Genomic DNA, 245,516 nt, shown 5'->3' with positions numbered 1-245,516 from the left:
TCACGCTCAAGAAGCATGCCAGCTTGTGTGGTATGTAAGCTGTGCTTGGATTAGGTAAAGGCATTTGAAGTATGGAACTATAAATTCGTTTTTCCGGAGAATTAGCAGAGTGAATTGCCAGTATCCTGCCACATCGAAGGACCAATGGCCGATTAGGGCAAGTTCAAGCTGGGGCCGATGACCTAAAAAAAGCTCAAGGAAAGGTGTAAACCGGATGATGTTTACGTCCAGTATTAGACTACGATATGCTGAGGAGTAGCAGTATATTAAAGTAAAATAATGTTAATGTCGTAGTGTTGTAATTAAAATAATTAACAGATTAATTTAAAGTTTTAGGGCGTTTCTTTTCTTTTGAGACGTTTCAAGCTTATACCACCATATAACTCCGTAGCATAAATTTATGTTTAAATTGTGAGAAAGAACGAAAGAACGGCGAGCTCCAACCCCAGCGAAGATCTGCTGTTATCTAGTCAATAAAAAAATTGTAAACCGCCACAAATAAATAAAAACATTAATTACAAAAAAAGCACGGACAATTGTGAGCCCGTGGAAAATATTAAATAAACAATAAAAAGAAAAAACAATGCTACTCCAATGGTGATTGTTGGATGAACATATATAGCTGATATTTATTCGACACAGTCATGTTGGTTTCTTATGATGTAGGTAGGTTATTAGTAGGTAGGTTCCTTTACCGCCGAGCACGATGTAAATTACAACCGACACTTAGGTACACACCACACACTTACCACACTAGTGGTACTTGCCTACATGGCCATAGGCCATTTAGATTGTTTGTGATAGAAATAATATTGTTCAAATTGCTTATAATAAACCTGAGCCTGCGGCTTTAGTCGCGCGAAATTTGTAAAACACAAACTCCCAAGTCCTGTTTTACCCCCTTAGGGGTGGTGTTTCCGTTTTTAGCGAATATCTATACCCTATAAGGAACCCACCTGTCAAATTTCAAGTTGGTTGGTGTTATAGTTTATGAGATTTCGTAAGTGAATGATATTTCACTTTTATTCCTATGTGTAGATATTGTAAACAAAATATTGTATCTATTTGTTGCTTATTGAAGTTGAAAAATTGTTTATGCGGAAAGATTTTTCACTTTTTTCATCTATCGGATTAACATTAGGTACCACTTATTTCCTGTAGAAAAATTCTGTAAGAATCTCGAAGCTCACCGCAGAACTAGATCATGAAATGTATCCGAATATCATATGCGTATATTAAAATGGCGTATCCTGTAAGTCGCTTGTCAATATTTAACTAGTGAGATATGATGTTAATTCGTAAAGAATCGTACAGCTCATCTGTTCTCTGACATAACACTTTTAAATTAAAATGTTGCTATAAGTTGGTTAATGATAAAATGTTAATTGTTTTGTAAAACTAAATGTGTTTTATAAATTTCATGAACTTAGTAATTATATAAGTCGTGTAGTACAGATACAAAAATGAATTTTCTTCGTAAAGTTACTATACAAATTTTTACAGAGCATTTAGAAAATAAAGAAAATAAAAAATTAACTGTAATTTAAGATTTTCTATAACCTTTGTTAGTTATACTAATTATTATGAATGTGTGTACTCGTATTTACGTTTATTTTTCAATTAGTACTTGATGCTAAATTCGAACGATATTTTTGACTTAAGCTTATAGCCTGTATTGTATATCCAGACGAATACTTCGAAATATCAATACATCCAAAATCCGTTACCAGGCAACAATCAACTTACATGTTCCCTGCTACTCGTTACGCGTTATATCGTTATCTTTAGTTGTATGTATATCGTGTGGTGTAAATGGGGCAGATATAACTATAATAACGTAAGTACTAGAGTATATTATTTGTAGGAAAACAAAGCTATAGAATTGGTTGGGGTCGCTTGAATCTTTTCGTTTCCATGCATAACTCTTCATATAGCTACGCATAGTGCTTTATTTTCGGGCATATTTATCAAATGCTTTGATTTAAAAAGGTCATTTTTATTTGATTGATGTTTTTCGAGAAATCCTAACTTTCGTATAGATTGTGGATTATTGCAATGTAAGGCGTTCAAAAAGTCATCGAGCAAATTAAGAAATGCCGAAAATATATTAATAAAAATATATATATGACATGGCTTATAACGGCTGAGAAGTTGTGTAATAAAGAATTGTGACCCACATTGAAATTGTCAAGAGGTCATTATGCCTAGCCGTCTAAGATTGTTACCAGCCAGTAGCAATCGATTATAGCGGATTAATAGCGAGAGTATTGCTTTAACAAGCACTTGTTACATAATTTTATGTCTAAATAAATAAAACACAAAATAAGAATCCTACTCCGTTTCTTTTTATGCAGTTTTGTTTGCGGAACAAATGAAAGTCGAGGGTTTTAGCCACCACTACTCATTATCACATCTAACAACACATAGCATAATACCCGATTATGAAATATCTGGTGAGTGGGTGGTGCCTGAGTTTAAAGGGGGGTGACCCCTGACTGGTTGCTTATTGAAGCCGTGCCCACCACAAATGCATAGATTTTATCGACAAGACCTATTTTGGCGTATTTTATCAATAATCTGATAATAATTTAAAGATATCTTGGAAAGAATTACTTATATCATGTCATGTTTTGCGAACGTAAATGTGTTCCAAACATGACATGTGGAACATTATTTCTTTATAGATATATGTTATAACGAAGCGCCCCCCAGGCCCCCTACGCTAAATTAAGTGTCTGTTTGAAAAAAACAACAACAACATGATAATTTGATTTAAGAACTGCTTATTTCATCACGATAACTTCAGAGAACTTGAAGAGATGAATGAATGGTCCACAAAGTGAGGAATGAAATTAAGACGAGTTATCTGCTGAAATAATAATAATACTGGGATGGTTGTATGGGATAATGTATGGAATGTGGAATGAGTTCTTAGGAAAAAGCTAGTCAGCTGACAACTACTGAAAATCTGAAAGCAAGCTTAATCTCCAACGAAGGACATAGACTTTATTTATTATGTTTAATACCTGACGACCTACCTGTAAATAGTAGCTACACATATAGTGGAGGGATATTGATACATTGATATTACTTGAATAGTGTTCCATTAAATAAGATTCGTGTAATAAGCATCCGCCTTCGTATAATGATATTCTTGAACACTTTTTTTAATTATGAGAAAAATATCCTCATTGTGCTCATGTATGCATCATAATATGTACATATATGTTTTGAAGAAAGGATGAATTTTCACAACAATTTTGACAAATAAAATTTGTCATCAGATTCGCAGAAAGATGTCGAGTGTCATAATTTAGTTTTACTGTGACTTCATCGGTTTGATATAAAATACGATTAGTCACAAATGAGTACAAAAATACCCACCTGAAATCTGTTTTTTATATTTATAAATACAATTATATTTAACTGACTTAACATTATCACGTAGCTTACTACGTGATAATGACCATTTCTCTTAAGTTCCAAAACAATTTAACTATGGAGAACCATTTAATTTTGTTATAACGGGTACATTATTAGAATAAATTCGTATTACCCGAAGTTTAATGCGTACTAGTTTGATGTAGTCGAATTTACAATGGACGTCAATGAGGAAACTACTAAACGTATTCTGTAGTCGAATCGCGTGGGTCCCTTTACATTTGGTACTCGTAAATTCAGAAATGTCACCGAGTAGATTAAGATAATAATCTGCGGTTATATATCGTATCTTGTTATTTGTTATGACATTTTTGATCATACTCGAATAGATAAATTAAACGAGAACTTGTTTATATGTCGGAATAGATTTGGTTAACTTTGATACAAATTAAACGAGCAGTTGGGATTGGGACTAAATATGTATTGAAATGTATTTCGTTCTGTTGTGTGTGCTGTTCGTATCCGAAGACGAAACGTTCTTTCGTGATTCTTCGTGGTGCTTTGTGGTTGTTTGTTCACTTTGACTTCATCTTATAATAATATGTTATATTAATAGCGTAAGCCGATTTGTGTCCCAGTAATTATGGGACGATGGCTGCATATAAAAATTGGTTATAGTGTCATTTTGAAGAGCTGTAGCCTTAGATGTGCAGGAAATTAAAGAGGATTCTTGATTGAAATTTACTAAATTGTTACGATTTAAAGAATTAATTTTAGTTAAGGTGAAAAAAGTTACTGTCGCTTCTACGGCTGTATAAGAAAAAAAATTAAAAAGTAAATAAAATTAAAGTAAATTAAAGTAAATTGTTTTCTTCACATTGAACTAATGTATACTATTTGATATTAAAAAATCCCTTTAGAAGAGGTTTCATCATTTTGAAGCTAAATGTAGATGTAGGGTAGGGAGACCCACTAGTTTGTTTATTAAGTATATGTAAACCGCAGTTTTAGATGAGAAATATGGATTTAAGCTAAGAATAATGTCAGTTTCGGAGATTTGACTAAGGACTAACTAGACGAGGATTTAGTGAATCGGACGAAAGCAATAAAATTATTCTATTTAAAAATTATACAGTTATTTTACATACTTTTAGAGATATAATAAAATTGGTGTGTCTGTTTGTAATATTAAAATAACCCATTTTTACTAAATGCCTATGTATGCATACACGGTACATATACCGAAATAACATTTTTTACAATTTTTGTCTGTCTGTCTGTTTGTTCCGGCTAATCTCTGGAACGGCTGAACCGATTTCGACGGGACTTTCACTGGCAGATAGCATAAACAATACAATATCCAAATAACTTAAATTCAAACAACGCGCAAGAAGTCGCGGGCACAGCTAGTTAGACATATAATTAAATTCGTGCAAAATAATATAAATCTTATCCTTCATTCTAATGGTCTAAAAACTGAATATTATGTGGTAAATGTAACTATTAGACGAACGTTCTAGTTCGCTGTTCGTACCTCGCACTAGCTATCCCTGGTGATCAAGCCGCAGCTAATTGCCACTTTAACTTCAAACTGAGATTAGATTAGGTTTTGATGATTCCAGCGCTATGTAACATGACTGAATGCGGTCGAACTAGAATGAATAGTACATTTACAAACATTTCTCATTATTAGATTTCGCAAAATTTAACAGAAAATATGAGAAAAACATACTATGAATTCGCATGTTTTGAACATTTTAGGACATTAATAACACTAAAGTTATACATATACAGTTAACTAATTGCCTCGCGCAGTTTCGTTTCTCGTTTTAGCTGTTGGTCGCCTGATATTAGCTTATGCTTAGCTTTGCTTTTCTTGTAGTTCAAGTTTGCTTCAAACCAAATTTCATTGAATTCTTGTCAGTGGTCTAGTGGTTTGGTCGTGAAAGAGCAACGGACGGACAGATAAATAGACAATATAGATTAATCAACAGTGTTTCCTAAGTTCTACCATTTAAATAAAGCACCTATTTATAATTTTCTTATTTTAGTATATTTTCGAGGTATCTTTGTTTTATTTTAGCTTAATTAAAATGTGTTTACACAATTCCTTCTCTAATTATAAACCAAAGATAATTGGCGAAAATGTCGGACAAAATCATACCGGCTGGGACTTTACTAGCGTGCGCGACATAAACCAGAAGCGTTATATTTATTACGATATTAACGCTTAACGTACACCCTTCTGCAAGCCGTGCAGACAGTGCAGGATTAAACGGTTTCAAGTATAGGAAGCGACAAAAAGTATAGGTTCTCTATGTACTCAATTCAGTTGCGAAGTTTTTTTTTAATACACTGTACATGTACATATATTGTAGTCCATCACTGCTACTTAACAACTAGTAAGTAAGTAAGTAAGTAAGTAAGTAAGTAGTGGATCTACTTAACAAATTGTGCTAAACATACAATCTAAACTGTTATGTCTTATTATGTTTAGTGATTATGCTGCCTTATTAAATCTTCAAACCAGAACACAAAGAACCAAAGTATACAGGGCCGGATCTACCATATGGCTTTTTCGGCTTCAGTCCAGGGCCCCGTGAATTCAACGGGGTTGCCCCGCTAAGTCAAATCAAAGTCTAAAAATTTATTAAATTAAACAGATCGAACAGTTTGCAGCTCTGCGAGTCTTGCGATTAATCAAACCCATTCAATTAATTTAATTCAAGTCTACGTTCATATGTCTTAGGTGTAAGTAATAAGTAGTGTTAGCCCAGGGCTACCTAAACTTACGGTCCGACCCTGAAAGAATAGAAGTTTTGCTGTAAAATGGGGAGGCATTCTGTTAGGAGCAAGTGATCCCTTCAAATGCTAAGTCTATGGCATTATGTTCATGCTTTTATGTTCGCACTTTTATTGTGTCAACTTCCGGTTCAAATTCATTCATTGATCTCATGATGTCGAGTCAGTTTGAATTTAAGTATTGTATAAAAATATGTATATAGATTATTAATATATAATTGATTTTATAGTCTTTATTAAAATTGCTTTAGATAATGGCCGACAACAAGAACAATCAAATCAGCATGGCCGCTAGTGCCATTGCTATGCGCGGCATCCGCATATTTTTAAGCGCGGGAAAGGCCGCTGCGGAGCGTCGAGCTTCTCCACCTCGAGCTCGTCGGACGAAGACCGTTGTACCTGGAAACAAACTTCAGTTTAATATAGCTGAGATTCTGCTTAAGGAAACAAAATTCGATAAGTAATTTAAACAAACTTTTTGATTTTTTTTATATTTTTATTTTTTTTATTGTTTTATTTTATTTATGTAAAAGAAGGTCATTTAAAGACTAAGTTTTTCATTTGTGTTTAAGGTACCGTTGTAATGCCAATTTAATGTTTAGTAGCTTTGACTTTCTACTATATTGTATATCTTGGAGATCATATTCTGCGGTAGAAAATGAAAAAAAAACCGTCATACTTATTTGACTTAAATGTTTTGTATGTTGTTTTCGAGTTTCGTACAGAATAACTCTGGTGGAAGCTGAAACCTTACGATAAATAATAATCAAATTAAATCATAATTGTAATTTAAATCAACATAAACAAAACGTTATGATATTATTATAGTAACTAACATCGCGAATAAACACGCGATAAATAAATTATGACATTGCAGCTGTTTGAAAATTAATACATAATTTTGCTCCGTATTTTATTAAGTACTAGCTGAACCTGCGGCTTTATCCGCACGAAATGTATTAAACTTTACCTATAGCACACAAGCCGTCACCTTCCAATTTGCTCCCGAGGAGTGAATTAAAAAGTAGCCTTTGTCCTTCCCAGCGATTCAAACTATCATACGAAAGTTTGTCTAGATCGGTCTAGAGGTGTTTTTTTTATGGAATTGGTTGGCTGACGAGCATATGGGCCACCTGATGATAAGTGGTCACCACCGCCCATAGACAAAGGCGCTGTAAGAAATATTAACCATTCCTTACATCACCTATGCACCACCAACCTTGGGAACTAAGATGTTATGTCTCTTGTGCCTGCGATTACACTGGCTCACTCACCCTTCTAACCGGAACACAACAATACAGTGTACTGTTATTTGACGGTAGAATATCTGATGAGTAGGTGGTACCTACCCAGACTTGCTTGCACAAAGCCCTACCACCAAGTAATGGTTAGGATAAAGTAACACCTAGGATAGGGTTACTTTTGCATTTATAATATTAGTACAGCTAATATCATGATTATTTACGTACCAAGCCGTTTATAGGAACGCGGAAGACATTTATTTCAGAACAAGAGGTTTGAGTCGTTTAAATTATTTAACTTTAATTGAGTAATTTGACGACAATTTTGTGTATTAGAAAAATTAAATTTTAATTTTAAACAAAAGCGAGTAAATTATTGTGACTTTGTCTTGTCTTCCGTTTAAAAAATAGTTGAAATAGTTCTTAACTTTAAGACACTTATATAATGGAATATTTTTATTTAAACTTTTTTTTATAATAACATCATAAAGAAAATGAGAAAACCATTACCAAACCATACCATACACATTAAAAATTCTACCGAAACGTTTACGGTAATTGTCTTCCAAATTTTGTTTATACCACCCTGTTTACGCCCTTGTCAGTTGAACTCGTGAGCTCCATGAAGCTAGCCGTATTACACGCACGCACCCCTTATCATGCCGTATCGACAGCTCAAAGAAAAAACACTAGAAATGTTATATAGAAATACGCATTTCAGCAAGTAAGTCGAACATAAAATAATATCTGCAAGAAATGAATTACGTTCGAAACGTCGCGTGAGCATGACAAATATGATTTAAAGTGAATATTTTCCATAAAACCATACATATTTACGTTATTGTGTATTGAAAAACATGACTACACTTTTTACCTACACACACATTGTTATTGTCTGATGTTTTGCTGTTTTAAAATATTTAATGAATAGCATTTATATTTTTTATTTTAGAAATGAACTGGATGCTCTCTTCACGATGTACAGAAGATTGGTGACATCTGCACAAAACGCGGCTCCCACTTCTGTTATTGGTCAGCCAGCTGCCAAAATTGATGTAAGTATTTTTATACCTATTTAAGTATGTATGGGATTGCCTTCAAAATTAAGTTGAGTTCAATTTCTATCGTGACATTGGCGAAATAATCTGTGCACTTTCGACACAAAAAAAGACACAATTAAAAAAAAATATTATATACGATGTACTGTCTTAGGTGGAGACCGGTGTTTTGTACAGGAAATGTGCATTAAATGCACATTTAATCCCAAATCTTATGCAAATAAATATGTTTATAAAGACTTGTGGGATCGGACAAACTTATCGCTCTGTAAGCACTAATATTTATGTATGTTAAAAATAAGCGTTTAAAAGAAGCCGTTAATATTTTGAACATTTAAGATAGCTTGGTTGGACAAGACTACCAATATAAATACACAAATATTAGAAAAAAAATCCTTATTAAACTAACCGTAATTTTTATGTGTCTAACATAATAAATATCTTTGTCTTCTCGGTTTGATTTGAGTTATCAATAAATAAAAGTGGTAGCAAGAGTAAAAAAAAAAATGTTCGAAACACAGCAAATTCATATGATATTTTCAAATTCATTTCAACAATTACGATAGTCGAATTTTGACGAATGCGTGAACAATAATTATTAATTGTTTCTTTTTCCATAGTCATTTCAGTATTTCAGTATATTTTATATAACTGAAATTGACGAGTTAGACGCTTTATTCGGGCTAATCTCAGCATCTATACAAAATCAGTTATGTTTAAAACGTGTGACACGATAGTCTAACAATATGATCTTATAATCTAGTTCCAATCACTAAACATTACTTGGTTGTGTGGCTTGTACAAGCCCGTAAGGGTTGCCACCACTTATTCTTCACATTCTCTATCGCCAAACAGTAATATGTTGTATTGCGTAATGTTGAGTAAGTCAGTTTAACTCCAGGCACTCTCTTCTTCTTCGTGTGATTCATTACCGAAATGCTTTAACCGATGTGTCGACTAGCTTCCTCCACACCACTCTATCCTCGGCTAGTCTCAGGGCAGTCGGAATATTGAGTTGCGTTATAATTTGGATCTGGTCGGACCAGCGGGTAGGTAATCGAACGAGTGATCAAGACTGTCTGGTTGTATCCGGGCAATATGACCAAAATCTTAGAACTCGTTGTTAGCATATACTGGATAGTCTAGTAGTAATCTTCAGTTGGTCGAGAATAGACTTGTTGGTTCTACAGTTACAAGAGACATAAAATCCTAGAATGTCTATGGTATACATACGATACGATACTCGTCCAACTTTATTGTAAAAAAAACGACATGTCACGTTTTGTACGTCTATGGCTATGAGAATAATAAAAAGCGACCACATGAAATTTCTACGACATAAATAAAAAAAATGCCTGAACCGTAAACTTTGAAAGTATGTATCTAACATGATATGGACGCACGCAATTCGAAACATCTTTTGTCTGACGAATGTTCTCTATTAAGTATATTCGTGACCAATTATTACGTGATACAGCTAACGTTTACGGCAATACCGAAATAAAAAAACACATTCGATGTTCGTATTTCGATATCTTTTATGACTAGCAATAGTTGGATGTGTTTCTAGCATGCTTAAAATCTGATATAGCAGCAATTTGCTTTATTATTTTGTGCCAAAACGAACGAATGTTACAATTTAATGCTATCTCGCCAGCTTCTAGGGGGAAATGTCACAGGATTGTTCAGCTTCGAAAATATACTTAAAAATGATATAATTCAGGCTATTATAAAAATATTATTTATCCCAAATACAGATAATTGTTAATAGTTTTATTTGATAGTTTATAATTTATAAGCTATTAATTTATATCAATTTTACTGACCTAAAGGAATAAATCCAACCGTGTGGGTAGAGAAAGTATAGAAATAGGGATACGTCATATATTATTCGATATGTAGGCATACTGGCAAATGGGTCACCATATGATAAGTGGCCTCCACTTTGCATAGACATTGGTGTTATGAGAAATATTAAACATCATTTATATCTTCAATGCAACAACAACACTCACGTAGTTACACTGGCGCACTCAACCTTTATACCAGATCAGAACAATACGCTGTATTGTTGACTGTCAGTAGAATATTTCATGAGTGTGTAATTAATCGATTACGAATGAATGGATTATATTTTAAGGGCCGATCTAGATTACTGGGAAAATACTCATAACTAAGGGTAAATCTTAATCTTACATAATTTAAAAACTTGATAATCGGTTTTTAACACAAATATGAACGAATCGTTATCAATGTAGGTAAATATATATTTTATTACAATTATATAGCAATAGAGTTCCCCTACATCTATAATTTGTACACGTTGTTTACGTTTTTGGTTGCTTAATGTATATTTTAGTTGGACATAACATATGTCTATAATTGCAGATAAAGTTTCTAAAAACCCGTAGCGATTTTTACCTTAAAATTTCGTATACTCGTGTATTTTGACTAGTTGAGATTTAATTAAAATTATTGTAATTATCATTTAAGTGAAACTTTTTGCCTAAAACTTAGATACAACATGTTTTTCAATTACCAACGCTCGTATGAAAAAAGCGTATGTATAAGTTTTTTGCAGCAACAGCTAAATTCGCTGTCTAAATAAATCAATTTTTTATCAGGGTATCGACCAGAATACATTCCGTGATGTGATGCATAATACCTTCGACTTGGTGACAGAAGACGTGGTGCTAGACCGTGTATGGCTTACTTGGGAAAGGGGAGTGAATGGTGGTGAAGGGGCCTTAAAGTTTGAAGCCTGGGCTCGAGGTCTAAGCGTACTCTTGCGTGGCACCGATGAAGAGAAGAAGTCGCACTGCTTCGCTGTTTACGATTTGAATAATGATGGGTACATCACTAGGGATGAAATGTTTACGCTTCTCAAGTAAGTTAATGAGTTTATTATAGAACATAATATATTCCTGCTTAGAATCTAGTAACTTCTCCTAATCAGTTTGATATTCGAACGTCAAATTTTGACGTTTGATATTTTGAATCCCTCATTCTGTTTCTACTAGGGTGTTACTGTGTAGACTTTTGTTTATTTTATTTTATTTTTATTTTCGGGAAACATACAGCATAGTATAACTGCACAAACATAACATTTAATACAAAAATAAGTCTCACATAAGCCAACAAAGTTTCCACTGTTACATTAAAACATGGACTGAATCTAATGAGAACAAGTAATTAATAGATAATCAAAGTATATAAAGTTAGTTTTTTTAAAAATGTTTTAGAGTGTAAATATACAAAAACAAAAACAAAAAACAAAGAATATTAATGACAAATAGAGTTTTTTAAGGCTCTTAAGAACTTAAACAGATTTACGTTAAAGATTACTGTAGGTAATATTTATTATAATTGTCACATGCTTTTAGTAAAAAAGTTTATAGTGCCTATTACTAGTACAATGACAACAAATAAATAAATTAATAGAAAATACTGTAAACCTGTAACTTCAACTAAAGTTAGAATTCCTGAAATATTCTTCGTCAACTTGATGATAAAAGTTACAAAATAACAAATGAACCATTAAATAACAAACAAATACCTACATAACTTTTTGAAAACACACGTACGCAATGGTTATCATTGCGTTACAAACGACTGACTCCGACGTTTTATAAGCGTACTCGTACACACGATACAAGTATTCATTATACCCTGTACGAGATAGCAGGATCTTTTTGAGGGATGTATATTTTTCTTATCGACATAACTTTGCAATGACGAACATATTATTTTCTTAATTAAATGATTTTATAATACAAAAGTTCTTAAAGATTCAAGCATTAACCGAAATTTTTAAGAGCTTTTCTATTATATTTTATTGCTTCAAAATAAAATGTAAATAGAAACACTGAAAATAATAGACGATTGTACAATGACACATCGGTCGGACGGTAGGGATGCGAATAGCAGGCAGAAACTGCTACAAATATCGATTACAAAAATCCTTATTAAAGATCATTATTAAGTTATTGTTACGGACGGGGTCCTTTTGGTTGGTGTCTCTTTAGCTGGTATAACTCTTTTTAGAAAAATAAGTTAAAAATAATTGAATTCTAATTTGAATTACGCATTCCATCGTTCCATCGACTGTTATATATGTTATATTTTCTGTTTCTCATCACTAGCCCGTCTGTCAAAAAGATCAAGCTAGCTTAAACAGGGTATAGGGGATGGTTCCAAATCTTACGCCTTAGCTATTATGCGTTTTGCTATCAACGTAATCATATAGAGCGTGGCCGATAAATAAGTAAACGTCACGGTATATTATTTCACACATATTCCTAATTCGTATACGTACACAATAAAGCACCCACATACGAAAATTTATATAAACACCGGGCAGTCGCGACGCAGTTGTAACATCGATAAAGCGCGTTATTGTCCATTAAAACATAAATTCACGATCATAATTTTTAAAACTAAAATTAAAACTTTTACAACTTAAATAAAATAAAAACAGATAATAAAACTTTTCTGAAATGTTTCTTTAATGGTTGTACGCTGACATTTTAATTTCTACTGCATAAACCACAATGTCGCAAGAAAATATAAGCATGTTATTTTATAATTATTGATGTTTTAGTACAACACGCAATAACGATGCAGTTTGTTTTAAATTGCTTTTTGTCGACAACTGTCAAAACTTGTCGGCGTAGTAAAATTAAACACGTGGATCCAAATAAAAGTTAGTATGCCTCGAATTCAAGCAACCCATTTTTTACTAAATAGGAATATTTTTTAGTATTTGATTACTTAAGCTATAGTTCGTAAGATAAGCAAAGAGTATTTATGAGCCGAGTGTCGAGGATGCCTAGTCGATAAACGAAGGGGCAAGCATAGATTTCTTGTTCGTTTTTAATTGATTAATGGAAGGAAAAATTAGTGACGAAATCTGCAAATATCTGATGCAATTCTGTCACGTACGTATTCATCAGCTTGCCAAGGTACATTGTGGTGGAATATACTGCTATATATTTAGGTCAAACATTTACATGTTCTTTAAGTAGCCGATCGAAAGCCAGTACGAAAAAAATTAAGAAAAATACTTTCAAAATTATTCTTACCATTTCTCTAATAAGTTTATAATTTCTTTTTATAGTTATATTTTTACCCTACTCCATTCGCTTAAGCGCTTTTTAGTTTTTTTTCATATTTTTGTAGAATTTCGTGACTTAATATGAAAATGGGGTCATCTTCATCGTGGCGCGCCAGTTGTCAAGCTGATTCAATTTGACAAATTATTCAGATGAGACTTATTCTAAGATTAACAAACTGTATCAGCCAAACGTATACTCATAACTACTCTTAATATGAAAATCAAATTGTACTACATTTGAAGTAACTATTAAGATATTTATAGGAATTCGCTGTTGAAGCAGCCAGGAGATGAGGACCCGGATGAAGGGGTCAGGGATCTCGTAGAGCTAGTCCTAAGAAAAATGGATATTGACAAGGATGGGAAACTCTCCATAGAAGATTACAAGTAAGAACCTTTTTATAACGCTTTTACTAACTTTGCCTGTATCTATTTATGTATCTATGTAACGGTATCTTTAAACCTGATTTTCACCCACTTCGAAACATCGGATTAAATAATGAAAAAGAAGAAACTTTTCTAATTTATCGAGAATTACTGACACTACAATATTTTAAAGTTTGTACGACTATCTTGATCCTCAGAGGTTTCAGTATTAACAAAAATAAAAATAAAAAAGACCGAAGATATATAGATTAAGATACACCAAAGTAATAATTCAGTCAGTGACTAATGTTATTCCTTTATTTTTTAACTAGGCAAGCAGTGGAACAAGAACCGTTACTACTCGAAGCGTTCGGGCAGTGTCTACCTTCAAAACGACACGCGGCTGCGTTTATCAAAACTTTAGTTAATAAATAAGAAAATATGCTTAAAATTACTCTATTTAATATAAGTAATATAATAATGTAACAATATAAGTAAATGCTGGTTGTCACAACTAAAGCGTCATTTAAAAACTTAAAGTGTGATGCTGCCAGGTAATAAACGCACACAAGAACGCTAAAATGAAAAATAATAATTAAAAAGATATAAATAAAGAATAAACCAAACACGGACGACATATCTGTGGAGACATAAATTGTATAACTTACCTTATTTACAGATAGTACTGCACAAAAAAAAAACAAACATAACCAACGGGCCAACTGTATTATCTTGGTGTGTGTGACAGATACTCTTGCCACACGTTAAACGTCACACTACTTTACCAGTGTGCGTGTATTTAGTGGTCAACTGTTGGGCAATATTTTTTTCTACGCATTCTCTGCTTTGACAGTCTAATCTAGACATATAATTAATCAAAGTTATAAAAATGAAAACCTATATCGTCATTTTCATAACATCATAACGATCAATCATGGAGATGATCTTCACCGGGACAGATGACTACAGCATTACGTTATCAATTTGAAAACATTAGCATTATAATTAGCCTAACAGATTACATTATGAAAATGATGTATATAATGTGACTAGATTTTTAGCCGAATTAATTGGTTTGGTAAATATTATTTAATGATTTGGTAAACTAAATAATTAAGCTATATTTTGATTATATAATATATTTTAAGTGTTAAGTTGTTATTTATATATTACTGTTGATACAATAATGTTTGGTATTTCACTCGATTTAGTCTAAGTGCAAGAATTTCTGAAAGTGTTCCGTCGTTCGAGGTTAAAACGCCACTATTAGTAAACATAGTTACTAAAAAAAGTATGACGTTTTCAGACGTTGCGACTTCAGAACTTTCCGAACACAATAATAATAAACACACAAGAAACAGGCCATGAGGAAGAAAAAAAAACGAATAAAAATACAAAAATCGAACAATTTATTTAAATTAATTATAATTAGGGATTTATTTTATATAAACAATTATATTTATTCATGTGAGTCGACACCGGTGTTGAAGAAAGCGTTCCAAGCGCGAGCAGCGGGGAAAGGTAGCAAGCGGTAGATATACTGAAAAATAAATAAACATAAAACACTATGCTGCCTGAACTGCTATCTTGTATGCTACGATTTAAGATTTCACCCCCACTATACAGTTAATGATAATAAATTCTGTAGTTACTGTGAAATGTTTAGAAAGATTGTAGCTAAAAATTAAAAGTCGAGTCTGATAACACAGAGTTTGCAAAATTGTGAAATTAGTTTCGGCTTCAGTTATGTAAGAAAAAAAAAATATAGTTAGAAAATCTTCCGCTGTGATGACCCTCTCCGCTTTTAGTTGTGTTATTGGTTAAATATATTAAGCTTACCCTATTCAAATAGTGAAGTTCATAGGGGAGGGTAATTTCCACGATCTCCCTGCGAACGGCATCAACGATCATATCAGCAGCTTCACCAGCGGTCACGACCTTCATCAAGTTTTGGAACCGGATGCGAGGCTTCTTGCAAAGACCAGTATCCACAATGTATGGACATATTGTCGTTAATTTGATCTGTGTGGAATTAATACTTTTAAAATTAGTTGTTACGAGACACCAATCCAATTATGTAGGATTTACTTTACATTTTTGTGCTAATGACTTATTAGGCATTAGCAGTCGTGACCACTTACCACGAAGTGGAACATTTGGCCGTCCGCCTTTATGATGCCATAAAAAAGAAGCGCTCGGCGTGTATAGCAATTTTTGAACGGTATAGAAATCGATGCGCTGGAGCGCTATCCAACGCACAAACAAAAACACATACGCGCCAACTTTTATACTCGTACCAACATCCATTTTAATATATAATATGTTTATAAAACCTCGCCGTATTTAGGATTTTTCAGCGAATCCAAAAAAAAAGGTTTTCATTTTTAAAAAGACGAAACAAAACAATGAAAATTTATAATTTATTAATAGAATCACCAAATCAAACCTAACCTGGGTCTGTTTTGTTACCAATATGTTTTCCTATAAATATAAATTCAACCCTATCACCTCGCGCTTTTTGCCTCCATTCGTGACAGGGCTGGTTCACTTTTGCCCAGAGGATCGGAATTGCGATTCAATGGTTAAATGCTGCTAGCGTTCTTGCCACCATCCCACATTATCGGTCATTATTTATACAGTAACAATTTTTAATTCTTATTCATATATAGTTAAAGCCTTAATGTTAATAATTCTTATATAGATATTGATCCAAAGGATTTCAAAAGTATTAATTTCAATGTTATCTAAAAGCGCTCGTACATTGACCATATGAAATAAATAATCATAATTTAAAACATTTTAAGACGCAATGACTTACAACAGAGTGAGGTTAATATCTGATAAGCTGTTCATCCTTTTAGCTCTTAATCTAATTTATGAAAATAAATGATACGAATATCAATAATTATCAAGACTATTTATATACTTTAACATATAGATATGTATTAGATATTAGATTGTATTATAAAGTGAGTAAGTTTATGTTGTAGGAGGTCACAGAAACTATGATTTCGTTTTCTTTTATCTTTGCCTTACATAATCTATTATTGTGAAAGGTAAACTTAAACATATTTAAATATATTCGTTTCATGACATGACTAAGTGAACCACATGAGACTATAGGTCCTATAGTATTGGAATCAAATCCCGGACCAGGCAAATAAAAACTACAATTCATTAATTAGATAAATTTATAAAATACTCATTTCTTTTTTTTAATAGTAGTCTTTGTTTCTAAGGTTGATCAAAAACGATTTATAGAGATTAATTTTATATAGCTAAGAATGAAGGCAGGTATTTCGTATCAGTTATATTAAAAAATATATATTGTATTTAGAGGACGATTTAGTATCTTATCGAATAGGCATCGTTAAATTAGTTTTATTTGTTTCAGTTATCGATTTTACTATCGTATATTTTAAATATGACACAACTATCACAATTAATTGATAATTATATAACTTCACCTACGTTTTTATGAATATGTGGAAAGTTGGATTAGAGGTTATTATTTTCTTACTATTAGTTCTGCGATCTGCAATGTTATACTTCTGTAACGACTCACTTCGTATCTCACTCGTGAAATATTGAATTCCAAGTTGCGGTGATAAGATGTTTTGATGCGTCCGTATTTTAAAATGTAATTATTAATTGATAAATTGATTGTCGCATATCACTTTCTGATATTAAACGACTGTATTCTGCGATGAGTTTGCAGATTGTTCTCACATACATTTGTTTACAGTACTTTTTAATTTTTGTATTAATATCGATACTTTCAGATTTCATAGAAAAAAATCATGAGATATTCCACAAACTGCTCCTTCTTGTCCTTCAATCAAACTTGATTAGCTAAGTAGACTGTATTTAATTTATTGAACATTCGATAAAATTTATCGCTGTACCTATACGACACCATTGTTTAAATAAAGGTATGACTACACTATAGCAGCCCGGAGCGAATAATTTTCAAAGTTTTAGTTTAGTTAGGCCTATTTTTAATCAATATTATGAACGCTCTTTCTTAGGCATGAATAATGCCTAAGTGGATCTCATGACCAACATGATGATATATTTCTTTATAGGCCTTAATTATATAAAAATATCAAATAAAAATAGTTAGTGTAAAAATTATGACTGCGTCGAAAAGTGGCAAGAATGCTAGCAGCGAATCCGCGTTGAACCGTAAGTTATAATAATAAAATATGTTTGTAAATATAAAGGAAGCTTACTCCATTCAATTTTCTCGGATCATCTGAGAGCTCCACGGCGAGGGCCTCCATGATGCCCCTGACGGCGTACTTTGAGCCGCAGTACGGGACCAAATTAGTGAGCCCCATTAGACCTGCCATCGAGGACATCGCCACAATATGGCCGTGGTTACGGGCGATCATCGATGGGAGGAAAGCTTGGATCGTCTGTTGGAAACACCATTAAAAAACGCATATAATAATGACATTATAATTACTATCAATGTTATTTGTTATTCAATATAAGTCTTACATTGGCATGGTGGTACAAAGTTCTAAAAAGGCCACTGGAAATTTTCTAGTGTAAGTCTAAGCGAACAGAATGTAAGAGAAACAGACGTGTACTTGAGTCTAGTCAATTGCCTAACTCTTATAATCCAGCACCAAATAAGGCGCAGGACCTTACGAATTCATGTGCTTCTCGAGGCACGCTAACAACTAGAAATATCTCTATAGAATAACCCAATAACTTTTCATTGACCCGGGCCGGGCCTTGAACCCAGAACTGAGGATTTACGGCCTTATAAGCCATTAGACCATCGAGGCAGTCACTAATACTTTATATGGTTATAAGTTACATAATTCTATACTGTGACATCGAATTGAAATTCAACAAATTTTTTTTTCAAAATATATATTCTGCCGAATAAGTTAAAAGAAAATGTATGACTTAAAAATACCAATAAGTTTTTATGTGTGTGCATGTTAGGCGATAAGAAAATATTTAAACATAATGTAAATGTAATGACAACTTCTTTAACATAGTATTAAACGCAATGAATAGCTAAGATAACAACATTTAAATGATCGGATTATTTTTATCTATAATGTTTTATGACCTTTTGTCACCAACAAGCATTAGTCACCTGGAGTGAAACTTTGTATATTTATGTATATTCTGTTAATATGATATAGGTACGTAGCTGATATGCTGAAGACAGCGCAGTAGTTAGAACACTTGAATTTTGACCAATAAACCTGTTAGTCTTGGTACTTATTCGTGTTAGGCGGTGAAGGAAAACATAGTAAACATCGTGCTCCTAAAGAACAAGCCAATCCCTCAATGGCATAGCCAGGCGGATAAAGGCTACGGTGCGACGTTGCACTGAGAAAACATTCGAACTCCTACCCAAAATTTATAAATATAACATTTTGTAAAAAAAAATACTTTTCTCTTTAACGAATTACAACAATTTATAAACAGTTATACTTAAATTAACTTTTTTTTCTTTAACATTGATGTGTTGTTATTAGGTACACCTCATCTTAGGGCACCGCTTTGCCCTGTGATAGCTACGCTGGATACTGTGGCATACTTAGGATAAGTACTCACTGTCATTAATACTGAATGATGATTTTTTAATGTATTTGCGATACAAATATAATAAATTGATATATTTTGATAAAAGTAAGTTTAATAATCTTTCACAATAAGGTCATCAACTTGAGCAGTACAAACTACAAACACCGTTATCTTTGATTGAAGTGTTTTGTGTGCGAATAATATTTTGCAGCATACATTTAGGTGATATTTTTGAAACTTTAGTATTTAATTATACATTCCAAAGATTTTAGAGAAACATCCAAACTTTTTTCCTGAAACATAGTTAGTGAAACTTTAAATTATAAAGATCGTAAATAGTCGTCATGTTCACATACGGTTGGTACCTTTTTATCTCTTAAATGTTTTGACCTCATGAGCGATAGAACTTTGTATTTACGAAATCTTAAAAATAATTAAAATATTTTAACGAAGTCACGAGTACAGAAGCTGATTTCAAGATAAAGTATATGATTAATGTTATGATGATTATAAGGCGAGGAAATACTAAGGAGAAGAAATGTATAAAAAATATATATATAAGAATTTTATATATATTAATAACTATTCTAATAATCTATACTAAGATTATAAATTCGAAAGTAAATCTGTTTGTCTGTCTGTCTGTTACTCTTTCACTGACAAACCACTGAACACAATTTGATTATATTTGTTATGAAGCAAGCTTGAACCCTAAAGAAGGACATAGGCTACTTGTTAAAACCTACCTACGAACAATACCTAAAAGGCAAAAGAAGCCTCAGGTGTAAACTAAATTGTTCAATAAACAAAACAAAAGCATGGCTGTGTGCCCTAGGAACACTAGTGGGCTTACGTAGAATATCTCCCCTTAGTTTCAACACAACGGATGAATAGTTTAGGAACGCATGAATGATAAAAATATAGCACGTGTTTTGAAGTGGACGGTTAACTCACCCATAGATTAGCGTTAATGTTGATATCGTTCATCAGCTTAATCTCTTGCTCAGTTTGTTTGAGGACAGGCTTGCAAGGCATGATGCCAGCATTGTTGATCAGAATAGACACGTCCCCGACTTCACGACAAACTCTCTCGGCCAGCTGCATTACAGCTGCACGGTCCGTGACGTCACACCTTTTAATATATTTGATCACTTAGTACACAGAGAAAACCTTATTCTAGTTATTAGTTTGTTTTTTTATTGTGTAAGCCCGTGTAAGCCTAGTAAACAGTCGTTGTGTTTTCTCTCTACCTAGAAATTATTCGTAGTCAAACATGCTAGTGTCATAGTGATTCAAAAACGCTTCGTTGTGAAGTTTACTTGAATAAACTTGATTTGATTTGATTTGATTTGATTCATGTCGGAATTGTGTCAAAACGCATTGGACTATCAGAGAAAGGACTTTTTCTTCTGTAGTAAAATATGAACGGAGACAAAGACGCAGCAGTAAATGATAACATGTTTTAATCTATTTTTCTCTTTGTTGTAATTTTTTGTGTAGATTAAGTCATGTAAGCTTTGTACCTATATACTTATTTATTCAATTTTAAAATATTCTTGTCTCAAATAAACGTTTTCCAATTATTTTCGTTTTGTATTCAAATACTTCCAAATCTTTAATTCTTAAATAATATATTTTCCTAAAAGCTCTATGACGTAACTTACTGATAGGAGTGTGCCTTTCCTTTCTCCTGTTTGATGAGTTTGACAGTTTCTTCGTTGCTGCTCGCGTTGATGTCGACACACACTATGGTCCCGCCGAGTTTTGCGAAGCGCAAAGCCACCTCGCGACCGATGCCATGACCGGTTCCAGTTATCTAATTTGACAATCCAATATACTCAATTAAGTGTCACATGTTCCCACCACACCTGTGCTCAATAACAAGAAAGAGTTAAATAGGAATACGCTTTATAGCGAATAAGAAGAAACTACCAATAATAAATCGAACTAACAATATATATACATATATATATATATTCAGTTACCTTATATATTATATTTAGGATTGTTTTTTTTTTGTAACGGTTGGCGGACGGTCAAGTTGGCCACCTGATGGTAATTGGTCGCCACTGCCCATAGACATTGGAGCCACGTTAAGTTTTAACCATTTCCTACATAATAAATGCGCCACCAACCTTGGGAACTGAGATGTTATTAACAGAAGCCAACATTACTAAGTATTGCTGCTTGGTGGCAGAATATACGGTGAGTGGTTGATACATATCCAGATGAGCTTGCACAAAATCAAATGAAATAAATGTATTTTTCTCAAAGCCCTATCACCGAGTTTAAAATAGTTAAAAATACTTACAAATATAATATCATCCTTAACTTCCTTTGGTTCAGGAGGAACGAGCACCCTCCACATTCCTCGAATAGTTTCATAGTTCACCTTGATCAGAGTCCAAAGGAATTCAAACACAAGGCTTATTGCTCCTTGTATATCGAACCTGGGAGCAGATACCATTATTTCATATTTTTTGAAAATATTCTTGATTATTTACTAAATATTACAACTCCAAGCAGACATACACCAAATAAAAAAAAAAATCTTAGTTTATATATAATATATTAACTAACATTATAAATGTAGTTTATTTATGGTTGCATGTGTCAGATTAAGTAAGAAATAAATAAATAATTAGACAATTACAAACAAGGCTTACACTATGTATTGTATGTTTTAATCAATTCTGTAATAATAATAATTTAATTTAAGCTATTTTTGAATTGTATTGATAACATTGATATTAAATAAGAGGGTACTTTTATGTTCAATATTGTGAGTCACGTGATTTGTAGTGAGGCTTATATATGTGATGGAAGCTCCGTACAGAATACTTTTATACTTTGACACTTTACTCTTTCTGGAGCAGCAAGGTGGTAACATTTAAGGTACGACATAATTTTGTGATATAGTATAATTGTTATTACTTGTTAAATTATTAATCAATACATGAATTGTGTTTTTTTTTTTGCAATTATCAAGATACAAAGTTAGTTTTAAGGTAATTGGTTTTAACGTAAATATTAATTGGTACAATATTACGATTGCTACATCTATTATAATGGTTAAATAAATATTTGTGTTTTACATATAATCTTTTATTATCTTATAACCTTAAAATATAATAAAGTAATAAAGAAATAGAAATTATCTTAAAATATCCTGACATAATGTCATAGTGTTAAGTCTTTATAAAAAATCTAACACATGTTTGTCAGGAGTACAGACAAATGCATAGGTCATCCACACACGCCGTAGAAGCCGCGGACGGACCATTTGCATATAACAACCTCAAAGAGCTATACAAATAGGTTGTATTGATTAAAAGCAATTTGTACCAGACAAGCTTATGGTAGTGCAGAAATAAATATTGTTAAGTATAAAACTAAAGATAAAACTAACTATAAAATATATTTTAATATAAATGTTATCACTTATATATACTGAAAATAAATACATAACTAATGCATGTATTTTTTCAATGAATGCGATAGATAATCTACTGAAATTTAATGAATAAATTTTATTGTCATTAAGATATGACAATTTTAAATGCAAACAGGACACAGAGATATCGCGTTCATATTTAAATTAGTAGGATAAAAAGACTTTCAATAAAAAACTATTCACTACTTTTATATTCATTCAACCCCTTTTGGAACTAATTATTTATTGTTTTAGAACAAGAATAACTCTCTAAGCTCAGCATCGGAGACGTCACATATCGCGTCGCTTCATGATAGGGAAACGGGTAATAATATGTTTTATCAGCGAATAACCTGGGTCTGTTTTATTGCCAATATGTGTTGTTATCAGTTTCCTATTATTAAAAATTCAACCGTATTTTACACCTTGCCTTATTGGTGCCTTTTGGTTTTTGGTTTGGTTTTTTTTTTGTAGTTTGATGGTTGCCTTATTGCCACCAATGGTTACAGGATGGCTGGTTCATTTTTTGATTTAAATTGCGATTCAAAGGAGGAATGCTGCTAGTATTCTTCCCACCATTTCACGTGATCATGATTTTTTGATCGAAATTGCAATTCAAAGAAGGAATACTACTAGCATTCTTGCCACCATTCCACGTGGTCATGATTTATACAGTAACTTTTTAAATTCTTATTTATATATAGTTAATGCCTCAATCAAATAAACGTATCATCGTCGTATATATTTGTACTTTGAAAAACATTGACTGCAAGTATTAATTACAAAACAATCAGTATAATGAACTTTTGACTTTGACTTATTTCTGTGAGATTAAAATATTTATGTAATCATCTTATCGTTACAAATTAATAACTACTTATCAAAATTTAATAATCAGAATACAATTGTGTCTTGTGTTATCTTGGATATTATAAAATGACTTGTACTGTTTCAAGGTAGCTGACCTTAAAACCGATCGGATTAATCTTGTCTTGTATATTGAAGTCCATCACGTTTAATGACTGCAATGAGAAGTACATTATGTCAAAAACTTTGAGAAATCTTTATTATCTGTTGAGAATTTTAATTCTGCAAAGACAAACCTTTGTCATAGTAACAATTCCTTTATCGAAAAAAAAAAAACGAACACGCTGAAAGCAACTTAAGCTATATATGCATGTACAATAATTGGCCTCATAGTAATTTTTAGAGGAGACTTTTGTCTCTTCGGGAATTAAAAACTACGGGAACTTTTACAGCATCTTAGCTGTAGAAGCATGCAGTGAGATGCTTTTAACTATAAAATAATTAATTTTCTCTTTTGCTTTCACAGTATCTTCAACCATTTTAAAAACTAAATTTAAAAACTGTTGAATTATCTGTGTTACTTGCCATTAATTATCGTTTAACAATTTAAACTTCTATCCAGAGATTTTTTTTGGTGGCACTTGCAAATTCGGACCCAAAAATTATAAAAGTAATAAGAGGGAGAGACTTACAATTATCAAATTATAACTATACATTTTGTCGTCGATTAATCTTATCAAGCATTTTTCATTTACACTCTTTTTATATCATGATATTATTTGTATGTTATAATAAGATAACGGAATTTAATGCTAAAGAAACACCACCGATTGTATCCATCATCGCTCGTAGAAACTGACAGAAGTATAAACCATTTCTTATACTGTATTTGGGGATGCCGTTTCATAGATTCAAGTCACTCGTAAAAAATACATTGGTAAAGAATATTATTCGATACAAGATTATATAGATGATAAAAAGCGTGGAGTTTATGCTTGTTGACTTCCAGGCAGGATATATAACATACATAATATGTAAATGTATTTAACTAACACGACTGTATTTTTAGATGTTTAAAAAGAGTAACTACTGAGTTTCTTGTCGGTTCTACATCTAATCTACATTCCGAACCGTTGGTAGCTTTACTTTAAATAGTTTGTTAAATGACGATTCAAAAGTGCTTGTAAAGGCCTACTTGAATAAAGTTTATTTTGATTTTGATTTTTGGTGCCTTCAAACTAGAATATTCTGCCAAAGTCCAAATATCGGGTAAAGTAATTCAGATTTTGAATTTGGTCTGAGTTAATGTATGTTTGAAATAAGTGATATTGCGCAATAAATTGTTTATATCGTTGAACTAGTATTTTATTGAAGATGATGATTACACAATGCATGAACAGTTAGATGATAAATAAGCGTGGTACTCGCATTCTGAGAGATCCATTCATGACATATATTTTAATTCGTGTATAAATCTATAAATTTAATGTTAAGTACGTATGTATTTCATGAAGAAAAATGTAACTACCGAGTTTATGGTTGGTTTTTTTTCAGTAGAATCTACTTTACGTTGGTAACGATACATATAACTTAACCACTTGACTAGGCAGACAAGGCTTTCATTGTTAATGAAATTGTTGAAGTCAAATATCACTCTTGTTTAATTAGGCGAATAGCATATCTAGTAAAAACATTGTGAATTCGAATGAAATTGCTATATATGGTTAAAAAAATATTTTAGACAGCTAGAAAGGGCAAAGAGGCCCCGATACAGGGATTGCTAAGGAGCCCCGATATGGTTAAACCGGCACTAAATTTATCCCTATAAATAAAAAGCCCACTTGAATAAAAAATATTTTGATATAGGTATTCGATTTGACTTTTCTATTTTGTTTATTAATAATACTGGTACCAGACTAAGTCTTAATGTCGTCACAACTCACTTATAACGTTTTTGGACACTTAACATTTGTGTAACCTTAACGCCCTATTTTTGTAACGTCATTTATGAAGTCGTATTAGTATTCTTTTGGGATATTTCAGGTAATAGGTATATTTGACAATATTTGTCACATTAAAATTTATTTACTTAACTTCTCTACTAAAATAACCAGAACGAGCTTAATTGTATGGCATCCTGAGCTTGATAGGTCTGAACTAATTCCACATAACTTTATATTTTCACAATCTTAAAATAATGGATTTTTCTTTGAAATAATAAATATCCACCGAACCGCATTGGAGCAGTACCGTGGAATAAGCCAATACTTCCATACCTCTAGGCTCTTCTCCTCAAGAGGAGAGGCCGGTGGAGGAGACCTTTGCCCAACAGTCGGATAATTTCAGCTTGTTAGTTTACATTAATGGAACATATTCGTATAATAACACATGAAACTCATTAAACAATAGCAGTTTGATTGACATATTGAATATTACTTACAATTTATTTAACACTTCACACGTCTGAATTTGTATATTTTTTACGCTTTAATGAATCGCTCGCCTATTGTTTTGGCACTTGGATCTTACTTTGGTGGGAACGCTGCATAACCTCCTTGAATGAGTTATTTAAAGGTATTAAATGATAATTTTTTCGTGTATTTTTTGCACGTATTCATTTTTTTTTTAAATTTAACAGCCACTTAATGCTGGTGGGTGAAGTCCTTCTCTGCATTTAAGGAGAAGGTTCCTAGCTTATTCCACCACGCGTCTACAATGCAAATACAAATTTACGTGATGTTCATCCGACATATGCAGGATTCATATGCTACCGTCAATGAGATGAATTATAAACTCAAATAAGCACATGAAAAATCAGCTTGCCCGAATTTCAACCTGCCATCTTCGTTAAGATGTGTGCTAACCACTGAGCTACCTCGGGACACAATGAACATGCAAATATATATAACGTAATAAATAAAAATGAATAGAAATACACTAAAATTGTTTTAACGAATGAACTTATTTCAAAATGTCCCATTTAAAAAATATAAAAATGTCGTTAATAATAATAATTATTGTTTATAAAATATAATAAACGAAAATAACTTACATTTTTAAATACGTGCTTGCTTGTCGGCACTCTTAAGGAAATTCACATAATAATGAAGTTGATAAGTGATAACCGTGAGCGATGTTTGTAATACAAGCTATGAACTTTGGATTCGTTTTGATAATAATTTCACGTAAGATACTTTTATTAATCTCTACAGTTTAGAAACATTGTCCAATTCTAAAGGGACTTCACGCAACGAACCAATGATTTTATTTATAGAAAGTTTAGTAATCGATAGCGTCTATTTTAAAAAACGCGGCGTATATTAAATAACTGTGTGAAGGTTGTATATTATTTATTTATTAGGATTTTATTGTTTTATTTTTATGATTATTAAAACCCTATTCATTGTATTACATTAATTTTTATTTAAAATGTTTAATTGTGATATAGTTCAAAAATATATCGTAAATAGTGCGGATCTGACGTTGAAGTGTGAGCCGTGCGTCACAAGTAAGTTCATTCCCGTACATTTACAATTTAAAAAAGAAGGTAGTTAATATCCTAAAACGAATATTATTGTAAATTAATTCAAATTTTGTGTTTGTTTTCTCTCACGTACACATACGAATTTGTGTGATATCAGGATGAGTGTTGTGCGTCCATCTATTTATATCCCGATAGATTCTGTATCTTTCCATAAATTTATCAACATCAATATAAGATGATTTTCTTTTAAATTTTTAGTCATTTAATTTATTAAAAAACATTGAACTTATTTGTGGGTTTTTTTTACTGCTGATATTTTGCTTGTATAATATATTGCAATTAATTTTATGGAATAAATTATTTTTCATATTTTATATTTAAGAAGGCTTGTCGTCTTATTCGATAATACAGGTCGCATTTAAACATGTTAAAGGTATTCATTATCTGTGATTGAAAAACAAATAATATTAAATTTTATTAGACGACGAGATATGTTTTAATTAAATATTTTTTGTATGCATCAATTTCATTAGAAGTATGTCAGACAATTCAAAGTCGTTTTTGTTTTATTGCTCGACTTAAATCTAATCGTGAGAAGGTAGCTTAATAAAATAATAAGGTCGCGGCCTATCATCATACATTTAGTTCATGCTCTTATGATTTCACATGTTAAAAAATAATGGTGCACAAAAATTCGACCTTAAATTTTAATTTAATCGTGCAAAAGGATGGTTCGCTTTTAAATACACAGATATACTGCCCGTACCTACATAATATTTATATAGAGGTTGATAACGTTGTCTGATAACGCATTATTCAAGATAATACAACAAAAGAGAAACTTGCGGCGAGCGAATGTCTAATTTTGAAGCAATGCTTTTAAAAGTATTAATAAAAATCTTTAATGTGTCGCTTAAATAAACTGATGATAAAATAACAATTTATGCAATGTGACATTTAAAAAACAGTGTATATACACAATAATGTCGCTTAATTTGTTAGAATCAGTGATAACCATTGTATAACATGAGAACTAGAGGTAAGCAAGGCGTTATTAAGACCTGGCGCAGACTCGAAGGGGTGCCTCGGGTATAGGCAGATCCTGGTCCGTCAGCTCTGGCAAGACCACTCTCTGCGCGCAATTGTGTCGGTGATGCTCCGTAGGGAATGCTCGGTGTGCAGTGCCGGCTCCTTCTGTGAGACCGAGAGCCGACTTGTTATATATTGCGTAACAAACAGACAAACTCTCTTTCTCATTATAATATTAGTTATGATAATTAATTGCGTCCTTTAATATAACCCTATCCTATTGATTTTAATTAATATTTTGGAGGAAAAAACACGTGTTATTCATGTGTAAATATAGATACTAATTTTAAAAATTTCCTAAAGTAGATATAAATTAGCATTACCATCTTCACCTTAAGGCACATATGGGGCAGCTGCAGTACATGCCCAGGTCCTTTATTCTCACAAGCCCCCCGAAAAGCTGATTATATGATATTTGCTAATACGATATTTATTTATTGGTAATGTTACTGGCGGTGCGATGCAATAAGTTCCCGTGAGGCAAGGAGATGGTGATCACAAGGGGCAATGTCTAAAAAAAAACAATGTTGAGATTAAAATTATTTATATAGAGCATTTATTCAACGTTTGTCAACCCGAGATTTTGGATCGACAGTGCACAGAAATTGATGTTTACTTACCAAGATTTGTGTTTATAGTTTATACGTTCGTATCTATATACGAAACAATAATCATGTGTTTCAGACAGGAACGTGAAACCACAATTCACAGCTAGTGATAAGTAAAATTCTAATTTTAAACACATTGTTTCATTTTTTTTTTAATATAAAAAAAAATGCCTGACATAAATTATTAGCAAAAATGTTTTTAAGCGTACCTATATGGCTTATGTAGGCGTTGATATTGACCATAATATTTCAAATGTAAAATAAAATATTTATTAAAATGATAAACTCCCTGCGTTCGCGTTAATATTTCAAGGTGACAATAGTTCTGTCGCCAGAATATAGAAACATGCAAACATACATCAGAAAAACACACGAAAAATTAGCTTGTGGGGATTTCTTAGTGTAATAAAAAGAAAACGTATCAAGCTGATTTCAAAATATGCACGTCTAGTCCGAGACGCCTAGATGGTTAAAGCCGGCCAAGTAACAAAACAAAACTAAGAACTAAATAGTGATAATTATACACAAAGTATCTGAAATACAATTTTAATATAAGTATTTCTGATACAAATATCTTTCTGGAATGGTATCTGAAATACTGTATAGGTAAGTACAACACATTTACGTATCTTTCAAACACTTTGTAAACATAAAATACGAATAAGAAGGCAATATTTTACTAAATGTACGTTTATTTTTCGATATATTATCTGATCGCGCAAGTGTGACAAGACATAAAAAATATTTTTAAGGTTTTATTTGAGACTTCAGCAATAGGCTTTAAACATTTTTATTACCAGTATCACAACAACTAACATTTTGTGAATAAATGCATAGATAACTTAAGAGAAATTTATTATAACAAATAAGGGTATTTAAATATAAGAATATTTCATGCAGTAGTTGCAATAATGCGACACACGAAAATAATCGTATTTTATTTCGACGACGGCGAAGACGCGTTGGGTATTCACCGTCAAATTGTGAAGAGGGCTACCAGGGAGAGGGCAACAAATGTCGACTACCAGGGAGATCCGTATTACGACCTGAAAATGGCGATTCATCGTTGAGATGATTCGACAATAAACAGACTGACCGAATACCACCCAGATCGGCCGAGGATACCAAAATCCCAAGAAAATCAGAATACCACTTCAAGGACACATTATGAAAAATTGAAGAATTTTGTAACCCATGTATCGATTAAAGAAAAGCGCAAACGTAAATTATAATGCTGTCTGATTAGAAAAATATGCAGGCACACTAAAATAAAAGACAATGTCTGCGGAGAAACAAATTTATGTATCTTAGATATTTCAGATGTCCACATCTCTGCCTACATATATTATATATATTATATTCTCTATATATTCCATACCTTCAATACCTTCATATTCCATGAACATTTTCATTTGTCTTGTTACAATCCAGTACTGAGCTCCAGAGGTCAATAGGATGAAGCTGAAAAGTGTTGTCTTTTTGAAATGCATGATTGCACTTTTAAAAATATACTAAGTGCTCCTCTGCGCTTGGAAAAGTAGAATTAAAATACATTTGAAGTCTCACCTTACATAAAATTATATAATTAACTTATAACATACATACTAACATACTAGACATATTTTTTATATATAACGGTTCTTGTAATTTTATCTACACAACAATACGATTGTTATTAATAATAATTAATTGAATGATCTCCCTGACATAAGACTTATTCTATTTATGTAGATTCGCCATGAGTTAGATTATATCGACAAGGTCACGTAAGATAAAGATTAAAATGTTCATAATCAAAGTTTTCATAATTGTTCCCATTCCCGCCTTAATATGACAGCGGAATTTTATCGATTAATTAAAATGTTTTCAAAATTATACGATTGCGATAATGCTCACGACATACTAAGAGGTCATCGAAAATACAATCATGAATAGACAAAGGTTCGATTCAATTATTCTTAAAATATATATGTCAATACTATGTGAACAACGCTGTTTTTCGTTTTATTGTTATTGTACCTCATTAGCAGGAAATAATGTAACAAGGCGGCGCGAAATCTGGCGAATGTTTCTTAGACTGCGCGATTGCAATATCCAAAATAAATTCTTATGACACATACCAAAAGACATCAAATCGAATTAAATTTCTTAATACAAAAATATGCTATAAAACGTATTCAAAGAAATAGATGCATAATTAAAATTGTATAAACATATTCTTGGCGAAACTTTCAATCATGTCCTCTAAATAAAGTGGTTTCCTTGCAAAATATCATTGAAGCAAACAAGAATATTTTCGTCCAATCTAGAGAATTATTTCGACAGCGGCAAATATTCTTGTACGTTGAAGAGTTTCATACAAAACAATGACGCAAACCATGGATAGTTGGGCAAGCTAGATCAACGTTGAACCGTCTAAAACGGCGAACTTGATTTGCGAGTGAGTGGACCGATTTATGGGATTATACTTACTCCATTCAATATATAGTAATGCACAGAAGTTTATTTATTCTAGTGACGTAACTGGCTTTTAAACGGATCCTTGATGGAACATTTGCTCAGGTCAGTTATGCTTCCTCGGTATTTGTTATTAAGTCTACAATTATAAAATAATCGTTATTATTTATTCTATACTAAGTAATGTGTTTCATTGTATTTAATTATTTTAATTATATTATTAAAATGTTTCATCATTCGCTTGCCCTTGTTGTATTTACAAAGTTGAACTCGGTGTAGTTTTGGATCTGTGAGCTGAGATACCTTACCACTGTTTTAAGGGGTGTATCGTATCCGAAGATTTGCGGGTTGAAACCGGACAAGTACCACTAAATCTATACGTGCTTAATATGTGTTAATCTTGAGCTCAGTGGCAAAGAAACTAATAATCATATACGAGTCGGATAAAAATCTGTCACATGAATACTCATCATCTCAAATTGAAGTAGTGTGGTGTAGATCAAGAAGTTAAGGGGACGACAAGCCTTACACTTGCTGCTGGACATTGACAGGCGGTTAATTACTTTTTTTAATACTTAGACATTTACCAGTATTCTTGATGTTAAACCATCCAACCATTGTCTATAAAAAATCCCTACTGAGTTCGATTATTTTAATGAAAAAGCTATTAAAGCAATATACTTATACCAGAAAATGTAGCATGTTTCCTTAAAGGTTAATATATAAGAAGCTGCGCTTTACTGCTGCAGTTTTTTCCGCTTGACATCCACACTATTTACGTGAGATGAGCGTTTCATGTTCTCGTTACTAATAACTACGCTTAACACAAAAAATAAATAGTTGACTGGTACCTAACCCAGTCTTAAATTGAACTGATTGTCAAAATTATTCTTATTACAAAAAAACTTACTGGCTTTCGCTGGGGTTTTAACCCTTGATCGTCGCTCATGAAATCATTCGAATAATGCTATATTTATACAAATAATACAATATTTATATGATGCACTTAACAATCGTTTGCCAGCTGTATAAATTAATTTACAATAAATACCAAGAAAATAAGTGTCATCGTATTCAATTTCAACGAAATTCTATCACATGCACCAAAACATTCAAGGAATGACAGGAAAAGATTTAGAAATTGAGTTATTCATAAACAGTAATGCCATTGATATTTTATGTATAATAGAACATTGGCTTGTAAATTATCAGTTTATGTTTAACTTCAGTGGTCACCAGATGGCTAGTATGTTCAGTAGAAAAAAAGCTATACGTGGTAGCTCATTAATACTTATTAACAAAAATCTAAAATTTAAAGAACGTAAGGATGTTGTGAGCCTTTCTATTGAGCAGACTATTGAAATAGCCTGTGCAGAGCTTGAGTATATCATTGTTGTATGCGTATACAGACCTCCTAGCGGGTTATATGAAGCATTTGAGAAAATATTAGAAAGTGCATTATTGAAATTATCTAGATCAAGTAAATATATTTTTATTTGTGACTTCAACATAAATTTATTAGAAAACTATAGCACAAGTATTAGATTCAGATCATTATTATATTCATATAACCTCATTAACTTATTTTTAGAGCCAACTAGAATCACTGAATCCACTGGAACATGTATTGACAACATATTTACCAACTGTGTACCTAATCATAAATATATTATAAATATGTTAAGTTCTGATCATTGTGGACAATTGGCTTCATTTAATTCGCAAATAAAAAATAATGCTAAGGATTTAAAACAGATATTTATTCTAATCAATTTGTATCGAATTGAGAAATTCAGAAGTAATATCATGGCAAAGCTCTCAAATTTACAATTAAATGATAATTCTAATGAGCTTTATATATATTTTTTTAATTAATTAAAACAGAATTTAATGCCATATTTACTTCCAAGACAGTCTATTCTAGGAATTTTCTTAAATTTAATGATTGGGCGACTGTCGGAATTCACAAGAGTAGGCATAGGTTGTATGAACTTTATAGTGAAAGATCATACAATCGGTCTTTTTCATTTATCAGTTATGTTAGTGCCTACTCTAAACTATTCAAACGTGTATGTCATACAGCTAAATCATTGCATATAAAAAAAAAATGATTGGCGCACCTGATAAAATTAAAATGACATGGAAAATTATCAATTGCGAAACTGGAAGAGTCAAAAATAACATCTCCGACTTTAGCTTATCTATTGACAACAATTTATTTTCCTCAGATCGGGATGTTGCAACTGTTTTTGAAAAATTTTTTGCTGACATTCCATTTTCGACTACTAACTCATTAAATTCCTCTCCTACCGTTGCTGAATCATTATTAAAAAACCATGTGGAAGAATGTAATATTAGCTTTAAATTTAATACAGTAAGTGGAAGTGGTTTCTTAATATCTAGTGATCTGAAGGAACTTATTACAAGTTCCTTCAGATCACTAGATATTAAGAAAACGGCCGATCTGTGGGGGATCTCTGTCAAGGTAGTCAATTCAATAATTGATGTAATCGCACCCTACCTTGTCACTATATTTAATAAATGTGTCCTTAGTGGCGTGTTTCCTAACCTCATGAAACATAGTAGAGTATTACCAATATTTAAGTCAGGTAGTACATCAGACCCCAACAACTATAGGCCCATCTCTGTACTACCAACTCTTAGCAAGATCTTTGAAAAGTTATTATTAAATCAAATGCTAGTACATTTTAACAATAACAAGTTGCTACAAAAGAAACAATTTGGAATTACAAGGGGTCGCTCGACAACTGACGCTGGTGTTGAGCTCGTTAAAAATATTTACAGGGCCTGGGAGGAGTCACAGGCTGCCTTAGGGATATTTTGTAATTTATCTAAGGCCTTTGATTGTGTGCAACACGAAACTTTGGTCAGGAAGCTACGTCATTATGGAATTAGGGACACTGCACTCAGACTTCTGATTTCGTATCTGAGCAATCGGATTCAGAGGGTTGATGTAAATGGAAATAGATCTCCCGTGTCTCCAGTTACTGTGGGGGTCCCTCAAGGATCAATTCTTGGACCATTTCTCGTCCTTGTTTATATAAATGACCTGCCACATCTCCTAGGTGATAAACTCGAGATAGTATTGTTTGCTGAAGATACTTCTTTAATTTTTAAAATAAAAAGACGTCGTTCAATATATGACTATGTGAACAATACTCTCTCTGAAATAGTAAATTGGTTTAGTGTTAATAATTTAATGTTAAATAGTAAAAAGACTAAATGTATTAAATTCACTACTCTCAATGTAAGATATGTCAAAACGAGTGTACGTTTAAGCGGGGAAGCATTAGATGTTTTAGAATCAACAGAGTTCCTTGGTATGACAATAGACTAAGCTCCAATGGGGCCCCCATATAAATAAATTGGCGAATAGACTCAGCTCTCCAACCTATGCGGTAAAAAAAATTAGACTTTTGACTGATGAGGATACGGCTCGCCTTGTGTATTTCAGTTATTTCCACAGTATAATGTCGTATGTCATCATACTCTGGGGTAATGCAGCTGACATTAATACTATTTTTGTACTGCAGAAGAGGGCTATTCGTGCAATTTATAACCTGGGCTCAAAAGATTCGTTAAGAGGTAAATTTAAAGAAATTAAAATAATGACTATTGCTTCTCAATTTGTTTTTGATTATGTTATGTATGTACGCAAAAACATAAATGATTTTCCCAGAAATTGTGACGTACATTTTATTAACACTAGGAACAAGAATAAACTTGTTACTCCAAGTACCCGATTACACAGGGTTAGTAACTCTTTTTTGGGGCAATGTATACGTTTTTACAACAGGATCCCAGAAAACGTTCAAAATTATTCAATTATAAAATTCAAAAGAATCGTTAAAGAGCGTTTGTGTGCTAAAGGATATTACAACACTAATGACTTTTTAGTTGATTGCACACCTTGGGAATAAAATGATCGTCTCCAGGCTGTTTCAAATAACTAAAATATAATTATCATTGTACATGGAAAATGTTTAAAAAATATATATATATATCCCGCTGAGTTTCTTTCGCCGGTTCTTCTCAGGTCCGAGGTGCTAAATTCCGAACCGGTGGTAGATTTTTGACAATCAATAAGCATGTGTAAACACTTCTATATTGAATAAAGATTTTTGACTTTTGACTTGACTTTGACATGTGTATCCACTAGCCCGCATTGGTGCAGCGTCGTGGAATATGCTCCAAACCTTCTCCTCAAAAAGAAGAAGAGGCCTTAGCCCAGCAGTGGAAGATTTACAGGCTGTTAATGCAATAAAATATTTCAATTTGGTTGTAAGCTAGTTTAAATGAAATTAAAATTTTAATTACTTTTAACTGGATTTTATGAAGGTTTTTTAAAAGTAATTTAAAATATTTATGCTATTATGTATAATGTTAATTCACTCTTTATTTTAATTAGCAATAAATTTTACTTAATGTTAGGTATGATATATGTGAGTTAAAACTAGTAATTATGTTTTAGTCATTGTTTTTGTTTTGATTCGCAACGGTCTCAATTAATTTTCATAAAAAAAAAAAACACAGAAATGTATCCAAATCAGATTTAGAATCGTAAAAAAATAAACAACGAAACCACTAGTAGTGCACGTTTATATCACGTGTAGTAATAGTAAGTTGTGAAACAAAAATCACTGAACTTGATTTTAATTATAAAGGCTACTCGCCTTGTTTGCGTATAGCGACTAATTATGTGAAAATAGGTTATGTTGATCGCAGCGCCATCTGGATTTTTTTTCAAGAGTGAAGTTTCTTCCAACTTTTGGAATACTGCTTATTTGAAAGACCTGTATGTATGTATGTACTGTGGCTATGGCTCATTAATAGTCAGTATAATATTTACCTCCAGGATAACGTCAGCTGAGTTTATTATAAGACAAGTGTCATGAAACTCAAATAATCATATCTATAAATAGCCGTGTACCCGATGACCTATCGGAAATACTGTACAGAAACTTACAGTTTTCTTAAATATAAGAGATTTTTTGTGACATGCATTGCACACATCCCCTTATTTTACCTTAAAGCACACTTTCTATGAACCTATCCCCACTTTCACCCTCTTAGGTGGTGATTTTTAAAACGTTGTAAGAACAATCTTTTAATCATAAACAAATACAGATATCCATATTTTTAACAGTAAAATAAGGCAATAATTTACAAACTTTCATCCTAAGTTTCACCCTCTTAGGTAATGAATTGTCATAAGAGATTTAACTACTTTCTTTAGCAAATTGTCTTAGGATAAATACTTTTTATATATCTAACATCAAAAATTATGAATTTCCATACAAACTTTCATTCCCAATTTACCAGATTAGAAGATGAATTTTGTAAATTCCTGTTTAATACGATTAATTCCTGTGCAAAATTTCATGCCGTTAAGTAACTTTAAAAGTGTACCAGACTAGATAAATATATTATAAATACTTAAAAAAAATACTTACATTATATTGTTAGATATTATTCATAGCAGTTTTATGGTCACGTTAACGAGCTCAAATTAAATCTTCGACCTAGAAAATGAACTCGTTGACTTAACTGGTGCTGTACCACGCATTCTCTTTCAAGGCCGAATGGAATGTTTTGACAGATGAAATGCGACTGACCTTTACGCAACTAGGGCTAACGTGCGAAACTTTAAGTGAGTTGCTTAAAAAATAACGAAATTCATATCATGTTATGCTTAGCTATTGCCGGCGATATGATATGATTGATATAAATCGTGGAATAATACTAGAGTACATTGTTTTTTTTTAACTTGTAGCATGTAGGTAGATTAATAATGTGACAACTTTGTTTATTGATATATAAAATATTTAATTTAACTTTAGAACACTATTACTATACTTCATTACTACTTTATATAAGTATTACTGTTAATCTGTTTATTTTTTTAATTATTAGGTGAAAATGGTATGAAAATACACAGCCAATAGTACAATTTTTCAATATAGTTACGATGCATGACTTCGGTCATCGTGTGTGTGTGCGTGTGTGTCGTTTAAAACATTACAATTGCACAAGCACAGATATTCATTAGCAATGTATACAGTAATAATAAAAATGTTTAAAGTAAAACAATTTATGTCAGGTCATTGAACTTTTGATAGAACAATGAATTAAACATGAACATCCCAAACAATGATAGTTCTTCAAATCAGGACAGACAACTATTTCTTTAAACTTCTAAACTTAATGTATGTTATGTTAATAAGTTAGATCTAGAAAATTTTTAATAAAAATTATAACTTATACTAGATGAAGTATCGTATTTCCTGTATATTCTAATTGTTAGTAGTAGTAATATATAATTGTTTTAAATATTTTAAATATTTATTTAAAAATGAGGGAAACTCATATTATTTCATTCAAATGAATATTCAAATATTGTAAAAACTGCTTGAAGTCAATAAGATGATTTTTTTTTAAATTTCTGTAAAAATCAAAACAAAGAATGTTGTTTACACCTATAAAGACGTATCACTTTGAATGTTACCCACATCAGATATTAATTTTAAGTACTTAGTGATTAGTTGATGGTGTAACTTTTTCAATAAATAAATAAAATAAATAAACTTTGACAACTCGATAAATGTAAGAATTAATCTCGCACATTGCATAGGCTGTATGGACTTACGAAGTAGCATCAAAATCAAAAAGAAAAACAAAAATAGCAACAAAGCCAATGACCACAAGCGGTAACAGCATAAGATCGAGTAGCCAAGTTGTGCTTTGACGCAATTGTTGCGTTTAAATTAATTTAATGAAAACAACCAGTTCAGAATGAAGCATTAAATATTTTTTTCACAAAAACAAATAACAAGGTTGGTAAGTGTCACTTGGAAAGGCAGGAAATCGTATTGAAATTTAATTGGACTTTAATTTCCGTATATTGTTTCTGTAATCCCGTCGTCACACAAATATTTTATTGCCCAAAACTTTGCTGAAGTTTTATTTACTAAGATTAGTTCGAATGTTTGTTTTAGGTGGATTAGACAGGCGTTCTCCACTTTTCTATCAAAGGTAAGCGAATAGACATGATATATTAATTTAAACTATCTTAAATTGCACTAGTGTGTGTGCAAGACAGTTGCACACTCACGAACTTACTCTTATAATTCGATGCAACGATAGTCTGGCACGTCTAAATATAGCTCAGTGTTTTCAAAGCTACTTACAAAAATGCAGTTATTATTTAAACATACATGGAACCTCGGGATCTGGCATTCGTACAAGCGAGCGACTAGAGCAACGAGACACGTTCTCAGTTAATTATTTCGAAGAGATCAATTGGAATAATTTTATACTATATATGTATATGTAAAGTTATTTATTTTGTTAATTTGTCATGGATAAAACGTTTTAATATATCATTTTTAAGAGGAAATAAATGGAAAGTCATGATATTGTTCGAACTTGGTCTATATGAACAGATGTGATTAATATCTCAATGGCAGTATGTATAACTACGACCTAATTTCCGAACGCATCGCGAATCGCCACTTCGCCTGTTAGCCAGTCATTCGCGGCATCCGTCGTCAGTTGGACGCGTTTAAAATAGCGCAGATTATATTTACAAGTTCCCGCCATTTTGCGGTTGACAGTTCAGTGCTATATTATTTTCAATTAAAAAGATGTAAGTTGTTTTTTCTTGTCAACATAAGTACAATCGTTTGGCATATTATTATTAATTATGATTACCTAATATTCTCCTAAATGATATATAACTTTTATCTTATCGCCTGACACAATGATTAAATTTTAAATAACAAAATAAAATAGTTAATATACGTGTATAAGTAAAATGTCAAATATAAACGTAAAATCTAATTAGTTAACAGTCGTAAGTAATAAACTAATATTTCTATAATTACAAAAAGTTTTCTTTAGAATTTCTTGAACGATGCTGTTTAATTGAATGCAAATTTAAAACAAAACACTGAAAACACAGCTGAATAGCATGATACCCTTTTCATTCCATTCATACATTTCTGGAACGAATTTAAATTAATTATCTTTTTATAGAATTGGTTCTTGGGAAATAGGAAACAATATCAAAACTCAACTCAAATCAAAAGTTTCTTTCAATATAGATGTGCTACACTTGCTTTTTGTTTGTTAAAAATCTACCATTGATTCAGAAATAAACACCTCCGACCTGAGAAAGTATTATTAATTTAAAAAATTAAAGTTGTATCATCAGCAAGCTATTGCTTGCTATAGTATTCTATATCGTTGGTTAAAGTGGTATTTTTTTATAAATGATTACGTAATTAACTTTAAATAATTAGAATTTTTGTTTAATGGTAGATATGAGTGCTTTTCTATAATATTACTTTAGAACTTCTCCATTCGATTTGTAGTGATTAAAACTATACTCTTTTCCAATAGGAATAGGAAAGAACCAAAACAAACCGTACTTATCAATATCACGAGTGTTTTGTTTATAAGTCCGTTTTATGATTTACTACAAACAGTTCTTAGTTAATATATCTTCACTTTTAATATAACAATATTTGTCAAACACAACAGAAATTTCTATAGCATATTATTAATAATAATCTCTTTAATAAAGATACACCAAATTGTTAAAATTGTCAATTATGACTATTTAGAATCTAAGTTATTCATTTACTTGGTGGTAGGGCTTTGTGTAAGCCCGTCTGGGTAGTAACCACCCACTCATCGGATATTTTGCCATCAAGCATTAATACTTGGTATTGTCGTGTTCCGGCTTGAAGGGTCAGTGAGCCAGTGTTACTACTGACACAAACGACATAATATCTTGGTACCCAAGGTGCGTCATCGCGCATTGGCGAAGGTATGGGGTGCTTAATATTTTTAACGGCACCAAGGTCTATGGGCGGTAGTGACCATTTAACATTAGGCGGCCCAAAAAAAAAAACAATATAAGTGACCTGATACACTGAGAGCGTTACTTATAAAATGTATCTCTAAAAAGCATCTTTTGAATCCGAAAACGGATTCTCCAAATACCTGAAATATATATTCATGTTGAGACTGTACAATTGAATCAAGTAACATAGTTTTATATAAATGTCGACCGAAACTTCAACTGTCAGAATACATTGTTATTTCGATTGAGTTCGAAAAGGCTCGAGTCATTACACAACTAAAACATATTATGAAGGTGAAAGATTTCCTTTAATTATTTAATACACTTTAACCACTTGACTACCCAATCGATCACCATGGAATATTGCATACACGTATTATTACAGAAAAGGACAAACGAAGCTGTTGGCGGAAACTAGTACACTATGTACATTAGTGATAATAAAAACGCTATATTTTTACTCACACGTATTTTATACACGTACTACCAAATGTATGAAGCTATAAGCAAATAGCTACCTGTTTCGGCTACACAATAAAACTTTCAGATTAAAGAAAAAACGAAAAAACGTACATTTTCCGTATAGCAAATTTGAAAATCTCGGCTTTTCTCTACTATAAGATGCATGTAGTATAAGCCATCCTCTTGAATCACTCTATTGATTAAAACGATTTAGTTTAAAAGATCTAAGCGTACAGAGTGCGGGAAACTACTTTGTTTTATACTAAATAGAGTTGAGAGCTTAAAAAAACTTGAACTTAAGACAATGAGTGTATATTCTGGTACCTACTTAGATTATGTGTGTGCATTAATTGTTTTAAACGACTATTAAAGTAATTTTTACCGTGTCGGCCATTATATTTTAATTGCGATTATTTTATTACTTATTATATTTAAATTCACCAGTCTTAAATAAAATAGCGCATAGAATGATTACAATTTCTGTAACAAAGAAATAAGATACGTCCATTAGCATTTATTAATTATACATTTTTTTATTCGAATAATTTATGTTTTAAATTAATTCAAATAACTTAGTTCCTCACAGAGCTATCATTTAAAATATTAAATGTTCTATTAGTATAAAAATGATGCGAATAAATCAAAAGTCAATAATCTTGATTAAATATAGAAACGTTATTTAATTATTAACTTTCAAGAGAAGAAGTCCTGCACTGGTTCGGTAAGAAACACCTCAAACCTGAGAAGAACCGGCGATCGTAAGCCAATAACTGTATACATTTCTATTTGAAACTGTCTAAAGGCGACTGCGTGACGTTGCAATTCCAAGGTGTGTTATTATCGAAGGATTCCTTTGTTTTATAATATCCTTTAACACACAAGCGCTCTTTAACGTATTTTTTTTAATTTTGCATTAGCATTAGCATTTAGCATTAGCAGCCCGTAAATGTCCCACTGCTGGGATAAAGGCCTCCTCTCCCTTTGAGGAGAAGGTTTGGAGCATATTCCACCACGCTGCTCCAATGCGGGTTGGCGGAATACACATGTGGCAGAATTTCGTTGAAATTAGACACATGCAGGTTTCCTCACGATGTTTTCCTTCACCGCCGAGCTCGAGATGAATTATAAACACAAATTAAGCACATGAAATTTCAGTGGTGCCTGCCTGGGTTTGAACCCGAAATCATCGGTTAAGATGCAGGCGTTCTAACCACTGGGCCATCTCGGCTGTTATTTTGCATTACGCGTATAATTTAAAAATTCCAATGTTTTCCGGTATTCTTTTGTAAAATATTGCCTAAAAAAAGCTAAGCTCATGGTTGTTCCTAGTACTAATACTAAGCACGTCACAATTCCTACAAGAGTATTTTATATTTTTATGAACGTATCTCACAACAATAGAGTATATTAACAATGATAGTTTTTTGTTTATAATAATTAATTATATAAATTTATACTATTCGTCTCTACAAACTAATCCCTATTTTGCATATGCGTATTTTTATATCTTACTTTATACATTTGCACACGGTTAAAAGGAAAACGAAAAATAAAATAATTACAAAGCACTTTTGTAACATCATTATATAATTAGTCGTAGCTAAGAACATTAAGAAGTCTGTAATGTTATCTTTACATATACAGTAATAACTCCGATACATCTAGTATTTCGTTGTTGTACTTATTAATTGTACTTAACTAACATGACTGTATTTTTAGACGTTGAAAATGAGTAATTACTGAGGTTCTTGCCGGTTCTTCTCGGTACAATCTACATTCCGAACCGGTGTTGGCTTTACTTAATATAGTTCGTTAAATGACGATTCATAAGTGCTTGTAAAAGCGTACTTGAATAAAGATTTTGATTTGATTTGAATAGATCAAGCTGAACGCCTATCGATCGATTCCATCGATCTAACAGATATAGAGATATAGAGAGTATAAAGATACTATATAGTAGATAGTATAGAGATATAGAGAGTAGATAGATATATATATAGTAAGGCGATCTATTTTACAGAGTAAAAGAATATTATTCGCCTGCACTTATTATATTTATTAAGGTTCAGCCCACGATTTGGTTTTGAATTGGTCTTTAATAATTTTGAAAGAATTTAAATTAATAAATGAACATAAAGGGCGTCATATATTGATTGAGAGAAAAAGGTCTTGCGAGTTCTGACGTCACACCTTCAAGCTTAAATGAAGGTTTTATATATAACCTTTTATTTGAAGATGACGTTTTATAAAAAAAATATATCAATTTTATTTAAACTAAATAATATGTTATACGGCTATTTTTTGTTCACTAGTTGTCACCCTTGGCTTGGCACGCATTTTAGACGTTGGTTGTTAAGTATGAGGCATAAAGCCTATGTTCTTCTTAGTAGTTCAAGCTTGTTTATATCATATATCATGAAATTCGGTTCCGTGGTTTGGTCATAAAAAGCAACAGACAAAGAGACAGACAGACAGACGTGCCTTAACATTTATATTTGTATAAATTATAACATGCTATTGTTTTCAGATCCAAATGGCTTCGGTAGAAACGCATAAAAATGGCACCGCGCGGAACCTGTTGTCAAAGGCGCCATGGTAAGTTCTTGTTTAATTATACATGAAATATGTTATCAAGGTTTAAATATCCTATCTATGTCATTGTAACAACAAAATTAATGTATTAAAAGTTTTTATCGGTTAAGGTATATAGCATTGGTTTATAGATACTTACATTACTTGATATATATTAAATACTAGTAAACCTGGGACGTTGCTGTCGCTACGATATACGTTGAATTATATTATAATTTTTATCTAACAAGTTCTCTTAAACATGCTGAATATGCTGGTACAAATTATATGTACAAATATTTAGCAGTGTTTTCGTTATTCGCCTTCAAAAGAAAACAGCTAAAAGCGACAGCAAAACAGCGAAAAGAAAACACAATTTGATAACAGTGAGGGATAAGATTACTAATGTACTATTTAACATTCATCTTAATACAAATACTTAGAATAACTGAATTGTTAGATTATGACAAAACAGCAAAATACAGTTTATAAATACGTTAGAACTTGCGCTACGTGTTTGGTTATTGACGCATTTGTATCTTAAAGAATATTATAAAAACCGGACGTATTTTCCCTATAACCGAGTATTTAATTATAGGCATGTAACCCTTTTTTAAAATGGAACATAACGTCCAAAATAATTTTCCAAATAATCTCGCTCCACAGATAATTATAACTAATGACTGATCAGTGGTCGAAATTCGAGTAATCATTATTGAAAATCCGAGGAAAACTGAAAAAGATTGTCAATTTTGTCTTTAATACAAAAATAAACACACTTGAGTTATACAGACAGTAGTAGGTAAAAAAAGTAAAAATATATAAACACTATTGTATAAAAACAGTGTGATATTCAGCTCACTTAGCTTATATTGTTGTCAGGACATTATAAATTAAGATTACATACATACATTAACAGCCTGTTAATTTCCCACTGCTGGGCTAAGGCCTCCTCTCCCTTTTGGGGAGAAAGTATGGAGCATATTCCACGACGCTGCTCCAATGCTGGTTAGTGGTATACACATGTGGCAGAATTTCGTTGAAATTAGTCACATACAAGTTTCCTCACGATGTTTTCCTTCACCGCCGTGCACGAGATGAATTAAAAACACAAATTAAGCACATGAAAACTCAGTGGTGCTTGCCTGGGTTTGAACCCGCAATCATCGATTAAGATGCACGCGTTCTAACCACTGGGCCATCTCGGTATCACTGGGCCGATTGGCGATGGTTAAATAAAAACGGCCATTGTATTCATAATTAATCATATTTTTCACATATAACGCATTAAATAAAAATAAACAGTAATATATGTTGCATATATCCCTCAGCCTGCGCGTTCGCTACCTATTATATAAAAAATATAATTGTGTTCTTGTATATTTTCAACGCTCTAAGAACCCAAACGTTTTAGCTCAGTTTTATTCTAATAATAGATGGAAAACCTGCTTCGCTCGAGTAAAATAAATAAAACTAAACATTACCGGGCCAGGCCCATTGAACTTCACGCCATTGAATTTTACGGAATTTATAACGAAATATCTCAATTATACGAATTTTGCTGACATATGTTGGCTTAGTCAATCAAATCATTATTTTTTAACGTTCTATAATTGTGGGTAGGTTTCGATCGGGTCTATTGTAGACCTGAACGAAATTATTAATATAGATAAAGATTAATTTTGTTTCATAAAGAATCAGTCTTAATTTTTAATTATCAGTAACTGTACACTCGAATGTTATAATGATAATTATTTTAAATAAACTTTTTCATTATGCATTTTGTGAATGCACGTCATCAATTATGATTAAGAGAAAAAAAAATGTAGCGCAATGTACATTATTGGTTTTAAAATAAAAAAATCTATCAAATAATCTACAGTTGTGAGTGTATTTTGCTTATCAATGTTTATATGTATTTGTAACAACTTTGCACACGGTAATGTAAAAACAGACGATAAACTATGTACTGGAAACTGTGGCAACAAACTCGAACCTAGATAACAAGGCTTAACATTTCGAGGTTTTAATATAATAAATACTTACAAACATACATTAAATATATTCCATTTGTAATATAAGGTACAAACAATATACAATATAAAATAATAATAACAAAATATATTAATAGGCCGAACTACGTTTAAGCATAACGTTATCAACAATTAAGTATAATAATAATAGTAAAAATCTTGCCCATTGTAGTATCTACAACGGGCGTTGTCCCAAAAACCCTTTCGTCTAACCTAAACGCACTGCAAATGCCCGCATCCACCATTACACTTATTTAGAAAGCAGTTATTCTCAACACTTGCCGTCTCACACGTAAATTCCTATCATAATCATATGCTTAACTCTACAAAGGTTAATACACTTAACTTAGGCTCTTGTATCTGTTTTATTATCCCTCTAAAAGGGAGAAAAAAAGAGAAAGAAAAAACAATAATAAATAATAATAATACGGCGTGCTCAGGACAAAATAATTGTAATAATTACGTGCGGTGTTAGGTATCGAATAAAATATATACAGGGAAATATGACTGACATGTCATCTTGCCTTAAGTCTGTTGAATGGTAATCCTAATAAACCTACTAACCCTAATAACCGAAAATGTATCGCAACCAGTCAAGGTCAACGACCCGAGACTTTGACAATGTCGTCAGCTTATTACAGTTTGTCGAAATAGTTATTTCAATTTACTTATAGTGCCATCAATTAAATGTTGTTAATTACATTGTCATAGATTGTATTGTCCACACGTATTGATTATATGACTCTCTCTAAATTCATATTTCTTTTATCAAATAAATTATTTGTATTTGTATCAATCGTTTTTGTTTATCAACATTATTAAAATACCGTAAAAGTCCCATTAAAGATTATCACTTTTATAGTTAATGGTATTTTTCCTTAATATAAACCTACATTACGTACGTATTATTTCTATGGTGCTTGTCAGCGTTTCGAAACGCTTTCATTATTAAAGTTTATTTTCAACATTGCGTAAAATTAAATTAGGGTTAAATATTTTTAACTATTTTATTTTTGATTTAAACCACCCTTAAAATCCTTTTATTATGTTATATATATGTTGTCTATTAGTTGTATTATTTGAACCACTCATTGAAAGAGTTTTAATCTTAAAATTTATAAATTTATAAGTGGTCCAGCTTTACCTTAACTTCTTGGGAATAAAACATAAATATTTATTTATTGAAACTAACATTATAATTTAAAATATATATATATAAATGCGTAGGCGATTGTTAATTTAATGATATGTTAAAATATTAAAAAAAAATTAAACAATAATGTTCATAATATACTTATACGATAAGTGTCGAATAACATAAATAATATTACCAAGTAATTGTGTACAAGTAATTCGAACAAAAACAACAGTAAATAACAAAATAAAGATTAATTAAAAAAAAGGAAAAAAAAAAATTAATTAGATACGTTATGATTTTTTTTTTAATCGGATTATTCATACAGTAACAGTAAATAACAAAATAAAGATTAATTAAAAAAAAGGAAAAAAAAAAATTAATTAGATACGTTATGATTTTTTTTTTAATCGGATTATTCATACAGTAACATTCCTTGACTAAACAAGTTAAAGATATGTAAATACTTTATTTTTGTAAAATTAATTTAAAAATAGTAGAGTAAGAGTAGAACTAAACAATTTCCACGAATTTCCTGTCACCGTTCACCCTCAAGATGTACGACATTTTAGTTTCATTTGGATTGTGGTTGGATTGAAGAGGATCTGCATAAACTCCCGAATACCTGATCTGAAATTTGGTATAACAACGTATTTTGACCTCTAAATCACGAATATCATAACGAAAGTTTATGATAATATGATAAGCGCAAACGCTGTATTGAGTATGAAAAACGTGAAGCCTCTTTTCCTTTCCATAATCACACATTTACCGTGTGAACAGCTGAATTGGGAACTGTGGGCATCACTCCCTCATGTTTTCAACACTCAAGACCCGACTCAGGAAGTTCACCCGAGGATATTTTTATATTTTTAATCACCATCAGGTCCAATTGCCTGCTGCCTGGCATAGTAATAGTAAAGTAAAAAGTACTATTTTTAGTAAATTTGTATAGTAACGAATGACTAAAATTTTTCCTACTAGCAGTGCCGTAAACAATATACGGTTTACATAAAATCTTAAGGACGGCCGTAGCAAGCAAGCTATAAGCTCGATACGGCTATTTACGTGTAGGCTCACGCGCAGTTACACAAGCGAAACGCATCGGACTCACGCGCCAGCGATTAACCTTATAAGTTTTTACGTGTCGTGCACCACGTGACATTGACTCCTGGCTTCATTATAGCTTTCAAGGTTATAGGGGTCCAAAAGATTATAACATTATATTCTATAAGATTCACTTTTACGGGTGCGGTAGTTTTCTGTTAACAAAATAAATATGTTTTTTACCTTTCGAAGCACTCGTTTTGATTTTATCTCTCTTTTTTTTATGGCATTGGTTGGCGGACGAGCATATGGGCCACCTGATGGTAAGTGGTCACCACCGCCCATAGACAAAGGCGCCGTAAGAAATATTAACCATTCCTTACATCACCTATGCGCCACCAACCTTGGGACCTAAGATGTAATGTCCCTTGTGCCTGTAATGTCTCTTCGAAAGTCACGAGTTTACGAGATCATTTTACAATTAGCGCACTTGGTGCAATTATATCGTTTCGTTTGTGATGTATATAATTATATTTATATCTACAAAAATCTCATTGGATTCAATCTCTAAGATTGATACATCCTTATTATTGAAATTATTATTACATTACAATAAAAATCACATCAAATTAATTTAATAAAATGTTGTTTTATAATGATTTGTATTTAAAGTATATGTAAGTCACGCACTTGTAATTATTAAAATTGAAATTAGCGTATAATATATGTACATACATATGTGTGCTGATTCGCCTGGTTTTGTTATCGCTACATAAAATAAATTAATATACAGCACACGATAAATTGTCTTACTTATTAACAAATCACAAAACTTAAGTATGGACAGATAAATCCGTTACATTTATTGCCCGTGTACAAGTTAATACTAATAATAATAATCGGTACTGCGAATAGTGATCTCCCGATGGCAGGTTATAGTTGGAAACTTAGTCAAACCGCTGCTTTGTGTATTATTTATTGCACACAGCACAAAATAAAACCAGTTAAATGGAAAGCATGCACAGTCCCGATCACTTAAATACTAAATCTCTTATCAAATTGAGGGAAGGATAAGTTCGGATTGACTTTCTCGTACTTATAATCAAAGAAAATGCACATTGCATCGCAAGTTTCGGATTAATATTATATTTTTTTATGCCACAGATAATATAACACATTTTTAAGAAAAATCGAGCGATAATTCCCTTGTCATAATATTGTCATAAATACTATTTAATACAAATAGACTAACTAACTAGTTAAATTAATGAATGTACATCGGTTTTTGGAATTGAAAATTCAGTTATGATATTTGACCCACACTTATAGTTGACATAACGTTGTAGAAGAAACATGCAAATAATACATAAGGATATAATATTCAATGTACAAAAACAGAACAAAATTATAAACTTATATATCTTTATATAATTATGTACTTGATTTTAAATCCATCGAAAAGATTTTTATATTTATGTATAATTATGCAAAGATGCATTCGATTAACATAACCTCGTTTCAATAATAATGTTATTTAAAATATACAATACATAAATAAAATTATAGATGTGTATATAATTAATTGATAAGAAAATAAACAGAAAACAATTAATATGAAATTACTGTTAATGATATTTTAATTTTATGACATTAAACATAAATTTAATGACATTTTAAAAATCGACGTCATTTAGAGATCAATAGTTAATCGATCAGCAATATAAATATTTATATAAAGTGATGTTTTTATATGTACTGAAGTTTAGTAGACTTTGATACTGACTGATTACTATGAAAATTGCCACGTACATTTTTAATACATAGAAGGTTTTAACACAATCAAATTTGTTGCAACTTGTTTTGCTGGTAAATATATAAGGATAAGAAGATGTTCAGTGATCAGAAGATGAGGTCAGTTAAACCAAAACGAAGACATCACACTTATAATGGAGAACTTACTTGACACCGATTAAAAGAACTGACACAAACACACTGCAAGTACTTCACGATTTAAGATTTTCTATTGACTTCAGGGATATGACATATTTTTGGCTCAGTTGATTTGAAATAAATGGGGTAATAATTGTTTCGAATCAACCGAGTATTTATATGTTGCTAATTATTGTTGCTGTGTCTGCAGTCTATTACACTGTCACGTGGTTTTTGTGTTCGTAATGACAATAATTAAATTATCTTTTTATACAGGAAAACGGCAACGCGCCTGTTTGGCGGTAGTGTTATATAAACATATGTTATGGAAGATAACTATATCTTGAAGTTTAGTAGTTAGAAAAGTAATAAGGATAGCAGTAGCCTGAAAATGGTCAAAAGCCCCGCTTAGAAGAAGGTTTTCAACCTTATTCCACCACACAGTTACGGTGCGGATGGGTAGACATTTGTCAGAATTTCATGCGAGTATTTTCTTTCAACGCCGAGCACGTGATGAATTATAAGAAAATTAAGCACATGAAAATTCTGCGATGCTTTCCTGGATCTTAACCGACGATCTTTGGCTAAAATTGACGTTTTCTATGCACTAGGCAATCAGGGCTCAGTAAAGTAATACTGTATTGTAATTATTGCAAACGATGCGTATTTAACGTAACACATGTTTTACTCATTCAAGTCCCTAATGATCTGTTACGCTGCAATTACGTCACAAGTAAGTACATCGATAAACTTAATATTGCGATTACAACGATGATGTGTTGGGAAACATTACACATTATGATAGTCATTATATATCTTAGATATACTGGTATCATTGCTTAAAAGTTAATTTAACAAGTGATCCGTATTTTGTGTGTCAATGGGATACTAAAGAATTCTAAATACTTTAATACTAAAGTTCTAAATAAATCGCTTGCGATACTTATGACAATAGTCCAAGCAATTAAGATCCTGTCAGTTTTGTATCACTAAGCGGTCCATATACCTACATATCTTCTATCGAGGCTTGAATTGTTAAACTTACAGAATAAATAATCAAATGATCGACGGACAGACGAACGCAAGAATATTTATGATTGTTCATCGTATCGATGCTAACAAGCGGAATTAGGGAAGGATACACAAGCAGGACGTCTGCGAAGATTTTCGTAACGTTTCCTCCAATTATGCAATTGCACCTGCAACATTCTGCATTAGTGAAAGTCTGGCTCGGCTGCCGCACGCCTCTTTGACTCTACAACGTAATAGTTGTATATTTCAAATAGTGTTCGGTTAATCAGCGGTAAACGTTTGCGTTGGAAACCACCGAAAACTGGTGTTTAAGGTTAGTGGCAATGTGGTTCAACGTGTCTATGGTACAGTCCGGGAAGAAGAAGGTTTTGTGCTTCGAGTGAGTAGATATGTTTACAGGCCGATAATATTTTAATTATTTAAAAATGTACGCTTTCTAATTTACTTTAGAAAAATTCTTAACTGCTGTAGATCATTAAAATTGTACAAAATCAAATATTTTTATTTAGTGGATAGGTATCTACCAAAAATATTTTTTCTATTATTCATTTGGAATCCGTATGAATCCGTTTTTGCTCGCTTTTCGAAGGTATTCTATTTCATATAGGTATTATCTAACAACAAAATAAATAAAACAGGTAGGTAGGTAATAAATATAAGGCCTGTTGAACAGGGTTTTAAGTCTATATAAGTACTGACTAATATTATAACTGCGAAAGAAATTTATATGGAGTTTGGTATGGAGATAGTTTGAGTCCCGGGGAAGAATAAAGGCTACTATTTATTTAGCCCCCTCGAGGGAGTTATATTGTGGTCATGGATTGTGTTCTATAGGTAAAGATTTATAAATTTATTTTATAAAGCCACAGCTAGTATTAAATACAAAGTAACGTAAATAATATTTTGGCAGACGGATATACATTCGTTCATGTTTGGAAATTCAAAACAATAATTACATAACTTTAATTATTGAAGGTCACAATATACGATACAAACTTAATATACGAAAATTATTGTAATTTACAATAATTTTCCATGCACCAAGTTGCGTCGGATCCATTATTTATCGATTATTAATTGATTTTACTAATCGATTATTAAATAATTTTTTATCGATTATTGATTCCTCGTGGCTTCATTCTTGTGGAATAAGAACCCTAGGTCACTTTATGCAAAAATAATTAGATACAAACCAATCATCAAACTTTCGCATTTATAATATGGTTAGGGATGTTGTTTGGTTTATTTAAAGTAACATGTATTAAATTGTTATTATTTCCAATATACATATATAGATCTATTCACTAGCGACGGCGCAATTACAAAAATAATTTAATTAAGGGGGGCTTAATTAAATTATTATCGGTTTGCATTAGTATGAGTGAGTGACGCTCGTGATTACAATATCTCTTAGTGATGAGCGTCAGATAATTAAGAGTAAGAACAGCAAAAAAATACCAATTAGTTTTAATTTATTAAGTGTGTATTATTAAAATAAAATAAAAAAAAACTTACCTGACTGGGCGCGCCTTCGTGAGTGAATAGACCTAAAACGTTAACCTCTATTAAAAAAAATTATTAACATTAAGTCCTTAAATATATACAAACAAGTAACCAATTCTAGTGACATATTATCACTTCATCGCAAACGAATCGAAACGTAATCGTTTACCAATTCTACAACTGAACGAACCAGTTGCAGTTATATTTAATTTCAATCAGAATAGAATTGAGAACGTATCGTAATCGCTATAAATTATTGGAGTTGTCCTCAGTTAACAAGAAAAATATTTGTACAATAGACATTTATCAACAATACTGGTGCGCCGTAATTGTTATGAACCGGTCTGTATTTGCATTAGTTACGTATGAAGGTACCGTGGGTAGGTAGGTTGGCAAGATAAGAAAGGGTACAATTTGCATTGTCTTCTACCTACAATATACTATGATTCAGTATTTGTAATATAGTAAAGTAAATATTAGTAGGTATAGTCGTATGAAAGCTTAACATGATTTTCCCGTTATAATAATTTGATACGGTTGTGTGTTGTAGTTATAATATACATATATATTGATCGATAACGTGAAATTATAAATTATTTTTTATTTCATAAAATGTCCTAATTTTTTTAATTTTTTTTTATACGTATTCGTAAATATTTATGGAGTATTGATTACTAAGACAAGAACTGGGTAATTACATTTACACAAAAAAGTTTTTTGAAAGATATAATATTTTTGGCGCTTACTGCGTTTTGTTATATTATCTGCGAATGACTATATCTCCTGTTGCTTTGGGTACTTCCGATTAATAATTATAAACGCAAAATTTCGAGAGAATTGATTCTCATCAAAATCTAAATCATGCAAAAATTACTAAACGGTTTTGGATGAAATTTGGAATAGAGAAGCTATATAGGCGACCTAAAACCTGCATTTTTCCTGACTAGCCTTCGCAGTCAGAGACGGAAGCTAGTCAATCATATGACGTAATTAAATAAGTTTGCTAATTGGAATCTATATGTAGGTATGCGGTTAAAGTTTGGTTGGCTTAAGTAGAATATTCACTAACTACTATCTATTGTGTGTAAATTTTATAGATTTACGAAGCATCATACGAAGTTAACTATCATCATTTTTTTTATTTCATTATAAACTGCCAGTGTTAACAATATATAGTATAAAATATTCGACTGATTGGTCACAACAAAATATAATTTCTAAAAGACGTATAGACAAATTGCATAAATAACAAGCATTTCATTAGTGTATATCGTAACAAGTATGTCAATGTGAAGGTGAGCGCTGTACGTGGGGTAACATGTGTGCGCGCAACGTGACTCGCTGAGAAATGTTTGATTTTGAACGATTTGTTTACTCAAATAATATAGCGAGCCGGTTCCGTTTTTGTCTCAGATTTATTAATTTCGTATCATGTTTTGTCTAGCTATTTTAAAGATCCTGATTGGCTCAATATAGCAGCTAACTCAATCTCAATGGACGAAATTTGGAAAACTCATTAAGGTATATATTTTACTTAAATGGATCAATCGACCAGTTCCATATGTAATGTTTTTAACATATCCTGAAAAATGCATACCGCATACATATTTTTGAGATTACAGCAACGTGTCGTACTGAAAATACCTTTACCTACTTAGATACTTTTAAACGTTTCGTGGGGTAAAGCGATTAATAGTGCTGGAAAAAGTTGCTACTAGTTATCGCCCTGTCGTCGTTTTAGGTTATGGTCGTTAGATGTTAGGCGTTGGGGCGTTTAGGCGTCTTGGGGTTCAAGATTGCTTCATAACAAAACTCATCAAATTTTATTTAGTGGTTTGTCCGCAACAGACATATGACAGAGTTACTTTCGTACTTATAATATTAGTATAGATAGTACAGGTGGATACATGGATCGCCCTCCAGTTTTCACATTCATGATTTTTTTTTATCATCACGTGCTCGGTTATGAAGGAAAAATGCGTGTGTCGATTGAAGTTCTGCCCCGTGTAACAACCGACCCATAGTGAATCAACCTACTGTGATAAGCGTCAAACTGTCATGAGAAGAGTTATTCACCCTGTCCTGAGACAAAGGCTTACTTTATATAAACATTGTTCTCGTTGCAAATTGTCGTAATATTGTGAATAAAAATAATTATTGGGTTATTTTAGCATAACCTGTTATTGCGTAGTAATTTTTAAAACTTATAATAATTTATTACATTCAATTTATTTGATTCCTTCACATAATACATCTTACGCGTACTCACATACTATCTATTGATATGCAAAACACATTTTATTGAAACCTGTACAGAATCATGAAGTATGTAATAAATTAAACAGCGGACTTAACTACGGATATGTTATATCTAAATATTCGTTTTAGTTTTCACTATCCACTGGGAATATATTTTTAACGAATTATAGCAATTTATACTTTAAAGATATGCGTTTTTACAAATAGTCTAATTTTTAACTTTGTGTTAAAAAAGTGGACATTGCACTTGGTGGTAGGGTATTGTGCAAGCCCGTCTGGTACCACCCACTCATAATATATTCTACCGTCAAGCAGCAATACTTAGTATTATTCTGTTCCGGTTTGAAGGGTGAGTGAGCCAGTATAACTACAGGCACAAGAGACAAAACATCTTAACTCCCAAGGTTGGTGGTGCATTGGGGATTTACGCTATGTTTAATATTTCCTACAGCACTAATGTCTATGGGTCGGAGTGACCGCTTACCATGAGGTGGCTTATTTGCAAGTCTGTCTTAGTGTGTTATCTATAAGAAAAGCAGAGAAAATATCGTAAAAATAAACACTATTTTATCGCTAATAATGTGCTTATTAAAATTCAAACATATCTTATTTACAGAGACGGTTTTATTTAATATTTTAATATATTTTTTTTCATATTCTCTGTAATTATAGATTTGTTTAAGATAAGAAACGTATACAAATAACGATTCACGAATTAAATTGAACACGCGATAACAGAATTAAAAGCGATAAAATGCAATTACGTAAATAAATAATAGTACCTTAACCGGAAGCCTTAAGTGTTAGCGGTTTCACATTTTCCGATACGATATCAGGTTACATTTCAATGTCATATTTGAATAAATCTTTAGTCGCTGATGAAGCATTATAATTACTTATTGAAAATCTAAAAAAATACTACGATCGTATAAGAATTATTATTATTTCTACATTGTAAGTTTTTTTTCTTTAGTTTCGCCTCGACTTCCCACAATATACGAAGATTATTTACATATTAAAATTTTTGAAAGTACTCGTTTTGTTCCATTACCGGGCAAAACAATGTATCTTGTTAATGAGGTTTGGAATTCCAAAATTTAGCTCGTGTGTGTGTTGTAGTGATGATTGCGAAAAAATGAAACGATTTCGAATGTGTGTATAGATTACGGTAACCCCTTGTCATTATTAATGTCCTATCATACTAAGCCTCATATATATGTGTATTCATATTCCATATAAATATCTAATATTATACACGGGCATGCTGCACCCTTGCTTGAACCCTGTAGTAAATGAATTAATTGGACATAGTTCTAGCACCTACTGAGTAGGTGTCATATCGGAATGTGAGAACGATATCGTATCGGGTAATGTAAACCTCAGTGTCCAATAACGACAGTATGAAAGTCAGGGGCACTTTAATAGCTCACTGACATTCAAAATGCGCTGTAAAACTTAAAACTTCTTTTATATACTATTCCTCCTATAATCCCTGTCATTTAGTCGTATTGTATATACATATGATTATATATATTGATAACAATATATACCGGGGTAAGCAGATAACCCTGTGTTTTAATGTCATTCATATTTATAATTACAATTCTTTATCAATTATAGATTGACATTACTTACAGACCCTCATTGACGCTGCGAGATAGCTCTTATTGTGGAATATACTATACTGCCCTTTAGCAATCTTGGTATTTGAAACTACAGGTTTTATAAAATAATTCTTAATTAACGGCCGAATATTATGTTGACAAATTTGACCCATCGACCTCCTATTAAATATTGTCAATCCGTATCTTACAGAAAATGTGTCTATTAATAATATAAAACCTCATTTATTTATTTAAAAAAGTACATTAAAAATATATTTTAAAGTGAATATGAATAATACAAGGCTTTGTAACAATCAATTAAAAATTAACACAATATTCACATGTAAACTTTTATAATATTTTATTTATAATTACCTAATATAGGAAACTATATTAATAATATTAATATATTCATTGGAAGCAAAGATAGTTAAATGTTAAGTTTTACTGTACTGTAATGTTTTGATGCAAAAAATTAAATTTTCTATGGATTCTATATTTTTTCATCGAAATCATTTTCATCAGACTGAGACGAAAACTGTTAAGTTTTTAGGCCTGTATGAGAGGCCACAATATACTCATAACTTGAAGGCCCTTGTATTTACAATTTTTTATAAAGCAGGCACGTTTATTTTTTTTAAATACATACAAAAACGCTATAAAGGACTGTGACTCATATTTTTTAATTTAAATGTTAAAATGACGTAATTTTATTATTTATAAAAGCGATTATGTTAGCTATTCATACAAAACAAACTTGTTGTTAAAATATATTTTATTACTTTTTATGTAAAGTAAAACAATAAACATCGTCATTTATTTATCGAGTCGAAACCTTTAATAATTCTCTGGTAGTCATTAATAGTTTAGAGAAAAATTACAATTAATTATTAGAAGTAGCTATCGGAACTTTGGAAGTAAAATCAAAGTGGATGTATATAAGTAAAGTATATAATAAGATATTAATTATTGAGAGAATCGTTGTAGTACATAATAAACCAATTAGCATATGTCATAATCGGGTATAAAAATTCAATAGGCTAGTTATACATCGTATATTTATATACAATTAATGTTAAATGCATTATATATTATGCATAAATCGCAATTACCTTTAGATAAACGAAAAAAATATAAAAATTATAATAAATAATCGTCTCGAAAAGAATTATTCGCGTGGATCGAATATTTAAGTGTTACTAATTTTCGCTTATTTAACATGAGTGTTATTAAATCAAAGAGGTATGGGTTAGTCTGTATATGTCTTAGAGCTAAGACTTTTATCGTTTTGAGAAGATGATTCGGAGCTTATTTTACCAAGCTGTTCCAATTTAGGTTGGTGATATACATTTGGCAGATTTCCATTCAGTAAATGTTTCACTGCCTGACTAAGAGTTCCTTTCCTTCTAAAGATATTGCTTATTTTTAAACGTTATTCCCATACGGAATAGTAGGTTAGTAGATGTGGATATTCATTTTGATTTTGGTTTCCTACTTATTATTATATTGATATTTTTCATCACCATCGAGCAGGATATGAGATATTAACACGAATTAGACAGATGTTTGTTTGAGATTCAAGTATTCTAACTATTCTGACATTTAGATTCCTTTATTGATTAGATTAATTCACAAGTATTGATTCGTCTAGACGTACTAAAAGTTCTGGAATGTTCGTATGTTCTGGTATGATTCCAAAGGCCGGTTTTTGAATTTAATGCAGGTTTTTAATAGCATCAAATAATCTTACGTCTAGTCATATATGTAAATCTTGTATAAAGATAATAAAACTTTTTTGTTATTGTTTTTTGTTTTGTTCGCAACGTTAACTGCAAAATGTATATCTACGTCTACTATATGTTTACGTTTAAATCTTATTCTGAAATAATATTATTATTCTTTTTTTACTTATTTTATATCTACCTCGTGGATTACATTAGTACCGCATCAAGACAGCTTATCGAAAACGACGACGTTTCATTTCCTTAGGGTCATTTTGATGTTACAATCTCTTATTATATAAAGCTGCTTTAGCTTTGGACATTCGGCTGTTCTGGAAATCAACACAGGTTGGATGAGTCGTTATTTGCTTAGGCTATCTTGAATAATGAAGATTCTAGACGCTGAATCGCTCGATCACAATAATTGAGGAACAAATTGTTATAAATCAACAACTGGCATTTGTACTCTGTACAACGTTGTACCAATTTTGGTCTCCTATTCATTGAAACACACAAAAGTCCATTGCGCTGAAATATTTGCTTAATGCTCAAATATACACTTTGTCAATTCAAATTAAATTTAACAAATGACATTTTTTTTAAACATGTAGGTGGACGAACATATTCTCTACCAATAGCCCACTAGCACCATATACATTGGCGCTGTAAGAAATATTAACAATTCCTTACATCGCCAATGCGCCATTATCCTTGGGAACTAAGATGTGTCCCTTGTGCGTGTAGTTACGCTATCTCACTCATCCTTCAAACTGGAACAGGCCATTACTACGTATTGCTGTTTGACGGTGGAATATGTGATGGGTGGGTAGTAGCTACCCAGATGGATTGGCACAAAGATCACCAACCACCAAGTAAAATGTATAATATTTTTTCAATATTGTTTAACAGGTTCACTGGGCTGGTTTCAATAAAATCGGTTTATTTGGTTTTTGTACACAATAGTTGTGCAAATCCTAACTACCTATTATATATTATATATCCTACTAAGCATATTACGTTCACGGAAGAGTGTTGCCATCGTTAAGGTTTATGGTATATGAAGGAGTGCAGAAAACTAAAATTAATTTAGGTATAATTACTTCTATGAATCTCAAATTTGAATGAATGAATGAATTATGGTCGAATTTCGATCACTGGAGGACGCGTTGTATGAATAATCATATTTATGAAAACCCCATGTTCTAGATTGCTCTTTCTACACGAACAAAACAATACGAATACTTCGAACTTATTTCTTAAGACCCTCTTGAAATACCATTCTAAGTGTGTTAAACGAGTCGATTTAAGTCGATCAATGTCGAAACTTACGAGTCGGGCTTACGAGTATTAGTCTCTTAATTTCAGTGTAGTTCATTTAATTTGCCTTTTTATCGTTTGTATTGTCAAATTCATCGCATCAAAATGAACAATTATCTACGTCATTATAAGGTCAATTGGTCATCAAGCAATCTAAGTCCATTTTGGTAATTACTGCAAACAAATTGCATTTGTTCGTAGAAATTCTAGGTTCAATAAGTATCGCGTATAGTATAGACGAACATGAGATTCTAAAGTCCATTCCACGAAACGAGCTCCTAAAAGAAATTGCTCTTATGCGCTCATTGGCTAATGCGCGTGAGCTTCATTGGACACTTTGACCTTGGATGACCTTAATTGGCCAAATCTTTTCTTAGGATGGTCTTATATGCAGTACTAATTTCACTTATCTCTTAGCCACGCGCATTGACCAATGAGCGTGAGTGGTGAACGTGAGAGGTGCGAGTATTTTGTTCCCTAGGAGTGCTCGACCGAACTCGTTGAATGTATTATAAAATAAAATAAAATAAACTTTGTTCTTTCTAAATATTCCTTCACCTATATGTTATTTACACTTAAAGTGTTCGGGATTTTGAAATATTTCTGACCAGTTTACACAATAGTATTAAGTATTTCGTAATGAAACGTTTGCTTACGATCATTCTCATCAAAGACTATTTGTGACTTAGCCTTTATTTACATTGTGCTTCAATTGGTAGGTATATGCTTATAATATATTTGATTTAGTAAGTTTGCTCTATAGCCGGGTCTATACATAATATGTCATACAGAAGCCATATTCTCATTGATTTAAAAAAAAAGCCTTAGTTATTTCTATAAATAATCATAATGCAAGACTTTTTGATCGAGACTTTGAAGAGAAAATCAAACGATATTCAAGAATCCGGATCAGGAAATGACGGTCGATTCAATGAGGCCTAACCTAACAGGTTAGCCGAGCGTTATATAACATTACACTAATCCATACTAATGCTCAAATTATTATGTTTGTCAGGTTTTTAAAAAAACACTGAAAATTTTGTTGTACCGAAAAGAATCATGGAGAAGTTATTTTACATAGACTTTTTAGAATAATATACAAATTGTTTGTTTGTAAGACTTTGTGCTTGTCCGAATAGGTACCATCCATCTATTACATATTCCACATCCAATTACTTACTATTGTTGGGTTCCGGTTTGTAGGGAGAGTTATCCAGTGTAAATATAGACACAAGGGAAATGGCGCATCGATGATGTATAGGAGATTCAATGATTCTTATAATGCAAATGTCTTTGTTTGATGCCAACCACTTATCATCAATTGGCAGCAATAATAGCCGAGTGATAAATAAATAAAAATAGATAACTTTAAAATATCTAAATGATCTGTTATTATCATGATTGTTACTAACATTTTGAAGAATTTCAAAATCATAATTATATGCTATGGAAATTTGAATGGAAAATCACCAAAATAATTATGACAACTAAGATAATTGGTAATTCACATTATAACGATAACTTATTTTACCTTAATTATACGTATATACCTTAGATTAATGTAATAATAAATTATTAGTGATTTTCGTTATTTTTAAAAGTATTCGTTTAATATTGTTTTAATTTGAAGGATACTCATTCCAAGCAATGCGTCTTAAAGCCCGATTCGTACGCAAATAAATTCGCAGACACTGTTTGAATTATGATAACATGTAACTATCCTGTACTGCCAAAATTATTTTATATTTCACGTCACGTAAACGTTACTTATAAAACCAAGACCAAGTCTAAATTCAGATATCTAATATTCCGACACAATCCCATTGCTGTTAGATCCATTGTACGATTTTATTATGAATAAAATAATGAGGAAGTTCTCAATTCGTCTGCATATATATGTTATATGATTTGATGTATGCGAGTCTTTTTTTTATTTTAGTGATTTGTTGGTATTTTTTACTTCGGACTTTATTTAACTCCAAGCTGGTTATTCTATATTCATTTCATTGGTGGATGGGCTATTATGCATCCCTTCTGGGTAGGTATCACCCAGTTATCATAACGTTAAGCAACAATACTTAGTTTTGTTGGGGTCCGGCTTGGACAAGGAACATAACATTTTACTTTATGAAGGTTGGTGCCGCATTAATGATAAAAAGATTGGTTAGTTTCACACACACTGATGGCAGTTAACTCGGCCAAAATCGTCGAAAAAAACATCGTCATTCGACATCAGACAAAATATCAGATTTGTGAGAGTACGATTAAGATCCTTACTGTGTCAGTTTTTTCATTAAATTTAACCAAATACACAAGAGCCATTGTTATGATTCTAACTTATTCAAATGGGACATACGGTTTTTGTTACTCACTCATACATATGTATTAATATCCTTCACATGTCTCTTTAACAACGATATTTAATTAACCCCTACATTTTAAAACAAAGACTTATGAAAAATTAACCCGTTGTTGCTCTTTTTTTAATGTTTAACTGCATATTTATATTGAAGAAGATTAATTCATAGATTCAATGCCATCTTTTTTGTATCGTCTTTGTATTTACGAAATTTATTATTAGTTTTTTCTAAAGTCAGACGATGATATCTAGTTTTACAAATAATCTTTAAGAGATATTGTTGATCACAAATTTAGAAGTATAATCTATATATGAGTTCCACAATAGATCATTATTATATAACAATTGATATATATGAAATTAATGTAATACAATCCATAACAAGACTGACTTACACTTGACTTTCAGCTGACCAATGATATACATTTAAATTAAATTATCAGCCAAATAATTGTTTCATGATTGTAAAAAAAAAAAAACAAAAAATGACACTATACGATACGATATTAATACTGCATTAATACTGCTGGTTGATCTCTAACAAAACACTTACCATACCAGGTCAGTACCTGATAAATAATATTAAGTTGCGGAAAATATCAATACTAGATTACAATATCACGATACTATTATATATTAGTCACGAGGAGCTGTGCCGATATATTTCTGGGACATGTGAACACAATACGCGTATACAATTACGTTTAACCGATTGCCGTCATGTGCTGCTGCCTCACATGCACGACAGATATCATTTCAATCAAACAGATTGCGCATATTTGAAAAAAATATATTTGAAATCTACTTTCTGCTTGAATACATATTCAGAAATATTTTACTCTACTCTATTCTAACCATAACAGGAAAAAAACCAAATAAACAACATTTGACAACAGCAAATTGACGCGATATCATTGGTCGAGAGCTTGATTAATCTATGATATTCACTATGGACTTGCAATATAAAGCCGTTTTGAACGTCGACGAAACTGTTATCGGTGTTTTGATAGTAAAATTAAAGTTGAAATAAGTACTTAAGTGCAATAGTGATTTTATATCAAGATACGCTTCAGCAATATCAAATAAATCTGTACTAAAATTATAAATGCAAAATTAATTCTGTCTATCAGTTTGTAACGCTTTCACTGCTAAACGACATAACTAAATTTGATACGGTCACTAAAAAATTAGTAAGTATGGCAGAAAATATTGTTTGTTATGTGATCTGAAGACAAATGCTCGGGTGTTTATAACTGGTTTTAGCTAGTTTTAAAATAATAATATATTTTGACAAAAATATGATTTTTGTTGTTGTATACTTACATATAAAGTAACTATACTAAATATTTCGTAGTTATTCGCGATGGTTGTTTCTTATACATGGTTACTAATGGTTGAATTTTGAAATAAAACATAAAACAAAACAACAACAATTTTCTTAAAAGCACCCAAGTAACAAATACAGTAATATACATACCAAGAATTTGTATTTTTATACGTGCATATTATCGCAAACGAGACCAGTACACGATGATACTTTGAATGAGCTAGCCAATTAAAACCAGTGACTGTTCTAAATGAATCAAGTTGGAATGATGAAAACATTGTATTTGTACAAGTTGTATGTTAAAAAATCGTTTGTATCATAATAGCATAATTATGTACTTTATTTCCTGCTAACTGCAACGCGCCAGCGATTCATGCGCATGGCAAGGCCGTATAGAGTTTCGATAGATTTATTTATCAGTAATTTCATATTTAGAAGCTTCTCGAATTATAAACGTCAATAGTATCGCCGAGCGACGTCGATAGAGTATATTTAATAATCGACTCTTGAGTTGTCGCTGTCACCTAGTTATATATTTATTTTTGATTAAGGTTATAATCACCGCCTGTAGACATTGACGTTAGAAATAATAACCATTACTTACACCGCCAATGCGCCACCAATTCTGAAAACTAAGATATTACGTCCCTTTTGTCTGTTACACAAGCTCAATCACCCTTCAAAGTGTATATGGATGTACCTAACTAAGCGAGAATATTTTTCTACATTCAAATAGATTTCGAATTCAATAAATAAAATAGTAAAAAAAATAATTTTAGGTTATTCATTCCGGATCAGATCAAAGAGACTCATAACGGCTTATGCTGTTTTTCGGTTAAATACAGATAGTGTTAATAAATTGGTCGTCGACTGGTCGTCGCTTATGCTTGTAAATATAAATATTATAAATAGGTATTCGATCGGCAATCACCACCAATCATCTGTGCGAATGAAACCGCAAGTCGTTGAGCTCTGTTTTATTGGTAGTAAAGTATTATAATCACCTCGCAATAAGCCACTTTAGCTTGTAGGTATGAATTATATAAACATTGTAATAAAAACGTATAACACCACTAGCCGAAGACTCGATGGGATATACAATCAAATTATTAAGGTCGCCCAGTGATTTTTCTTAAGTAATAGATACTTTTAAAACTATGGCCTGTGTCCTATTTTTTCTTTGATTACGTTCGTACATACGTTCTGTGTAACCCAACCCTAATTTTACCCTCTTTAGCGATTAATTGAATGTATGAATTTAATGAACTCAGAAACAGATACCTAAACGCTGATTTCTATTATATATCAAACCGTGCAAAAAGTTGATCTTCTTTCCAAATGTATATGTCCAAAGTCTGGGTGACTTTGGCAATATACATTTGGGTAATGAAAAAGAAAATATTCAAAAATGTCGTAATAGTTGTGTTGTTGTAAATTTTTCTTCATAAATAAACGTCTAAACATCAATTTCCATATTTCTACTTTCAAGAATGACAAACTTCCATACAAACTTAAATCCTATTTTGCACCCTTTAGGTGACTAATTTTCAAAATATTGTCTTTAACATATTAACATAAGTCTTAATATCGATTTCCATATTACTAACATCAGAACTGACGAATTTTCATAAAAAGTTACAACCCAAATTCCCTAATGATTTTGAGAAAAAACCTTTCTTAGTGCTCAATATATAAATAAGAATTATTGAAAAAAAAAATCATAGCGTTTGACATACTTGTGTCAGGCTGTGCGTTGTATCAAAATATTCTTTATTCGAGCAGGTTTTTATGAGCACATCAATTCATTCATCAATTAATTCATGATCATTTTACAGAACTATATTAAAAGTAAATCTACCACCGATAGAATAAATTATCTATCTAATATTACACATATGTCACCATCTACACAAAGTTGTTGTTTCTTGTCCCCTAAATAATCACACCTTCATTTGCCTGACCTAATCATGACCCTAACAAGGCTGTTGTTTGTTTATATTCTTTAATAACAAAATTTAAATTTCCACGGAGCGCCTATAGAAGCGGAGTTATAACAAAATTGATCACAACCAGTCGACCTTAGACTTGACGTCAATTTTCTGTTAATTAGTTAGTTGAAATTCTAAATCGGCTATTAAAACTTACCAAGGGCACAATGAGGTGTTTTTAATGAAGCGATAAATACAAACACAAATATATATAAATCATTCCATGCTATCTTATGTTTCAGTACCAACCACCTTCAACGATTTTATTTTTTACGAGTTTCTTCAAAGATCTTCCAGGTTCAACCTATCTTTGTTAACAAAAATAATGTGAATCTCAGACATTAAAAATATCAAGCGAGAAATCTTTCATGAGATGTTTGGTTCGATTAGCAGTCATTTGCTTTAATTCTGTCTGAAGATTAACTGTTGTCTATAACATATTTAATTGTTTTTGGGTTTATATTATGAATATCATTACGAATTCTCTAATTAGTGTACTAAAGCTTAGTGCTTACCTTGGAGTGATCATCGTCAAGATATACTCAACCTGATTTTACAGCAGTGACAAGTTTTTCGTGCCCCACAGGAAGTTATGCTTGTAATTTTTTATAACTAAATAAGTTTACAGTCGACATTGCCACAATGAGGTCAAAACTCGCTACAGAATTGGACGGTACAATGTCATCAACAATCGAAAAGGAAGGTGTTAAAACATTGTTATTTTTAACATTGAAAGTATTTTGCAGTGCTTCGTTTAAATCGTATCTCTGTATCTTGTTAAAGTGTTACTGAGTTAGAAAAAAGTTACCACTTTATTACAATTACATTCTAAATATGTTCCCAAACTCATCAGCAAATTTACAAAAAATGTCTCACAAATACCAAAAGTTAGAAACAAAAGATATTTAATACGAATAATTTTGGTTATTATAATTTCATCTTCCTTCCTGATTCCATAAGAATTATTAACTTTAAGGACTTTAAATACATATATACCAATAGAAATTAAAATTGGTTACTGTACAAACTATGACCGCGTGGAATTTAAGAATGTTAGCAGCATTTCTCCGTTGAATCGCAATTCCGATCCTCGGGGAAATTTAAAACGACATGTTTAAAATATTTAATGGTAGGATTGTTAAGATAGGTAAATGTAAACAGGAAGAGAGATGTTGTAAGGAACATTGAGCGACTTAAATATAATAGAAGAACCTACTGGTAAGGCTTTCAAGCCTGGGCTGTTACTACCCACTCATCAGATATTCTACTATTGTGTTCCGGTTTGAAATGTAAATTAGTCAGTGTATCTACAAGAATGAACTCCTATAATATCATCGTTTTTAAGGTTGTCTGCGTGTTGGCGATGTAAGAAATGGTTAATATTTCTTGCAGCACTAAATGGCACATTTGTTCATCCCCATCCTTAAACTAATTTGAGGATATTGTAGATAGGTATAAACGCAAAATTTCGAACGAAGGCGAAAGGCCTTACTTTAATAGACGTCGAATTTCTGAGAAATGGTCAAATTTGTGTAATACGTAAATTAAACGGATGCAGTCACTTTGAGGTAAAACTATTTTATGAAGTCCTCATTCTGATACAAGTAACAGCATTATAAATTAATAGAAAGGAGTAGGAATTGAGCTAGTTATAAGAAATATTTGCAGAAAAAGAAATTTCTGAAACCGCAAGTACTCTAATCACATATTTATAATAATGATGAATGTAATTTTCCCTTCAAGTAATAAATAAATAAAATATGTCGTCATCAGTCGCAAGTCACCTTATGTGGTTTGCGGTATTGAAGTATCGATTTGATCTTGTGTCAACAGTTCCATGCAAATGAATTTACCATCTATATGGAGTTGCGGAATTCGTTAATTAATTAGCAAAGTTTTGGTATTTGCTTCTTGAGATAAAAGAATTATAAATACTATATGGGTTGAAGAGAATCATGAAAATAAACCATCCAAGAGTTCAACAACAACAAAAGACAATAATTTCGTATTCCTGGAGAATGAGCATGTTACTAGGCATAAGGGACATACAATTTTGGTTCCCAAGGTGTTGTACATTATGTACATTGAAGGCATAAAGAGCATTTCATTAGGCGGGGGTTTTCCCATCATCCTATATAAAATAAAAAATAATGATTTATAGAGGTTTTATGCATGAGACAACTTAAGAAAAATATTTTTATTTATTATATTAATTAATTGTAATTATCAAAAAATATATATTTACAACAACTCATAGTCTGACTATTGTACGTTGTTGAAACTATATCTGAAACATTTATGCAAGCGCCAACAACAACTGTACAAAGCTTAAACTATCTGATGAACGTTGCGTGAACGCAAATACACCGTACAGGACAAACAATATTGATTATTTACGACGCTTTTCACTTACTAACGATCGATTATTATATATATATCAGATCTATAATGGTGTATTATACATATATATACATATATAGACTTACTAGTATGGCATATGTAATGCCATACTTATATGAATATCTTCATCATATTCTTCATCATATATATGTTCATCCAAAAATATTTGCTTGATAATTTATAAATCATACTTGATTTAAGAATCAAGCTCAGAGTTCTGTAAATTCTAAATCGCAGCAACAAAAGTTTTATACGATATTTAAAGCTTCTTCTCACGTCCGTTTTTTAACTACCTACCCAAAAAATGTGAATCTACATAAAAAAAACCGTTGAGCTTATTTTTTAAAGCGATTTTCTATTTTCAGGACGGATGAGCAAGGCATCAGCATGAAGATCTACCAAGGCGTAGTGCTCACCCTGGAGGTGATCGTGCTCATCGTCAAGATGTACGCGACCTGGTTCTACAGCATTTATAAGTTTTTCGTGCCCCCAGAACCTAAGAGCGTTAAGGGCGAAATTATACTTGTAAGTTATTATTATTGATTAATAAATCTGAAGTTATTCTTAACCCTTTCTGGGTACCACTGAATGTATCAATATCCTATTTACAACAAAATGTGATTCTTTTCACAGTTTGTACACGAGATTGCACTAACTTTCGACATTAATACGTCGTAATCAAACCGTTTATTTCATAAATTTATTATTTAAAATTGATTGATTAATTGTTTATAGAAATATTCGTGCATAGTGCTGACTGAGTTATGATATAACTATTTACATATATTTAATACGCACTGTACACTTCGAATTTGAATAAATGAATTCAAAACTTACAGTACAAAATATATCAGAGTATATTTTTAATAAATAAAATAATTAATCATCGTTTATAATTGTTTGCAAATGAAAGTTAAGTATACGTGCATAGATAAGAGGTTTTTGTTTTTTACGTGAAACTTCTTGAAGCTGATTACAGTGAAATCTCAAGGTCGAATTTTAATGGCAGTTCTGACGATTTACCCGCGTTTTAGTTTTGTTAATAGTGTTTATTTTTAATTGATATGTAAAAACGATTGTTATCGCTGAACGCAATTATGCGCCTCGCATCGTCGAGGTCATTAACATTAAAATGCCAAAGGTCATAATATGATACATTATCAATATACATAACGAATATAATCTAAATTATAATATTGGTATCAATTTAGTACATAAAGAGAAAATAATATAAATACGGCATCGAATAAATTAATCTCAGTACTGTTCCTGGATACATAATGCTTATGGTGAGGAACAATTGATACTGCGAATACTTAAACCCCTGTGGTGATGTTATGATCTTTAATTAACTGTCATATTTTGAGAGATATTTTTAGCCATGATCTGACAAACCGCAAAATTATTTCAAAAACCCCTTACTTAAAAAGTTAAAGATGCACTAGATAACTTAAGGAAAAGTAAAAACAAAGTATCTTTTGTAAGTTTAAAGGAATTTTTCACAGTTTGCCTATTAGGCAATCTGTATGTTTCTACAACCTAATGAATTTTGTAATTGTAATTTTTCAAATCGCAAATAATTAGGGAACTGCGACTTTAAATTTGGTCAGTTTTCTTTGCCTGTATGTTTCAAACAATTTACCGTTATCCAAATGATTTATATTAGGTAAATCTGTGAAGTGAAGGTGCGATTGATATAATTTAGGATACGTTGAAGGTCAATGCTTTAACATTGTACAAAACCACGAGAATGCAGAGAATCCATATAAAAAAGGAAGCATTAACGCAAAAAAAAAACAAAGAAGTTGCAACAAATGACGAAAAAATGTAACCAAAGCTACACGTATAAACTGGTATTAAAGCTATCGTTTTACTGACACCTTTTTCCACCTTAACCTAAATCCATTTAGTTGTAAGCCTGTGTTCAATAATAATTGTATACTTAATTCCAATTATAAAACGATAATTTAATTAAGTGCTCTATTGACTTTTAATTAAATACGTTAATTGTTTTTATTATAGGTACTTTTAATAAATAATTCCGCCACTCCAAAATAATGAATATGTAGTCCATAAATTTAACATTTATGATAAGTATGTACTCGTAAGTTGAGAATCGGTCGGTTCTTAAATAGCTAAAAGCCGATTATTAGCAATCAATATCATTTATTTCGTTGTACACAATCTTTAATCTGAGCTATTTTGAAAGCAATAAAAGTGTGTTATTATAAAATCTCACGAGTATGATGATGACTATGACATCATCGGAATCATCACATGTCATAAACGAGATATAAGTAATTTCAAGTGCGCCGGATAAGGCTGCGTTCTTGCAGATATAGTGAAGCTTTGCGAATGTCTCGGCACAGGAGATCCCAACCACATCAGAGAGTGATACCAGCGATTTAAATTCTATTGGATCAATTTACAAATTGTTGATAACAGAATCGGCTATACGGTTGTTACTTTGTTACGCAAAAATATTAAACTAGTGAATGCCATTATAATTTAAAAATGAATATTATAGGATACAATTGACCAATTATCACCTCATTTGCATTAAAATAAAATATTTTTATATATAATAAACTATTTTAAAAGGATACCAACCTTCAAAACAAAAAAAACTTCTCATTGTCTATCTAATTTGGATACAAAGATTGCATAATTATCTCCTGAATTCATATTCATAATAAAATGTTAGTAAAAATGTTTTTACGTCATAAATAAATAGGTGTTTGAATTGAGGTTCATTCTTGAATTCAAAAATATGAATCAATTAACGAAATGCAAATCATCATAGTAGTATACGCTGATTCTCTATTAAAGATATTTTTTTAAAGTAGGAAATGATTGAGGCAAATTCACGTCCAGTAAATAAAGTTAGAAAACATGGTCTTGTAGTATTAATAAAGCTAAGTTAAGTGGGGCAATATAAAATTGCGTTTTGGTTCACCAAAATTTGCGTCGATATTCAGATTTTGTATTTCTTACTTTATTTGCAGATCACAGGCGCCGGCCACGGTATGGGCCGAGAGATGGCGCTGAGCTTCGCTAAACTCGGAGGCACCATCGTGTGCGTGGACATCAACCCCACAGGCAACCAGGAGACCGTCGAAATGATTAAGGATAGCAAAGGAAAAGCGCATAGTTATCTGTAAGTTTTAATTTTTATTAAGAAGGGTACTCTGTGTAAATAAATGTCTGTTATAAATAGAATAATGTCTGTTTTATATTTTACGAATATTTAGCAAAATAGTCTTATGTTTTGCGAAAAATTTGAAGTAGAAAGAATAAAATATATATAGAGAGAGGGGGGAGAGAGAGAGAGAGAAAGAGAGAGAGAGAGATTTGCTTTTTTATTAAATATATATACATGTAGTATTATTTAAATGATATTATCTAATGTTTACAAATATGTTACACGTTTAACGTTAATATTAATTATCAAATCGTAATACCTACATAATTGTTAAACCTTCGATTTTGTTCAGACATCCGACATCTTCGGATGTGGAAATCCGTATCTACTGTTAACTGCAGATCGACCTAAATACTATATACGAGTATGTTTCATAAAACGAAAGTAGCTTCATAAATTAACGCATCACACACATGATTAAACATCTTGATTTATGATTCTTGGATCAACTATTTCCTAATCCTTAGGTATTCTAATGCTTGCAAAAATCATGTAGCAGAGAGAGGTTAGGAATTTAATTTATAATCATACTTAAGATCCCACCTATAATTTTTTTCCCTCGCCATATAGCTCGAGATGATTTTTAAACTCTAATTTCGAAAAGGTAATTTTGAACAACTCTTTGAAAATAAATGAGAATAAACGTATTAAACACATACATAAAGACTTAGACTATTAATTTCAATTTATTTCAACTATCCCGCCCATAGCTGTGACGTAACAAGCCGCACCTCGATCAACGAAATGGCAGAAAAGATCCGCAAGGAGGTGGGTGAAGTGACAATCCTCATCAACAACGCAGGCATCATGCCCTGCAAGCCATTGCTACAGACTGGCGAGAAGGAGATACGTACTGCCTTCGAAGTCAACTGTCTGGCACATCTTTGGGTAAGTTGGTAACTGGGTGCAAGAAGGTTACTGGAGTAAAATACGAAATTTATCGACAGCATTAAAATATAAATTAACCAAACTTACATTTAGATATTGTTCTGTTCTGTTATTATATGTCGAAACTGAAACAAAGAAAATTCGCCTATTATTTTTTGTCCAAAGGTTAATTTTTGGTGTATTATTTAGCCATGTTCTTCCATTATATTCAGACTCTTCAAGCTTTCCTCCCCGGGATGATGGAACGTAACCATGGGCACATAGTGGCCATGTCGTCCATGGCTGGTGTGATCGGTCTTCGTAACTTGGTACCCTACTGTGGCACTAAGTTCGCTGTGCGAGGTATGATGGAAGCTGTCCATGAAGAATTAAGAGAGGACCCGAGGGATTTCAGTGGAGTAAGTAATGCTCATACATATTTTGAAAATGTTTATTTTTTCTACCAATGTTATTACTATTTTAAATGAAATTATTTAATTGTATTAATTTGTCGTCTTTTCTTCCAGATCAAACTCACTTGTATCTGTCCGTATATTGTGGACACTGGTCTCTGCAAGAACCCGAAGATAAAGTTTCCCTCTCTGATGAAGATTCTTTCACCTCAAGAGGCTGTTGAACATATCGTAGATGCCGTTCGAAGAGAATACCACGAGATTACCATACCTAGCTCTCTTTATTATATTAATCAGGTAAGTGGACTTCTTTGATTTACCTATAGTACCAAAAAAAGTATACGTATTTTCGATGGTATACCAGTGTACATTACATTTTTATAGCTTTATAGAATCTTAGAATGACTTACGTCTTTGTTAATTAACATGTTCTTGTAGTAATAAAATAAAGAATTATCTTAAGAATTAAAGTTCAAAATGTCATAATAAGTATGATATCGAAAGTATAACGTTATATGTAAATCTCCACTTAACGATTTTCCCTTCAAAATTGAATCGTTTTGGAAAAGCCATAAACAATATCCACCCACTCATCAGATATTCTACCGCCAAATAACAGTGCACTTTGTTGTTGTGTTCCGGTTAGAAAGGTGAGTGAGCCAGTGTAATCACAGGCACAAGGGACATAACATCTCAGTTCCCAAGGTTGGTAGCGCATAGGTGATGTAAGGAATGGTTAATATTTCTTACAGCGCCTTTGTCTATGGGCGGTGGTGACCACTTACCATCAGGTACAATAACTCCCATTGCTGTTTATAAATAGTCACAGTCCGGAAATCGTACACTTCACGTACCTATTAAGGAGCCTTTGAAGGTATTCCATCATCTTGTTCCACTGTGAAATAATGAATAAAAACATTTGCTTGCACAGGTTTTTCGTTTATCGCCAAGCGTGAAATGTACAACCGTTTTTATTTTTTTATTCAATTACAAAGGGCGCATTGTCGATGTAAGGAATGGTTAATATTTCTTGCAGCACCATTGTCTATGGACGGTGGTGACCACTTACCATCAGGTACAATAACTCCCATTGCTGTTTATAAATAGTCACAGTCCGGAAATCGTACACTTCACGTACCTATTAAGGAGCCTTTGAAGGTATTCCATCATCTTGTTCCACTGTGAAATAATGAATAAAAACATTTGCTTGCACAGGTTTTTCGTTTATCGCCAAGCGTGAAATGTACAACCGTTTTTATTTTTTTATTCAATTACAAAGGGCGCATTGTCGATGTAAGGAATGGTTAATATTTCTTGCAGCACCATTGTCTATGGACGGTGGTGGCGCTTACCATCGGGAGATCTATACCATAAAATAAAACAGAGTCATATATGGTTCATTGGTTCGTTCATCTTGGCGTCTTGCATTATACTAATTATATATTTTTTTTTATCCAGATGTTCCGAGTATTCCCCCGGTCAGTACCTCTACATATCAAAGACTTCCTGGACTCTGGTCTGGAGGCGCAGTAACGACGCTGTATACAATTCGTTATGTTTTAGCAATTCGAATTTGATAAGACCAAATGAGTAAGGTCTTAAAAGACAACATTGGATCAACATTTTTGACCAAGAATCATTCCTGTATGACAAAATCATCATATCACAATTATACAGGGTGTTTGAATATATTTAAAAAATAATTACAGCCGAATAGATTATCTTAATTTTATAAAAAAAATTGTGTCAGTGTCTGTCTAAAGTTGTTAAATTTAATTTGCTAAAATATCTTGCCAGAACAGTCTGCATTAATACCAGATTTATTCAGGTCTGTTTTGGACTTCGTGAACATTCTGCCTTAAACGATTTAATCAAATATTAAAAATATATTTACATATCCTTATTCTCAAATATTCAATCGATAACTTGAACGTGATCGACAATTTACCAAGAAATATTGATGCGGTTATTTTTCTTCAAAAATATACGTATTAAAATCTCACTTTTCTAAACTGATTTTCGTAATCAGGGTAAGTTCATTATTAATAATATATTTTTTTAATAAATATTGAACGTTTGAATAAGGTTAACATTAATGTAAATTAATTGTAATTAATATTTTTAAATGATTGAATGTTGTACATAAGACTGGTGTATGATAAAGTATTTTTTTATTATTTTTTATTTTTAAGCTTAAATAGGATAAAAAATGGTGATAGTCGAGAAATCGTTGATAATAATATTAAGGTGCAACCTGTATATAAAAAAGGGACTAGTTGCATTAAAAAATAAGTCCGAAATGTTATTCGAAGCTCACACGCCAAACGTATGTGGTCCATAGTTCTTAAAAATGTACAAAAAGTATCAAGATCGTCGAGTCGTGGTATTTTTTCCTCAGTAATATTATCAACGGTTATATATTCATACGTATATACTTGTATACATTTGTCTTGTGCCCGTATTCGTTATACTGATATTATAGATATTGTATACTTCCTACCAGCCAGTGATAAATTTGGAACTCAAAGTGCCATTTGTCATTTTCATTGTATAGTCGATATTTTATGCATTTCTATATTTTTACTAAATTCAGAATGACTTTTAAGGAAATTATACAAAATTACTTAATGAAAAATAGTTTGATTTTGGGCGAATAGAGAATTGGAGAGCAACAACTGTTACCTGTACTTAGTTGATTATTTATACATATGTCTAGATAGAGTATCAAAGCTGAGAACGCGTTGAAAACAGTAGTGGCCAACAATGGGCCCCTATGTACACGCACACTAGTAAAGTATTATGACGTTTGAGTGTCTAGCTGTCACGCACATCAAGATAATATAGTTGGCTCGTTGGGTTTTGATCTTTTGTTGCGCGACACTCTATCTAGATATTAAATAATCTAAAGTTGCACGCTCTTTTTTAATAAGGCATATAAATCTTGTAATGAAACAATATTCATAGAATAATTTCAAATAGTGTTGTGTAAATAGTAAAACTATCGACACGGTATATTTGTATATGCCTTAAAAAAATTATCGTCTAAAAATTTCTGTCACTTATTCCGATCTTTTTTTCTCAAAGAAACACAAACAAATACATACATACGTATTATCTATTTTGTAACGCCTATTTCTTAATAATTTTTCTATCATATAAGTCTCGAAACTTGGTTAACATATATAAAACTATCAAAATTATATTTTTGTTAGAATTTTTAAATTATTCAAATAAAATATATATTTGATTTTGAAACGGTATATCCGTCCGCTCTCGAGGTTCTGAATATAAAAAAAAAAACTATTTGTACTTCCTTGCATTCTGTCATGCAAAATATAGTGATATTATTTATATAAGTGTTGTGAATGAATTTTATATTTGTAATTTAGCGAGTGGAATAAACGATTGAAATGAATGATATTTTAATTGAAACTCCAATTATAATTGGCATCCTATTTATTTTTGAGTATACATTTCATATTATAATTAGGATATTCACAAGCCTAGAACGAAGACCTATGTACACATATAAGTTTCATATCGACCTAGACACGGATATTATTTTTATAATGAAGTTTTTTTACTCGTAAATCTTATAGCTTTCCAAATGATTTTGATATCAGCAACATTAATTACGAGAATGCGTTACACTACATAAAAATCTACAATATTAATAAACTAACAAAGGAATTATTTTAATAACATCATTGTCCCGCATGGTATATACTGACAAACAGGACGACACTTCCTATTCATATCACAATATTATGATCAATTATCGATTACAGAAAATTATTTAATCGATTGACTAACTGTTGTTTTTTATAATTTTAGGAATTTAGGATTAATACCTTTGCCCGTTTCTAGGACAAAGAATTATATAAAAATAAATTTGTCATTGAGCTGATAATGTGAGTCAAGGTAAGCGAAAAAATATCGTTTTTATACATCGAATTAATTTGATATAAAAGTAGTACATACATTCAAATAAAAGTGTGTACATAGTCCTTATTATAAACCACTGAAACATTATATCTAATTACAAGTCACATTCTATTTTCTAATTTCTATTTGAACTTCGAATAAATTTTTATTCGTGTTGGTAAAATTTTATAATGCAAAAATATTTACGTACATCCTCACGCTTTCATGATAAATAGAATGACTAAAATTTGGCTACAAATTTTTAAAATAGAATATTTATTTACTCTCCGACTAAAATCAGGACATAATAAAACATTTTTGCTGTGTAGTTGCGACACTCTAGAATTCATTCGAGTGAACAGTACAATATTTTTTCACTCGTATTTGATAATGTAATGGATCTTGCTCCTTAGACAGGGCATGTATTTATTAATGAAACTCGTTGGATTTTTTTAGGGGAGATAATCTTATCTATATTTAGATATTAAAAATGCTTTATGTCTGAAATCGATAAAAAATATATGAATTTTATTTATTGTGCTTTGTAATACGTACCTTGTCTAATTAAAAAAAAAAAGTTTTTACTGTGTAATAATGCATTATACTAAGTCTTAATATTAATCTGCTTCGTAATATTCTCGCTACGGAATGTCTTGTGCAATATATGTTTGAGACAAGGATATAATTCGAAGTACGCAAAATAAAACATTTAATATATACGTACAAGATATTGTATTAATTGTGAGGTACATTTATTGCTAATACTCATTTTGTGCTGTAAAAAGGATTTTCGTTTGAATCATTTGAAAAAATAAATTAATTTATATTTGTATCAAAAAGTTTCGATCGAGCTATACGCTTCTCACGATATTATTTGAACATAAGCGCGTGCCTGTAACATAAAAAAAGAATAAAAAAACTTAAGATACCTATATCACAGAAAAAAATACGTCTCTAATATATATCTTCACTTCTATTAATAAAAATATTGAATTCTTTAGTCAATAATAATAATAAAACATTAGCTAGCAAAAATATACTTTTCGCTAAGTGTTAGTAAAAATAATTAAACTTTTCATTCTGAATCTATGCTCCTACCGATACGATAAAACTACCTAAGTACATGATGATATTATTCTCAATTTATCTTTTTAAATATTTGCCCTGAGTCTATAAGTTTAATAAATAGAAATATAAAAAACGATCTATTTTTAAGTTCATTATTGGTTTTACATAATATCAATATTCAGCGGAAGCTAAACGGCAAAATTACCAGAGTTTTTAATGAATTAGCCATAAAATACTACTAAGACTGTATATATAACATCAAATATATTATTAATGCCAATCTATATATTTTTTTTTTGTAAAACAATAATGGAAGAGAAAAGGAAGGTGAAAATTCTTCAAAGAACGTTCTGGAAGAAGCCAAAGGATGAAATTAGCTTATTCATAATTACTGTACTTTCTCCTCGCCCGCCGACATTATATTTATAAAACTTCAAAATATGTAACTACTACATTTTTGTTAAGCTACGTAGCTAGCAGTGCTTACTCTTGAATTATCTAAAATAACGAACTTTTTGTGACCTCACTCTTGGTTTAAATTTCCGCGATAACATCAATGACTCTATGACAACATTTATTTTAATAACACATTGGTATTGAAGATTACACAGATAAGACAAGAATTTAAAATATATCGACGTCTTTAAGATGTTGGTAATTGCGATCCCAGTAGCCTCCGTTGTAGAGCCAGTCCTCTTGCTTCGTATACGGGTTTGTGCCTTGGCTGAACCACCTGAAAATACGTCATTAAAATATGAATGGATATTATTATAACTCATAAAATATTAAAAAAACATTAATAAAAATAAAAAGTTTTTAACGAATGTAAAACCGTTAAAATTATTCGACAATGTTTTTGTACCCATTTTTTTTAATGTAAGTAGTAAATGTTGGTTGCTTGGTTAGTTTGCAAAACAACTAAGACAAAAAATCCTGTACGATTTAAATGTAGTTAATTTTATTGAAATTCTAAGTGAATTTCAAAAAAAAATTGTTTTTGAGATATCGCAAAAACAAGGTACTCGAGATATACATACACATTTTATAACCTGAATAATCTCAATACCTTGGTTGCCAAGCATCGACGTTCTTTTTGAGAACCTTCCTCGCCGCTCGTTGCTTCTCCTCAAGTCTGGTTTTCTCAGTAGCGGCTGCGTCTATATCTCCTTGCTCCAGCAACCGAATGTCTGGTCGCAGCCGACTGTCCGTGGGACAGAGCTGTCCCTTCATATCTCGTTCCAACTCGTTTAAGGACATCGCGAATTCGGTGAATTGGTAATACTGGAAGATCATTAATTATGCTTTGAAACTGTTTTACAGAAACTTACATGAATATTTAATTCAAAAAAAGTATACAGGAGATATTACACATTTTTAAATAAACAATTACTTTTAACATCTGAAGTAGATGTGATCTTTTGTGACACATTTTAATATATCTAATTATATCTCTAATGCAAGTCACCTGTGCACTGCTGCTGGGTCTCGGTCGCGCTTCCCAAAGCGTAACGGATCCTGGAATGTCGATGTTAAACGAATCGTCTGGCTTTGGCACATCTTCTGAGTTCTCTGCATCGTCGTTCTATAATTTATTATATAAATATTATATTATATTTAATTATACAATTGGTTTTATTAACTAAATCGATACTCAACTTACATCCTGTATAGACATAGATCTCAATGCTCCGACTTTGAAACTATTGAGCTTGGCGAGAACTTTCTTGGGCGTATGCGAAGGAGTTTGCGCGTCGTCGCCGCGCTCGCGCGCCCATTGTTCGTGTGCAGCCGCGCTGCAGCACTTTATGTATTCAGTCCATTTACCATAAAGGAAGCGGAGACGCTTTTTGCTAAAAAATAAATTAATAAAAAAAATTAGCCAGATTTAAATATGGAAGTTACTTTCGTTTGCTTTTAATTAATTTAGCTTAATCATACCTTTGATCAATAATAAATCCATCTACTCTGTGCAAGTCCCTGTTATTGAAACCGGCTGGTTTGAACGCGAGGTTGGCTTTGAGTCCGGCACCACCGTGACAGGTCACTTCCATAGCTCCGTACTGTTCGATCCAAAGTTTGCCGACGATCACATTGTGAACGCAGCAGTTCACGTTGCTCCAAGTGTATGCCTCACCCCATCTACGAGTAGGTAGTTTGAGGCGATAAAACAGAGAACTCTTTTCTGATATTTTGGTAAGTTGTCATATTTGTTGAATAATAATGAGGAAATTTAGAAGCTATGACTAAACGTCTTTATCACAACGATAAAAAAAACATAAACGAAACTTTTAATAAAACTACATGGGCGCACAATAGCGTGAGAGAATTTTGATTTTTTTAATGTTTTTGCAAGAGAGACGGGCAAATAGCCACCTGATTATAAGTGATCACATTCCTGCATGGATACTGGCATTCTATATAAAATAAAAATTAGAATAAGACCTCGGCAATTCGACGGTAACATGTCCTTTGGGCTGAATCTCCACACTTTTGCCGCAGAACTTGAGTTTTGGGTGCACGGAGCCGTGGAAGACGAAGTGAGGACTGTCAGCGTGGAAGGCTGACACTGGAGGATGGTGCGATACCTATAGGATAAATAAATCATTCACTACCGATCCTTAACAATATAGTAAACATGAATGCGTATTTGTTAGTTCTTCTCCTTTCACGCACACACAGGAGGTGGGTCGGCGTTTTTTTTTGGGTGAGTGTTATATCAAAACTAGTGCTGAATCCGAAAAGCGTTCGTAAGTGATGCTGATTTTAATTTTTTGTAGACTATTAAATAAGGTATAATAATGTATTGAAACATATTTAAGGTAATCCCTTTCGTAATTAACAAATTGTCTTATAAGATCAAAACCATTTTCATAATTAAGCTGTCTAAGCAAATAATTATCTTCTATATTTAGATTTTAGTAGTTTTAAGGAGCACTCAACGCAATTACATACAAGCCTTAACAACTTCTGCTTTAAGTGAAGTTGCTCTCATGTTACTTGAACTGTGATTAAGTTTATAACGTAGGAACTTGAGATGTGCACGAGGAAGTGACGCAAAACTGATTAAAATGTACAACAAGAAAACAAAATTTCCTTGTTAGAAAAAATAATTATTGTTGATTATTCATGTACTGAAAAGATATTGTTGTTTTAGAATTGTTTGGTCGCTCACTTCTGAGATCGATCGAGGTAAATTATAAGAAACAATTTTCGTGTCCATGGCACTTTTATTATTATACCGAACAGAATATCATAAATTATGTCTGAACAACTGATGGCTATTTTACTTTTCACAAACCTAAATTATATCCTGTATAACTTATTGTCAAACTGTCTTCGTTTTACCTGTTCGCAAACGGCCCTGAACTCGGGACGTTCTAGTTCGTAAGTTTCACCGAGGAGAGGGTTGAATGGCTTGCCCAGACGTTCCCAGTTTGAAGCCAAAGCGCTCACTGCAAATGCTGGAAAAACAATCTTATAATATTTTCAACAAGAAAAAATTACGAAGCTTGTTTGTAGTTTATGCTAAATTAACCTTCTATATGTAATCGTGAACCTGATATGAAACAATAGCATGATGATGATGATGTCAAAGTACTCAATTCAGTCAGCAGTCAATCTCAACGGAGACCAGCCACCTATGCAGGACAAATTAAATCCATAAGAGCACGCGCAAACACTGCTGATCTGCTTATTCTATCGATCTTATATGTTGGAGCGGTAAATCCGACACGACCGAAAATATCTGAGGACCAACGGCTTTACGTGCCTTACGACGTACTTCAATGTACGCACTCCCAATTACCTACCATACTTCGGGCGGTTACTAAGATTTTTCTATAGTAATACCCAATAGCTTTTTATCGGACCGATCTGGGGTTTGCAGTCAGAACCGCGGGTTCTGTGACCAACGAGGTAGTGACGATATATTTTATACAAAAACGTTTAGTTTTTTAGTTTTCAGCCTCGTGTTAGTGTGGGAGGGTGTAAGTTTTAAAAATACAAAAGTATAATATGTCCTTCCTTGGGGTTCAAACTTGCGTAATACCTTATTTATCAAATTTGGTTCAGTGATTTAGTCGTGAAAGCGTAACAGAAAGATAGATAGAGTATAATATCGCCTTTATAATATTTTATATAGAGAAAAGTGGTGTCTATATAGCTTTTATAAGATACAAAAAAACGAAAAAAAAATGAAAAAGTTTCCTGTTCTTACTTAAGTAACTTGAGATGAATAACTGATTCGAGAAAAAGGAAAATAGCCGAAGGCAAAAAAGACGTAAATTTTATTGTTCTAGAAAAATAAAATTCATAACAACTGGGGCTCGCAACTTGTTGAAACCGCGCACCCGGCTTCAATAGGCCTTTGTGTTGTATTCTCGACTATTTAGCCTGGAAAGCGTAATTAGGAAAGTAATATGCCTAAGTAGCTCGGCCTCTGTTCTACAACTGAAATCCGTTTATACTTTATATTCGTATAATTCGCATTAATAATATCATTACAGCTTAATAAGTAATACGACTTGATATTATTAAATTTATTCAGAAAAAATATGCACATAAAAGTATCAACATGAAATCGAGATTATGTCCATTTCATAAAATCCGTTAAATGATAAGGAATATCTATGTTTCTATTTTGTGACAATAGAAATATACAACAATAATTAAATCAACGTGCTAATATTCGGCTGGTATTATTAGGTCTGTTTTAAACATTCAATTTCATGAACAAAGGGCTTGACGTGCAAACTTAATGTCGAGTTAAGTGTTTCGTAGATATTCTAAAGACGCGATTAGGCGTGCTAACGAGTAAGACTCGTGGCTCATTATGAGATAGTAATGTTGCTTCAAATCACTTTAAACAATGGCTTTGACACACGGGCGTAGGGAACGACTCGCTGCGATTTAAAGCACCATTTTTGCTGCAAGCTTATGTCTCGTTTGTCAATCAGGACCTTTAAAAGGAGATTCAATTTCATAATATAATATTGTTAATATGACAGTTTTACTAGAGCTGCATACCGGCGATATATTCCATCCTCGCTACTGGATCCGTCTGTTCCGATGCCATTCTTAGAAGGTGCGCATATTCGAGGTACTCCAGCATCCGCTGCAGGAACGATAAAGGTTCGTTGAATACGACCGGCATCGTGATTTTGGACAGCTCTTTCCCCACGCAATTCTTCAGGACCGACCAGAGGTTGAAGTCGCCTCGGCTGAATTGGGCCACAGGTAGTGACGTCCTGGGAACAACATCGAACAAAAATTATATTTATTTATAATATTATGCTTCTGTGTATACTACGTGTAGACTAATTTTGTCTTTAGACTAGGGTTCGGTGACCAATTATTGTATGATATTTGGTTTCTAACTAGTTTGTCTATGAAAAGTTGCAGAGCACTGAAATAAAATTAGCAAAGATTCTATAAAAATCTAAAAGAAAATATATTTTAATTTCTTTATGTAACATATACAATGATATTTGAGTAAAGTCAGAATATAACTAATGTTATTAGTTGTGTGTATGTAATATAACTTATGTGGTCTTGTTCCATATTCTTCCAGTATTATAAAGGACGTGAGTATTGTCAATCACTAGTCACTAATCACGCAAGAACTACTAACTCGATTAATACTACACTAAACTGAATATAATAAAATTCCACATTATCTTAGATCAAAGTTTCTGGAGGAATGTATTCTATGCAGTACGTTAATTATATTCAATCTGAAAATAAGACCGGGCCTTTTGAAATCTCTACATACGTTAAAAAATGTATATTATACTAGTTGTCGAACGCGGCTTTAATGATTGGTCGTCATAAAAAAGTAGCCTATGTCCTTTCTTGGGGTTTAAGTTTGCTTCAGACCAAATAATATTAAATTCGGTTGTGGTTTGGCCGTGAAAGAGCAACAGACAGATAGACGGAGAGATTTTCGCGTTTATAATATAATAGTACAGATTCGTAGATAAGCAAAATATGTATATTTATATATTATGCATAAATATAAAGATTCACAACAGCTTTAATATTAACCTTAAGCCACAATTACCATATTTTTCATTTGTTTCAAACATTATCAAATTACATTTTGATTTTGTAAGCGTTGTATGTAATTGTACTTTGCAATTTGGACCAGATGAAAATATTCGAGATATATTTTAACGAACTCACGAAAAGAAGGCGTGAGCGGTGCGGTTAGATATATCAGCGCAGTACCTACTGAAGTGCGGATCGATCGCTTGGCTCGATACAAATCATCGCGATTTTATCTACGAGTATAAAAAGTTTGGGCGTTCTAAAAATATGTGGTAGCGCTCTAATATATATAAATACATAAATGCTTAGGAGAGCTAACACAATACATTATTTACTATTTATTTTTCACATTAACAGCCTGTAAATTTCCCACCGCTGGGTTAAGGAATCCTCTCCCTTTGAGGAGAAAGTTTTTGGAGCATATTCCACCACGTTGCTCCAATGCGGGTTGGTGGAATAGACATGTTTCCTCAAAATGTTTTCCTACACCGCCGAGCACGATATGATTTATAAACACAAATTAAGCACATGAAAATTCAGTGGTGCTTGGATTTGAGCCCGAAATCATCGATTAAGATGCTCGCGTTCTAAACACTGGGCCATCTCGGCTCATTTCCGATTTACTATTTGCCAATTAAGAGCAATCACAATAATTGCTAAGCTAATCAACAGTATACGAATGGAGAGACGGAACTACATAACAAAGATAAGTGTTGCAATTAAAAAAAACACACACACAAAGAAATACACAGAATACGTTTGTTATTGGAAAATACCTTAATTACGGCAAAACGTAGCCGTTTGTATTTTAAATTGGCTATACAATCAAATTGTTCTTTATTCAAATTGGATGGATTGGGTGGTTCCAACCGCTTTTGAATTGCCATTATACATCGTTACTTCAAGTTACAGCTTTGGAATACAGATTCTACTTAAAATCTTGCAAGAAACTCAGTAGTTACTCTTACTTAGACATTAATTATACCATTTGTATTTTTACTGTAAGAAAATCTACGAATGTTCATTTCATATATTTTGTTCGAGGAAATGTTTTTTTTTAATATAAGTAAATTCATTAGTACCAAATGTATCAAGTTTTTTATAAATTTTTCATGTAGGATAGTAGAAGGAGAAGACTTTTAAATTTTTCAAATGATAATAGAATATAATATTAAGAAAGTGTGAAACTTCGGGTTGGTCTTCGGGAATGAGACTCAAGGTCGCGCATTGGATCAATACGATCCCGACGCTGAGACGAGACTAAATGGAAATGGAAAAATGGAATTTAAAAATTACCTTTTATATTTAACGTTTACAGGCGGCCATGAACTGATTTTGCGTGGGAGTCATTTTATATTTGTATCCGATTGTTATGTTGGGTTTTATTTTAAGAATAATATATATTTATAAGGGCAATCTTTCGGAAAAATATACATTTAGAGCGTTACCTTTTACCTACAATTATTTGAGATTCGATTCTAATATATCAATGAAAATTTGTAAAACGGGATTCGGTTTTTTTTTTAGTTAATCTTTATTATTTATTTAAGTCAAAGCCTATTTTATTACTATTGCAATTTTTTATTTTACTATTGCAAGAGTATTCGGGATAACCCCAATACTTTTAAAATATTATGTATAAATAAAATAAAATATTATAAAATAATCGTTAAATTTATTAGCAGCATAGACAAGCAAATGGACTACTGAACGAAAATGATCATTCGCTCATAGACGTGAAGTTATGCTGCTTAGCAGTGGAATAAATGATGAGGGAACTCAGAAGCTTGCTTAAAATTTCACACAAATTCGGTCAGTGGAGATCCGCAATAATATAATGAGGTATAATACACGGTAAAATATATATATTTAAGTCTTATGCTCTTTCTTCTCTAACTATTTGGGAAAATGTTTTTTCTACAGAAGCTAAAAGTCACCAACATTTACTCTGAGAGAAAAGATGGACGGATACAAAATTCAAAATAGAACTGACATTGAAGTGATGCTGAGTAGTTAGTAAATAGACTAGTACCAAATACAATCATGGTCTTCAGATACCTACACGGATTGTTCATGTTGGACTAAAATTACATATTAATGTAATTCAACGAGGACATGCTGCTAGCATGAATGTCAGCATTTCTGAATATACTGTACGCAAGCAACGCTATACGGTTGACGCCTAACAAATGAGAGTCCATTCTTAATCTAGATTATAATACGTTTAAATACTTTTTTTCTACAGTATAAAATAATGGTAAGCATTTTCTTGGCATTCAAGGGTAGCTCTAATTGGATCGTTCGAAGCGCCAAGAACATTCTGCTATATACTTGATTAAATATTTAACTCGCTAAATAAAAGATTGAACACGAGTCAAGCGAGATTACAAAGAAAGGAAAAAAACTCTTCATTCCAACCTTATTTTGTGTGATGGGTAATTATAAAAGTAGGTTGCGCTTTAATCAAAGTTAAAAAGCTTCGTCAAATATTTTACAAGCGTTACACTTGCTTATTAATTGTCAAAAATCTACCATCGGTTCGGAACTAATCACCTCGGACCTGAGAAGAACCGACGAAAGAAACTATCCGGGATTTTGTATGCGACATAATATTTTACAACAATTATATTTCTACAATTTTGCTTCATACATTTGAAATAGCCTGGAGGCGATCATGTCTCCCAAGAAGTTCAATCAACTAAGAAGTTATAAGTTTTGCAATATCCTTTAGCACACAACAAGTTTATGCTTGTACCTAGTAATAATAGTATGTACGTCACAAATTCTCGAAAAATCGTTTATGTTTTTGTGTACATGCATAACATCATCAAAGATAAATTAATAAGCGACAGTCATTTATTATTAATTATGATACTACTACAAATATAATCATACAAACATTTTGATCAATTATTATGCATATATTTTCAACAAGTTACAAAGAGTAACAAATATGCAAATTAAAAAAATCGCGTTTTTTATTTTATAAAAAAAGAAAAAAAAAAACCACACTGATTCGGGCTTGAAGTGTATAATAATCGAATGTTGGAAGAAAAGCTTTACAAAACTAAAAGTAATACATTTGTTTGTCAAACGCAAGCGGACAGACGAGTTTAATGAATATAAGTAAACCAGTAGTTTGAGATATGGATGACTTTTCATCTCGATAAGTGAGCAAAAAAGTAAGCGGAACTTGCTTTGTTTCGCTCGCTATTTATAAATATAAAGATCACCGACAACAAATAGTAAGGCAGGTTCTACACAAGTATAAATCAGAGTACGGAAGCTCGCACGCTATCGATCCGCTGTGATGACCTTGTAACATGTGTCCAAAGAGTAATGGCATATGTGAAAATGTAGATGTGGCTATCATTACAATGCAACATATATAAACTAAACTTTATACAACGTTCTTAAAAGTTAAATCATAATTCTAAACTTGTATTAAACTGATAAGTTGTAATAAACTGTAAGAAGAATCGGTAACAAATGCAGTCAGAACATATTTAAACGCGTCTTATTATTTTGAATTATTTGAAATCATTCGCTCTGTATAGAAAAGTATTTTAATCATTTTTATTATCGTAGTTTAACCTATAAATCTGACTTATCTGTTAAGCTTAGTATTTTGTAGCATTACTTGTATTAATACAATAATAATGAGTTCTACTTGAAAGACGATATTTATCATTTGTTACCTACTTTCAACTAGGATACATAAAGACAATTTGAATGAAAACAAAACTGTAAAACATTCAAATGTTTAATTAATTTCAATTAACAAAGAAATAATTAATTAATTGTTCAATTAATAAAGGAATTGTATGATATAATTATAAATAATTCATAAATACAATGTGTCTAAATAAATACAGAAATGAACTCTACGAATAAACAAACGCTGTTCATGTAATGTAACCATTCATATAATGATAAATTCAAAACAATGCGTATTTGAGTTAAAATAATATTATTATGTTTTACGTATAATTATCCGAATAAGGTCGATCTTATTAAAGGCCGAGCAAAATGCTTTAAATTAAACCTTACATTTCTGGGTAAAATTGGTCGCGAAATGAAACCGCTCTATGGTAATTAAGTCATTAAAATTATTTAAGTATAATGTAGTTAGTGTATTTAAATGATATTATATGTATATGTCGCTAAATCGGTTACTGCTCACTTGGTAGTAGGGCTAGGTACCACCCACTCATCAGATATTCTACCACCAAACAGCAGTACTCTGTATTATTGTGTGCCGGTTTGAAGGGTGAGTGAACCAGTGTAACTACACGCACTAGGGACATAACATAAAGGGTCTCAAACACCACTACATATTAGTAATGTTACAAACCTCCTCTACTGCGTCCAGTTCTATGCAGAAACATATCGCTATGACAGCAATGCGACCACTTTTGCGGATTTTTCCTTTCTTATGTGTATATAATTTTTAGATAAGTTCTATATAACAAATAACATTTGTATTGCAATAATTCATACGTATGTCTGAAGGGTAAATACAAATGTATTTGTATAGTCGAGCATAATCCATTGTGTCGACGTAACAAAGGCAATTGAATAGGTTAGAAGGTTTATTTCACACAATACATTAATAATTTAACTAGTTCGCTGAATTTAAATACTCTTAAAATAATTAATTATCCTTTAATTTTCTGAAAACAAATCATAATATACGAGTAAGCACTTATGAATCGTAATTTTCCACTAGGGTATCTAAATGTAAATTTATCATCGGTTCGAAATGTAGATTCTACCAAGAAAAAATACAAGAAACTCAGTTTTAAAATTTTTAAATACAAAGTTATGTCAATAAAATACAATTATGTATTTATTATTCATGACATTCAAAAACAAATCTCCACGCGCTTTAATCATGGATATAATTTTGTGTTGCCCCTTTTATTAATGCGTTGTTTAACGAAATTAAAATATCGCTTCTGATCTCCTGTGATCAGAGACTATCAAGAAGATAATATTTTACTTATAGTATAAGTCGTTCTATAAGGTTTCATGCAAGCTTCACGTTGTCGTCTATTGTGTTTTACGGTGTGTGATAATAGGCATAAGGGACTTAGTTCGCATGATTGACGGCGCATGCAAGAACAACGGGCTTAGACAAATACATTTGCGTCGAGTTGAAGCGATTACTATTGGCTTTCTCCCATGATACTTTGAACACGAAATCTGAAAATACTTACGGAATTTCGATTTTTTATGCTATAGAATTGTTGATTAAATCTCTTACAATTTATTAATTATATAATGGCAACGCGAACTGCTTACTGGTCATCAGGTGACCAAATGCCTTCTAATCAATTTATTTTTTATCAACGCCGCGCCAGTCCACGTTTATCTTTCAGAGTATCGCAAGCTTATATCCGAGCAAACATCACTTAGTGCTTGAGCTGCGTGGAGGAAAAATAGAATGAGGGAAATTAACGAATGACGTCATTGCTACTTATTTTTATAATACGTAACATTTTTCAACGTTCTATTGTTTAGCCAAGCGTTTAAAATGGTTAGTTGAGAGACTTTATTAGACTAATAAATATAGGTTCAGTCGGATTAAATTGAATCATACAAACTGTATACATAATACCGCCTTCGGGGATCGTTATTCGGGTCGGGATCGATATCAGGCCCAGCCCGGAGCGTTCATTATTATCGCCATCCTCCGAAAACATTGCGGTTTCAAGGACCTTTAAGAACAAATATTTTTCCGATATTTCGAGAAAAAGTTTATTAAGGATATTTTTGTGAGAATTGTATATTTTTTCATTACATTTAAAAAAAAAAGATTTTTAAGAATTTTTTCGGTATATTTCTTAGAAAATATAATTGTGTAAATAAAACTGACTTATTCCGAATTTATATAATTTTACGTATTAAATATTTATGTACAATAACTAAAATACATTAAATATAAATGAGTCTAAGTCAAATAAAACAAAAAAAAAATTGGTATGTATTTAACTTTCTTTTCATTTAACTTACACTATCATAAACGAATTATTTTTTATTATTCAGCTGTCTCTATAAAAGTGAGCGATATACAAAATAACTGCTCAATCTCGCAAAACATTTGTTTGATTTACGATACAATTTGCAATAGAGATAACTTATCCACAGACTTAACACAAAGACTACCTGACAGGTGTCACATGAGTGACCTCACCCCGTCATTTGCGATCGAAGACGAGGGCAGAAGCTGGTAAAATTATAACAATTAATACAGAATTTATTACTACAAGTCTTTTAAACGGGATATTTGTTCACGTGAACAAGGCATTCGTAAATAATGTCGAAATATCGAGCTCCACCAAATAAAAATAAAAAAACATTGGTAATAATCCCGTTTTAAATACTTATAGTAATAAAAATAACCATTTTAATTTAAAATCTAACACAGAATTTATTGACTATAAGACTTAATCAACATGATTTATATACTAACGACTGTATATTATACATACGTATCTTTGAATGTGTGTGTTACATAAGAATTCGTCCAAATAAAACATTCGAAATCGAGGAGTCGGAGAACGTAAAGATAGATAGAGCAAGACAGCATTTTAAATCGTCCAAACGAAAAGTTTAGACCGATCAAATTTTAACAACAGCAATGGTTATCTAGGCCAAATCTTTTATTAAAATGCTAACTTATTCATAAGAGTTATGAACAGGCAGACTGAGGGATGTGATACAGGGAATTTATCAATGTTTGCCGTTTAAACTCATATATTGTAACAAGATACAATACAATTTAGTCGAGCCAATGATATCGACGATACCGATATTGATTACTTCACTTTATTGGAACAAAATATACGCCTACGAGAGGAAACATTACGTCGCAAGCTTCTGTTTTATCTACGAGTAATGATAACAAAAGCTAATGTATCCGTATTTATTTATGTATAATCAAATTATATATATTTCGAAAAGAAGTTAGAATAACAAGTAGAAATCCTTCAGACAGAAATCTTTCAGTAATTTGGTGGTAAATGGTCACCATCGAATATAGAACTGTCAATGTTAATATTATAAACCACTTATTTCACAATCATTATGGTGGCAACTAAAAACAATTTCAATCCCTATTTCCTCTAATTACACTGGATTGAAACAACAGTGCCAAGTGTTACTGTTTGCTGGTAAAATAATTATTAAGTGGGTGGTAGCACCCAGAGTGCCTACACGAAGCATACCTCCGATAATTTTGAGTAGAAATTAAAAAAATATAAAAAATCATTTTACAAAAGAATGTCATTTGTTTTTTTATTTTACTTATTAATAAAGTAAGCAAAGACACAAACGGGCCATTGGAACAAACAACACTAACGAACGTCGATTATTTTACGTGGACGGTGCGCCTTCTTGAGAGAAAAGATCTAGAAGAACATCGTTCATAGACCACAGTATTTCAAGTTATTGTTAAACAGAACGGAAAAGAGGTTAAACTGTTTATTTAATTTATATCACGAGAAACAATAAACAAAAGTAATATTGAATGAAAGAATATAATTATTTTCGTGTATTAATTTTTTCGAATGTTGCCATCGTCAAATATTTCTAAGATTTATAATTATTACCCGTAATAACATTGATTTTATTGTCCTTGGATAATGCGACCTTCATTCGAATAATGTATATTCGACACAAATTTGGAGCTCTACTTTATAGCGAACATTATTTACACGCAGTTCCAGCACGTAATAAAAATTTTATTACTATACAGAAACATTGTGCCCGGTATAGAAACATTTAATTTGTTTCTTCTGTTTAATAAATTATATATAAAATATTAATCTTATCTTATTAATATTTTAAATACGAAACTTTGAATGGATGTATGTTAGTTACTCCATCACACCAAAACGGATGAACGGATCTGAATGAAATCTGGCACAGATATAGCCTAGAATAGCACATAGTACATACGCATAATACCTGAAACATTGGAAAATTGGTATTATATATGATTAGAATTAATTAAATGTATCGAATACTTAAAATAGTAAATTTCCCACTGCTGGGCTAAGGCTTCCTCTCCCTTTGAGAGTTTGGAGCATATTAAACCACGCTGCTCCAATGCGGGTTGGTGGATACACATGTGGCAGAATTGCGTCGCTCGATGTTTTCCTTCACCGCTGAGCACAAGATGAATTATAATAAACACAAATTAAGCACATGAAAATCCAATGGTGCTTGCCTGGGTTTGAACCCGTAACCACCGGTTAAGATGCACGCGTTCCAACCACTGGGCCAACTCGACTGGGTCAGTTATTATTTACTCCAGTATTGGTTGATGGTTACACGAATGATAGAATTACTAGTGTTTATTAGTTTTCAATCACCGCATAGTTCGAGATATAGAAATAAAAAATACACACACACAAACAAATATGAGGTATTGATGTTTGAAGAAAAGGTAATGGCTGTTGCCGACTCAGATGGTCTTGCATTGTGCGCTTAAGTTATTTATATAAAAACAAATATTCAGTTACTTGTAAAAGATTGAAAAATTGGTGAACAGCATTTAGAACTAATGTCATTATTATGTTCCCGATTATACCCAATAAAGAGAACTATTAAGTTATGTGTATTCTGTCGTCACCCCCTACAACAGGGAGGCAATGAGTTAGTGGCGGCAATCTGTAGGTAATTGATTATTAGCGCGTCGAGAGTTGATTTTACAAGCTGTTGCTATTTTCAAGCAATTTCCACGTTTCTCTGTTGATGCGTATACGCTGGAGTTTGGATATTTATTGAAGAAATTTATTATGAACATTGATGTTCGTTTGGATATATTGTATTATAAATTATTTACTTTTACAAATTGTTTTTGTTTGAGAACATTAAATGGAACTGTCATTATTTACGGTTAAGTTTTGAGGAGTCGAATTTTGTAAGTAAATTATTAGTTTTTTAAGTAAATCATAAGAATAGGGTCGAAATATCCTTAGAACTGTAAATTTTTTTTTTAGAAATTGCGTTATTTATGTAAATTCCTAATTCAAAACTGGAAATACAGACGGATGAATAAGCCACTTGATGATAAGCGGTAAACACAGCCTATAGACTATGGGAGAGGAGACAATATTAGTCACTGCTAAAGCGCAGTTAACCGTATATGTAGGTATATGTTATATCCCATGCGCCCATAATTACATAGATTCATTTACCGATCAAAAAGGAACACAGCGATACAAATTATGGCCATTTTGCGGCAGGAGACCGATGTTAATGAAACTTAATGATGTAAATTTATATTCTAGAACATAACAAAATATAAAAAGCTAAGATCGAGAAAACAGGTTTCAAAATGAGGTATATCTCCAGCGTCCACACGAACAAGTGGGCTCAGCGTCTCTTTTAAGCTAAACTGTCAACTGTAAAGTGAAGTTCACACAAAGCAACTTACCTATATTTGTACAGCCGGCGATCATGTTCCATCTTACACCTGAAGCTCCCCCGTCGCTACTGCAGCCAGCGACGCTCCGCAACTCACACAACAATATAATATCTGACTTGTTTTTGTTGTTGCTGTTCTTTAATCCTCAGTTCCCATTGTCTTTACAGCTAGAATGTACCTTGTGGTTGGAATTTGTGTATTGAATAAAAATTAAGCAGGCATACCTACTTTGGAACTTGTGACAACTGGAATCTGGCAAGTGTTATGCAGTGGTTACGATTGAAACAGAAGCGATTAAAATATAAATTGCTGTAGAAGGTAATTTAAGAAGCAGAATATTTGCATTACGTGTATAAAATGTATTTAGTAGAAATAATACTACTAAAAAATTGTCATTGCAATTTACCCTTTACGTTTATTATAAAAAATAAATAGCCGAATCGGATTAAACGCTAATATAATCAAGTTTTATCTATGGTAGCAGTCTTATGAAATAGATTTTAGTATCGAGCTAAATTTTAGTTAGTCTTCTCACAACGCAAGTGCATTATATGTATATTCAATGTGTGTTTTTTTAAAACATATCTTTGAATTATAGTTTTTTTTTCAGAAACAATTAAAAGTACGTCATTTTTTAAATAATATTTCTAATCTGTATTCTGTATACTTAAACCTTACGGCTACTTTTAATTATAAAAGAATTGTTTTATTTTTTTATTTGTAATTAAATCTCTTTGGTTTTATGGACATTTGTTTCTGGTGTCTTTCACACCTCAATCTGTGAAGATTATTTCACGGTGACCGGTTAGGTAATGAAATTGCTACCATTTATAAAATTTGTATGAACTTGTATGAACTTTTTGTATGAACTGTTTCCACTTCAATACGAACTAATTTTAATCGTTATGTTGACTAACTAATTCAGCCTTGTGTCAAGGGATTCGACGCGATTTGGAACGTGCTTACAATTAAATGCAATCCGAATTATAAAAGAGCTATATATTTCAAAATATGTACAAAATTATACAATATATAGGTGGTGTTTCTGTATATAGTATTAAAAGTATCAATATTCGCCGGTCACAGTTTCGATCATAATTCCTTGGATTGGTGTAATGGATTAATCTATTGGCGGATCAAGGATGTTCGTTTGTGAGGGGCTTGGTTTTAACAAAGTAATCCCAAAAAAAACATACAATTTTATGAAGCTTCATTTAGTGTTGCTTACTATTTTTTATGGTGAAGTTAGGCGGACGGGCAAATGGGACGTTTGATTGTAAGTGGTCACCACCGCCTATAGATAATGGTGCTGTATGAAATATTAACCATTAATAATGCGTGGGAACTAAGCCATGATGTCCCTTGTGCCTGAAGTTACAAAAGCTCATTCTGTCTTCATATCGGAACATGACAACACTAAGTATTAATTCCTGTTTAATATTAGAATATCTTTTGAGGTAGACGGGCTTGCGAAAAACTCCACATCAAATTCATTTTAAGATTTGTCACGGAAGAACTCAGCTTTTGAGGTTTCGAGAGTTAAGTCCCTTAGACCGACACCTTATAAATCCGAACAAGAAAGAAAATATTAGTTAGCGAACCAAAATATTTTCTATAATTTTTGAATTTAGGATTAGAAAATTTATAAAACAGAAAAAGCTATCGAATATAAATTATAAACGAACAATACACGATCATTGTACACGTCGTAACGCAATGGACATCGTCCAAATATTCATTAGTTAAAATGTAATCGAGTTCTCGGAATAATTGAATTTAATAACCAATTAAATCGATACCCAAATTCACTAGTGACTTTATTATTTTTGTATATTTTATTTGCGCCAATAAGATTTCTATAGATAAAGAAAAAGTAATTTTCAACATCACACTCAAATTAAAATATATTCCAGCTTATACTCCACACTGTAATGTGGCTTAATTTTTTTTTTGAGTAATTTTTAATTTCGTTTGTTGTGTCATAAATAAGGCCAAAAACTTAAATGAAATAGGCCAAAAATCTTATCGCACAACAACCACCAAAGGATTCGAAAAGTATTAATTTTTACAAGTATGTTGTTTGATTTAATATACTATTTTATTGTTAAGATATTTTATTTTTATCATATATATTTATAAGTAATAAAGCTTATTTTAAATGTATGATTTAAAATATCAAGTTGTGATAAATATAGTTAGATAGTAGAGAGGTATTGATTTATTATGTCTGCAGTTTTATTTCAGACAACGCAATGCACCCTTTGAAAACCCCCATTGAATGAGTCACCTTTATCGCCTTATCAGAGCGATATGAAATCTGTATTCCCTAGGAATATATAGATCGAACGACTGGGGAACTAATCTTGTTAACTATTTTTAGTTACCGATTTCAAGAAATTTTTCGACCGAATTATCGTATGACGAAGCCCTGTTATTACTTTTATTTGTAATAAATAACATGTTTAACTTTATCAAACTTAAACTCAAGTTCCTTTATTCAATATAGAAGCATTACACTACCACCACACCACTACACTACCACCGCTTCGGTAAAGATAATATCCTGACCTAAGAAGAACCGGCGAAAGAAACTCGGCTTTTTGTTATCGTATTTAAAGATCGAAGAAGAAGAAAAATGCCTTATTATAGAATACCTAAAACTAAAGGCCCCCAGGTCGGCTTATAATATACAAAATAAATACTCTTTTAAGCATGTTTGTAATGTTGACAATTGTTTATCGTAAAAGACACGGGCTTATATCGTAAGGTTTCACTACAGTTTAAAAATAAACCTATTGAAGCCTAATTAGCGTTTGAACATCCGTATAACGATATAATTTAATAATATAATTCCAAATCTTCATAGCCATAGTCGATTAAAATATTAAAAAATTAAATGACATTTAATCACGAGTCAAAGTGACAAGTTTCTAATGCTATCCAGTATATAAAATACATTTTGATTTTAAATTTGGAACACAGGTGCTGGCAAATAATACAAGCAGCTGTAAGGAAATTATAATCGTGAAAAGCAGCTTTATTTACAGTCGACGCTATGGAAATTAATCTACATTCAGTTAATTAAAATCGTCAGTGCGCTCTGAAAGTCTATTAAGACACGATAAAATCATGTAGCATTTAAAATTATATGAGTATCGTAATTTGAATTCAACAATAACGCACGAATGAACTCCCGTTGTTAGTGGCTGTTCATTTGCGGTTACATTACTTTATTTCGAAATAAAATGGTATGATTTTTGATACGTAGTTTAACCAACAATATTATATAATACTATTTTTTATATTAACAGAGATGTTTGAGGAGATATGCTGTAAGAAATAACTTGAAATTCACCGCAGTACACGATCGTGAAATTTCAGAAAGGGATGTACGAAATTGACTGTATTAGTCAAAGTCAAAAATCTTTATTCAATATAGAAGTGTTTACACTTGCTTATTGATAGTCAAAAATCTACCATCGGTTCGGAATTTAACACCCCGGACCTGAGAAGAACCGGCGAAAGAAACTCAGCGGGATATATTTTTTTCCATTTTGTATGTACAATAATAATTATATTTGATTTATTAATTATAACATTTAAAAGACAAAGGCATCAAAATAGCGAATCACAATAAGATTATTTTGAAGTGAGGTACGAAGTGAGTTCTTGCAGAAATACAATACAGCACAGCCGAATTCTGAACGTGTGTTTTATCTTAATTTTGATAATACAACTCCAATCAATTAAAATTAAAGCACATCGTCTATACTATGTCTCTATAGTCATCTGAACATTAATTGATCGTCTTTTTCAGCTCAGTGTCGATTGTTCAGTTACAAAATTGGCCTTCTTGTTGTATTTGCCTTATCTATATTTAAGTCACAAAATCTTAAAGATGGCGCAACAAGATGTAAGTTCTCTAAGCTTAGATGAAGGGCGAACAACTTGTTTAAACTGGCTGGAAGCCAGGATCTAGACGAAAATGGCGGTCACGGTCAAAGGATGCGGTTCCAATAATTCCGAAATCTTATTTAGATTGACTGCTACGAACAGTTAATCCTCTTTACGCCTTATCTATACTTCCTCCCCTTATTGTGTTGCTTTTAACATAAGAACAATATTATAAAGCCATTGGAACACAATCCAATAGATAGCTTAATAGATGTTCGACAAGTGATATAGTACGAATTTAATATGGGGAAGTCCTTAATGCTTCAAAGCCTGCGTTAGATTCGAAAACTTTACCAGGGTGTTTGTAATAAACAATATAAAAATGTTTAATCTCCGTTTATCTATCCACCATTTGTGCGACATACGATAACTTCAGTAACTACACTCGACGTCGGATTAAAATTGGGCACACTTAGACTAACTGCAAAACGCTAGTAGAAAATTAGGAATAATAAAATATCAAAATACTTCGAAAAAATTGTAATTTCTTAAATATCATTAATTTTCGGTCTATTAGTTTCAAAGGTATAATCAAAAATAAAAAAAAATACTCTATTAATAAGTTTGTTTGAAAAGGAATATAAATCGTTTTTATTTTTATTTTTAAACGATGGTTGTATAAATGTCATGTAACATAATACTTTTAATCTATATTTTAATAGATGGTAACACTACAACTGTTCATTGTCATAATAATATATCGATAAGAATATTAATAAAATATAGAATGTATTTTTAAAATTTTAACTGTTATTATAAATAATTCTCATATTGATTTTAATATCAGCCTCACTAACATAATGTATAAAAAAAATTGATTGTTCTTACATAATATTAAGTATCGTTAGGTAAACTTTCAACTGAACCCCTAAAGTTATTCATGTAAATTTCTAGACGTATCTTTGACGTAGCTCACTTTTTGCTAGAATTTACATTCTAGGTTAAGTAAATGTCGTCTACGTATTAAAAGACTTATGGAGCAAATGTGTCCCTCGACGTGAGAATCTACAGTACCTTCAACTGGAAGCGCTTAGAATGAGGTCAATTTTAATACATATCCCTTTTATTTTTATTAATAATCAATTTCTTTTAAATAGAAATCACCTAAGAATTTTTAATTTAAATAAAAGATAAGGGACTTCTGTGTGAAAATAAAATCTACAAGCGGATGAAAAAAAGAATACAATTACGATTATTAAATACAAACCAACATCAAAACTATAGCATTTTAGGTATAAGCGTCACATTGACACATCAATCAAACAAGCCAGCAGTCCAATTACGTAACCAGATGGACACTCACGATCCGACTGGCATGTGTGGAATGTGTGATATTCGCAGACACTGAGAGACGTGTGCACGCGGCGAGCGCTGCAGCGCAACTGGCAGCGGTCGGGCGAGACAAGTAGGCACCGTCCCCTCCCCACACCACAGAAATTATTGTGGCGCCCATCGTGGGGCGTAATACCTCTCACCGACTGACAGTACGACGTACAACTATAATGGCACGGAAAATCTCTTGAAATACTGCAGGTATATAGTTACTCTTTATACTGTCGTTTATGAATCACCTTTTTCTGTTTCGTTATTAGGTCGGTGAAATTTTTTCACAATGCGGATTTTTTTATAATATATTCTAAGCATATACGTATATTTTATTTTACGCTTTCTTCACAATTTTACCAAGTTTTGATTTAAAAATATACATGAAATTTAAATGTATATCGATTTACTATTGTTACTTTGGAATAAAAAAACAAATAAAATAAAACAAAAGGGTAAAAATATATAATAATTTTAATATCCAATCATTTCAATAAAAGCTACAAACAATAATAATAACCAATAAAAAACTTATGACATAAGGTATTTATCACATTATTCCCAACTCAGGTACGTAACAACACAAACCAATAAAGTTATTAAGTAATTCAAAAGCTAATTCAATCTAAAACATTCAAAAATATATTCATAGAAAATGGCACCTAATCATCACATTTGTATGGTAGTTGTTGTGCGTATTGCTTTTTAAAACGAGAAAATGCTGTGACAGATTTTCTTTTTCTCCTTTAACCTACATCCTCCTGTCTTCAGATATTAGTACTTATTAATATATATTTTTATTCAATATAATATTATTGGTTAGTTATATTCTCAGTTTTATATATTTGTTAGATAAAGTAATATCATAATTAAAAATATTTTTCTTAAATTGACAATTCATTTTATGTTAAATAACGAGATATATAAGTCGTATTGATGTTATGGAATGTTTTGTTGAGAAAATTTTATATACCGAGACAAATACAACCAACTTATTCGCCAACCTATTAATTATCTGTTATCAAAACGAACTCTACAATTCAAATAATATAATAACTGTTTCGTTCGAGTTCTTTGTGCTATGAAAAATATCATTTCGTGTAATGTAAATAATGCTGTTACTTTGAGCGTCGCTATCGTCGAATTAATTTATTAACAGAATTGGCGAATGCACTAATAGCCAGAGTTAGCGATGGTCTTCTTAAAAATTAATCCAAACGTAAATAAATTAATTGGCATTTATTCTACCAATCAGATTACTTTATTGGAAACATTGGTGAAAGAATATATTCGACAGTATCGATGTTTATAACAATGACATTTTATCTCTAGATACGTTATGTTCTTGCAAAACTTGGACGATAATATAAAGTCTACCTATATACACAATAAATGAGGTGACGTTTGTTTTGTAACGCCTAACTGAAAAAAATCCATCCAATCCATTAAATCAATATATATAAAACTTATACCAGAAGATGCAGCACGTGTCTGAGGTTTTAGTATAACTGCGCTTCGCAGTTTTGCTCTCTTTGCTCTCTTTACTTTTACTGTTTATATCAGTACATTAAAAGACAATATAAGCGTATCTATTCGCCAGCAAGGCGCGCCCCTCCACGCTCAATTATTTAATTTTTTATAAAATAATCTTAACAAATATCATCTAATTTGTATTTTTTTTTTTTGCTATCTTTACTAGAGTAAAGACAGCAAAAAAAACATATTAGATTATATTTCACGCACACTTGTAAGCACAAGTCACAAGTTTTGCGTGGAGGGGCTCGCGTTCGCGAATGAATAAATCTGTGTATTCCATTTGTAACAGGATTAAAGCCAAATAAACAACTTTTGACATCGAAATGACTCAACATCATTGGTCGAGAGTTTGATATTTATGGATTTGCGAAAAATAGCGTTTTGAACGTCGCCGAATTTGTTTTCTGAACTTTGGTAGTAAAATTAAAGTGGATATAAGTACTTAAGTGTAATAGTGTTGTATTATAAAGATATATTAATCAAAAACTTCTACTAGCTGATGATGATGCACGATATAGCAAGTCGCATGAAATATGTAAATCTAAGGTTTGTTTATCTTTATTCCTTCTTCGACTGGAATAGACTAAATGACGTGTATCACTCTTGTTGGATGTTATGCAAACGAATGACAGACAGATGTTCAATAACGTAACGATGCTAGATTTAAAATGTCATTGGTGTTCAGAATGTAATTGAATGGAGATTAGATTAACGAAATTTATAATATACGACCGTTAAAAATGAGATTTCACTCTGTAATATGTATAAATAATACTGTTATAAGCTTTAAATGCATATCAAAATTACTATTCAATTACAAATAATCATGTTTTTTTTTTTAATAAATTGGTGTGTATTGATTGTTAAGATCGGCACCGAGGTTGTTTTTTTTTATATAAGTATTAAATTTCGAACTATATACGACCTGTTCCTGAGACAAATATATTTTTATGTTGCCTTTAAACATTCGCTTTTCGAAATATATACTATAACCATTTTTTGCATTAACGTCCTTATTCTATAAAATTTTTTTAAGTAATACGACATTTGATTATCTGTTATAACCTGTGCGGTTATGACCATCAGCACAAAAGTATCACATAGTCATTTTTATAATAGTAAATTAAGTAATAATATTGATTTTTGCACAAATATCGCACGTTAAAGGATTTTAATTGCTGGCCAGTCGCCATTGTCACAGATTAAAAATAGATTTAGTATAAAATATGAAAATATTTATTTGCGCTTTTGTTGATTAAATGCATAAATCTTATTAAGTAAAATTTGTACTTCGACAGAATCTATAACGACCACTCCGAACTGGAACAAAACAAAATCAAATTAAAGCAAATAATAAAAATAAATAAAACACATTTCACACAAACTTAACGGTTAACACAAAGATTAGTGGCTGAACAAAGACTATTAAAAAAAAACAAATCACATAAAATTATTTCAATAAATTAATAGAACATATTTGTAACTTTAATCACAAGACTGAAACATCGTTTAATAATAATAACTGTTCTACAATTAAGACCTTATAAGAATAAATCGTAAATAAGTATTAAAGAAAGATAAAATGGATATGTTTAGATGTTGATACAATGTATAAGAGAATATAATGTCTTGAAACTAATTAGAAAATAACGAATGTCGTGATTATTGTTCCTCTTGAACAATTACAAAGATCCCACAGGACTGCTCCTTCTAGGGTGTCCGAGAGCACGCAAAGAGAAAAATGAGAGACGATGGCCGATTCCGTTTCACTATTTATTTCTGGAGACACTGCGTAGTTTCGCTACGACGGGTGTCCGTTGGGACCAAAAACAGACGCTCCGTAACGCCATCGACTTAGGACTAGGAGCTCGAATTGCTCCTCGAAGGCTCCTGCGACCAAATCTGAGTCCAAGGCGAGGCCTGGATATTTCACGTACCTGGACGTTCGAGTCGCGTGGAAATGCAAGTCGGGCGGTTCCTTGCTTCACGGCACTTACACCCCGAGTTCGGTAAACTCTTCTGCTCTCCGATGCCAGCACTGACTCGTCATCGGAATGGACTGCCTCATACGTTTCAACACCCGAAGAAGGGGGGAGGGGGGTTCGTACCTGGGCCGGGCGTGTCGCGCGTAGGGCCGCGCGTTGCGGTACACGTGTCCGCCCTGCGACACCAGCGTGCCCAGCGAGTGCGCCGAGTCGGACGACGCCGACAGGCGCCCGCTCAGCTCCAGCCGGTCGTCGTTCGTGGGCGTCCTCTCGCCTGCGGAAGGTGTCTCGTACAATATTTGCAGAATAAAACATACTAGATTTCAGAAAAAAGCGACAGCAGCGACATATGATCTCACCGTCCCCGTCGACGCTGCCGATTGGAGTCCTCCTCGTGAGGTCGGGACTGCTGCCCCAGGGACTCAGTGCGCCCAGGGGGCTGGACAGACCCGCCGTAACCAGGGTGTCGTCATCGGAATCTAAATAATGACTTGGATATGTACAAGATGTAAGAGCTTTATAACCACATCCGGACGCCGCCTTCTCACCAGAGATTTTACCAACAATTAACGAGGCTCGTTATTAGTTACCTCTTAACAGATACTGAGCAAATGTAATAACTATTGAGGAAATCCATCGTTTAAAATAAAACAGGATGGTAAGTAATATCACTTTAACAGCTAAAAGTAAATATTAGATTATAAAAACGGAAACAACACATATATATTATTATATATACTATATATGTACAATTGTAAATACATACATATATGATATAAGTAGGCGGACAGACAAATGAGCCACTTGATGGTAAGTGGTCACCACCGCCCATAGATGTAAGAAATATTAACTATTCCTTACATCACCGGAGCTAAGAAGTTAGGTCCCTTGTGCCTGTAATTGCACTGGCTCACTCAGCCTTCAAACCGGAACACAACAATACTAAGGTATATAATATTGCTGCCTGGCGGTAGATTAGGATGAATGGGTGATAACTACTTACCCAGATGGGTTTGCACAAAACCCTACCACCAAGAAAATATTTACCATCGTATACGTCGTAGAAATTTTCTTTTGAGTCGTTCGTCGACTGGGAGACCTTTTTCTTTCGTTTACTCTGTAAATAAAAAAAACTATTTTAATACTTTATTCATACATCCATATTATATAGTGATCAAGGTTATTTTTGCACAATGTGATTATTTATGGCAATACTTTACAAGTATATGAGCCGAGATGGCCCAGTGGCTAAAACGTATGCATCATAACCGATGATTTCGGGTTCAAACTCAGGCAAGCAACAATGAATTGTCATGTGCTTAATTTGTGTTTATAATTAATCACGTGCTCGGCGGTGAAGAAAAACATCGTGAGGAAACCTGCATGTGTCTAAAGTACCCGTCACGAGAAGCTATAAATTATGTAAACAAACATCTTTTACTAAGTAAACATTTTATACTGCGAGATAATAATAAATTGACCATATTCAATCGACATGAAATATAGACGGGTTATATGAAAGTAACAACCTATTTAATTTAGTCGGATCATATTTTAACGACGCAAAGCGCTATCGTTTGTGTTTTTTGGTACCGGAACGCGTCCGTCGCAGGGATTGTAAACTATCGGGACGCCATTTTGAAATAAACGCGTCATTCGAGTTTCGAATGCGTACGAGTTTGTTTGATTGCTTTGCATATATCGCGGATCTGGTTGTTATTGTTAATTTTACTTATGAATCTGACGAATAATTATTCTTAAATAATATATGTTAATTAATATTTGTTACTTAATAATTTATTAAATCTTAAATAAATTCATTTTTTTTGTTGGTCCAAATGTTGTGAACTCCTGAACACTTGTTTACAAAATTTATAGTTTCTCATGACGGTTACTTTACTGTCAATGTAATTCTGCTACATGTGTATTCCACCAAACCGCATTGGAGCAGCGTGGTGGAATATGCTCCAAACCTTCTCCTCGAAGGGAGAGGAGGCTAGGGCCTCCTACTTTTTAAATTTACAGGCTACAAATGTGATATAATACAAATATTTAGTGTTGAAAGTATTCCATATCATCTCATAATAAGGTGACTTGGCTATGCGAAATGTGGAAATGAGTATTATACAAACCTTGGTCAGCTCCTCCGCCACCGACATCTCCAGCGCGTGGTGCGTGCGTGCGAGCGCCGCCAGCGCCTCCTCCAGCACTCTATTCCTCTCTATCTGCGAGCGCATTTAACACTTTACTAGCACTTATAATATTTGTATTTGTATCATTCATTATTAATTAAATAAATATAATTGCTTAAAAGTCATCTACGCTTATAAACGCTTCCACTGTAAGTAATACTAGCAATTACTTTCTTACGATCCATACAAAATTTCACACTAAATTTAACCAGCGGCTAAGGGAACTATAATGCTATGCTCCTCATGCCGATTACGTAACAACAATCTTTTGCTTTAATCATTCTCCGTATATTGTTTGGTGACGACCATGACGTGTCTTGGGATACAAGTTGAATAGTTAAATTTGGACGCATAAACGGCCTAAAATCTAAAGGTGTCTGAGGCCCCAAAGCAACAGACGAGTGGATAAGAAATTCCATATAATTATTTAACAAATTAATTTGATTTGACATTGTCATTTCTGAAATGTCAATAACTTATCAACTTATTACAATTGGAGCATATCTACGATAACAGGGGGGGGAGGGGGTCGTACCTGGCGGGCGAGCGCGTGCGAGTCGCGGTCGCGCGCCTGCGCCACGAGCGCGGCGCAGTGCCGCAGCGCCGCCAGCGCCGTCTGCCCCGAGCCGCACGCGTGCTGGAAGCGCTAACACACCGCCCTACTCGCGCGCGGCCCTCGCGGCCCCGCGACCGGCGCGCCCGGTCGACGGGAGCTCCTCGAGTCGCGCGCCCGGATTGAATCAAAATACAAGGCTCCTACGAGCGCTCTTGTATCGTCATGTAGTATGACTTTCTATTATATACAAAAACCATACAGCCTGCCGTCCGTCCGTATTTGCCGTCCCATCGGATTATGAGGAAGAGCTCTAGAGCTAGCGCCACCTGAGGGTGAGTGGTAGTGGAGTATAGTCAGTCAGTGCTCTATAATATGCAGAGCCTCAAACGGTCAGGACGAATGTATTATTTGTGTAATGTCTGAACTCAATGAGTAAGTTCGCGTAATACGCCATCAGCGAGGCGGAGGGCGGCGCACCATGCAGGCGGAGTGGTGCAGCGAGTTGCCGACGGTGACGCTGCGGTCGAGCGCGGCCACGATGGCGCCGCACTCGCGCAGCTGCGTGTCGAGCAGCGCCAGGCTGTTGGTGGCCGTCGTCAGCGCGTCCTGCATCGAGCCTGCGCCGGCGGACGGTACTCGCATAAGGGCATCGATAAGGACTCTTCTTTATATCGCAATAACTCGATTGTAAAGAGTTTATATTCTACCTTTATATTCTTTACTTCAACTTAAAGATTATATATTCGAGATAATGTGTGTGATTTTAATTTCGTCTTTCGATTTTTAGTTACAATTCTATACAAACATTTTACTTGGTGGTAGGGCTTTATGCAAATCCGTCTGGGTAGGTACCACTCACTCAACACATATTCTACCGTCAAACAGCAGTACTCAGTATTGTTATGTTCCGTTTTGAAGGGTGAGTGAGCCAGTGTAACTACATGTACAAGGAACATAACACATTAGTTCCCAAGGTTAGTGGTACATGTAAGGAATAGTTAATATTTCTTACAGTGTCATTGTCTATGGGCGATGGTGACCACTTACCATCAGGTGGCCTATATACTCGTCCGCTAATATACACCTGCACAAAACATTTCATATGGCAGAGAAATACTCGACTAAAATATAAAATACAAAATATTAATTGTTCACTCACCTTTGAATCAAATCGATATTAAAGGTATTTTTCTCAATTATTTAGTATCGGTTTACAGTAAGAGGTGACTTATATAAAGTCATCGCAGCGGACTCCTTACCCAGCGGCTTGCACTCGTCCTCCAAGTCCTCCGTGGCCTCTTTAGCGGTGTCGGGTCCGGCGCCGGCCCACAGGTAGTGTCCGGAATACGCGATGTGTTCCTTTAGTGCCGTTACCCATGACTAGAAACCAATACACATATCGATTTTATATTTTATGATAAATATATAGTCAATTCTAATCACAGGGAGGAGGAGAGACCAATAAACAACCATGACCTTGAAATGACCGACTATAATTACACAATACTTTAATAATCTGTGGTATTAGCAATAGACATGTAAAATCAAAATGGCGGTTTCAATATCGACGAAGCTGTTATCGAAAATATTTAAGTACGATTTATTACCATTGGAATTTAATTGTTATAGTGTTGAATTTTTTTTAAAAATATATTAATGAAGAACTGTTTCTAGTACATAATACTTTATTAATTACTTGTCGTGATAAGTAACGTTATTTCAAGCAATTGTGCACCTGTCTACAAGCGGAGACGTTGCCTCCCTGCGGTACAGCAAGGCGATGGTTGTCTCCGTCGCTGTAGGCGATCACAATGAGTGCGGGTTCGGTGTCAGGCGCTGTGAACTTCGCCCCGTCCAAGTACTTGCGGTCCCGCCAGCGACCGCCCTCTCGAGCCGCTTCCGCTCTTGAGCCGTAGTAGAGCAGCACGCCACGCTGGAGGACGGCCTGAAGAACAATTATTCTATAAGTCATTGTTGGAATCGGTAAAAACACTGAAGTGTTTAATGATTGGGATTAAAAAGCGGAAACTACATTTAAAAAATAATTCGTTATGTTTACATCAGTTATAACGTTTACTTTTTTATTTTATTGAATCACTGGCATTTTCATACATTTTCCCTAGTGATGACGTTGTTTGCATTAATGAATCATAAATACTCGTTAAAAGTGATGACAGTATAGCACATCAATACAATTTTACCAACTAGGATCTAGCGGTATGTTTAACCAACGGGAATTACTTCTAAAGTTTAATGAGCAAGTCAAATTACAGTGTTTGGTAGCCCATTCGAGATGTAAGAAATAGTTCAGAAACGTTGTCAATATTTATTTTCAAAAACCACTTACTGCCAGGACCATTTGTTCGTCTGCTTTCCTAAAACAGTTTTTTTTTTAAATGAGCAAGTAGTCGCACAGTCTCTTGCGTTATGCGATGCGTCACCGCGCTTTATCTGAACGCTGCGGTAAATGTTTCATAGTATCAAAAGCGTGGCGCAGTATGACGCCAACGGTCGTGAATGATGTTTGACGTCAAAACTATTTCGAAAATCTTTACTAGTCTTCAGTTTAAGTCTATTTTATTTAAATCAGCTATCTTAAGCTACGTACATTTACATTAACAACGTATAAGCTACATCAAACGTCATAGACAATGTCATAAGATACTAATCTCGCAATAAGTAGTCTGTCGCAAATGAAGTTTTATGGTCAGAGAGTTTATAGTCGTAATGTGCAAACTCAAAACGTGTAAAGTGAAGAGGAGCACGGACCCACATGGGGCGCCAGCCGAGGAAGCGCGAGCGCTTGAGCAGCGGGCCCTCGAAGCGCGCCGCCGTGCGCTGCAGGCGCTGCACGGGCCGCACGCTCAGCACCTCGCGCATGTCGCCGTCGCGCGCCAGGTCGATCGCCAGCTGACCTGCGGGCCGGCGAGCCGCAAGGCGTTCATTCGTGCTCGCACGTGACAGGTCGCCCGTCGCGCACGGACCGACGCGGCCTCACCGTTGTTGTTCTTGAGCGTGGTGTCGACGCCGTTCTGCAGCAGCAGCACGGCGACGCGCGCGTGGCCGCGGTAGGCGGCGCAGTGCAGGCACGTGTTGCCCTGCGCGTCCGCGCAGTTTATGTTCGGGGGGCTCGATCCGCTTAGCTAAGAGATTAAGAATGAACAATACTTTTATATATTATTCTATAATATTCTAATTTTAAAGAATAAAAATTTGATTGAATAACTGTAATTATTTAAAGTTATTATTATATATAACGATGAGCCGGCAATATTGTTTGGTTCGGGGTTATCATCTTCGTCATACATGTTCACAAATAATACAACAAATCGATAGCAGGATTATCGTATATTGATTTTTACAATATTTCATTGGCCGCGACCACATCTGTCTTATTCTTCTTGACAACTGACATTTTATGTTTTTCTAACGTGACAAAGAGACGATTGACGTCACTGGCCATCCAGAATCAAATCTCAAAACTAAGAGATTACAATCAAAGTATTTAATTATTTGACGCTGCAACATATATATTATTTAAATAATTATTGCAGAATTTATGTCAAATTATAGCTTATAGTAATAAGAATTAATTCTAGCTTCATTTGATTTTTTATTATGCTCCTATGAACCATACTATGTTAGACATACTTTTGTAGGTAGCAAAAATAATTGTCAATACTAACCAACTCTTGTACTTCTTCAATCCGTCCCTCTCTGGCAGCTGTCAATAGTTTCCTCTCCCTGTCTCTCCTCTCTGCAAGGCCAGCTGCCTCCAGCAATCTCTGTACATCCTGGGTTTTGCACACATCTGCGGCCGTCCGACCTTCCCCATTCATTATATTTACATCTGCCTTGTAATTCAGGAGTAGAATCACTAACTCCTATAAATAAAACGATATTTAATAAAATATAAAATTAGTCGAGTTAGCCTAGTTGCTAGAAAACATTAATATTGATGAAAGTTTGCAGGTTTATAACTGGGCAATCTACTAAGTTTCATATGCTCAGTTTATGGTTTATAACCAACTTGTTCTTGGTGAAGCAAAATATTGTGAGTAAATTTGCATCTGTCATATAGAATTTCTGTCACTTGCATATTCACAAACGTGTGGTCAGGGTATTAGAATTTGTTCTAAACATAATCCTCAAAATAAGCCCTTTGTCCAGCACAGGGATGTTTACGAAAGTGTAATACTTCTATATTGAATAAAGGAATTTGATTTTTAGTTTTTTCTAGTTAAAAAAATATTATTGAAGTATTTTTAGTGATTCCAATAATTTATTTGATCAATATCCATTGCATGTCAATTTATACAATACACGATCAGTTAACAATTTCATTTTAACAAAATGTATCCACCAAGATTTGCTTATTACTTTAACCATTTGGAACAATTGACTTAACATACAATAGTAAATAGTTTACACTTGATTAAACCTGACCTCGTTCCCAATAAACGATGCCTTGTGCAAAGCAGTGTCACCAGTGTCGTTGACCTCATCTACGTCTACTCCAGCATCCAGCAGTACCTCCACTACATCCGTATGACCAAAATATGTAGCTAAGTGAAGAGGGGTCCATCCTAAATTGGTTTTGCTTTTACCTAGACATAAGTAAATTATTAGAATATTACAAAAATACTACATAAATGCTGAGTTCATTTGATATTAATTCTTATTATTAGATTATTTTTAAATATCAGCTTTGACTTCAAGGCTCAATCGCCGTATTCCATACAATCATTATATTAGATGAAACACACTACAAAAAGAATAAGTAAAATGCAATTGTCTAACTATGCTTAGGTATTTATTAATCAAAAGTTATAGTACAAATCGAAAAGAAATAATTTTCCACATTTGTCAAAATAAAATATTTTATAATATTATAGTAGTTACTGTCAGTGTTAATATACTTTATTGTACACCACTAACAAAAATACAGAAATCTTAGGATTAAATAAAACAAAAATAGAAATAATTCTCAAAACAAAAATATAACCAATTGTTTTATGTGTGTACAATGGGCGGAAATATCATAAATATAGACAAAATCAATCATATATATCTATTATACACTAATAAATATTTAAGATAATAAAATGTAGTCGTAACTATTAATGAAGTTTAAGTCATTCTAAAGAAAATATTACATTTTTTATAGAAGCATTGTAATAATAATATAACCGTAATCACGATAATTATTAATACTACCTTTATTTAGTTGGTGTATTTTATATTTTACGCATTAGGTTTTATGTATAACATGAAAGATTACCTTTACAGTTTATGTCCAATCTTAATTTTCCTTCCTTGTTAGCTTCTAAAAGAGCTTTTACTACAGACAATTCTCCATGCCTAGCCGAATACAAGAGAGATTCTTCGGCCTCCAAACCAGGATTTTCTTCTTTTGTAGACATATCTAATAAACTTTGTAAACAAAACAGTATTTAATATCTTACAGCATTAAGCGAACTCTATTCGAGATATTGTATCCCTTCAGTCACATCCGTTTAGTGGTTTTGTCCATTGACCTGGTATATGTGTAACCAACTAACCGACTTAAATATTAAATCACGAGAAATATATAAGTAGCTTTTGCGCAAAATATAAAATTGAAACTGTGAAATGCCAAATTTTGTTTCAGGTTCTGACAGTAAAACGAACGTCTGAAAATAACGGAACCGTATTTGATTTTAATTTGAGAATGAATCCAGTTAACTACGTTTTATTTTAGATATATATCATTCAATATATACATTATTTTGTATACTATGCAATATTCATTTGATAATATTACTTCATTGTATATTTTTGCAATTATTGGTTTGAGTTGTTATAATAAAAATTAACGGACGAAATGACGATCATACGACGTAAGACGTCAAATGTATTTCAAATTCAAATTGTAAACACTAGGCAATTTAAATAAGCAAAAAATTTAATTTAATTGTTAACGGCGGTAGTAGGAGTATTTTTTTAGAATTTTCCAGACGTACAAGTAATAATATTTATTTACTATGAATGATAACATAGAAAACTGTTGTCGTATTTGCTTGGATACGGAATCCAGGCATGTTTCAATAGTAGAAGACCAGACAATTTGTTTACACATCAAATCCTGCCTTCCAATCAATGTCGCTGTTAATGATAATTTATCTAAGTTAATTTGCGAAACCTGCGTATCACAATTGAACGAATTTTACAATTTTCAATTGAACGCCCGATGTTCACAAGATTGGTTGGAATCTTCTCTTCAAGAAAAAAGTAAAAAATCGACAGAGAAAATTCAAATTCAACCACTTCCAGACTCAGAATACAATTCCGATTCGCTCTTAGAATTCCTCAATAACACGGCAAACATAGAAGAATATCTCAATAACTTGGGTAAGGAAGACATACCATCTATAGTTAATATGTTGGATAGAACTGAGGGTTCTGAAATTATGAAAACAGTAAATAATAAGTTATGTAAAATACCGAGTCCAAAGAAGAAAGATTCGCTCAATAAGCCCATAAACATGGACATTGATGTATTAGACTCGGACATAGAAATTGTTAAAGAATTATTATCAAAAGAAATAGAACCCAATAAACAAATAAAAAATGCAGACAAATCTTTCTCTTGCTTTGCATGTAAAGCTAAATTCGATAGCATACATAAACTGTCCCATCATTTAAGCATCTGTGATAATGCCTTAAGAACTTGCGCTCACTGTAATGTTTTATTTGACTCAAAGCAGAAGATGCGACAGCATGCCCTTACACACAGTGTCATCACACCTTTGACTTGTAATTGCGGGAAACAGTTTGAAACGAGAGAAAAGCTTATTGCACATTGTAAAAAGTGTGAAATAGATCACATAGCTTCAATGGGTTTTGTTTATTCTTGTAAGCAATGCGGGGAAACTTTTAGTGAAAGATTTCAGCTCTACAAGCATGCTAAGGAACATGTATTGAAGTCCGAGGAGCGAGTCTGTGACATATGTGGTCATACATTCATCGGTGATGAGGCATTGTCCAATCATAGAAAAGAACAACATGATAATCCTGACAACATCTTATACAGGTGACATTTATCTATCTATTTTCAATATAACAACAATTATCTGAACAATTTCACTTTTATGAAAAATTATGTCATAATATTTTAATGAAATTATAAATATTAAACCAACACGTAAGATAAAAATTTGCATTTTATATTTTATTTAAAAAAATAATATAATAAACCATAAACAATTTCATCTATACCTGATTATAAAACTGCCAATATTCTTTGTTTTCTAGATGTAAAGTCTGCAGCTTCACATCACAAGACCGCAAAACAATATATAATCATGTTCAAAAGCATACAGAAATCAAAGCCCCTCAGAGACATCTGTGCGAATCATGTGGACGGAGCTTTGCATCACATGCAACTCTTCAACGTCATTCATTACAACATGCTCCAAAATGTCACAAGTGCCATATATGTCACAGAGGATTTTCAGATGTAAAGGCAAGAGATCAACATGCTATAGAGCACATTGAAATGGTAATGTGTGACAAATGTGGTCAGTCTGTTAACAATTATGAATTAAGCAAGCATATGTGCACTTAGCATTATTTGCTCTTAAAATTATGTTATTACTTGAAAAAAAGACCTTGAAATTAGTCTTTAGCACTCCAAATTCCATTATGTTTTTGCTTATATACACACATTACATTAGCAGCCTGTAAATTTCCCACTGCTGGGCTAAGGTCTCCTCTCCCTTTGAGGAGAAAGTTAGGAGCATATTTCACCACGCTGCTCCAATGCGGGTTGGTGGAATACACATATGGCAGAATTTAATTGAAATTAGACACAGCAGGTTTTCTCACGATGTTTTCCTTCACTGCCGAGCACAAGATTAATTTTATAGAAAAATGTTTTTGCTTAGTGAATTATAAAGTGTGGAAAAATATTGCCCACCTAATTAATAAATGTCTGTTTATACTCGACTGAACTGTGTAGTGGGCCATTGAAAACTGTCATAATTTTTAGAAGCCTACTACTACTACTATAAATATTTGTTATTTAAATATGCTTGTTATTTTAATATCAGATTATATACATTGCCCAATTTATAAAGATCCCAAATAGCTCAATGATTGAAACAACCAGAATGTTAATCAAATGTGGGGTTGAAACCCAGGCAAGCAATACAAAATTTTTATGTGCTTGTGTATTTAATTTGTGTTAACCAAAACCAGCTAAGTGCCACCAAAGCACATCAGAACCGATGAGCTTGGTGGGTATTTACAAAAGTCTTCCTCAAAAGGAGAAGAGACTTCAGTCCAGCAGCAGAACATTTAGATATTGTAAACTTTACTATACATTGTTAAGTATTAACTTGATTGTTATTGCAATTTTTTTTATTGTAATTAATTATCAATGTATGTGTGTCCGATACAAATTAAGGATTATCACACTATGAAAAAGGCTTTAATGTTTTATGTTTCTTTTTTTATAGGTAATAATTTTAAAATGTTAATAAAGTTAAAAACTATAAAGTAAGTATATATTTTATTGTATGTAATATATCCTAAATTCCTCAACAATTCATCTACAGAAGAACAAAATCATAAAATCAAAGAAATTAAGTAAGTACTTTTAGAAATAATTGATGAAAACATATTATATAACAAAAAAGCATATGAAATAAAACGTTAAAGAACTAACTGTATGTACATAATGAATTGAGTTTTTCTTAGCAAAAACAGAACCAGCCTCTATGGCCAAAATTAAAGAAGTCCGTGAAAATGATTCTTATTCTGTACGGCATAAAGTTGCAGAGATCAGTCAAAAGCTTCATCAATGTGGGCACACAAATGCATTTCTTGTTTTTTCTTATTCCTGAAAACAACAATGCATTTAATAAAATTGTAACAATAGCTTCAAACAGCGACTTCACCCACGTGTGAGGGAGAGGGGGCAGGGGTTAGGTACCCCTTGTACCTTTTCTGTAACCCTCACAAATTTCATGATCGGTTGAACAACAGGAATCACAGCAAAAGTAAACTTACACTCGTATTTATAATATTAATTAGGATAAACCTATATTGCTTATTATTTTAAAATGAGTTATCGTTTATTTGTTCTATAAAAAATAATTTTGACACAATATTTCTGTAGTTATTGTACTTCATAAGTACAGTATACAATAAACACGAGATCACTAAAGATTTAATACTTTTTTAGGCGATGCAAACTTTAACTAGTTACTCAGGACTGTGACATTGTAGCTCCATGGACGTACTGATTTTGATTTAGGTTTTTTGGTTTTAGGTGAATTGATCTATCGACGGACAAATGTCACGATTGCTCGTAAACATTAGCGTCGTTAAAAAAATTTACCATTACTTAGATTGCATAGCCAATTCGTTACCAACCTTGGCAGGTGGTAGTGGTGGTGGTAGTGGTTGTGTGCCTGTGGTTACACTGATTCGCATAGCCTTGAAACCGAAACCAAATAATACTTAAAATTGCTACTTGGTGGTAGAATATATAGTGTATGGGACCAACCTACCCAGACTTGCATAAAGCCTAACCACGAAGTAAAACTTACATCTAATTATATGCAATGTACGAGTGTTGTTTCTTTAGTTTGTCACTAAACATTATATACCTGCTATTATAATCCTCGCCGCTTCCTTAGCTGATGTTTGTGAGTACCACGACACAAAGCGATGAGATGGCGTCGGATATAGACCAGTGGAAACAGTTCCTAGGTAAACTGAAGTGGTATAGACGTCCTTTGTCCAAGTGTCTAGACGGAGTTCCTCACTTAAGGAGTCCATAAAACCTTTATTGTTAAAATATTAAAACAAGTATAAAAAATAAGATGTCTTTATTATACATTGAAAATTGTTTTATATAACAATAGTTCTTGGATATTATAGGGATAATTATCTAAAAGTAGAAGTAGGTACCTATACGAAATTAAAACAACGTTAGGTACCTACGTACGTATATACGTACAAACTCGTTACCTCTTAATCCGGATTTGGCAGCACAGTAAGGCACCATGTCTACATAGGGCATGAGACCTGCACTAGAGTTGATAGCAACAATATGCCCATGCCGCCGTTCCATCATGCTTGGTAAAAACGCCTGAATTACCTACAACGGAATATTAATTTTGCCAAACAACAAAACTCTTGACTTAATTTAAAAAAATATAAATTCATCATAGTCTACGTCACTACAGTCTAGAATCTAGATAAAGGGTACCGTAATGGAAAATGGGTTACCCAAATATGTCCCAGCAAATTGACTTCGATAAGCTTTGCAACATATTCTGGGCTAAGACGTAATAGTGGGGCAAAGGTCAGCTCGCCGGCATTACAGACGACCATCGTTACATCTACTAGTCGTCGAATGCCAATTGCCGTTGACGCCACTTGCTCACGCACTGTGACATCTACTGTGTATCCAAAGCACTAGAACCGAAAAAATATTTGGGAATTTCTAATATGAAAATACGGACATTGCTTACTGTTACTGTGTGAACCATTCAATCTGTAATGATCATTTAATATAGACATTAAATTTGATATAGAGTATGCTAAAGGCAGAGTTAAATTCGGGTTCCGTAGAACATTAAAAAGTAAATTAGTAGCAGCCTATTATACATGTTTCATGTTTATTTAGTGCTGGGCTCTCCGTTTGAGGAGAAGGTTCCGAAGTTTATCCCACAACGCTGCTCCAATGGATGGGTTGGTACATAAACATGTTGTGGATTTTCATCCTACACATTCAAGTTTCCTTAAGATGTTTTCCTCCACTGCCGAGTACGAGATGAATTATAAACGCAAATTAGGCACTTAATAATGAAGTGAAGAGTAAAAATGTTAAAATATTCACGTATTACAAAGATAGGAGCAATACATGTGAATATAAACATAATATAAAAATCATTATTAAACCAACATCTCCATCTTTTTTTCTAATCTCGTCGACAACAGCGTTGTTTCTTCGCGCGTCTTTGTCCCAACACACGACTGTAGCACCGAGCTCAGCGAACTGAATTGCAAGCTCCCTGCCTATACCGGAACCTGCGCCTGTTACCTAGAAATTAATTCAATATCACGAAATAATATTCGTACCCGGTATAACGTATCGCACGTACAAATGACAAAAACAAATGAGAACTTGGTTTTAATTAACATTAATTCATAATCATAATTGTTATAAAAAATTGTCAATAATAGGTACCAATATGGTTTCTCCATGCAAACTTTTCATACTTTCAGGAATAATGGTTCGTGCAACAGCCATAACACACGTGCAAAATAATTTCAGAACCAGGACGAAAATATCAAGCGCCCAACGTGGTATTGCTGCTAACTTTCCATTTCCCAACCAAGGCAGTATCCATATTTCCTGTAACTTCCTAAACTTCCTAGCTATCGAACCAATGATACGTAAAAATATATTCCGCCTATACATTAAGTTAAGATAAATCTATTCTAAAAATCTCAAAACGATCGTTCATTATAATTGTAAAACTTTGATCAAAGATGATGGAATCACTGGATTTGACATTAATTACAAGTAAGACATTGTCTCATTTAAAAAAAGAATTCGCCTCAAACAAACTTAACGGTCAAACTATACATTTAATTTAAATGATTCGGAATATCCATTAAAAATAAAAAAATAAGTATCTCTAAAATATCTAAAAATATTACGAAATTTATTGCAATTAAAAAGATTTATATTAAAAATGAAACTTAATATGACACCAGGCTTGATAAATATAATTTAAAAAAAAATGACAGATCAAATTAGTGTGGTGCTTATCGTACGAAGTTTATATCATATACGTCTTATATGCCTGTTTGCGATAATAATAAGAACGTTTGCAAAATATAAAGATCTGATCTCATATTGTCATATCTAGATAATGGCTAAACCATTGCAAAAAGAAAGAGAAAATAGATCAGCAGAGAAAAAGGATTATAGCTTCCACCCATATAATTTAACACCAGAGAGCGCTCATACTGCAATATTGCTTTTAGAATCAGCTGAATCTGAAATACTATGCCAGGTAATATAATATTAAATTTGTAGCAGCGTTATCAGCGGTTCTGCGGTAAAAAAAAATATATACGGACAATTAAAACGTACAATAATAATTTAATTTGTAGTTTTCTTAAATAAATAATTATGTTAATTCAATTAATTGAAAACTATTTTCGAAATTTATTTCGTTTGTTTTATTATTTTTATTTCGAGATGGCCCAGTGGTTAGAACGCGTGCATCTTAACCGATGATTTCGGGTTCAAACCCAGGCAGGCACCAATGAAATTTCATGTGCTTAATTTGTGTTTATAATTCATCTCGTGCTCGGCGGTGAAGGAAAACATTGTGAGGAAACCTGCATGTGTCTAATTTCAACGAAATTCTGCCACATGTGTATTCCGCCAACCCGCATTGGAGCAGCGTGGTGGAATATGCTCCAAACCTTCTCCTCAAAGGGAGAGGAGGCCTTTATCCCAGCAGTGGGACATTTACGGGCTGCTAATGCTAAAAAAAAAATATTTTTATTTCACATTACAATCCTTACAAAAATCTTAGTAGGTGTCATTTTATATTCGCGTATCAATATTTTTATGTTAAATATAAATTTCTTGTACTAGACACTTCGGGCAATAACGAAGTTCGCTGCTCAAGAGATTCAAAATCGCTACGTATTATTCAACTTGAACGCTATAAAATACATTCTACCGCATATCGAACATCCAGAATTGAATATAAAACGGTTTGCTCTCAAAGCACTGGCTCAGCTATGCCAGTTACCTCAGGGGCCCGAGCAAGTACTCTTCAATCCGCAGAATCTAAGGAAAATAGCTTTCATGCTAGCGAAGGTAAACAAACATACTACACTATTATATAAAGCTAAAGAGTATTTTTTTTTGTTTAAAAGCGCTAATATGCGGATACGGTATATCCCCAGATCAGATTTAAAATTTCAAGTAGCGTACGTACATCGAATATTATTTATTTAGAAAGGTATACAACATCACGGTACACCCATAGAGGCGAACCAGTAACCAGACTCATCTTAACCCAGGGCGCAAGGAGAGCATAAAATCCGGTTCATTTATATGAACGTTATTATATAATTTGATTTCCATTACCAGATTTTTATTTGATGACACAATCAGATATTTTAATATTATTTAAATATTAATGTTCAAAAAGAATGTTTCTGTAAAACTTATAGTTAATTACTAGTCATATATACTTTATTTTTCATTACAAGATTAACTAATATTGTTGCTATTATTCATCAGATGGAAGACATATTTGTACTCGAGTTTGCGTCTCTCGTGCTGTCAGAGCTGACCAGAGAGCCCCTTGGCTGTGAGCAACTAGTTTCTGCAAATATTCTCAACAGTTTGTGTTCGCGTATGAAAAACAGTCTCGATCCCGACGTTCAGAAAAATTGTCTTCAGGTTAAAATATACATTTTAATTGGAAACTTAACATTGCACTTTTATTTGATAATATAGTTAGTGATGACCACCAAATACAAATTAGCGCTGTAAGAAATATTAAACATCACTTTCAACGCCAAAGCGCCACCAAACTTTAGAGCTAAAATGTTATGTCCCTGATGCCTGTAGTTACACTAGCCTATATAATTTCTAATGAGTGGGTGGTACCTACCCAGACGGAATTGTCCAAAGTTCTACCACTAAGAACGATGTTATAGCAGAAAAAGTTAAAGGATATCTGTATTATAAGGATTAGTTTTTATTAAAAATATTATATAGATTTTCAGTTTTGAGCTATAATGCCACAATTCAAGTCAAAGTAGTGTTGTCAAGAAAGGGAGTCTCCCATCTCTGCAGAGACTATACTTAACGCGGTCACTTTTAAAATGTGTATTTTCCGAATATGTTGATTTTGTAGTAAAAAGTGAATGTTATCTTTTTAGACTTTAAGCAATCTGCTTGAAGATCCGATGTGTGCTTCAGAAGTAACGAAGAATCAGCAATTCAGTTGGCCCTCTTTGTTGGCGCTAATGCAGAGCAAGTACCTGGCCATACAACACGCGGCTTTGAAAACTGTAGACCAGCTAATTTGTAGATACAAGGACCAAGTAGTCCAAAAAACTTTTCGGGCGTCTACAGGAGTGTTGGATCTTTGTGATATTTTGGAAGTATGTGAAACTAAATATTATTTTGTCATAATTCAAAAATATGTTGGAACTGCGTGGAAATTTCGTGCAATTTTTCTTTATGCTTAATCAGAATTTTTTTTACGAGTTCTGTGAGTTAAATGCAATAATGTATTGCTACAGAAATTTGATTAATGTTGCTTATTCATAAAGTTTATGAAGCAAAACATCAATAGACTAATTTCTAACAATTAAACCTAAGACTTTCAAGCCGAACGACTAACAGGAAATCATCCAGACATTACAATACAAAGCATATTTCACAATCATGTCTCATGATTTTGTCCCAAAATGCTCTTTACCTACTATTACAATACTTATTTTAAAATTAAAAAAAAAAAAAAATTTACCTATGATTTATATATTATGTATTAAACGATGTTGAAATATATATTTACTAATTGATCAGTCATATGAGTTCCGTGACGTCCACACTCAAGTTCTTGGAGTTTTACGAAACTACGCCGAGACTGAGGAGAATGCAACCCATCTTTACCAGTCGGGCTGTATGTTGCGACTGCTTGCATATCTCGAAATGGCTTTACCTGCTATGAAACCTCATTGTCTCGGAGTTCTTGCTAAGATGTCCTTCACATCTAATGGAAGAGATGTTAGTTAAATAATTTATAAATTATAACATCGTATTTTAAACCTAACACTCATACAATTTGTAAAATTAACTTAGTATCAAATTCATAAATGATACGTATGCTAAAAACCAAGTCTTGAAGAGGCCTATTTGAAAATACCTACATTTCAGCAGAGTGATAACTTTGTACTAGTTTATTGGAAACGGATATATTTAATGATAAAGATAAAATTAAAGGGATTTAAGAGGCTCCGAAGGCATTAAGCCGAAAGTGTACCTCCATTGTAGACATATGAAAAGTAAATATTACCACATCCATTACAAGTCTCGAGAGTCTAGACACAAAATAACTCGATCTCATAAAATGTCCGTATGACTCATAAATATGTCGTTAAAATTGTATTTTAGATGGATGATATTATTTTCTTGTAGGTTACTAATATATTACGTCAGGTGTTCATAATCCAATTGAAAATAGTTCCCAATTGTTCACATTTGCTTATTTTTTCTTTGTTATTCCCAGGCTCTTTATCAAACGGGCACAGACCTGGTGTTCTGCCATCAGTTGCTCAGTTCGAATGTGGAACTTCTGTCTGACGCAGCTATGGGCGTGGCGAACATGACAAAGCTGCTGCCGGCAGCTGTTCGCATGTCCGATACAAACATCATTGAAGCGCTATGTGGTAGCGTGTGCATATTATATCAACTAATCATATTAATCAGTTTATTTAACGTATATATAAAACCTTTTTTGTTTCAGCAATTTTAAGCGACGATGCAGCTGTTTGGTTTTACATAAGAATGAACGCTCTTCGGGCTTTGGGTGAACTGTGTCGGATTATACCAAAAGCTGCGTTTAGCGTCATCGAACCGAAAACTTTTTCATCTTTGCGGAATATAAATAAAAAATGTAATTCAGTAAATTTTTTTTACTAGACTTTTTAGTACTAAACTAACTGTAAAAATGTTATCACATATCTATCAAGTCATAATTAATCATAATTCAATATGATGGTATATAGTGTATAAGTATGCTAAGATCAGTCAAGATATCAGTTTTCTGATGCACCTACCATCGCAACCATCCTTCTTCGAAGTGAAAACAATATACCTACATACAAAGCGTAACTATATTTGCGCAAACATTTGTGCATTAAAATATTTAATGCGTAATACCAGATATATCATATATATGTCATATCAAATATTAATCCATGATGAAGGAATTTCATCTTAATTGTTGCGGTTTTTATATTGAAGTCTTTTTTTTTTCTTTAATATGCTAATAGACAAAGACACTCCCATTGAAGCCCAACGGTTAGCTGTGCAATGTTATATAAATCTCCAGAACTACCACGTAAGCACTGCCGCTATGCTCAATGCGGAATTCATGCAAGAATTAGTTAATATTTTGCAGGTATGAATATCACTTAATAGAATAGAAAATACAAAAGCCGTTGTAATTATTTTTTAACCGTTGTGTATATAAGCATGGATCATTATTGAAAATTTGAAAGGACTCTAAAGGACATATTCACTCACGAAGGCGCGTTCCACGTTAAAATAAATATATCGCCGTTCATTAGTAATGATTGACACTCGTGCTTATAAGATGTCTCAGTGAGCGTATACGATTAACATAAGAGAAAAGACGGCAAAAATAATTACAAATTAAATTATATTATTACATTTGTTTTTAAGTTCTATGTGGAGACGTGACGTGACATAAAAGGGCGCGCTTTCGGGGGGAATAGATATAATAGGAAAAGAAGTATCTGCGTCAATTATCATAAAAAAGTAATATTCCTAGCCAGGAATTGAACCAGTTAATTTTTAAACACAATTTAAAATTAATAAGAATCAAATTCTAGGAAATAATGACATATTGCTAATTTAAGAAAAATGTTTAATCTTAATATTACTTATTTGAAGTCATGTATCTATTACCTTGTTCGCAAAGACGCTACGTACATATATCCTGTACGAAAATATACAAATATGAAATCTAAGATTATTTATCATTTATTTATATATATTATTTATTATATTTCGTTTTCCTTCAGCGTATCGACATTAGGCTAAAAATAATGACTTGCGCAGTATTAAGCGGACTCATGAAAGAGGAAATTGCAAAGGATTTGTTTACGTCAAAAGAAGGTGAAGAGGTAACACAATTATTAAATATTTGTATAATTTGAAAATCAATGAGTCAACGCCATCTTTAGCCGGCTACTGTAGTACTGTAAGAAAATATCGCAAGTCCTTGTCAGTGTGCCAGCAATCTTAGAAACTAATATATTCATTGAAATTTTAATAATCGTATCCTTTCAAACAAACACTAAACACTGATATCCATATTTCTTACTTTAAAAAATGACCAACTTAGACATACAAACTTTGACCGTTTTGACTTACCCCATAGGAAACAGAGATATACAGTTTTCGTCCTTAGGACTCTCTTATATAAGTATCATAAGGAATTCCTGTGCCAAGTGTCATGTTAGACTCAGCGGTTTAGTTTACGTATGTTTATTTTAAGTAAATATTATTTATAGGTTGTGTCGAATAATCTACGGATAGAACACATTGGTCTTCGCACAGCTCTGTGCACGCTTATCTGTGCAAGTGTTACCGATGAAGGGGCGGATGTTTATCTCGAATTGGGCACTATACATTAGTAAGATCACTTTTATTATAACATATTAGTGCCATAGTTCCTAAGCATATTTCTATTGGTTATTAGTTAAATATAGTGTAAACTTTTTAAAATGACGGGTAATGTACGTGTACGCTTAAGAATTTTCCCTCATATGATCGAGAATAAAATGTGAGACTCGCCGGTGCCTAGACCTTCTGTTGAATTCTATTAGATACACCGGAGTACCCTCTAAAAAATCAGAAGCATATACTGCGTCTCTTCTGGATGCATCACGGGATCGATTGCGTATGCTACCGTGACGCTTCAACGGTTAGCACGTCTTGCGGGCTTCAAGCTAGAGGGATTTTTCGGGCACAGAGAACACTCTTAACCCCGGCGACACTTACGGTTCGGCGGAGGCTCTATCCTTACGTTTCTGTTTCGCGGCCGAAAATCTAGCATCTCTCGTTGCCGAACATGGCACACGTTCGGCAGAAAGAGACGGTTATGGTGGAACGGGCTATCTCAGTTCTAAAGAACATTGAGTGGTCAGAATCTGATTAGATTTTAATTAATTTGTACCTATTTGCACGCCGAAATTTTGTAATTAAAAGTTTATAAAATGCAAGATTTCTAATTTTTTATTTTATTGCTACTTCAGTTGGAATTTTTGATGTTCATAAATAAGTAAGTAGATGCTATATTCATATTTACAATTCTTTTGATTTAGTAATTTTTTGTTCTAAATGTTTGTAGTATGGTAGAAAACAAAAAGGCGAGATATGTTGTTAGCGCATGGGAACCAGCATTGGAATCAATTTTCCGACATCACCCATCCGCCAAGTTCGCGTACACTGGTCGTCTGGATATCAATGACTTTACTAAGGTAACATCTATAATAAGAATACTTGATATTTCTTTGATATTTGCATATTCTTTACGCAGTTTTATAAATGATAATAAAAAATACGTATTCCAGGATGGATTCTACGTACAAAAACACTTGGGCAAAATGTTCCCTACAATACAAGCGCTTTCAAACCTTCATCCTCCTCATCGCGACCCTGTTTTCTTCTGTATGTTTCAGCAGCCTTACGAAACATCCGCCATGGATATGAGATCGCAACGTGAGTTACACTCTGCTTCACAACTCCATCTTAAGCCCAACAAGCAGTGTTTCAATCTCCCCTCAAAAAAAAATTTTTAAAATCTCTTCTGACGCGCCTGACCTCTCTAGATCACCATCGGCGAGGGCCTCATACGCGCGGCTAATGGGCTTTTTTTGCACCCTCTGTACCCGCTATTAAAATGTTTATATCGACTCATTCTAGGATTTACTTTAATAAATATTATGGTGTTCTATTAGTCCAAAAGTTTGAGTAGTGCGCTTAATATTTATTTATTTTATAAAATTGGAGAGTTTGTACAGATAGACAAATTATTTGATTACTTCAAATAGAAATATATGGTCAACCGCATGACAGGCATGTTAAGTATAATTTGAATATGTACACATATTCAAAATTGACTGCGGGTTAAAGCTATAAAAAATTAAAGTAATTAGTATGAAAGCGACTCAAGGAGTCCTGTCTCATTAAGTTTGATTTTTATTGTAACTATTTATTTTATTATTTGGAAAATACCTAATATCCTCTACTCTGTCTAAAATGTTTGTAAACTTTATCAGAGTCAAAGCTGACGGTTTCACCGTCGAGTCGATTACACTTTCCCTTAATGCCCGATGATTCAAATCTTCGAAATTATTTGCTGCGTTTGCGAATTTGGTTCGGCGATCCGTAAGTCCTGTAATTTATTTTAATTCATTAATTGTTATTGTTATATTATATAAATGTTATAAAATATTTTATATATATAATTATTGAATAATAAGTTTATGAATTTACCTTTTAGTGCAAAATCATTGCATTACTTCGAAATCGAAGATGCACATTACGAAGTGAGGTAAGATGTTGAAATAATCTTGATACAGGATAGTGATAGAGATCTTTTGTGTTTTTGGCGAATTTGATATGATAATATGTACAATAGTTTTATACAACGTCAAATTTAATAGATATCGAGATAAATGCGATGAAGTTTCATCTTCCTTAAAGCAAAGAGCTCAGATGCTGGGCGAGTTTGTGGCGCAGCAAATGAGTGGTTTGACTCAGGAACGTGACTGTTCCATGCCCAGTGTCAACCTGCATTTAGTGGACTTGATGGTAAATAATATGAGAATGATTTTATCGTAACTAGCTCGTAGCCATTACTCTGTTCGCGCATAAAATATAGCATTAATAAGAGTTCTAGGTCTATACCAAAGTTAATCAAAATTATGCTAGTTGTTTTCGTGTGAAACGTAAGAGACCAATGGATTATTTTTTATTATTTATTATGATACAAACTACTTTGTTATATATACACGGATATATAAGAACGTAATTGGCGGATTTGACGGAAAGCTTATAAAATAATTTACATTTTTTCATATTTATTCTATCGTAAATGTAGTTTTAGAAGATTTTGTGGGTAGGTATTGCACTTAAAAATAAAGTTTTAGTTTTATTTTACCAATAAAATAGAAATGCGAAATTAGCTCTGTCTGTAGCTCTTTAACGGCCAACGAATTTGATGAATTTTGGCGTGAATCGAGTTTGAACTCCAACGAAGAACCTAGGCTACTCTATTACGCCTAATACAATCCCTTAAAATGCAAGCGAAGCCGCAGGCGACAGATAGTTTAGGATTATTTATTATGTTTCAATAATTACTATTCATATTTGTATCTAGAAAGCGTTAAAGTCATGTGTGATCGGTATTGGGTACGTCCGATGTGGAGGTCAACTGGAGCGAGCGTTGTTGTACAAAGTGTTGGCGGACCGAGCGGGTCTCCCGTGTTCTCTGCATCGGGCGTGCAGCGCGCACGCGTGGTGCGAAGTGGCCGTGCCGGAGTTGGATTCAGTATGTATAACTCCTATAACAAATTCTCCATTTTTATTAACTCAAATTACATTTATATTATGATGTGAAATGTTAAGAAGGTTCTTCTACAATAACTATATTTAGATTTTCGTTATAAAACTCAATTATTAAACATAAATGCAATTTTTTTTTAATTAACTTGGTTATTTTTATTATTAACAGTATTTAAAACGGGATATTTACTATGTTATTTATTTTTATTTGTTGGAGCTCGATATTTCGATATCGATGACAGTGGTAGTGGTAACCAGTGTTTACGCAGCAAACGTACGAGAAAGGAGGTAGTCCGATATGGACATTTCTAATGCCGTCAACGTCTACCCGCAAACGTCAGTCTCGTGAACAAGACATTCGTAGATAATGTCGAAATATCGAGCTCTAACAAATAAAAATAAAAAACATGGTAAATATCCCGTTTTAAATACTGTTAATAATACTTGCAATTGTTTTAAAATGTTGCGCTAAAATTTTTATAATGCTCCTAAAATTAAATGAGAAATTAATACAGTTAATATGTGAAGTATGTATGTATGTGTGTGTATGTATGTGTGTGAAGATTTATTAATAATTAAATTTTTTGATTCGCTTTATATTTATGATGTTCAGATAACCTAATTCCAGGCCTCTAAATCTTATTATATTCATACTAAATTTTTTAAAGTGATAACTTGTTATGGGAGAGTAAGCCATATCGTTACGTAACGCGTTACGCCGCCAGTCTTTCTGACTACTAATAATGTACTGACAGAAAATTCTAATGTACGATTACAAAGTCAAGAATTGCAACTAAGTATAAAATATATTTTATAATCAATAAAAGATTTTATTAATACATAATCTTTCCTTACATTATCATATTAATATAGGTACATAAAATTTAAGTAACAACCTAAGCTTGTCCCAAATTAAACAAGTTTAAGTTATTGCTTCTCTCGGGCGTCTCAAGCCGCACATTTAGATTTTTTTTTACCTTATGCTAGTATACGGTAATTTAAGGTAGAAATCTAAGTATTCATTATTAGTTTTGTAATTTAACGTTTGTTAACCTAATCTATAATGATATTCCAGAAGGAAGAATTCAAGGACAATGAGAACTATCCCGCTGGACTTCTTAGAGCGAACTACGTGGTTGATCTAATGGAACATCCAGGGAAGCTTTTACCTCGCCAGTCACCTGAGGCCAGACGCGTGTGCGGAGGCGAATGTTCGCCGTACACTACGCGTGAAAAACACACAGAATGTGATTGTGGCCTTGGAAAACGAGAAATGAAATGTAATTAATTCTAGTTTTGCTGTACGAGTAGAAAGTAGTATTACGTTCATTATGAGTTTAGAGGAAGAAGTTCCCGCTGACAATATTTGTAGGTATTGCAAGAAAAGGTATGAAACATCGTAAATCTAATAGTGTTCGGTACATTAACGTTGACGGAATTTTTTTTATTAATAAATATTGTTAATGTGTGTGGGTGGAGATTGAGCACTTACCATCAGGTGACCTATTTGCCCTTCTAGAAATCAGGCGCTGATATTGTTCTTTTAATACAAATACTCTTTCAAATTACTTAAATTCGCCAATTTACAAATTCATCAAGCAACATGACAATCATTATGGTCGTCCGAAATAATCCCGTCAGCGACATGCTGCTTACAAATCTTCATAGCCTTGCCATCACATATAAAGAAAAAAACTCCAAATTAGTCTGTACATACTTCTCGTCTTCTTGATCTTGATGCAACGAGTTTGTTACTTCTACTGACGCTCGCGCAAACAAGGCAAGAATACAATGAGTAGCCATTTTGTATTTTCTACGCGCGGTAGTGTTTGAGCGCATGCAGTATAATAGAACGTTCGTGTACGTTTTTATACGTTCATGATATATGGACAGAAGTGTGAAATCTGTTTGTTAATCAAAGTGTGTACTTGGAATGCGTGTTTGATCACATTTTTTTATGGATGGGAATGTATTAATTTAGGTAATTTCAAGGCTAAATAATAAAAGAAAATTTTCGTTAAAACGTTTTATTTCTTATTGTTATAAACACTGGCAGTAATTTACGTTTTAAAATAAAAAAAAATATACATTCAACGAGGTATAATAAATACTTTCATTTTTTAAGTAATTTAGGCACCAAAAGGCACATATCTCATAATGGACGGACGGACGATCACAAACATTTACACTTAAAACTATAATTGCCTCGACAATTTACAATTACTAAAATTTCACTTGGCTTTTTAAATCATACGCCAGCTGTACTGAAAATATTAAATACAATGTACTTTTAAAATAGTTTAAAATGAAAACAAAAAAAAAATATAAAAATAAAATACATAGTCGGTAACTTAATAAAATACGTTTAAAACTTGTTTCTTTCGTTCATAATAAGCTTAGAACTTAAGAGTATGTCAGTCTAAAGCACTTTAGCAATGGCAACATAGTTATGGACAACCTTACGTGGTAAATTTAACTAACGGTGGTCATACAATTGTTGAGAAAAAAGAGAACAAACATCTATACTAATATTATGAATGTGTTAGTAGCTCTGACTGTTTATCTGTTCCATGCTTATACGGCTAAGCCACTAAGCCGAATTTGATGAAATTCAGTATGAAGCAAGCTTAATCTCCAAGGAAGCAGATACGGTACTTTTTTTATACCGAGAACCTAAGATCGACCCCCCCCCCCCAAAACGCTTGCGAAACCGTATGCGAAAACTAGTTGTAAATATTTTTTTATTATGTGCGTGTACGTGCGCGATGTGGGTCGATGACGCAAAATTATAGCTGCCTACAAGTATTATATTATATTATCTATTTACTAGTTATAAACTCTCATTTCCTGTATAAGAGAAAATAGGAGAATCGTTTAGTCCAAAAATTAAGTCTATGGGCGAATTACACGGTTATTTCCTTTAATAATATAATACTAGAACGTGAGTTTTGAGACATTTTCTAAATTGATAGTTCATGTTGTTTTAGTGGTTAATTTCGCTTCATATATAATATAATGTATAATGAAGTATTATTTCTTATGGACTGCTTTGTATAAATATACAACTTAGAACATGAATTGACATACTATAATTATTTTATTATACTCACTTCTCCTCCCATTGGAATGTACCATAATAATTTGGAATGATTTTGTTCTGTTATTAGATTTGAAAAGTAGTTCATTACACAATACGTAACAGAGATCGAAAACGAATATTTAAAACGCTACAAACACTACTGATACATTAAAATGTACACATATGAACGTATTTAATTTAAATATTTCACATGTATAAGAGTGTACAATATCGCACGAGTGCTAATATGACCCCAACGGACGGCGTGCACCCCCGGCGCCGTCACACGGTGGTCTGCGGCACGCCGCGCACGAGCTGCGTGGCGGAGCGCGCGCGGGGCGCGGGCGCGGGGCGGCGCGCGCTCTCGCGGAGCGACAGCGACGCCGCCGACTCGGTGGACGCCTCCGACGGCGCCTGCGACGACTGCAGCGTCTGCGGCTGGCTTATCTGCGGCCCGAGACGGTTCCGGCGTCAGTTTGAGGATAGCGAGAGTTTCGCGGGAGTCGCGACGCGTCCCCGAGGGAGTGTGTCGCTTGCGGGCCCCGAAGGCTTCAGAGGATGGAGTTAGTCTCGATCTCATTCGTTCAGCTAGATTTAAAAAGAAACCCGAGAAGCACCAGCGAAAGAACACGCGCGGTTTCAAATGTAATGATTACAAATTTCGATAACATGTTTTATATGAAATAGTCTGGATGTAATCGTCTTAAATTGTATTAATTTTGTAATTTTAATTAAACTACAATTTGTACAAACTAGCCAAGTCAGACTTTAGGCAACAATATATAATCTTAAGTTATAAGAAGAAATTATATTTCATGTAGATATAAATAAATTTCAGCAAGGACCATTGAACTTGGTACCCATTTAGATCTCACTTCGTTTATCGTTGAAATCAACAACCAAGGTATGTATTATAATATTGGACATGGCTCTCATTTTTACATTTATGTTTTGATGGGATTTATTATTACCTCCTGTTGAGTTATAGTGGATGGTGTTTAAAAAGTTGAGATAACCTTAATGGTATACTAATTTTACAGGATTATATATAAAATATTCACCGTTCTCGTGAGTGTCTGCGGCGTCCTCTTAACGGGCACGTCTCGGTACTCGTATATGTTGTCTCTGGAGCGCGAAGTGTTCTCTATGCCGCTCTCCTCAAGCTCGGGGACCATGAATATGTCACCGTTGTAGTATCTGTCCGTTTCTCTGTTTAACATTTAATATTATGAGTACATGAAATATCAAATTGTGGAAATTGATTAAGCGTAAATATTTGTTTTACTAAATGAACCCAATGATCATGATAGTAAACATATCATAAATATCATAAAAAAGCTGTTGGTCTTCACATGGCTGAACAGATTTGAATCATACTTAAGAACACTCGATCAAGCCAATCTTGGGAGCCGACACCAAAGACACAAGTTAATGCTTAACACCCCTTTGCTCGCTTTGGGGGTTATGAAATACTTTATTCAAGTACACTAGATTTTTCCGTGAGCTTGGATACTTTCAATTTTGCATGTACTTTTACAATAAGCTGTTCTGTAGAGTTTATTCCTCGCTGGATGTCTTGTCTGAAGAATCTTAAAATGCAACTGTGCACTAACATGGAATATGAAAATTTTGGTACGAAATTAGATCCATGAGATTCTGAGTATACGAATCCAGCACATCTTAAAATTCTGTCTTTCTTCCTTCTTGAAACAAAGTCCACGTATAAAAATGTGGTGAAAATAAGTGTGTTTTGCAACCGGTTGTTTTAGTAGCTATTACGTTTTAGTGACCCGACCCGGGGTTTGAACGCAGGACCTATACCAATCCAGCAGCGAGCTTGCCACGAGAACAAGTCAATTTATGCATAAAACGACTTACTGAACCTTCATAATTTAGACAAAACACAACGTCAAGAAGCAAATATAAAGCGACAAGCGGTTTACAATAAAAAGTGCAGAATATAGAGAATTGACTAAAATAAATACACACTTTAAAACATCCAATGATATAGGCACTCAAAAATAATCGCACACCGTAATACTGAACATACATATTGAGTATACATTTATTTTTGAGTAGTGGTATTTCTTTAATTTGAATTTTATATTTACAATTCGGGAGCAACACCACATTCATCCCGAGATGAAATAAATGTTTGCTTTCTCACAAATGATCACTTAACCTAACATAAAAAGGTTTAATAATGGATATAAAGTATTTTTTTTTAACTTTAAATTACATAGACATAAATTTATAGACTAAGACATTACGTAGCATTTTCCAGAATGATTCTGACTTCTTCGTCTGTGGCTACATCCAGTGGAGTGTCCACTGGATGTAGCCTTCATCGTCCTTCAGAAATGAAGCCCCGGCTTCAAATAGGATTTGTGTGGATCTGACATGGCCACATAATGCAGCATAATGGAGAGCTGTCTGTTTAATTTTGAAATTGGATATAGAAGTTTATACAATTTTAAGCTCTTGATTTCACATTAATTTCGAGATGACGAAAAATAAAATTGTGTATTGATCTTAGTACAATTCTGCAATAACTTTTGTGTACGTGAAACATCTATAATCATAGTAAATTTCACCTACATTGTCGGTATTAGTTTCCACTTTGGCGGTATAGCCCTGTTGTGAAAAATTGTATCGTTAGTATGAAGCATTTCAATGGAAAATGTTGGGTTAATAATGTATACACGATGGCTTTTTATTTGTTGGGTTAATAATGATTAAACTAAAAGTTTACCTTATAAGCAAATTGTATTATAGAGGTGTTAAGGTCTAAATAGTAAATACAATTATTTCGAATCTGACAAACATGAATACTTCTTTAACAAATTAAATGTTAGTATAGATGTAGTGAATAATCCTTTCCTTTCGTATTTTCTCGGAAATGTTCGTTTTTGTCTTACTACTTCACTCGCACTCAGTACCCATCGAGACAACGTAGGGAAATGTCGCATTGCAAGAGGAAGTATCTATATAGAGTAGTTAATACCACAGAAATATTTTGTTGATATTTATGTTAGATTTTGTGATAAACTTCATGGACTCGTGTACTAATGCAGGCCACCTATATTTTGATATACTTTTTACATTTTACTCTTGTCTGTCATTTTTGTAAATAATAAACATTGATTTTATTCGATCCACATTAACAAATCATATTTATTTATATTAATTTCTCTGCTGGTATTTTTTGTTTTATGTTGAGGTGTCTTTTTTGTTATGTCATAGTATTTTTAATTAATTACAAAAATTTATTGTTATAAAAAGATCTGCAAAATCCTACTGTAGTTTTGACTTATAGTTAGACTTTTGGGGTTCCAATCCTTATAGAATCATTAGATCATCTCAACCGGAATTTGGTTTTTATCAGTGCGTTTTATTGAAATAAAACGTCCTCGGTAACTAGTTATATTTTTGTTTACCTAACGAATTCTTTATATTATAGAATCGTGGTGGTTTTAACATCTCATTGTAATATACGTCAAACGGGCAGTTTGAAATTTGACATTGATAAATAAAGTATGCGATTTATTTGATACCTAAACGTAATTTAATAATACAGTAATTCATAGACACATCGGCACCATTCGGGTGTTATCGTTGTTCCGAGTTTTGCCGATAGGAAAGGATTATTCACTACATCTATAATGTTACTATGATAAAAATTCTGTTGAATTAATAAGTGCCTCAGGGTAATAACCTCATTTTTTAAGGCTCGGTTTTATGTTAGTATGAATTCTGTTAAATAAATTAATTGGATTAATTCACGTAATACTTAACTAGTCTATTATTGATTATTAAACAAAATATACATACCGAAGTAAGTCTGACACAAAGATCGTAACCACCTACGGATACTGTATTTTTCTACTAAGTCACCTTTTAGCGTTCCTCCACAGCATGCAGCAGACCACCAACAGCACGATGAGAACGAGACAAGCGCTGGAGACCGACCAGAACGCTATTTGGAGAGGCTGCTTCGGTTCCCACCAGTACTGGAACACAATACATTCCATCAATGACTTCGTTGATAATTTGAACGATAAAAACCAAAACACAGACGTTACAAACAGTAACGTTTGATCAATTTCAGGCCAAAATATCGCGATAACTTAATATTTTGTGTTGTTTCGTTTATATATGAAACAAGTGTTTTACAATTGTTATAAAGATTTTAATTACAAATTTTCGTTAAGTAAATCAAGTAACCTCTGTGAATGGTGGATATGTAGGCACAAGCCTTCCAATAACCGTGGGCAGGTACACCGTCCAGAAGGCTAGTTTGGTCTGTCTGTAATTGAGTTGGATGGTCGAGTTGTAGGTCGTGTTCAGATTTAAATACCGGAGTTGTCCAGCCTTCGCCATCTCGAAGTGCAGGCCCAGGATGCGAGAGCGAGTTGGGTTACTGGAATACCAAAAGAATTAAATGAAATTCAATATGATTCTCGGATTATTCTAATTATAACCTGTGTGATTTTAGCACATCTGGGTACTGCGAAATAAGGATAGGTCGATAGGACTTCCTTATGGTTTTTAACATGAAAATTTAAAAACCAAGAGGTGACTAAGCAAAAATTCTTGGACCTTACGAACCTAAGGAAGACTTATAGACTTAGGTCATAACCATTTCGTAATTCCTCATATTAGGTGCTAATTTGCACAGGTTAATTTCGTGGTAAAATTATAAAATTGTTTAATTGTAACGAATTCTCCCAGCGGTTTTAAGAGCGATTTTTAGCAAACTATCCAGGAAATATATAGTACTCGCAAACACAGATATTATCATCTCTCTTATAGTTCGATGGAAAACTCCCACCGAAAGATCATGTTAAGGATGAAGGGCTTTATGTAAATTTCGAGGCACTGAAGAGTAAAACTAACACCATTCTGTTTCCGATAATTCGTTGGCAAAAATATTTTGGTTTAGCTTTTCACTGTATTTCCAACCTGAATAAGAAATAGGCACTTGCCAAGCGAGGTAGTTTAAATTTTTACTAGAGATATACATATTTATAAAACATACCCAAATCTCGCAAAATCAGAGTACGCCTTCATAAAGAAGTGACTCATGTTCCTGTCGTTCGGTGTCCAGGCCTGCCGGTCTATTCTGTGTCTCCTCGGGAAGAACTCCTGGTCCATGAAGGGAGCGCCCGAGAGGAAGAAGTGCTCCGTATCGTGTGCGTACTGGCGCCACTCCGGCCAGCGGAACGCCTCCACCGTCGTGTTGAGCACGTACATGTACACCGGGACGTTTTGCTCCAGCAGTAGCTTTACCATCTTGTCCGTCGGGGCGCGGTACAGGAAATCCGAGAGAAACTGTAACGGTACGTTCAAAGATTACGTTCTGTGACAATATTCAAATATTTATATTGATAGTGTTAGATGATGATGATTATAAGCAACTATCGGTGGTCGATGACATTGTTGATGCTATTGTCGGCGGTAGGTGGTGTGACTCACGTGCACGTACTGGTCGCGCAGGGCGCTGGCGTTGTGCGGCTCGGGGTGGTAGGTGTACATGTAGCGGATGGCCTCGTACACGCCGCGCGGGTTCAGCGTGTAGTTGTATCGGAAGACGAACTCCTCCACCTTCTGGTTGAACCAGCGCTCGTCTATCTCGTAGCCAGGCGCGAGGGATTCGTTGGTGTCTAAAAGGGCCGAAAAAATTGCTGATCTGATTATATTATATTAAAATAACGGTAATTTATATTGGCCAGTTTGGGGATAGACCATAGAGTTTTTCTGCGAAGGACGAACATCTAAAACTGATATAGATCAGATCACTCACGAAGGTACAAAATGTCTTAGTGTGTGTAATATGACTAATGGAAGAACAAAGACAGCAGACAAATAAAAAATAAAAAAAGCTTTTAAAAACAACCCTTTATTTAAATACGCAATACTAAAAAAAAAAAATGTTTACGCAAAAATTTTTACCGTTAACTTATAACTTCATTTCAAATTTGAGACAATTTATACGATATAAAAAAAGCCCAGCCCGAAATTTACTTGTGTAGAAAACATGTAAATTAAATAATTTTATACGAATAATTTCATCGTTTCAAACTAAACAAATACGAATACTTATATCCCTTGAATCTTTAACAAAATTTGAAACATTCATTTATTTATAATACAGAACTGTATACATATCATTTACAGGACATGGTTGTCCTAATTCTATATTATAGCACGTTTATAAGCAATATTTAAAACAAGTCTCTACATTATATACGATAGTCCAAGTGACTATAATTGTGAGTTCACTCAGGCTGCAACAAAAAAAATCCACAATTCCCCTGTTTTAATGTATGTTCAAAACAAAACCGCTCTTAGTAAATCTCTAGACAAAATATACTCACACAAAACATAAGCCGCCTCCTGTGTGGTCACGCCGGTCATGTATCTGAGGGCAGGATTGAACTGTCGCCTGACAATCAACTCTTCGGGAGTCGTCGCTAGGAAATGCCAGTCGCGTTCCCGCCAGCCGTCGTACCACTCGTCCCCGGGGAAGGTGAAGTTATTCTCGAGCACAGGACCCCAGGGGATGAAACCGACGTTGGGCTAAAAACAAACGATTCATATACTTGAAAAATACATAAAACTATGCTATAATTTCTAGATGCACATATATGTAAGATTTTGAAAGAAATTAAATATAAAATCGCTGTAAAATACTGCATGTAACTCACAATATCGAAACGTAACTTTACACAACCAATGGCAGCGAGGCGTTGCACACGCACGTCTGTGTATTCCACGCAACATTCATTTGAACGAGTGAGGGAGGGAGATAATTAAACAACTTCGACTAAATTACTGAATGACTTGAATTACATTACTGGTGAAAATTTAAATTGTCTGTATTCATTATACGTTTAAAAAAAAACGAATGCGTATTGAATGTCTGTAAAGTTGCAATGTGAACTTCTGAAGTTCAATTATAGTAATATAATATATGTAATTTTATATATAAAAAAATGATTATATTAGCCCATAACACGAGAAATCAAATATTAAATGATTGGTATGCAAAGACATAATAAAACTAGATGTACCTGGAACTCTGCGTTTCCCAGTTCATAAAAACTTCTCCCTTGACGTAAACAGTTGACAAGTTTCCACGATGAATCGATGGGACATCCGAGCAGCCTGCCGAACACTAACGATGTGTTCTGCACCCGGAATTTATCCTCTATAAGTGCCCAGTCAGCTAACGCGGAACCACTCTGAAAATAAAAAAAAAGTTTAATTAAATATTAATAAAAAAAAAATTATACGCAACACAATAATATTGGTATCACGTTTGAGTGCTTTTTTAAATAATTGTATTATAATTTTAAAAAGCATTAGCCGAGATGGTCCAGTAGTTAGAACGCGTGCATCTTAACCGATGATTTCGGGTTCAAACCCAAGCAGGCACCACTGATTTTTCATGTGTTTATAATTCATCTCGTGTTCGGCGATAAAGGAAAACATCGTGAGTAAACATGCATGTGTCTAATTTCAACGAAATTCTGCCACATGGGCATTCCACCAACCCGCACTGGAGCACCGCAATAAATATAAAAAAGATCTTTATAATTAAAATTAGTATTAAGCACAAAAAATATACACAAGTAATTTAGTTTTTTTTTTAAATTATTATTATATAGTCACTGTAACTCTAACCTGTGCTATAACTCTTGAAACGATATCTCTAGTTGGAGGATAAACAGCTAGCAGACCAGCTGAAGCGGCACCAGCGCCAGGCCCGAACAAGGTAATGGAACCAGTGTCACCGTTGAACGGCCCTATGTTGTCTCTCACCCATTGAAGTGCCATCGCTTGGTCTAGTATACCGTAGTTACCAGGAGAATTCTCATCGGCGGTTGAGAGGAAGCCTTTGAGACAAAAACGAGAAATAAAAGATTACTAATATTAGGAAAGGTTAAATAACAAAATTTGTGATAAATAATCTATTTTAAAAGTTGATTCTCACGGTAAAATATTTAATAATAAAAAAAGAGTATTTGGCGCAATTTTTTTAAATAACTTTTGTTCATTTATTTTAAAATATAATGTCTCACCCAGCGCTCCCAATCTATAATTAAAAGATACAACGATGACATCGTAGAAGGCGGCTAACATGTGCGCGGGAAATAAGTTGGACGCACCGGAAGCGAATTGACCTCCGTGAATGTATACCATCACAGGATATTTCTGCGCCGTCGATCCAGCTTCTGTCTGTTTAAATAAACAAAAAAAAAATATAAACGTGTTTTTAATTGTAAAATCAATACAAATATTATAAATGCGAAAATCTGCTTATTACCCTGTCACGGATAAAGTATTACAACGCATTTAATAATTTAAACACACGACCGAACCCACCCCCCCCAAAAAAGCTGACGAAGCCACGAACGATTCGAACGAGTCTCGCATTGGCGATGTAAGGAATGGTTAATATTTCTTACAGCACCATTGTCTATGGGCAGTGGTGACCACTCATCATCAGATGGCCCATGTGCTCGTCCGCCAATCAAGACCATAAAAAAAGAACGAATACCAGTAAATTATAATTTGTTAACCCATAGAACGTTGGAACATTTTTACTTATAAATAAACTAAGGCACCTACCCAGGCGGGCTTGAAATACCGTACCATAGAGTATATATAAGTATATTAATGAAATACGATTCAATGTAATATTTATAGTATAGAAAACTTATTGAATAATAAGCCCAATTCTAAAAATATTGAACTTTATTAATAGACTAAGCTTAAAATTGTCTTATTATACAAAGAAATCCAGTGTAATTGCAGACCAGAGCACATAGCTGTATATTTGTGCTGCAGAAGAGGGCTATTCGCGCAATCTATAACCTAGGAGCCAAGGAATCATTGAGGTATAAATTTAAACAAATTAAGATATTGACTGTTGCTTCTCATTATATATTCTGTAATGTTTTGTATGTACGGAAAAATATTAATTTTTATAAGAGAAAATGTGATTCTCATAACGTTGGTACAAGGAACAAACACCATCTTGTTACTCCTGTTACTCGACTGCATAGAGTCAGTAACTCTTTTGTGGGGCAATGTATACGCTTCTACAACAGGATCCCAGAAAGCGTTCAAAATGCTTCTGTTGCGAAATTTAAAAAAATTGTTAAGGAACGCTTGTGTACGAAAGGTTACTATACAATTAGTGAGTTTATGTTTGATAGCACACCTTGGGAATGAAACGATCGCCTCCTGGCTGTTTCTACTCATATACAATTATGTATATAATTAATTTGACGTAAAAAAAAAGACCCGCTGAGTTTCTTTCGCCGGTTCTTCTCAGGTCAGGGTGTTTCCTCCTCCGAACCGGTGGTAGTGTTTAATTTGACCATCAATAAGAAAGTGTAATACTTCTATATTGAATAAAGGAATTTAAGTTTGAGTTTGATAGCATTCCCAACCTTGGTGGCGCATTGGCGACGTAAGGAATGGTTAATATTTCTTACGGCGTTTGTTATTGTAAACACTACTGCGTTTCTTGTCGGTTCTTCACGGTAGAATCTACATACAGTAGCTTTACATTTAATTAAATTCTGTAGAATAACGATTCAAAAGTGATTAAAAAAGGATACTTGAAAAAAGGTATATTGTACAACGGTAAATTTGAGAAAATATACGTGAGAATAATAACATTTGTATAAATTTACATATAGGTATACATTATATACGGGGCCACGGATAAACGATCCTATATCACGTAGTACATAACTATATCTTTAATTATTTATATATTAAGCATTTCGCATTGAAGAGAATAAATAATGATTTGCATACAGCAATAAATAAACTAGAACAATGATCTATTGTTGCTATGTGGTCATTGTGTTTCATACCATTGGGAATATTTATTCCAATTCATTATAATACGAAGATGTATTTCAATGAATACCAGGGGATGGTTACACAAAAGGTGTAAAAAAATATATGCATTTTCGCGACAGAATCATGAGTGTTTGAAAGAAAAATGCCGTTAAGATAGAATAGTAAGAGCATTATTTTTAATTACCTTTAAACATCTTAGGAAATTCCACTACGAAATTGTCAATTTATCGCATACGAATTGAAATCTTATCGTTGCCGTTTAGCCATTTAACTCACAACGATAATGTTGCGGTTCGGACGAAGTCGGTAGACAATTAATCGTTTAATCTGCTATATACATAAAAGCGAATAATAATTTGGCAGGTGACAACCTTATAGGTTGTAGACCGCTAAGAATGGATTTTACGAAACCTCATCCTAAGGGAGTAAAACCGTGGTTTGTGTGTTTTATAAATTTCGTGAGTAAAGTCGCAGGTTCAGCTAGTAACCGATATGATAGAACTGAACGAAAAACTTGGTGGAAGGCCATTGTATCCATCTGGGTAGGTACCACTCATCAGATATACTGCCAAACAGCAGTACTCATAATTGTTGTGTTCTGGTTTGAAGGATGACAGCCAATGTAATCACAGGTACATGGGATGTGTTAGTTTTTAAGTTTGGTGGTGCATTGGCGATGTATGAAATGGTTAATATACATATTTTTTTTCCCAGCCGCCTACTTATATAAAAAAAAAATCGAAGTAGAAATGGCACTAAGTTCAAACTCAGTTTTTATTTTTGTGTAAATTAACTCCTGAACAAAACGCCATTGAAATAATTTAAACTTTACTTATCAAAAATGTCAATTCAAAATAACTCATAAGTCTAATCGAATAAAGAGCATTTCTCTTTGAAACAAAATACATATCTTGCATGAATCCGACGAGTACTACAATAACGTAAATTAGCTAATTAAACTTAATTTCAATTTGTAACGTTACCGAGTCACTTGGAGTGATTGAAGCGACGTGTGTCACGTCCGCCGTGTCACAAATGAATCATTAGTCAGGCTTTGCTAAGCTTTAATTGGTCTAATTTAGACTACACCGCCTCGGTCGCTTTTGATGAACGCGATCGTTTCGAACGTACTCGGAATATGTTTCGTGTTGGGTGCGGATTTAATTTATTTACTAATTTAAAATTATTACGTTTGAAGTCGAAATTTATTCTTCATAGATTTACGAAATTGTATTTTCAATTTGGAAACAAGTATATCAAATATACTTTTGTGGAAATAGAAATCAAACAAAAGACGCCGTATTAAAATAACATTTATAGATATCCTTTAAAATCATCTTATATTATATTTCTACATATCTCAAAAAATATTTAGTATTTTAACAAATTCGTTTGTAAAATATAAAAGTAAATAAATATACCTACAGCCCTACTATAACTTGTAATTCATAAGTTTCCAAAGCACGGAATTGTAAACATTGACAACATCCAAACTTCAGCAGTTTTTATATGTAAAAATGCTTCTACTGAGAAAATGAATACGACTTTTGTCCTACATCGAGAAAGAAACCCGCGACCTACGGGTTTGCAAGCAACTAGACTAAATAGGTAGTCAAATAATTAAATTCCCTTTCAAGATATTTGTTTGTACTTACATTAGGCGAGAATATGTTCAGGTATAAACAGTCCTCGTCCATGTCTCGTATACCCTTCGTAGCGCCCGTGAACCTAACTGGCTGTGGGCAGGCGGGCCCCCAGTCTACCGCCTGCATCAGCTGCCAGCCCGGATGTCTACGAGGTGGCTAGAACAATAAAAAAAATACTATAAAAAGTGAATAGTTTTATGAACAAATAAAATAAATTTATTCGACATCAAGACAAAAATGGTTTTACATTTTTAATACATGCAATATTATAGAATAAGTTCTATATATAATAAAATAAGGTCAAATGTATATAGACCCTTATTTTACCCGAGGAAAATGGGGGCGGATAGCTAGTATGTAATAAGACAATAGAACAAAAAAACTAGTAATACGTATATATTACCTTAAATCTCCCTTCTAAGACAGGTGGTCGAGCGTATGGTATACCAAGAAACACCGATACTTCACCCTGTATCCTCTCCACCGGTGTTAACCATGGTCGGTATCCTGAATTAGGGTCTGGGTTGTCGTATAAATAAACCTGATAAAACAAAAGATAATCACAATATTATAACAGCAATTACTATGCATATATTACATATATAATTTCAAATGTATTTTATTTTTTTTATGGTATAGTTAGGCAGACGAGCAAATGAACCTGATGGTGAGTGGTCACCACCGCTCATAGACAATGGTGCTGTAAGAAGTATTAACCATTCCTTACATAGCCCATCAACCTTGGGAAGTAAGATGTTATGTCCCTTGTGCCTGTAGTTACACTGGCTCAATCATCCTTCAGTCTGGAATACAACAATACTGGGTATTATTGTTTCGCAATAGATTATATAATGACTGGGTGGTACCTACCAAGGTGGTCTAGCAAAAAGCTCTACCACCAAGAACCGAACATCTAGACACGCGGTAGCGTGTCAGCCAAGTTCTAGTAACAGAACTGGCGTGCAGCACCGTGTGTAATATTACACGAACCATTTGGAGCCACTTTTGACCTCCTCATAACTCAAAAACTATTTAACATAAATGTGTCAAATTTGGCTCATATATTGAGACTCGCGAGATACATATGTGTTCCAAATTTCATAAACGCATCTCAAATGGTTATTTAGATATTAACGTCTAAAAATCGTCATTTTTATCACTGACTGACCTATAGATCAAAACTATAACCTACTTCCAGGTGACCTAGAAAGTTCAAATTTGGCATGCAGGTAGATAATAAGGCCAATATAAAGGAAAAAATCTGAAACTGGTAATTTTTTATCATTTTATTATAATTTTTCATTTTATTGGGTCTATAGGAACACTTATATACTTATAGTTCCTGTAATAACTGTAATAAAAAAAATGATGTAAGAACCAGCAATCAAAACTTATAACAGCCGGTCTTAATGTAGATTTTAAGGTCTTCACGTGTATATATAACAAGTTGAATACCACCCTTAAGTTTTTAAATCCAAATATTTCCGTTTTATTACTTATTAGTATAGCCGATTTTGGTATTTATTACGTTATTAACTAGCATTTAGCGCACATCAATGGTGCAAAATCTATATATATATACTTTAAAAAAATAAATAATAGGCATTTCGGTACACGGCGCGCGACGTGACGCCGAAGCAGCGGGATAGAAGCGTTGCGATTAAACCCTAACACGGACGTGTCTGAGCGAGTGGCAACCGCGCTCATAAGAATTATTTCAATGCCTTCCGATGGAAGCTGCCTAGTCTATTCGACTGCATATTTTTTGTTTGAGTATACTAGTATACAACAATAAAATAGGTTTCGTGAGACTGTAGTAGAGTATGTATATCGTAACAGGAATGATTTAAGTTTATACTCTAGCGCTACAAACGGGGATCCTTATTGCTTGGAAGAACAGTATCGAGCGAGCATGCTGATGTCAGCTAAGGACTGGTGAGTGGGTCCAATGGAAAAATAGAGAAAGCACATTGAGGACGTCGACAACAGCAATAGCGCACGTAAAATAACAATTCAATTTAAACATAACTTAATTTGCGAACTAGAAGCCAAACCAAGTTACAGATATTAAGTAATGTACATATATGTTCAAAGGAAACAATTCTCTATTTGCTTAGCATATTCTACTACTATACACAAATCACAAGGCCTTCGCCTTGAAGGTGCTCTTTTCGACATAGGCTCCTCTATATTAAGTAAAGAGCAGGCTTACGTTGGCCTCTCTAGAGTTAAAAACTTAAATGGAGTAACATCTTATCAATTTAGGTCCAAGTCAAATCAAGACACGAGAGAGCTCTATTCTAGAGTACAACCGTCTGCGCACATTATACCACCCCTACTTGGGCAAATTATGTATAAACAGAAAACGCGTAAAAAATATCCGGACACTGAATGGGCAATTCACTCGAACATTTCAGAGGTACCTACAAGAAAAATAAGAACGTATAAAAAAAAGACAATTATACCCCGTAAACATAAGAAAATAGAATAGCTTAACAAAAACCATTTGGTATTAAATTTGTTATTAATAAGTACCTACTAATAATTTATATACAAAAAGTAGTGATATCCCATCAAAAACATAAATGTAAAAATGAGAGCCAAGTTAAATATTATGATATATACCTTGGTTGTTGTCTTCAACGACAAAAGAAGTGAGATCTAAATTTGTGCCAAGTTAAATAGTCCTCTCTGAAATTTATTTATAACTACATAAAATATCATTTCTTCTTATAACTTGGGGTAATATATTGTTGCCTAAGGTCTGACTTGGCTAGTTCTTATATGTTTATAAACACAAATTGTAGTTTGTGTTTAGAATAACAAATTATAACTCAGAACATCTAAGAAGAATGGAGGACAGCTCAATATTGCTTAGTTAGTATTAACGCACATTAAGAGCTGCGATGGTCCAGTCACTAGAAAACATGAATCTCAACCAGATATTGCGAGTTCATATCCAGACAAGTACCATTGAATATTTGCGTGCTTAATTTGTGTTTATAATTCATTTGTAACTGGCTTAGAACTTACGAAGGCTATAATATAATTTGTATATGAGAACTAGCCAAGTCAGACCTTAGGCAACAATATATTACCCCAAGTTATAAGAAGAAATGATATTTTATGTAGTTATAAATAAATTTCAGAGAGGACTATTTAACTTGGCACAAATTTAGATCTCACTTCTTTTGTCGTTGAAGACAACAACCAAGGTATATATCATAATATTTAACTTGGCTCTCATTTTTACATTTATGTTTTTGATGGGATAATATATAACCATGGCATTTACAGACATGCAAAAAAAAACCATTTAATTGAAATTGTGATAAAAAGTGTTAAACATAAAAATGTAGCACAATTTCAAGTTTAATTATCGCATTTGCTGTAAAGTTAAGCTGAACAGCTCTTAAATGTCTCAATGCTAACCAAATCTTCTCTTTAGGAGGTTATCGGCCAGTGTTATTATACCAGATTTCCTCAAGAACATTTATTTCATATCAAGCATAAAATAATTATAAATAAAAAATAAATCATTTGTTATAACTCTTCCAAATTTAAATCAGCAGTATACAATAAAGATCTGTTTATAGTATCTAATGGACTCTCCATTCAAATATATAATAAGTAATTAAGCACTTTTAATAATTATATTTCAATAAGTTTTTAATATTTTGAATGCACACAACAATTTTCTTAGAAAACATAAAGAAAACAAAAGCCAATGACATTTAATTACTTAATTTAATGATCTTATCAAATCTGACAATGACTAATAAAACTGACTGACTTAATTTGTTTTTGGAAGAATATTTTGTTTGTGTAGGGCTATTTATATCCATTATATGGTTCTATTATTTTGTTGTTAAAGTAGATAAGTTAATAATGGTTACTAAAAATGCTTGTAAAAACTATACCAGATTAGGTTTTTTATTTTATAGAATATCTGAATTTAAGTGTTTATCATTGGCATTGGGAACTGACCATTATATTATTTATCGAGAGGATTTATTACATATTATTATTGCATACTTTCTCACTACATTTTTTATGAGAGTTTTTAAATCACTGAGCTCACCAGATGAGGTCAGTTACACTCGTCAAACTTATACTGTAACTTCAGTTAAAATTTAATATTTCAAATTTTAGTAGTTTTTTAGCTATTGTAAATTCTATATATACATAAAAATAACAAATGTACAAAGTTTCAATTTAATGATAATGAGTATTGTGTAAAGGTAATAGGATAATAAACAGACAAATACACATATACCTATATCTCAAATATATCACTGGATAATTGTAAGTTGTTGTACCATTAGATTATAATCTATCTTGATAGATTCTAATTGATGAAAGAATGTGAACCCTAAACCATAAAATACTGCTTAAAATTTAATACTCTATTTTGGTAGTTTAAAATCTATTGATGTATTATAATTTTAGTGAAATTGTAAAAAAATTATCATAACCTAACTGAAAAACTATAAACTATTGAAAATTTATTTTTTATTAAAAGATGAATAATCAAGTACAATCTCATGACATGACATATTAACGGTACTTAATGTAAGTTTTATATTTTATGTATGTATGCTCTGCAGTTTTTCTGTTACGTCTCATTTACTTGTATAGCTTAAAAATATCTTACCTTAAATCCTTGAACCTGTCCATAGTTAGTGTTAACAAAGATATCCCGCTTCAACTGACGGGAGTCTCGTCTCTCTCGTCCTTGTAAGTCCTCTCTCCATCCTCCTAGAACACCCGGAAACAGTGCATCTGGATTGTTTGGGTCGATGTTCTGGTAAAATAAAACAAAAGTACATTGTATTAAAGATACAATCTTAATTATTATTAATAGATAATATAAAATGTGTGATTGCAGAGAGATCAGTGGTCTTCAGCTTCGTATATTAATGTGTACAATGGATTGTATTTTTAAAATCCAAGAACTAATAATTTAGTAATGAATTTAAAATGAAACAAGAAAAGCCTGGGACTGCTACTAATGAACTAGCTATGTAACCTATTGAACTATATCATATGAACTTACTGTATTATATTTGAACTGATTATCCAATGGGTTACTTTCAATTGGATTGTATGGAAAGCCACCCGGTTGGTTTATGTTGGGATTGTATGGGTTGTATCTTGAAGGATCTGTTCCATATCTTCGGTTATTGTACAAATAAGTTCTATAATTACTATCTCCGGGGTTAGGAAGTTTTGATTCACGCGAACTATCTTGCTGCCGTGTGTTATAGTACTCGTTTTTATATTGTCCGTTGTACAGATCTTTGTTTGATTGAGATTTCACATACACGCACATACAAACACACACTAAAAACGTTAACACAGAATTTCCCAACATTTTTCACAGGCACTATGGTCTTATAAGATTTTAGGAGTGATTCACATATTATAAACACTAACCTTTCAATCTCTTTACTAAAATTATCAATGAAACTCTCGGTATACGGAAAATACTATATCGTTTATGCTATAATTTAAAATAAATAAATTCAGTAAACATAAATTTATCAAAAAAAATTGTTTTACAGTTTGTTATAATAACTATAACAAATGACGTATGACATAAATCTTTAATATCATAAATACTAAAAATCTAGTACACGGTCACAAAACACGCGAAAGCCTTATCAAGTTATCACAATATTAATCAATGAATTATCTGGGAAACAAAATGTGGCAACGCCCACGACTATCATACTTTTGTTTATCATTTCAAGTTGTTTCGACATCAGTCATTGTAAATTAACGAACACAAAGTAGCCTGAAGTTTGTCACATAACAAAGTACGTTTAGAAACAGCATGTTATGTTATTGTTGTAAAACTAAATATTAAACTTTCATCAGTATTTAATTTTTAAATTGAATATAAATATTCGTTTTAATGTAAAACGAATAAAAAATATCACTTTATTTTATAATAAAATATTTAATACCGCATTTACACATGCGTGCTCTCTTTTCTCTGCTCTATTCGGCAACGTTCGACGAACACACGTTCGTGTAGTGCGTGAGTGTCCGTACATTGCTGTTTGGCGTTGTAATAATTTCTACTACACTTTGTAACATACAACATAGACGTCACTATGTTTTAGTAGCATCAGCGTTGTAGTGATACGAACGCTTATGACTAATAAATAATTACTTTTTTAGTAGTATAATTGAAATGTATATAATATGCTTAATGTAAAATATTTCTAATTCTACTTAATCAATATCTCTATCTTACTTAGACTTACAAAATTATAATGTTTTGTATTTTTTTTTAAAACCTCAATTAGAACGACCCTTCTAATCGCGTGAAATAAGACCTCTGGCGATTAAAACGTCAGGGATGAAGAGCTAAGTGACGAGGTGTATGACGTTATACATTCGTGCTTACCGTTTATGTTTATACATTCCCGTCGAGATTCGCCTCGCCTCGCTGCTTATTATGTTATTTCATTCTATGGCCAAAATTACGAAATTTCACATAAAAATGTTTTGTATACTGATAGAGTCTTTATTAGCTTATTATATATATTGTAAAATGAATAAATAAAATATAGTAGTATAGTTTGGTAAAATGGGTACGTATATTATACTTATAAGTTGTAAGTACGTGCATATTACACAATATACAAGTGTATATTGCGCATAATGTACTCGTTAAAAAAAGCAGTAGCTTTTTTTTTAATTTTATAGTTTTTAATTTAAACTATAAATTAAAAATAAAATTTTAGTCTTGATTTAAGTAGATAGTATATACATAATTAATTAATACGAGCTGATGACCTGATCGTTGCCACTGTGAAATAGAATACAAAATTCACGATTCAACCATAACCCAATTTGCATGCTCAAAAGGTTTATTACGAATATTAATAAGCATCCTAAAATTTAGGGAAACAAGAAATGCTACTACTGACAGTATTCATAATTAATATTCATGATATTTAAATAATAAAACCTTTTCTATAAAAAATATAAAAACGAATATGTTTTTTTTTCTTTGAGTATTAAGCCAGCCGGAGATCACCAAGCGTTAATTCTCGGTACAAAAGTCTAAATTTAGTGAACATTTCAGACGGTCACACTTAGTTTCACGACAAGCCTTCGCCAATGATATGGTACTTTCAATTAAAATGAATTCGAAGCTTAACGTTCCGCTTAATATTCCGTCATAAATTCGTTACAAATTACTTTAAGCCATTTTAATAGAAGAAATGGGTTATCTGTTTTGTATTGCAATAAATGTCGGTTTGTTTTAGCAACGCTGGAATGTTTGTTCTTACAAAAAGCGACACGCTATGTAAAGGTATTTTTTGATTTAGTTCCTTCCAAAATCCAACTGTTATTTTTGCGGGATTACAGACGTGCCCGGGAATGTTGGGCATGTCGGTCGGACGACTGAATTGTTTGTTTTCGGAATGCTTGACAGATTGGGTTCGAACGTCTAGGTGGATCTAGTATTCAACGTGAATTATAAAAAAATACCCTGGACAAGGCAATTTTTCGAACAATATTTATAAAAAAAATTGGTAGGTATATACTTATTATAAAACAGTCAGTGTAGTTATTATTGTGTCGTATAGGTTTTGGTTGATTGAAATGTTTATTTCTACGTGTAGACGAAGTGAAATCACTATGGCTATCCTACAACAAAAAAACTCAAAACTCACCACAGAATACGAGCGAGAAATGTAAGAACGTGATATTATCATTATATTATTATATTTATAAAATGTATAAGATACACATACGAAAATGGCATATTACTGTAAGTTGTCAACATTTCACGAGTGGGATACGAAGTGAATTTTTACAGAATCGCACTGCAGTTGACCAGAATTATTTTATAATTATTCAATGACCAATGGGCATTTGTCTCACTAGATTCATTTTGATAACACTGTTCCAGGAATGTTCGCCTTTTACTGACTGAAATTGATTTCTGAAATTGACTGAGACTGACTCAGCAATTAAATTATTTATAATTAGTTTAGTATCATGCTGTTTGAATAAAAAATTCTAAAACATGACTTGTAAACGATTGACTCACCACTGCGTTTTATTAATATTGACCGACGTGTTTGTTATTGTTAATTGCTTTCCAAGGCATAAGAGTTTTCTAACTCCGCCTACCTACTGAAAATGTCTTGAGATGAAACCCGATAACTTTGATAGACCCGTCCCTGGATTTGAACTCTCGGGTTACATCCTTATGAGCAGTATTTAGCAACATATAACAATCGGAACAGCTGTTCTAATATAATATGTTTATTTTTATATATTTTTTTTATGATAAAATATTGCTCTAACTTTGAAAACAGACTAAAATAAAAAGTTAGCTAGTGGTTGCGTTCGGCATGCTTAGCTATTTCAATATTTGTTAACATGAATTATAGTCGAAATATACTTTAATTTTACCCCTTTAAGCTTTGAATTTGATTCTTAGATGAAAGCTCCAAAAATAGTATCTAAAAAACTTTACAAATTTATATTACTATTTTGGATTGTAGATCAAGTCAAAAAATCAGTCAGACATTAAAAAATGTATTTAAATCATATGTCAGTCGATAAAATAATGAAAGAAATTAAAAAAAACATATCAACAATTATACAAATAATATTAAAGGAATATTTTGGTGTATTATTTTAAGCCCACTCCATTCTTCGTAACTCGTTCTTAGTATAATATTCTCGGAGGTTCCATCGACATAACATAAGCACGTTCGTGTTCATAACAACGATCGATGTTCGGATATAAACTTTGTTTGACAGTTTCGACGTCGCTTTATTTGCTCTGTGATCTTTAAATATATATATTTAAAAACATATTTTTCAATTCACATAACGATAGGTCGTAGATCTTTTTATAAAATATTCTTTTTTTATATTTTCCAGGATAACCCTCATAATATTTTAATTACATTTTAAAGTAATTTTAATGACATTAAGACGTTTTTATGTATATTTGTTTTTGACATATATTAAGGTTGTTTAGATTACAAAGAACTCGGTCTTAACAGTAAGGCTCGTACAGCTCCCTTAGTTGTATATTATTTATAGCTTCAACAGTTTACAATAAGGAGCATTGTATTTAATGATCAAAAGTGTAAACTTTTATAAGCGGTCCTCTAAGCCCTTAGCGTGTTAACATTGGCAAGTGATTTTAACCATTCCTTACGCCAGTCAAAATAATCTTTATATATTATATATATTTTTTTATAAAATAAATAAATCAAAAAATCAATAATACCTACTTTATTCAAGTGGGCTTTGTACAAGCACTTTTGAATCATCATTTTATGGAATTATTTTATCGTAAAGCTACGACCGGTTTGGAATGTAGATTCCGGAAAGAACCGGCAAGAAACTCAGTTGTTCTTGTACAATAAATGTTCGGTTCTAATGTTTCGACAAAATGTTTATTCTTTTCGGAGTTGCTATCACCATTTCCATGCTACTGGAGCGGCAGCGAAAAGCCAGTACAAAATAAATGTCAGTTTAAAAACCTAGTCTTGAAGTGAGCGCAGTGTTGGAAGCACTCTCTTTTCATTTTATACCAAATTAAACCAAACAAAGTGCGAGAAAACTATTTAACTTTACCTGAAAGTTCAGAGACTCCATTTTAGAAGACAACTTCGTTTCTGTGTGGTTAATGTAATTTTTATTAGTTGGTGTTTTGCGCGGGACTCAGTGTTTGTACTTACATTTTTATCCAAATTTAATTTGCGTCTAAGTTTTAGACAAGGTTTTTTTTTTTGTAAGCAAGATGAATATTGCATTATATTTTGAGCACTGGGTTCCATTGGTTATATAGTGTATTGCTGTTTACAAAGTACTCAATACTTATAAATAAATAAATGTATGATTTTTCAGAAACGTTAACGTAACGAATAATTAAATACATTCTTGCCTCTTAACATTCTCATCTCCGCTAAATGCAGTTGTCTTTCATTCATCCCTTTTGTGGCCCAACACTCTGATCCATATAGGACAGCAGGTCTGACCATGGTCTTATCGATCTTCCCCTTATATTTAAGGGGAATACGGGGGTCACAAATTGTTCCCTGCCGCTATTTCATCCAACCTGTGCTAATCCTGTGCTTCACAGTGCTCACAGTGCTCATCTTATATGAAAACATTTCGAGTAAATGCATCTGTTGGATAAAATTCACTTGTATATTCAACAATCTGCATAGCTCTATCATAATCTGATAGCATGGTAGTATAATCTTATCCTCAATCTTAGCTCAGCATCAGCTCGGCAGTGGAATATTTACAGGCTGTCCATATTCTAGCTCCATCCATCGTAAATACACTGTTAATTTACTTTTAATTATTATTATTAAAAGGAGGAGACAAACGAAGTCTATAATGTTATTACTTATGGTATTACACGATTTATACTGTAAATAAAATTCTATATATCTAAAAGACTTATATCCTGTTCTATCACTTGGTGGTAGGGCTTTGTGCAAGCCTCACTCACTCATCAGATATTCTACCGCCAAATAACAGTACTCTATATTGTTGTGTTCCGGTTAGAAGGGCGAGTGAGCCAGTGTAATCACAGGCACAAGGGACATAACATCTTAGTTCCCAAGGTTGGTGGCGCATAGGTGAAGTAAGGAATGATTAATATTTCTTACAGCGCCTTTGTCTATGGGCGGTGGTGACCGCATACCATCAGGTGGCCCATATGCTCGTCCGCCAACAAAAGCCATAAAAAAAAACAACTTATATTGAAATTGAGATCCAGGTCTAATTTCGCTTCTTATACAATAAAGCACAGCTGGTACATTATTGCTACTTAATTGATATACGTTTTTAAATAATGGACGTACATATTCTATAAATAAAACACTAAAGGTATTCGTGTAATGTTATAATAATCTTAAATATCCTTAGCAATGTTTGTTCGATGTTACGAAATTTTTAGTTCTACCACAAAGGAGGCTCCGAGACCTAATACTTTAAGCAACAAGGTACCTCTCGAGTGATATGATACAGATCTCTTAGTTTTACCGGCGAGATTTTCAAGTATCTACAGAATGTAGGATGAGTTAAACCTTTTTACTGGTGCGCACAATAAGAGGACGGCAACGACCACATCTAAGAGGCGTGGAAACATTAAGTGCAGCGGTGGCGTGTTAGAAATATGCATGAAATATTTTATAGAGATCTTATACACATTTATATATTCTTGTACCTTAAAATGAATAAAGGAATTAAATATAGGTCCCAAAAAATATATTAAAAAAATTATTACCTAAACTCATTCAAAAAATGTTAGATTTCGATTAAAATAGAAAATTAATTGTTTTCTTAAATTAAAATATTATTTTGCAGTTTGATGATTTTATTTTCTATTTTGTTTGGTACCAACAACATATATTGCAAAAATAGTACATTATAATTACAAACAAACTGCAGTCTGAACATCTTATTTTTACATTTTGTTGTAAAACAAGTAACATTATTGAAGCAATTTAAGTAAGATTATTAGTTAAGTTTATTATTGTTGTTGTTGCTACCCTTAAAAAGTATGTGCGATAATTACATTTATAATATATTATAGACAAAGCTGAGATGGCCAATGGTTAGAATACGTACATCTTAACCGATGATTGCGGGTTCAAGCCCAGGTAAGCACCACTGAATTTTCATGTGCTTAATTTGTGTTTATAATTCATCTCGTGCTCGGCGGTGAAGGATAACATCGTGAGGAAACCTGCATGTGTCTAATTTCAACGAAATTCTGCCATATGTGAATCCACCAACCAGCATTGGAGCAGCGTGGTGAAATATGCTCCAAACCTTCTCCTCAAAGGGAGAGGACGTCTTAACAAAGCAGTGGGAAAATTAACAGGCTATTAATGTTATATAGACCAAAGTATTATAACGGAAAATAATTATAATCGTCTATCATATAGCAAAGATGGTCCAATGGTATAACGCATTCAGACCTGTACACGTCCTTCTTTAACGTTTATAAAATTTTAAAGCATCGACGTATAAACAATAGTTATGTGTATAATCAATAGGATTAGTACATAATACTTAACAATAAAAATACTAGTCCAATTTATAAAGTGTAAACGATAATACTTCACTTTTTAGATAAAATGTCATTAATCTGTGCGACCCAAATCATTCTATAGAAATACACGCTAGGCTTGAAAGATCCTAATAAAATAAAATCATATACGCTCACGAGTTTCGACAAGGGTCAAATTCAACGGGAGAGTAGACTTCGCAAGCTAAAAGAATATAAGCGTGAAATCGTTGAAATTGGCATATTTGTTTTATGTAGGTCCTCATAACACCGGAATTCGACGATATTTTGCCGGGAAAATATAGGATTCTCTGTATAAATTGTGACTTCGGTGCGAAATATACCTTTGTAGATCTGGTGCGTATATTTTTTTATTTATCAAGTACTTCCCTTTATTGAAAATTGTGCACGTACCTTTATCTCTTTTACTATATTTCAATCACACATGCGTAAATTGGAGTAGCGCTTGTGTGAGTTTTAAACGTTAACTGCTATAGTTTACGTTTGAAACTTCATATCGAAAAAAAATATATATATAAGGAAACTTAAACTGACGATAAAATTGCTTTCACCTTTACTCAAATTTAAAAAAATACTCGTCGTACTGAGAACTTCCCTTTCATAAGTTCGAGATTTAAATAATATTTTTATATATATATTTTTTTCAAACGGAGAGAGAAAATAAATAAAGAAGATTTTATTGAAATTGTTTCACAATAAGCGAAGATATAAGATATCAAATATTATAAGTTAAATGATATATTCACAAAGGTTTCTATTCTTATTCTCCTTAATAAATTAGATGGATAGATTTTTTTTCAAATTCAAATGGGTCTGTAGTGTCATTATAATCGGTTTACAATATGATATACCTGTAAAATCTGTCAATAATTCATCTCATATTTGGTGGTGGTGGACGTCGTTGTGAGTGTCCTGATGAAACTTTGCCACAATTGTACTACCAACCTGCTCCAGCATGTCGCGCCAATTAACTTGCTCAAAACTTTTTTTGGTATACAACTGCTGGCTAAAGGCTCTTCTCCCTTTGGCCTGCAGTACATTAAGAGTCTGGTACTATTATAAGAGAAAAAGAACGGTTGATTGTTTAAAAACATATTTTTTTTCAACGATAAATATAAATAAAAAATAAATAAAAAGTAAAATCTTATTTGAGAATTAAATTGAAAAAAAGTCAATTTTGAAAGACGTATATTTGTTAAAAAGTATATTTAAAATAAGTCAATTATCATACCTTTATTACGAGATTTGCTCCGTAATATCATGGAGAGCGGTTTAATATTACAGAATCCAATTAGGAAGACACGCGCGAGTTATTAAGAAAATTTTACAATTAGACACAGTATATCTGTTGGGTAAAACCTTATTTGAGGCTGTGGCTTATCGCTGGCATTGTAGCTAGTATCTTGTACTGATAGAAAAAAAAATCTAAACATTTTTTTTAATACAATTATCGCGCAAAAAATGTAATTAGGAAACATTTTTGCGTGAAAATACAACATTGCATTCTTTCTATTTGTATAAGCTAATAGGATAGGGGTTGTTTAATATTTTTAATCTGTGTAAATACAGCAGGTATACAGTATTTGAAAACGGTTTTATAATGTTAATGAAAGGATTTAGTCATTATTTATATGAAAAATGTTACAAAATAAGTAACAAAGCAAAGTTTAATATTTACATTTCAATTTGAACATAATATGGGGGTGTTTATAAAAATTTATTCAACACATTGTACCATTTAAAAAATAGTAAGTGTGATATTTATTTATCTCACTTTTAAAATAATATTTCACATATAATGCTTTAGTGAAACGCAGATAGCTTTTAAATAACAATTGCGATTTTTGTACGTTCAATAAAACACCTTTTATAATAAAATCATAGCACCGTCATAAAACATTTGCAGTCGTCAACCTTAAAAAATCTCTTAACGCACGCCAAGAAGAAGAATCAAGAAGTGTCATTTAATAGCCGCGGTATTCTTCTCTTGACTGAAAACCAAAAATAAAATTTCGTAGTTTCGCTGCTAACCTTACTCCGTTAATATGACAAGTTACTGTCAAGCGTTTCGTGCTTGTCAGATCTCGAAGACTAAACTTTTGGGAAGATGATTAGACTGAGACAATTGTAAACTTCTGTGTTTGATGTACCATTGTAAACTTGGACTACAAGTGATACATACGACAAAGACCATTGTTTTATTTTAATTGAATGACATACGTTTTTAGAAAACCAAACTCATTATACTAATAATGTTTAGAAAAATGTTTAGTTTAATATTTGATTTAACAACAAAAAAAAATCTGTATTTCTAAGGTTAACTTTTACATGGTACGTATAAAATTTATATTATTACCACGATTAAATATACGGATATTCAGTTTTTTGAATAAGCCCAGCTAGGATAGCCAGTACCTGATATACTAATATTTCGTTTGATGACTATGTTATTATACACTGAGACCTATATTGTCCTAGATCAACTTTGTAATTGTTCGTAAATATTTTTTTATGGAATAAATATATAACGATAACCCTAGCTGGATCCTGCGCCTCTCTCTGATCGAGTCGGTAACTTTGAAATTTCAATGTATAATAAGATGTTTGAATAACCGCACGATAAGAGACGTGAAGCATGAGGAAAGATACATTTACATATATGTATATACACTACGAGCGTAGCTAGTCTAGCCAAGTTATAAATCTATGATCGCTAACGCTTTAGAAAATTAAGTGTATGAAAATCACATTCCTTTAACAAAAAGCTACTTTATCGTATATTAATTTGGTTGTATCCTAAAATGTACATATTTACAACAGTATTATTTTTGTGTCTAATAATAAAAACCAGGAGATAAAGGAACCTTATACCACAACCGCTCAGTTTCCAACTTCGCAAAAACAATATATACATCCTTGGCGATTATTTGGAACGGTTGCAATTATAGTTACACTGAAGTTGGAATTTTTTTTCCTATTATTGAATACCAGAGTTATTTTTAACTTTCCCAATCAATGCTCTTTTAATTAATATCGCGTCAAAAAACATTACTAACATTTAATATAATTATTTGCCGGTTCTTCTCGATAGAATCTACATTCCGAACCGGGTGTAACTTTACGTTTAATTAATTCAAAACTGTAACATGACGTTTGCGTTACGTAACGCAAACGTCATGAATAAATAATATTTTGATTTTGTCATGACTAACCCAAAATATAATAAGATTACATGTTATCATATATTTTATAAGTAATTTAACAAAGTAATTTACGGAAAGGATTTATAAGAATTGAAGGATGTGTTATCCTCTTAACACTAACCCCGTGACCCTCAGAAGGATTACAGAGGATTTAAAAGTACCTCATGCTGGGATTGGAAAGAAATGTTGTCTATTTTTAAAGTGTTAATTCCTTTTTATTATAAGATCTGTTTATTTAGGTAATCCCTGAAAAAATCTATGTGTCACATTCAAAAGATTATTTTAATTTTGTTTTTTTTTTTTTTCTTCTGGAAATGTCGGTTATATTTAAAGAAGATAAACCATTACATGGTGATTAGGCTTTGTGCAAACCCGTCTAGATAGATACCAACCACTCATTGGTTATTCTACTGCCACCCAGCAATAGTTAGTATTATTCAGTTCCGGCTTGAAAGATGAGTCAGCCAGTGTAGCTGCAGGTACAAGGGACATATATTTCAGCCGAAGCGAAGTTAGGAATGGTCCTATAATGTCTTACTAAGGTACCATTGAGTATGCCGTAAGTTTTACAGTTGCCTAACTACGTTAAATTAAAAAAAAAAAAACGCAATATCGATGAATGTGGAACTTACACATTACTGTGATAGCTTGGATACGGTAAACATATATATTTTTTAATTTTATAAATAAAAAATTACGCTATATCCACTTTAGAAGCGATCCCTACGAAAACTTGAACATAAGTACAAATCAATACTAATATTATAAATGCGAAATGCTTTCTGTTCGTTACCTTTTCACGGAAACGAATTTGATGAAGCAAGCTTGAACCCCAAGGAACCCATACCATGCGATCGCAACCCTGGGCAAAACTTGTACGTTGTATAAAACTATCTGTATTTACTAAATATTTTAAGATTTTACCTAAAAAAAATAAATACTTAAATCTACAAATTGAATTTATTTGTCATATACAATTGAGCCTTATGAAAATAAATTACACGTTATATTTCAAGCATAAAATAAAAATTGCTTTCAATTAACCATTACGATCAACTGATATATACATAATTTTTAAGATCACTGTGTACGAGTATGTAATAAAGTAACAATTTTCTAGGAATAACTAATTTTCCCAGCTAACCAGACAATTAAGCGTAAAGCTGCTTAAGCTAGTCTGTGACAATAGTCTCTAAGACTAAGTATGTGCAATGGGGTTAGCGAACTTGTAATGTACTAAATTCTAAGGGCCTTTTCAATTGGATAAGCAGTGCGAGGACTCGAACTCGTAGAATACGACATAAAATAAAATTAATATTCACATATAAGAAGCATCTAAAAAGTAGGTTACTAAAATGATAAAAAAGTAAGCTGTAAACTTTAATTTTTAGATAGACTGTCAATGCTAAGAATGTGTGTACACACACACTAGTGAAGTAGTATGACGAGTGTCAAGCGTAGCTGTCACGCACACCAAGATAATAAAGTTGGTTCGTTTGTTTTAGTTATTCTGTAGTGCAACACTCTATCTCGATATATAAATAATCAAAGGCTTTAAAGTTAAACTTCACCTGTACCTTTAGTCAAAAATTAGCAAAACGTAGTATAACTATAAAGAAATGACGTATAAAGAGAAAAAAAAAAAAATGTAACGTGATTTCCAAGTGAGATTAATCCGGATAGACCGACTAATTCAAATTGAATGCCCGCATAGAAAATGGCAGCCATCTTGTCAAACCATAAATACAGAAACGTTTTACGTTTAAGCCTCGGATTAGGCCATGAATTTTCCGGTTCCGTTTAGATAAATCGATCGTCATCTCAAATTCCGTTCAGATGACGATCTGAACCAACTCCACTCCGACAATGTGAGATTCCGAATCCCTTGCAGTCTGAATAAGGCTTTAGTAACAGGGCTGTGTAAACTATAAACTTGAGTAATAAATTATGAAGGTATTTACAGATAAAATATTTATTACTAAAAATTTCCATGTTAGTCAGTCTTTGTGCAAGGCCGTCTGGGTAGGTATACCCAGACGGCTTCTCATAAGATATTCTACCGCCAATCAATAACATGCATAATTTTTCTCTTCCGGTTTGAAGGGTGTGTGGGCCAGTAAGCCGCTACAGGCACAAGGAACATAGCATCTTAGTTCCCAAGGTTGGTGGCCCATTGGGGTAGTAAGTAATTGTTAATATTTATTACTTTGCCTATGTCTATGGGTAAGGGTAACCACTTACCATTAAGTGGTCTATTTGCACGTCCCTCTAAAATATATTCCTCGTTTAATAATAGAAAAACTACAGTAATATGATAAAGTTGGAGAGATTGTTTTGGAGATTTGAACACACATCTCTGGAAATACCGGTCTGATTTGAAATATTCTTTTTGCATCCGATACCCCAATTTTTACGATCTAATATCACGGTATCGTAGATCGGTCGAAGCGGGAACGGTTAACGCGTGTAAAACTTCATGGAGCAGCTGGTTAATAATATTTCAGTTGATGCTACTGAAATTGAGAAGTAGATATTAACCAAAGTACGGTAAATCGCGGGATTTTATGAGCTTAATTTGTGATAATGGTTCTAGTCGACACAAAAACATTGTGAGCTGCATGTGCTGGATATAAATGATGCACTGAAGAGGTTTCGAGAAATAAACTCTAAATGTTACTCCTAAAGAAAGGGACCTTTTATGACACAGAAAAAAAAAACCTTCTTAATAATAATATAATTATTGTTATTATTATTATAAATGCAATTTCTTCGCCACTATTATTACACACACTCACAAATTTAAACATTCATAATTTAAATTTGTAATAAAATAAACATTAATATAATAAGGTGTGAAGTTGTCTGTTCGTTTAGCGAGAAACTTCATCATGTAGTCTTTACTCAACCTGTGCGCGCGCACCATAAAGAACACTTATTATTTTTTGATAACGTGTCAAAAGGAGTATAACTCCAACATAAAATTATTATAGATGTAGAATTCAATATATTTTTTTAAATGAATTAGTTAAAACATTCTGTGAAAATGGCATTCGCATTTCGTAGGAATAAAACCATGTTAAAGTTTTGAGAAATGATACTGGACAACCTTCCAATTTCCTTTGCCAAGAGAGAAATCAATTGAGCTATTAACTATTCTACAAATTCAACACCACCGATGGAAATGCAGTACTATACGTTAGGCTATTCGGAAAATATTGTTATTTGTAGATGTGGCATTAATTAAAAAAAAAAAAACGATAATGCCTTTTAGTTATAAAATGTATTTTTTTAATTTTATTTAATTTTACCCACTAAGCTGTTTGTGAATAAGATTCGTTTAAAGTTTTTGTATTCAAGCCACTAGGCCATCTTACTGTAATTGTGAGTTTTATTATACATACACATATATATTTCTAATGGAAATGACCGGAAGAACGGAAGATGTATTGGCTGAATGTTATTCAGGCAGCTGAACGACGCCCCTTAGTATAAAGGCTGTTAATTGAATGGCTGATTACGGCACGAGTTTAACATTTTTAAAAGCTTAAACGAATGTGAGTTGATTAAAAAAGTCAAATATTTGACTGGTTTAACGCAATGCCGATGGCTTACATTTCATGAAGACTAATCTGCCATGATAGAAGAGTTTTGGCGCGTGCTTTCTCTTTTATTATAGGGTAAGTATTTTACGGTTGCACATTTTACACATGAGTTCTAGACTATATAATTTAAATTGCTAAGTGAAATTTCTTTATTTTTGGTAACGATAGTCTCTCATTATTATCGCCGATGCAGAATTGTGTAGGTATATAGCATTCAGTATTCACGCTTGTACTCTGATTATTCGATACGACGTCGATCCTAAATGAAAAGAGTAAGGTCAGGCGAAGAACAAGTACACATAACGTGCTGTCTGTGCGACACAAGAGTGAAAACACTGCAAATATTCATACTTTGCTCTCCTACTGAGAATTACATTGAATCGTGTAGTGCAAACGACTATCAATCTGCTAATTATCCATTTCGTCTTGCCAAAAGAATTATAACATGGAATCTGGGTAAATGAACCAGTCATATAAATATAAACTAATACACAAAAAATAAATACTACTATCTATAGGCAAATGAAACCCAGACTTTACTTGTACAAAAAAAAGTAATTAAAGTCGTCTCCAATTTTTAGATAGCAACGCCTGACTTAGATTATTTATAGAATGTACAAGTAAGGTAATTGTTCCACAACTTAATTATCTGAACAGCGAAGGGTCGATAGTAAGATAAAGTTTTTGTATCAGTATTTTGAGCAAAATGCTGATCTTATTGAGAAATGTTTTCAGGAAATTCAAATTACGACACTCTAAAACTTAAATTATAAAACATTCTGGCAGACAAAAATTAAGAATAAAAAAAAAACAATTTAAAGATAAGAGACACTACAGGCATGGACAACATGTATGGCATATGATTGCACACGAGCTAAGACACAAACAAGGCCGTAGAATGACAGCCCATCTCCCTCCAAGTGACATTATCTTCGTTATCATTCAATAAGAACTCCATAAGAATCCCGTATGATTTAACCAAACGTTTCAGTAAGCGGAAAGAAAAATTAAATGGAGGACTCAATGTTTGTATTACTGAACTTAGAAAATCTTAGAATATGTGGCAACCCTTATAAGAGATCAGTTTCACTTCGGAACTGACGGCACAGAGGATGCAGATCTATGCAATTCCGTGAATGATTTTAATGGAATTAGATATATTTCTTTAAAGGAACCGAAGCAACTTTGCGGATCTAAGCGTTAAATCCAAGAAATCCTTGACACTTTGCCCGAGTGCACATTTTTATGATATTTAATTTTAAATATCAGGATTATGAATTCTTTGGTTTCTGTAGTATAATTTCGTACTGTAAATTCATTCATATTACATTACATTTTAGACTGCTGATGTGTCATGCGCCTATCTATCCCCATTGTGGTTTCGTTACGCTCCGATATTAGCAGCCGTTCAAAATGTTTTAATCATATATAATTGTGCGGTCTGTTGATTCACACAATGTAAATAAAGAAGTGAGATGCATTTAATTGTATTTTTTTTTTTCATTATGAAAACGATAAAAGTGTGTGTTACATCGCAAACGTTTATCAAACCCTTAAAACCATATTTATGTTGACACCATCTTTGTTGACACGAATTTATAACACTTTGAGTGAGTCAATTAGATAATATTGAGAAGAGATAGACCGGAAGATGATGACACAAAATTCTAGGTCATTTGTACCAGTATGGTGGTTCTTCAGGGGTCTAATTACGTAAAGGCAAAAAGGAAAATTATGGTCATTGATAGTGCTCGCACCGGCGGCCCAATCGCGTGGGCGTTAATCGAACGCGTCGGATAAATAACGAGTGTCGAACGATTTGTTCCACAAAAATGCTTGTATTTTCAGATAGTCGAAGAATTAACATTAAATCGAACATTAAAAGAGTCTACTCCAAACTTCAAGTCTATATCAATATATCAAAAAATCTCCTAAAACATAATTCACTTAACGAATATTTAAATGTATTTATTGAAATATATTGTCAATCTAATCTTAATATTATACCGTCTAAACTATGCTGTCCTTGAAATATTTCAATAAACGTAGCGTTTTATATTGCAAAACTTTAGTCGGATTTCTTCTAAATTATTCTATTCATACTGTTACAAAATGAGAATTTGATTAAAAGTATTTAAAATTCGTGTCGACTTAATTATCAAGGAGAGTGAAATGAAAGGCTGCAAATTTAAAAGTATTTTCTGAATTTTAATAAATCAAGAAGAGATATCTTTTCATTTAAAAGGGAATCACGAGAATATTAATTTAACTCTTTTACTTAGTTTCTTGGTTTGTACATTTTGTTACCTGTATTCAATTTGAAATTGCACCTTTAGAATGGCATTCGAAATGTTTTTGAATGAAGAATATTTTTTTACAAGTTGCTTTCAGTAGGTGATTCTGTTTGGATAGATGTCGGTCGATCAGTGTCCATTGATCTCATATATCAAACTTTGCCAGATGATTTGAAGACGTTGATAATATTATTGTATATAAAAGTAAATTAAAAATAATTCTTACAAATTATTATAATGTAGCTTATCCTGACGCCTGTCAGGAAGATAACGAATGCCTAACATCCGAAACTTATCTATTTAATAGATTGAATTACATGCCCGATAATGAATACCAAATTAATATATAAAGAAGTCCTGCAACACAAAAGCAACATAGTATTACGTATTACTATATTATTTATATGTTTTATTCTAAAAAATCTGACCAGCCAAGACATTCGCTTGTGAAGTTACACGCGTTTATAAACATAATTGTTTTAATATTTGTAAAATGATTACGATATAAGACATAAGACCGACTGTTTTTCGGAAAATAATAAGAATTTTAACTTTTTTATTTTTTGTTTCAGTGAAAACACTTAGATTACATAATAGTGCAATACTAATTACAGCCTAGACATTGTTGGACACTAAAAGTAGGCTCACGAAGCCATTTCCAGTTTCGTGTCCCAGATAAAATCTGAAGCGCCGAATAATTGAAGCGGAAGCTGTCAACGGCTATCGCAGCTCCATTAGTGCATACCAAGGATGCTACATAGACTGGAAGAGCATTGTCTAAACCAGTAACAGATACGCCGAGATCGTTCAGTCTCGCGAGTTATGAGGGACATATTTAATAGGTACCCAAAATTCTATATTGAATATTCTTTCGGATTTATAGACAAAATATTTCCATTTTGATAAAGGACGGAAGATTTTTTCTTATAAAATGGCTAATTAAATCAAAAATTTTAAATAAGTCCTAAAAAACTAACACAATTTCACAGGAATGTAATAATAACAAAACTTACTAGTAGCACAGTCTAGTACTATTTTGTTTTGTTTTTTGTAAGTGTAAGATTAAACATTTATAATAAAAACCAACTCTAAACCACAATACCAAGAAAGTGCGTCAAAACTAATTATTCTTAGCGGTATTATAATTTCTAATCTTTGAAATTATTATAGTTATATAAGAAAGGAAAATTTCGACTTACACGGCTCTCATATATATAGGTATCTTTAAATATATATAATATATATTCAAATATGATTAAATCAAAATAAAGAAATTACGCGGTACCAGTTTTTGCCTGTTGTTTTGTTGGCGTGCATTTTTTCAGGATAAAAAGTAGAGTATGTCAATATCCACTCATGTACAAATAGAGAATGGAAAGAGAACGAATCAACACATATAATTTTCAAAATCATATCTTTCCAAAATCATATATCTATATTAATACGGATTAATATATATATTTTTTATAACATACGTAGGCGAATTGGCAGATAGGTGATCTCATGGTATGTAGTCATAATCGCCCAAGTTCATTGCCGCTTGGGATCCAAAATGTCGTTTTTCTTTATCTTTAGTTACACTGTATCACTCATGCTGGAGACCAGAACGTAACAATACAAAGTATTGGTATTTGGCTGAAGAATAAGCAATAAATGGACCACCCACCTATCCATACTTAATAAGTCTCAAAGAAAGAAAGAATGTACCACCAGCTTTGGGAACCAAAATGTTGGGTTCTTTTGCCTTTAGTAAGGCTATATCGCTAATTTTTTGAAACTGGAACGTAACAATATAAAATATTCGTGTTTGACTGTAGAATTTGCTATAAAAAGACCACCCACCAACCCACACAGCTTAAAAAGAAAGAACTAAAGTAATCAAAGAATAATTTTATGTCTATCTTCTATCGAATATTGGTTGAATACGTTAATATCAAGAAATTAAAATCAGATTAGAAAAATATATATATCATATTAGATATTTATGACTATATCTTTACCTCATAACCTTTATCCATAAATGTCAACGAATACTAAACACATCATGAGGGACGTATTTGATATCCAAATGTGACGCCGGTAAAACTGTGAGGAATTGAAAAAAATCACAAAATATTATACTAAATGGTAATTCATAAAAAATATGAACCCGTCATATCTGGATTAGAGTAGATTATACATTTATCACATTGCTAAAAAGGGTGCTACTACAGGAGACAGAAGAGAGTCGTGAGGGTTTTACGCGAGTGTGTCCCAAATCCAATGTCGCGTTGTTTTTTAAAGGATAAAGGATATTTCAGACTGAACTACATATTTAGTTATAAAATAAGCTGACACATTTTTAGTTTGTTTGTTCGTCAAGTGTTTTTTAATGTTACAAATAAACGACATAACTGAAAAAAATATTTTTAAATTTAGAACGTTCGCTTGCGTCCAAATAAATAAATAACAACCTATTCTTGCTTGGTTTGCCCCGAAGGGATCAAAGGAGGTCATTATCATATACTATTTTATGGCCATAGTGATTTACTAGATAGTAGTAATAAGTTATCGACGAAGCGCATAAATCGACTAAAATGGTAGAAATGATGGACGGGCGTCATATATTACAGGAGGCCTGCCTTCAAACCAGATACAATAGATGCCGCTTCTAATAAATCTTAGCCCATGACGTCACTTCCGCTTCCCGTCCATGTCAATTAGCCCGTGCAGTGAATCGATATAGTAACCAAATTATATCGACACGAGCGCGACAAAATAATTTTTGCCTAAAGTCCTAGAGTTTTGGCGCAATTTATATTTTTACCGTAGCGTAATATTTCATTTTTTTTGTATGATATCGGTAGGCGGAAATAGGTCACCTGATGGTAAGTGGTCACTACCGCCCATAGACAATGGCACTGTAAGAAATATTAACCATTCCTTACATTACCAAAGCGCCACCAATATCGGGAACTAAGATGCCAGTCTAACAATACATGCACAAGGGACATATCCCTTGTGCATGTATTGTTAGACTGGCTTACTCACCCTTCAAACCGGAACACAACAATGCTGAGTACTGCTGTTTGGCGGTAGAATATTTGATAAGTGGGTGGTACCTACCCAGACGGGCTTGCACAAAGCCCTACCAAGTAAACCTATGTATATATAAATTTTATAGCCATATTAGTAACAAATATATAAATACAGAATTTTGAAATGTTTTTTATACCTAAGGTAATCTTTTTTTTTAAAACACGAAATATTTTATTTAATCCATGTATTAAAACGAATTTAATTCAACTAGATTCAATAGTGACCAGTATCAAACGTGTCTGCAAAATTTCAACTTGGTTGGAACTGGATCTAATTTCAGTTAGAGATAGAGCTTTAATACACGAAGACTAGCATGTTCATCTCGTGTTCGAAATTCGACCAAAACTATTATTGATAACGTAAATAAAACATATTATATGAGATTGTACATATGTTTCGAACATTTATTTTTCTACTGATATTTTTTTTTTATGAATGGCTTGCAAACAACAAAAAAAGAAAATCATTCGAAAAAGGAATGAAAAATGTACTGAACGCTTTTTTCTTTGTATATTTGAATAAACTAACTAATAGGTGACGTTAAATAGAAGCCTGCGATAATTATCATACAATAGTCGATTTTCTGTCATTGGTGAATAATGCTGTAGTAACATCTGTTCATAAGCTAGCGGGTTGGTCACCACTTATGACAAGTGACGTACAGACAGTTTTAATGATCTAGGCCTTTGTGGTTGTGTTTCTAGACCCTCGACGCAAGTTATCCTAGTACGGGTCGTTGACTCCATGTTGTAGTTAATAATGTATTTACATGCCGCGACTTTGTTCTCGTAGACATTGTTTGCGATTTTCATTTTGAAGTATACCCTCATATAATTTATTTACCCTCAGGAGAGTAGTGTGGCAACAAGCTCCGAAGTTACTTCTTAAGAGAAAATGGTTTTCAATAGCACTGAGATATTTAGAAGACGTGGTTTCACCTAATTCTGGGATCACTATGTGGAATAATTAATTTAAACAAATCCAGCAGTTTTCAGCAGCAGAGAACGGAGCAAAATTGACCCTGTATACAAAAAGCATATTATATTGCTAAATAAATCGACTCCTTCTAGTATAGCGACGAGGAAAAAAATACGTCTTATAATTCCGGATAGGTAATAGAAAATGTCACCATAACTCTTGTTGTTAAGCTCACTAGCTTACCTTCGAGCTGATAACATCGTTTTAAGAATTCGAGTAGTATTTACGATAGCATTTAATGCATTTTCGCCAGATTTATTATGCAAGATACGCTGCTACACGTGTGTAACAATGCCAGTATTTCTTTTATACAACAATACAAGTTTCCTTGTTGCGTTATTGAAATAAAATATGGAGTTAAGGCGAAAGGTTAGTCGCTTGCAAGAAAAGAAGATCCTTTTTCGATAGACTTGAATATTTATTGCGGTTCGGGAGTTCTGGTGTCGATAGATTTTTATTAGTTAAATAAAAATTTATGAAACATACAGAATGTGACTTTGGTTTTTTGATTTTTTTTTTCTAATTTTATTGATTTCGATTCTTACACCAACTTATCATTAATAAATATTTTTTTTAATTTTGATCTAAATGCTATACCTATTAAGGTAAATAAAAGCAGATGTTACTTATAATAAACACATTAATGTAGACATATACCAATAGATAAAATAAAATAAAGAAAGGCACATTTGCCCTGATATACCTAATACTTTCTTGAGGAATTTTATTTAAGAGTCATCAAATTGTTCCAAAGTTGCATTATGCTCAATTAAGATTCATAGACTACTTTTTAAAGAGAGCGACACCGGTTATGGGCCATCAACCTGGGTTACTAAGTTGTTATGTTTTGTGCTTGTTACACTGGCTCACTCATCCTTCAAACCGGAACAATAATTAATATTTCTGTATACCGGTAGGGTATTATTTAAAATTGTATCTTAGTTGTAGTAGTAAATTGCAACTTTTGTAAATACAAATTTCAAAAAAAAAATTTTGTGAAATTTGCCACGATCGTAAATATCTGCTTAGCATAAAATTTGCTTTTGTATGTTGCAAATGCACAAGCATTGATCACATGATCAATAAAGCTAATATAAATAAAAACAGATGTTTTTGTTGATTTAAAACTGCAAACAGCACTAGCTTACATTCGATTACTCTACAGCTTTTTCAATCCAACTGAAACTATTACGGAGAACAGCGATTGAAACTTTAGGTAGAATTTACGATAAAGAGCTCACAGTCTCTCGTATTTCTCTCTTAATGTTACAAAAGCAAGTAACCTTCGACTGGACACTCGATCTCGGCAGATTCAATTGGTCCGGGGAATTAATGTCGCGCGCTCACTCCGCCAACAAAGGTACAAATTACGTTTTTATTTTAATTAAAGACTACAGCTGCTGTAACTTTTAACTTTTATTTTCGGTCTTAGCGTTGTTTTGTTTTCAAATAACATACCATTAGGATAAAGCTCCGATGCAGCGCTTTATAGATACAAAAATGTAAGTACGTTTTTCGTTTTAGACAATAGCGTTTATATTACTCATATTGTGAATTATTTTAGAGATTATATTTCCTTAAAATAATAAAAAAATAACAAGGAATTAAATAGGTGATTTAAAGGGTAATAAAGATGAAAAAAACGTTAAATAAAAAAATAAGTTGTAATCCAGCTGTAAGACCGACATTAGTCAAAGGCTGACAGCGGCTTAAAGCGCTATCTATCTCGATTAATACGCCTTAATAAACCCACCTGTTTTGTAACTAGCCTCTTTTTTTAAATTTCAACAGATGCACTTTTTTCAAAAGCGCTATATAAATCATGAAATATGTCGATGGCGTCGGACTAACCGAATATATTGAAATATTTAAATCTATATCTTATTTAAATCATTTTTTTAATAGGAGATTGTTTTCCGAGACCAGTTTTCGTGAAAAGGGTTCGAAATGTTTTTGAAACGAAACAACGGGAATATCTAAGCGGAATTAGTTATGATATTCGATCAAATAACAATTAAAGAAGTCTTTGACGGCCGGTAACTATTGAGATTCTTGCCCCTCATTTTCGAAAGAATCTACATTCCGGTGATCGCTTTAATTAATAATCTAACGTAATTTAGAAGTTTTTAATACGAGCTTGAATGAAGACTATTTTGAATTGTAAAAAAATCTTCCATATTAACTATGGTTTTTTTTTAAAATTTGATGTAGGGTAACGGGCAAATGGTAACCTGATGGTAATTAATCACCACCAAATCACCACCATCAAATATCAAATGACATTAGCGCTGTAAGAAATATCAAGCATTCCTTATATCGCCAATGCACCACCAACCTTAGGAGCTAAGATGTTATGTCCCTTATGCCTGTCATTAATAATTCTCGTCAATAATACAATAATAATAATAAGTATTTTTGCTGTTTGGCGGTATAATATGATGAGTGGGCGGTTCCTACCTAAACATACAAAAGTACATATTTACGAAACTGAGTAATAAAAATATGACAATTACAAAAAAAAACAGTTAGGTACATTGTTTTAATTTTCACGCAAATGAAATATTATATTATTTCTCGTTTCCACTTAAACGATTTTTTATCTCTTTATCCATTTGGAAAAGTAAATCGAACGAACAACCTGACATGATTTTCGTGAGAGAAATAATGAAATCGAATTTTCCTTATAATGAACAAAATAAAAACTTCATCTAGATGTTATGAATTCATAAAACGTTCCTCGCAAGGCCGTTTCATTTGCCCGGAGCTTATTTTCTTTGGAATGATGACACGGGCGCTTATTTCTTCCAGGAATGCGCGATAAAAATGTTATCTATTTCTTTGTATTTACTGAAGTTTGACTTCTTTTTGAGTTGTAACATTTTAACGAATTTGAACAAAACTTTTCTGGCATAAAAAGTATCAGTACTCTCAAGAATACTAAACTGCGGATGCGCTTTAATTTTTTTTTATTTCCCGAAAATATATCTCTAACTGTGTATACACACTTTATTTTTAAAATAGTACTATTATTAATATAATAGAGGTAAGGCTATTTTGAACATTCACATCAGTTGAGTCGGTTGTTTTTAAAATGTCGGACGAAGCAGTTATATTGATCAGATTATGATATGTTAAAAAAAAATAGTTACTTTACACAGATAAACATCGCTTTCACATACACTTATTTCTAAATCGACGAAAGCGAAACTGTAGTGCTGTTCTTCTCACACACATATGTAATGTTCGAATCTGATCTGAAATACAGGCGAAACCCCCCTATTTTAAACTTCTCTTTTATTTGTCGCTATTATACAAACTGCAATGTACCAATATTGCAAAATAGTGGTCTTTATGCAAAGCGTGGTGTTTTTGGATAGATTTTTTGTGGTAATCGTCATGTAAGAAAAAAGCGTGACGCCCCCTCTAACCTCTCTGTCTCTTTCTGTTATATATGATTGTATATAATATTATTTATTCCATTTTTTGTTATTGTTTTATTGCACACGGTATTTTTAATAATAATTTTACTATTTAATAAATTTAATACTTGTCATTTAATTATTGTCTATTATTTAATAGTTAATAATATAGTGAAAGCGACTTATTTCTAGCCGGGTATCCCATGACACATCTGTTTTTGTTTGATATTGAAGTAATCAAATTTACATGACACTCACAAATGTTTATTATTAGCACACATAAATTGTTCATAACTAAAAAATCATTATATAAAAACGCGCGGGCGGGCGCTGCTTTTCATCCCGTGTAATTTCATTCTACTTTATATTACTTGGCTCATTGCTTTGCATCTGTCAAATCTTAAGAGGTATTTACCGCCTGCTTATAGCTTTAGTAAGCCAGCCCTTGTTTATAGGGATTAAATATGATTGTAAAGAGGATAGTTATATCCAGACCTCCATTTTGAACATTATCCCGAGGAAATTGGAGAAATTTTGGTGTTCTATATTTAATTAAAATGTATTTATTATTATTTTTAAGAATATTTATGACGTTTTAATTTGTTAGGATTTTGTGCTGCTATAATGTACAGATATGAGTTGTTTATTTGTTTTTTCTAAATACAGCTAAACCTACAATTCGAACTACATACTATTTCATAGTGTAACTCTCTATCTAATGCAATACTTATAGTAAATATACTACAGATTGTCATATCAACAAAGTTCATAACATTTCATTAGACAATACAAACCGCTATGTCCCTGTGTTTTAAATCTGTAATATCTTCAAAAATATTCATTTAAATTACATGCTGTAAAGGGTCATATTGATCTATCTTAAATGCACAATGTATTTAAGTTCTTAATTGGATATTGATTAATGCTGTATTGCATAAATCTTTGAAAATAAGCCATTATTTCTCCAAAAAAATAAGGGATAAAAATTGGTTATTGTGCGATATAGTGGTAAGAGATAGACATATACAATGTTGTGGTACATTATTTTGATCTATCCTGTAGGGTTCAGCCAGCGTTTGCAATGTAAGCGCAAAAAAACCGACCTCACATTAGAAACCTCTAAAATAAACAGTTTTCTCAACTATATTGTGCATATATTACACATATAAACCTTCCCCTCGAATCATTCTATCTTTTATAGATAATAATATTTGATATGACTAATTTCCTACCGCGGCCTTTCTCGTCTGTAAGGATACCCCCCCCTCCCCCAATATAAAAAGTACTATTCCAGGCTACAATCTAACTCTGTGCGAAATTTCATTCAGTTCCGTTAAGCGATTCTGACGTGTTTGAATATCAAACATTCATCCGTTAAAACTTTCGCCTTAATAAGATTTTATATTGCCCAAATGTAAATTGAAATGGCATTCATATTTGTGTCATGTAATTTCTTCAGCATTTTTTGTTGCAAATCCCGTCCTTGTTAGTTTCCATTTCACGTGACCAACGCGTAAATGCATGTGGCCTACTACAAAAGCACCCGCACCTGTTTCCGGGGAATTAGCGTTAGTCCTATTAGATCTTTTGTCATCATCACGACAAAACCAGAGGTCGTGATAAAGTTCGTGTTGACGGGTAAAATCCCTTTTGATTGTGTTGGGAAATACCAACAAATAACGAGTAAAAATATGCTACGAATATATTGAAATACTAACTTTAAAATATGTTTTAATATAATTTTGTTTCAATTCGTTAAAACCAATTTAAGAATAAAATGGGCTCTCGTGTGTATGGGACATGGGTGCCATAAAATCTTGTACAGATTGATAAATTCGAACCCATTTCACCTTTTTACTATTTTCACAGCCTGGAACTGGGTCATAACATCGAATATAATAAACAGAATAGTTTTATGTCAGATTTTATTGTTAGTTTCAAGAACATTCCGTGCGGAATATTGTTGGATATAAATTGTTGGAAAAATTCACCGATCGCCATTTGGGTGTTCTCGCTCAATGCTTAAAATATTGCGTGAATTCTTTAGTTTGAACATTTTCGTTGTTTTAATGGATTGCCGGCTATATGGAACTTTTGAAAATATTTAGTTTGGTCAGAAAACATATTTTTTTTGGTATGTTTTATCGTTTTGCTTTAAACGTAAAATTTTTAAACATAAATTTAAACTTGATAAACTAATAAATCAAACAATGTTTTGTACGAACAACGAAAATTTTATTATTTCAATTAAATAATATAATAAAAGTTAGTATAAAAAATAACAATAAATAATGTTTGAAATTAATAATAAATAAATTTGTCCTAGTGGTATGTTATTTTACAAACTTTTTTTAACCCCATATTTAAAAAAAAGTCACGCAGTGTTGTATACTAAATTGATTTGGCATATTTGAAATATTGTATTATGAAGTAAGAATATGTTTTAAAGAAGTGCAAAATTTGTACCTCATCTATTAAAAGCTGAGATTTCTTGAACGCTTGTAAAAAAATATTAGTGGTAGGGTAGTTCTGCGGATTTTGATAGGTAATACTCACTCATTATTTATTCTACCAGTATAATTAAGAAGCAATACCATAATGCAATGAAAGACTTATCATTTTGAATGCTACCCACATCAGATATTAATTTTAAGCGCTTAGTGAGAGGTTAATGGTGTAACTTTTTCAATAAATAAATAAATAATGACTGGACCACTAACATTGTTATGTTCCGTTTCGAATGGTGATTGAGCTAATGTACCTAACTGCAGTCACACAGGACAAAACATTTTAGTTTCCAAGGTTGGTTGCTCATTAACGGTGGATAATATAGATATATAGATTGGTGCACGGTGCTAATGTATATGGAAAAGTGGCTATTTAATATATCAGGTAGCCTATTTACTAGACTGTTGCTGAAGTTAAATAGTATGAGTGAAAACTTTAGTTACAGGTTAAATAGATTACGATGTTAGATTTAAAACAATATTTTGTGAATATATCATTATGATGGTCTAATCAAATATTGATGGTCAATCATTGTTCAAAGGCAATAATCACTATTTTGAGTTAACAGTGTGAACGAATTGAATCTGTTGGTGTGTTCAGTACAGTTGTTATTTCCACGAAAACAATCACAAACGAATCGTCAGTCGTGCGTGGGACGGAAATGAAAGGTACGTTTAAATGGCTTTCCTTTTGTATGGATATATCAAAGTTTTGTTTTTGCTCAATCTCACTTAATGAATATATCGGAGATCAGATTACGATATCAAATTTTATATTTAAAATCGTTACATTTTTAACATTTTAATATGTAAGGGATGAAATTAATAGGTTGTATATCTACATCGAGCTCCTATACTTTTCCTTAAATGGTGACGTGGCATTGCATGACAGTGCATTATTACAGTTTTATAAATACTGAACATAAATAAACATTTTTAATTACGTATGAATTAAATGACATCTGTAAAACAAAATAAGTGTCATTTTCAAATAATGTAACGGTAACTGTTATATGTAATATAAAAAAAGAAAATTTTTGCAACAGTTATCTTTGTCAAAAATAAGATTAAATTAAGTTATCAAGTTATTTTAAATACTAAATAATACAAATAACATAGTGATATTTATCACAATAACATAAGATCAAAAATTTCACTTCATATTTAATTATTTTATTTATTCAGTCTATTAATTCACCTTAACAATTATCTGAACAATGGGTGCAGAGTTTACAATGGAGTCGACGATAGCTGGGCCGATAGAAATTTGGTCGGGGCTAACGATGGCAGGTCCAACGGAGATTGGCTCGTAGGAGTCAACGATAGCAGGGCCGACAGAAATCTGTTCGGGGCTAACGATGGCAGGTCCAACGGAGATAGGCTCGTAGGAGTCGACGATAGCTGGGCCGACAGAAATTTGGTCGGGGCTAACGATGGCAGGTCCAACGGAGATTGGCTCGTAGGAGTCAACGATAGCAGGGCCGACAGAAATCTGTTCGGGGCTAACGATGGCAGGTCCAACGGAGATTGGCTCGTAGGAGTCAACAATAGCTGGGCCGACAGATATCTGGTCGGGGCTAACGATGGCAGGTCCAACGGAGATTGGCTCGTAGGAGTCAACGATAGCAGGGCCGACAGAAATCTGTTCAGGGCTAACGATGGCAGGTCCAACGGAGATTGGCTCGTAGGAGTCAACAATAGCTGGGCCGACAGATATCTGGTCGGGGCTAACGATGGCAGGTCCAACGGAGATTGGCTCGTAGGAGTCAACGATAGCAGGGCCGACAGAAATCTGTTCAGGGCTAACGATGGCCGGTCCAACGGAGATTGGCTCGTAGGAGTCGACGATAGCTGGGCCGACAGAAATTTGGTCGGGGCTAACGATGGCAGGTCCAACGGAGATTGGCTCGTAGGAGTCAACGATAGCAGGGCCGACAGAAATCTGTTCGGGGCTAACGATGGCAGGTCCAACGGAGATTGGCTCGTAGGAGTCGACGATAGCAGGACCGACAGAAATTTGGTCGGGGCTAACGATGGCAGGTCCAACGGAGATTGGCTCGTAGGAGTCAACGATAGCAGGGCCGACAGAAATCTGTTCAGGGCTAACGATGGCAGGTCCAACGGAGATTGGCTCGTAGGAGTCAACGATAGCAGGGCCGACGGAAATAAATGTTGGTTTTATAGCAGCCAGCTCTTCTCGGCGGTATGTAGGACCAGCCAAAGCTACGCTGAGAAACGCAGCGACGAACAACACCTTCATCATTTCGTTCTATAAATAAATAATGTTACATTAAGATTTGTTAATTTATATTTATCATTGATACTTTAAGAGGTATAGTATAGAGACAGGCTTAAAATGTACAGGCATTTGTCATTCTAAACACAGTTAATAAAAATTACTAAATAATAAAAAAATAGAACTCAAACCATTTCATTAAATCAATTTGATATTTCGAGAGATAATAATTATAACTAATGAATGGCAACAAACTGACAGCGGATTTAAAATAATGTAAGTAATAATAATTGCCACCTTTAAACATACCTTTGTCTGTTGAATTGTCTTACAAACACTAATTCCTCAAAAAAGATATTTTCTTTTTATAACAGTTTTATCTCTTATTTATCTCATAGGATTTTAAATTTGACTTGTTATATTTATTGCACATAATCGTTTTAATTGTGATATGCTAAAATTAAATTAATACATTTTTGTCATATTGAAATATAATATTCTATTATTTTTTTCAAATGTTATGTATTATACATAACAAATGTAGAGAACATTGTTGTCCATTCACGTTAAAAAATCATGTATATGTTTTTTCTATTAGAATAAAATAAAATACAAAATGATCACTAATTAAGACATTCTGAGCAAATTTGAGCGAGATGGCCCAGCGGTTAGAACGCGAGCATCTTAACCGATGCATCTTTATCTCGTGCTCGGCAGTAAAGGAAAACATTGCGAAGAAACCTGTATGTATCTAATTTCAACGATATTCTGCCTGTGGAATATTCTCCAAACCTTCTCCTCAAAGGGAAAGGAGGCCTTAGCCCAGCAGTGGGAAATTTACTGGCTGCTAATGAGCAAATTTTGGCCAAATGGTCAATTTTGAGCAATAACTAACATTATAGAAAATATTAAATTGCAAGTATGTTGTAAGTGTGGACGCAAACATCGATGCACTCTTTATTCGCATTTATATATAATCGGAGAGACAACAGGCGCAGGATCAATGACTTTGTCTGCTTTCCTAGATCAAGAATCTAACTAATTATTGACCAGGCTTGAAACTAAATTGGTTTGACGAAAATATTTAATTCATTTTTAAGGGCCAGACCAGAGATTTCAAAGCAGGATCTTGGCCTCAAACTCAAACTCCTTTATCTTCTATCCTTACTTATTGATAGGCAAATTAAACACTAACGCCGGTTCGGAAAAGAATACCCTGACCTGAGAAGAACCGGCGAAAAAAACTCAGCGGGTCTTTTTTTGGCAATTTTATCTTTACATATATTAAATATGAATAGAAATAGCTAGGAGGCGATCGTTTCATTCCTAAGGTGTGCTATCAATCATAAACTCACTAATTCTGTAACCTTTCGCACAAAATCCTTCCTTGATATTTTTTTTAAATTTGGCAACAGAAGCTATTTGAACTTTCTGGGATCCTGTTGTAGAACCGTATACATTGCTCCACAAAAGAGTTACTGACTCTATACAGTCGAGTAACAGGAGTAACAAGTTTGTGTTTGGTCCTTGTACCAATGCTATGAGTATCACATTTTCTCATAAAATCATTTATATTTTTCCGCTCAAACATAGCATTACAGAATATAGGTATGTATATTGAGTAGCAACAGTTAATATCGTGATTTCTTTAAATTTATACCTTAATGTTTCTTTAGCTCCTAGGTTATATATTGCGCGAATAGCCCTTTTCTGTAGCACACATATAGTACGGATAGCGGCTGCGTTACCCTAAAGCATAATACCGTAAGACTACTACGTACATACTGTGAAAGTAACTGAAATATACTAAGCGAGCCGTATCAACATCGGTAAATAATCTAATTATTTTGACTGCAAATGCCGCAGAACTCAGTGTACTTGTCAATACGTTAATATGCGGGACCCATTGCAACTTGGCATCAACACTAAGGCCAAGAAATTCAGGTGACTCAACTGGATCCATTTTTAGGCTTTTATATTTTGCACATTTGGTGTACTAAATTTTACAATTTTTGTTTTTTTTTTTATTATTTAGTCTAAGAATATTTAGGCTAAGCCAGTGTTCTATAACAGTTATAGCATTGTTTACATCGTCGTACTGTACCTGCTTTCTATTAATTTTAAAAACTAAGGAGTTATTATCAGCAAACAATACTATATAATGTTTGTAGGGAATTGTTCCCAACAAGAAAGGGAAATATCTTATAATATCTAACCACTAGACAGTTACGTAAACTTAACGAACGTAAGAAAGATTAAGCCGCTAACAAGTAATACTTGTAATCTTAAAATTTTTATCTTGTCTGCTATTAGCTTTATATAAGTACATTTATATCGCTGAAAGTAGTAACTATGTAAGTCGTCGTAAATTTTTAATTAAATTCTAGTGTAAGATGTACACTTTTGATTGCTAATGGGATTATGTTTAGAATTAGAAACAGTTCCCCTTAAATGAAGGAGTTAAGGTATTACGTGTCAGTTTAATTCTGATAACAATGCATAATTCGAGAAGTATTACATAATTCTACAATCAGGATTGGCTTCAGGTAGAAAGTCCTCCACAGTCAACAGCATAGATACGGTACGAGATATTTATTATAATTTTTTTTTTTTTTCTAAAACCTAGAAGCACAACGTACATACATGTAATATTGCGGTGTCTGTTACATTGACGGTCTTCAAGAAATTCAATTAATTTCCTAGAATAATAGCTTTTAGTTGTGCTAACAGATGATCGCCAATATCACGTTGAACGAGAAGACACAAAGGAGTTTGATCACTGCGGTCGAGATAACAAAATCGATTAAGTTTTGAAGAAAAACTTAATTTATAATAGATTAATAGCAGTTTCTTTGGTAATACCTTAACATTAAAGATAAAACTGTTAAGTATTGTGCTTTATTAGATCAAACGTTTATGATCTTTATTTGTACATCTATCTATGTATTTATTAAACTCGTATATAATGTACGAAAGAAACCCTGAAAATTGTTTTGTTGAACATTCATATGATAACACCATACTGTCATGTCTAATGGTAATATAAATTACATACAGGTAAACTTTATGTTGAGGTTTTCGTATCAATAGCGCAATGGTTTATGGGCCGATTAGCGTTGAAAAAAGTCGTAGGTACGATCCTAATCCCTTGGACTATTGTCGTCCACGATTTTAACATAAACTTTAAGCTTCATTGGAGGGTACATATAAATAGTAATTCCTTATAATAAGGCATAGCTAATATTCGTTTTTTTAAGCTGCTCTACTATTTCAAATGTATTTTGTTTTGCATATATACATATGTAGGATCTATACCAACAAGCTGCCATGCGCCAGTTCCATATACAATAATAATCAAGGCATTGTTGCCTGGCTACACCGCCTAGCATTATTCCTATTGCGGCTAAGTGGCGCTCTTTGACGTTCCTCATTGCCAACGATACATTGACCATCTTTGATCACATTTACCGTCATTTTCACAGAAAGCCACTTATCCTATAAATACGCCATGATGATTATGACATTCGGCACGTCTTTTTACAGCTCACTATAGTTGAATGAACAAAACAGAGACGAGTTTCATTAATATTATTGTTCTATTTTCCTTTTCGTTATTCTAAGAAACAGTATGATTAAATAATTACTAAACATAAACGATTTCGAGGTAAGCAGATTTTTGATGAGTAAAGACTGACGGATAATTTTTTTTGATAATTTTGAATGATTAATGTGTCTGTTAGATATTCGATAAAGATAGTGTGAGTATCGCCGAATATAGAGCGTAAATACCTTTGGAATAACGATGAAAATTAGTTTCCTTATATTGTATGCAATTTGTATTTTATTCCGGGTACCTATGTACTAAGCAAATTATAAATCACATGACATATAGACGTCCATGAAGATTGATACTAAAGTGAACTTATAGGAACTTTGTTCTTTTATAGGATTAAGTGGTGTTGGCTCAGTTTAATTCCGTAATCTTCGGTTAAGAATCATGTCTTTCAGTTACTGGGACATCTCGGCTCTACAAATGTTATTGATTACACAAGCCTAAATCTGACAAAAGTTCGGAATCAGAAGGCAGACGTAGTGCAAACGAAGGATTTTGATTCATTGATTTTGAATCCGATTACTCCATCATCCTAAGTTTTTAACCTATTCGAACCTAAGTCGTCAAAAACTTAATTAATTTAGAGGATATTGTCCGTAGAGGCCAGACCAGAGATTTTAAGGCAGGCTCTTAGGATTGCCTGGATTGGATATAGTTACGTATAATTAACGAATGTAACAAAGTTTAATCCAATAACAATAAAAACACTTATTTATTATGTTTTTGACGTTACGTATTAGAAGTAAGAAGTAAATAAAAAGTCTGCATAGGATATTTCGAAATAATCATAATACATTCATATTTTATTTTCTCCAACAATAATTTATTATACAAATTATAATATATGTTATATGTAGGCCAGTGTTTTCAATGTTATTATAATATTTTATTAAGAATCATACATGTGTGGCCTTTAGTAGCATGTCTTGGCATTGTAAGTAACGACGGATTATTATGATGAATTTTTGAGTGATTTAACTTATCTAAATTACAAATGAAATGCTTTCATATGTCATCACTCTACTAAGAGCTGACAACTACACTTGTCACAAAAATTAACTTCACTTTAGTAGTAATGTTAAGCCTTCAAATGCACTAATATGAGTAGTAAATAATAGATACAATTACCTTTTATTTTTTATTTAACTGATTTAAACTATAAAACTGTTTGAAGTCGGTGCCAGAAGATTGTTGTAAAATTCCTTATTTCCTATTTAATTATAATATATTTTTAATAAGTTATATTATAATATATTTTTAAGTTGCTAAATAAAGTGAAATATAACAGTGCACATATTCAGTCAATTTTATAATACACAAAAACATTTTAGTTACAGTTAGACACCCAATGGAGTGCGTCTGAGCGATTTTTGGGCGCTATTGGCGCTAACGTCTGTTATGGTACTATCGAAGTCTGTTTATTTTTTTTTTCAATTACAAGAAATTAGACGTTAATACTCAACTAATTCAAAGAGAATGTCTCACAAATTAAAAAAAAAATATTGTTATTCAAATGATATTATTTGCATGTATGTGTTGTTTACGCCTTAACAATTTATCTAGATTGACTTTTGATTTTTAAAGTAATGTTGCAATACGTCGAACAATGTACAAATAATGACTGAAATGAGATATGTGTATCTCTCAATTCCGTGTTAATCGAAATCTATGTTACACTAATTCCTTTTATCAAGTTTATCGGTATTTATGATAAGAAAAATATTAATTATTTTTGTAATAAAAAAAGGATTAAAGAAAAAGATTATATTTTTATAAAATAATTATAATAAATACACAATTACAAAACGTATTTGACATTTATTTACAGCACCAGCGTCCACAAACAACTGAATCTTACTTTACAAATTTAGTTGAGTTGATCGGGCATGATGATGACGGGGGAGGGAACGACGGGGAGTTCAGGGTTTCCGATTTGTACGGGGGCGGGGACGACGGGGAGTTGTGGGTTGCCGATGAGGACGGGCTCGGGAACAACATCAGATTCTTCAGCTTCTTCGGCGATGATCACTGGGGTGGGGGGGATTTCCTCCACTGGGTTAACGGGCACGTCGATAACATGAGTTTGGGAGTTGATGTTCAGGATGATTTGAACAACGGGGGAGACAGGGGCGTTCACTGCTTCGTCAACAAATTCAGGGCCAACAACGACTCCTTCTTCTCCTTCAACGATGGCGGGTCCAACACTGATTGATTCCTGTCCGATGATAGCGGGATCAACGAAGATGCCTTCGTATGAGTCGTCGTTGACAATGGGAGATGGGCCAGTGAGTTCTGGCTTGACGAGGACTGGGCTGGCGAAGGCCACAGCCACGAGAGCAGCAGAGATGAGTAAGAATTTCATATTTAGCTGGAATAAAATAATTTAATACACATTAAAAATTATTAAAATACTAAACAACAACAAAAACAAACTTGTTGATTTTTTAATAAAACAATTATTAAAACTATATTTTTGTAGACTTATGTACCTTTTGGTTTAGTTTTCCAACAACTGTACTGTAGAAAGAAAATATTGTAGTTTTTATACTTTACGTTATCAGGGGTGAGTTATAATCGTTGTTATGCCTAGATAACATTGATTGCTGTTAATTCCTATTTAAGATAATATTCTTAGGATTAACGTATGATCGATTTGCTTGGTTGGTATAATAAGGTTTATAATTTCAGTAATTATGTGGTGAGCTCTCATTGGTGTGAATAATGTTTGTAAATAAATTATTGTTTAACTATTTGTAACATGTAGTTTTGTAGTAAGTATTTCTTTGTTTGTGTTTAAGGATCTATTATTTATTCAAAATCGCTAGTTAATATTATATTGTATGAATATGATGTGTGTATCTGATAAAATATATGATTGTTGAAACGCTATTAAACGTATGAAAGATATATTTTATGTCAGAATACGAATCTTGAATAAATACAAAAAACACAACATGCTTAAAATAGGTTAAAAAAAATAGTAAAAATAATTGTAAAAACAATTACACACGCATCCACAAACATCGACGCACACACACATAACAAAGTATATTATTTAATTAATTTAGTGTTATTGATATTGCATTTCCATATATTAAAGACATATATTGAGGGGATGCTCATTAAAACTGTTGATCATTCGGCTATAATGATGAAGGTCACTCTTTAGAATTGATACCCTGCATGAAGAGTAAGTTCATCAAATAAAACCTAAAGTAAGCTGAGTGTCGACTTTTAAAATAATGCAGCATACATTAATTAATATTAATTTAACTTGTTTTTTTAAACTGGATAGTAAGGCTTTTGTGCAAGTTCCTACACGAACACCTGCTCGGTAGGTATTACTGTGTTTCGGTTTGTACCATGAACCAATGCAACTACAGGCACAAGAGGGGTTGTTCCTAAGGCTATAAGAAATGGTTAATATTTCTTACAGTGCTATGTCTATGAGCGGTGGTAATCATTTGCCAATCTACTTACGTATTTCAAATGAATACAAAAAAAAAAAAATATATTGTTTGTTCAATGTATTTTGTATAATTATATTCGTGCTAGTCAATTTTTGGCATATCAAATAACATATACTCATTATTTTTATTTTATCCTACCTCCAGCATAAACATATTTTACAAATATATACAACATATTTGACTCTGCCCTTATTTGTTTCAGGAACAATTATTTTACGTCAATTAACTTATATTGACATAATTATTCCGTCAAAATATCAAATGTGTTCGTTAGATTGGAGATTGAAAGATCATCCCTTAGTGTTATACTATATTATGAATTTGTAATAAGTAATTAACAGTCTTACTTCCCGTGATATTATTAGGTTTTATAATTAACTCTTACACAATTTTAACGCGGGTATAACCGCAAGCTATCGCTAGTTTGTTAACATGGTTATGAACAGCATTTCAGAAATAAGATTGCTAGATTTTGTGAGTCTGTTTATCAGCCTTAAATAATAATAATACTCTTTATCATAGCCGGAAGACACCCACTTCTTGACAAAGGAATCCCTCAAGGATTTCGAAAGGGCGGGTCATCCTACCCGCATCCAGTGGCTTATAAATAATATTTCCTGTTAATTAGGTATTTGTTTTAAGCATCATAATTACAGAAATAAATAATCTACAACGCCTTTAAGGATTACGAGTTTTAGCCAAATCCTCATCATTGTTTATCACGATATATTTCATTATAATTTATTATTTTTATTTGATAACATTTATTTTACGACGAATTTGTTATTAGTTCTTGTAAATTATCAATATTTGAATTTCGAATGCAAATTAATTTATTTTTTAGTATAGGATTAAACGTTTTAATACAGCGGTTCTAAAGAAGAAACGAAAAACAAAATATAGAGAGATTTTCTTTCTTCCTTTATTCGCAAAGGAAATAGGTCAGTTTAGAGATACATTTTATTTTTAATTTATAAATTATCAATTAATATTTAATTATAATAATTTCGTCCGTTGCATACATTTTTAAAGGTTACGCAGTTTTAATGTATGTGTTCCAATCGAAGTAGGAATAAAGATAAACAAACTTTAGATTTACGTATTTCATGCGATTTTGTGACTCAGCAGTATTGAGCATTACTAAGAGTTTGTGATTAATATATCTTTATAAAACAACACTTTCATTCTTAACTACTCATATCCACTTTAATTTTACTTCCGATAACAGTTTTGTCGACGTTCAAAACGCAATTTTTCGCAAATCCATAGTGGATATCATATACATATTAATGATGCTCTTGACCAATGATATCGCGACCAATTTGCTGTCAAATATTGCTTATTTGGCTTTTCTCCTCTTATAGTTGGAATAGAATATAAGTCTTTGCAAAATTATACTTTCGAAAAAAAAAACAGCGGTTCGGAAAGACTCAAATCAGACCTAAGAAGAACCGGTGAAAGAAACTCAGTGGTACTTTCTTTCAACAATTGTATATACATTATAAATATAAAAGTAACTCTGTCTGTCTATCTGTGGCTCTTTCATAGCCAAGTCGCTGAATCGAATTTGACTAAATTTGGTTTGAAAAAAGCTTAAACTCCAATGAAGGCTACTTTTTATGCTTTTTCCTAGTATTAATGTTCCTTGTACTAGATTAGTTTGTGCATTATTATTAAGAATATATTGGTAGGTGACTACTCGAAAATATTTTAATTTCTTCAAATCCGTTTCCTAAAGAAACTTTGGTTCTCAGATTACATATTGCGCGAAAATACTCCTACGCAAAGCAGGTTATGAAAAAAATAAATAATAGTATTTAGTGATGTTAGGTTATTTATACAATACAGTTTAATGTTAATATAATTTGCTGTCGTTTTGGCATTAATATAGAGACATGCCGCGGTCGCATGCTGGTTACCGCGGTATGCGCCGTGGCTGTGGGTGGCTGGGAATCTGCCGCATTGACCATTATGGAGGGATGTATTATTAACTATCGACCGTACCTCATTTTACTTAATAAACGTATATGTATTATAACTGTGCAATTTGTGAAACAATCAGGTAGAAAATAATAAAAGAAAAATAATAATTTGGTTGACATAAAAGTTGAATTAACAAGAGACGTTTATAATAAATTACAACTTAAAAGTAAGTATATAAGTAATTATATAACCGCCTTTGACAATTTATAAAAAAATAACATACCTTATTTTAATGAAACTGAATATATTGCCATGTAAAAAATTAACAACTTTATAACGACGAAGATATACTAAGTAAGGAAGAAAGCATGCAACATTTTTAGGCTCGGCAAGATGTCGACTGAATCGTTTTGATGAAACCACTTAACTTAAGTTGAAAGATAAGTATATAAAAATAACATTGCAAGCCTCAAATCAGTAAAGTCTACGGTTAAATTAAAAAAAAAAACACAAGTAATCGTATCAAAATGCTATGAGCGAGGTACGATTTATATTAATTACCTGGTAGATTAAAAACTACCATTATCAATCCAAATATCTTCTTTGCCCCATTTTGTTAAATTACTGCTAACGATGAAAACCTATAATGAGCTTCGATCATTTTCTTTTTATGTCAGAATAGAATAACACCTTTGCCTATAAACTTTGGCATAATAACAAATGTAAAACATTAATTATGGAAGCATTTGATGGAGCTGGAAGACGCGAATCTGAACAGAGTAGTTCACCGAGTAACGGCGAGGTATTCATATTGGAAATCGTTAGATCGATTGGGAGCGAATAATTTAAATTCAGAAGACGATAGTGCAATATATGTAGATTACAGTGTGATTTCACTGAGAATGTGCAAGTGTATATAACAAAGTAAAATTGTAAATAATAAATTTCGCGAGATTATAAGTTATTTTCTAAGTAAAAATGTAAAGTAACACCCTGTTACTTTCCACTTCTGGGCTTAGGCCTCCTCTTCCTTTTGAGTAGAGGGTTTGGAGCTCATAATTTACCACGTTGCTCCAATGCGGCTTAGTGGATACACATATGGCAGAATTACGTTGAAATTAGACACATGTAGGTTTCCTCATGATTTTCCTTCACCGCCGAGCACGAGATGAATTATAAATATGTCATATAAATTAAGCACGCTAAATCAGTGGTGCTTGTCAGGGCTTAGATCCACAGTCATCGGTTAAGATGCATGCTTTCTAACCACAGGGTCATCTCGGCTCATATTTATTTTTATTATGATAATAATGTATAGATGGACTGGTAAATCGGCTGGATGGTCATCAGTTAATAAGAATTATTACTTTTTACTTTCTTTAATATTTAATTGAGATAGACCACCAGTATCACCCACTCATCAAATATTCTCTAGCTATCTAAGGATACCTAGTTATTGTTGTGTTCCGGTTTTAAATATGAATGAGTCAGTGTTAATATAGGGATAAGATACATAACATATTAGATCCCAACGTTGGTGACGCATTTATGATGCAAGGAATTGTGAATATTTCTTACAGCGCCAACATCTATGGACTACGACTGCTTATCATCAGACGGTATATTTAACCGTCTATTTTAGAAAAAAAGAAGACCTGCAAGTAACGGACATAATTCTACCATATGTGCATAAGTAGCGCGGAAAATCTTCTTCTTAAAAAGAAGAAAAGTGACAATTTCGCTTAGCACTGGAACATGTAAGGACTGATTATTTATAGTTAGTATTACTATAAAATTGAATCATGTTTGCAAGAACTGACGAGGGATTTGACGGCTTCATTTAAAGTTCCAACTCCACATTTTTTTCTTTCATCTGATTTTTTGCCGTATAATGGTACTAGAATTTAAATTTCGAAACTAAACCAGATCATTGTATTTTTCCTGATTTAGAAGCGCTTAAGGAAAATATATCTTTATTTAAATTTTTTAATGGTACAAGTTTAATCTTTAATTAATATTATTATATGTACTATATTACATATTGTATAGAGTTCAGTATTTTATATCAAATAAATATATCTTTCAAACAACTTGTTACACTAGTATTGTTTTATTTCGTTATTCAGAAAGTTGTTTTTCGAAATATAAATATACTCGGTCCATTTTTAATCACAAAATGTTTAACAAACGAATAAATCTGTTCCGCGTTTTATGTATACATAGGTGAATAGAAAGTTCGACCACACATACATTCAAAAAGCTATATGTAGTATTAGTACAAGTCGGAACAAAAGTGCTTAAAATTATTAAAAATTTCGTATACTATTCGATGAATATATTCGATTTAACTAATATGTTATGAGTTATGTTAAATATCTGTTGCAATATATAATAATTTTTACTAAATATCGAATTAATAAGAAGATCGTAAAAAAAAATATAACCATCCGAAGAATTTCAATTAAAATGAACTTACAAAGATATTTAGACATTGGTCAATATCTGCTCTGTTAGTTAGGCAAATAGGCGGCAAAATAAATAATTCCCAAATAGAGACATTTTCATTATAATGGCGCGTACCTCCACTTTAAATTACCGATGTAATTTACAAAATATATATAACATTATTTGTATTTCTTTTAATGTCTTTATTTTTACATTAGTCATTGCAAACATAGATATCTTGTATACGTGTGTCAGATTAATTAAGAAATAAATAAATAATAAGACAATTACAAACAAGGCTTACACTATGTATTGTATGTTTTAATCAATTCTGTAATAATAATATTTTAATTTAAGTTATTTTTTGATTGTATTGATAACATTGATATTTAAATAAGAGGGTACTTTGACTTTTCTGTTCAATATTGTGAGTCACGCTCGGTACACTTTAGTTGGGACTACGACTTTTAACTATTCACTTTGATCCTGGACTAGCAAGGTGCTAATATTTAAGGTACGATATAATTTTGTGATATAGTATAATTGTTATCGCTTGTTAAATTATTGATGAATATATGAAGTGTCTTTTTGCAATTATTAATATACAAAGTTAGTATTATATATACAGAGTTAATATAATTGTATTTAACTAACATGATTGTATTTTTGGATATTGAAAAAGAGTAACTACTGAGTTTCTTGCCGGTTCTTCTCGGTACAATCTACATTCCGAACCGATGGTAGCTTTATTTTAAAATAGTTAGTTTAATTACGATTGGTAGCTTTACTTAAAATAGTTTGTTAAATGACGATTCTAAAGTGCTTGTAAAAGCCTACTTGAATAAAGTATATTTTGATTAAGGTAATTGTTTGGTTTTATTGTAATTATTAATTGATAAAAAAAATCTAACTCGTGCATCACTCTAATAAATAAATTTATCGTTGAGGCGCGGGTCTTCGTAATTGAACAGATCTATATTTTAAAGTTACATACAAATGTTCTAGTATACTATTATAATACATCGATTGATCTTATCAATAATCAAGTAAAATTACAATATTATTCTCAATCTAGTCAAATTACTACTAATATATATTCAAACAAAATGTCTGCTTAAAATAAGAACGCATGACGTCACTTAATATTTGATACACAGTGGAGGAACACAATAAATACGAAATACAAAAATATTTGTGTACGTTTTTCATTCGTCTTCAAACATTGCGAAATAAAACGTAAGAACTGGACGTACATATGATTGTATATTTAATATTATGTAATAGTAAACATTTGTGTTGGTGATTGTAGTTGGTATTAAACGCTCGCACTCGTTTGCAGGTACGGGTCAATATTCTAGATGTAGGATAGCTCTCGACCGGAGCCTATCTACTGGATTTCCCCACATTATAGTGTAAGAGCGTCAAAGTTAATAATTTTCAAACTCAGTCGTACTAATAGTTTTACATACCTATGTGACCTTTACGAGTAAACTGGTTTGATCCAGTTTGAACCTACCCAAGTGTGTGAATTTTATGTATTTTACACAAACACGCGTATTTAGGAGGTTCGTGTTTTTTTTTTATTTAAGTGGTTTAAGCCATTATCTTCACTTCCCGTAATGAAGTATTCTATAAAGCATGACAGTCTCTCATCATTAGATACATTTTACTTTATTATAACCAATATTTTTCAGAAAATCTATCTCTCTCTTTTTCACTTTTCATTTTCCTCTTGTAAAATAACCATAAAGTAATACTCGTAAGAGCCTCCTCGATTAAAATATATATATATATATGTACAATATTCTTAATAATATATAAATCTCTGTAATGTATAAATCTACGATATATAATGTATGAAAAATGTACATATAAATTATTCGATTAAATATTTCTATAGACATTCTGACGCTCTTCGTGTACGATTGGAGTAAAATAACTCAACAGGCTCCCGGGTTCTCTATTATTCTCCACACAGAATGAGGTTTGCTGTTCGATTCCCATCTCTAAATCCAATTCCGTTCACCCTTTAACAGCTGCATTTACACGGCAGGTGTTTCAAACATTTCCGTAGCAATTTTTGAAAAAATTACATTTAGACATTCGAACGAGATCAGACAATCTTTTGTGAGATTGTTTCGAAGATTGAATTTTTCGTTTAAACATCGGCTGTTGTAATCGTACGTTCCGTGTCTCGTGTCTCGTTATTTGTATACGTTAATTGAGTTTATATTTGTCATTCAAATTGATTTACTATAACCGTTATAGTTGTTCGTCAGTTCTGCCTTTGCACTGCCTTCTTGTGTCTGCAAACACACGCGAGTTGGAAGGATTTTAATTTATTTATGTTATTTATTCCAGTATAAAATACTTTTAAAATTCATTTGGAAAGATATAGCTATAAAGAAATAGTTTGTGGTAGGGTTTTGTGTAAGCCCGCGTGTGTAGGTACCATCCACCCATCAGATATTCTACCGCCAAACAGCAGTTTTGTGATGTTCCGGCTTGAAGGGTAAGTGAGCCAGTGTAATTACAGACACAAGAGTCATAATATCTTGGTTCACAATATTGGTGTTGCATTGGTAATGGTGGTGACGGCTTATCATCAAATGGGCCACCCATTTGCCCGGTACAAACGGGCTTTTGTATCTCGCTTAAATTTTATGTAAAAACATTATTAATTTCGAGAAATGTAAATAAATTGGCGGATTAGAAAATGGGGCTAACAGTAATTCGTCACAATATACATTGGCGCCGTAAGAAATATTAACCATTCCTTATAATATCAAGATTGTTGGCCTAGGGAACTAAGTTTTATGTTCGTTGTGCCTTTAGTTACACTGGCTCACTCATGTTATAAACGCAAAAAATATTTAGTGAGCATTGGCATAATCTAAATAAGTTAACCACTCAATAATAATCAGGTGTGTGCTGTTAATACTGGTTTTAAATGAACTTGTACGTCTTAAGAATTATAAGTGTACGTTTTAGTTCTAAACTTGTAAACTTCATAATGATGGATATATATATCAGCGCTAATAACTCATATTTGATACCAAGGCAATGGAAGCCTTGATACAACAGATTTTTCACATAGTCACTTTGGTTCTTTAATTGTTACTCTTTGTTACAGAGCGATTTTCTATGGTCGGTTGAGGTCACTTCTATAAGGTGGCCTTTAGCCAGTCCGCTTTGTTATTATAAATATATAAAAATGTTAAGAAATAAAGTAAATATTAGATTAATTTATTGCCTATGTAAACTGGTCTATAATAACCAGTACACCAAAATAAGGGGAATAATCCAAGAGGAAAAGAATCACTGCATATTATTCAGCAACTCGCCGATGATTCATGAATCATGGACCATCGGCAAAGCAACTTTGAAAATAGTTTAAGTCTTTATTGAGGGGAAGGGAGATCGCCAGAACACGGCTTGCTCCCGAGCGCTTGTTGTGCTTTAGACGGGGCTGAGTACGCCATGTCTTTCTCTCTCACTCTCTCCGTATCTCTGTAAGTATATGTACATATAATTTCTGTTGTAATTCAGAATTAATAACAACTAAGATTTCGCGATGACATATTATCTGTTATATATTTATGACGGCGCGGAAATAGATGGTACAACGTGTACGTTACAGATAACACCTCGCGTAGCGGATCTTTGAAGTGAATGTCAAAAGGCCGTATGTAGCCGTCTGAATTAATTTCGAAATTCAAATCACATTTGACAACGATCGTGGTATTGATTGTAACATAACGTCGTTGTAAATTGCTTTTATTATCGTAATTATTATTATTTATTGACTGTTATTTCATTAGTTTAGTTTCTCACTAAAGTGTTATTAAAATATTTAATTTTGTTTAACATTGGTTTTGGTATTTGTGCTACACTATAGTCTTTATTCTTGCTATATCTAGGAAATCGTGAAGGTTTTGACCACAGATTATTGGTGTACATATGATATTTGGATATCCAGCAGATCAAACTTGAAAAGTGTAATATTGAAATGTTAATAGGAAAAAAGAGGTACTTGTCCCGAAGTGGAATATTTAAACACAAATTTGATACCAATTTATGAATTGGTATCAAATTTGTGTTTAAATATTCTGTCTAAATATCTAATATCTGTCTAAATATTTAAAATGAAAATTGTATCGGAAATCAATATTTGATATGGATATATGTATCCATATCAAATATTGATTTCCGATACAATTCACTCATAAAATTTTCATTTTAAATACATACAGTTAAATTTAATCATTATCATTTCGTACTGGTTAAGCCTGATTAAACAACGATAAAACACGCGAATTATGAGACAGGTGACATTTTGTATTTAAAATATAATCTACAGGAAGTCGGATACTGAATTAAAACACTTTACGTTATCTCGTCGAAAGCCGATAGGTTGGTTTTCATTGCAAAATTGCAAACTCAATCAGAGTACTGGATATAAATAATACTGTGATATTGGATTCAGCCTTGAGGCTAACGGGGATGGGAGCTGTGGGTGGGTCTGTTGACAGTTATCATGTACACAACGTAGGAGATATTCCTGGTAAATTTACTTGTATACGTGTCAAAATAATTTCATCGTTTGAATTATTTACGATTCAAAATCATTGTACCGATTCTATTGAAAGTTTGTACGGTTGTTGTTGATAGTTGCGTGAACATTTCTGGCATTGTGTCAACGAGTAAGTCGCACAGGGGATCAATTCTACTAACGGTACGCTAATGAGACGATCCCGATTCTACTTAGATCCGACTTCGACTATTCCTCACAATTAAACTTAGCTCAATAGTAAAAGTATACGATCCTGATTATATTTCGATCCAACTTTGACGAAGCGCAACGGGATCGTTGCGATTGCATTTAGACTATATTTCAATTCGATTTGGTGGCAGAATTCACCCCTGGATAATAGTAGTCAGAAACTACATACACGCATTACAATCGGATATCTTGTATTATAAGTTTGTTAATATTATTTTAGGAATATTCGTATTTGACCTTTTATCCTCACACACACACCTGTTCAATTGTCAACCTATTCAGTCAACTCACACATCGACAAAAAACGTAATACGACCTTCTAATTTTCCACAAATCCCGTCCGATTATTTACTCATCCACGTCGACGTTGTACGATGTGTGAATTTTTAATTTTTAAACATAATACGTTTTAAGGACGTTGTATTTGATTTATTCAGAATATTGCTGTCAACAGATATATGAACACAAGTCATCTGACGCCGTTGTTTACACTGTGTAAAGTTTTCTTGCATCTGTTATAGTTTTGGCAACGTCAGCTAGGAAGTGGTCATGGATATAAATTTAACTCTGTGGAAAATAAATTTATTTTTAAAAACAAAATTATAAAAATAAATTTATAATTTATGTAACCAATAATATTTACAAAACACAAGCCGTCCGGTCTGTTTATAATTTTGAAACTCAGAACTCTCATTGGGATATTTTTAATAAAGTAAGTATAATAAGAGTTGCTTCACAATATGTTGACAATATTTATTTATATTTAGAATAAAATAGATATTCAAAAAAAGCAGTTGCATTCTTTGTATAGAAACGAGGACGAAAGGTGAACTTATAACACCTAGTTTCCGTCTTCCCAAAGTCAATACATCCTTCATGGGGCACGGTATTCGTTTCTTTAACAAAATTACTCAGTTATTTTTTAAGATTATATTAACCACTAGCTGTGTCCGCGACTTCGTGTACATTTGGATTTAACAAAAAAGTTATTATTAGCAGCCTGAGTCACTCCTTATTACATCAGCTATTTGCCAGTGAAAGTCCTGTCAAAATCAGCCCCGCCGTTGGTACAAAAATTGAAAAAAATATTACTTTGGTATAAGTACCGTATGTACATTTAGTATAGTATACAAATGCATTTAGTAAAAAGCGGTTATTTTAATATTACAAACATACACTTCAATTTTATTATATGTGTAGATAAAAAAGCGTGGACTTGGTATTTATTGATTTCCAGGCAGGATATATGTATATTATAAATTTAATTTTAATTTATTGACATAAATTTTGTAATTAAAAAAAATAGTGGAAAAGAGTAACTATTGAGTTTCTTGTCGGCTCTTCTCGGTAGAATCTACTTACCAAACAGGTGGTAGCTTTACATTACATTCAATCCTGTAACGTGACCACAAAAGTGCTTTTATGAGCCTATTTGAATAAAGAACAGTTTCATTTTGAGAATCAGTTCAGTAATTGTAGAGATAAATACTAACTACATACAAAGAAATAAATTTGACCTATAGGTAGTTTTTTTTAATATTATACACTCAATAAATATTAAACAATGTATACCTTTTATCTCGAAATGTTAATAAATGATAATTAATTCCAATGAACCACCATCCATAGAGTTTTTCATATGCCAGGTTTGAATACCGAGTACTTTCGAGAGTCGAAAATACAAAAAAAATAAAAGGCATTTTTTTAGTTGAGTAGAACTTTAAATCAAAGCGAAATTCGTGGTATCGTTGCATTTGTATTTGATGGAAAAATTTTGGATGTTGTTCATTTATATGCTTTTAATTAGGCGAACTAAACACTATATGACGTAATTACCTTCAGAAGCCACAATGGTAAATTATACATGGCATTTAATATTCAACAGCTTTGTAAGGACCTGACCAAGTATTATAACGCTAAAGGATCTGAGATGGTAAGTCATGTTGGTAGTTCATGCCAATTCTAAATTTAAATTTTTCTTTAAATAAAGAGTATCATAAATAGACAAATACTCTGCTCTCAGCTATTTTTAATAATATATTATAACTTATTTAGAGGCTTGGAAAATGTAATTCGAAGAGATTGCGAAATGTCTCTGCAAAACTCTATTGAGAAAAATACATTTTCAAGGTTCGTTCTTTCACAAGTTCGTTAACCTCTACGTTGAATCAATTATTACAACTATAAGTTATTGTAGTTAAAATAATTGTTATATTATGTAATCATCGACAACCCTAGCTCCAAGGTCGTCGATCAGTTTCTTAGACAAACAGCGCGGAGGGCAATCCGTCGGGGCGTACTCGAATGGCTTACACAAACTTTGTAAGAAAAATATTAGTTTTATATTCACTTCGATTTCTGTTTTAGAACTTTTGGAGAAATACATATTTTATTTAACATCGTAAAAAGGATATTATTTTACTGTTTCTTTCAGCATCAAAAGATGAATCGCATTTTTGCCTTGACCTTAATTATATACATTTTCTTTTAATTTTAAAATATTAATAGGCGGACGGACAAATGTACCGACTATCTACGTCGTTCTAGTTCTGGTCAAACTCTAAGTGGTTATCACCAGTAGACATTGGCGTCGTCAGAAATTTTAACCATTCCCCTTATCGCCAGTGCATTTTTTTTAAAATTATTATAATAAATGTCTCCCGACGCTTTCTGACTCTTCACAATCGCGATCCTTTTTTGAGTTTTGACTTATTCCTATTATTATTTTATTAGTTTTTTTGATCAACTCTATGAGAGCAGTGCTCGCATTTTAAGCTTTTTCTTGTCTTTTCGTAGGAAAAACTCATTTAACCGTTTGGGATATGGGAATGCACCGAATGAGCATCCGGAATTAAGCACCGGAATAACCACTAAAAAACCAGCGGTTCCCATTGCGTCTTTTCGGGAGGTGTCATAGGATCGCTCCAGCACACTACAGCACCGAAGAGCTTCTTGTCCAGATGTATGGAGTCAATTTACATGATTTTAAAAACTATATTTCTCATAGATCACCCCTAATATATAATTTCATGTCTTCGTTACCACATTTTATCTCTTAGATGTTAGTACTTTAGGGTACATATCAGTAATTTTCATAGTTATAAGGCAAATAACTATGTCGAAAACTCACATTAATAACGTTGCCGTCGGCAGTTTTGTTTAGGATGTGTAATGTGTGTGTTTCCGGACTCGTTTTACAGGATATCCTCTCATCCAGCATTGGAGCGTTGTGTGTGTGTAACGTATTATAATAATTACCCATGTGCTTGGATGATAAACACCGAGATAATTAATTTCAAAATAGAATTCAAATTTGATTTATTAATATCGTATAATTATATTGTTGAATTATCGTTACACTATCTTGTCAATTTTACGGTATGTGGATTTTGTGGGAAACCGAAATTAATACAACCGTTACCTACTATTTTTAGGGTTTCGTACATCCGATGAAAAGTCCAAATACCTTAATCTCATCTGTTTGTATTTTTGTAACCTCATTTCACGGATACTTTACCATGTAGTATAGTAGCTACCATAGTTAATTTTATTTCATTACATTATTTCTCATCGATTTGAACTTTTTCATTACAATATGACATAAAGCATTCTAAAACTATGAATGGTTAATTAAAATTCAACTTAGATTATATTCCGATATTATGTGGATTTACGATAAAATTTATCGAAACTATTAAATGTGTAAATGAAAAGTGATTACTAAGAGATTGGACATCGCTATTTAATTTTATCTTCGATCCCAATAGCCGCGCAGTGTGACGTCGATTCGACGGATAATACGAAAAATTTGGAACAGAATCGTTCCCAAGACGCCTCTTATCTAAAATTTATCCAGGACATCAGTGTAGTATAATATTCTGATGACCGTTTATAAAATGGGACAAAAGCACGTTTAGCAACCTTGAATATAATCATGATTTTGAAATTTGTTACCGAGAACAATTCGCATGTTATTAGCGTATATATTCGTAGCTACTTATAAACTAGCATTGGCTTTCTCATTAGCTATTTCGACCAAACTCGTCATTCTCGAGTGAGAAAAATCAATTTGCAAAGGATATATTAATATTGTGCATAATTTTGGCGCAGACACAGGACACTAACCATTTCCTTACTCTCGTTGAGACCGTAATCTGATATTATCAATAGTAGCGTTAAATGTCAGAATTTGATATGCGATATCGACTATAATAATAATAAGGAAACACGTATCAAAATGGCGTAACACTGTAAGTTGATTGTCAACATTTCACGAGTGAAATGTGTAGTGAATTCTGACAGAATCGTACTGAAAGTCCACATGTATGAACATCGAACACATATATCTGGTTCATTCGTATGGATGCAAATTACTGAAGCGAACACGACTCAAGTTCGCGTAACACACTAACTGCTCTCATGTGCTCTCTGTCTTCATAGCCATTGCTCCATCATTAGAAGTGGATTTCAGTAAAATAGTTAAAACTCGAACAGCGAGTTATGTATGAATATTACCACGTATCACAGTCAATATATAAGATATTAATAACTTCATCACGAACACGTTTGACGAACACAGTTTTCGGTGTTCGTTAAGCGTACATACATGCAAATAAAGTCGATACATATAAATAAAATATAATGCAACCATTTTGTTTCTCGTGCTTTACGGGTACCGGTGCGTTAACGCTTCAAACTTTCAAATTTGCTACTGAGAAACTGTTGACTAAAACTTAATAAGTTTTTATACATAAAAACCAGGATTTCCACCAAGAATCTCAGATTATGTACCCATTTAAGCTAGACACAAAACTAACGAAGCAGTAAACTTAACTTGAACGTAACATTATTATCATAGTACGTATATTTTTTATTATAGCTTTATACTAGTCGCGGATCCAGATGAATTACGACACCTCGTCCAATTCTATTATAAAGGGAGCACTCTTATGGAGCATGGTGTAAGTTGAAAGTGGAACAAACTTTAAATAAATTATAAGTTTCTTAAATGTGCTTGTATACATATAACCATGTCATTCCTGGTTTATATTATTAATAATATTGGCTATGCAGGCGGCTAGGCCCATTCGTATAGGAGCAGTGCTGTTAGATCCCCTTTTCTAAAGAACAAAACAAAAAACAAGTTACATAAGTTTCCATGTCAACTGCAAGCCGTTCGGTATTACAGATGTCCATGGGTAGTGGTTGTCACACATTCCATCCCGTGACCGTCCTATGCCATAAAAAAAAAATATAATTTTTTTTGCGTACTATAGAAAACTCGGTTATTTTTACGTCAACTGGCAAATAGTTTACCTGATGGTAAGTGGTAACCACTGCCCATAGAGATTGGTACTGTAGGAAATATTAATCATTTCTCATATCACCAATGCGCCACCAACCTTAACAACTAAGATGTTACACTGGCTCATTCAGTGATCACATTTTATTTTATTTTATTTTCATTAGGACAACCAACAGTAGATACAATATCACATCCAAAATAAAAAAAATTACATTTCAAAATTATCAAGGCAAAAGTTGAGTTTCATTGAGTTGATCACTAAGTATAGCTGTTTCGCGGTAGAATATGTAATGAGTGGGTGGTATATACCCAGTCGGACTAATAAAAAGCCCTACCACCAAGTAAATTTTAAAAATGATGTGTGTTCGCATCTCATTCGTTAACGTAAACTACATACGGCGAGACGCTGATGTGTTCTGGGGTTAGTTTCGAGTTTGTTTATATTTATACACAAAGATTCGCGCAGAAAGTGGTCCGTATTCCAAAACAATAATCAATCTACATTGATTTTGTCACTGAACTTAAAAAGATATGTCGTAAATACCGACTTACTGTTTTAAATCGAGCTGTTTTGGAACGAAGGTCTTTTACTCTTTTACAGTAGATAGAGTGAACTGGCACAAATTGTGACGTAAAAGCGTAATGCTCTGACTAGACGTATCCCTTTCATTCTCTCTGTCTTTTTCTATTAACTTATATAACTTAAACTTCATAGCAATTTCATTCTTGTCATTCATTCAATTATTCTCAGTCTATTTGAATTTATTTTATTGTATCTGTTACTTAAAACTGAATATATAGCGAGAAAAAATTCGTTACCACTACACTTCTCTTTTTTCTATTTGTTTATTTCAAATAATTATAATTTGGCACTATAAGGATGATATATGAGCCGAGATGGCCCAGTGGTTAGAACGCGTGCATCTTAACCGATGATTTCGGGTTCAAACCCAGGCAGGCACCACTGAAATTTCATGTGCTTAATTTGTGTTTATAATTCATCTCGTGCTCGGCGGTGAAGGAAAACATCGTGAGGAAACCTGCATGTGTCTAATTTCAACGAAATTCAGCCACATGTGTATTCCGCCAACCCGCATTGGAGCAGCGTGGTGGGATATGCTCCAAACCTTCTCCTCAAAGGGAGAGGAGGCCTTTATCCCAGCAGTGGGACATTTACGGGCTGCTTATGTTATGTTATGTACTATAAGCAATACATATATTTATCCCCAAGTCTTATTTTGCGCCTTATTGCGCCATGCGCTTGTAGTTTCAGTCTCACTCACTCTTTTAACTGGGACACGACAATCCTTATTATGGCTGCTTGTTGGTAGAATATATGAGGAGTGTGTGATGTCTATCAGGCCTACAAAACCCTAAAATTAACTATGAATTATTATTTTTTCCAGCCTTTAGCCGTTTACTTCTGTACGAAAGCCTCTCCGACAGAACACCAACCATTCCGATCTCAGGCAGCCCATACCATACCGTACGTGTCATATTTTTAAATCGTCCATCCACCTTGCCATAGGGTGTCCCACACTAAGTTAAAGTACTAAGCGTGGTCTACACTCTAGCATGTGTCGGCTCCATCGGGAATCAAGGCACTTGGAGATATGACCAGCCCACTTTCATTTCAGCGAACTAATTCTACGCAACGATACAAGTGATATCAGTGACTTTAGTTCTTTGGCGAATTTCCTAATTTCGAATTCTATCTGCCAAAGAAACCCCAAGCATCGCGAGTTCCATTGCTCGCTGAGCTACCTTGTCCTATAGCAAGTATCCACGTTTCGGCTCTATAAGTCATTACAATACAGTACTGTGGGCTCGACCGCTCTTTCTCTTTTGACTTAACACCCGCTATGAATTCGGCGGAATAATGGAGTGTCAGTAGGTAACGAGGTTTGGATCAACGCCGCCGAGCCGATTTAATTATTGCCGAAAGCACAAACCGCCAGATTTTGTAAAACAATTACTAAACTATTCGCAAACGGAAGTTTTCGTTTGCGATTGTGGATCCTGATGTTGTGAAATTGTTTAGACCTTTTGTCCGAGTGCTAATGTTGCAGTTTATACGGGTTTGCAGTTTGTGAGGATTAGAAAGTTTAATTCTACAAATATCTAAACATACAATGATTGTATAACGTTGCATTTGGATAACTTTTTAGTCCAGAAATTTGATTTAAAAAATGTTGAAATATTATCCTATTAATACTTAATAAAATATTACTTTCTTAAATTTTATTAAGTATTATTGTATATTTTGGTTTCATGTTTTTTATTAAGGTAATAACTAATGTAACGTAGTATGTAAGAAAAGTAAAAGTAAGTAAGAGTAAGGTTGACATGCACAAATTTGCCCTGTTAACCCAAATAGTTCTACGCAGAACTATTTTGACACAAGTATCAAAACATGTCACAAAAACGGTAGTTACTATTTTTATTTCTTCAACTTGATGGTTATACGTTCCTGAGAAAAAGTAATCCTACTCACTTTTATCCTTTTAAGGTAAGGATCCCTTTAAATTAGTCCAGTTAAATTATGTGATGTTAAAGTTAAAATATAAAAGGCATTGTCATTGAAACAACTTCTTTAAAAAAGCCCAAAGTCGAACAACTATCAAATTGAAACAGGTAAACTAATAGCTAAGGCAGGACTACCCTAAACGTGAAACTACTCCTTAAGTATACAAGACAAGTTCTTAATAGTTTGAATTTGTAATCGTAAAACTTAACGTTGATATATAAAAGTAGCATTTTACCATTACCATTAATTTTTTAGACCTTTAATTGACACACAGCTTGACTTAGGCCTTCTTTTAGAGAAGAATGCTCGGAGCGGGGTTGCGGGACTCATACAGTTTACCTCAAGAAGGCGAGACGGAACATATATATGAAAAGTCAGTAGTGCTTACCTGGGCTTGAACCCAAAATCATCGACCAATTAGCTATCCATGCTTACGTTGATAATTAAAGAAAAATATAAATAACACAACTACAAAAGTACGATCTCGGTTTTCTTAACTACAGTTTTGTCGAGTAAAAAATAATAAAAAAAAAACCGCATAATGAACTCCATTCCAAGGAGCAAAAAGGCGAAATTTCTCTCATTTATTTCACTAATTTATCTAGCGAAACGCAAATTATTATGGTGATTGCGGCTTGCGGACGGTGGGGAAAAGCGCCTCAAATAAATTGCCCGGTTTAACTCAAAACTATACTTAGCGTTGCTTTAATACATGTCCGAGATAAAAGTATTAGCATTTATTCTGCTTATATTTAACCGGATCTATTGAAGTTATACTTGTTTTGGTGCGTTATGAAAAACATATGAGTCAAGTTTTGTGATGCGCGCGCATGATGGCATAAAACTACACGGTGAAGTTGCTCGCTAAGCCGCCAAATAAGTGTCAAGTTGTTCGAAATAGACAACTTCACACCTTATCTTTATTAAAATTTGCGAGTGTTATAGTGTCCTATACACTAAAAAGAAAAAAATGATCAATTAATAATTTCATGCAATTAATACAAATTTGAATTTCGCTAAAGAATTAAAACTTACATAAAAACTTTTTTTATTATTTAATTGTGTATTTAATTGTCAATAAATAGTTTAAAAAAATATATGAGGAGACAGTCAAGATTAGTCAATAGGATATACAGCATATTCCAATTGTAGTAGGAATAAAGATAAACAAATCTTATATTTATGTATTTCATGCGATTTGCTAATAACTTAGCTACATATATTGTGCACTATTAAGAGTTAATGATTAATATATATTTGCGAAAAAATGGCGTTTTGAACGTCGACGAAACTGTTATCGGAACTTTGGAAGTAAAATTAAAATGGAAAAAGGTAATTAAGTGTAATAGTGTTGTATTTTAAATAAATATATATTAATCACAAACTCTTATTAGTGCACAATATAGCTGAATTATTAGCAAATCGCATGAAATTGACGTTTGTTTATCTTTTTTCCTACTTCTATTGGAATAGGGTATATGTATGTATATTTGGAGTCAAGACCTATTCATGAATTATTTAATTAAATTATAAATTGTGTGCCTCATAATACACACATACCATAATTTAGGGCCAAAATGATTTGATTATGCGGTTAGAATTATTAAGATTGAGTTTGGGATTAAGGTTATTAGGCTAAAATAATTTGATAAAGATATAGCATTCATGTGTACGATAAATCTATACTACCATATAAATGTGTAGAGTCTGTCTGTACACTCAAATTTTTTGTCGAATTTCGTCATTAATATTCGGTTTATGACTCACTGGCATCAGTTTTACCATTTTTGAAATTTTTATTTGTCTGTCTCTCTGTCTGTATGTCCCGCTCAAGAATGGTTGAACGGGTCTTTATAAAAAATGGTATACAGTAAGAACATGTGATTACGCAAATGAATGACTAAATATCTATATCTATGTGTATACTTTATACTACTATATAAATCTGTAGAGTCTGTGTGTACACTGAGTTTATCGCGAAAATTCAATTTGTTTTTTAATTTGGTGTTACTGCTATTAATTTTATTATTTTCACGATTAATTATTATTTTATTATCTTTTAAATTCAAAAAACATATTCATAATAAAAAAGTATGGCTTCCATTTATAATAATAATTATTATTATTATAAATAACTAATTTGAAATAAATTTTAAAACGCCCAACGAAGCGGGTGGGTAACAGCTAGTAATATATGAAAACTAGCTGCTCGCCTCAACTTAATTTTGATTTATTAAAAATACATTTTGTACTCGATCACAGTGCCAGTTTAATTCACTTTTTTTTAATAATATAGGTAGGGGAATGAGCCAATGGGCAACCTGAATGGGTAAGTGGTCCCTACCGCCCATAGACATGTCGCTGTAAGAAATATTAACTATTCCTCACATCGCCTGCACCACCTTGGAAACGAAGATGTTAATTCCTTTGTGACATTAGTTATACTAGCTCACTCGCCCTTCAAAAGTGAACACAACAATATTGAGCACTGCTGTTCGGCGGTAGAATATCTGATGAGTCTGTGGTACCTATCCAGACGGGTTTGCTCAAAGCCCTGCTACCAATAAAATCTAAAGCGTTCAGGTGATCCTGAAGGGTTGAGAACTTAAACACGAACTATTTCATTAAAGTTAATCCAACCGTTTAGAAGAAGTTGAGTGTCATACACACATAGATACGAAAGAAATAGATATATAAATATTAATAGATAGATAACTCCTTACTAACAACACTATTTATGCAAGTCATTGCTTTATCGCTATAATCTTTCAAGTAAAAAACCACACTTGAAGATACAATTTGATAAATCAAAATTAGAACAGCGAAAGCAAGAAAGTCGGACACAAAGCAAATTGAAACAATGAAAGAGCTTAAAAATACTTCTTAGACGAAAAGGTCGGAAACCTTTACAAAAAGAAATCGCTGTAGCCCTGACCGCTCAATATAGATCAACATTTTTTTATATCTTAGTTGGTTTAAATATACAATATGAACTTGTGGGCTTATTAAGTTATAAACAAACCGCGATGTTACATTAATTAATTACTACAAACAAATTGACAGTAAGACCTAAAGAGTAATTCTACTTTTTATGTACAGAAATGCAAAATTATATTTTCAGAGATGCAAAAGCCTTATTACTAAATTGAATGAAATAGTGCATAGTGAGCCGAGATGGCCCAGTGGTTAGAACGCGTGCATCTTAACCGATGATTTCGGTTTCAAACCCAGGCACCACTGAAATTTCATGTGCTTAATTTGTGTTTTGTAATTCATCTCGTGCTCGGCGGTGAAGGAAACCTGCATGTGTCTAATTTCAACGAAATTCTGCCACATGTGTATTCCGCCAACCCGCATTGGAGCAGCGTGGTGGAATATGCTCCAAAACTTCTCCTCAAAGTGAGAGGAGGCCTTTATCCCAGCAGTGGGACATTTACAGGCTGCTAATGCTAATGTGCTTAGTAGATGCTAACTTAAGGTTGCTTATATATTGCTTATATATATTATATTTTTAAATATTATTTAAAATGTTGAATATGATTCGTAAACCATTATTATATTTGTAGAAATAATTGTTTCCTAAATTGATTTTGTTTAGTCGTGACTATGATTAAAAGTTCAGAATATTGGAATTGGTAAACTTTTTTTCGTCAATATATTTGTGGATATAAATGAGAAAAATAAAAATTAAATTATTAAGCTATCACCCAACTTCTCTTTATTTTTTCTTCAATCAGTATTTATCAATACTGTTTAGATAATCTCGTCTTCAGTAACTACATGTTTTGATAAAATGTAACACAAACAACACGATATCAATATATTAAAAAAAAATATATTTTAGCATATTCGGATTTATAATTTAAATAAAAATAAATAAATAATCTATCACCGCTTTTCTCATTTCAGATTTCTGACTGACTCAACTGACATCAGATTGTGACAATGGACATCTATGACATGGAGGTACAACTTTAAAAATAATTCTAAAAAAGTAGTCCATTATTATAAAATCTTTGGTTCCAAAAAATGTGCAATAATGTTGTCGTTCATACAATATTATTTATTATATTTATTAAATAAATAAACAATTATAACAATTTTTATTTATTTATTTAATTAAAAGAAAATTTTACTATATTAAGGGACGGCCAATGTCAAAATTTCATATTATTTAAAATTTATTCTGTGTTGTTGTTTTTTTATAAATAATGAAAATATTTATTTTATTACAAAACAACAGTCAACGTGAGAGCATAGAAATTTGACAGTAGAGGTTAACTAAAATTTGTTGTATGTTACTCAATCATGCTAGAACGAACGAACGGATCTGAATGAATTTGGCACAGTGATAGATTATCTGTCTGGAATGCGACATATGTCAATTTTTACTCCAGTAAAAATTACTTAACAGCTGCTCCTGCATCCTCCCCCTTCAAACGCGAGTGTAGCTCGTAAACATAAAAAATACTTCTTTCCTTAAACATTTCAGTTAAATATGCATATGAGATTTGTGTTGTCATGACTACCATATTGTGGGGTACTAGTTCAGAGGAATGCCGTTAAATTGTAGCCCGTATAAATGGCTAATTAAAATCAAAATTTAATTTATTCAAGTAGGCCTTCACAAGCACTTTTGAATCGTCATTTAATTAACTGTAGTTCAACCGGTTCAATGCAGATTCTACCGAGAAGAACCGGCAAGAAACTCAGTAGTTACACTTTTTCATTATTTAAAAATACAAACTCATGTTAGTTAAACATCCGACCTGGAAGTCAACAAGTATTAGCTCCACGCTTTTTATCATCTAGGTATATAATCTTGTATTAAATAATATGCCTCCTTTACCAATGAATTTTTTACAAATAATTTGAATTTATGAAACGGCAAAGTTAAAAAAATCTGAATTTTACTATAGAAACGGATACCTTGCCTCAAGAAGGATTTATTGATTTTGCGGAGTCGGAATCTTGGCGTTATAAGTTCATCCTTTCGTCTCGTGCACATACAATGATTACCACTGATTCTAACAAAGTAATCAATGTTACTGTGAATATAAATAATATTGTTGTAAACATATAAAGATATATATAATATTATCTATCGAAGGTTTAAAGAATACGATTTTACAACCTTTTTAATTTAATTATATTTGAATATATTTATTCAATAGATACTATAATTCTTTGATTCATCTGATATATTTAAGTTACTTCAGCGGTATAATATTCTTTGGTACTTGAGAGCAATGTAGCTGTTATTAACAAGTTCCTTGTCCTGCAGAGGTGCGCTGTTTGCAGAATTAATGACCTGAGCGCTAAAGTTTCATTACATTTAAAAAATAAAAAACCTTATTATTAAGTTTTTATGTAATTAATTTGTGGTTAATAATTAAACTCGTGCTCGTAGTAATTATTGTTAGGACGCGTTGAATGAATTGATACTAAGCAACATGTTTTCTATCAACCCAGTCCTAGACCTTTTTCTTGAGAGGAGTGGTGGTTTTCGTCCAGCTGAATGAAAAGCTTATATGTATATAAAAATTTGATCTTTGTTCGTAACACTCGTTTTAAAACTTTCAAATACGATGCATTAGTCATAAAGTTGTAACCTATGTTAAGCTACATAGAGTTTTTATTTTTTAATCGAAAATTATTTACTATAATTACTATAATAATTACTACAGAATCACACTTACGTACATCTATTCGGGATACTTCTTACATTGACCGATATTCGATCTCGTCTAAATAACTCTTTTACCAAGAAACATATAATACGTTATTAGTATAAAATATTTAAATAAGACCATTAATTTTCTGAAATTAGTTTCAAAGCACGGTATAATAAGTCATTAAGTTGCTATAGAAGTCTCTGAGGGCGCGTAATGGAGACGAATGTGGTCTCATTATGGAGGTGATTTATTAATAGCCTCGCTTACATTTTTATTCGATTAATTACTCAACACGATTTTACTGACATATTCAACATGGCTTTACACTTTTTACAATAACCGATAAAGTAATTTAAAGCTTATCTAAAAGAAAAATAATGTGTGTATATATTTTTAATTGTTAAAAATATATACACACATTATTTTTTCTAGATTATTATGTATATCTTGTTTTACTTGGTAATAGGGCTTTGAGCAAGCCCGCCTGGGTAGGTACCATCCACTCATCAGATATTTTACCGCCAAACAGTAGTAATCAGTATTGTTGGGTTCCGGTTTTGGGGTGAAGGTTGAGTGAGCCAATGTAACTACAGGCAAAAGAGACATAACATCTTAGTTCCCGAGGTTGGTGGCGCATTGACGATGTAAGGAATGGTTAATATTTCTTACAGCGCCAGTGTCTACGGGCGGTGGTGACCACTTACCATCATGTGGCCCATTTGCTCGTCCGCCAATCTGTACCATAAAAAAGAGAATGGTAGGTTATGACATATCTGCCACCCGGTAGTAGGTAGTTGTCACTACCTACTACCGGGTAGACATAGACATAGACATTCATGCTGTTAGAAATATTAACCAAATCAAAATACTCTTTATTGTACACCAGTAAACATAAAGTTGAAACACATTTATAAGAAAGATTCACAAGAGGCGGCCTTATCGCTAAACAGCGATCTCTTCCAGGCAACCTTAGGGAAAGAAACAGATATAGAAAGAGGTAGGGGTTTACAAGGCAGATGTAAATATAATATATGAATACATTCCTCACATCGCCATTGCGACACCAATCTTGTGAACTATGATACCTGAGTGTGTGATACCCAGACGGGCCTGTATAACGGTCTTCCATCAAGTATAAAACCGTGAAGTCAGTTTTCGTTATTTTTTATCGAGGGTCATATGAGTATGATTATACATATATGTAGAATAGCTGCTTCGCGCGATGTCACACGCGTTAAGCGTTCCTGCTCGGCCCCTGTGGCGTTGTGTAATAAGGTTTATAAGTTTTCTCAATTTATGTTGTATGTAGTTTTTAAAACCCGTTTGATATATTCCAAAATTTTAAACAAACAACATTGACTTTAGTGCGGTCCATCACCGGCAGCACCGACTGTATTGTATCAGTTCAGATTCGAGCATTACAGAATTGAGTGTGAGAATTAAAGGAAAGGAAGTAAATGTTCAAAATTGTATATTAAATTGTTACATTACAAAATATACTATCAGTAATGGTCTGCTATTATATATCAATACAGATTATACAACTTTCCAAAATAAAAAAATAGTACTTGCAAAAGAATGAAATACAATAAACTCGAAGTAGTCATGAAAAAATGGCAGCCATGCCATTGGACTTGCGGTTTTAATAATACAATGTTTACAGAAAACTCGCAATCTATGTTGAGTTAATACTGTAATTTACTACTTTCTCAAAGCAATAAGTCTTTGATCATAGCATTTTTCTGGCACTCTGCCAAAGTGTTATTGCCTTAATTCAAATCTCATAGAACCAAACCTAACACTGCCAAGCTGCCAAAGTCTAGCATATTACTGAAATCCAGATTTTATATTAGTAATATTACTTGTAGTACCGTAATATAAAAGAAGAGAAATTCAAATGAACCGAGAAGGCTGGTTTTTGGATATGTTGTGTCTAAGAAAAGATTAGCTTGAAATTGTCGACCTCGATTGCTAATGTGCGTACGCCGCCATTTTAAAAAAAAAGTTGAATTTCGTTAAGTTTTTCAGTTTCGCACTTGATATATTACCATAACCATTAACGGTAGGTTAAAAATGTATTGGACCTAAATTGTAGAGCGTAAATGAACATATAATTTAGTAATTACATCCATTATCTACCGTTCATTAATTATTTGCTATTGATAAACAATAGTTTTAATGCGTTCCCTTCTAAATTTTCAGTGAGGCAGTGTAATAAAACTGTTTGTAATAAAACCTTAGACACCTTAGATCCTGGTATTGGATTGTATTAAAAAAGAAACCTTAGTGCTAGTGAATGCCTGTATTCAATATAGAGGCACTTAATTATTGTAAGTCAAATCAAAAACTATCAACGTTTAAAAAAACAAACGATTTTTTTGTATTGCATATATATAATACATAGCAAACATATTAAAATCATATAAAAACATAACAAAGAAATAGCCTCAGTGACTCACTAATATATTATAACAACCTATTTGCCTTCTAGATAAAAAAAATAACCGATAAATTATATATTGTATTTCATTTGTAATCCAAATCTTAACCACCGCATAAATAAATAAAATTTATGATCCAATAACTTAATCTCGTACAATCCGTTTAAATTATCTCAATTACCGCAATACATACGGATACGTTTCGTTATTATTAACATAATTTATTTGATACCGTAAATTATGATTTTTATTCGTTTACATTCTGATACTAAGGCTTTAAATAATCTTTGTAATTAATTATTTTTTATGTACAAGCATTTACGCGATAATGAAACTTTTTTGTCTAATTCAAATATTTTGTAGCAAGTGGCAACACAGATCGATTAATTTGATGTAATGTTGTTTAGATATAAATTTAAGGATAAGCTTTTGTACGGAGTTTTGCCGCAAGGTGCAAGGCCGACGGCGGATCACTATTTTTTGTGGCACTATATAAAACAGAATTTTATTAGATACTAGCGACCCCCCTCGGCTTCGCAAGGGTTTGCACCCTGATACTAAGCATACTACAGAATGTCTTACAACGTTCACAGTTTTTCAGTCAAACCGCTATGTCCCTGCGTGCTAAATCTTTAATATCTTTGAAAATATTGCAAAGAGACATATTGATCTAAATTAAATGCACAATGTATTTAAGGTACTTAATTGGATAAAGATTAATGTTTGTATTGCTTAAAATCACTTCAAAGATAACGGATTATTTCTCTTAAATAGGTTTACTTTTTACGAGAAATAATTGTTATTGTGGGTCATCCCTAAGATGGACATATACCATCGCAGAAGACTATTTTTTAAGGTATATAAAACTGTAGTATATTATTCTGAACTATCTCGAAGGGTTGCAATGTAAGCAGAAAAAAAATGTGTTTATTTACGACATCACTTTAGAAACCTCTAAAATTATCTGAGTTTCTTTACTATATTGGCCACGTATTACACATAAATTCCCTTCTTCTTGATTCAATTTATCTATTAAAAAAAACCGCATCAAAATCCGTAGTGGAATCTTAAAGATCTAAACATACACAGGGACAGACAGCGGTAAGCGACTTTGTTTTATACTATGTAATGATATGCCAATATAAATTAATATATGTATAAGAGAGGATAATTTTATATCAATTAACACTGAGTTGTAATTTTACGTGACTTAAGGTAGAATAAGAAAAAACTACTTCGCTTTTATAATTTACAACGAAATAAATAAATTTTAACTGACCATAAAATAAATTGTCTTATTTATTTTACTGTACATTAAGAAATGCAAAATAACAATTTTCATACTATTGTTTGCTTTCGCGAATATGAAATTACTATCATATAATACCGATCAGGGCTTAATCCAGATTTACAGCCGAAATTAAACGTTTTAGTTTATAAATCATTTCAAGGAAATTTACAATAAGCGTACTACGATCCCGATTACTTTATCAGAAAATATTTTATGTAAAGTCGGCCACATATAAAGATATTTTTTTTATGGAATAAGAGATTTATTTGCATGTATAGATACATGATACATGTAATATATTTAATTTAAAGTTTTTATATTTTCTTTTTATAGTAACTACACTACCGCCAAAACTCAGACGTAATCCAGCCCAGGCAAATATGCTAATTTTAATGGCGATCGGTTGAACGCAAAGTAAATGGATGTATTGTAGCGACATCTAGGGGCAACAACAAAGTGTCAAAGCTTATTCACCTCAAACTTATTTATTTAACAATATTCTCTTTTCCAATACATATATCAGATATGACTACATGTTAGAAACAGTAAACTACTGAAGTCTAAAAAGTAAAAACTTCGACGATTGTATTTTCAATGTTTACAAACAATTGCGTCCGACTGTACGCTACAAATTACAAACGTACATTAACTTCGCTAATCGTACGTAGCTTTACTATCTGTATTAAAATGTCATATAGATAACGGAACATAATAAAATTTTAATACTTCTGTCAATTGTAAGATAAAAATAATAAAGTAAGATTAAATGCCTGTGTGTTTACTGAAAAGGTAATAATTATATTATCAAGTCTTTATTAGGCTGCTAATCCTGGTGATGAGCTCCAATCCCAGTTCCCTTAAAAATTTTAGCCGACAAGAATTTCTCAGCATCAGCCGGAAGCTCTCACTGTTTATGTTATGTGCTTCACAAAACTCTCCTTGCTTGTTTGATTCGTGTTCCTATCCGCTTATAATAATAAAGCTATTATTTTTTTAGCGCCATATATGATAGAAAAATCTAAATTAATTTAAAACTAGAATTAAATTAATAGTCTAAAGTAGGTGGCTCAGATTAATGTTCACGATCCCATGCAGAGCTGTTTTTCAAACATCCCTGCTGCTGTCAATGTTGAGACTCTGTTGTCTATGATTATCTTTCACTTGCATAAATCTGTGTGTGTGCGTGTGTATGTCCATAAGAAAAAATATAAGGAGTGAGGTATTTATAAGAGTGAACTTATGTGACTAATTTGACTGACCACACAGACTTGTGCAATATATGTCCTGCGCAATTAACTGATGTCCTTTGGGTGCGACCGTGACTGAAATCAGTTGGGAAGGTATCAAAATAATTCTACTGAGAGATATGTGAAATATGAACAACATTAATGGTGAGTGGTATAGTATATAGTAGTATAGTTATTCTAATATGTACTGTCAGACAGATCTCCGTATCTAAATAGCCTGATCCGGAACCAGGATAAGCGTATCCCATCAATAACATAAATGTAAAAATGAGAGCCAAGTTAAATATTATGATATATACCTTGGTTGTTGTCTTTAACGACAAAAGAAGTGAGATCTAAATTTGTGCCAAGTTAAATATTTTTTTATAACTATATAAAATATCATTTCTTCTTATAACTTGGGGTAATATATTGTTGCCTAAGGTCTGACTTGGCTAGTGTCATGTCATATGTCAAATAGTTTATGAGTTATGCGGAGGTCAAAAGTGGCTCCAAATGGTTCGTGTAATATTACACACGGTGCTGCTCGCTAGTTCTAGAATTTGGCTGACACGTTACCGCGTGTCTAAATTTAAATATAAAAAAAAAAAAATTGAAGCTTTAACGAAATACTGACTTTCCATATTCAACGATCATTCGAACGAATTCGTTGCACAGATCGTATCAAATACATTGATTGCAAAAAATAGCAACGTATTCAAAATACATTTCACCAAAACAAATTGTTGTTTTACGATAAAATGCAATCAGACGGTTGATAAGATACGCTTATTGATAAGGATATTACTAAACGTTAAGTCTAAACGAAATTTACATTACCCAAGTTAAATGTAGTATTGTTTTACTCCCCAATGTTTTTCCGGTGGTAGGACTGTGTGTGTTTTAATAGCAATACTTTGTTTTGCTGTGTTGTGTGTTTGTGTGTATGAGTCATTCCATTGTTAGCGGCGTATTGACTTATAATTATAAGAAGTGGTTAATATTTCTTGCAGTGCCAGTAAATTTTGGCGAACCTGACGTAGACTTGCCAACTGATGACATGACAGATGAGACTATCATCCTATAGTTAAACAAAATACGGCATACTTCAGAAAAGTACTGTTTTTTTGACAAACAGTTCAATAACTCAAAATACAACCGTTATGTTACTGTTGTAATCGTTATATAGTTTATTGTTAACTAACCGTGCGAATGAAGATGCAATGTGTCAATTGTACCTGTGATTACACCGTCTCTTTTATTCTTTATGCTAGAACAAAGACATACATACATAGTCATACATTTTGACGATGAAACAATGATGAGTAAATACCCAACTGAACGGCCTAATACAAACTTAGTACAATCACACATCACAAGTACAATCTGATTTGAAAATATGTTTCGATTAGTCGTGCGAACGATTCGAACATAATGTCATTGTTGGTCACAATATCAGTATTTTTAATCAAAACATAACTGTTCATTTTAAATAACATGTCTTAAAAATAAAATCTAATTATATTCATTAAGGAAACGTTAAATTTGTAAGATTTAACAACGACGAATCTTGGTTTTTAAACCGCAAAATACTCTTAAAAATTAAGTACGGAGAATTAACCTTCTTAAAAATGTTTAAGTTTGACGTTTAATATTAAGCACGTAAAAGTATTACCGTCAACGGGACACGCTTTAAGTGTCCCGCCGTGACCCCAATAGACGGTTCACTTATAAACTTTTAACATCCCCAGGGATTTTCTGAGAAAATTTATACTTTTCATTTTTTTTCAGGTCGTTCTTTGTTCACATCATCGCAATTAATACAATTTCATCCTTTTATTGTTTTTCTCTTAAGTCACATTTGCGAAACAAAATTGTTTTTGATCAGCTTATTGAGCACAATAATAAACAAAGTCTTACCCTATGCCCTTAAGATTATGACTACTTAATTATGATATAATTAGCTATTTTTGTTAGATGGTAAAATATCTTCTGCAATTTATACAAATTATTAACTCCAGAGTCCCTTGCAACTCCGTTCTAATAAATTTCACATTCCGAACAAATGGTTCTTGATTAAAAGACCTTACAAATTTGTCGTAAAATGATCTATGTACTCAGTGATTAAACTTGTCATGTCTCTGATTGATGATACATCTCGTGCTAGCTGAAGGGAAACTTCGTCAAGAAAGCGTATTATGTCTGAATCTTAAATACAAATCATTTTCAATATATTCATATGTAAATAGGGCAGGATATATTATATACATATGTATTTAACAAACACAACTTTGTAACTACTAATTTTCTTGCCGGTTCTTCTCGGTAGAATCTACTCACCGGTGGTAGCTTTACTTTGTATATAGTTCTGCAAAATGACGATTCAAAAGTCCTTGTCTTATGTAGTCTACTTGAAGAAAGTATATTTAAATTTTGATTTTTAATTCGGCCTCAAGTATTCATTAACCCGTATTAAAACAAAAATCCTCCGCTCAGGTAAACATTAAAAGACTGTTGTTTATGTTTTATATTTTAAAATGATAGTTCAATGGTGCTTTAATAAAGCCCTTAAATAAATTTTATAATCATTTTGACATGTATCGATAAAACGAGGAAATCCTCAACAGTGTACAGTACGTTTGTTTGTTCAGTGCAAGCTGTCGGTTCAACCCGTTCATCGCTGGGTTATCTGACGTTACGGGGCTTTGACTGCTGGAGCGTTATGTCGAGATAAGGAGCTCTGTACACATTGAAATCTAGTTACGTATTATAAAAAATGTATGGGTTAATAATATGAACATACTTATTACATGGTTGTTATTTTATAAGCTTGAATTATTCAATAATAAGAAAGCAATGATCGTACTTTTACTGGTATTTATTTTGATATTTACTTCGTAAATTTTGATCATAAACTTTAAATATTCGGAATTTAAATTGTGAATATTACTATTTTATTATTTAACTCGTCACTTTAAGCAGGCCGACATCGCGAAACATAAAAGTGGTAATATATATATATTACCACTTTTAAGGGACACTCCCTTATAAGACCAAAAAAAAAATTTTTTTCATTTTCAAATGAAAATGTCATCTTAGCAACATGAATTTTTTGTTTTAGTAAACGATTTATAAAAATATTATGCTTGAATTGTCTGCTAATATTTATTGATGTAATAGTTTAACTCTGTTGTTTAGATAAAATTTTAATGTATTTTTATTATAAAAAAGTGAACCTAATATAAAGCGTGTAAAAAAAGATGAGGCATTTAGCTCCGGAGGGAAATCACACATATGGGAATATATAAAAAATTGTTCACGTAAATTCGCTGGAGGCCATTTCAACGGAATCTTTGAAGTTCAGAGTCTTTTATAAGTGGATAATATTTCATCTAAACGTGTAAGCCCGCGGTGGAACGCGCGAAAACCTATTCGAGGCTCTTATCTGTGTACAACGCGGTTATTTCCGTCTGTGGTTGCTTTAACATTTTCTTCTCGTAAATATCGCTATCAAGAATTTTATATACTTTTATTTTAATCACTTTGATGTGTTTTAAATTAATCATTGATGGTTCGTTCTAAAACTAAATGCATTTCTAAACTGCAAACTAAAATTCGAACCCGATTTAAGCGTGGTTACATTAGCTGGTGATGTTTGTCCGTGGTTGGCCTCGGGTGAACTTTCAGCATGTTGTGCGTTTAATTATTTTAGAAATGCCTCGCATTGCGCACCATTGCATTGTTTATTTTCAACTGCATTCATAACTTTTTCATTTAAATATACTTGCTTGACTGAGCTATATTCCTGAAAGTAATGAACATTATGTCTTTTAAATTTTCCAAATTATAAATAATGTAATTTTTATGATTAATAAATAACCATTTAAAATTATATTTGCCTTAATTTCAAGACTCAATGTTTAACACTTCTGTTATCTTCATAGTTCTACGGCGCTGACGCGGTCGAGCAAGCACTAATTCCAACATTCACTCACAGAGCTATATTGTCAGTGTTTAAATTTTATGGAATATAAAATCTGGTTAACAATTTACTATAAAGCCAAGTTCTACAAAACTAATTATCGCGAGTAAATTGCTCTAGCTTAGTGCGGTTATTTGTTAGTTTCAGGTGAAGCGCCAACGTAAAAACTAAAGATACAATTGCTAAAATTTTAAAAATTTACATACCAATTTTTGAATATGTATATTACTAGATATTTCCAACATCTTCGCTTGCATAATAGAGGATGGTCGTTAGGTGTTGTATAAATAATTCTATGTCCTTCCTTGAGGTTCCAACTTTCTTCATACCGATTTTGCCGAGAAAGAGAGACAGACAGAGTTTACTATACTTTCATACTTTGGTGATGAATAAAACGATAGCTATTGTAATATAAGATGAAACCTAGTAAAACGAGCGAGCCTGATAGTAAGTGGATATAATGGTAATCTTATAAGTCTTGAAACTTCAAGTAGAGTAACGACTCCTTATGGTCAAAGAGATCGAGAGTTGACAATTATATGTTATCTTTCCTATATATATATATATATATATAAATAGACTCGGCCAGTCACCGTCCACACCGAAAACACAACAAAATAAAAATAATAAGTAGAATAAACTGACACGTGTGATTATTGATCTGACATGAGTCAGATCATTATTATAATTATATTAACTTATATATTATATTAACTATTTCGAAAAATTAAACTTAATCGAGAAGATTTCGATAGAGATTTAGTAATTACTCTACTTACATTACTGAATAAATTTCTTTTAAATGTTTACATATCCAGCATAAAAATCAATAAATATAAATTACGTGGATTTCAATTTATTAATTTTGGTATTAATTTTGGTATACAAATCTATACGTGAAGATAAAGTGATTTAAACTAGTGTCTATAGAAATGTGAACAATAGCGTTGAATAAATAATAATTCTAACAAGATTGACCGCCAGTTAAAACTTTAAGCTAACAAGTGAAATTATTGTAATATCTATTATACGAAGTTCTTCGTAGATTCGGTCGGGATATTCAGCAGTTGTCGATAAATCTGGTAGCGGTTCTAACTTAGTTACCTATAATTTTAATTAAAGCTATGCAAGAGCCTTATTCTAGATGGAAGGTATAGAACCAAGTGACTCGTCGTCTGTACGTTTAGATCTTTTAAATTACGCAACGAATTTTAATGCGGTCTTCATTTGAAAACAGAGTGATTCAAGAGAAAGATTTACATGTATAATAAATGCATATTATTTGTATGAGAACAAGTCTAAAATTTCAACTGTCCAAGCGGACTGTGGAAATATAAGACTTTTTCTTTTTATGTCTGTTCTTCAATCTAAAAATTGTGTAGACCCTTTAGGTAGCCGTGTGTATCCGTTAAATTGTATTCTAAATTTAAAATGACCAATCATTTTGACACTTTTGTATTACCCAGAGTGCAATTAGTCGTATTATATATGTGTAAAGTGTGTGTGATTATGCGTTCGTTTCTCTTAAGTGTATAATAACTCCAATTTAATTGTAGCATAAACATTATTTTAAGAAAAAATGATATAATTTTCGGAATTTGATTTTGTAGGTTTTATGATGTTAATTATTTTTTTGATTATTTCAACGTTATGAGAAAATAATATTCTTTAAAAAGTATGTAATAACATTAAATCGGCATTTAAATATAATAGAGTCGCATAATATTACGTTTAAAATCGACATCGCTTGGTAATAAGCAAAATTAACATTATATCATCTCGTTTAATGCGTTGATACCATCTGATAAACAACTAAAGCGCTGTACGCGCTTATTTGTCAAATCAAGTAGCGTGCGCTTCCCCTCTATGTTACACACATCACGCGATCACTCCCACAGATTGCAGCAAGCGAGGGGAAAGATGTAACAGTTAAAAAACACTTTTCCATTTACAAGCGTAAAGCAAGACAGACCAGAGAAAATATTACAACTATTGGTAAGTAACAGCTTGTAAAAGTTCCACTGCTGGGCTAAGGGCTCCTTACCTTTCAGAGGAGAAGCTCCACTTCCACCACGCTGCCATGCGGGTTTTAAGTTGTTTTTGTTATTGTTGTTAGATACACTTGACATATTTTAATTCACTGCCAAGCACGTAATAAATTTCACAAATCAAGCTCAATTAAACTTCCCTGTGCTTGCCCGGGTTTGAATTCGAAATCATCAGTTATTATCATCACCTTGGTAATGTAATTTGACATCAATTAACTATTCCTTATATCTATGGTGAGACATCGGAACTAAGGGTGTTATCTTATAAGTCTCCCGTGTATAGGAGACATATACATATATTGAGTCACACCTTCAAAGTGCAAACTACTCAAAGTTTTACTGTTTGATGAGCTGAACTTCGCACTTGATTGTTGTTTAATTGTTTTCTTTAATTTTTTCTCTTGTTGCTGTGAATTCCTCTTAGACTCGCTCATACTGAATGTTTTTTGACGACATTTCGAGAATTCGACGCGTATTTAATAAATACATAAATAAAATGTTTCTTTCCATATTTGTCTTCTATGCGTTCCTAAGCTTTTGATCCGATTGTGATAAAACTTTAGTAAGCTGTTCTGAGTAGGTCCGTGAAGGACCCTGGCCCAAAAAATAAGGAATTGTTTGTACATTATTATTTTTACATATATTTTACCGGACGGGCGGACGGTTCGTAATCTTTCCGAATGACTAATATATTTTTTTATATTAATAAGCTAGTAAAATGCATTGAATATGGAATTATGATTTTCTCTTCGTTTTCGAAATTAGATTTTCAAGTGGATGACGATACAATGGAAAGTAGCTCAGAGAATATTGATGTAGGTTTCCTTCGTTTCAATTGGAGGCAAAAATTTAAATGGTAATTTATTAATATTATTCAAGGCATAATAAGGAATCGCTGTAAGTGACTCGAGGCAAATAAATGGAACTATCTTAAGAAAACAATGTTGAACTGGATGTTTGATACTGAGATGGAAATTGATATTGTTCTTGTTGAATATTTTGACTGTAAACTGACGCTAGTAACGTAATGAGTTATCGTAAAATTATATCTGACACAATATTTGTATTTTTACTTGACACAATGACAAGTGATAAAATCCAATATCAAAATGCTTAAGCCCTATAACTATTAAGCTATTCTTATAATATTTAGTATTTTTTTTTCGAGGTTGTAGGCTGATTGATCCAACTAATTACAGGTACAAGCGACCAGGGATGTTATGGCGCTTCGTAACCGTAACATAAACTATTGTATATCCGAAATAAAAATCTATCCGTAACTGTAACCGAAACTGATATTTTTTTTTATTGTATTTTATTTTTGTTTTAGGCTATACATAATTAAATAGTTAATTAGTTATTTTTTTGTGATTGCAATACCTACTAATAAATAAAAGCCTGTAAATATAGTCAAATTAATATAAAAAAAATGAAACAATCGAATACGTAATCCGAAATAACTTCATATCTGTAACCGTATCTGAAACCGATAGGATATTTTTTCATATATCCAGAGCCGAATCCTCACTGTTAACTCACACTCATAATCCGATGGAACGGCAAACCAGTTACGACAGGCGATTTTTTGGGACACTACTCCTTAAGCAAGAGAAAGATATCTTAGCAGAAAAAAAATCAATTAAATTTTTATTGAACCGACCCGAGTTTGACCCCGGGGTTTCGGAATCTTTGATAAACTGGCCACTACACCAACGACGCAGTTGAAGGTATTCTATCGTAGGTATTATATCTAAAGTATCTTAAATGTACCTATAAACTAATATTTGTAATATTTTCAACAAATTTTAGATCAAAATAATGCTGAAATGGTGGTAAATGGAGTAAGTATTGAGTGTACGAAAAGTTTTGGGTTAAATGTATTCCTAACTTTTGTATAAACCCTGTATACAACTTTCAGGTATTTGTAATAAATTCAAAATTTTTAATCAAAAACTATGTGAACATAAAAGTAGTATAGTAATATATAATAGTATAATGAGAAACAGTTATCTATTTTTATAATATAACTATAAAATATGCGTTAAAAATTAAACCTTTGTAAATTGCTAATATATGTAGTCCTACCGCTAAATAACCTACGAGTATCTTTAATTGTCCTCAAAATAAATTATGAATAAAAATATATTTACAAAGATTGTTTCGATATATCTCACGAGAGATGAACCCTGACCGGAGCGAGGCCCAATGTATAATATGAAAACGAACCCGCTAAAATCCCAAAAAATCACTGAGAAGTTGATTCTTCTGTAAAAAAAAAGGATTCAAATATTTTTTTGGTTTCATTGCAATATGTTAATAAGAGAAAACATTTTGGAATACAACATCGTCGCTCTAATACAAAACAGTCTCTAGGGGCGCGATGCGGTGTTAATGTTGTGGACACACCAATTCATACCAATTTACACAAGCTGATTTAATTGTTCGGCTATTTGGTAACAATGAGATGACGCCGTGAAAGTTTGATTTAGATTTGAATAATAGTTTATGTAATTATTTTGTAATTAGTGATTCCACATGGAATAGCAGAGGTGTTCTATAAGAAGAAAGTCGAAACTCACCTCAGAGCTCGAGCGTGAAATGTCAGAATATGACATGTACTATAATGATTATTTAATTTATATGATACACGCATCAATATGGTATAAAACCGTAAGTGTGTTGTCAACTTTTCATAAGTGAGATGCAACTACAGAATTATCTGATATCTCTCCGTTCGAGCTATTTCCATAAGAAGTTTTTATATTAAAATCGGATAAGCAATTTTATTCTGTATATGATTTCAACATTAAAAGATACTTACATTCTCTATAAGAATATTATAAAATAAAATTTGTTTGTTTGTATGTAGGTTCCCTCGTGTAGGAGGTAAACCCCGGAAGCAATGACCTAAAACATATATTAACATTTAACACATAATATAATATTTTTTTAACATTTCTCATTGGTAAATTATATTTATATAATATTATTCTCGTTATTAATAACTCATGCGAAGCCAAGTTAGTTGCTAGTCTATAATATAAGTATAGACTAACATAATAAAATTAACCTTCACCTACTTTAATTTGTTATTAGTATTTATTTAAAATTACTCATCATGGAAAAAAACCTGATTTAATATTATGAACATAAACATACCAAATAAACTTACAGGCGTTTATATGATACTAGTTTATGTCCGCGGTTTCTCTGAGGGTGAGGATCAGGTTTTAGGTACACCCTATGCACCTTTCTATACCTCTACTTTCATGATGATGGTTTTAGTTGTTAGACGTAAAAGCGTAAAAATACTCAATGTCGCATTTATAACATACGTTAGGATAACCTAAAATAAATTTCTAATGATATTTGTAAACTCTAATTGAATTTAGAATTGCGTCGAAATATTTGTTGTTAGTTCAATTGCCCTAATTAAAATAACACGAGTGTTTTGTGCTGTAATTTAATTATTACGAAAATAATTTATTTCAGACTATATGCCAATTTTGTTAGTAACAATAATCGTATTCTAGACTTAGTACAATAAATAAAAATAAAAGAAACACTGTTTACAATCACTGCTGCCCCATTCCGTTGGAGATTGTACAACAGTGATTGATATACAAGCAGTCAAGTCTGCTGGCGATCATGCTAAAGATGTTGTTGGTGCTGTTACTGACTTTGAGCACTAGGGTTGTGCACCTTTTACGCATCGTGGCATAAAAACAATCGATATTCCGCGAACATTCCCGACGCACTACAGAATCCCGACAGCCCCAGCAGCACCTTGAACGCATTGTTGTATTGCACCAGAATGGCACTGTAAGATTTTTGATTACAATGAGACCAAATGCTAGTACAGTAGTTTTAGCATCTCTAGAGCATCGGGCGAACCTACGTACTACCATATTAGCGCTTACCACCAGCGCCTTTCGTTCCCCCTCTATGTCATTATCGTCCGTCAGAGATCAATAGACGTCCTAGGTATTTAAATTTATATACACTGCGCGGTTATTACAAAAATAGTTCTTTATACGTATTATTAATAAAATAATAAACGGCTTCCACTTATTTTTTGTCCCAGAGCTTCCAGACCTCTAAATCCTGCCCGCATGCATTTATATATACATATATATATATATAAATGAATCCCTATTTCCCTTGGTCACGGCTTATTCTTATTTTATTGTGTTGCTTACTATCGGGGGAAGGTTTTTATCAAAAAAAAATTAAGGAAGTTACGCGAAACATGACAAAATTTAAAAAACTGAATTACCATATTAACTATTTACTAATGTAACCTTATGGCGTTAACTGTCAGTTGCTTAACAGTTGGTGCAATGGTCGGTTTTTGGCGCAATTCGCGCTGCATAAAGCATTAGCAATAATATTAAAAATGTTTTTGGAAATATATATATATATATATATATATATATATATATATATTTTAAATTAATTAAACAAGTTCACATTTAATAATAATAGCTGAACGTAACTGCATTTGTGTGAATTGTACACACATTACTCATAGTTTATCCCTGAACGAACAAAAAACAGTACAATATCGATAAGACCATTATATTGATATTATAGATAATAAAATGGAGCATTACTATTGAAGAACAAAAATAGTACCTACTAATATCGAGCGCTCTTATATTTATTTGTACACTATCGATAACGATTTCCGAGTAATAAATATATCGATTATCATTCTATCGATAGTTAACTTCGACATAACTTAACCGTGTAGTGTAGATATGTTTAAACACACACATCACAGATGCACTATTAAAAGTTGTTAATGTAAAAAGAACTTTAAATAATTAGCATGGCGTTAAAGTTACATGCATATGTAATTTAACAGGGTTACTTTCACTATGAGAATAATTTCATTTTAAATATTTCGAACGATCAAAAATATAAGTAATTCTGTGGTTTGGTATATTTTTGTGCAACAAGGTTTAATTGACACTCTGCATCTTAAACCGATTCCTATTATGTGGATTTTAATGGAACGTTTTCTCACTCAATACTCTATGAAAATATATTTCTGACAAAATAGTAAATTGATCACGTCCGTTCAAGATTGGATCTTTTTGTTTTCATCCTTATTATAGTCTTGTTTCTGTTTTTATAACACAAAACTCATATTAAATAATATTTTAAAATTGGAACCGTTTGTGTTTTATTTCACATTGACTGTCTTATTACAACCCTGCTCACGTACGGGGTCATCTGTAACATAAGGTTTATATGTATTTCCGGACTAAGAGGAGCCTGTCGACTCGTCATTTGTAAATCTCCGCTTATTAGCGCTTAGAGTAAATTTCAGGAGGAATATTGTTCCATAATTTGCATCTTTATACATCGGCATGACACATACAGACCAGAAAAGAAAGTCAGCAACAACGCCTGCATTATAAATGTCAAATAACCAATGTTGAAATATAATAAATTATAAATCAGACGAAAAAAAAAAAGATTTTAATTTATCCTTTTTAATAAACAAAATAAATTTTTGAAGTTGACTTATTTTAAAAAAAGCTAAAAAACATGATAACTCAAAAATTTATAACTTTTGCATCATGCATATGGGGGTTTAAAATTATCGAAAATAGTCACCCTTATTACCTCCTAACGGAAATACGTCGAATTACCAATAACCCTGTTTATAGTTGCCAATATAAGTTTTTGGAACGCAGTTCTTTTACATGGTTTCCAGTAGAGTAAACTGCCAGGAACCGTCATGTAAGGAAAAAACTTTTTTCTTACGACCTTTCCATTCCTTTTCTTTTCTCTGTCTCTTTCTCTTACATCCAGTTTCATAAAATAATATTTAAACTTATTTTGGTTAATGTTTTAATTCCCTTGGGATTTCATTAAGAATTTCATTTATTGTCATTTAATCATTCTCAAAAATTATCAATTAATTTTATTGCATCTATTATTTAATACTTCATATGTATACACTGAAAGTAACCTCGTCTCAACCGGGTCCAACGACACTTCTCGTAAATATAGGCAGGTCGGCAAATAGGCCACCTAATGATAAGTGTTTACCTCTGCGTATAGACATTGGCGCTTTAAGAAATATTAACCATTTCTCACATCGTCAGTCTGCCACAGACATCGGCACCTAAGCTTCTTTGTCCCTTGTAGCGTGTAGTCATACTGGCTTATCCTTTAAATTGGAACTCAATAACACTAAATATGGCTGTTTGTTGTTAGAATATCTGATGATTAAGTGGCACCTACACTGATGGGCTTGCACAAACCAAGTATATCATATATAAAAGTATTTTGATATTGGAATTTTATCGTTAAAAGTATCACGAATTTTAAGATATCGCTTATAATGTCAGTTTGCAGTTTAAATATTAAGCAAGAACTCATTTCCATCTCACAATCAAGCACCCAGTTCAACATTATTTTCTTAAGATAGTTCTATTTACCTGATTCCAGAGTCACTCACAGCGATTCATTATTATGCTTAGAATAATATTAATAAATTATCATTTAAATTTTTAGTGGAAACTTTTGGTTCTGATTAATACTTCATAGTCATCGTTTAGTACCCAACGATGTACGTCAAAATTCTCGGAACAGCTCCATATCTACAATTGTGGATGAATCTATCAATAAATCCGCGTGTAGAAGAATAGGCGTTCTTTGCCACAATCATATAACTCCTAGCCTTTATTATACAGATTTTCAAAATCGGTTAATACAGACGACACAAATTTTAATACATCTGTGGTTGAAGTGTATCTACATCGATCCAAAATTTGGCAGAAAAGTTTGTCCGAAAGTATATATAGTTCCTATAAATTACTCAAGAAACTATTTCTTTGTCCGAACTCAATACAAACAAAGTTAAAGGAATAACTTGTTTGTGAAAGTCGACGTCAGCATAATTCAAGAGTGGGAGTTTTTATTATCATAAGCATATTTCGTTTTACGAGGGAGTTTAATAATCGTGGCGGTCTCTCGGGGCCTCGTAGGAAAGACAATGGTTGACATTTGGCCTGTGTTTTAATTAAAATAATAACCTATTTATTTCTTATTATATCATTTTTTATTTTGTTTCCATACACTTAAATCTATTATTTTACTTAGTTTATAGTGATATAACTCAATAAATAGAAAAATAAAATAACTAGAAGCCTTTAAAAAGGTTTTAATGAACTTAATTTCCCATTTTTGTACATATTGTGCGTTACATTGGAAAACTTATTTAGTATCAGGTATTATTTAGTTATTTAAAAAACTGTATTCTGTATATTATACTGTATAACTGTATACTAAAATTATGAAAAGTTTTATACTTTTGTTTTTTAATGTAAAATTCGATGAATACGAATTTCAAAATTCGAATTTTACTTAAGCACTCGTACCTTTTTTTTAAATAAATTATGTGTTATCATAATCCAAGTGTAAATATTTTTTCAATTTTTAAACTGTGCAGTCCTAAATGTCATTTAACAAGTGGCTAATTACAGTCTAGAATCTAGACTCAGTATAGTTTAACGACCTGAAATTTAAACGGTAATAACCGTTATCGTTAGCCACGACGTTATATTTAATGAACGAATGTCTCTGAATTTTGTATAAAATGATAAGCATTTTACAATACATTGTTGGATTATATTATTGATGTGAAACATTTGTTGGCGCGAGACAGACAGACAGTTAAAATTATTTTTTATGGTTTTGATAAGTGGTTTCCATCGCCTGTAAACATTGGCGTTGTAAAAATATTTACTGTCCTTGGGAACTATAATATTTTATCCCTTGTGCTTGTAATTACACTGGCTCATCCATCCTTCAACTACAACACACACATACACACACAACTAACAACAACGCAAAACACAACAATACTAAGTATTGCTGTTTTGCGGTAGAATATCTGATGAGTGGGTGGTATTACTCAGACAAGCTTGCACAAAGCCCCACCACAACGTAAACACCCTCTCCTTGTCTTAGGATTTTTTTTCCTCTTCTTCCCTTTATAAAAGGTCGAGTGTAAAAAGAAAAAAATATTTGGCTTTATTTAGGTTTGTGTAAACATGGATATTTATAATATTAGTATAGATGAGAAATATTTGAAACTTGTTTTTCGTACGCTTGAATTAAAAATTACTATCAAATATAAGGTAAAGGTGAGCACTGAGAGCGAATTTCACAAAAATCATATCCTAAGAGGGTTAAATGGGGGATGAAAATTTGTATGAGAATCGTCATATCTGATGTTAGAAATATGGAAATCGGTATTGAAGCTTGCGTTTATGAAAAGGTTAGTCGTTAAAGCGATTACGAAAATTTGGCCCTAAAGGAGATAAAGTTGGAAGTTATAGTGATATGATGCAACAGTTTATTCGGAAATTTGTAATTTTAAGTAAGAAACATTGACATCTATATTTAGGATTCTTTTTATAAGTAAATGACTAATTTAACATTACTTTTTGACCTGATATGCCATCGTGTTGGCATGTCAAGGTACGAGTACATGGCTAGCAATTATATGTATAAATAAAAAAAAGATTTATTTCAACTTTTACGAAAATCACATAAAAAATATTTTCCAATCATAATTGTGTTTTGATTTCACAAATTGTGTGACCAATATTGAGAGTATTTAAATATTAAATTTCGTAATTAAATTTGTAATTGTTTCGGAATATATAATAAAATAACGCAAAAAGTATAATAAAAAATCACGTCCAAGCTAAATTATGCACTTCTGCTCATTAAATAAGAAAGTTTTTTCCATAATTAGATTTAGACGACGCTGACAAACAGAGGTCTCCGGTCTGGATTAATTAAATTCAGCTAATGTCCTCCACGCCCCATCCATTCACAGTTTAGCGCTTACTTTTGTTGAAAATAAGAGGAGAAAATGACTATACGTACTACTAATAAAATAATTTATAGCATTATTTACATTGATTTTTCATAATTTTGTCTAAAATAGCAGCCACAAATATCCCACAGCTGGGCTAAGGTCAAAACTTCTCCTTAATTGGAGGAGAAGAAGTTTTGAAGCCTACTCCATCACGTTGCTCCAATGCGTGTCACACGACTTGCCTGAGTTTGAACCCGCACCCATTCTAACAACCACTAGCCAAACTTTTTTATCTATTTGTTAAAAAAAAGTTTGTTTACCTTTGTATATAAGGGTTACATAAACACAAACTACTATTAACCAGTATAAACTTGTAACTACCATTACCCGATTACACAGGACTACACTTTTTTTTGGGATTAAGTATACGATTTTACAACAGGATTCCAGAAAACGTTCAAAAATATTCTATTGCAAAATTTAAAAATAATCGTTGATTTTAAAGAAATTGAAAGTTTGTGTGCTCGTTAAGGTGTGGTATAAAATGAATGAAGTTTTAGGAGTTTGTACATCTCGGTAACGAAAATATCACATCAAGATTAATTAAAAAAAATTAATATACCTATATTGCTTAAAGATTATAACTTTGATGTTTAGCCTTTCCTATATTTTATTAATTATTTATATACGATATTGTTAGCTTTTCATCACGTCGGCCATTAAATATTTATTGGTTTCAGATTTCAATCATGAATGCACTTAAAACTCGTTGATCGACATTTTACAACACGAAATTAAATGTAAAGTCTACCACTGGCTTCTAATGTAGGTTTATCTATAAATTCTCCAGCAATTTTTTATTTACTAGATTACTTAGGCATAATAAGTTGTACAAGAAACGCATTTTGCCTGGATTTAGATGCTCAAACAAGTTCCTTTAAATATTTCAATCAATATGTTAACATTCTTATAAGTCTTATTTAACAGCCCGTATTAAAAAAAACACGTTTTAAAACTATAATAAAACATCGTCCCATGTTTTGCGTGGGGGTTAACATAGCTAGTAAAAATATTCTCTCGCAATAAAAACAACTCATTCAAGTGATGTTGCTACTAAAATAGCCCGCGGTGAGTTTTGCATGCAAAGAATTCGCTATTTATTGCATTCGCCGTATAATTTCCCTTCGGGGCGGACCGCCTTCGTCTTTCAGTGTTGCATTTGTGGCATAAAATATAAAAAATGTAATTAGCTCTATAGAGAGATTTTTATGCAGAGGCAAGGGATATTTTAGATATTTATTATATTACAGGTATTGTTCGGATAGTATACATTGAAATAGGATTTTTTTTTATATAAATTGGTGTCTGTCGCAGTTTTGAATTATGTACACTTAATAATATTATTTATTAATAAATGTGGATCAAGAGGACAGTTTCAGAAAATAAGAGAAACCATAAAGAAGCGATTTGTTCATACAACGTACCGATGCTGAGTTAGATCTCCATCTCTTAAAAAGGATTAAAATTCAGAGCATACCTTGAGTCATACGTCTCGTTTAAGTTAGATTCATTTATTTTTAAACTGTCCTCAAAAAACTTAAACATGTCTTTATATGTTAAATTGATATTTATAGCTAAATGCCTCGTAGATCCAGCTAGCTAATTTTATAAGGCAGCAAATTTCCTGATACTGGATTTAATTGTGGGTCAGACCAAAACATTCTCAGTAACAGACCAGATAGTTGGTAATATCACTAACATGCATCGGAAATCACCTAAAGCCGTTACTCTTGAATTCTCTCCAGTCGTGTTGGATTGTCGTTCCACTGGTTTAGGAGGTTTTGGGAGTAGAGATCTATGTATGCGCGCTTGTATAAATATATACCTATGTATATGTTATGTGTAATAAGACATGTACATAATACTTGTAATTTTAAATTTGATAATATTTAAAGAGTAATATATTTGTATTATATCTACGCATGATACCGTTTGTAAAGCGTAATAAATTAGTTGTTATTTGACGTTATAACCGGTAACGATCTCCTAATTTAGAAACAGTTAGGTAAAGCGTTATGTAATGTTTACCCAACGAAGCCTCGGTAATATTTACACTTGTGATATTGGGCTTAAAAATAAGATGGTTTTGATTTGAATTTCAGATAAGTTCTAGTTCGAATTTTTTTTATGCTTTAGGTGGCAAACGTGCAGGAGGCTCACCTGATGGAAAGTCACTTCCTCCGTCCAAGGACATTTGCAACACCGAGGGGCTTGAAGGTGCGTTGACGGCCTTTTAGAAATGAGTAAGCTCTTGTCTTAAAGGTTCCCAAGTCGTATCGGTTTGGAAAAACCGCAGACGAAAGATAGTTCAACAGAGTGGTTCGCGCTGTTGTGGATTTTCGGACGTCTAGATGGTGCGATCATATTGATTGGAAATTCATTCATAGAAATAACCAAAATGCATGGTTACAACATCCGATACGTTACGTATCAACGATCGAGAAATTAAAAATGACGTATACGATATGGTAATTGTGAAATCTGACGTGGGTATTCAACATGTGACGTGATCAACGCAATTGATACGTGAAAAATGACGTAGACAATTGTTTTATTTTAAAGCGAACCATCTCAAGGGAAATACACTTTAGCATTAGCATTTTTTTTTTAGCATTAGCAGCCTGTAAATTTTCCCACTGCTGGGCTAAAGGCCTCCTCTCCCTTTGAGGAGAAGGTTTGGCGGAATACACATGTGGCAGAATTTCGTTGAAATTAGACACATGCAGGTCTCCTCACGATGTTTTCCTTCGCCGCCGAGCACGAGATGAATTATAAACGCAAATTAAGCACATGAAAATTCAGTGGCGGCTGCCTGGGTTTGAACCCGAAAACATCGGTTAAGATGCACGCGTTCTAACCACTGGGCCATCTCGGCTCTTAATACATATAAAATTAATATTATAATATAAAATTATAATTATACAAGCGAGTTCATTTTTTATTATCTTATCAATCGTGCGATTAGAAAGTGTAACAGAAGTTTTATTTGAAAATCGCTTCGTCATTGTTTTTCATGAATATTTCATTGTTAGTTTGCTAGTTAGATAGCTTAGATGGTTGTCCAGATTGACAGTTCATTACGTGGGGTAAAATTTTTTTATGTTTTTTTATTTTATTAAAAACAACTAGACTTACCTAAAAGAGAGATGAGTATTAGTTTAGAGGCATGGGGGGGGGGGAAGAGGACGACCTAAGAAGACATGGCTAGAGTGCGTGAGGAGGGATATGAGAGAGATGGATGTGAACGATCAGATGAGGAATAATAGAGAAAAGTGGAAGGAAAAGACATGCTGCGCTGACTCCAAATAGCTTGAGACAAGGTCATGGAAAAGAAAAAAGAAGATTTACGTGGAATTGGCAAATAGTCACCACCATCTGTAGAAAGTGGCACTGTAAGAAATGTTTATCTATTTATAATACATACAGTTATATGTTCCTTTAATTCTATAATTGGCTCAGATACCTTATAGCTTGTAGAATAAGCTATAAGTTGTATTCAAATTATGGCCCACTTTGATGGTAAGCCATGTAGATAAAGATTAAACAAAAAAAATCAAGTAATAGTGACCCTACGCATTAAATATAATTGGATTGGATAAATAATCGTAGAAACCTGACCTTTTTAACCGAAGTGCGTAATCCTTTAATAGTTTTACGGTTTAAGCAATTGTGACGGCAAGAGGGGTAAAATGGGTCCTATCCGGTGACCAACGAATTTCATTTCTTTAATAGTTATCATCTTGGAACACATGAGTTCATTACTAGATGTATATAACAAAAGGTATAATCACATATCATATCGGATAGTCGAGTTATTGCTTCTAATTAAAACATCTTCTTTAAGATGGTGGAAAAAACTCTGAAGAAACCATGGCTAGCATAGCTTTTCTCAATATCGTACGTATTTATTTATTTTAAATATTTTTGTTACTGTGTCAATGTTTATGTTTTACTTGACGGCGCAGCGCCATCTTTTAGATTTCTAGGAAACAAGATTTAAAAGATAGTCGGTCTGTTGAAGCGTCGTATAGTGGTTGGCGGGAATGTTGAACGCCACCATCATTGTGGAGAAGTCGACTCATAATTTAGTGTTATTGTAATTTCGAAAGAAAATAATAAGCAAATTGTTTATCCTGATTGAGGTGTAGATTTGCTTTTACAGGTCTTTCGCAATCATTCTCATTTATGGTTCCGGTTATGTCACCAACTGAGATTTATTTAAAAAAATAATATCCATATCAACAGAATTTACTACATTTTCTTCTTATAAAATACAACAATATGATGCTGATATCGTTCTGTCCTCATAGGAAACCATCCAACTACGCAAGACATAATATAGTGCACAAGTATGTGCGAAAACATAGGTGCTCTGTCTATCTATTAACCCTCATGATCCAATGGAATCGCAAATACGACACGACCAAAAACACTTCAAGCGCAGAACCAGCGGGTTCGCGTTCTTTCAAAACTTCCAGACTTTAAACTGTTACTGGATCTATCTTTAAAACATAAGTCCAATAACTTTTTATAGGCCTGACCTAGAATTTGAACAGCAGGACGCGTTCAAATTCTATTCGCTAAGGCGTTATTTCTGGTAACCAGACCAACGAGGCAACTATATATTAAGTAATCTAATTAATGCATGGTCACTAAGCCACTATAACTTATGGCTTAGGCACTGCTTACCATAAGCTGGTATTTTATTATTAACTGAATTTAAGGAGGATATCAATTATGGCCTTAATTTTTTTTTTTATTTGTTATATAATATCGATTTCTTTACCGGGTACATTTATCTAACAGATTTTTTAATATTTGTTACTTGCTGATAATTTATACCCAAGGGGAACCCGAGGTTGGGATTCTAGGGAAACCTTCATTTGTTTTAATTGAATTATTCTGTTTATCGACTAGATTATGCTTTGTCTTTAGGGATATGGTAAATTAGTTTACATCAAACGAACAAATAAAAAAAAACATTCATACGTGTATAAACCTAAATGTTTTAAAGATAAACTTAACTCAGTAGTACAATGTCTCTAAAAGTATATCACCTTGCTATTGAACCTTATGTTCAGTGACATCGTTGCGGCTAGTAGTTCCAGCATAGTTATAGTTATCAAAAGTAAATAAAACTTAAAATTGTATATAATTTAATTACAAGCATATTTATTGATAATAAGAAAGAATATTTTTACATTAAAGATGGGTGAACGGGCAAATGTGCCATCTGATGGCAAGTGGTCACCACCGCATAGACATTAGTAGTGTGAGAAATATTAACCATTTCATACATGGCCAATTCGCCACCACCTTTGGAACTAAGATATTATGTCCCTTTTGCATGTAATTACTCTTGCTCATGCCGTCTGCCGTCTGGCGATAGAGTGTGTGGTACCGACATAGACTTGCTTGTACAAAGCCACCAAGTGAAATATCATAAGATGACAACGAAATTTCTTAATGGTTGTTCTCAGTAGAAAATACATCTTCCATTAACCTGGTAATAATGACTTAATAAAACTGAATAGAGAGTGCTTGTAATTAAATTTAAATAAAATACATTTGGATTTGTGTTATTTGAATGATTCAAATTCGACATAGGGCAGATTATTAAAACAACTTCTATGTAAACCTTTGTTCATATGTATACGTGTTGTTAGCCGCGAATTCACATCACACACATGGCTTATATGTCACTCAACTCCTTAATCCTCTTAAACTCCTGGGTGCGGCTTGTTTACGTGAAGCAGGGAGTACGCTTGCCAAATTTTAAGTTTATCGGCCCGATCCTTTCAAAGAGTACCGGCTTAAATAAGTATTTAACTTATCCGACACCTGATTTCTGGATAATTCGTTATTAATGGATTTATCTGTTATTATCTATTAAAATTGTAATTTCAATAGATCAGGATAACAAAATAAATTCAAACTTATTAATAATAATTCTCCAACAAATATATTATTCAATCCCGCCCAATCATCTCATTATTTTCATGATTTTTGATTTGGTCAGATTTAGTGACAGATGAATCTTTTTAAAATAATAAATATTCGTATTAGCAACAGTCTTAAATAATATGCTACATAAAATAATATTAAAGTTTAACAAATTATTGAACAATTAATTACAAGAAGAATTAACATAGCACCGTGTTGGAAGCTACGGTTACTCGTTAACAATACATATAAAAGAAAAACTACGGTTGTGTGCGTAAATTTTCTTATGTGTGTAAAATATACAATATTATTGTTGTTATTATTGTGTGTTTGAAAATAAATTCTTTATAACATGCGCCCTTTATGGAAATGCAAGCAATGAATCCACCACGTCTGCGGTTTATACGAGCAAAGCTGTCGACCGACTGAAGACAAGCTTTATTCTTGTGTGACTTACTATGTAACTGGGGAGGCAAAAACCATTACTTTACGTCTATATTAGAAAACTTTATTATTTTAAATACACTAATATGCAGCCTATAGTACTCAGACTATAAAGAAAAGGGCAGGTGGATCGCACGGAACATTGAAGTAAAGCAAAAAAAGCGAATACATATTTCCGGTATTGCGAAACGAGGTGTTTTTTTGTTAATCTCCAATTATTAATTATTGATGTATTACCAAATTGTTAAATACTACACACTACTGGTAATTCGCATTTGATATTCTGTGATCTCTATCTGCCTTTTGTGAAAAGAATCCACGTTCAAATCAAGAGATTAACTTGTTTATCAGTGTGACGTGATTTATTACTGATCATTATATTAATATAAAAAATTATATTAATATAAAAAATAAATTTATTAATATATTATTTAAGAAATGTCGTAATAATTTTTATGACCATTTTATTTACTTGCGTTGTTCCCCATTTATATGTGGTCAGCGTTTTAAACTGTATTAAAATAAATTTATTAATATATTATTTAAGAAATGTAGTAATAATTGTCATGACCATTTTATTTACTTGCGTTTTTCCCCATTTATATGTGGTCAGCGTTTTAAACTGTATTAAAATAAATGTGGCAATGTTTAACGATCAACTACTCAACTTCTCTCCACCTTACTCTGACCCTCCCTGGGAATACTTCTATCAGATTCCCTACCACCTGTATGGGTGATTACTTACGCGTTAGATTGATTGATGAGCTTAACATAAATCCCCTAATCTAACGACACCCCCAGGGGATGAGATTAGCACATACTATTTAGTCTGCAAAACCACATGGTACGAGATATTGATTGTTCATACTTCGTACTAATTCTATAAGTGAAATAAAAGTTTGTTCGTTCGCCTTGTTCTTAAGCACTCGAGGAACTAAACGGATTTGAAATTTCTCATAAGAATAGTTAGAGAAATAGAGATGAACTCATTTATTTATAGAAATATTATAGTTTCTAGGAATCTGTAATTGCTTTGGTTTTTCTTGATTTATATAGTAAGTCGTTCCTTAATATATATTTTCAATTAATAAATATTCGTAACATTATATTAACACATATATCCTCGTATATATATAATAAATATATCATTATGATTCCGTGTTTTTAAGGCTTTGTGTGAAGACATTTGGTTAGTCATTACAAATGAGTTCTCCTTTGGAAGAGTAACTTTTTATATTTACATATATTATTGTGACAAGACATGTAACGGGTCATTTTCTTCTTTAAATGATTAACTAAGCTATTTCTACTTCTCTGTTAAACTTTTCGTTACGATACGTTAAATACTCTGCGATATTATGTCATGATAATTAGTATTTAATGCATTATTATAAGAGCCAAGATGGCCTAGTGGTTATAACGCGTGCATCTTAACCAATGATTTAAGGTTCAAATCAAAACCAGACAAGCACCATTGAATTTTGATGATTAATTTGTTTTTATAATTCATCTCGTGCTCGGCGTTGAAGGCAAACATTGTAAGGAAACACGAATGTGTTTCCAAAGTGGTGCTAAATAAGCTCCAAAACCTTCTCCTCGACGGGAGAAGAAGGATACGCTTAGCAGAGGAACATTAAAGAAGCATGATGACTGATTGACAGCATTTTAAGCACTCATTAAATGAACAGCTATACAAACAAAATATATAATTGCATAATAATAATATAAATTCATTTCAGTTTAACGGTACCGATAGCATTACATTCTATGCCAGTTGAGTTATCGCTGTAACAGATGGCAACAGACTTCTTGCGGGAAGTGTGTGCGCGCCCTAATGCGATGTGAAGTTTGCTCACTTGTTTTAAATTCCGAGCATCTCTTTCGGTATAAGATTTTCTCATTACGATTTTTATCGTCCACTTGATGTAATCTAGTTTGACGTAATGCCACACTAGAGGCTCTAACGAAAATAGTATTCGTCATTGGAAATATTTATTAATATTCTTGTAATATTTTTTATCTAATATTGAAAATCTATTTTAATGTACAAAATATACAAATATAATTAACCCTTGATGATATTACAATGTCTCGTTACTATTCCTTGATTTTTATTTAGAATATATAACTTTTATTGCTGTCGTGAATGTGTCAAAAATTTAAGGAATAATAGTACTAAAATATAGTGGTCAATATATATTTAACGAAGTACAACATAATGTTTAGTAAAGATGTCAAGTTCAAGAACGGTCGCATCAAAACTTTAAATTACACGACGAAAAGCGTCCGAGCCGTCGACCCTTGTCAGGATATCTGCAAAGATGTATCCCTTCTGTCAAACTCGTAATAGTGAATTGTACATCATGTGAAATGGCGAGGAAATAATATTGAATTGACAAAATCTATGATACGAAACTTTCTCTCTTATGTAACAAACAAAAAAGATGAGAGGTTTCCGTATGAATTATATTCTATCGTGCAAATATATCGACTGAGTCGAAATAACGACGTCAATTAAGATAAATTATTTAACAATAGTGGATCTCCCGCTAAAATTCGCATTTGTTCAAAAGATTTTTTAGGAATTTCGAAACTTAGGACAGGTTTTGTTTTGATTTCATTTCATTGTAAACTGCAAGTCACTCATTTACATTTGGCGCCAAAATAATGAAACCTCTTTTAAGTGAAATATTTAATATCAAATAGTATACATTAGTTCAGTTAGAATTGGAGCATGTCGAAAACAATTTACTTTAATTTTGTTTACGTTGTCATTTTTTCTCTTATACAGCCATAGTACCGCTCTCTAACCGACCAGTAACTTTTTCCCCTCTCTAAAATTAATTATTTGTTAAATCGTTACAATTTATTCAATTGCAATCAAGAAACCTCTTTAATTTTCCGCACATCTACGGCTGGAGATCTTTAAAATGAGCCTATAACAGATTTTTATATGCAGCCATCGTTCCATAATCACTGGGACAAAAATCGGCTTACGCTATTAATATATAAGATTAATGCCACTTTAATTGCCCATTCAGAAGATTTGAACGAGGAGTTGAAATGAAAAATACAACTGATAGTACTGTAGGATTAGCAAAAAAAGCAAAAGCATTCAGTTCATTGGATTCCATTCTTTCGAATCATTAATCAACCGCAAACGATCGAGATAGGGAAGAATTAAAAATGGACCACGATAAAGCTTGATTGATGTCTCAAAGGATGGAAAGCAATCGGGATTCTGGTCTTGCTCTTTGTAAACCAATTGTAAACCTGCATTGCTACAAAAAGAAAAAAATATATATGATGGAACGTTTGGAAATATGCTTTCAAGTGTTTCTAAATTTTAGCAGATACGAGAATCATTGATATTTATTCACATTTTGAATAAAAGCATATTCTTAGTAATAAAAAAAAAACTAAGTAGGTCCGTAAATGTCCCACTATTGGGCTTAATCATCCTCCATATTTGAAAATAATGTTAGGAGCTTATTCCACAACGCTGGTCCAATGCGGATTGTGAGATACACATTTGACAGATTTTCATCAACGATATATTATACTCACATAATAAACACAGGAAAATTAAGTTGTTTTTTGAAGCCGCATAATTTGGTCATCAATATACTCAAAAATCGAAATGAGAATCAAAATATACTTTACACAAGCAATTTTGATTCGTCAATTAACATCATTCATTGTTAAATATAAATGCTGATGCTGCCTTCCGGTTTTAGGATGAAATTATATATATGATAAAAATATTCCAAGCATAGTTCCAGTAGTAGTATGTTCTAAGAACTCAATTGGTACTCGCTCGTGATAAGTTAACAACCGCCTTACGATGAAGCGGTATTTTGCGTGTATCCTTTATATCCTGTAATCCCGTTTTAATTATTAAGGGTAATGAAGCATATCACTTTCTGACATTTCATAATAGAACTGCGGTGAGCTTCGAGTTTGTTCTAACGGAATAATAAATATTGATATTTGTTCGTAAGAGGTAAAATAACGGCGTATACCTATTATTCTTTGTAATAAGAAACCTTAAAGGAATACTTTACTTTTCGCATTCCGTTTTCCTGTTTTGATATTTTTCTACAAAATTTCAAAACGAAATAGTTAACTTGAAATATGTATAGACATCCTGTTTTAACGGTATACGATGTAAACGAGAGAGAAGTAATTCAATATTCTTTTCGCAAAGAGAATCTAAGTCGTTGGCGTGCCAATTTATTAGTTTGTTTATTTTGTTTGGGACCGCGTGAGTTCGTTCAATAAAAGAGAGCTAGGTACACTTGATTTAATGTTTTGCATGTAATGGCAACACTTTTATAATTTTTAAATAACACACCGCCCTATGGCTTTTATTATCTGTGGGATTGGTAAACAATTAAGATAGAAAGAGTGAAATGAGAATTTAAGTAAATATTCGCTGAATACTTACATAAGGTTAAGTAAGGCCGTTATTTTCTCATGTTTCATTTCAAGTTTAATTTTCATAAAAAGTCGTAATGTAACATAAAATTTTATTTATTCAATTATTAATAACTGTTATTACTAGAGTAAGAATTAAAAAAATAGTTCTTTAATAATATGTACTTAGTAAAACTAGAAAACGAGACAAGTAAAAACATTAATTACGTCACGAATAAAATGTCTAACATTCCATCGTCGAACTGCAATACTTACTATAGTGTATGTAGTGTACACGGATCTATAATAACATATTAATAAGCATTAGATTTATATTTTATATAAACATATATTATCTGTGTCATGCATCTGTCATCTTGAGTGACAAACATCGCGAAAGCGCGGGAAAAGAGGATACCAAAATGGGCGCGCGGTGAAGACGTTGTGTGTGCGCAGCGAGCTGATATTTAAATATAATATTTATTTTACCTAATTGGTAAATCGACCTTACATGTGAATATTACAGTGCCAATAGATGATGGATAATTTACTATCAGGTGACACATTTGCTAGTACTCATTAAAAAAATTATAACTCAAGTTATATATTATACTACTACTTTATGTATACATACGCTACTAAAGTATGAAGCCGATCATTCTTCGTGTTCGAATCATGCGTGACATAAAACATGGCTGAATATTTTGCGTACAAAATGTGAAGTGTATTTAATTTTTACGAAATTTATAAAACTTTACTTATACACATAGACCGTTATTCCCAGCATTTTACCTTACCTCGACGGGTAAATTTAAAAATTAGCCTATATCCTTCTCCGAGACTAAAATTTCATCTAATTCGATTTATCGATTTAAGCTTGAAGATTTAACATATACCTACGTATTTATAGTATAAAGTATAGATCTATACATATTTAAAAAAAATAAACTAGTATTTATACGTACAACAAAATATAAGACATTGTTTAACTAGATCAAATTTATAATCTCTATTAATGTTGACTTTAAAAATACAGTGTGTATAGTATTGACTTTGTTCTATTTTGTACTTCTTCTAATTTAGTGGATCGTTACCTGGCATCGCCCGCAAAGCAACGTTACGAAGTAGATATAATATATTATTTCAGCTCTTACGAAACATTTTCATCCATTTCATTTCGCTTCAAAACTTTATGACAGTGACAAAATGCAACAAAATCGCGTCCATAGTTTTAACGGTATTTCCTTTGTGACTTGGGAATAATATATTCTCACTTGCAACTCTGAAAACTATTTACTAACTAAATTATTAGTGCAATCCTTCATTATATTATATATGTATTTAGTCGCAGATAAAATAATATTTATTTTCATTGTTTTTATGTTTAATAAAATATGATACGTTTGGAACAAAATATATTTTTTAAAATGATTAGTACTACTACTAATCTAATAAACATAAAAATATTTATCATAAGATGCAGCACGTTTTGGAAGTATATAATTACTGTTTAGTCGCGCTTTGCAGTTTCACCCACCGTCACAGTTCTATGTTATAGTGGTGAGTGGAAAATTTAAACTATTGAGAGTCAATTGAATAAAAAAAATTGAAGCCCGTTTTTTAGAATGAATACAGTTTTTATGTCTCATAGTTTAAGTTACCATGATCATCACTTTATAATTTATCCGATATTTTGATTAAGTTGCAATTTCCTTGGCTACAAATTGATTAAGAGCTTAGCGTGCTATTCGGAAACTGAACCTGTTTTCAACGTTTATCTTTTTATTTCATTTAAAATGAAGCATATTTTTTATTTTATGAGTGGGTATTATTTTATCCTAATTAATTTTACAAAGTCAGTTATGTTGGTTTGACAAACTTACACTATTATGACAATATTTTACGATGATAGTGTCCCTAAAATAATAAAATTTACTCTGAAAAAGCTTATAATTTCTCAAATATTAATTAATCTTAAAGGCTTATTTATAATGCTACACATTACTTTCGCTATCCTATATCATTCCCCCTACACTTGAGCCCCATTTTTATTACAGGAAACATAAGAGCAACAAACAAATCGTTTTATTAAGGGGATAAAATTATTCGCCAACTCAATATTTCTGGCTTACTTCGCATTTTCCTTTCCGAAACAAGAAAGTCACGCAATTACATCGCCGATCCCCAGAGGCAGGCGGAATTCAGTGTTCATTGAGACCAAGATTGGTCAAACAATTTTGTCGAATATTGGCCTTTGATCAATGTTTTTATATTATGTTCGTTGATTGGTTAAATTGTTTTGGTGGATATTGGAACTTTAGTAACCAGTTAGTAAAGGTATCGTTATTGGATGACTTAATAAAACTTGGAACCGTAAATTGATTGATGACCAAGAAGTAGTCCAGTAAGCGTTATTAACTTTGGATACAATTAGGCTTACTCAACTTCTGAAATTGCGATATGCTTTAATAAATGTGCATATAGTTTACAATTTTATACTATATTTCCGATGGCTATGGTGACCATTAACCATCAGGTGGTCTATTTGTCCAACTACCTACCCATCATATAAAAATACATAGCTTAAGGGTAGATCTATTTAAATTGGTAATAAGCGTAAAGTAACAATTATATCTTAAATAAATCTTGGGTCTTAGCTGTTCAATTACAAAGATTGTTAAAAAACTCTCTTGTTTATTAATTTGTCTTAAAATATTTTAGGCATCCCATATAATTGGCGCTACGGTCACTTCGGAAATTAGACCGAATGTACACAACGAATCAATTATTAAGACGCATAATTGGCTTAGAAGTTTGGATTAATTGGCAGATAATTTGGAACGGAATATCAGTATGTATAATAATTTTATGCAAACGTTTTAAAATTTTTGAATTAAAATATTAATTCAAATAATAAATAAAGACGAACTTTATTCGTTAGATATGGAAACTATTTAGAATACTTTTATCAAATGGTATTTGCCCAATATCACAGAATGCACACTACATTTATAGAAATCAAACGCTGACTATGAAATAGTCATATTATTGAATCGTCGTCACGTGTCAATTAGGAAATTTAACCCAGTGGTAAAGGGAGTGGTACAGTTAGACGAATGGTCGAATAGACAACATGATGGTAACATTGGCGCCGTTGAAAAAATTAACCATTTCTTACATATACAATGGACCAACAGCCTTGGGAACTGAGGTGTTACGTCTCTTGTGCCTGTAATTACACTTATTAACTTTTCGGCTTATATTGTGAATGACAAGAAATAAGGTAAAAGCGATAATAAATTGTTTACTTTATCAGAGCTGATATATTAAAATTCTGTGTGAATATAACAACCCAGAGACCGAGACAATCTACCTTTTGGGCACTAAATATATCTTTAAATACAGCTTAATATGTATATGTTCTAAAGTATTTTTGGACAATCATACTTTATCCAATTTCAATTTCATTCCCCAGCATAATTCACACATTGTTGATATCAAAAATTATGACACGGTCATAAAACTTTGACGCTATGTCGGACGAACGACTTTCCTGTGTAAGCATGTGTTTGTAACTTTCTTTCTATTTATTCAAATACGAATTGGACGGGATAAAATTAATCTGGTGAGGATTTACGTCTTTCAAAGCAATGTATTCGGAGTTTTTGTGCTTAGCCAGATTTTTTTGTATAAATTCCTTACTCGACATAATGTTTTTTTCTGGAACGTTGGAAGAAAATGTTTCTTTTGAAATAAACGTATAGTAATTTGTAATAGCAATATAAACATACGGTAATTTATTAACAGCAAGCTTTTCAGTCACGTCTAATTTAAATAATGAAAATATTTTCTTTATTATTTAACGTGAACATTTTTTTTTATTGTATTGTCTTTTGTAGGAAAAATACTTCTTTAATTCAATTTAAATTATTGAATAAAATAACTTTAATACTCTCAAAGGCAAACAAAGAAAGATTTTAGGTTTAATCGTTGAACTTCTCCCCCGCTTTCTTTTCCTTTACCGTCACTGTGACACAATTTTAAACATTTTTCTAGTAGTAAACCTACTTATAAGGCAATGAGTCAGATAAGTTAATTTGATAGTTATTCGTTTGGTTATTCGATATTTGAACAATCAATCCGGAAGTAAATAAATGGCTTATATAGCAATAACTTAAACACTCATTTTAAAATGTATTTTCATTTCAGCGATATTATATTCGTATCGGTGTACTAACAAGCCTCAAACATAATAGGACGAAGGAACGGAAAGGTTATATAAGACTAACACATCGCTCATGTAATTGCTACTGACATACAAAACCCCTCCAATTTGATACAATGAAAATAAATAGCTTTTTGATAAAACCTACGAGAGATTGGCTCAAATGTTTGAACAAACATTATATTTTATTTGGTCATAACAATATTAAATTAAAATATATTTGTGTAAAGGGTATAGGTTTTTAACAGTCTGTCTTTAGTAAATATCCCTTTTCATAATTTTAGCGAACATTATACTGTATGAATTCCTTTGTAAGCGAAATGTACGTAATGTTTTTACAAGCTTTTATAAAACTATTCAGTATGTGTGGGTAAAAGCTAGCTGATTGTGTTGAAATATTTGTACAGTTTTTTTCTGTTTAATTCACTATAGTATATTTACCGATTTAGTATGTGGATTAAATAAAGACATGTTTACATTTATTATTAATTTAGATTTTAAATTAAATTATATATTATATTAATTATGCTTGGTAGTAAGGCTTTGTGCAAGCCCGTCTGAGTAGGTGCAACCCACTCATCAGATAATCAACCAAACAGCATTACATAGTGTTATTCAGAAAAAGTGATTAAGCCACCGTTCAAATCAGAACATAAAAATACTAAATGTGAGTGATACCTGCTCTTAATAAATTAATCATAATTTTAAAGCCAGCGGAAATGTTTACACATACACCCACACATACAAACAGCTTGTAAATTTCCCACTGCTGGGCTAAGGCCTCCTTTCCCTTTGAGGAGAAGGAATGGAGCATATTCCACCACGCTGCTCCAATGCAGGTTGGTGGAATACACATGTGGCAGAATTTCGTTGAAATCAGACACATGCAGGTTTCCTCACGATGTTTTCCTTCACCGCCAAGAACGAGATTATTAGATTATTATATTAGAGAATTATAAACACAAATTAATCACATGGAAATTCGGTGGTGCCTGCCTAGGTTTGAACCCGCAATCATCGGTTAAGATGCACGCGTTCTAACCACTGGGCCATCATCGGCCATGTTTACACACCCAATATAAAATCATTGTCATATAAATATCAATATCGTATTGATGTAAATATCCTCTGGTATGAGCAGAACTAAAATAAAGGTGCGTGAGGATCATGGGCAGCTTTACGTTGAGGCGTGCATAACTCGGTTACTGTTAGAAAGAATAGGTACTTTATCCCTTTGGCTTAGTATGTGTATGTTGTCTATCTTGTATGTGATACAGATTTATATTGGTATTGGACGAGTTTCAATTCGAAGATCAATTTCAAATTATTTTACCAATTTTTGAAGTCATTTTATATGATATAAAAACCTAATAATCCGTTTTAAAAGTAACTTGGATTTTTTCTTTCGACAAAAACAATTTAAATAAAACAAAGGTACTTCGCATATGACATAAAAGATGTTTTAATGACATGTGCGAAGTACAAATGACGTAAAGAGTGATCGTGATGTGCGCGTTGTGTTGCGCCCAGGCAGGATAGCCTCGCACATCAGCAGTGACGAGGCAGCGCGACCTAGCAGTCTCTAATACGTAGGCACCTTTAACTATTGGATATAAAATACATACTCGTATAATATCATTTAATGTTATTTCAATATATAGTAACGACTGTTTAGAGGGTCGACTAACCATTGTAAACCAACTCATAACACTATCATCACATTATTCACAACCATTATTCCCATAATAGGTATATTACCATATTACGCGCCCACATTTAGTAATACTATTTGTTAATATTTGATGATGACTAAGCGGTCTTCGTTATCGCATGCTATATGCATAATATAATAGTGAGTGATGTGTGTGTTTTTTTTAATTGTATTTAATATTCGTTTTATAAAGAAAGTCTTTTTGAATAGTTTCAAGTCAAAAGAATTCTATAAGTCGCGTATTACAGTGGAGCGAACTGGCAGAAATCGTCACGTAAGAAAAGAACGTTATGTATTTCTTCTCTTTGTCTTTTCATCTGTTTTTTTTTTTATGTTAGAGGTGGCAAACGAGCTGGAGGCTCACTTGATGGAAAGTGACTACCACCGCCCATGGACATCTGCAACACCGGGGGGCTTGCAGGTGCGTTGCCGGCCTTTCAGGAATAAGTACGCTCTACCTTTTTAAAGGTTCCCAAGTCGTATCGGTACGGAAAAAAAAATCATTATATCTTATAATTCATATTATTCAAACTTGTTTTTTGATATTGTTTTATTTCACACGGGAACTTTAATAACTATTTTATTTGTCTTCTTGTCGTATAATTCTCCAACGTTTGTTGTTTCTTAATTTCTTACATTGTGTCTATTATTTAATACCTGATATATAGCAAAGTAAACTTGGTTCCGATCGGATGTACTACTCTCTAATTCATACAGAGTAACAGAAGAAAAAAAAGAAACTCACCGTTCGCAATGAATAAATCTTAGCTCAGATTTAAATGCCCCATTACCACGTTTTTCCAAAGTAAGATTATCTGTTTCGAAGTTTTTATTTTTTGTAGTCGATTTTCTTTTGGACGCAGTTCGTTGGACTTATAAAGATTAATTGTACAAAAGACTTGTTTGTTTTATTTGTATCGTATAACTTTATTCAGGCACTTAAGATGTTTAGCGATGTTTTATTAGACGTCAGGGAGAATAATTGAAATTACTTGAAAAGTATTATGTCAAATTAAAATATTCACAACTTTTTGCGCGTAGACCTAATTTTTCATCTTTCCCTAGAAACCTTACTTAAAGAACACATTCAATTATTTGACTCGAGGTAATATAAAATAGATTCTATATTATATAATTGAATACCAGGAAAAGTATCGGACCTACACGTTTTATATGTTCATCTTCATAGAGTGTGACGAAAATATATAATGTGAATTTGTCAATTTCGATTCGTGCGATTTTCATATGGTGAGTCACGAGAAAATATGTAAGCCATACTACTACCCAAATTCAAATATTTTATGAGCGTTTTCGAGTGCCCGATACGTTATTTACGCAAGGAACTCGTAGGGAATATTAAAATAGATGCTTTAAATGTAAAACGATCGAGCAATATAAATTTTGTTGTTATTAAATACAAAATGTTTGTTTTAATTCAAAACAACAAACGAAAAATATATTAATTCTACTAACAAATCCTTAGTTAGAAAACAAACCATTTATTTCAACGTCCAAACATCATCTACCTGGTTTCCGTCACTTGATTAAATTTGTAAAACTTTGACAAGAGGGATCGGGCAATTCAACTTCCTGCGGAGAGACGAAAAACGTTTTTGATTTCGTGATGATAAAGGGAAAAAGGTTTCTTATTATGATAAATTTAGTATCCACTTCTAATGGAAATAATGGTTGATTTACTACTAGTAAAGAGTATCTAATAAACACAGGACTGGTTCATCGAAAGTTGACGTGACAGCGATAAAGCCTTAATTAAGCATTGGAGATATATATCAGAAAATGTAAAGGTAGTAAAGAAGTGGCTTCAATATTTGCTAAGAAATTAGGGTACAAATTATTAATTTTTCAAAAAAGAAAAATATGTATACATATAAAACAAAATGTTAATATATATTAGCTGATAAGTAATCCGGCAGTTCCTAAAACACAGGCTCATCTTTAAATCACACGGCTTAAGAAGGTCCAAGGTCGGGCCGGCGAAGTAAAACGAGAACTCATTAACGTAACTCAAGTACGTCTTCAAAGGCATTAGCACTTTTCTTGTTGTAGCTTCTTGAAGCCACATTTGCCTTCCTCGCCACACTTTAACACACGTGTAAGGATTTAACAGACCTCTTTAACTTTTCATAATATACGATGACTAAGTTTCTTTGTCACACGCTCTCACGGACAACCCACTGAACTGAATTAGATGATATTTGGTATGAAGCAGGCATGAATTTTCTGGGTTACATTTTAATACCAAACACCTACCGACCCCTGAAATGCGAGCAAAGCCAGGGGCAACAACTAGTTATCTCTACGTATAATGATCAAGTGTAATAGTAAGTAGAGGACTAGTAGTTTATCTATGTAACTGCAATTTTCTCGAGGTTCCCAAAAATTTTATTATCCTATCATAAGGGGTAAAAGTAAAACGCTGTGTCTTTTAAAAATATTAATACTAAAAGGGCAATTCTTTTTAAGAAATTAGGTACAAATAATTATATTTACCCTTTAAATTATGCGTAAAGATTGGTAAAGGAGTGACTACAATAGCCCACGGGCTTAGGAATTTACGTCGCTAGGCGGACCGTTGCGTAACGCGATGGAACGTTTTTTAATTTATTATTTCAGTCGAGACGGCTGACTCAACGGTTTGAATCAGCATCTATATCGAAGGTTTAAACCCGGGAGAGCATTTTGTGTTTTTAATTTCTCTCGTCTTCGGTGGTCAAGGAAAACATCGTGAGGTAACCTGTTGAAAGTCTGTCACTTTTTCCATAAATCCGCATTGATAAAACGTGGTGGAAACAATCTGATACTTGAACATGTTCATATTGATATCATGTTTGTATTTGAAATATTATATCTTAATCGCTCAATAACATTAGTACGATACCTAAATAGGTCATACTGAAATTACTCCTGTACCGGTCTATATAACTGCCTCGCTAGTGTAATTGCTAGCTTCTAAGGATACCAAGGATAAGATAACAGATTCGGATCCTGGATAGTCTGGCGCCGAATATCTCTCTGGCTGTGTCAGATAAACATGACATCAGATTTGACGCAATCTTATACGAGTATATAATACGTCTACATTTGTGCAATATAACTTGCACTGTGTTAAAGTGTTAAAAATAGTAAAAATATATTGCACAATTATATAGTTTCCACGTGATAATAGATAGCGTTAGTAGTAAGTTTAATCGCTCTGTTATGTGGTTCATTGAATTATATAGAACAAAGATTATTTTTTATTAATTTTCAAGCTTACTCAGCCACCAGTCAATTTTCATATTTATGTATGTATATATATATTACAACTGTCAATTATAATCTATTGAATATAATCGACCTGAGATGGCCCAGTGGTTAGAACGCGTGCATCTTAACCGACGATTTCGGGTTCAAACCCAGGCAGGCACCACTGAATTTTCATGTGCTTAATTTATGTTTCTAATTCATCTCGTGCTCGGCGGTGAAGGAAAACATCGTGAGGAAACCTGCATGTGTCTAATTTCAACGAAATTTTGCCACATGTGTATTCCACCAACCCGCATTGGAGCAGCGTGGTGGAATATGCTCCAAACCTTCTCCTCAAAGGGAGAGGAGGCCTTTAGCCCAGCAGTGGGAAAATTTACAGGCTGCTAATGAATATAATCCATTTAATTAATAAAAATATTTTACTACAAAATGTTTTCCGAACAATCTAAACAATATTAAAACTTTATACGATATTATCATACTCCATACAGTTTTCCTCAGATGACTGTCACTAAAGCAATTTGTCGTCAAACTTTAGCCTTTTCTTTTGAAATCTTTCTAGTAAAATATTGTTGTGTAAACTAATAATGGATACGTGTATGCGGTCGAGGCACAATAGATCTATCACTCCTCGAAGATACCATAAAAACCATGTGACAAAAGCGTCTTGAGTCCTGAGCCTTGATTGATGGAACAGCCCTATCGTTTCAGCCTCATTACATCATACGATATTGTGAACTTCCTATAGTGATTTTTATACGCTGAAAATACCATGTCACGTATTTCAAACCTCGACTCGATAATAATACACAATATTCTCCTATATTGACATACTTGACTTTACTTAACCTTGCACCATGTAACCTGTTCGGTTCCGGTTGGAAGGGTGATTAAATAAACTGGTTGGGTCAGAGGTTGGGGGTACATTGGCGTAGTAAGAAATGGTTCATATCTCTTACAGAGCCTATGTATATGGATGGTGGTATGGACTTATCATCAGGTGGCCCATTTGCTCATGCATCAACATCTACATATATCATAAAAAAGTTAAAACGCAAAATGTGTTTTTATGATTTTGATATTTGATTGCTTGGCGGTAGAAATAATATAATTATTTGGAGTGGGTGGTACCTACCCCGACGGGCTTGTACAGCCTTACCACACAGTGGGTTGTTATTTATTATAATTTATTTAAGGCATTATTTAAAATATAACATGTATAACGTGATTAATACCTAGAATATTGTTTTTTTTTAGTGTTTTTAGGCCAGTTAATAAAGCCCGTGAAGGTAACACAACTAAAGGAAAATAACAACAAATTAAAACGCTAATGTGAACGCTAGGGGGTTGAGAGGATGAAAAGCGTTTATGTTTATAACTTTTTAAAAAAAATTGTTAGATAGTTGAAAATTGGACAGAAGGTATAAATAATTATAACTTACCTTCTATTAAAATTTCAACCTTTTTTGTTTAGTGCAAAATTAGTTATTAACAAAAAAGAATGTTTTTTGAACAGTCCAGTTTTTGAACACCCCAGAGGGTTAAAAATTTTAATTTGTTATTATAACGTCCGAAACCACATATCAAAAAATCATAATGATACTAATTACTTTACCTTCACGGGCTTTATTGACTGGTAAATAAATATTATTGGGTATCGAAAGTTGATGGAGACGCGCGTTACCGCGGTACAGTGCAAAGCAAATCAAATTCCTTTATTCAATAAAGAAAAATACATTAATTTACTTTTAATGTTAAATTAAAAGTAAATTAATGTATTATTAGAAAATATCCTAACATATTAAATATAACGAAGATTCGTTAAGAAAAATCCAGATTAATTTCATTTTCAAGGTGTGCTATTAACCATAAACTCACTAATTATATTGTAATAACATTTTGAACATAAGCGCACTTTACGAACGATTCTTTACGAACATTTTTAAATTTGCCGACAGAAGCATCTCATCATCCTTTTGTATAATGATATGCCGCAAAACATTTACCAACTCTATCTAGTCGAGCAAGGGAGTCGTCATGCTAACGTGCGCTGGGTCAACTTATTCAGTTGTTTCGGTTTAATATCAATCTGTCTTTCAATGGACGGGAAAAGTAGACGAGAAATAAATTATAAAGAAGGTTTTATATAAAAAAAATGACACACTCGTGTGTCCAGATCAGAGTGTGTCTATGCAATTTAAAAGAAACAAGCTTACAAACAACTTCATAATGCACGTTTAATTTATATATATTTTTACGAAAAGGTGTTATGTGTTAATTTCTTCGTCGTCTACGATAAATGTCGTCGTTTATAAAGTAAGCGTCATTATACGCGTTTACAGGTTGTGTCAATCGCAACTCGATATTAAACCCTCACTTGATTGATAGTGTTCAAAGAATAGTTGTCGATACCAGTGATGTAAGAATATTTAAGGAGGGCATTAATTTAAATAATAATTATAAGAAATTATTAAAAAATATTGATAGACAAGGTTACCTCCATTTTTGAAGCGAATCTTATAATAAATCATCATTCATTATATTTTAGGCACATGATCACTTACAGCTTTTAATGTATGAAATAGTTTTATTTTAACTTGTCATATATTGAACATATATACGGTCTTTTTACATATATATATTAATTTAACAGTTTATATAATAAAAATAATAAAAAAGTTTATATCATAAAATATATTTAAATTTATATTTCACGCAATATTGCGTTTACGCAATTCACGCCATCAATGTTACTATTGTTTTTTTTATAGCTTAACTAGACCGCCTGGCAAATGAGCCACATGAGGGTAACTATATATATTAAAAAGTAAGTTTATATTTCTTATATTAATGTATAAAAAACTTATCAGTAATTTTTGACTTCATCGCGTTTAGAAAAACGTAAACGAAATATGTAGTGATGTACTTTTAGTTTTAAGTGATAGTTAAAATTTTTAGCTACATTTATTTACGTTTTTAACTTAATTTGTTCCTGACCGCAAATTCTACAAAGCGTTATTTCAATAAAAATGGACAAATGTTTTAAAACAATTGAATAACTAACTTAATTACAACATTTATTTACAATGAAACTGAATTTTATTCGATTTCTGTTCTATTTAAATAATATAAATATTAATGAATTTTCAGTCTCTGGAATTTAGGGCATTTTGCTGTTTAGTATCTGTATAATACATTACAAGCTGAAGCTTTCCGTCCTGGTTTCATACGTCTCAATGCTGGGCATATGCCTTCTCTTTTCAGGGAAAACATGGAGCTTATTTAAATGCATAATATATAGGTTTTTACTGGATTATTTCCTTGAGACAACAATCACCAAGCCGATGATGAGATTAATAATAAATTAATTCAGGGTTGAAATCCGCACATCTATTCTACTGAAAAGATGAGATGGTAAGCGAGTTTTTAGCTACCAGTCTTACCAGTCTAAGTATGTATAATATGAAATATCGTTCTTTTAAAATAGTTAACCAGATAAAATCTTCTTACTTCCCGGGCAAAATTTTCCTTTAATACATTAGCAATCAATCATTGACAAGACGCAAACTTTACGGAACTCACGATTGCTTTAAACATGAAATATTTGCTATCAATAAAATCTTATTGATAGCAAAGACTTATTCGAAATTCAAAACAAGCTCTTTACATACATCGAAGAAATGAAAAGGTTTTTTTTTAATTGTGCACTTTTGGAACATCATACAGCCCATGATGTAAATTATATATGTTAATTAATTCATTAATAACGTAAGGCTGAGTGTATAAGAATTATTAACAATTTTTGAATTGTTAATTCGTTTTCGTTTCTGATCTGAGTTTGACTATAATTACTATACAATATATATTCGGGTATATATCTGGGATTAGAACTGTTTTGTTTTGAGAAATATTTCGGTGGGGTTCGACCAGTTGTACTCGTGACATTACTGGGAGCTCTGCGACCCT

At 32.4% G+C, this 245,516-nt stretch overlaps 10 protein-coding genes across 19 annotated transcripts; 4 read left to right on the top strand and 6 right to left on the bottom strand.

Moving 5' to 3' along the window:
- Positions 1-6,437: 6,437 nt before the first annotated feature.
- LOC125066095 (EF-hand calcium-binding domain-containing protein 1) lies at positions 6,438-14,420 on the top strand. Of its 2 annotated transcripts, none has more exons than XM_047674030.1 (5): positions 6,438-6,643; positions 8,377-8,479; positions 11,107-11,369; positions 13,860-13,982; positions 14,294-14,420. In XM_047674030.1, the coding sequence occupies exons 1-5, from the start codon at positions 6,438-6,440 to the stop codon at positions 14,394-14,396; spliced, it is 798 nt and encodes a 265-aa protein (XP_047529986.1). In that variant the 3' UTR covers positions 14,397-14,420. The 2 variants fall into 2 exon arrangements, with proteins under 2 accessions (XP_047529986.1, XP_047529987.1); XM_047674031.1 differs by lacking the exon at positions 6,438-6,643 and adding an exon at positions 8,046-8,148.
- Positions 14,421-15,353: 933 nt separating this feature from the next.
- LOC125064680 (epidermal retinol dehydrogenase 2-like) lies at positions 15,354-36,883 on the bottom strand. Of its 2 annotated transcripts, none has more exons than XM_047671863.1 (7): positions 36,867-36,883; positions 21,826-21,964; positions 21,179-21,330; positions 20,469-20,646; positions 18,194-18,379; positions 15,801-15,983; positions 15,354-15,501 (listed from the first exon to the last, which is right to left on the bottom strand). In XM_047671863.1, coding segments are annotated over exons 1-7 (921 nt in total). In that variant the 5' UTR covers positions 36,869-36,883; the 3' UTR covers positions 15,354-15,420. The 2 variants fall into 2 exon arrangements, with proteins under 2 accessions (XP_047527819.1, XP_047527808.1); XM_047671852.1 differs by lacking the exon at positions 36,867-36,883 and adding an exon at positions 26,807-26,945.
- Positions 36,884-38,922: 2,039 nt separating this feature from the next.
- On the top strand, positions 38,923-74,863 carry LOC125067417 (estradiol 17-beta-dehydrogenase 11-like). Its single transcript, XM_047676020.1, has 8 exons — positions 38,923-39,058; positions 43,269-43,336; positions 67,332-67,491; positions 69,972-70,123; positions 70,879-71,056; positions 71,269-71,454; positions 71,563-71,745; positions 72,907-74,863. The coding sequence occupies exons 2-8, from the start codon at positions 43,275-43,277 to the stop codon at positions 72,979-72,981; spliced, it is 996 nt and encodes a 331-aa protein (XP_047531976.1). The 5' UTR covers positions 38,923-39,058; positions 43,269-43,274; the 3' UTR covers positions 72,982-74,863.
- Positions 74,864-74,886: 23 nt separating this feature from the next.
- On the bottom strand, positions 74,887-110,779 carry LOC125067373 (oxysterol-binding protein-related protein 1). Of its 8 annotated transcripts, XM_047675935.1 has the most exons (22): positions 110,725-110,779; positions 108,749-108,900; positions 107,914-108,074; positions 107,154-107,351; positions 106,466-106,610; positions 106,237-106,382; positions 105,203-105,412; positions 104,727-104,847; positions 103,945-104,084; positions 103,447-103,557; positions 102,852-102,944; positions 101,767-101,836; positions 101,079-101,198; positions 100,843-100,993; positions 81,466-81,686; positions 79,786-79,901; positions 78,883-79,025; positions 78,379-78,579; positions 78,101-78,290; positions 77,906-78,022; positions 77,507-77,721; positions 74,887-77,173 (listed from the first exon to the last, which is right to left on the bottom strand). In XM_047675935.1, exons 2-22 carry the CDS (start codon positions 108,888-108,890, stop codon positions 77,065-77,067), a joined length of 3,120 nt encoding a protein of 1,039 aa, XP_047531891.1. In that variant the 5' UTR covers positions 108,891-108,900; positions 110,725-110,779; the 3' UTR covers positions 74,887-77,064. The 8 variants fall into 8 exon arrangements, with proteins under 8 accessions (XP_047531891.1, XP_047531898.1, XP_047531906.1 ...); XM_047675942.1 differs by lacking the exons at positions 100,843-100,993; positions 101,079-101,198; positions 101,767-101,836; ... (9 more) ...; positions 108,749-108,900; positions 110,725-110,779 and adding exons at positions 91,931-92,099; positions 97,083-97,244; XM_047675950.1 differs by lacking the exons at positions 100,843-100,993; positions 101,079-101,198; positions 101,767-101,836; ... (9 more) ...; positions 108,749-108,900; positions 110,725-110,779 and adding exons at positions 91,931-92,088; positions 97,083-97,244.
- On the top strand, positions 109,424-111,283 carry LOC125067409 (zinc finger protein 354B-like). Its single transcript, XM_047676009.1, has 2 exons — positions 109,424-110,539; positions 110,761-111,283. The coding sequence occupies exons 1-2, from the start codon at positions 109,491-109,493 to the stop codon at positions 111,071-111,073; spliced, it is 1,362 nt and encodes a 453-aa protein (XP_047531965.1). The 5' UTR covers positions 109,424-109,490; the 3' UTR covers positions 111,074-111,283.
- An 896-nt stretch (positions 111,284-112,179) lies between these two features.
- Positions 112,180-114,991, bottom strand: LOC125066279 (17-beta-hydroxysteroid dehydrogenase 13-like). The gene is made up of 6 exons (XM_047674304.1): positions 114,710-114,991; positions 114,425-114,562; positions 113,746-113,934; positions 113,485-113,614; positions 113,121-113,297; positions 112,180-112,348 (listed from the first exon to the last, which is right to left on the bottom strand). The coding sequence occupies exons 1-6, from the start codon at positions 114,941-114,943 to the stop codon at positions 112,203-112,205; spliced, it is 1,014 nt and encodes a 337-aa protein (XP_047530260.1). The 5' UTR covers positions 114,944-114,991; the 3' UTR covers positions 112,180-112,202.
- Positions 114,992-115,400: 409 nt separating this feature from the next.
- On the top strand, positions 115,401-125,871 carry LOC125066189. Its single transcript, XM_047674157.1, has 17 exons — positions 115,401-115,544; positions 116,138-116,365; positions 116,795-116,956; positions 117,442-117,666; positions 118,094-118,294; positions 118,797-118,956; positions 119,034-119,183; positions 119,563-119,690; positions 120,337-120,438; positions 120,829-120,950; positions 121,668-121,797; positions 121,891-122,052; positions 122,601-122,707; positions 122,823-122,873; positions 122,986-123,133; positions 123,702-123,872; positions 124,977-125,871. Exons 1-17 carry the CDS (start codon positions 115,401-115,403, stop codon positions 125,172-125,174), a joined length of 2,589 nt encoding a protein of 862 aa, XP_047530113.1. The 3' UTR covers positions 125,175-125,871.
- Positions 125,872-127,208: 1,337 nt separating this feature from the next.
- Positions 127,209-144,248, bottom strand: LOC125065372 (cholinesterase). The gene is made up of 14 exons (XM_047672939.1): positions 143,550-144,248; positions 143,148-143,297; positions 138,897-139,034; positions 138,503-138,649; positions 135,050-135,206; positions 134,652-134,863; positions 134,039-134,209; positions 133,343-133,544; positions 132,441-132,628; positions 132,004-132,296; positions 131,190-131,385; positions 130,860-130,975; positions 128,027-128,174; positions 127,209-127,412 (listed from the first exon to the last, which is right to left on the bottom strand). Exons 1-14 carry the CDS (start codon positions 143,865-143,867, stop codon positions 127,248-127,250), a joined length of 2,601 nt encoding a protein of 866 aa, XP_047528895.1. The 5' UTR covers positions 143,868-144,248; the 3' UTR covers positions 127,209-127,247.
- A 26,554-nt stretch (positions 144,249-170,802) lies between these two features.
- LOC125064993 (calphotin-like) lies at positions 170,803-172,240 on the bottom strand. The gene is made up of 2 exons (XM_047672373.1): positions 172,217-172,240; positions 170,803-171,940 (listed from the first exon to the last, which is right to left on the bottom strand). Exon 2 carries the CDS (start codon positions 171,932-171,934, stop codon positions 170,861-170,863), a length of 1,074 nt encoding a protein of 357 aa, XP_047528329.1. The 5' UTR covers positions 171,935-171,940; positions 172,217-172,240; the 3' UTR covers positions 170,803-170,860.
- A 5,045-nt stretch (positions 172,241-177,285) lies between these two features.
- LOC125065566 lies at positions 177,286-177,888 on the bottom strand. Its single transcript, XM_047673250.1, has 2 exons — positions 177,725-177,888; positions 177,286-177,685 (listed from the first exon to the last, which is right to left on the bottom strand). Exons 1-2 carry the CDS (start codon positions 177,880-177,882, stop codon positions 177,388-177,390), a joined length of 456 nt encoding a protein of 151 aa, XP_047529206.1. The 5' UTR covers positions 177,883-177,888; the 3' UTR covers positions 177,286-177,387.
- Positions 177,889-245,516: the final 67,628 nt, after the last annotated feature.

This window comes from Vanessa atalanta, chromosome 1 (assembly GCF_905147765.1).
Source record: "Vanessa atalanta chromosome 1, ilVanAtal1.2, whole genome shotgun sequence".
Lineage (NCBI taxonomy): Eukaryota > Metazoa > Arthropoda > Insecta > Lepidoptera > Nymphalidae > Vanessa > Vanessa atalanta.
The sequence above is the reverse complement of the archived record's forward strand: the minus strand, read 5'-3'. Positions and strand labels throughout refer to the sequence as shown.

What these genes read in the sequence shown, in the direction of transcription:
- LOC125066095 (XM_047674030.1), top strand. Translation starts at nt 6,438, where the DNA reads ATGGCCGACAACAAGAACAATCAAATCAGCATGGCCGCTAGTGCCATT. An exon ending in AAGGAAACAAAATTCGATAA is followed by an intron (nt 6,644 to 8,376) that starts GTAATTTAAACA and finishes TTTTTATTTTAG; the next exon opens with AAATGAACTGGATGCTCTCT. An exon ending in GAAATGTTTACGCTTCTCAA is followed by an intron (nt 11,370 to 13,859) that starts GTAAGTTAATGA and finishes AGATATTTATAG; the next exon opens with GAATTCGCTGTTGAAGCAGC.
- LOC125064680 (XM_047671863.1), bottom strand. An exon ending in GGAAAGGCACACTCCTATCA is followed by an intron (nt 20,647 to 21,178) that starts GTAAGTTACGTC and finishes ATATATTAAAAG; the next exon opens with GTGTGACGTCACGGACCGTG. An exon ending in ATCCGAGAAAATTGAATGGA is followed by an intron (nt 15,984 to 18,193) that starts GTAAGCTTCCTT and finishes AATTCCACACAG; the next exon opens with ATCAAATTAACGACAATATG.
- LOC125067417 (XM_047676020.1), top strand. Translation starts at nt 43,275, where the DNA reads ATGGCTTCGGTAGAAACGCATAAAAATGGCACCGCGCGGAACCTGTTG. An exon ending in CTGTTGTCAAAGGCGCCATG is followed by an intron (nt 43,337 to 67,331) that starts GTAAGTTCTTGT and finishes TTCTATTTTCAG; the next exon opens with GACGGATGAGCAAGGCATCA. An exon ending in ACCCGAGGGATTTCAGTGGA is followed by an intron (nt 71,455 to 71,562) that starts GTAAGTAATGCT and finishes CTTTTCTTCCAG; the next exon opens with ATCAAACTCACTTGTATCTG.
- LOC125067373 (XM_047675935.1), bottom strand. Translation starts at nt 108,890, where the DNA reads ATGTCTACAAAAGAAGAAAATCCTGGTTTGGAGGCCGAAGAATCTCTC. An exon ending in GGACGAGTGCAAGCCGCTGG is followed by an intron (nt 104,085 to 104,726) that starts GTAAGGAGTCCG and finishes CCGCCGGCGCAG; the next exon opens with GCTCGATGCAGGACGCGCTG. An exon ending in TCAGGGCCGTTTGCGAACAG is followed by an intron (nt 79,026 to 79,785) that starts GTAAAACGAAGA and finishes TTTATCCTATAG; the next exon opens with GTATCGCACCATCCTCCAGT.
- LOC125067409 (XM_047676009.1), top strand. Translation starts at nt 109,491, where the DNA reads ATGAATGATAACATAGAAAACTGTTGTCGTATTTGCTTGGATACGGAA. An exon ending in CCTGACAACATCTTATACAG is followed by an intron (nt 110,540 to 110,760) that starts GTGACATTTATC and finishes TTTGTTTTCTAG; the next exon opens with ATGTAAAGTCTGCAGCTTCA.
- LOC125066279 (XM_047674304.1), bottom strand. Translation starts at nt 114,943, where the DNA reads ATGTATAGGCGGAATATATTTTTACGTATCATTGGTTCGATAGCTAGG. An exon ending in TGCCAAATCCGGATTAAGAG is followed by an intron (nt 113,298 to 113,484) that starts GTAACGAGTTTG and finishes TTAACAATAAAG; the next exon opens with GTTTTATGGACTCCTTAAGT. An exon ending in GGCGAGGATTATAATAGCAG is followed by an intron (nt 112,349 to 113,120) that starts GTATATAATGTT and finishes TGTTGTTTTCAG; the next exon opens with GAATAAGAAAAAACAAGAAA.
- LOC125066189 (XM_047674157.1), top strand. Translation starts at nt 115,401, where the DNA reads ATGGCTAAACCATTGCAAAAAGAAAGAGAAAATAGATCAGCAGAGAAA. An exon ending in CGCAACGTGAGTTACACTCT is followed by an intron (nt 122,053 to 122,600) that starts GCTTCACAACTC and finishes ACTTTATCAGAG; the next exon opens with TCAAAGCTGACGGTTTCACC. An exon ending in TGCATTTAGTGGACTTGATG is followed by an intron (nt 123,134 to 123,701) that starts GTAAATAATATG and finishes ATTTGTATCTAG; the next exon opens with AAAGCGTTAAAGTCATGTGT.
- LOC125065372 (XM_047672939.1), bottom strand. Translation starts at nt 143,867, where the DNA reads ATGTTGGGAAATTCTGTGTTAACGTTTTTAGTGTGTGTTTGTATGTGC. An exon ending in TGAACATATTCTCGCCTAAT is followed by an intron (nt 135,207 to 138,502) that starts GTAAGTACAAAC and finishes TTATTTAAACAG; the next exon opens with ACAGAAGCTGGATCGACGGC. An exon ending in CATATCCACCATTCACAGAG is followed by an intron (nt 130,976 to 131,189) that starts GTTACTTGATTT and finishes ATTGTGTTCCAG; the next exon opens with TACTGGTGGGAACCGAAGCA.
- LOC125064993 (XM_047672373.1), bottom strand. Translation starts at nt 171,934, where the DNA reads ATGATGAAGGTGTTGTTCGTCGCTGCGTTTCTCAGCGTAGCTTTGGCT.
- LOC125065566 (XM_047673250.1), bottom strand. Translation starts at nt 177,882, where the DNA reads ATGAAATTCTTACTCATCTCTGCTGCTCTCGTGGCTGTGGCCTTCGCC. An exon ending in ATCGGACAGGAATCAATCAG is followed by an intron (nt 177,686 to 177,724) that starts TGTTGGACCCGC and finishes AGAAGGAGTCGT; the next exon opens with TGTTGGCCCTGAATTTGTTG.